Consider the following 288,358-nt stretch of genomic DNA (forward strand, 5'->3'; position numbering starts at 1 on the left):
GTCAAATTGGTTTCCATACAACACCCAGTGCTCTTCCCAAAAGGTGCCCTCCTCAATACCCATCATTGGGTTCAATACTTCTTTGGGAGAAGAGGGAAATTTGGATCTCCCTACTTCTCTGCCATGTTGGCCCCTCCCCTCAGGTGTTAACTCTAAATGGTTGAAAGGATGCAGCTCTGAAGCCATTGGGATCCTGGCCTTTGGTTTATTGGGAGTTTTTTGATTACTGGTTGAATTTGATTGCTATTCATCAGTCTGTTCAAATTTTCTATTTCTTTCAGGTTCACTTTTGGGTGTGATGTTTCTAGGAATTGATGTATTTCTTCTAGGTTGTTCATTTGGTTGGTATATGCTTTTTCATGATATTCTGTTATAATCCTTTGTATTTCTGTGATGTCTGTCATTTATCCTCTTTCATTTCTGCTTTCAGTTTAGTCCTCTTTTTTGATGGGAGGGGGATGGGTGTAGCTGAGGGTGCATCAATTTTGTTTATTCTTTGAAACTATGAGCTTCTGGTTTCATTGAAGCCTTCTGCTATCTTTGGGGTTTGTTTGTTCTTCTTTTTCTAACTCCTTTATGTATAAGTTTAGGTGGTTTATTTGAGATTTTTCTTCTTGAGGGAGGCCTGGTTTGTTGTAATCGTCCCTCTTCAATCTTTCATAGCATCCCAAGGATTTTGGACCCTGGTGTTTCCTTTATCATTTGCCTCCTTATATTTTTGGACTTCCTCTTTGATTTCTTGGTTGACCCATGCTTTGCTTAGGAGCATGTTATTTATCCTGCATTTCCTGATTCTTTCCCTGTGATTGATTTCTGGTTTCCTACCATTGTGGTCAGAAAAGATGCATGAGATGCATTCATCTTTTTGAATTTGTTGAGACTTGTTTTGTAGCCTAAAATGTGATCTCTTCTGGAGAATGTTCCATGTGCATAAGAATGTGTATTCTGCTGTTCGGGGATGGAATGTGTGAAATATGTTTATTAGATCCATCTGGTCCAATGTGTCATTCAAAGCCACTGTTTTCTGGACTTGGTGGAAGATGGCGGCATAGGAGGACACTGGGCTCACCGTGTGTCCTGCTGATCACTTAGATTCCACCTACACCTGCCTAAATAACCCAGAAAACCGCCAGAGGATTAGCAGAACGGAGTCTCCGGAGCCAAGCGCAGACGAGAGGCCCACGGAAGAGGGTAGGAAGGGCGGCTAGGCGGTGTGCGCTCCACGGACTGGCGGGAGGGAGCCGGGGCAGAGGGGCAGCCTGCCGGCCAAGCAGAGCCCCTGAGTCTGGCTGGCAAAAGCGGAGGGGCCGGTCGGAGTGTGTTCCGACAGCAAGCGCGACTTAGCATCTGGGAGGTCATAAGTTAACAGCTCTGCTCTGCAAGCGGGAAGGCTGGAGGACAAAGGGAGGGAGAGTTGCTGAGCCCCCGGACGACAGAGCTCAGCTTGGCGGGGAATAAAGGCGCTTGCCAGGCCATCTCCCTCGCCCATCCCCCAGCCAAAATCCCAAAGGGAACCAGTTTCTGCCAGGGAACTTGCTCACTCCGCGCAAACACCCAACTTTGTGCTTCTGTGGAGCCAAACCTCCGGCAGCGGATCTGACTCCCTCCCACTGCCACAAGGCCCCTCCTGAAGTGGATCACCTAAGGAGAAGCGAGCTAAGCCTGCCCCTCCTGCCCCCGTGCACGTTGCCAACCCACCCCAGCTAATACGCCAGATCGCCAGCACCACAAGCCTGGCAGTGTGCAAGTAGCCCAGACAGCCACGCCACCCCACAGTGAATCCCGCCCCTAGGAGAGGGGAAGAGAAGGCACACACCAGTCTGACTGTGGCCCCAGCAGTGGCTGGGGGCAGACATCAGGTCTGACTGCGGCCCCGCCCACCAACTCCAGTTATACACCACAGCACAGGGGAAGTGCCCTGCAGGTCCTCACCACTCCAGAGACTATCCAAAATGACCAAACGGAAGAATTCCCCTCAGAAGAATCTCCAGGAAATAACAACAGCCAATGAACTGATCAAAAAGGATTTAAATAATATAACAGAAAGTGAATTTAGAATAATAGTCATAAAATTAATCACTGGGCTTGAAAACAGTATAGAGGACAGCAGAGAATCTCTTGCTACAGAGATCAAGGGACTAAGGAACAGTCACGAGGAGCTGAAAAACGCTTTGAATGAAATGCAAAACAAAATGGAAACCACGACGGCTCAGATTGAAGAGGCAGAGGAGAGAATAGGTGAACTAGAAGATAAAGTTATGGAAAAAGAGGAAGCTGAGAGAAAGAGAGATAAAAAAATCCAGGAGTATGAGGGGAAAATTAGAGAACTAAGTGATACACTAAAAAGAAATAATATACGCACAATTGGTATCCCAGAAGAGGAAGAGAGAGGGAAAGGTGCTGAAGGGGTACTTGAAGAAATAATAGCTGAGAACTTCCCTGAACTGGGGAAGGAAAAGCATTGAAATCCAAGAGGCACAGAGAACTCCCTTCAGACGTAACTTGAATCGATCTTCTGCATGACATATCATAGTGAAACTGGCAAAATACAAGGATAAAGAGAAAATTCTGACAGCAGCAAGGGGTAAACGTGCCCTCACATATAAAGGGAGACCTATAAGACTCGTGACTGATCTCTCTTTTGAAACTTGGCAGGCCAGAAAGAATTGGCACGAGATCTTCAGTGTGCTAGACAGAAAATATATGCAGCTGAGAATCCTTTATCCAGCAAGTCTGTCATTTAGAATAGAAGGAGAGATAAAGGTCTTCCCAAACAAACAAAAACTGAAGGAATTTGTCACCACTAAACCAGCCCTACAAGAGATCCTAAGGGGGACCCTGTGAGACAAAGTACCAGAGACATCACAAGCATAAAACATACAGACATCACAATGACTCTAAACCCGTATCTTTCTATAATAACACTGAATGTAAATGGATTAAATGCGCCAACCAAAAGACATAGGGTATCAGAATGGATAAAAAAACAAGACCCATCTATTTGCTGTCTACAAGAGACTCATTTTAGACCTGAGGAAACCTTTAGATTGAGAGTGAGGGGATGGAGAACTATTTATCATGCTACTGGAAGCCAAAAGAAAGCTGGAGTAGCCATACTTATATCAGACAAACTAGACTTTAAATTAAAGGCTGTAACAAGAGATGATGAAGGGCATTATATAATAATTACAGGGTCTATCCATCAGGAAGAGCTAACAATTATAAATGTCTATGCGCAAAATACCAGAGCCCTCAAATATATAAAACAATTACTCATAAACATAAGCAACCTTATTGATAAGAATGTGGTAATTGCAGGGAACTTTAACACCCCACTTACAGAAATGGATAGATCATCTAGACACACGGTCAGTAAAGAAACAAGGGCCCTGAATGATACATTGGATCAGATGGACTTGACGGATATATTTAGAACTCTGCATCCCAAAGCAACAGAATATACTTTCTTCTCGAGTGCACATGGAACATTCTCCAAGATAGATCATATACTGGGTCCCAAAACAGCCCTTCATAAGTTCACAAGAATTGAAATTATACCATGCATACTTTCAGACCACAATGCTATGAAGCTTGAAATCAACCACAGGAAAAAGTCTGGAAACCCTCCAAAAGCATGGAGGTTAAGGAACACCTTACTAAAGAATGAGTGGGTCAACCAGGCAATTAGAGAAGAAATTAAAAAATATATGGAAACAAACGAAAATGAAAATACAACAATCCAAACGCTTTGGGACGCAGCGAAGGCAGTCCTGAGAGGAAAATACATTGCAATCCAGGCCTATCTCAAGAAACAAGAAAAATCCCAAATACAAAATCTAACAGCACACCTAAAGGAAATAGAAGCAGAACAGCAAAGGCAGCCTAAACCCAGCAGAAGAAGAGAAATAATAAAGATCAGAGCAGAAATAAACAATATAGAATCTAAAAAAACTGCAGAGCAGATCAACGAAACCAAGAGTTGGTTTTTTGAAAAAATAAACAAAATTGATAAACCTCTAGCCAGGCTTCTCAAAAAGAAAAGGGAGATGACCCAAATAGATAAAATCATGAATGAAAATGGAATTATTACAACCAATCCCTCAGAGATACAAACAATTATCAGGGAATACTATGAAAAATTATATGCCAACAAATTGGACAACCTGGAAGAAATGGACAAATTCCTAAACACCCACACTCTTCCAAAACTCAATCAGGAGGAAATAGAAAGCTTGAACAGACCCATAACCAGCGAAGAAATTGAATCGGTTATCAAAAACCTCCCAACAAATAAGAGTCCAGGACCAGATGGCTTCCCAGGGGAGTTCTACCAGATGTTTAAAGCAGAGATAATACCTATCCTTCTCAAGCTATTCCAAGAAATAGAAAGGGAAGGAAAACTTCCAGACTCATTCTATGAAGCCAGTATTACTCTGATTCCTAAACCAGAGACCCAGTAAAAAAAGAGAACTACAGGCCAATATCCCTGATGAATATGGATGCAAAACTTCTCAATAAGATACTAGCAAATCGAATTCCACAGCATATAAAAAGAATTATTCACCATGATCAAGTGGGATTCATTCCTGGGATGCAGGGCTGGTTCAACATTCGCAAATCAATCAACGTGATACATCACATTAACAAAAAAAAAAAGAGAAGAACCATATGATCCTGTCAATCGATGCAGAAAAGGCCTTTGACAAAATCCAGCACCCTTTCTTAATAAAAACCCTTGAGAAAGTCGGATAGAAGGAACATACTTAAAGATCATAAAAGCCATCTATGAAAAGTCCACAGCTAACATCATCCTCAACGGGGAAAAACTGAGAGCTTTTTCCCTGAGATCAGGAACACGACAGGGATGCCCACTCTCACCGCTGTTGTTTAAAATAGTGTTGGAAGTTCTAGCATCAGCAATCAGACAACAAAAGGAAATCAAAGGCATCAAAATTGGCAAAGATGAAGTCAAGCTTTCACTTTTTGCAGATGACATGATATTATACATGGAAAATCCAATAGACTCCACCAAAGTCTGCTAGAACTGATACATGAATTCAGCAAAGTTGCAGGATACAAAATCAATGTACAGGAATCAGTTGCATTCTTATACACTAACAATGAAACAACAGAAAGACAAATAAAGAAACTGATCTCATTCACAATTGCACCAAGAAGCATAAAATACCTAGGAATAAACCTAACCAAAGATGTAAAAGATCTGTATGCTGAAAACTATAGAAAGCTTATGAAGGTAATTGAAGAAGATATAAAGAAATGGAAAGACATTCCCTGCTCATGGATTGGAAGAATAAATATTGTCAAAATGTCAACACTACCCAAAGCTATCTACACATTCAATGCAATCCCAATCAAAATTGCACCAGCATTCTTCTCGAAACTAAAACAAGCCATCCTAAAATTCATATGGAACCACAAAAGGCCCCGAATAGCCAAAGTAATTTTGAAGAAGAAGACCAAAGCAGGAGGCATCACAATCCCAGACTTTAGCCTCTACTACAAAGCTGTCATCATCAAGACAGCATGGTATTGGCACAAAAACAGACACATAGACCAATGGAATAGAATAGAAACCCCAGAACTAGACCCACAAACGTATGGCCAACTCATCTGTGACAAAGCAGGAAAGAATATCCAGTGGAAAAAAGACAGTCTCTTTAACAAATGGTGCTGGGAAAACTGGACAGCAACATGCAGAAGGTTGAAACTAGACCACTTTCTCACACTATTCACAAAAATAAACTCAAAATGGATAAAGGACCTGTATGTGAGACAGGAAACCATCAAAACCCTAGAGGAGAAAGCAGGAAAAGACCTCTCTGACCTCAGCCATAGCAATCTCTTACTCGACACATCCCCAAAGGCAAGGGAATTAAAAGCAAAAGTGAATTACTGGGACCTTATGAAGATAAAAAGCTTCTGCACAGCAAAGGAAACAACCAACAAAACTAAAAGGCAACCAACGGAATGGGAAAAGATATTTGCAAATGACATATCAGACAAAGGGCTAGTATCCAAAATCTATAAAGAGCTCACCAAACTCCACACCCGAAAAGCAAATAACCCAGTGAAGAAATGGTCAGAAAACTTGAATAGACACTTCTCTAAAGAAGACATCCGGATGGCCAACAGGCACATGAAAAGATGTTCAACGTCGCTCCTTATCAGGGAAATACAAATCAAAACCACACTCAGATATCACCTCATGCCAGTCAGAGTGGCCAAAATGAACAAATCAGGAGACTATAGATGCTGGCGAGGATGTGGAGAAACGGGAACATTCTTGCACTGTTGGTGGGAATGCAAACTGGTGCAGCCGCTCTGGAAGGCAGTGTGGAGGTTCCTCAGAAAATTAAAAATAGACCTACCCTATGACCCAGCAATAGCACTGCTGGGAATTTACCCAAGGGATACAGGAATATTGATGCATAGGGCACTTGTACCCCAATGTTTATAGCAGCACTCTCAACAATAGCCAAATTATGGAAAGAGCCTAAATGTCCATCAACTGATGAATGGATAAAGAAATTGTGGTTTATATACACAATGGAATACTACGTGGCAATGAGAAAGAATGAAATATGGCCTTTTGTAGCAACGTGGATGGAACTGGAGAGTGTGATGCTAAGTGAATAAGCCATACAGAGGAAGACTGATACCATATGGTTTCACTCTTATGTGGATCCTGAGAAACTTAACAGAAACCCATGGGGGAGGGGAAGGAAAAAAAAAAAGAGGTTAGAGTGGGAGAGAGCCAAAGCATAAGAGAATCTTAAAAACTGAGAACAAACTTAGGGTTGATGGGGGATGGGAGGGAAGGGAGGATGGGTGATGGGTATTGAGGAAAGCACCTTTTGGGATGAGCACTGGGTGTTGTATGGAAACCAATTTGACAATAAATTTCATATATTGAAAAAAAAAGCCACTGTTTTCTTCTTGATTTTCTGATTGGATGATCTGTTCCATTGTTGTAAGGTGGTGTTAAAATCCTATATTAATTTATTGTATTGCTATGAATTTCTTCTTTTATGTCTGTCGTTAGCTGCGTTATATATATCAGTGCTCCCATGTGAAGCATATTCATGCGAATATTTATGTCTCTTGTAGATTGTCCCCATTATCACTATGTAGCATTCTTGGTCTCCTGATGTAGTCTTTGTTTGAAAGTCTATTTTGCCTGATTGCAGTATTGCTACCCCACCTTTCTTTTCACTTCCATTTGCCAGATAAATGTGTTTCCATCTTCTTACTTTTGATCTGCATGTGTCTCTGGTTCTGGAATGAGACTCTTGTAGGCAGCACATAGGTGGGTCTTGCTTTTTTATCCATTAAGGCACCTTGTGTGTTTTGATTGGAGCATTTAGTCCACTTATATTCAAAGCTATGGTTTATTTTAGTATATTTTATTTGCTGAATAATTAACATGCAGTGTTCTGTTATTTTCAAGTGTTCTATTAGTTTCAACAATATTCTACATCACCCATTCACATCACAATAAGCCTACTTCTTAATCCCTCTCAGTGATTCCACCCACCCCCACTCCACCGTCTCTGGTAACCATCAGTTCTCAATAGTTAGGAGTCTGTTTCATGGCTCATCTCTCTTCTCTCTCTCTTTTTCCTTCGGTCATTTGTTTCTTAAATGACACATGTGGGGAGGCGCCTGGGTGGCGCAGTCGGTTAAGCGTCCGACTTCAGCCAGGTCACGATCTCGCGGTCCGTGAGTTCGAGCCCCGCGTCAGGCTCTGGGCTGATGGCTCAGAGCCTGGAGCCTGTTTCCGATTCTGTGTCTCCCTCTCTCTCTGCCCCTCCCCCGTTCATGCTCTGTCTCTCTCTGTCCCAAAAAATAAATAAACGTTGAAAAAAAAATTTAAAAAAAAAATGACACATGTGAGTGAAGTCATATGGTATTTGTCTTTCTCTGACTATTTCACATAGAAGTATACTCTGTAGTTCCATCCATGTGATTGTAATGGGAATATTTCATTCTTTTATATGGCTGATATGATCCCATTGTGTATATGTTTACGTATGTACATATATATATATATGCACAATATATATATGTGTGTATATGTATGTGTATATATATACACACACATATATATTCCAGGTCTGTATATATTCATCTATCTAGGGACACTTATGCTCTTCCATAATTTGTCTTGTATTGCTGCCAAAACATGGAGTGCATATATCTCTTTGAAAGTGTGTTTTTGTATTTGGGGGGTAAATGCTCAGTGTGCTGTTGCTGGATCATCGGGTAATTCCATTTTTAACCTTGTTGAGGAACCTCCATACTGTTTCCACAGTGTGGCAGCAGTTGGCATTCCTACCAAGAGTGCATGAGAGCTCCTTTTCCTGTGCAACCCATTCTACCCTTGTTTTCTGTTGTTAATTGTAGCCATTCTGACAGGTATGAATTAATGTCTCCTCGTATTTTTGATTTGTATTTCCCTGCTGAGGGGAGATGTTGATCATCTTTTCATGTGTCTGTTGGCATCTCTATCTTCTTTGGAGAGAGATCTGTTCATTTCTTCTGTTCCTTTTTTAATTGGATATTTTTTTGTGGATTGATTTGCACAAATTATATATTTGGGATACTAACCCTGTTTTAGATATACCATTTGCAAATATCTTCTCCCAGTCAGTAGGTTCCCTTTTAGCTTTGCTGATTGTTTCTTTTGCTATGCAGAAGCTTTTTATTTTGATGAAGTCCCAAGAGTTTATTTTTGCTTTTATTTCCCTTGCTTCAGGGGACATATCTAGAATAATGTTGCTATGGTACTTACCAGAGACATTACTGCCTGTTCTCTGTTCTGGGATGTTTATGGATTCATGTCTCACGTTAGGTCCTTAATCCATTTTGAATTTATTTTTGTGTATAGTGTAAGAAAGTGATCCAATTTTATTCTTTTGCTTATTGCTGACCACTTTTTCCAGCACCAGTTTTGAAGAGCCTGATTTTTCCCATTGGATATTCCTTCCTGCTTTGTTAAGGATGAATTGGACATAAAACTGTAGGTTTATTTATGAATATTTTATTCTGTCCTCTCAATGTATGTATTTATTTTTGTGCCAGGACCATACTGTTTTATTGCCTACTACTGCCTTGAACTAGAACTTGAAGTCTTGAATTGTGATCCCTCCAGCTTTGCTTTTGTTTTCCAAAGCTTCTTTGGTAATTCGGGATCTTTGCTTGTTCCATATATATATATATATATATATATATATATGTAGGATTTTTGCTTTAGTTGTGTGAAAAAATGCTGTTGGTACTTTGATAGGGATTACATTAAATCTGTAGATTGCTTTGGGTAGTGTAGACATTTAAAAAATATTGATTCTTTCTTTTTTATTTGTTTACTGAAAAAAATTTTTATATTTGTTTGTTTTTGAGAGAGAGAGAGAGAGAGAGCGTGAGCATGAGTGGGGGAGGGGCAGGAAGAGATGGAGGCATAGAATCCTCCAGGCTCCAGGCTCTGGGCTGTCAGTCAGCACATGGCCCAATGTGGGGCTCGAATGCATGAACTGTGAGATCATGATCCGAGTGGAAGCCGGACACTTAACCGACTGAGCCAGCCAGGTGTCCCTTTTCTTTAAAAAAATTTTTTTAAAGCGTTTTATTTATTTTCGAGAGACTGAGACAGAGCACAAGTGTGGGAGGGGCAGAGAGAGAGGGAGACACAGAATTCCAAGCAGGTTCCAGGTTCTGAGCTGTCAGTACGGAGCCTGACGTGGACCTCGAGCCCAGGAACATGAGATCATGAACTGAGCTGAAGTCAGATGCTTAATCGACTGAAACACCCAGGCGCCCCTGGTTCTTTCTGTGCATGAGCATGGAATGCCTTTCCATTTATTTGTGTTGTCTTCAATTTCTTTCATCAGGGTTTCACAGTGGTCAGAGTAAAGGTCTTGCACTTATTTGCTTAGATTTATTCCTAGGTATCTTATTATTGTGTGTGTGTGTGTGTGTGTGTGTGTGTGTGTGTGTGTAAATGTAATTGGGATAATTTCCTTAATTTCCCTTTTATTGTTTTATTATTATAGAAATGCTACTGATTTCTGCACATTGATTTTCCATCCTGTGACACTATTAAATTCAAGTTTCAGTTCTGGTAGATTTTTGGTGGAGTCTATTGGATTTTCTATATAGAGTATCACATCATGTGCACATAGTGAAATTGTACTTCTTCCTTCCCAATGTGAATGCCTTTCATTTCTTTTTGTTGGCTAAGTGCTGTGACTAGGACTGCCAGTGCTATGTTGAATAGAAGTGGTAAGAGTGGAGATCTTTACTTTTCACTGACTTTGGAGGAAAGCTCTCCATTTTCTCCATTAAGTACGATGTCTGCTGTGGGCTTACATAGATAGACTACATTAAGCTGAGGTATGTTCCCTCTAAATCTGTTTTAGAGGGCTTTTATCACGAATGGGAGTTGTACTTTGTCAAATAATTTTTCTGTGTCTGTAGAAATGATAGGTATTTTATCCTTTCAGTTATTACTGTGATATAGCAGGTTGATTGATTTTTGAATATGGAACTACCCTTGCATTCTGGGTAGGATATCCCACTTTATGCTGGTGGACTATTTTTTTAATGTGTTGTTGGATTCTGTTTGCTAAATCTTGGTTGAGGACTTTTGTATCTGTGTGCATGAACTATATGGACCTGTAGTTTTGTTTTTTCATGGTGTCTTTATCTGGTTTTGGTATCAGGGTAATGTTGGCCTCTTAGAATTAATTTGGGTATTTTCCCACCTGTTCTGTTTTCTAGAATAGTTTGACAAGTATAGGCATCAACTTTTCTTCAGATGCTTGATAGAATGTGCTTGTGAAGTCGTCTGGTCCTGGACTGTTGTCTGTTGAGTGATTTTTGATTACTGAGTCTGTCTCCTTGCTAGTAAACAATCTGTTCAAATTTTCTATTTCATCCTGCTTCAGTTTTGGTAGGTTCCATGTTTCTAGGAATTGATCTGTATATTCCAGTTTGTCCAGCTTGTTGGCATATAGTTTTTCATAATATCTCTTACAATTGTTTGTATTTCTGTGGTGTTGGTTGTTCTTCTCTGTCATTGTTATTTATATGTGTCATTTCTGTTTTCTGATTAGTCTGACTAGGGGTTATCAATTTAAGTGATCTTTTCATGGAAACACCTCCTAATTTCATTTACCTTGTTCTATTATAGTTTTAATTTGTATATCATTTATTTCTTCTCTGCTTTTAATTATTTTCTTCATCTGCTGTTTGGGCGTTTTGTTTGTTGTCCTTTAGCTAGCTTTTATTGTTATACGGTTATGAGTTTACTTCAGTTTTTTTTTTTTTTTTTTTTTCCTGAGGCAGACCTGCATTGCTATAAACTTCCCTGTTAAAACCACTTTTCCTGCTTTACAAAAGTTTGGATTGTTGTGTTTTCATCTTCATTTGTTTCCATGTCCTTTTGGATTTCTTTTTTGATTTCTTGGTTGACCCATTGATTGTTTAGGAGCATGTTATTTAACTTCCATGTTTTTGTGCCTTTTCCAGATTTTTTTTCTTGTTGTAGACTTTTACTTTCATAGCATTGTGGTCTGAAAACACCCATGGTATGACTTCGATCTATCTGTTTGAATTTGTTTCAGCTTGTTTTATGACCTCATATTTTATTGAGTGTGGGGAATGTTCCATGTGCACCTGAAAATGATGCGTATTGTGCTGTTTTAGGATGGAATGTCGTAAAGATATCTGTTAAGTCCATCTGGTCTACTCTATCATTCAAAGTCACTACTTGTTGATTTACTGATTGAATGATCTCTTCATTGACGTCATTGGGGTGTTAAAGTGCGCTGCTATGATTGTATTACTGTCATTTCCTTTACTTTTGTTTTTGACTGTTTTGTGTATTTGGATGCTCTCAGGTTGAACACATATATGTTTACAATTGTTCTATCTTTTCGTGGGGTTGTACCTTTTATTGTTACAGTGTCCTTTGTCACTTGTTACAGTTTAATTTTTTAATCTATTTTGTCTGATATAGGTATTGCTACTGTAGTTTTCTTTTGATACCCATTTGCATGATAAATGTTTCTCCGTCCCCCCGCTTTCTACTTGTAGGTGTCTTTAGTTCTATAATTAGTCTCTTGTAGGTAGAAGATAGTTGGGTCCTATATTTTTATTCATTCTATCACCCAGTGCCTTTGGGGTGTTAAAGTGCCCCACTATGATTGTATTACTATCAATTCCTTTACTTTTGTTTTTGACCGTTTTGTGTATTTGGATGCTCTCAGGTTGAGTGCATATATGTTTACAATTGTTCTATCTTTTTGTTGGATTGTACTTTTTATTATAGTGTCCTTCTTTGTCTCTTGTTACAGTTTTATTTTCAAATCTATTTTGTCTGATATAGGTATTGCTACTGCAGTTTTCTTTTGTTACTTTAGTTCTATAATTAGTCTCTCATAGGTAGAAGGTAGATGGGTCCTATATTTTTATTCATTCCATCACCCAGTGCCTTTTATAATGAAGAAAGAGAGCACAGGCATGGGAGGGCTGGGTGAAGGAGTTGGGAGAGACAAGGGAGGGGGGAAATGAGAATGAGAATTAATCTTTTTTTTTAAATTTTTTTTTAACGTTTATTTATTTTTTTTGGGACAGAGAGAGACAGAGCTTGAACGGGGGAGGGGCAGAGAGAGAGGGAGACACAGAATCTGAAACAGGCTCCAGGCTCTGAGCCATCAGCCCAGAGCCTGACGCGGGGCTCGAACTCACGGACCGCGAGATTGTGACCTGGCTGAAGTCGGCCGCTTAACCAACTGCGCCACCCAGGCGCCCCATAATGAGAATTAATCTTAAGCAAGTTCCATGCTCAGTGCAGAGCCCAACATGGGGCTCAATCCCATGATCCTGAGATCACAGCCTGAGCCCAAATCAAGAGTCAAAATCTCAAGCGATTGAGCCATCCAGGTGCCCCTATCTGTCACTCAGTGCCCTTGATTGGAGCATTTATTCTGTTTCCATTCAAAGTAATTGATAGACATGTACTTGTGGTCATTTGGTTACTTGATGTTGGTTGTTTCTGAATCTTTCTGATCCTTTCTTCTCTTTTTCTTTTTTATGGTTTGCTGGTTTTCTTAGTAGCACATTTGAAATTGCTTGTCTTTATTCTCTGCACAGGTATTAGTCACGTTTGGTTTGCGGTTATTGTTAGGTTTGTACCTTACCACTTGTGCATATAGAAGTCTATATTAAGTTGGTAGTTGTTTAAGTTTGAACCAGTTCTTTATTCCTCTCCTCCCCGTGTTGTAGCTATGTAGTATCATATTTCAAAACCTTTTATATAGTGAATACCTTGACTGATGTTTTACAGAAATACTCATTTTTGTTGCTTTAGCATTTCACGCTTTAATACTGTCATTTTAGGTGTTTCTTTTCCGCTCAAAGAGTCCCCTTTAGCATTTCTTGCCAGGGTGATTTGTTGGTTGTGAACTCTCTTAGTATTTGTTTGGGAACCTCTTGATCTCTCCCTCCATCTGAATGATAGAGTGCTGGATAGACCCTCTTTGGCTGAAGATGTTTTCCATTTAGCACCTTTACCATACCATGCTGCTCACTTATGGTTTCAAAGTTTCCTCTGAAAAAAAAAAATCCATTGGTAACCTTATGGGATTTCCCTTGTAGGTAACTGTCATGTTTTGTTTTCCTGATGTTAAATTTTTTTCTTATCATGACATTTTGGGTTTTAATTACTATATGACTTGGTGTGGATCAGCTTCTGTTGAATATATTGGGGGTTCTTTGTGCCTCTTCCTTCTGGATCTGTTTCCTTCCCCACATTAGGGAAGTTTTCATCTATTGTATCTTCAAAAAAATTTTCTGGTTCTTTTTCTCAGAGTTCTGAGAATCAGAGATAGGACAGGAAAGATCTGTTGAAGGTTCTCTGATGAGTCACTGGACTTGCATGCATGGAGGATAGATTTGGGACTCAAATGAACAACCTAATGTTAACTTCAAAGAACTAGAAAAAAACCCCACAATCTAAGTCCACTGTTCTCAGAAGGGTGAAAGTAATACATACAAGAGTGGAAACCAATGAAACTGAGACCATGAAATCAATAGAATATATGAAGAAGACCAACATTAGGTTTTCTGAAAAGTGAAACAAAATTGACAAGACTGTACATAGACTATGCTAAGACAGAGAGAGGACCCAAATCAAAAGAATTATAAATAAAAGAGAAGACATTACATCTGATACCACAGAAACATAAAGGAGACAAAGAGGTGACGATGGCCAAATTAGATGCCAGTAAACTGACTACCTAAAAGAAATGGATAGGTTCTTAGAAACACACAACCTACCAAGACTGTATCAGGAAGAAATAGAAGGTTTTCACAGACTAATTAAAGGAAGACTGTATCAATACAAGAAGATAACCAATGCAAGTAAATTGAATCAGTAATAGAAAATCTACCAGGGAAGAAAAGCCCAGGACCAGGTGGATTCACTGGTGAATTTGACCAAACGTTTGTAGAAGAAACTAACAGCAGTCCTCTCACCAATTAAAGAGGAATGAACACCAAACTCATTTCATGAGATTGGAATTACCCTGTTAGGAAGCCAGAAAAGGATACTACCTGAACAGAAAACTATAGGCCAGTATCCCTGTGATGAATATAGATGAATAATTCCCGATAATATACAGGCAAACCAAATCCAGCAGCACATTAAAAGGATCATTGGCCATGATGAAGGGTTTTTTCCCTATAAAGGAAGGATGTTTCAGAAATGCAAATCAATAAGTGTGACCCCTCACATAGCTGAATGAAAGAAAAATCAACCAGAAACCAGACTCTTAACTATAAATAGCAAACAGAGGGTTACTAGAAGGGAAGTGGGTAGGGGGATGGGTTAAATGGGTGATTGGCTAAGGAGGGTGCTAGTAGTGAGGAACACTGGGTGTTGTATGTAAGTGATGGATGACTAAATTCTGTACCCGAAACTAACATTACACTGTATGTTAACCAACTGGAATTTAATAAAAACTTGAAAAAATACATACTAAGTACATAAATAGATAAATTGTGTACAATTTTAAACTAAAAATAAATCAATTTTAAAAATTAAAAAGAAAACTCATATGACCATGTCAATAGACACATAAAAAATATTTGAGAAAATTTGGTATCCATATGTGCTAAAAAACTCTTTAAAACTTCAGTGTAGAAGGAACATATCTCAACATGAGAAAGGCCATGTATGTGAAGCCCACAGCTAACATCATACTCAATAGTGAAATTGTGAAAGATTTTCCTCTAAGATCAGGCACAAGACAAGGATGCCCTAGATATGTGAAGGGGATTGGGTGATTCAGGCTTCTGGTTATGGAATGAATAAATCACAAACAGAAGATATAGCATAGGAAACATAGTGAATGGTACTGGAATAGCGATGCATGGTGACAGATGATAGCTACACTGTGTTAGCGTAGCAGAATGTACACACTTGTCCAATCACTATGTTGTTGTTCATCTGAAACTAATGTAACATAGCGTGTCAGCTATTTCCAAGTAAAATGATTTTTTAAAACAATGTAAAGGAATGAAATAAAAAGTGTAATGCAAAAGGGCTTGTTAATATCTAATCAAGAAATGCAGTAAAGTTGCAAAATAGATAGTTACAATACCAAATTCTCTAACATTCCTATACACTAACCAAATTATCTAAAAAGAAGTAAAGAAAACAATCCCATTTACAATAACATCAAAAACAATAAAACATATAGGAATAAATTTAGCCAAAGAAGTGAAAGATCTCTCTGCAGAAAACTATGAAACCTGTGTTCAGAAATGGAAAAAATTCAATTTGCATGAAAGAAATGGAAGAACACACAAGTCAGTGAAAAGCCATCCCATGTCCATCTTTCAGAGGAATTAATATAGATACAATGCCCATACTACCCAAAACCATGTAGAAGAGACTCAATGCAATCTCTATCAAGACTCCAATGCAATTTTTACGCAATTAGAAAAACACATCCTAAAATGTATTTGGAACCACAAAAACACCCCAAGTAGCCAAAACAAGAAAGAACAAGACAGAAGGCATCACACTTCTTGATTTCAAGCTGCAATCTAACACTAAAGAAATCAGTTATGTCACTGGCATAAGCACACACACAAGACAATTGAGAGCCCAAACTAAACCCATGCATGCACAGTCAACTACTATTTGACAAAGAGTCAAGAATACACAGTGGAGAAGAGTAGTCTCTTGAATAACTGGTGATGGGAAAATTTGATATTCACATGTATAAGATTAAAGCTTAGCACATGATGTTACACCACTCCAAGAATTGACTTGAAATGGATTAAAGATGTAAATGAATGATACAAAAACAAAATTCTTCCTCATCATTTCAGCTCTTATTATGCCAAGACGAAGCTGTTGATGTGGTGAAGGGCTGGGTGGAGAGTAGTCCTGGAAATAGAAGCCTGTGTGTGTGAAACAGACTTTCTTTAGTAATCTGGAATTATCTCTCTGATCCTTTAAGACTAGCCACTTCCTTCCCGACATTTGCAGTCACAGCTAGTACCATGCATGCTGCCAGCAATGCACTGCATTGTCTCCTCAAGCTCCTAGAAGCTCTAGGTGGGAGCTGGTGGGAAGGATGGAATTTTGTGGCACCGATGCTGCCCTGTTGAAACCAGGTGGAGGGGAAGGAGACAGGCACTGTTCCTGCTTCTTTGGGGTTCATCTATGTTAGTGTTGGTGTTGGTGTTGGATTTTTCACCTTTTACCCTAACACATCGCAAACGTTTAATTTCTGTCCTACAGGTCAACGTGGCTGTGAGAGCATTTCCTCCTTTCCCGGAAGTGCACTCCATGTCGCACCCCATGGGCTGCCCTTTATCACCATCCATGGGCTTTGGGCTTTGGGTCACCCCCACCTTCTCCAACCTGGTGGAGACCTCACCCTCCACCTCCATCATCTGGAAAGATGATCTGAACAGTATACATTGACTTATAAAACACGTTTTGTCTTTTTACTTGTGTGTTTGGAGAAATGCAGTGATGGCACCGCAGGGTCTTCAGGTCAGCCTGACTGAGGACGTTGTAAAGTTCTTCAAGTTTCTCAGGACATGCATGAAATGGGCAGTCATTTCCACATAGTGAGCTGGGCAACATGTGTCTCTGATAGAGAAGGAAAGGGGCCTTATACAGGCTCACAGACATAGCACTCCCTAGGATGTAGCTTGTACAGAGACCATGTGCTGGACTCTCTGAGGGATGAGACACACCCCTGACTTTATTTCTAGCTAGTTGACACCTGAGCTGTTCACAGATGCTTGATTAGTTATAAAAACACCTGAACCAGGGCCCTGTAAACCTTCCTCAAGGGACAGGATCAGATCTCCCTCTTGTCCTCAAGGGTCATCCAAGGCACCAGAAAAACCCTCTGCCCCTGGTAAGGGACCTGAGAATGTGAAAGAGTTGAATATAATGAAACGTGTGGCAGACGGTTTGTTTTTCTTCCATGCAGTCTATGCAAGTCAGAATCAGCCACCATCCACCTCCAGCCTTTATGAGACCCAGGACTTGGTGCAGCTCCCATGGGGAATATCAGTTGTGTCTCTACCAAGGATGTAGAGAAAGGTAAGGTAAATTCTGTTGCCTGTTTCAGTTGCAACGATTTCTAGAAACTTTTATCTGGCCTTTTCTGGTTTTCTATGTCCTCTGGTGTCTTTACTGTTTGATTTATGTCCTCACAAGCCTCCAGGATTCTCCACTTTAAGATCATCATGTTAGCTGGCACCTCTGGAAGCCACAAGTGTGTGGAGGCTGAGGACCATGTGGCTCTCACTTTGTGTTTGTGGAAATAACTTGAGGAGGATGACACTTCCCTGCACCCTCAAGTCTTCTGGAGCTTCTGACTCCTTCCACACCTTCTTTACATGGGATTATCATTATTATTTTCATTTTTTCCTATTTCAGCGTAGGCGATGAACTTGTTCCGAATGTCTGTGATGAGCCTCGTGACTGGAAAAGATGAAAACTCTTTCCAACTTTATATTGTGTGCTTTGTGCAGTGCTGAGCGTTCTTAGATAAATTTCAGAATTCATTATTGATCTTTCTGTGTTGGTAAATTTGCGATAATTTCTCCAGTCGTCCCCTAGGTGGAAATACTCTGAATTTTCAGAAGCAGCATGTGTACTCAAAAATGTACGTGGAACTGCAGTTGTGAAGGGAGAGAATCAGTGATTACCTGCAGGGCCAGTACCTCACAGAGTTCTTCAATTGTGTTTATATGTGCAGGTTCTCTTCAGTCCCGGGAGCAGTTGTAACTGGTACTTTGTCTCATGGTACCTTATGGGAGTTTTACACCTGAAATCTAGACATGTTTCTGTTCATTCTTTTATGTGGAATTTCTACCTCTCTTTTACAATGGGACCAAATAGCTCTGCAACTCATATTGTATTTAAAAGCTGAATTACCTGTGAATTAAGATAAGCATACCTGAGACCAATGAATGTGCACAGGTAACATGTTTCTCTCAGAAAACACGTTTCCAGGCCCCCTGCAGGACTCCAGGAATCCCCATCTCCTCAGAGGTCTCTGTGGCCTTGCACAGAAGATGTCTTTGTCAGGGAGGGAAGCAGAGTGAGGACAGGCATGGGATGGCAGGTTGAGCTTTGATCCTGGGGTGGCCCTGAATCTCTGTGTGGTGCTGGGCTTTTCTTTCATTCCTTCATGTTCTGTCTGTTCTCAATGTGCAAATAAAAAGTCTGCAGGTCTGGTGGAAGAGGACACCAGAGGGGTCTTGGACATAGATGCCTGCCTCTCTGGAATGCGTTCATTTATTAGACTGGCATTATTGCCATCAGTCTTCTAGAATAGGACTCCTTGGCTTTCTTCATTTGTAAACATGGGCAGTGATGTGTGGAGACAGTAGTTTCTCCTTGTGGCATTTGGTACCTTCAGGCTGTAGGTGGGACCTTGTAGGAGGTCCTCATGGGACCTTCAGGCTGTAGGTGGGACCTCGTGGGAGGGTAGAGTTTTCTGGCACCGATGCTGTGTTCTACTAGAACCCGTGAATGAACAAAGGGCCAGGTGCCGACACCTGCTTCATTGTGTTTCAGCTCCTGTGGGCGTTCTGCTTCTGTCTGTCATACCAACGTACCTGTCACTTCTGTTCTGTAGGTCCCTATGAATTCAAGAGCACCTCCTCCTTTCACAGGTCCACTCTGCAGGCCCTTCTCCACAGATCACCTTTACCACTGTTCATGGGCTCTATGAGCCAACTCCAGCTCCTAGGTGTCCTCAGGGACACTACCCACCACCTCCACCTCGACTATTTGTAAGATGATCTGAACAGTATGAGTTGACATGTTCAGCATGCTCAGCTTCTGTCTTGTTGAGTCTTTGAGAAGATGTAGAGATGGCCTCACCGGCTTTGCAATGAAAGGGTGCTGCTGGCTGAGGACACTGTTAAGATTCTTCAGCTTTCTCAAGACATACATATGTTAGGCTGTGTCATTTTCCCTTACTGAGCTGGGCTGCAGGTGTCTCTTGTGGAGAAGGAAAGAGTCTTTTCATAGAAAAGCAGGCATATCAGTTCTGCAGATGTGCCTTGTACAGAGTCCATGTTCCTGGCTCTGTGAGAGATAAGGCACACCCCTACCATCAGGGGCTTCAGGTGTCCTAATGGGGAGAGAGTCACATGCATTAAATGACATGGAGCTTCTGCTCTACGATAGTGGAAGTGCCAGTAATGGGTCCTCAAGTACAAGAGCCAGAGATGTGAATCTCATGGGAATGAATTGGAGGCTGTGGATGAGAAAGAAGAGCTGAGATGGTGCAGAGGGGAGGGTGTTGGACTCAGTGAGATGGAGTTGGAGGCCATTTTTGGCAGGCCCACAACCCGGGCAGGGAGAGTGAGTACAGAGCTGCTGCGTGGGTTCAAGGACAGTTCATGCAGGTATCATCTCTGAAATGTCATTGTGGCCAAAGTGCACGTAGTTCATTATCTAAATAAAGACTGTTATTTCCCTTGGTTTTCTGAAGGCTCTGGATCCGTGTGAAAGAATGCCCTGAAGATTTGTAGTTTAACTTGGTTCTTATGGGATGCTTGTCTGCTGAGTTTGTGTGCCTCCGTGAGACTAAATGAGATGAATGTTTGTAGATGAGCTTTGTGGCTTCCTTGGCCTTCAGCCTGAGTCAGACTGTTAACGAGGAATTCAGTGTTGACCAAGGAACCACCTCTGCTGGCCTCCTGTCAACACACCCTGCACTGCTGTCACCACACTACCTGAAGGTTTGCATCTCCAAAACTTCCCTCACAATTTCCTGAGGAGTTGCCTGTGTTTCTGCCATCTCAGCCCTAATGCCAGCTCTCAGTGGGGCCATCTCAGAGCCTCAGCTTTGTAATCTGAGAAGCAGGGATAATGTTGGTCTCTGGGGTCAGTGCAATGAAGAGGGGGTTAATCACATGAGGAATTTGTAAAATGTATGGGATGAGTGGGCACTCACCTTTCTCAGGGTGGAAATGAATGTATCTGCACACAAAAGATCATTAACAGATATTCATTAAATTTCCTGAAACTAAGGGTATAATGCCTGAGGCTGGGAGATTGGCAATTCCTGTTTCAAAAGATACAACAAAGACCACTGTGTGTTTTCTATTAAAATTCAGGTCCTTCTTTACAAAGAAGGAAAAAATAAGTAGGAGAATGTGTACATTCAGGGATCTACCTCTAAGATCTGAAGATAATCTTCTTCCATTACAGGTAGACACACAAATGCAGCCACACAATTAAGTGCTCATCCCAGGCCACACATATGTTGTAGAAGACAAAATGCATACAGGACAACAGAAGATCCCATTGCAATAACTCAAAATCACTTTGACATAGAGGAACTTCGGTGTGAAATTTGAAAGGGACACTGAACCATTACAAACCAGCTGTGGTTATTATATATTTAGAGATGGTGTCTAATCTGCCCCTTGGTCTGAATGCTTTTCCTTCCCACCCCGTCCCCTCCACTTTGTCCTTCCTAGTGTCCCCTAATAACCCTTGTCACAGTTGTGTCTCTGTCAGCGTTTGCTTCCAGGAAAATCAACATTCATTCCCCATCAGGTGTACACTTTGGGATTCCTGTACACACAATTGACCAACAGGTAGAATGTACAGTATTTGTGGAAGAAGACAGATCATTATTTGGGGTTGTATTGCCTGGAAGGGACCTATAGTTCCATTTGAGGATATGGATACATCCTTTAGGGAGCTCTGGTGGTGGTTGTTAATTCTGTAGATAGATACTCATGAGCACTCAGCGCACGTGCTCGTTGATGGGGTTTGTGCTGATGAGCTGGGCAGGTATCTGTCTCCAGGAAAGGGTCTATTCTGATGGTGAGGAATGGATTCAGGAGACCAGTAAGGAGGCCCTGCATTAATTCAGCTCTTGTGCCCTTTGGCACCTTACCAGCTGCCTCCAATAGCACCAATCCAGGTACCTGGCCTCCAAGGGGGCAAATGGTGCAATTTTTGTGGTGAGTCACATGATGTCTCACAAAGCTTTCCCTGTTGCCTTATTGAGGGATGGGGAGAGCAGAGGTCCATGGTCTGAGATAGGTTCCTTCCACAACACCCAGGAGAGTTGTGTGTAAGCATATGGCTCCTTCTACATTGTCCAATCCAATCCACTTTGTCCCCAGGGACCCTGAACTCTGTGAGCCCCTTTTTCCTCCCAGCTTAGGGAAGCAGTCAGCCCTCCAGCAGCTTTTGGGTCATGGCTGGGCCACCAAGGGTAAATGTCTGGCTGTCCACATGCTGCTAGCTTTGCTATAGCAAATGTCAACATGAGCAGCTGCTGTACAGGGGATTCTCCTCCATTGTGATCAGGGCCTGGGACAAAACATGACAGGAGAGAGGGAGATACATGAGTGCCCTGTGCTTCTGGACAGGGCTTCATGCACAGAGCAGATAGCCTGAACCCTGGAGAGAGGTAGAGAAAGAGACAGGCAGGGAGAGAGACACTGAATGAGTGATAGGGGAATTGGGCAAGTCCTAGAGAGTGAAAGGGAGAAAAGAGAGAGATATGGTTAGAGAGAAACAGAGACAAAGAGGAAGTACAAGGAGAAAAGTAGAGACCTGGTCCAGGTATGTGGACAGGGTGAGATGGGCCAGGGGAAAGGGAATGTATGAAGTGGCTCTGAGTGCTGGGGCAGAAAGGGCTTGTATCATGGGCATCAGAGTTTCATGACTCTAAGACTCCAACATCCTTCAGGCCAAGCTCTGCAGAGGCCATTGCATTTGAAAAGATGGGTATCCCTCATTTCTCCTGAAATTGTGGGCTCAGCCTCATGTTCTGTCATGGAGAGGGATGTCTTGAGGGAGAGTGTGCTGCTCTTTGGCAGGTAAACTCCAGAGCCTGCCCTGTGGGGAGGTGACCTGGAGCCATCTCCCTCACTGCCCCAGGCCCTGTTGGATTTCCCCCTCTCCCCCCACCAGCTGGCCTTCCTCATGTTCTGAACCCAGGAATCAGGCATTGTGTTGCCCCCAGGTCCTGTAGTCTGGATCTGGCAGAAGTGGACTGCCGATATTGACTAAAAAAATATTTGACAATAAGGTCCATATTCTCCTTCTGGAACTAGCGGTGTGCATCAAAATTTTGGGTTGCTATCCTCCTGTCCACAACCAATCTGAGGATTCCAGAAGGTAGGTGAGCCCTTTAAAACACCATAGTCTTCTCTTACATCAAATTCAAAGACATTTTCCTGTCCCAGCTTTATTTTAATTCTGAAGAGATGGCCATTAGTAATTGAAGGCATAATGGTTCTATAGGAAGTTGACCTATATGACTGATGGACATTATCATCTATCTGTAGCCCTAAAGCACATTTAATTGATAATATTAGCCAAGGATACATACAGGAAATTCATAACAGATGCGTAGCTCCCTGTAAGTTGCATTCTGACCTTGTCACATATGTGTTATTAAAGATATTATTAGTGACTATTCAGATAAGCTCTCAACATCAAGATGGTGATGTTAGAGAATCTGGTATAAATGGAATTTCACAGATTCTAAATTAGGAATGATTTTTCATTTTTAATATTTATTTTTTCTTTTTTTGAGAGACCCTGAGCTGGGGAGGGGGGAGAGAGCTGGAAACACTGAATCTGAGGCAGGCTCCAGGCTCTAAGCTGTCAGGACAGAACCTGACATGGGTCTCAAACTCAGGGACTGCAAGATCATGACCTGAGTGGAAATTGGATGCTTAACCGACTAAGCCACCCAAGCGCCCAGGAATGATAGTTTATTAGCAAAGAAGGAGAAATTAGAGATAGTGTAAAGGATGTCTATTTTTAATTGAAATATTGTTCACACATTTGTTGTATTAGTTTTAGGCATACATTGTAGTCATTCCATATGTCTATAAATTATGTTGTACTTAAGTACAAGTGTAGCTATCCTGTGAAAGCATGCAACAGTATTATTACAGGATTGACTCTAATCCATTGGCTGTCCCTTGTATCCCTAGGACTCATTCATTCCATAGCTGGAAGCCGGTATCTCTCTCTCAAAGGTGTCAATTCTTTATCTAACCCAAATACTTTGGTGGTAAACACAATTACCTCTTGTTCAGCATGTGTAAATTGGCAGTCCATTTTTCTGTGAACATTGCTTACAAATGTTCTGTGAACATTGCATTACAAATGATGTCATTACATTAATAAATTCGGTTTCATTCTTCACTCACAAGAGAGGAGGAGGAAAAGATTTCTTTGTGTCCCAGGCTCTGTCACTAAGACCCTTCTCAGTGTGGATAGCAGGCTGAGTTGCTCAGAGCACCTTCAGTCCCTCAGCTGAGCGACCAGGGTCTTCAACATTGCGGGAATTCCCATGATGGCCAGCAGAGAGAGCTCGAGCACCACAGACCCGGAGGGGAGGGTTCCTCTGCCTGGGCAGTGAAGGCCAGCAGAGGACGCACCATCGGCTTTTCTGATCCAGGGCACCTCAGAGCAGGAAGGGCTTCTGTTGCTCCCAGAGGACTCAGGGCCTCTGCTGCTGCCTCAGGACAGAGAACAGAGCTGAGTTACCAGCAGGTTCTGCCGCCCGCCCCAGGGGAGACCTTGGGAGATTTGCAGGAACTTGGCATCTCCTGAGTTGCCAGAGAGAAGCTGCCTTGTTGTACTGGATGCTGAGGAGGGGGCGCTGGGTGGCTTCCCTGGGCAAGCTGATTGCTGAGCTGCACAGGCACTTGCATTCTCTGGGTTGTTCCCGTGTTTCATTCCTCCCCTTCCCAGACAATATTTGAACAAGACGTATTTTACTCAAGGTCTCATGGGTTGCGGGGTCCCACAACATCACCTCATAGATGCAGTGGATGGTTTGTTCCCGATTCAGGCTTGTTTCCAGGAAGAAACCCTGACAGAAATTCAGAAGAATGGGAGCTGCATTCTGTTAGGACGTGAATACATGAAATGCGTGTCTTAGGACCTTCTAGAAGAATGAGCTGGGACCCACTTTCCAAGTCCTGCTGGAACCAGAGACCAAGGTAAGGGCACAAACTGTCCCCCACATCATACATACTTTTTAAAAACTTTAATGGTTATTTTTCCAACCTAGTGAAGTGACTGAAAACTACAGAAAAACCTGGTAGGTAGCTGTCATTAACCTTATGTTAACTTTTAAATTCCAGTGAGTAAAGATACAGTGTAATATTAGTTTCAGGTGTCCAATATAGAGCAACACTTCCACACGTCACCTGGTGCTCATCCCAGGTGCACTTCTTAATCCCCACCAGCTGTTTCACCCATTCCCCCACCTCACTGTGGAAGCCCTCAGTTTGTTTCCTAGTTAACAGTCTGTTTGTCACTGTGTCCTTCCCTACCCCCTTTGTTTTGTTTTACTTCCATGTGTTAGTGAAATCATCTGGTATTTGTCTTTCTCTGACAGGCTTATTTCACCCGGCATAACATTCTCTTGCTCCATCCACCTCGTGGCAAATGACAAGATTTTATGTTTTTATGGCTAAATAATATTACATTCCATATGCTACATCTCAACTTATTCATCCGTTGATGGATGCTTGGGCAGTTTCCGTAATTTGGCTGTTGTAGAAAATGCTGCTGTAAATATCATGGTGCATGTATCCCTTTGAAGAATTATTTTTGTATTCTTTGTGGAAATACCTCTTAGTGAAATTGCTGGATCGTAAGGTAGTTGTATTTCCAGTTTTTTTTTTTTTTTTTGACGAATCTCCATGATGTTTTCCAGAGTGGCTGCACCAGTTTGCATTCCTACCCACAGTGCAAGAGGGTTCCTCTTTCCCCACATCCTTGGCAACACCTGCTGTTTCACCCTTCATTGATTTTAGTCATTCTGACAGATGTGATGTGTTATCTCACTGTACTTTTGAATTGTATCTTCCTGAAGATCAGTATTGTTGAGCATCTTTTCATGTGTCTCTTGGCCATGTGTATGTCTTCTTTGGGAAAATTCATGTCTTCTGCCCATTTTCAATCTGATTTCTCCTTTTTTGGGTGCTGTATAACTTTATATGTTTTGGACATTCACCCTTTATCAGATGTCGTTTGCAAATTGTATTCTGTAGGTGTTTTAGTTTTGTTGATTATTTCCTTGATGACAGAAGCTTTTTATTTTTACGAAGTCCCATTATTCTTGCTTGTCTTTCCCTTAACTCAGGAGATATATCTACAAAGACGTTTGTACAGCCAATGTCAAAAAAGATACTGCCTGTGTTAATTATCCTCTGGGATTTTTATGGTTTCAGGTTTCACACATAGGTCTTTGTCCATGTTGGATTTATTTTTGTGTCTGTTGTAAGAAAGTGGTCCATTGTTGGTCTTGTTTTGTTTTGCAGGTTGCTGTCCAGTTTTTCCAAAACCATATGTTGAAGAGACTTTTTTAAGTTTATGTATTTATTTTTGATACAGAGAGAGCATGCAGAAGAGGGGATGAGAGAAATGGGGAGAAAGAATCCCACACATGCTCTGCACTGCCCTGAGATCATGACCTGAGCTGGATCTACAATCACACGCTTTGGAGCCCCCCATGTGTCCCAAGACTATCTTTTTTTCCCCCATTGGATATACTTTCCTGCTTTGTTGAGATTTAATTGAGCCTATAGGTGTGAGTTCATTTCTGGGTTTCCATCCTATTGATTTCTGCATCTGTGTTTTTTTTTTCTCTTTTTTTTTAATTTATATATGAAATTTATTGTCAAATTGGTTTCCATACAACACCCAGTGCTTATCCCAAAAGGTGCCCTCCTCAATACCCATCACCCACCCTCTCCTCCCTCCCACCCCCCATCAACCCTTAGTTTGTTCTCAGTTCTCAACAGTCTCTTATGCTTTGGCTCTCTCCCACTCTAACCTCTTTTTTTTTTTTCTTCCCCTCCCCCATGGGTTCCTGTTAAGTATCTCAGGATCCACATAGAGTGAAACCATATGGTATCTGTCTTTCTCTGTATGGCTTATTTCACTTAGCATCACACTCTCCAGTTCCATCCACGTTGCTACAAAGGGCCATATTTCATTTTTTCTCATTGCCACGTAGTATTCCATTGTGTATATAAACCACAATTTCTTTATCCATTCATCAGTTGATGGACATTTAGGCTCTTTCCATAATTTGGCTATTGTTGAGAGTGCTGCTATAAACATTGGGGTACAAGTGCCCTATGCATCAATATTCCTGTATCCCTTGGGTAAATTCCCAGCAGTGCTATTGCTGGGTCATAGGGTAGGTCTATTTTTAATTTTCTGAGGAACCTCCACACTGCTTTCCAGAGCGGCTGCACCAATTTGCATTCCCACCAACAGTGCAAGAGGGTTCCCGTTTCTCCACATCCTCTCCAGCATCTATAGTCTCCTGATTTGTTCATTTTGGCCACTCTGACTGGCGTGAGGTGATACCTGAGTGTGGTTTTGATTTGTATTTCCCTGATAAGGAGTGACGCTGAACATCTTTTCATGTGCCTGTTGGCCATCCGGATGTCTTCTTTAGAGAAGTGTCTATTCATGTTTTCTGCCCATTTCTTCACTGGGTTATTTGCTTTTCGGGTGTGGAGTTTGGTGAGCTCTTTATAGATTTTGGATACTAGCCCTTTGTCCGATATGTCATTGGCAAATATCTTTTCCCATTCCGTTGGTTGCCTTTTAGTTTTGTTGGTTGTTTCCTTTGCTGTGCAGAAGCTTTTTATCTTCATAAGGTCCCAGTAATTCACTTTTGCTTTTAATTCCCTTGCCTTTGGGGATGTGTCGAGTAAGAGATTGCTACGGCTGAGGTCAGAGAGGTCTTTTCCTGCTTTCTCCTCTAAGGTTTTGATGGTTTCCTGTCTCACATTCAGGTCCTTTATCCATTTTGAGTTTATTTTTGTGAATGGTGTGAGGAAGTGGTCTAGTTTCACCCTTCTGCATGTTGCTGTCCAGTTCTCCCAGCACTATTTGTTAAAGAGACTGTCTTTTTTCCATTGGATGTTCTTTCCTGCTTTGTCAAAGATGAGTTGGCTATACGTTTGTGGGTCTAGTTCTGGGGTTTCTATTCTATTCCATTGGTCTATGTGTCTGTTTTTGTGCCAATACCATGCTGTCTTGATGATGACAGCTTTGTAGTAGAGGCTAAAGTCTGGGATTGTGATGCCTCCTGCTTTGGTCTTCTTCTTCAAAATTACTTTGGCTATTCGGGGCCTTTTGTGGTTCCATATGAATTTTAGGATGGCTTGTTTTAGTTTCGAGAAGAATGCTGGTGCAATTTTGATTGGGATTGCATTGAATGTGTAGATAGCTTTGGGTAGTGTTGACATTTTGACAATATTTATTCTTCCAATCCATGAGCAGGGAATGTCTTTCCATTTCTTTATATCTTCTTCAATTACCTTCATAAGCTTTCTATAGTTTTCAGCATACAGATCCTTTACATCTTTGGTTAGATTTATTCCTAGGTATTTTATGCTTCTTGGTGCAATTGTGAATGGGATCAGTTTCTTTATTTGTCTTTCTGTTGCTTCATTGTTAGTGTATAAGAATGCAACTGATTTCTGTACATTGATTTTGTATCCTGGCAACTTTGCTGAATTCATGTATCAGTTCTAGCAGACTTTTGGTGGAGTCTATCGGATTTTCCATGTATAATATCATGTCATCTGCAAAAAGCGAAAGCTTGACTTCATCTTTGCCAATTTTGATGCCTTTGATTTCCTTTTGTTGTCTGATTGCTGATGCTAGAACTTCCAGCACTATGTTAAACAACAGCGGTGAGAGTGGGCATCCCTGTCGTGTTCCTGATCTCAGGGAAAAAGCTCTCAGTTTTTCCCCGTTGAGGATGATGTTAGCTGTGGGCTTTTCATAAATGGCTTTTATGATCTTTAAGTATGTTCCTTCTATCCCGACTTTCTCAAGGGTTTTTATTAAGAAAGGGTGCTGGATTTTGTCAAAGGCCTTTTCTGCATCGATTGACAGGATCATATGGTTCTTCTCTTTTTTTTTGTTAATGTGATGTATCACGTTGATTGATTTGCGAATGTTGAACCAGCCCTGCATCCCAGGAATGAATCCCACTTGATCATGGTGAATGATTCTTTTTATATGCCGTTGAATTCGATTTGCTAGTATCTTATTGAGAAGTTTTGCATCCATATTCATCAGGGATATTGGCCTGTAGTTCTCTTTTTTTACTGGGTCTCTGTCTGGTTTAGGAATCAAAGTAATACTGGCTTCATAGAATGAGTCTGGAAGTTTTCCTTCCCTTTCTATTTCTTGGAATAGCTTGAGAAGGATAGGTATTATCTCTGCTTTAAACGTCTGGTAGAACTCCCCTGGGAAGCCATCTGGTCCTGGACTCTTATTTGTTGGGAGATTTTTGATAACCGATTCAATTTCTTCGCTGGTTATGGGTCTGTTCAAGCTTTCTATTTCCTCCTGATTGAGTTTTGGAAGAGTGTGGGTGTTTAGGAATTTGTCCATTTCTTCCAGGTTGTCCAATTTGTTGGCATATAATTTTTCATAGTATTCCCTGATAATTGTTTGTATCTCTGAGGGATTGGTTGTAATAATTCCATTTTCATTCATGATTTTATCTATTTGGGTCATCTCCCTTTTCTTTTTGAGAAGTCTGGCTAGAGGTTTGTCAATTTTGTTTATTTTTTCAAAAAACCAACTCTTGGTTTCGTTGATCTGCTCTACAGTTTTTTTAGATTCTATATTGTTTATTTCTGCTCTGATCTTTATTATTTCTCTTCTTCTGCTGGGTTTAGGCTGCCTTTGCTGTTCTGCTTCTATTTCTGTTAGGTGTGCTGTTAGATTTTGTATTTGGGATTTTTCTTGTTTCTTGAGATAGGCCTGGATTGCAATGTATTTTCCTCTCAGGACTGCCTTTGCTGCGTCCCAAAGCATTTGGATTGTTGTATTTTCATTTTCGTTTGTTTCCATATATTTTTTGATTTCTTCTCTATTTGCCTGGTTGACCCACTCATTCGTTAGTAGGGTGTTCTTTAACCTCCATGCTTTTGGAGGTTTTCCAGACTTTTTCCTGTGGTTGATTTCAAGCTTCATAGCATTGTGGTCTGAAAGTATGCATGGTATGATTTCAATTCTTGTAAACTTATGAAGGGCTGTTTTGGGACCCAGTATATGATCTATCTTGGAGAATGTTCCATGTGCACTCGAGAAGAAAGTATATTCTGTTGCTTTGGGATGCAGAGTTCTAAATATATCTGTCAAGTCCATCTGATCCAATGTGTCATTCAGGGCCCTTGTTTCTTTATTGACCGTGTGTCTAGATGATCTATCCATTTCTGTAAGTGGGGTGTTAAAGTCCCCTGCAATTACCACATTCTTATCAATAAGGTTGCTTATGTTTATGAGTAATTGTTTTATATATTTGGGCGCTCCGGTATTCGGCGCATAGACATTTATAATTGTTAGCTCTTCCTGATGGATAGACCCTGTAATTATTATATAATGCCCTTCTTCATGTCTTGTTACAGCCTTTAATTTAAAGTCTAGTTTGTCTGATATAAGTATGGCTACTCCAGCTTTCTTTTGGCTTCCAGTAGCATGATAAATTGTTCTCCAACACCTCACTCTCAATCTAAAGGTGTCCTCAGATCTAAAATGAGTCTCTTGTAGACAGCAAATAGATGGGTCTTGTTTTTTTATGCATTCTGATACCCTATGTCTTTTGGTTGGTGCATTTAAGCCATTTACATTCAGTGTTATTATAGAAAGATACGGGTTTAGAGTCATTGTGATGTCTGTATGTTTTATGCTTGTAGTGATGTCTCTTGTACTTTGTTTCACAGGATCCCCCTTAGGATCTCTTGTAGGGCTGGTTTAGAGATGACAAATTCCTTAAGTTTTTGTTTGTTTGGGAAGACCTTTATCTCTCCTTCTATTCTAAATGAAAGACTTGCTGGGTAAAGGACTCTCGGCTGCATATTTTTCCTGTTTAGCACACTGAAAATATCGTTGCAATCCATTCTGGCCTGCCAAGTTTCAAAAGAGAGGTCAGTCACTAGTCTTATAGGTCTCCCTTTATATGTGAAGGCACGTTTATCCCTTGCTGCTTTCAGAATTTTCTCTTTATCCTTGTATTTTGCCAGTTTCACTACGATATGTCGTGCAGAAGATCGATTCAAGTTACGTCTGAAGGGAGTTCTCTGTGCCTCTTGGATTTTAATGCCTTTTTCCTTCCCCAGTTCAGGGAAATTCTCAGCTGTAATTTCTTCAGGTACCCCTTCAGCACCTTTCCCTCTCTCTTCCTCCTCTGGGATACCAAGTATGTGTATATTATTTCTTTTTAGTGTATCACTTAGTTCTCTAATTTTCCCCTCATACTCCTGGATTTTTTTATCTCTCTTTCTCTCAGCTTCCTCTTTTTCCATAACTTTATCTTCTAGTTCACGTATTCTCTCCTCTGTCTCTTCAATCCGAGCTGTTGTCGTTTCCATTTTGTTTTGCATCTGGTTTAAAGCGCTTTTCAGCTCCTCGTGACTGTTCCTTAGTCCCTTGATCTCTGTAGCAAGAGATTCTCTGCTGTCCGCTGTACTGTTTTCAAGCCCAGCGATTAATTTTATGACTATTATTCTAAATTCACTTTCTGTTATATTATTTAAATCCTTTTTGATCAGTTCATTGGCTGTTGTTATTTCCTGGAGAGTCTTCTGAGGGGAATTCTTCCGTTTGGTCATTTTGGATAGTCCCTGGAGTGGTGAGGACCTGCAGGGCACTTCCCCTGTGCTGTGGTGTATAACTGGAGTTGGTGGGCGGGGCCGCAGTCAGTTCTGATGTCTGCCCCCAGCCCACCGCTGGGGCCACAGTCAGACTGGTGCGTGCCTTCTCTTCCCCTCTCCTAGGGGCGGGATTCACTGTGGGGTGGTGTGGCCCGTCTGGGCTACTTGCACACTGCCAGGCTTGTGGTGCTGGCGATCTGGCGTATTAGCTGGGGTGGGTAGGCAAGGTGCACGGGGGCAGGAGGGGCAGGCTTAGCTTGCTTCTCCTTAGGTGATCCACCTCAGTAGGGGCCCTGTGGCAGCGGGAGGGAGTCAGATCCGCTGCCTGAGGTTTGGCTCTGCAGAAGCACAGAGTTGGGTGTTTGTGAGGAGCGAGCAAGTTCCCTGGCAGGAACTGGTTCCCTTTGGGATTTGGCTGGGGGAATGTGCGGGGGAGATGGCGCTGGGAGCGCCTTTGTTCCCACCAAACTGAGCTCTGTCGTCCGGGGGCTCAGCGGCTCTCCCTCCCTTTGTCCTCCAGCCTTCCCGCTTTCTGAGCAGAGCTGTTAACTTATGACCTCTCAGACGCTAAGTTGCACTTGCTGTCGGAACACACTCCATCAGTCCTGCCCCTCCGCTTTTGCAAGCCAGACTCGGGGGCTCTGCTTGGCCAGCGAGCCGCCCCTCTGCCCCGGCTCCCTCCCGCCCGTCCGTGGAGTGCGCACCGCCTCGCCACCCCTCCTACCCTCTTCCGTGGGCCTCTTGTCTGCGCTTGGCTCCGGAGACTCCGTTCTGCTAATCATCTGGCGGTGTTCTGGGTTATTTAGCCAGGTGTAGGTGGAATCTAAGTGATCAGCAGGACGCATGGTGAGCCCAGCGTCCTCCTACGCCGCCATCTTCTTCCCTATGATCATATTTGCTATTTACTTTAAGGTGAGGACTGGCAAAGTGATAGATCCTGAGGTTTTGAGTAATCATAATAAGTATCACTGTTGTTACTCATCACTCTTGTCATTGTTACCATTTTTGTAGTTAATTGTGGTTGACTGCATAAAATTTCTCTATCCACTGACAGTGTACAATTTATTGAAGACAGTGCAAGAGGGGGTTTCAGTACATGGAATTTTCTGTATCTTTCAGAATGTGAATTGCTTGCTCCAACCTGAGAAGCCCTAACCCACAACCTGAAGCAACCAGCCTTGGAGTTCCTCTCATTTTTAATCCTGATTCTAAGTTAGGAAAGCTAACTAATCACATAAAATGCCTTCTTCCAGCCAACCTGCTCCCTGCTTCCCCAGTCACAACCTCTGATCAGGCTGCACATTCCTTTTCACCCCAGAAAGCTTTCTACTTCTCCCTATGCCTTTGAGTCTCTTCCAAAAGAGCATATGGTCATGGCTGAGTCCTTTGCTATTTAGAGCAAGCTCTGAATGAACAGTGTGTGTTCTCATTTGGGTGGTCTTTACTGATGTCTAGGGAGGTTAGTAGACAGGGACCAAATAAAGCGCCCAGAATATATATGTTTTATAAGTTAACTTTTTCCCCAAATGAGTTATTTATTTATCCATACAGCTTAAAAAAAACAGATATAATTCACATACCACAAAATCTACTCTTTTAAAAGTGTACAATTCAGTTATTTACAGTCTATTCAGGAAGTTATGCAAACCATCATCATTGTCTAATTCCAGAACATTATCACCACCTCAAAAAGAAACCCAGGTTCAGGGCATCTAGTGTGTAGCATGGTGGTCATATTTAACAATACTCTGTTGTATACAAGAAAGTTAACTGTAAAAAGTAGAGCTTTAATGTTCTCACCATAATGACAACAACAACAAAATGATAATTATGTGAAAAAAGGATGCCTTGACTAATCTTACAGTGATAACCATTTCACAATATGTACACGCATCAAATCATCACATCGTACATCTTACACTATACAATGTTGTATGTCAACCATATTTCAGTAAAGTTGGAGTGGGGAAGAGAAACCCAGCCCTGATTAAATGATCGCTTCATTTTCCACCCCCCTCCCAACCCCTGGAAATCACCAATATGCTTTTTTTTCCCTCTATGGATTTGCCTATTCTGAATATTTTAAGTAAATGGAATAATAAAATATGTAACCATGTATGTCTGCCTTCTTTCTTATGCTTAGCATCATGTATCTAAGGCTCACCCATGTTTTAACATATACCAGTGCTTTATTACTCACCTTATTATATGTACATAATATTAAAAATATATATGCACACAGACATATATATATTCATGTGCCACCAAGTCCCTTATTTTTTAAATTGTGGAAAATATACATAACAAAACACTGGTCGTTGCAACACTTAAAGCCTCTGGGAGCCTGGAAAAAGGAAAGCTCTGAGCCAGAAAGTCCCTGGACTAGGGAGTACGGGGGCTGTCAGTGTTGGGGGTGGTAGACACCACAGGGGGAGCTCTGCTGAGGGGGTAGGTGGTGGCAGCGGTCTGAACTAGCTGTGTGGAATAAAAACAAAGAGAAAGAATCACCAAAAGCAAGGAAAAGTGGAAAAAGTTCAAGACAAGGACAAGACATAATAGAATCAGGGCTGTGCTATTTATGAGTTGGACCTACAGAGCTTGAAATTATTTCTGAAAAATACTGAAGTTTTGGGCCCTTCACTACTTCCTCAAAAGGAAGTATGCTAGAGACAACATGGCACACCGAGCATGACGGTTGACAAATCACTGTCAGTTATTTTGCAGGAATACAAATTGAGGCATTTCAGTTCCTCTGAACTTTGAGTTGAGCCTGACTTCTTTATTGTTGTTTCTGTCCTTAGTCTTCATCTGAATTCTTCACTGATGGTTCTGTCCACTCACCAGACATGATTGACTCATGCAGGTGCGTTAGATGGTCATTACACATTTTTTCCTCTCCTGTATCTCAATGTTACTCTCAACTGGAATATTTTAACCTGAACAATTCAGATTGGTTTGCTGTTCCCATGCTGCTTTTCAGACCAGTTTAATATCACATCATCTTCACAGCTAGTGCTCGCTCAAGTTGGCCTGTGAACTCATCTTTGTTAGGACAGTTGACACATTCAGGGCTACACAGCCTGAGAGATGTGCAGAACAGGTGCCTGTCCTGGGAAGAGTAGCCAGGTTTGGGAAATAATCCCCAGAGAGAAAACATTAGAGAACTTGGCATAGCACTGAGATAGAGATAACCAGTTCAAGAGTGGGAAAGGTCCTTGTACTAAAATCCTGGATGGCTATATTCTAGCCTCACAGAAAACAAAGAGGCAAGTGGCTTGCACTGCAGGACATTTTTTGGATAGAACAAGGGAAATTTGATGGCATGGGGTTTTTAGTAAGATGAAGTCTGGCAGTAAAGGATAGTAAAAGACACAGTGGTAGAGGGAACGAACAGTCTTTCATCCTGGGGGTTATATAATAAAAATGCCGACTCGTGATTGCCATAAACAATGTCATCTAGCTTCTGTGGTCCTACTTCTTCATCGCTAAAAGTAAAAGACTTACAGATTTAGCCATTTTTAACTATGTGAAATAGATTAGGTGTGACACCTCTTGAAAGAAGTTTCCCCTGCAAGATATGTGGCAGAATATATGTTTCAATGTAACAAAATATTATTGAAGGTCATAACTGCTACTGTGCAACTTTAGTCTTTCTCTAGAAATTTCTGCCCCTTGAATTGTGCACATTGTTATATTTTTCTTTCTTTTATGTTTCAAATAGAGTGTTTAAATTTGCCTTGCTTATCCACACAGATCCTGGAAATAAGAGCTTCGGTCCAGCAAAATTTTTTTAAAAAAACTCAATACAGTGCCATTAAGTACTACATTCCTGCCCTGCCACAACTTGCCCCACCCACTCAAAGACAGCAGCACACTCAGAAGACAGCAGCCCAGCCCTTCTTAGGAACCCACTGTGCCACCTAACCTCTGGTTACCAGAAGGCCAGCAGGGAGCCAGTTCTGGCAGTGCTCTCCTACCCATGGGAGTACCAGGGGCTTCCAACACCCTGCTCTCACATCTGAGACTCTTCAGGCCCACCCCAGGCCTTGCTCCTGAGACCTGCCCAGATCCAGCATATTCAGGAGCAGGGTGTGGCCGGAGGCATCTGGCTGCGGAGCCCAAGGTCATTGGAGCCCTTCCTGGCCCTCATTGCAGCCCAGCCCTGGCCCTAACTGCCCCTTTTGCCCAACCCCAACTTGCCTTAACCAAACCACAACCATCATCACAACCAGAAGAACCAACAAGGCCATGCTGCCCTTCCTGGAGTCCCATGTGCCACCCACCCACCCAAACCAGGACCCAGCTAAAGCTATCCTCTCAACAGCAGCCAAAAATGAGAGCTCCAGAGGGAGGGGGGCTCTGAAGAGGAGTGCAGCTCCTGAAAAGGAGGGTGGTCATGCATGGCCTGGGTCAGGACAGGAGGCAGTGCCCTGGGGCTGGCAGTCACCTGAAGGTCCTGAGAAGTGGCATGTCTTGAGGAGGGTTCCACTCTAATTCCTGCCCAGCCTCAAAGTGCAACTGGGATGTGTTTCTGTGTTTCTCTCTTTGCTTTTGAGTTTTGTCTTTATGTCAAGTGACCCTGGGCTTGCTGAGAGTGGCTCGCTGTTTCCTGAGAGCAGCTCCCTGTTTCCTGACAGCAGCAGCAATAAGAGAGACAGTAGGGCCTGAGGTCTGGATCACTCTTGTCTCCTCAAGACTGGATGGGTTTTTACTTGCTCTAGGGGGAATGTGTCTGTCCTTTGGTAAAGCAGCCTGAGTATCATGAAAAGAAGGGCTGTCTCTTCATAAGTTGGAGCCTCATCCCAGGGCTTAGATGGTTGGGGTACCAAGTGAATTGCTTGGGGCTCCCAGGATTCCATCAGGAAGAGGTTATAGGGAGCCCCTGGTTGGCCCTGGGTCTGGGTAAGGTTCGAAGAGGAAAGGCTGGGATGCTCTCTGCCCACCCAGTGGTAGGGGGACAGAGATGGCTACAGGGACTGAAGTGGGTAGATGAAGTTTGGGGGCTGGAGGTAGGGAGGGAAAGAGGCAGGAGGTGTCTGGAGGGAGCCTCACTTGAAGTGGTGACAGCAGCAGCAGAAAAAGGTGGGAGGCATAAGCCTACAGCACCCTATTTTCCCAGGCAGTCTCCCACCCATGTTCAGGGTTGGGTAGCTGAAGTGTCTGGGAGAAAAGCCAAGTGACTCATTTTCTGTGCTAAACCTGAACTTCTTGCCCTTCTCTTACTCCTTCATGCATTGCTCCACCCAGGCCCTCCTTAAACACTGGTCATACTTCTGGCTTCTGCTCTGTGGATGACACTAACAGGACAGGGTGGAACCACAGTTTCAGCTTCACAGTGACCAGTGCAGGTGCCTGGCCAGCCCTGCCTCTGATACCACATCTGGCGCAGCATCACTGTGAGGTGGCCACTGGCAGATTCACTTAGGGCTAGGAACTGAGGCTGCAAAGGCCCAAATGACTTGCCTAAGGCCAGTAGAAGGATTAAAACCTAGGTGTGGTGACCCCTAAAGCTGTCTCTAAAGAACAGACCATCTACTACAGAAACAGGTTGTGGAAGAGTAAATGGGTCATGGTGGGGTGGGGGTTGGCTCTTGCCTGGATTGGTCTGTTTCCTCACTTCCTTCCTACTGCCTGGAAGCACTGTACTTCCATCTCCTTCTAAACATCCTGCACTTTCCTATTGTCCTGTCCAGTCTGAGATAGAACAGAGAGATCTCTGTCTCTGGAGTGAAGATTAAGTTTATTATTCAGATGTAGAGTCATGTAAAAGGCTAACAAAATTAAAATTGAACATAAAAATCATGTAGAATGCTAATGGTTTGGATGAGGTGAAGATGGCAGGAGGTCTCTCAGACTCCTGTTAGTGATTGAGGCTTGGTCCAGGAGGGAGGGAGAAGGGAAAAGAATCTCACCTTTGGTGAACTTGACCCACATAGAGCCTCTGTTTAAAAATTTCATCTATTCAGTGTTTTATCCATAATCACATTTTTCTGAGCCCCTTTCCACATCTGGCCCAGAGTCCTCATAGAGCACACAGGCTGGAGACATCATCAGAGTGTAAACACAGCACTTGGACCTACACAACCTTCCTGACATGCAGCTTTTGATTGCCAAGGTAGCCATTTCAAAAATATCCATTGTGAATACACCCATTGCCAGCTGTTTGACACAGCTACTGGGGAAACAGCTAGATGAGAAACCAGGTCACTGCAACTATGAAATTCCCCTTTTATTAAGCCCTGGATAACTGACCACTTGAGTGACTCCCTTCTTATACTTTAATCCCTATAATTTTCTAATAAAGAGTGAACCTTGAAACCCTAGACACCCCTCCTGAGACTTCAATAAAGGCACACTCCCAAGTCTGCTTTTCTCTCCCTACCTGAGACCCTAATGTGTGGCCCTTGGGTGTGCTGTGTACCCTCCAGGACCTGTATTTTTTTTTCAAAGTTCTTTGGTGGTTGTTGCTGTGGTGCATCTTGCAATCATAATAAGAACCACAAGGGCCAGTCCAGCCTCAACAGTGGCTCTGGATGGGGAAATGCCTGTGGGTGCTCATCACAAGTAGTACATGCCCAGGTGAGTGCCTCAGGCACTCCTAACTGATAGCATCACTATCAATTGACTGAGACTGACACTAAACAGACTAAGGGACCCAAGTGAGACCATAGAGGCCTGCAGGAGAGAGCGAGGCCCAAGATGGTCTTCATGAAGGAAGTGCCATCTGAGTTGGGTCTACAAGATGAGCCAGGGGCAGCCACTGAGCTGGAACAAAAACATGACAAATGGATGAACAAATGAATGAACGAATGAATGGCTATCCATCTAGCAGAGAATGAAGCAGGGAAGCTCACCCATGCTGAGGGCTGAAACACAGTGCACACTGGGTGTGTTAGTCCATTCAGGTTGCTATAACAAAATACAGCAGACTGGATAACTTAGAAAAAGCAACCCTATTTGGAGGCTGAAAGTCAAGATCATGGTACCAGCATGGTTGGGTAAGGGACCTTTTCCTGGTTCATATCTGGTAGCTTCTTGCTATGTCTTCGCAAGGTGGAAGAGACTAGGTGTCTGTGTGGAGTCTTTTTATAGAAGCAAGAATCTCATTCATGAAAGCTCTGGCCTCATTACCTAAACACGTTCCAAGGACCCCAGCTTCTAACAATTTCACATTGGGCATTAGGATTTCAACATATGAATTTGGAGCAGGGGAGGGGACAGGGAATAAACATTCAGATTATAGCACAGACAGAATGGTGGTGAGGCCTATGGTGTAATGCCTGCCTCACTCACTTAGGGAAAGAATGTGGCACTGATGCTTTGGAGTGGAGACAGTGAACATAGCATGTTAGAAGGGGTATGTGCTACAGAGGAAAGATGGGGACTCAGGAAGCTTATAAGTGGGCTGGAGTGGACAGGAGGGGGCTAGGAACAGCAGGAGCAGGGGACAGTCATGTTGAAGAGATTGCACAGGACATCGTGCCCACTGTGAGGACTTTTCCTCCAGGTGGGGCAGCTTGTGCTGAGCAGGGGTGGGGCTCTGAATGCCCTGAAGGTATGAAGTGGGTAATAGCTAAGGAGACTTGGGGTGGGGAAGGCTGTCACTATAGATTGTGTAGGCAGGGAAGCCTTCTCTTAGGAAGTGACATGTGAGCTGATATGTATCTCTTGTATGGACCATGTTTCTAGCTTGCTAAATGTGGTGTTTTAGCATGTGCATCTGCCTACATATGTACACTGGACACGCCTTGTTGTAAACAACCCATTGGTATGTCTGAGTCACTTCATCTAGGCGTCCAGCCTTCCTGCTCACCATTTCAACTTAGAGGAATCATTCTCCAAGGGGTTTCCTTTTCAAATACAAACCAATCCATCCAGTGTCCACAACTCCAACCACTTCATCTATCAGACTCTCACACTTGGGGCCATTATCCACCTGCCCTAATAATGCCAGGGCCATGTACCAGAAAACTAGGGACGACCTCTATGTTCCAGAGTCCTGAAAGTATTCAAGCCAGCCAGTCCTAAGCCTGCTTACCTTTTCTACCTGTTCCTTTCTAAGGAAACTACAATAAGGAACTTTCTCACCCACTCCCTCTGCCTCCTGACCATCATGGCACATGTGGCCCTGTACGGTGTGATTTGCCCCCTCCTCTGGGAGCTCTGAGTAAAAACTGTCTTTTCAATAAAAGACCACATCCTGATATGTTTACCTTACTATAACACATTTATGAATACACTATATTTTAAAATAGTGAATGACAAGAGACCTCCTAGGCACTTTGAAGAGTGGGCAAACGAATAAACTATACATCTTTTCATAATATTCTCAAGTTTAATACCTTAAAATATATTAGAGTTCCTTTCCCCCATAAAATTTCAGACTTCATAAGAGTGGAGGGCATATAGGAAATTATATGGATCAGACCAGGCATCTGGAGAAGAGACTGGGAATGCACAAGTGATAGAAGAAAGAACAAGATGAATCCCCCTGGAAGATAATAGCTCCAGACTTGTTTATTTGGGAACATCAATCTTCCAGAGAATTTCCAGAGAAGTGCCTGGAGAGGGGATGGCTGGAGCCGAACTTGGCTGTTCACTCTATGGATGGAAGGGCTGAGAATTTCTGAGGGCTGTGGTTCTGGAGCAGCCTGGCCCAAAGGAACCACACAGAAAACTCTTCCCCAAGACTGCTGTCCTGGTTAGGATAAGGTTCAGCTGCTGTCAAAGAGGTCCCTCGCATGAGTTTGCATCTCTCTCCTGCTTGGTCTAGAGGCAGACAGTCCAGGGCTGGCCTGGTAGGGCTGCCCCAGGAACCCCTCTCCCTGAAGCCCTGTCATCCCAGAGGAGTTGCCTTTGTCCACACAGGCCAGGATGGAGCTCACATCCCAGCAGCAGGACAGGGAGAGAAGCAGAAAGTGCCTGATTCTCTCTGCTAGGAGACATCCCAGAAGTACAAATCACTTTGCTTCCCATCCAGGGGGGAAATCCTGGTCACACAACCAGCCCTGCCACAGAGGATGCTGGGAAATTTATAGCCTGGGCAGCCATATGCGCAGTTCAAAGTCAGGTGTCTGGTTACTTGCAGTAGTGGATAATGCCACCAGGAGCCACATGGACATGTCTGCCACATCCCTTTAAAAAACGTTCCCTCCCACCACCCAACGACTCCATATCCCAAGTTCATGTTTTATAAGAGATTGTCCATGAAATAAATTGGATTAATTCATAATTCAAGAACCAGCTGAAAATCATAGGCCAGTGGATGCTTTTCATTAGATTTGCTAGCAAATTGCTAGTGTAACCCCATTACAAACTCTGAAGCTTTTTGGCTGGCAAAGGTGACAGGGCCAGAGAGTGGGAGGATAATAGCAAAGTACCAAGTGATAAGATAAGAACCACATGGTCCTGCCAATAGATGCAGAAAAAACATTAGACAAAATACAGCATCCTTTCTTGATGAAAACCCTCAAGAAAGTCGGGATAGAAGGGACATACTTAAACATCACAGAAGCCATTTCTGAAAAACCCACAGCTAATATCATCCTCCATGGGGAAAAACTGAGAGCTTTCCCCTTAGATCAGGAACACGACTGGGATGTCCACTCTCACCTCTATTGTTTAACATAGTATTGGAAGTCCTAGCATCAGCAATCCAGACAACAAAATGAAATAAGAGACATCAAAATTGGCAAAGATGAAGTCAAACTTTCACTTTTTGCAGATGAAATGATACTCTACATGGAAAACCTGACAGACTCCACCAAAAGTCTGCTAGAACTGATACATGAGTTCAGCAAGGTCGCAGGGTACAAAATTAATGTACAGAAATTGGTTGAATTTTTATACACCAATAATGAAGCAACGGAAAGAGAAATAAAGAAACATCCCATTCACAATTGCACCAAGAACCATAAAATACCTAGGAATAAACCTAACCAAAGATGTAAAAGTTCTGTATGCTGAAAACTATAGAAAGCTTATGAAGGAAATTGAAGATGATAAAATGAAATGGAAAAACATTCCATGCTCATGGATTGGAAGAATAAATATTGTTAAAATGTCAATAATACCCAAAGCAACTACACATTCAATGCAATACCAATCAAAATTGCACCAGCATTCTTCTCAAAGCTAGAACAAACATTCCTAAAATTTGAATGGAACCACAAAAGACCCTGAATAGCCAAAGTAATATTGAAGAAGAAAACCAAAATGGCAGGCATCACAATCCCAGACTTTGGTCTCTACTACAAAGCTGTAATCATCAAGACAGTATCGTATTGGCACAAAAACAAACACACAGACTAATGGAATAGAATAGAGACCCTAGAATTGGACCCACAAATGTATGGCTAACTAATCTTTGACAAAGCAGGAAAGAGTACCCAATGGAAAAAAACACAGTCTCTTTAACAAATTGTGCTGGGAGAACTGGACAGCAACATGCAGAAGAATGAAACTAGACCACTTTCTTACATCATACATACAAATAAACTCAAAATGGATGAAGGATATGAATGTGAGACAGGAAACCATCAAAACCCTAGAGGAGAAAGCAGGGAAAAACCTCTTTTACCTCAGCTGCAGCAATTTCTTGACACATATCCAAAGGCAAGGGAATTAAAAACAAAAATGAACTATTGGGATCTCATCAAGATACAAACTTCTTCACTGCAAAGGAATCAATACAACTAAAAGGCAACTGACAGAATGGGAAAAGATATTTGCAAATGACACATCAAATAAAGGGCTAGTATCTAACATCTATAAAGAACTCACCAAATTCCACACCCAAAAAACAAATAATCTAGTGAAGAAATGGGCAGAAGACATGAATAGACACTTTTCCAAAGAAGATATCCAGATGGCCAACAGAGACATGAAAAGATGCTCAAAGTCACTCATCATCAGGGAAATACAAATCAAAACTACAGTGAGATATCACCCGACACCAGTCAGAGTAGCTAAAATGAACAAATCAAGAGACTATAGATGCTGGAGAGGATGTGGAGAACCAGGAACCCTCTTGCATTGCTGGTGGGACTGCAAACTGGTGCAGCCACTCTGGAAAACAGTGTGGAGGTCTCTTAAAAAATTAAAAATAGAACTACCCTATGACCCAGAAATAGCACAGCTAGGAATCTACCCAAAGGATACAGGAATGCTGATGCATAGGGGCACATGTACCCCAATGTTTACATCAGCAGTATCAACAATAGCCAAAGTATGGAAAGAGCCCAAATGTCCATCGATGGATGAATGGATAAAGAAGATGTGGTTTATATATAAGATGGAATACTACTTGGCAATGAGAAAGAATGAAATCTGGCCATTTGAAGCAATGTGGATGGAACTGGAGGGTATTATGCCCTCCAGGGTGAAATAAGCCAGGCAGAGAAAGACAGATACTATATGTTTTCACTTATATGTGGATCTTGAGAAACTTAACAGAAGACCATGGGGGAGGGGAAGAGGGAAAAAAAAGTTACAGATTAGGAGGGAGGCAAACCATAATAGACTCTTAAGGACTGAGAACAAGCTTAGAGTAGATGGGGGGTGTGGGAGAGGGGAAAGTTGGTGATGGGCAGGGAGGAGGTCACTTGTTGGGATGAGCAGTGGGTATTGTATAGAAACCAATTTGACAACAAATTATACTTAAAAATAAAAATAAATAAATAAGTTTCTCCATTAAGAAAAAGACTTACATGTAAGTCAAGAAACCACAAATCTCCTAGAAGAAAACATAAACAGTAAGCTCTTGAACATCAATCTGAACAGTATGTATGTATGTATGTGTGTATGTATGTATGTATGTATGTATTTTGGATCTGCCTCCTCACACAAGGGAAACAGAAGAAAAAATGAACACCCTTGATGACATCAAACTAAAAAGTTTTGCACAGCAAAGGAAACCAATAATGAAATGAAAAGGCAACACACTGAATGGAAGAAGATATTTGCAAATGTTGCAAATACGGGAGTTAACATCCAAAATAGATAAAGAACTCACTCACACAACTCAATAAAAAGTAAACAATCCAGGGGCGCCTGAGTGGCTCATTCAGTTGAGCATCAGACTTTGATCAGGTCATGATCTCGTGGTCTGTGAGTTTGAGCCCCATGTCGGGCTCTGTGCTGACAGCTCAGAGCCTGGAGTCTGTTTCCGATTCTGTGTCTCCCTCTTTCTCTGCCCCTCCCCACTCATGCTGTTTCTCTCTCTCTCTCTCTGTCAAACATAAACATTAAAAAAAGTAAACAATCCAACTTAAAAATGAGCACAGCATCTGAATAGATATTTTTCCAAAGAAGACATACTCATGACCAACATGAAAAGATGAAAAGATGGTCAATATCATCAGAGAAATGCAAATCAAATGCACAATGAAATATCACCTCATACCTGTCAGAATGGCTATTATCAAAAAAGATAAGAAAGAGCAGGTATTGGCGAAGATATGGAGAAAAGGGAATGCTCATGCGCTGTTGGTGGGAATGTAAATTGGTGCAGCCACTGTGGAAAACAGTGTGATGGTTCCTCAAAAAAATTAAAAATAGAACTACCATACAATCCATCAATTACACTCTTGGGTATTTATTCTAAGAAAACAAAAATACTACTTCCAAGAGATCTATGTCTCCCAATGTTTATTGCAGCATTATTGACAACAGCCAAGATATGAAAACAACCCAACTGTCCATCAATAGATGAATGGATAAAGAAGAATGTAATATACATATACACAATGAAGTATTACTTTAAAAAAGAATGAAATCTTCCCATTTGTGACAAATGGGTGGATCTGGAGGACATTATGCCAAGCCGAATAAATCAGTGAAAGACATACCATATGATTTCACTTATATGTGGAATTTCTAAAAAATGAAACAAATAAAACAGAATCTGATTCATAGACACAGAGAATAATCTGGTGGTTGACAGAGGGGAGAGGATGGTCGTAGACAAAATGGGGAAAGGGTGATCTTCCAGTTACAAAGGTACAAACTCCCAGTTATAAAATAAATAAGACGTGGGGATGCAACATACATAATGAGGAATATAGTTAATAATGCGTAACAACTCTGTATGGTGACAGAGGGTAGGTAGTGTTACCATGGTGTTAATTTTGCGTGTATATAAATGTTAAACTACATTTTGTACATTTGAAACTCATATAATATTGTATGTTAACTATACTTCAATAAAAGAATAAAATACACAATTATAAAATAATCAAAGATGCTGACAAAGATTAATGTACAAAATGTTCACTGTGGTGTGTACAATGGCCAAAAATTAGAAGCAATTTAAATGCCTTATCAATAAGATAATCAGGTATGTATTGTACTATATAATAATTACCATACTGCTTAAAAATCATGTTTCTGAAGAAGCTTTGGCACTGTGGGGAGATACAATGAGCTTAGAAATGAGCTTTCTAATGAGGCCTGCTAAACTTCCTAGGTCCCAAAGGGGACTCTCAGTTTGTTCAACAAATCTTATTTCTGCCCCCATCTTCACTCTAAGTAAAAACTACCACTGTCTTCACAGTTTGAGTCAATAATCTAAAAATTGTTCTTGATTGTTTTCTTCCTCTGTCACTGGATAGTCATTTCCTAGGCCAGTTTTGCAGAAACTACCTTTTAAGACCTCCAGGCCACCCTCTCCTTCCTCCTCTAGTCCCCTTCTCTCCCATCCCCTCCACTTCTCCATTCCTCTGTGCCTTGCCCTCCCTAACCCCCAAATTCCCAGTACACTAGGTCTCCTTTTTCAGATGACCACAGTGACCTACTTCTCCTAGGGAGGGGCCCTGGCTCCCACTCTCCCACCCAGAGTCCACAGTAGCCAGATGTGTCTTGCCCAATGGAAGTCGACTATATCAATCCCTGCCGGACCCCCGGCAGGAGTGGATCCCCTGCTCTTCAGAACAAAACCCAAACCCTTTCCTGTGAAACTAAGCTTTGACTAATGAGAGAGATCAGTGGAAACCACTGGCTCAGCAGCCAGGCCCACAGCTCACAGAAGGAGAAAGTTTTATTAGCAGAGCACTTCACCATCAGAGCTGATTGCTTTCCAGGCCCTGAGCTGTGGGATGTTCATTCTTAGAGACACATAGCAAAATGCACCAGTGGGTTGGTCCTGTACACAAAGGGTGCTAGTCCAATCCCTCCCTCCCTACTCTCACTCTCTATCTCTGATCCGATTAACCTAACACTCCAGCTTCCTTCTGTCTAGAATGCCCCTTCTCCATTTCTTGTGTCAAACCCATACACCTGGGGCCTACTAGACACCACCTCCTTCAGGAAGCCACCCTGATACCTCAAGCAGTAGATGAACATATGCTGTGCTTTGAATATCCTTCCCCTTGCACCTATGAACAGGTGACTGTACTGTAGTTATGTCCCTGCCTTGTCTTCCCAATTGGCCCATGAATTCTTCAGGTGGGATCTATGTGTGGTTCATCTTGGGGGGGAGCCCAATGTCATTTGGCTGAATGTCCAGCATATGGGCTTCTCAGAGAGGAAGCCACATAGGCAAAGTATCTGTGGGAAAGTGAATGATTCAGTGTGTGCAAGTGCAGGGTGATGGTGAAAAGGTCTTCATGGGGACAGGTAGGAGAGTCCTAAAAGCCCACTAAATGACTGGGACTTGCCCTGAAGGGGAGAAGAGCCATGGATGGATTCTAAGGAGAGCAAAACTGGTTGACCACACATTGAATTGTCCATCATAAAGAAAAACCAAACTTGGTGGGGGAGCCACAAGACCCCCACCCTGTCCCTAGTACTTTTTCTTGCTTCCCCTGGCCCTGCTGTAAGGGGGGATGGAGCATCTTCTCTGGTCAGATGCAAGGACCATCCCTGGGCAGGGTCACAGCATGTTGAAAAACTGCACACAGTGCAGCTGGGCATCACCAAAGCAGTCAGGGGACCTCTTGGAGATTCCTCGTGTTTCTTAGAAGCCCACAGGGTAGGTCCCTGATAGCTATCTGAAACCACAAATTCACTGCCAAAAAAATGTAAATACCTGTTTTCTGGAAACCAGGCTTTTACAGCCACCTTTTTGGCATCCCCTACATCCCTCCAAGCTGCTGTCTCTTACCATAAATCCCCCAGAATGTCTGGATCCTCATGGAGTGCCCCTTTGAACTTTGAATTGGATAAACAGCCAATACTTCAGGCCTCTTAGAAGGACTGCTCCATGCTACTGTTATAAAAAGGAAAAGCCATCACAGTGGAGAGATCCAACTACTGCATTACAGTCAGGAAACTCAGTTGCAAGCTTCAGTGACCCCTAAGCCACTTTGGGGCCCACCGCCACACCACTTCTGACTCCCACACAGTCTGGTTCATGGGACTTTGTTACCCTGTTGTGAACTCTTGGTCACAATTACCACAGGCACAGGACCCAAATGCTCCCCTTGGTCCTTCTGAAAATGTTGGGCAATGTTAGTGTAGGAAGGTAATACACAATCTCTGCATTTCTGCCCTGCAATCCTCTCGTGATAATTCCCTTAAATCATTTTTCCATTTAGTTGTTCTGGTGACTTCCCAAGTACTACATCACTATACACTCCTCCCACTGGGGCATGCCTCAGCCCTAATTCTGTGTGGGGAGGATGCAAAAACAGTATCTGTGATACATCTTTCTGGAGCTTTTATTACAGGATTTGGTAGAACTTCCCCCCTTTTCCTAAACATGGAAGAAAAGACAGAGAAGAGCAGGGGAGGGGAGAAGTGTTCCAAGAAAAAACCCAGTCACGATGGGGACAGAGGGATGAACCTGCAACTAGAGCGACCTCTCCTCTTGTAGGCCATAGATGTGGGATACCCTCTTGATTTGAATCCCATGCAGAGAACTCCAGAGCAGTTTGCAAGCCTCTGTCCATGGAACCAAGTTCTCTTGTCTAAGCGTCCTTGCACACCCAGCGTGTACTTCTTGTACCCTTCCAGCCTCTGACCAATCTCCTGTACCATGTCGCCAGACTCCCTGGAGCTCAGCATCTTTTTTTCTTTCCATTTAAAATGTATAGAGTATGGCTCGACCTCCCCAGTATTTGATCCCTGCCTTGGCCATCCCCCATGAGAGATTAAACTGACTTAACTTTATTTTGCTTGCCATTCTGGTTCTTGCTTGGCAGCCTAAAACACAAGTGTCTTAGAATAAGATATGAGGAACATGATGGCCACTCCATGCCAACCCTGGCTCTGGCCAAAGGAGGAGGCTGGGGTCATACCATCAAGCTGCCTGGTGTGGAGGAGTTTCGTTTTGAGAACACAGTCCAGGGCTTTATTACTGCTGCTAGTGCCTTGGGTGGAGGAGGTACCAGGGCCACATTGGGGGCTGAACTGGAGGCAGAGGATGCTCCAGGGCCACACTGAGATGCTGTGCTGGAGATGGGGGTCTTTCACTTCAGGCTGGGTGGGGAATGGCAGGCACTATGTGCTTCTGCTCTGTCTCCTGGTCCCCTTCAGGCCTCTGTGTTTCTTTACTGAACAACCAGGCAGGTATAGCTGGCTCATGCCGGCAGCATTTTCTACTGCCTCTGACACCTGCTGAGCCTCCTGGGTTTGGGAAGGATTGCAGCTGTTGGAGTCAGCAGAAGGGGAGGGCGTTGCTGTGATGGCATGGCCCTCCATCTTGGGTTTCTCAGAACTCAAAATCCAGGAGGTGGCCATACCACTGTTAAACTTCCAGGCTGTTGATGGGTCCTAGATCTGGTCCCACACATAGCCCATGTTCATTATCACTTGAGTCACCTGGGGTTCCTTGGTGTCATGGAGTGGCTCATTGTGAGGCCTGAGTTCCTTCTCCTGCACCACATTATGGATCTCTCATAATATCTTCTAACATTCTTCTGTCACTGGGGTTGAGGACCATCAGTTTTCTCAAGAGGTTTTCACATTCAAGAGGGAAGAATTTTGGATATGGTATTGTCTCCTCAGGATCTGCTTCCATAGCTGCCAGAAGTCCTCTCCCACAAAAGGCAGGGGCACCAGTGACCATGGTGACAGACTGGTTCCCAGGATCCACACATCCATCACAGGGCCAGAAGAGTTCTGAGGGAGCATAAGTTGGGGGGTGGGGGCTGCCACAGTAGACGTTCAGCTTATGGCTGATGGTGAACGCATTGCTGAGGCTAAAGTCTACAATTTTTATGATCAGGTTAACACCAAAAAGTAGGCTCTCCAGCTTCAGGTCCCTGAAGGCTGATGACACTGGCAGTACTGCACAGTGCATACTAGCTGCTATAATTTGCCTTGAGACTCTTTCTCTGTCATGCAGCCATGGCCCAGTAAATAACCAAATATGTCACCCCCACTAATGTACTCTGAGATGAGGAAGAGTGTTTCTGTACTGTCAGTCACCTGGAGCATTTTTATGATATTGGTGTGATCCCAGCCCTTCATGCTATGGACTTCACAGAAAAGTCTTAGGAAGCTGGAGGAGGTCTGCTGACTCTTGTTAATGACCTTACTGAAGGAAGACAGCATTTGTGACATTTACCCCAATAAGATCATCAGCACAGTCTTCTTCAGCAGCCTCAGAGGCCAAATGACAGTGGGTTGATCTATTCAAAATGTTGGGGAAAAAATGCCAACCAACAATCCTACTCTGGCAAAACTGTCTTTCAAAAATGAGAGAGAGATTGTTGATTCATTATATTATACATCTTAAACTAACATGACATCATATGTTTATAAAAGTTCAGAAAGAAAGAGAAAGAGAAAGGGAAGGGAAGGAAGGAGGAAGGGGAGGAAGGGACAAAGGGAGGAAGGGAGGGAGGGAGGGGGTCAAGGAAGGAAAGGGAAGGGGAGAAAGGAAAGGAAAGGAAAGGAAAAGAAAGGAAAGGAAAGGAAAGGAAAGGAAAGGAAAGGAGGAAGGTAAGGAAGGGGAAGAAGGGAAGGAAGGAAGGGAACGGAAGGGAAGGGACCAGCAGAAAGGATTTGGAGGGAAGAATGGAATGGAAGAAAGGATGGGAGGGAGGGAGGGAGGGAGGGAAGGAAGGAAGGAAGGAAGGAAGGAAGGAAGGAAGGAAGGAAGGAGAGAAGAAGGAGGGAGCAAGGAAAGAAGAAAAGGAGGGAGGGAAGGAGAAAGAGAGGGAGGGAGAAAAGGAAGGAAGGATGGAAGGGAGGGAGGGAGGATGGAGGGAGGGATTCTCCCCCCTCCCCAAGAAAAAACGAGGGATAAATTAAGACATTCTCAGATATGCCAAAGCTTAGAACATTGCTACTTCTAGACCAGCCCTGCAATGAAGGGAGTAGTTCAGGCTGAAATTAAAAGGCAATGGAAAGTAACTCAAAGTCTTATGAAGAAATAGAGATCTCTGGTAAAAAGAAATATATGGATGAGTATAAAAGCTAGTATTATTATAACTTTAGTTTCCATCTCTACTTTTTCCTTTCTACATTGAGACTAATGTAGTTTTTTAAAAGAAGTATTACTCTATGTTTTAGACTCAATCCAAAAGTATATAATTTTTTGACATCACTAACTGAAAGGAGGTGGGGTCAGAGCTGTAAAGGAGCAGAGTGTTTCCATGCTATTGAAGTTAAACTAGTATAAATACACATTAGGGTATTATAACTTACTATGTTAAATGTACTTCCCATGATAACCATGAAGAAAGCAGCTGTAGAATATACACAAAAGGAGATGAGAAAATAATGTAAACATTTCACTAGAAAAAATCAACTAAACACAAGAGAAGACAGTAATGCAGGAAATAAGGCACCAAAAAAAAGAAAAAAAAAACCAAACAAAACAAAAACCCGCTATAAAGCACACAGAAAGCAAACAGCAAAGTGATAGAAACAAATCCCTCCTTACCAGTAATTACTTCAAACAAAAGTGGATTAAACTCTCCAGTCAAAAAGCAGAGATTGGCAGAATGGGTTAAAAAATATGATTGAAGTATTTGCTGTCTACAAGAGACTGATTTTAGATCAGAAGACATAAATAGAGTTAAAGGGAAAGTATGGAAAAGATATTCTATACAAATAGCACCCAAAAAGATCAGGGGTGGTTATACTATCAGACAAAATTGATTTTAAATAAAATATATCCACGTTCATAGTAGCAGAGTAAACAATAGCTAAATGTGAAAGCAACCCAAATGTACATCAATGGATGAATGGATAACCAAAATGTGGTCTATACATACAAAAGAATATTTTCCTGTCTTGAAAAAGAAGGAAGTTAGGCTACAACATAGAAGAACCTTGAGAAAAGTATGCTAAGTGAAATAAACCAGTCAAAAAAAGACAAATAATGTATTATTCCACTTCTAGGAAATACTTAGAAGAGTCAAAATCATAAAGACAGAAAGTACAACACTGTTTGCCAGGGGCTGAGGACTGGGAGGAATAGGTAGTCTTTGTTCAATGGATATGGTGTCTCAGTTTTACAAGGTGAAAAGAGTTCTGGACATGGATGGTGGTGATGGTTGCCCAACGTTGTGAATGGATTTAACACCACTGAACTGTATACTTAAAAATTAAAATGGTAAATTTTGCTGTATTTTAGTGCAATAAGAAAAACTGGGGGAGGGGAATTTTGTCTCTCTCTTACCAGCTCTCTTGTGACTTTCTGTATGTGTACTCAGGTGGGCAGGCAAGAAAGTGAGTAGGAAAAGCTAGCAGAGAGTAACCAGCACAGGCTAAAGATTCCAGACCATATTTCATACTCCTGAGCAAGATAGACTTCGTTTTCCTGCTTTCATTTACATTAATCTCAATTCCTCTTTCCCACAAAACCATATTATCCTATGAAAACTATGAAATTGAGAAGAACAAATTACTGGCACTGGAAAGCGTGAAAGAGGATTAGCAATGGAAATAACTCTTGAGCCATTTATTCACCATGAACAGATGATCTCTGTTAGATTAAAATTCCATGTTAATCCAGCTCAACCTTCAACATCTGCTGAGAAAGGACAAAGGGAACTTGAACAGAACATATACTTAAAGTAGTTGAGGACTTTATTTCATAGCCCATCAATTTAACACATCATGCAAGGAAGAAAATCTATTGAGTATTAGACTAACTGGTTAACCTAGGTTTTGTTAATATAAAATACATCAATATCCTTACCAAGTACATACTGAAGTAGTGAAAATTCACTAAGCACCAAAGAACACAAGTATACTTTATTTCACTTCACTTTATTGCACTTTGCAGATACTGTGGTTTTTCTTAATTTTTTTTTTTTTTTTTTTTACAAATTGAACGTTTCTGGCAACCCTGTCAAACAAGTCTATCAGCACCATTTTTCCCCAACAGCATTTGCTGACTTCATGTCCCTGCTTCACATTTTGGTAATTCTCACAGTATTTCAAACTTCATCATTTATCATATTTGTTATAGTGATCTGTGATCACTGAAAGCTCAGATGATGGTTAGCATTTGTTAGCAATAAAATATTTTTTAATTAAGGCATGTGCATTGTTTTAGACATAACTTTAATATTCTCTAGGAGAACAAAAACACATTTTGACTTTGCCTTACTGCAATATTAGGTCTATTGCAATGGTTGGGAACAAAACCTGCAATATCTCCAAGGTATGCCTGTATTTTTGATATGTGAAAAAGACTGGAGAAGCATTGAGACCTCACTCTGAATCCAACAAAATAAATATAAAGGGGGAATTGGAAATGTTAAAAGCATCTGTACCAGTCAGTGTTCTCTAGAGAAACAGGACCAATAGGATATATACAGATATACAGAAAAAGATTTATTAGGTGGGATTGGTTAACACAATAATGGAAGCTGAGAAGGAAGTCCCACAATCTGCCATCTGCAAGCTGGAGGCCCACGAAAGCCAGTGGTATGGTTCTAGTCCCAACTTTCACACCTGACAACCAGGGGAGCCAGTGGTGTTAAGTCCCAGTCTGAGTACAAAGGCCTGAAAAACAGCAGCATAAATGTCCAAGAGTAGGAGTAGATGGATACCCCAGCTCAAGCACAGGACAAATTTGCCCTTCCTCTGCTGTTTTGTTCTATTAAGGTCCTCAATGGATTGGATGATGCCCAGTCTCATAAGGAATGGCGATCTTCTTTCTCAATCTACTGCTCCAACTGCTAATCTCTTCTGGAAACATTCTCACAGATACACTCAGAATTAAAGTGTTATCGGCTATCTGGGTACCCCTTAACCTAAGTAAGCTGACATATAAAATTAACCATCACAGCATATAATGAATTTGGATCTACCCTTTTTAAAACATTATTTATTTATTTATTTATTTATTTTTATTTATTTATTTTTTTGAGTTGCAGGTGGTTTATTTGCAAGATAATTACAGAGATAGAGTAGGAAGTTGGCAGAGTGATACAGAGAAAAGCAAAACTAATGGTGCACTATTGAAATATTTGCTTTGAATAGTTAGGGTTAAATTTTTCTAGGATCATAAAGATGTGCATAAAATCATCTCCAACATTGTCTTTCCCAAACACAAGAGGCTGGGGCATTCATCCACCAGGCACTTTTGCTCATTGATTGAGGGTTACCCCCAGCACTGTTATCTTTCCCCATCAATTCTGGGCTTCTCTTGGGTAATGGATGAATGGTATCCTGTGGTTTTGGAGAAGGCCCTGAGGAAAAAATTGGAAAACTCCATGGTGCTCATTTTAGTTTGGAAGAACCCAGGATTACAGGATCAGCTGCAACTGCAGCTGAACTCACTGGTAAGCTGATGTTATAGGCACACCTGCCATAGTCCGTGCTTCCATGAACAAATCTCTCATTAGGCCTTCAAGATGCTGGAATCTCGGGGCGCCTGGGTGGCGCAGTCGGTTAAGCGGCCGACTTCAGCCAGGTCACGATCTCGCGGTCCGTGAGTTCGAGCCCCGCGTCGGGCTCTGGGCTGATGGCTCGGAGCCTGGAGCCTGTTTCCGATTCTGTGTCTCCCTCTCTCTCTGCCCCTCCCCCGTTCATGCTCTGTCTCTCTCTGTCCCAAAAATAAATAAAAAACGTTGAAAAAAAAATTTTAAAAAAAAGATGCTGGAATCTCTAAGAGGCAAATTTAATTACCAGGTTTATTGGAACAAACTATAATAGTTGTTATTGCAACTAATCTTAAAGCCCTATTAAGTACTCATCATCGCTTTCTTGGAATTTAATTGTTCTAGTACTTCAGCTAGACTAAGCTATATGGTCCAAACTCCTGGTTACCTTGTCTATGCCAGGTCATTATTATCACCAGGAAAAGAGGAATGGAGACACTTCTTTTTGTTTTATTTTTTTAAATTATTTTTTATTTTTTATTCTTTTTTTTTTCAACGTTTATTTATTTTTGGGACAGAGAGAGACAGAGCATGAACGGGGGAGGGGCAGAGAGAGAGGGAGACACAGAATCGGAAACAGGCTCCAGGCAACGAGCCATCAGCCCAGAGCCTGACGCGGGGCTCGAACTCACGGACCGCGAGATCGTGACCTGGCTGAAGTCGGACGCTTAACCGACTGCGCCACCCAGGCGCCCCTATTTTTTAAAATTTACATCCAAATTAGTTGCATATAGTGAAACAATGATTTCAGGAGTAGATTCCTTAATGCCCCTTACCCATTTAGCCCATCCCCCCTCCCACAACCCCTCCAGGAACTCTGTTTGTTCTCCATATTTATGAGTGTCTTCTGTTTTGTCCCCCTCTTTGTTTTTATATTATTTTTGTTTCCCTTCCCTTATGTCCATCTGTTTTGACTCTTAAAACTTCATATGAGTGAAGTCATATGATTTTTGTCTTTCTCTGACTAATTTCACTTAGAATACCCTCCAGTTCCATCCACGTAGTTGCAAATGGCAAGATTTCATTCTTTTGGATTGAAGTAATACTCCAATGTATATATATGCCACATTTTCTTTATCCATTCATCCATCGATGGACATTTGGGCTCTTTCCATAATTTGGCTATTGTTCATAATGCTGCCATAAACAAGGGGGTGCATGTGTCCCTTCGAAACAGCACACCTGTATCCCATGGATAAATGCCTAGTAGTGCAATTGCTGGGTTGTAGGGTAGTTCTATTTTTGTTTTTTTGAGGAACCTCCATACTGTTTTCCAGAGTGGCTGCACCAGCTTGCATTGCCACCAGCAATGCAAAAGAGATCCTCTTTCTCTGCATCCTCGCCAGCATCTGTTGTGGCCTGAATTGTTAATGTTAGCCATTCTGACAGGTGTCAGGTGGTATCTCATTGTGGTTTTGATTTGTATTTCCCTGATGTTTAGTGGTGTTGAGCCTTTTTTCATGTGTTAGTTGGCCATCTGGATGTCTTCCTTGGAGAAGTGTCTATTCATGTCTTTTGCCCATTTCTTCATTGGATTGTTTTTTGGGTGTTGAGTTTGATAAGTACTTTGTAGATTTTGGATACTAACCCTTTATCTGATATGTCATTTGCAAATATCTTCTCCCATTCTGTCGGTTGCCTTTTAGTTTTGCTGATTGTTTCCTTCGCTGTGCACAAGCTTTTTATTTTGATGAGGTCCCAGTAGTTCATTTTTGCTTTTATTTCCCTTGCCTCTGGAGACGTGTTGAGTAAGAAGTTGCTGTGGGTAAGATCAAAGAGGTTTTTGCCTGCTTTCTCCTCGAGGATTTTGATGGCTTCCTGTCTTACATTGAGGTCTTTCATCCATTTTGAGTTTACTTTTGTGTATGGTGTAAGAAAGTGGTCCAGGTTCATTCTTCTGCATGTCGCTGTCCAGTTTTCCCAGCACCACTTGCTGAAAAGACTATCTTTATTTCATTGGATATTCTTTCCTGCTTTGTCAAAGATTAGTTGGTCATACGTTTGTGGGTCCATTTCTGGGTTCTCTATTCTGTTCCATTGATCTGAGTGTCTGTTCCTGTGCCAGTACCATACTGTCTTGATGATTACAGCTTTGTAGTATAGTTTGAAGTCTGGGATTGTGATGCCTCCTGCTTTGGTTTTTGTTTTCAAGATTGCTTTGACTATTCACGGTCTTTTCTGGTTCCATACAAATTTTAGGATTATTTGTTCTAGCTCTGTTAAGAATGCTGGTGTTAGTTACTTTGATCGGGATTGCATTGAATATGTAGATTGCTTTGGTAGATATCAACATTTTAACAATATTTGTTCTTTCTATCCAGGAGCATGGAATCTTTTTCCATTTTTTGGTGTCTTCTTCAATTTCTTTCATAAGCTTTCTATAGTTTTCAGTGTATAGATTTTTCACCTCTTTGGTTAGATTTATTCCTAGGTATTTTATGGTTTTTGGTCCAACTGTAAATGGGATCGATTCCTTGATTTCTCTTTCTGTCGCTTCATTGTTGGTGTATAGGAATGCAACTGATTTCTGTGCGTTGATTTTATATCCTGCAACTTTGCTGAATTCATGGGTCAGTTCTAGCAGTTTTTTGGTGGAACATTTTGGGTTTTCCATATAGAGTATCATGTCGCCTGCAAAGAGTGAAAGTTTGACCTCCTCCTGGCCAATTTGGATGCATTTTATTTCTTTGTGTTGTCTGATTGCAGAGTCGAAGACTTCCAATACTATGTTGAATAACAGTGGCGAGAGTGGACATCCCTGTCTTGTTCCTGACCTTAGGGGGAAAGCTCTCAGTTTTTCTCCATTGAGGATGATATTAGCATTGGGTCATTCATATATGGCTTTTATGATCTCGAGGTATGATTGGATCTACCCTTCTATTGCCCACATTGTTACTGATGATCAGGGCCCCCTTCTCTATTCTGCCTCCCTCCCTCTCTCTGCTGATTTGTCTATTTTCATTTCTCCCTCTGCTTCTTTCCCAGGTCATTCTCTGTCATGCTTACTGGGCGTTTCCAAGTCATCTGCACCCAACCCATCCCCCATCCTCTATTTTACCATCTGTTTGGAACCCAGCTCTCCCTTACTCAACTCCATTTCCCTTGTTCTTCTTTGTCTCTTTTTTCATCTCCCACCCTTTCTGGGCCTTAGCAGAGATGGAAGAAAGATGGCCCTTACCCAGGAAGGCCAATGGGAATATAAATACACCCTGGTAGGTACAGCCAGTTGAATGGGATTGGGGACAGAACACACACTGTCATGGGACAGAAACCACTCATCTTCCCCTGTCCAGGGTTAAGGGCCCTCTCTGTGGGATGGCAGTGAAGGGGTACACCAGGTATCAGCAGCACCTGGCTGAGGAAGGAGGTGGGGTGCGGTCTTAGGAGAGAACTGGGGTCAGCAGAATCCCAGCAAGGGAGAGGGCTCAGCAGCCTCCTGTTGCCCTCCAGAGCCATGAGGGAATAGGCTGGGACCAGGGAGGGAATACACCTCCAGAGTGAGGATTTGAGAGTAAAGTGGGAAGGATGGGTCAATGGATGATATATATATCATCAGTCAATGGACACTTGGGGTGTGGCCATAATTTGACTATTGTAGATAACGTTTCTATAAACATCAGGGTGTATGTGTCCCTTTGAAATAGCATGTTAAACTAACTGGAATTTAAATAAAAACTTAAAAAAATAAGTATTAAAAAACTAATCTTTGAATACTAGTTTTGCACCATCCATATTCTACTCATTCTAAACACATTCTGTTTACTGTCTTTGCATACTCATACACACACTGACTCCCCAATTCATAGCAAATTGTGTATAATTCAATCTCTCTGCACATTTCTTTTGCTCTATTCAAATGTCACTCTTTAACCTCCTGTTTTTCATTTGACAATCATCGCTTGCACACTGTGTGCTATTTAATACCTTCTTTGTGCACAATTGCCTGCAGTTCAAGAGTCGCTCTTCACACACTCACTGTGGGTTTTCCAACAGACATTATTTCCACCTCCAATCCAACCTTCACTCCAGGCTACTCATTCAGTGCCATTTAGCTCTACCTGCCTGCACATTCAGTGTCTGTGACTCACAAAATTATGTGTGCAAATGACCAACCTTTCATATATAATCCTTTTGCACAATCCAACTTCCACTCATTAAAACCAACATCATGGTATCCAATACTCACTCTTGGCACACTCACTATCTGCAATAAATACTCTATGTATGTTCGTTCTGTTCCATCCAACTTACAATACCTGCCCACTGATTTTGAGCTATTCAAATATCTCTCACACACTGACTGTACTTTATTTAACAATTACACTGGATTACTCACCACCACTTGTGATTTAACATCCACTCCTCCCACACTCATTATTGCTATTCCAATGCCACTCCTTGCACTCACATTGTATGCTTTTCAAGAACAACCTCATACACATTATACTCATTCTGTACCATCCAAATTCCATTCACTACACTCATTGCATGCCATTGGACAATCATCCCTTACATACTCCGTGTGAAATTCCAAAAGTATATGTATTCTTGGCAGGTCCTACCAACCTCCATTCCTTGCAAACCCATTATTTTCCAATTAATAATTGCTATTCACTGTATACCATTCAACATCCTCTCTGTGCACATTTAGTGTTTCAATAACCACTCTTTCCACACTCACTGTGATTTGCAAACCACTCTTTGGATAATCACAGTGTGCAATTCAACAACTATTCTTTGCACATGCATTATGTACAGCCCAATCCCTTTCCTAGAACACTCACTGTTTGCTATTCAACAATCTCTCTTAATGCACTCCATCTTCTCCATCCAGTACCACTCCTCTGCCATTCAACAATCACTTCCTGCACACTTGCTCCTTGTGAATCAATAGGCACTCTTTTTTAACTCATTCTGCACTTTGCAGTTTCCATTCTTTGCACACTGTGCCATTCAACAATAAATCCTTGCAAACTCACTGCGCTATTCTACTTCCACTCATTGTGCGCTCATGTGTAATCTAGCAATCACTCTACAAGTATTCCCTACCACCCAACTTCCACTCCGTGCACACTAAACTTTGTGCATTCAACAACCACTCTATGCTCACTCACTGTATGATACAACCACCATTCTTTTCACACCCATTCCCCACCATCTAAATGCCATTTCTTTCACACTCAGTCTTGGCTAGTCTACAACTGCTCCTTGAATACTATGTGCTATTCTTGAGCTTAACCTTGATTTTTATTTTTCTTTAGATTTTTCTTTCTTGACATTGGTCTTGATCTTCTCTTTAATGCTAACTTTGAATGTTCCTTGGCCTTGTTTTGATTCCAACTCAGACAAACTTAACATTTCTTTACTTTTAGCCTTGATTTTAGCTTTGATTATGATCTTGACCTTGAGCTTTCTTGTGACTCACTCATCCTTTCCTATAAAATGTCTAGACAATGTATAGCCCTGAATGTGAAGTTGCATTTAACCTTGAACTTCACCTAAAACTTGATTTTGGCATCAATGTTGGTTTTTATTTTTGATCTGTTAAAAATAAGTACAACTTAAAGTAAGTACAAGCTTAAAGATGACCTGTACTTTTTTTTTTAAATTAAAGTTAGTTAACATACAGTGTAGTCTTGGCTTCAGGAGTCGAACCCAGTGATTCATCTCATACATATGACACCCATTGCTCATCCCAACAAGTGCCCTCCTCAATGCCTATCACCAATTTAGCCCATGCATCCCAACCAACACCCCTGCAGTAACCCTCAGTTTGTTCTCTGTATTTAAAAGTCTCTTATGATTTGCCTCCCTCTCTGTTTTTATCTTATTTTTCCTTCCATCGCTTTAGGTTCATCTGTTGAGTTTCTCAAATTGCACATATGCGTGAAATCAGGTATCTTTCTCTGACTGACTTCACTTAGCATACTGCCCTCCAGTCCATCCACATTGTTGCAAATGACAAGATGTTATTCTTTCTTATCACCAAATGCTATTCCATTGTGTGTGTGTGTGTGTGTGTGTGTGTGTGTGTGTGTACCACATCTTTATCAATTCATCAGCCAATGGACATTTGGGCTCTTTTTTACAATTTTGATATTTTTGATAACATTGCTATAAACACTGGGATGAATGTGTTTCAAATCAGCATTTTTGTATCCTTTGGATAAATTCCTAGTAGTGCAACTGCTGGGTAGTAGGGTATTTCTATTTTTATTTTTTTGAGGAACATCCATACTATTCTCCAGAGTGACTGAGCCAGTTTGCATTCCCACCAAGTGTTCAAAAGGGTTCCTCTTTCTTCACATCCTCACCAACATCTGTTGTTGCCTGAATTGTTCATTTTTTCCCATTCTGAGAGGTGTTAGGTGGTATCCCATTGCTGTTTTGATTTGTATTTCTCTGATGATGGGTGATGTTGAGCATCTTTTCATGTGTTTGTTACCCATCTGGATGTCTTCTTTGGGAAAGTGTCTGTTCATGTCTTTTGCACATTTCTTCACTGGATTGTTTTTGGGTGTTCTTTGTAGATTTTGGATACTAACCCTTTATCTGATGTTATTTGCAAACATCTCCCATTCCATAAGTTGCCTTTTTTTTGTTTCCTTTGCTGTGCAGAAGTTTTTGTCTTGATGAGGTCTCCATAGTTCATTTTTTGCTTTTATTTCCCTTGCTTCCAGAGGCATGTCAAGTAAGAAGTTGCTGCCTGTTTTCTCCTGTAGGATTTTGATGGTTTCTCATTTCACATTTACATCTTTCATCCATTTTGAATTTATTTTTGTGTATCGTGTAAGAAAGTGGTAGTTTCATTCTTCTGCATGTCCCTGTCCAGTTCTCCCAGCACCATTTGCTAAAGATGCTCTCTATTTTCCATTGGATGCTCTTTCCTGCTTTGTCAAAGAGGAGTTAATTAAAAAATACATGGAAGCAAATGAAAATAAAAACACAAGAGTCCAAACCCTTTCAGTTGCAGCAAAGGCAGTCCTTACAGGAAAATACATTGCAATTCAGGCCTATCTCAAGAAGCAAGAAAGGTCCCAAATACGCAACCTAACCTTACACTTAAGAAGCTAGAAAAGGAGCAGCAAATAAAGCTCAAAGCCAGTAGAAAAAGGGAAATAATAAATAGAGCAGAAATAAACAATATAGAATAAAAAAAACACACATTAAAAAAACAGATCAATGAAACTAAGAGTTGACTTTTTGAAAGACTAAACAAAATTGATAAACCACTAGAAAGATACTTGAAAAGAGGGCCAAATAGATAAAATCACAAATGAAAAAGAGAAGACCACAACCAATACTATAGAAAAATAAATAATTATAAGAGAATACTATGAAAATTATGTACTGACAAGCTGGACAATCTGGAAGAAATGGACAAATTCCTAGACATTCACACACTACCAAAACTCAAACAGGGAAGAAACAGAAAATTTGAATAGGCCCATAACAAGGAAAGAAATGAAGCCAGTTATCAAAAATCTCTCAACAATTAAGAGTCTTGGGCTAGATGGCTTCCCAGGGAAATTCTGCTAGACATTTAAAAAACGGTTAATACTGGGGCACCTGGGTGGCTTGGTCGGTTGAGTGTCCAACTGTGGCTTAGGTCATGATCTCACAGTTTGTGGGTTCGAGCCCCGTGTCAGGCTTTGTGCTGACAGCTCAAGCCTGAAGCCTGCTTCAGATTCTGTGTGTGTGTCTCTCTCTGCCCCTCCCCTGTTCATACTCTGTCAACAATAAATAAATGTTAATAACAATTACAAAAAAAAAAGAGTTAACATCTATTCTCAAACTGTTCCAAACAATAGAAATTGAAGGAAAGCTTCTAAACTCATTCTATGAAGGGAGCATTACCTTGATTCCAGAACCAGACAATGACCCCACTAAACAGGAGAATTACAGGCCAATATCCCTGATGAACTTGGATGCAGAAATTCTCAACAAGATGCTAGCAAATTGAATTCAACAGTACATTAACAGAATTATTCACTATGATTGAGTGAGGTTCATTTCTGGGCTGCAGGGCTGGTTCAATATTTGCAAGTCAATCAATGTGATACACCACATGAGTAGATAGGATAAGAACCATATGATCCTTAAAATAGATGCAGAAAAAGCATTTGACAAAATACAGCATCATTTCTTGATAAAAATCCTCAAGGAAGTAGGGGTAGAAGGAACATACTTCAATATCATAAAAGCCATATATGAAAGGCCCACAGCTAATATCATGCTCAATGGGGAAAAACTGAGAGATTTCCCCTAAGATCAGGAACACGACAGGGATGTCCACTCTCACCACTGCTCTTCAACATACTGCTGGAAGTCCTAGCTGGAGCAATCAGACAACAAAAAAGAAATAAAAGGTATCCAAATTGGCAAGGAAGAAGTCAAACTTTCACTCTTCACAGATGACATGATACTCCACATGGAAAACCTGAAAGACTCCGCCAAAAAACTGTTAGAGCTGATCCATGAATTCAGCAAAGGCACAGGATATAAAATCAATATATAGAAGTTTATACACCAATAATGAAGTAGCAGAAAGAGAAACCAAGGAATCTATCCCATTTACAATTGCACCTAAACCATAAAATACTTAGGAATAAACCTAACCAAAGAGGTAAAGATCTGTCTGATGAAAACTATAGAAAGCTTATGAAAGAAATTGAAGAAGACACAAAGAAATGGCAAAACATTTTACGCTCGTGGATTGGAGAAACAAATATTGTTAAAATGTCAATACTATGCAAAGCAATTGACACATTCAATGGAATTCCTATCAAAATTCTTCACAGAGCTAGAAAAAAAAAAATCCTAAAATTTGTATAAAATCACAAAAGACCCTGAAAAGAAAAGTAATCTTGAAAAAGAAAACCAAAGCTGGAGGCATCACAATTCCGGACTTTAAGCTGTATTATAAAGTGTAATCATCAAGCAAGTAAGGTATTGGCACAAAAACAAGACACATAGATCAATGGAATATAATAGAGAACCCAGAAATGGACCCACAAATATATGGCCAACTAATTTTTGACAAGGCAGGAAAATGTGTTTTTTTTAAGTTTACTTATTTGAGAGAGAGAGAGATAGAGATTGAGAGAGAGATTGAGAGAGTGAGTGCAGGAGAGTGGAAGAGAGGGAGAGAGAGAATCTCAACAGACTCCATGCTGTGAGCACAGAGCCAGAAGCAGTCTCAATCTCACAAACAGTGAGATTATGACCTGAGCCGAAACCAAGAGTCAGAAGCTTAATCAATTTAGCCACCCAGGTGCCTCAAGGATGACCTGTACTTTAAATGTCTCCTTGACTTTCATGTAAACCCTGATTCAAAGCCACTTTATCATGCGTAGCCCAGGCTGTGAACTACAACTTGAACTGGACTTGGACTTTGACCTTATTGTAATGTTGACCCTGATGTGAAGTTTAGTTTGATTTGTCTTTTTAACTGATCTTAGTCTTGAACTTGGCCCAGACTTTGAATCTGAGCTTGAATTTTACTTTGATCTTGACCTTGACACTAAATCAGATTTACTTTTTGCTCCTGATTATAATCCATACTATGTGTTGCCCAAGTCCTCCTGTCGTTCACCTTTAACATGACCTTAGCACATTGAAATCTGCCTTTACCTCGACCCTGGTTTAGAACACATTCTGACCCAGATTATCATCCAGACCTTCTAAATATAAATTTGATTTTAACCCCGATCTTGACTTTGAATTGGAACTTAACCTTGACTTTTGATCCTGAACTTGAATTTTATCATGATTTTGTTCATAATTAAGACCACCACCTGTTTCAGACTCTCATGTATAGGTCTACTCCAGAATATGAACTTGAAATTGACCTTGATATTAACCTTGAACTATGTCTAGGTCTTAACACATGACCTTAACCTTAACCTTATACTTGACCTTGATGCTGACCTCAATGAAATCTGTCCCTAATATGTTAATCAAGTTTCACTTCAAACACAAACTTGACCCCTTGATCCTTAACCCATAAGGACTTTGACCTTAAAGTGACCATGAAATTGACCTTGACCTTAATTCAGTTCCTCATCGGGTTCCTGATTGTTGTTCAAGGTAATATCTAGATCAAACTACGAATTTGACCTTGATCTAGACCTTGTCCATGATTCACACCCAATTCTTTGTCTAATCATCGAGGACATGTGTAGCCATGATTGTGAACTTAAATACAGATCCTCCTCAGTTTATGATGGGGTTACATCCCAATAAACCCATTTTAAGTCAAACATAAGTGAAAAATGCATCGAATACACCTAACCTATCAAACATCAGAGTTTAATCGTTTCCCACAAAGCCTATTAGATAACAAAGTATTGACTATCTCCTATAATTTCAATACTCTTCTGAAAGTGACAAACAGAATGGCTGTAAGGATAGTAATTGTTAGCCCCCACAATTGCTTGGCTGACAGAGAGTTGCAGCTGTTGCTAACTGCCCCACATCACCAGAGAGTATCATACCATACCAAGAGCCCAGTAAAAGATCAAAACTCAAAATGTGAAGTACGGTTTCCATTGAATGCAGATTGTTTTCACATCACTGTAAAGTTGAAAAATCAGAAGTCAAATCGTCATACATCAGGGATGATCTGTATGTTCCTGGTCTTGGAACTGATCTTGACCTTAACTATAAATTGACCTTAAACTTGATACTGATGTTGAATTTGACCTTGACTTTCACCTTGATTCAAATCCTCATCGTCTTCCTGTCTATTGTCCAGACCATATCTACATCTGTGAATTAAGTTGGATCTAAACAACCATGACTTTGACCAAGGAATTGACTTTATCTTTCTGCCTGATTCAGGCCCTTGACACTATCAGCCAGAGCATGTACAGCTTTGGGATGTGAGGTTTAACCGAACCTTGAGTTTGGCTTCAATCTTAAATTTATATTCACCTTGACCCACTTCCTGCCCCTTACTCTTATCAAAACTCCATAGATAAAATTAACCCAGTTACTAACTTCAGTCCCATAGCCAGATTCATCCCAACTAAGATATTCAGCTCCACAACCAGATTTATACCCAATAATTCCTCAGCTTTGTGTGTGGATTTAATTCTGATGGCCACTTCAACACTGTAGCCAGATTCAGCCAGATGTTGACCTCAGTACTGAAGCTGCAGCAGGACTGTCCTTATGAGAACCACCTGGATTTATCCCTGATGGTGCCCTCAGTTCTGCAGCTGGGTTCATCACCTATGATGACCTTACCCCATAGGAAAATTCATCCCAGATGCTGACTTCAGCCCCGCATTAGGGATCATTTCCAATGATAACCTTACCTCATCTGGGTTCATCTCTGATGATGATCTCAGACCTGCACATGGATACATCTGTGATGATTTCAATGTGAAAGCTGTATTCAATCCTCATGTTTACCTCCTCTGTACAGAAAAATTCCTCCCCAATGTTGACCTCAACCTGGCAGAAAAATTCATCCCATAAATTTCCCTCATTCTAGCAAGAGGGTATATACCTGGTGATGTCCTCAGTCAAGGAACTATATGCATCTCCAGTGTTGACCTGTCTCACACATGTCTTCATCCAAGATGACATGAATAAGTAAATACCTATTTCACCATATGAAGATAATAATCCTCAACCCAAATCATGGCTAAAGTTGTTATGATGAGTGAATAAGAAACAGGAAGTAAACATCTATTTTAAAAAGTGAGGACATTCTGGGGCAGTGCTTCTCAAATGTAAGAGTGCATCAGAACAACATGGGGCTTGTTAAACCCACCTTGCTGACCCCACCCCAAGACAGGCTGATTGGCAGGCCCAGGGGAAGGAGGATTAACAACTTCCATGTCTAACAAGTTTCCCTGACTTTGATGCTTCTCTGCTAGAGACCACAGTTTGAGAAATAGACACTAGAGAAATGCCAGAGGTATTTGTTACTTACAGACCCCAAGTCTCATGGTTGCATTGACTACCTTTAAAGACACAAAAGGCCAAGTACAATATAATCTATGTTTTATTTTATACTTTTGTGATCACTAAAATCTAAACAGAAGTTTGGATTCAACATAAAAAAAGAAAAAGAAAAATAGCGACAGGATTAAATACCAAGAGCAGATGACAAGGGTATGCAAGGAAGGGCTGTCCTGGGAAGGGTTGCACATTTGCAGGCACATCAGCAAAATAGCCCATGAAGCTTGGATCTAGTCAGCCTGTGGGTAAGCCACAGCACAGTCCTGAGGTATAGAAACAGAAAGTGTTTCTTTCCTGCTCCTTCCAAGTACAGGCTGTGTGGACACAGAACACTGCCCACACATCCCCCCAGTGCACTGGACATGCCTCTTCCTTCAGCGTCTTCAGGCCAGAGTCCCCTGCTCTCCACACACACACATGCACTTATTTGCACTCACCCAGCACATGAGTACACACTCAAGCCCAGGAGCATGCAGTCACATGTACACAAACACTGCCTCTGATTTCAGGTCTCCTTCACCTTTACAGACTCAGCTTCCAACTCCAGAGTCAAGATGTGTGAGTGTCCCTGGAAGACTGACAAAGGGTCACTGCAGAATCAGGGTGTTAACCATCCTTCCTGAGGACCTAGTCAGGGGGAAACTGTATTCTGTACCTTGCTGGTGGGAAGGAAAATTCTACTGAGCAAATATGGCTGCCTGGGCTCATTAGGGAGGCCCGGATGCTGGGTCTGAGATGCCATCCAGCCCTGCTTCACTCTTCAATAACCAGTTGATAAGGAAGCAGAGTGTCAGGAGGCCAGTCCCTAGCAGGTCCCCCAGCCCTGTGAGGTAGGGGATGCAGTGGCTGTCTGGATCCAGAGCCTGGTGCCACGTGAGCCGAACCATTACTTCTGCCAGGTACAGCAGAATTGTCACCTGTCATAAGAGCAAGCAGACACAAAAGATGACAACTAAGTCAGAAAGCCAAATGTCACCAAGAAACACTAGATTTCAAAGGCAGATACTAAGGTGGACATGTCAACCCCAGGGAGTCAACCCCATGTCAACCCCAGCTGGACTTCCTCCAGCTTCTCTTGGGGTCAATGCCTAGCTCTGAGCTCATGCAGAGGCCAGAAAGTCCACCCTCATCCACACTTGCCTAGTCTCCCTCCTGTCGTCAGGACCTGCTTGCAGCATCCTGAGGTGGCAGACAGATCGTCTCTGCTACACAGGCTCCTCTCACCTTCCTTAGAAACTCAAGACACAGACTTCAGATAGGGTTCCCTAGAGGGCCTCACTTGAGCAGTTTTGGAGAGTAACCCTTCCCTGGAAGCACCACAGTGCTGGTCTCACTTCAGAGCTCCTCAGTGTCTTGTGACAGGCTGACCACAGCCCCTCTGTCCCCCTTGGGACAGTTTCTCAAAGTACCCCGCCCTATCCTTCATGATCAGGGACATGCTGCAATTGCAAATGCCCTAACTCAGAGGATTTGAAAACATCAGTCCCTAGTTCTAGCATTGCCCTCCTAGAACGGTGCCCATCAAGGACCACCGTTATCCCTGTGGACACCCTAGGCCCACCAGGGGCATCCGACAACTAGTCTGGGCAGATAGTCTGCTGAGTACTAGCCACAGGCAGGCACCAGCCTAACCTTTCATCATGCCCTTATCACCACCCAGCACTGACTAAAAGTCCTTGCATGTGTTTTAGCAACATCCCAGCAGGGACCTGGCCCCTGCCCACCCTGTCTGTGATGAATGATGTGCATGGCCCAGTTCACCAGCCAGAACCACACATCAGCTTGCTTCATGGCAACTTGCTGTATCTTCAGGACCATCCTCTGATCTCCTGGTGATAATTGAGCAGTGTGCTATATGCAGTATGGATGGTGCCTTGTGGGAAGTGGAGATTAACGAGTGTGCAGTGTAAAGTGTGTCATGTGCAGTGTGCTGTGTGTACTGTGGAGCATGCTGCTTGCAGTATGAAATGTGCCCTGTGCAGTATGCAATGTGGAATGCATGCAATGCAGTGTGGTGTGACTTCTGTGTCTGGTTCACACCCTTGAGCTTGAATATGTTGATTCTTGGAAGATGGGGGCCATGCCCTGCCATGTCCAGGAACCCCCCAACCTCACCCCCTCAGCATCTTTCCCAGCTCAGGGAGATAAATCTTGCTGGATGACTAAGCACTGAATGCTGCTTTGATGCTACTAACAGTCATCCTTACCTGCATCAGACTTGCTAGCAGATAGAACACCACAAACATCTTACTTTGTGGGACCAAATGGCCTTCCACCAAGTAAATGATATAGAAGAAAATCAGATGGCCTGGAACCACCAGGGAGAGCAGGACTCGAGCTGATACGGAATTAATTTCTGGAAAAGACAACCATAGAGGTGTGTGTGACTTGACAGGCAGCAGGGACCACCTTGGCATGTTTAGTTTCCCGTGAGGCATCCGCATTCATTTATCTACTACACGAGTGTTTCCTGAGCACCTACTATACTGCAGGCATGTTCTAGCAAATGAGGATATAGCTCTGTCCCTTCCTTCAAGGAACTGACATTTTAGGGAAGAGAAAAAAAAAAAAAACAGACTTGAGTAGCAGAAGCAAACAAGAAAGGTCATTTCAAAGGGTGACCAGTGCTAGGAAGCATGGGTCTTTGTTTTAGAGAACCAGGTGTGTACTAGCAAGATGAGTTACTGGATACTAAAAGCTCTCTCGAGAAGAGGACAACTAGGCTGAGACACGCATCTGGAGGAGAGTATTCTGGGCAGAGAAAAGAGGATTTGCAAGGGGCTGAAGGTAGAAGAGAGCTCTGGAATGTGGGGGGAATGAAGGCTCAGCATGTGAAGTCTGATCCAGGGAGGGCTGGCACACTCATAGGGGGCCTCAGACAGCCCCTTCCTCACGCTAAGCCTGAGAGATCCATTCAGCACATTCTCTTTTGGCTTCAGCCCTCCAGGAATCTGAGACTCTGCAAGAAGTGTGACTTCCCCGCCCCAACCACACACACTTTTAAGAGCGTCACATGTAAACGCAAATGAATCTTCAAACAGAAATAGTTTCAGTAAAAAGCCTCCATTTGCCTCTGAGTTAATATATTTCATCAAATTCCTAAGAAAGAGGGGGGAAATCATATAGCTTAGAAGCCAAAAACACTACCATAAAATAATATGTAGAGAGGGTGAGAAAACACACGAGCTCCAAAGTCTATTCGTGATGAAAAATTAGACAAGGTATGAGAAGATTCTTTTAAAAAAAGAAAAAGTAGGGGCGCCTGGGTGGCTCAGTTGGTTAAGCGGCCGACTTCGGCTCAGGTCATGATCTCACGGTCCGTGAGTTCAAGCCCCACGTCGGGCTCTGTGCTGCCAGCTCAGAGCCTGGAGCCTGTTTCAGATTCTGTGTCTTCCTCTCTCTGACCCTCCCCTGCTCATGCTCTGTCTCTCCCTGTCTCAAAAATAAATAAAATGTTAAAAAAATTTTAAAAAAAATAAAAAAATAAAAAAAGAACAAGTAGAAGCAAAACAAATAATTACTAATGGCAGCTGGCACTAAAACTCAAGACAATCTTGAGAGTAAGAATTCAGTAAAATATTTAGGTGCTGCTATACATTGGATGTTTGTCCGTATCCCCCTTGCTTTCACCACCCAGATCCCCATGTTGTAACTTAACCCTGAGTGTGATGGTATTTGGAGGTGATTAAGTCATAAGGGTAGGGTACAGCACTCATGTATGGCATTAGTGCTTATAACTTATAAGCTATAAGAGACTTCAGAAAGCCTCTTCACCTTTTCCATCATGTGAGCACATAGTGAGAAGACAGCTGTGAAGGAGGAACAGGCCATCACCACAGAATTTGCTAGTGCCTTGATCTTGAACTTCCACCCACCACAACTATAGAAAACAAGTTTCTTGTGGTTATGAGCCAATCATTTTATGCTTGCATTATAGCAGTCTGAACCAGGAAAGGTACAAAAATACAGAAATTGAAATAGATTTTCCAAACACAAGTGACAAATCAGAAAATATAATAGGTACAATCCATCAAATGCACTATTAGGTAGTTACCCAAAGGATACAAAAATAAAGATTCAAAGGGGTACATGCACCCAAATGTTTATAGCAACATTATCAACAACAGCCAAACTACAAAGAGAGCCCAAATGTCCATAGACTGGATGGATGAAGATGTGGTATGTATATATACATATGTATACACACACACACACACACACACACACACACACATATATATACACACCATATATACATATGGTGTGTGTGTGTGTGTGTGTGTGTGTGTGTTTTCATATATATACACACACAGTGGATTATTCAGCCATCAAAAATGAAATCTTGCCATTTATAATGATGTGGATGGAGCTAGAATGTATTATGCTAAGCAAAATAAGTCAGTCAGAGAAAAACAAATACCATACAATTTCACTCATATGTGGAATGTAAGAAACAATACAGATGAACATATGGGAAGGGGGTGTGGAAAGAGAAGACAGGGAGACAAAGCATAAGAGACTCTTAATGACAGAGAACAAACTGAGGGTTGCTGGAGGCAAGGGGGGTGGGGGTATGGGCTAAATGAGAGATGGGTATTAAGGAGGGCACTTGTTGTGATGAGTACTGGGTGCTGTATGTAAATGGTGAATCACTGAATTCTACTCCTGAAACCAACATTGCATTGATGTTAAGTAAAATTAAAATTAAAGAAAAAAAAGATAAAATGTGGTTCCCAGTACTAGAAAAAAATAACAGGAATTTCCACGTTAAGACAAGATGGGGTAGACACATTTCTTCCTAATCCTCTCACTAAATCCAACTAAAAATGCTGGACATTATATATAAAATAAACATAAGATTTTAAAAGGTGGAGAGAAAAATGGCTGGCCAGGGACCTCAGGATTCAACAAACAACACAGAGGTAAGTTACCTGAGTTGTTGTTTTTGGTGTTTTGGTGGGTGGTGCTGGTTTATTTCATATATCCCAGACAGGATGCTGGAGAAGTCAGCAAGCCAGAAATGTCAATCAATGGGCAAGATTCAAAAGAAAAGACTCAACAAAAGCCTGCTCTGTCTAGCCAAAGTTCCAGAAGAGGGACAGCCTAGCAAAGCACAGAACTTCTAGACAACAGCTGCTCTATTCCAGACAAACATCACAGGAAAGACTGCAGCCCCACTTTCATCAGCAAAGGCCAAGTGGGGAGCCTGGACTCTGACCTAATCTATGTGGAATGTGGTGCTCACCCCTTCTGGCTGACGTGGGATAAGAGAAGAGTAAGTGGTACTCTGCCTGGTGGTAATGAGCTCCCCACTTCATGTTGATGAAGGCCATGTGAGGAGCAGTAATAAGGCATCCCTCTCCCTCTCGGACAAGGTGGGATCAGAAGAACACAGACTCCCTGCCAGTCCACCGGCAATGAGGTGCTCCTCTTCGCCCAGTGTGTGAATAGAGATAGGGGAATCCTGGGCTTCCAGCCCTACCTGGCAGTAAGTAAGCAATGCATTATTCCCTTTCCTTCAGTGGTGCACTGTCAGAGGAGGTGCCTAAAAAAGACTTAAATAAGATCCAGAATTTAATAACCTAAACCCCAAATGCCTGGGATTTAATCTAAAATCACTTCTTACAAAAGAAATCTCCTATAACCAGTAAAGAAATAGAATTAGTAATCAAAAATCTCCCAAAAAAAACCCAAGAGTCCAGGGCTGGGTAACTTTCCAAGGGAATTCTACCAAACATTTAAAGAAGAGTTAACACCTATTCTTTTGAAGCTGTTCCAAAAATTAGAAATGGAAGGAAAGCTTCCAAACTCATTCTAGGAAGTCAGTATTACCTTGATTTCAAAACCAGACCAAGACCCCACGAAAAAAGGAGAACTCCAGACCAATTTCCCTGATGAACACCGATGTGAAATTACTCAACAGGAAACTGACCAACCAGATACAATACATTAAAAGAATTGTTCACCACGACCAAGTGGGATATATACGCAGGATGCAGGGCTGGTTCAATATCTGCAAAACAATCAATGTGATATATCACGTTAGTAAAAGAAAGGACAAGAACCACATGATCCTCTCGATAGATGCAGAGAAAGCATTTGACAAAATACAGCATCATTTCTTGATAAAAACCGTCAAGAATGTAGGGATAAGAGGATCGTACCTCAAGATCATAAAAAGCCATACGTGATATCATCCTTAATGGGGAAAAACTGAGAGCTTACCCCTAAGGTCAGGAACATGACAGGGATGTCCACTCTCGCCACTGTTACTCAATATAGTATTAAAAGTCTTAGCCTCAGCAATCAGACAACACAAAGGAGTAAAAGGCATCCAAATTGACAACGAGGAAGTCAAACTTTTCACTCTTCGCAGATGACATGATACTTTATATGGAAAACACAAAAGATTCCACCAAAAAACTGCTAGAACTGATCCATGAATTCAGCAAAGTTGCAGGATATAAAATCAACGCACAGAAATCAGTTGCATTCCTATACACCAACAATGAAGCAACAGAAAGAGAAATCAAGGAATCGATCCCATTTACAGTTGGATCAAAAACCATAAAATACCTAGGAATAAATCTAACCAAAGAGGTGAAAAATCTATACACTGAAAACTATAGGAAGCTTATGAAAGAAATTGAAGACACAAAAAAATGGAAAAATATTCCTTGCTCCTGGATTGCAAGAACACATATTATTAAAATGTCAATACTACCCAAAGCAATCTACATATTCAATACAATGCTTATCAAAATAACACCAGCATTCTTCATAGCGTTAGAATAAACAATCCTAAAATTTGTATGGAATGATAAAAGACCCCAAATAGCCAAAGATATCCTGAAAAAGAAAACCAAATCTGGAGGCATCACAATTCTGGACTTCAAGCTGTATTACAAAGCTGTAATCATCAAGACAGTATGGAAATCGCACAAAACCAGACACTCAGATCAATGGAATAGATTAGAGAACCCAGAAATGGACTCACAAATATATGGCCATTTAATCATTGACAAAGCAGGAAAGAAAATCCAATGGAATAAAGACAGTCTCTTCAGCAATTATGCTGGGAAAACTGGACAGCAACATGCAGAAAAATGAACCTGGATCATTTACTTATACCATACACAAAAATAAACTCAAATGGATGAAAGACCTAAGTATAAGACAGGAGACCATCAAAATCCTCGAAGAGAAAGCAGGGAAACACCTCCTTGACCTCGGCTGCAGCAACTTCTTACTCAACACATATCCAGAGGCAAGGGAAATAAAAGAAAAAATGAACTATTGGGACCTCATCAAGATAAAAAGCATCTGCACAGCAAAAGAAACAATCAGCAAATCTAAAAGGCAACCAACAGAACGGGAGAAGATATTTGCAAACGACATATCAGATAATGGGTTAGCATCCAAAATCTATAAAGAATTTATCAAACTCAACACCCAAAAAACAAACAATCCAGTGAAGAAATGGGCAAAAGACATGAATAGACATTTCTCCAAAGAAGACATCCAGATGGCCAACTGACACATGAAAAAAGGCTCAACACCGCTCATCATCAGGGAAATACAAATTAAAACCACAATGAGATACCACCTGACACCTGTCAGAATGGCTAACATTAACAACTCAGGCCACAACAGATGTTGGCAAAGATGCAGAGAAAGAGGATCTCTTTTGCACTGCTGGTAGGAATGCAAACTGGTGAGCCACTCTGGAAACAGCATGGAGGTTCCTCAAAAAATTAAAAATAGAACTACTGGGTGACTCAGCAATTATACTACTAGGTATTTATCCAAGGGATACAGGTATGCTGTTTCAAAGGGGCATGTGCACCCCAATGTTTATAGCAGCACTAACAACAATAGCCAAAGTATGGAAAAAGCCCAAATGTCCGATGGATGAATGGATAAAGAACATGTGGTATATATACACAATGGAGTATTACTCAGCAATCAAAAAGAATGAAATTTTGCCATTTGCAACTATATGAATGGAACTAGAGGGTATTATACTAAGTGAAATTAGTCAGCCAGAGAAAGACAAATATCATATGACTTCACTCATATGAGGAACTTAAGACACAAAACAGATGAGCAAAAGGGAAGGGAAGCAAAAATAATATAAAAACAAGGAGGGGAAGAAAACATAAGAGACAAATACCGAGAACAAACTGAGGGTTGCTGGAGGGGTTGTGGCTGGGGGGATGGACTAAATGGGTAAGGGGCTTTAGGGAGGACACTTGTTGGGATGAGCACTGAGTGTTATACACAGGGGATGAATCACTGCAATTGACAACTGAAATCATTACAGCACTAGAGGCTAACTTGGATGTAAATTTTGAAAAAATGGAAAAAGAAAAAAGTCTCAACACGATGAGAAAATACAACTAACAGACACTAAGAATGAGATAAGAAGGTAGAATTATATGAAAGCAATTTTAATGAATCTATTATAAAAGTGCTTCAACCACGAATTACAAACACACTTGAAACAAATGATAAAAATAGAAAGTTTTGATAAAAAAACAGAAAGTCTCAGAAAAGAAACAAAGATACAAAGAAGAACCATGTTGAAATTTTAGAATGGAAAAAACACATAATGGCCAAAAACCCCAAACAACTCAATGAAAGGAATGAATAGCAGAATGGAGAGGACAGAAGAAAAATCTGTGAACTTGAAGGGAAAAACTATGGAAATTAGCCTATCTGAACAAGAGAGGGTAAAATAGGCTGGCACGGGGTAATTGAACAGAGACTCAGGGGCTTATGGGACTAGAACAAAAGATCTATCATTCATGTCATCAGAGTCCTAAGGGAAAAGAAGAAGAGAGTGGGACTGAAAGTGTATTTGAAGAAATAATGGCTTACAATTTCCCAAATTTGAAAAAATTTAAATCTATTTTTTCAAAGAGGTGAATGGACCTCAAATGTGGAAAATCCCTAAGAAATAGACATCAAAGTATATCATAACTCATAGTGTAAAACGTAAAGTAAAATTCTTGAAATAAACAAAAGACAAATGACACCTTATGTATACAATAGAAACAATTCAAATGACAGTAATTTCTCATCAGAAGGAAGTGGCACTTTTTCAAATGCTGAAAAGTGAAAAAATACAATACTATATTGAATACTGAAAAAATATAATACTAGATTTTTTGCATTTATGTAAATTTTTTCAAATTCTATTTTACTTCCATCATTTTATTTTAGTCTACTACAGTGTATTCACTTTTTCAAATTTTCAAATGATTTCTTTTTTCCTTTTTTTAATCTTTTTTCTCTTTTTTGTTTCTTTCCCTTTTTCTTAAATACAGAAAAAGAAAAATTTATATTTATTTTTAATTTTTATTAAAAATATTTTTCTTTAATTTTTTCTACTATATTCTTTACTTTTGTATATATTTATTCAAATTCTATTTTACCCCATAATCTCATTTTAGTCTACTTCAGTGTATTCATTTTTGCAAATTCTCACACAATTTCCTTTTTTTCTCACCCACCCCCCCCCTTTTTTTTTCCCCTCTAATCTGTCACACCACTTTCAACACCAAGACCAAAACACACCTAGGATCTAGCATCATCTATTCATTCGATTTTATGTGTGTGTTTTTAATTCTTAATTTTAATATTTTTTAATTTTAATTTTAATTTCAATTTTTATACCTCATTAATTCCTTTCCTCCCTTCAAAATGACAAAATGAAGGAATTCACCCCAAAGGAAAGACCACGAAGAAATGACAGCCAGGGATTTAACCAACACAGATACAAGCAAGATGTCTGAACCAGAATTTAGAATCACGATAATACGAATACTAGCTGGAGTCAAAAATAGAAGTAAAAATTAGCCAGAATGATTTTAAAAATGCTATAACTGAGCTGCAATCATGGATGGATGCAGCGGCAGCAAGGATGGATGAGGCAGAACAGAGAATCAGCGATATAGAGGACAAACTTATAGAGAATAACGAAGTAGAAAAAAAGAGGGAGATAGAGGCAAAAGAGCACGATTTAAGAATTAGAGAAATCAGTGACTCAATAAAAAGGAACAACATCAGAATCATAGGGGTCCCAGAGGAGGGAGAGAGAGAGAAACAGGGGTAGAACGGTTATGTGAGCAAATCATAGTGGAAAACTTTCCTAACCTCAGGAAAGACACAGACATCAAAATCCAGGAAGCACAGAGTACCCCCATTAGATTCAACAAAAACCGACCATCAACAAGGCATATCATAGTCAAATTCACAAAATACTCAGGCAAGCATAGACTCATGAAAGCAGCAAGGGAAAAAAAGTCCCTAACCTACAAGGGAAGGCAGATCAGGTTTGCAGCAGACCTATCCACAGAAACTTGGCAGGCCAGAAAGGAGTGGTGGGATATATTCAGTGTGCTGAATCAGAAAAATATGCAGCCAAGAATGCTTTATCCAGCAAGGCTGTCAATAAAAATAGAAGGAGAGAGAAAAAGTTTCCCAGACAAACAAAAATTAAAGGAGTTTGTGACCACTAAAGCAGCCCTGCAAAAAATTTTAAGGGGAATCTCTGAGGGTAGAAAAGATGAAAATATATATATATATACACACGTGTATATACACATGTGTATGTATGTATATATATGTATATGTATATATATATATATATATACACACACACACTATATATATATATATATATATATATATATATATATATATATATATATATATACCAAAAGCAACCAGATTAGAAAGATTAGAAAGCACCAGAGACCACCAGAAACTCCAACTCTACAAGCATCATAATCCAATAAATTCATATCTTTTAGTACTCACTCTAAATGTCATTGGACTCAATGCTCCAATAAAAAGACATAGGGTAACAGAATGGATAAGAAAACAAGATCCATCTATATGTTGTTTACAAGAGTACCACTTTAGACCTAAAGACACCTTCAGATTGAAAAAAAGGGGATGGAGAACCATCTATCATGCTAATGGTCAACAAAAGAAAGCCAGAGTGGCCATACTTATATCAGACAATCTAGACTTTAAAATAAAGACTGTATCAAGAGATGCAGAAGGGCATTATATCATAATCAAGGGGTCTATAGACCAAGAAGACCTAACAACTGTAAACATTTATGTGCCAAATGTGGTAGCACCCAAATGTATAAATCAATTAATCACAAACATAAAGAAACTCATCGACAGTAATACCATAACAGTAGGAGACTTCAACACCCACTCACCACAATAGACAGATCATCTAATCAAAAAATCAAGAAGGAAACAATGGCTTTGAATGACACACTGGACCAGATGGACATAACAGATATATTCAGAACATTTCAGCCTAATATACATTCTTCTCTAGTGCACATGGAACGTTCTCCAGAATAGACCATATACTGGGACATAAATCAGTCCTTAGTAAGTACAAAAAGATCGAGATCATACTGTGCATGTTTTCACACCACAACACTATGAAACTCGAAATCAACCACAAGAAACAATTTGGAAAGGTAACAAATACTTGGAGACTGAAGAACATCCTACTAAAGAATGAATGGGCTAACCAAGCAGTTAAAGAGGAAATTAAAAAGTATACGGAAGTCAATGAAAATGATAACACCACAACCCCAAGCCTCTGGGAGGCACCAAAGGCGGTCATAAGAGGAAAGTATATAGCAATCCAGGCCTTCCTAAAGAAGGAAGAAAGATCTCCAATACACAACCTAACCTTATGCCTTAAGGAGCTGGAAAGAGAACAGCAAATAAAATCCAAAACCAGAAGAAGACAGGAAATAATAAAGATTAGAGCAGAAATTAATGCTATCGAAACCAAAAAACAGTAGAACAGATCAATGAAACCAGAGCTGGTTCTTTGAAAGAATTAACAAAATTGACAAACCAAGAGCCAGTTTAATCCAGAAGATAAAGGAAAGGACCCAAATAAATAAAATCAAGAATGAAAGAGGAGAGATTACAACTAACACACCAGAAATAAAAACAATAAGATATTATGAAAAATTATATGCCAATAAAATGGGTAATCTGGAAGAAATGGAAAAATTCCTAGAAACATATACACTACCAAAACTGAAACAGGAAGAAATAGAGAATTTGAACGGACCCATAACCAGAAAGGAAATCGAATTAGTAATCAAAAATCTACCAAAGAACAAGAGTCCAGGGACAGATGGCTTTCCAGGGGAATTCTAGCAAACATTTAAGGAAGAGTTAACACCTATTCTCCTGAAACTGTTTCAAAAAATAGAAATGGAAGGAAAACTTCCAAACTCTTTCTGTGAAGTCACCATTACCTTGATTCCAAAACGAGACAATAGACCACACTAAAAAGGAGAACTATAGACCAATTTCCCTAATGAACATGGATGCAAAAATCCTCAAAAGATATTAGCTAACTGGCTCCAAGAATACATTAAAAAAATATTCACCACGACCAAGCGGGATTTATACCTGGAATGCAGGGCTGGTTCAATATCCGCAAAACAATTAATGTGATTCATCACATCAATAAAAGAAAGGACAAGAACCATATGATCCTCTCAATAGATGCAGAGAAAGCATTTGACAAAACACAGCATCCTTTCTTGATAAAAACCCTCAAGAAAGTAGGGATAGAAGCATACCTTGAGATCACAAAAGCCATATATGAACGACTCAACGCTACTATTATCCTCAATGGGGAACTACTGAGAGCTTTCCCCCTAAGGTCAGGAACACAACAGGGATATCCACTCTCGCCACTGTTATTCAACATAGTATTGGAAGTCTTAGCCTCAGCAATCAGACAATGCAAAGAAATAAAATGCATCCAAATCAGCAAGGAGGAGGTCAAATTTTCACTCTTTGCAGGTGACATGATATTCTATATGGAAAACCCATAAGATTCCACCAAAAAACTGCTAGAACTGATCCATGAAATCAGCAAAGTTGCAGGATATAAAATCAATGCACAGAATTCGGTTGCATTCCTATACACCAAAAATGAAGCGACAGAAAGAGAAATCAAGGAATCTATCCCATTTACAGTTGCGCCAAAAAGCATAAAATACCTAGGAATAAATCTAACCAAAGAGGTGAAAAATCTATACACTGAAAACTATAGGAAGCTTATGAAAGAAATTGAAGACACAAAGAAATGGAAAAAGATTCCATGCTCCTGGATAGGAAGAACAAATATTGTTAAAATGTCGATACTACCCAAAGCAATCTACCTATTTTTTTCAATATATGGAATTTATTGTCAAATTGGTTTCCATACAACACCCAGTGCTCATCCCAAAAGGTGCCCTCCTCAATACCCATCACCCACCCTCTCCTCCCTCCCACCCCCCATCAGCCCTCAGTTTGTTCTCAGTTTTTAAGAGTCTCTTATGCTTTGGCTCTCTCCCACTCTAACCTCTTTTTTTTTTCTTCCCCTCCCCCATGGGTTTCTGTTAAGTTTCTCAGGATCCACATAAGAGTGAAAACATATGGTATCTGTCTTTCTCTGTATGGCTTACTTCACTTAGCATCACACTCTCCAGTTCCATCCACGTTGCTACAAAGGGCCATATTTCATTCTTTCTCATTGCCATGTAGTACTCCATTGTGTATATAAACCACAATTTCTTTATCCATTCATCAGTTGATGGACATTTAGGCTCTTTCCATAATTTGGCTATTGTTGAGAGTGTTGCTATAAACATTGGGGTACAAGTGCCCCTATGCATCAGTACTACTGTATCCCTTGGGTAAATTCCTAGCAGTGCTATTGCTAGGTCATAGAGTAGGTCTATTTTCAATCTCCTGAGGAACCTCCACACTGTTTTCCAGAGTGGCTGCACCAATTTGCATTCCCACCAACAGTGCAAGAGGGTTCCCGTTTCTCCACATCCTCTCCAGCATCTATAGTCTCCTGATTTGTTCATTTTGGCCACTCTGACTGGCGTGAGGTGATATCTGAGTGTGGTTTTGATTTGTATTTCCCTGATGAGGAGCGACGTTGAGCATCTTTATATGTGCCTGTTGGCCATCCGGATGTCTTCTTTAGAGAAGTGTGTATTCATGTTTTCTGCTCATTTCTTCACTGGATTATTTGTTTTTCAGGTGTGGAGTTTGGTGAGCTCTTTATAGATTTTGGATACTAGCCCTTTGTCCGATATGTCATTTGCAAATATCTTTTCCCATTCCGTTGGTTGCCTTTTAGTTTTGTTGATTATTTCCTTTGCTGTGCAGAAGCTTTTTATCTTCATGAGGTCCCATAGTTCATTTTTGATTTTAATTCCCTTGCCTTTGGGGATGTGTCAAATAAGAAATTGCTATGACTGAGGTCAGAGAGGTCTTTTCCTGCTTTCTCCTCTAGGGTTTTGATGGTTTCCTGTCTCACATTCAGGTCCTTTATCCATTTTGAGTTTATTTTTGTGAATGGTGTGAGAAAGTGGTCTAGTTTCAACCTTCTGCATGTTGCTGTCCAGTTCTCCCAGCACCATTTGTTAAAGAGACTGTGTTTTTTTCCATTGGATGTTCTTTCCTGCTTTGTCAAAGATTAGTTGGCCATAAGTTTGTGGGTCTAGTTCTGGGGTTTCTATTCTATTCCATTGGTCTATGTGTCTGTTTTTGTGCCAATACCATGCTGTCTTGATGATGACAGCTTTGTAGTAGAGGCTAAAGTCTGGGATTGTGATGCCTCCTGCTGTGGTCTTTTTCTTCAAAATTACTTTGGTTATTCGGGGCTTTTTGTGGTTCCATATGAATTTTAGGATTGCTTGTTCTAGCTTCGAGCAGAATGCTGGTGCAATTTGGATTGGGATTGCATTGAATGTGTAGATAGCTTTGGGTAGTATTGACATTTTGACAGTATTTATTCTTCCAATCCATGAGCATGGAATGTTTTTCCATTTCTTTATATCTTCTTCAATTTCCTTCATAAGCTTTCTATACTTTTCAGCATACAGATCTTTTACATCTTTGGTTAGATTTGTCCCTAGGTATTTTAGGCTTCTTGGTGCAATTGTGAATCAGATCAGTTTCTTTATCTTTCTGTTGCTTCATTATTAGTGTATAAGAATGCAACTGATTTCTGTACATTGATTTTGTATCCTGCAACTTTGCTACATTCATGTATCAGTTCTAACAGACTTCTGGTGGAGTCTATTGGATCTTCCATGTATAATATCATGTCATCTGCAAAAAGTGAAAGCTTAACTTCATCTTTGCCAATTTGGATGCCTTTGATTTCCTTTTGTTGTCTGATTGCTGATGCTAGCACTTCCAACACTATGTTAAACAACAGCGGTGAGAGTAGACATGCCTGTCGTGCTTCTGATCTCAGGAAAAAAGCTCTCAGTTTTTCCCCATCGAGGATGATGTTAGCTGCGGGCTTTTCATAAATGGCTTTTATGATGTTTAAGTATGTTCCTTCTATCCAGACTTTCTGAAGTGTTTTTATTAAGAAAGTCGCTGAATTTTGTCAGATATCTTTTCTGCATCGATTGACAGGATCATATGGTTCTTATCTTTTCTTTTATTAATGTGATGTATCACGTTGATTGATTTGCGAATGTTGAACCAGCCCTGCATCCCAGGAATGAATCCCACTTGATCATGGTGAATAATTCTTTTTATATGCTGTTGAATTCGATTTGCTAGTATCTTATTGAGAATTTTTGCATCCATATTCATCAGCGATATTGGCCTGTAGTTCCCTTTTTTTACTGGTCTCTGTCTGGTTTAGGAATCAAAGTAATACTGGCTTCATAGAATGAGTCTGGAAGTTTTCCTTCCCTTTCTACTTCTTGGAATAGCTTGAGAAGGATAGGTATTATCTCTGCTTTAAACGTCTGGTAGAACTCCCCTGGGAAGCCATCTGGTCCTGGACACTTATTTGTTGGGAGATTTTTGATAACCGATTCAATTTCTTCGCTGGTTATGGGTATGTTCAAGCTTTCTATTTCCTCCTGATTGAGTTTTAGAAGTGTGTGGGTGTTTAGGAATTTGTCCATTTCTTCCAGGTTGTCCAGTTTGTTGGCATATAATTTTTCATAGTATTCCCTGATAATTGCTTGTATTTCTGCGGGATTGGTTGTAATAATTCCATTTTCATTCATGATTTTATCTATTTGGGTCATCTCCCTTTTCTTTTTGAGAAGCCTGGCTAGAGGTTTATCAATTTTGTTTATTTTTTCAAAGAACCAACTCTTGGTTTCATTGATCTGCTCTACAGTTGTTTTTAGATTCTATATTGTTTATTTCTGCTCTGATCTTTATTATTTCTCTTCTTCTGCTGGGTTTGGGGTGTCTTTGCTGCTCTGCTTCTTTTTCCTTTAGGTGTGCTGTTAGATTTTGTATTTGGGATTTTTCTTGTTTCTTGAGATAGGCCTGGATTGCAATGTATTTTCCTTTCAGGATTGCCTTTGCTTCATCCCAAAGCGTTTGGATTGTTGTATTTTCATTTTCGTTTCTGCCCATATATTTTTTAATTTCGTCTCTAATTGCCTGGTTGACCCATTCATTCTTTAGTAGGGTGTTCTTTAACCTCCATGATTTTGGAGGTTTTCCAGACTTTTTCCTGTGGTTGATTTCAAGCTTCATAGCATTGTGGTCTGAAAGTATGCATGGTATGATCTCAATTCTTGTATACTTATGAAGGGCTGTTTTGGGACCCAGTATGTGATCTTGGAGAATGTTCCCTGTGCACTCGAGAAGAAAGTATATTGTTGCTTTGGGATGCAGAGTTCTAAATATATCTGTCAAGTCCATCTGATCCAATGTATCATTCAGGGCCCTTGTTTCTTTATTGACCATATGTGTAGATGATCTATCCATTTCTGTAAGTGGAGTGTTAAAGTCCCCTGCAATTACCACATTCTTATCAATAAGGTTGCTTATGTTTGTTAGTAATTTTTTTATATATTTCGGGGCTCCCATATTCGGCTCATAGACATTTATAATCATTAGCTCTTCCTGATGGATAGACCCTGTAATTATTATAAAATGCCCTTCTTCATGTCTTGTTACAGCCTTTAATTTAAAGTCTAGTTTGTCTGATATAAGTATGGGTACTCCAGCTTTCTTTTGACTTCCAGTAGCCTGATAAATAGTTCTCCACCACTCAGCAATCTACATATTCAATGCAATCCCGATCAAAATAACACCAGCTTTCTTAACAGAGCTAAAACAAATAATCCTAAAATTTGTATGGAACCAGAAAAGACCGTGAATAGTCAAAGCAATCTTGAAAACGAAAACCAAAGCAGGCGGCATCACAATCCCAGACTTTAAGCTATACTACAAAGCTGTAATCATCAAGACAGTATGGTACTGGCACAAGAACAGACCCTCGGATCAATGGAACAGAATAGAGAACCCAGAAATGGACCCACAAATATATGGCCAACTAATCTTTGACAAAGCAGGAAAGAATATCCAATGGAATAAAGACAGTCTCTTCAGCAAGTGGTGCTGGGAAAACTGGACAGCGACATGCAGAAAAATGAACCTGGACCACTTTCTTACACCACACACAAAAATAAACTGAAAATGGATGAAAGACCTCAATGTAAGACAGGAAGCCACCAAAATCCTCGAGGAGAAAGCAGGCAAAAATCTCTTTCATCTTGCCTGCAGCAACTTCTTACTCAACACATCTCCAGAGGCAAGGGAAACAAAAGCAAAAATGAACTACTGGGACCTCATCAAAATAAAAAGCTTGTGCACAGCGAAGGAAACAATCAGCAAAACTAAAAGGCAACCGACAGAATGGTTGCAAACAGAAGATATTTGCAAATGACATATCAGATAAAGGGTTAGTATCCAAAATCTACAAAGTACTTATCAAACTCAACACCCAAAAAACAAATAATCCAGTGAACAAATGGGCAAAAGACATGAATAGACACTTTTCCAAGGAAGACAAACTGATGGCCAACTAACACATGAAAAAAGTCTCAACACCACTCATCATTAGGGAAATCCAAATCAAAACCACAATGAGATACCACCTGACACCTGTCAGAATGGCTAACATTAACAACTCAGGCCACAACAGATGTTGGCAAGGATGTGGAGAAAGAGGGTCTCTTTTGCATTGTTGGTGGCAATGCAAGCTTTGCAGCCACTCTAGGAAATAGTATGGAGGTTCCTCAAAAAACTAAAAATAGAACTATGCTAAGACCCAGCAATTGCACTACTAGGCATTTATCCAAGGGATATAGGTGTGCTGTTTCGAAGGGATACATGCACCCCATGTTGATAGCAGCACTATCATCAATAGCCAAAGTATGGAAAGAGCCCAAATGTCCTATTGATGGATGAATGGATAAAGAAAATGTGGCATATATATACAATGGAGTATTATTCAGCAATCACAAAGAATGAAATCTTGCCATTCCACTACGTGGATAGAACTGGAGGGTATTATTCTAAGTGAAATTAGTCAGAGAAAGACAAAAATCATATGACTTCACTCATATGAGGACTTCAAGTGACAAAACAGATGAACATAAGGGAAGGGAAACAAAAATAATAAAAAACAGGGAGGGGGACAAAACAGAAGAGACTCATAAATATGGAGAACAAACTGAGGGTTGATCGAGGGGTTGTGGGAGGGGGGATGGGCTAAATGCATAAGGGGCATTAAGGAATCTACTCCTGAAATCATTGTTTCACTATATGCTAATTTGGATGTAAATTTTAAAAAATAAATATAAAATTTAAAAAAATAAACAAAGAAACAAACCCTAAAAACCATACCACAATATGTAGTCAAGAGCTCCATTTTTGGTGTGTTTATCTGCTCTTCTGTTTGTTTTTGCTTTTAGAGAGGGAGAGAGTACTGTGGGCAGAGGGAGGAGGAAGAGGGGGAGAGGGAGAGTGGGAGAGTGGGAGAGAGGGGGAGAGAGAGAGAGAGACTTTCCCATGACCTTGGGGTCATGACCTAAGCCAAAAATAAAAAGTTGGGACGATCAACCAACTGAGCCACACTGGCTCCCTGTATCTGCTTTTCTGGACCATGTATATACATGGGGACAAGACTCAGCTTTCCCTGACTCATCACAATAATGTGACATCTAGTACCTGGCAGACCTTCAATGAATATTTGAATGTTTGAATATTTGAATATTTAAATGAATGAATGAATGAATCAATCAATCAATCAACTAAAGGCAAGGGTGGGAATCAGGTCTCTGGGAGAAGGACTCATGACCTTGAAGATGATCTCTGTTGAAGTCAGCACTGGCCTTAGACCTCTGTTGCTACAGACACCAGATTCCACTAATGGTAAATTTTACTTGTTGAAAGAAATGGCCATGTGGCTTCCAGAAGATACCAGACTCACCTGAGGTGCAGAAAGTGGAGCATGGATTAGGCCAGTATTGTTTCATCCAGAGGGGTAGGACACCAGGTGTGCTCCACATGTGCAGGTAGGTGGAGATCCGGCTGGTCTGAATTGCCACCAGATTGCCACCAACACCTGGGAGGAGAAAAAGAATGTGGTTTCCCCCTTTTTATGCCAGTCTCTCAGTTCTGGCCCTTATTTTAAGTCTACTTCCTCCAGAAGCCTCCCTTGATTGATGTAGCACTTGGTCTCTTTTCCTTCCCTCCCACTTTACAACAGATTTTAAGGGTAAGCAAGGGTAAACTGCAAGCAAGGGTAAACTCGACCTTGTGAGTTTAGTGCCAGGGTAGTAACTGTATCACCTTGACAGCTACCTCTTATGGTGAAGGAAATGTGACTGCAAAGTAGGTTTACAATACAGATTTGTCAAGTAGAGGGAGGGAGGGAGAGTGATGGAAAGGTCTATGGGAAGATATTTTGATAAGGACCTCAAGGCCGTGGGAAGTGACAGGGATCAGATTACAGACTGGAACATCTGAGAAAATGAAAAGATTTTTTCACCTAAGGTGGAAAGGAGATGGAAGAGAAGGTGGGCAACAGCAGCAAGGGAAGAGGGGATAGCATATGCAACAGGCCTGGGGCTTATGGCTGAGACTCCCAGCTTCCACAGAGAATGGACCATGCCAAGATGACAAAGGCCATGCTGAGCTGTCTTTGCAGGGACAGGATTACAGGCTGACAGAGAAGAGCGCCTGTTCAGGACCATCTTCTTTAGAGAGTGGGAAGGTTGCCTCCATCCTGTTTCCTCAGCCCATTGGGGAATAACCCCTCATTGGGCCAGATGTGCCCCAGTGATCTCCAGAGGTAGAGACCAACAACCCTGGATGCAAAGGTCTGTGGGCAGAGGATGGCTGCAGATCTATTTTGCTCAATCCACATGATTTAAAAATCATGTGGGGAAGAGTGGATTTAAAAATGTAACTCAAATTAATTGTTAGCATTTACATAAATTGCTGGCTTCTCCTAACAAGTCAGTTCTGGCAACTCTGGACCTCCAAACTTGCCAGGCAGCAATTGGCTGGAGCTAAGCAGGCCCCTCTCCCTCCATACCAGGAACACTTTCTGCAGCATGACCTATTCCCTGCTGCTCCTTACTGCCCAGCTATTGTCATACTGGCTGAACTCATTCAACATTCTCATGTTGCCCCACAGTCATCTGAGTTGGTGACATCCAAGGAAATCTTTCCAAGCTTTAGTCTGCCTTAGCAGTTGTTGTCTTCCACATGGCCAACTCCTTGTATGATGGGCAAGCCCTGCCTCTACTGGGACAGACGTGCTGGGTGGCCAACTGATATTCAAGGAATAGTCACCTGTGTTCCCATGGAAATGGGGAGAGGGGGTGCCCAAAGGCCTCTGTAGCCTGTTTCTGCAGCCCCAGAACACCAGGGTCTGGGACCAAGCAAAGTGTGCAAAAAGCTATCATGTTTGGTTCCCTCCCTGACTGGTCAGTCCCATTTACAGATCCTTATCAGAAGCCAGACACAAACCAAGCTTTGGTTAAAAGAGCCCATAGCATCTAAGCCTAGAAGGGAGATCAATGAAGGGTTGGGTGGAAGACAACAAGGAATGGAGGGGATTCAGGCAAACCGGACAAACACAAGTCCTGAGTGGCAGCTCATTGTTTCCTCACCCAGAATGTAAACTCAGTATTGTCACAGTCTTGCTTTTGAAGAAGGCAGAAATCCAGATTTTTATGTGCAAAATTCTTAGTTTTAAATGTCATCAATGAATCTAAATTTAAGAAATTAGCAAACAAACATACAAACAAACCATGAGAAGCCAACACTCCAGTTCTGAAGGCCACGATCAGGTGCCAGTGAATCCTGGCTTAGATGTGCCTTCAAGGCATGAGATTTAGCTCTGTGGGACAGCTCAAGCCTCTGTGGTGACTGTGAGGAAGAGTGTGAGCTGGTGGAGCAGTGGTCAGGGCTTTCTCCCTGAGGGTCTCCTTCCATATGAGAAAAACCAGCCCGGTAGTCCCTGCCCAGCAGAAACACAGCCATGGCTCAGTTTCCAGATTCTGCCTTTGAGGGCCTGGGGCTGGAGCTCTGAAGTCACTGCTTTTCAGGTCCCACTGCCCAAGCCCTGGGGGCTAACACAGCCCAGGGGTCCCAGGTGATGGTGACTGCCAATACCTACCACATATGATGGGAGTAAATATGGCCATGCCTTGGAATTGCTGTTTAGAAATGGTTTTGTTCAAGATGAGCCCTCCAAAACTGGGGAGAGAGCAGAGGGCAAATGATTAGTTTATCCTTGTAGGGGACCTGGTACACCTCTATACAAAATGTCTTATCAGAGGCACCTGGGTGGCTCAGTCGGTTGAGAGTCTGACTTCAGCTCAGGTCGTGATCTCATTATTCTGGAGTTCGAGCCCCACGTCGGGCTATATACTGACAGCTCAGAGCCCGGAGCCTGTTTAGGATTTTTTCTCTCTCTCTCTGCCCCTCCCCCAGTCATGCTCGCTGGCTCGCTCGCTCTCGCAAAAATAAACAAATATTTAAAAAAAAATTTTTTTTCAAAATGTCTTACCAGTTTCCTTTCTCAGTGTAGCAAACACTTTCCTGACCCCTACACAAAGTATCTGATATAGACAGGCTGGTATCCACAGTGTCCTCTCCACCACGCACATGGTTCTCCACCTCTATTCTGAGCCTCAGCTGTTCCAGAAGGCCCATCAGATAATGTTAGCCAATTAAAAACAAGTTACAAACTCTCTGAGGCCACGTAGCTGGCTGGACTCTCCCATGTGACAGCTCATGTACCACAACTGAACTGCTACTTTCCTGAGCAGTAAATGGAACCTGCATGAGAATCCACTTCTGCTCCTTGTTCTCAGAGATGCTGCAATAAGACCTTGCTCCTACCAGCCCCTGGAGTTCAGCAAAGACTGCCCTGCTCCTACAGTCCTGGCAAAGTTGGATCAGTTCGTAAGAGGAGCCCAGGAGCTTTCTGGAATCAAAGACACCTGGACCATAACCACTTCTCCCTAAGATTCAAAGTTTGGAAAGCACCCCAGAAAGCACTGGGGTGGTGAACATCCAGGTCTACTAACAGAAAGGGCTCTGGAGAGTGAGGTTCAAGGGTGGAAGACCTGAGCTCAGCTGAAGGCCCAAGGGCCCAGGGGGACGAATCCCTCAGCCCCACTAGGTCCCACCAGCAGCCATGCTGTGGAAATGGTATCCACAGAGCCATCACTGTAGGGCCAGGTGAGGGACCCCCTGAAGCCTAAACAGGGGAACTCTGGCAGCAGGGATGGGGGAGACAGGTGTCCTGCAGTGCCACGAGGGGACAAGAGGTCCTGGCATCAGTGTGTTCATCTGATGTTTCCAGGTTCAGTTCTTCCTGGCTCTGATACTCCTGCAGTGGTAAACAGGACTGCCTCTCAGAATAAGGCCTAAGGTTCTTGGTGAGAGGGAAAGAGATGAAGAACAAAGAGGTATGACTCAACAACCGGCACCAGGACTCAGTGAAGGAGCCCACAGCAATGATTCCCTCCAACCATGATCAGCCAGAAAATGATTTAAACCCACATGATTTACATCCTCACCCTGGAGGCTTGGTGGCCTCAGGCCACTCTCCCTGTCTGCAGAGGCCAGACAGGGGTGGCATGGAGAGCAAAGGGGTGGTGGCAGCCCTCACTCATGCGCACCTGCTGATGACCATCGCTAGAATGATTGGGAACCACCCGAACTTCAGGATCCTCATGATGGGCGGGTTCTGCTTGACAATGAGGACCCACAAGGGGATCAGGGCCGTGAAGCTGATACAGACCAGCAGCGTCAGGTATCGATTATCTGGGAGGGAGAGAGAGAGAGAGAGAGAGAGAGAGAGACAGACAGACAGACAGACAGACAGACAGTGTGAGTGCCAGGGCACATGAGCATGGACTGTGGGGCCACGGTCTGGGCTGCAATGATTAGAGGTGGGCTTGGAGCTGAGGAGATGCTTCTGTCTCTGGTAGTTTAGGCTGGACAACCTACCATGCTTCTAAAGATTTTGTCCATCTTATTAAGCAACTGGAAAAGCTCCTCTTTATCCTCAATTCCTGTCACAAGCCCCTTTACTTCTCTTTTTTGCTATTTTCCTGACATACATAACCTCTCCCATCTCCTTCCACCTCAACCTTATTATTATTATTATTATTATTATTAATGGTTACATTTATGGGATTGTGTCCACAGGCCAGCACTGTGCCCAGCACCTTCTGAGCACAAACTCATGTCATGTTCTCCATTCCCCCTCAGATGGGCATAGGAGAGACTACAGCATGAAGAGGTGGCCCACCAGCACCTGAGCCAGCATGCAGACATCAGGGCTACAGCCAGAGTTGGTTAATGATGCCAATCTGCTCCTGGCTGAGGCCAGCCTAAGGTGGCCTCCCCAGCATCTATGGGTCCCTCAGGGCTCAGACCACACCCAGCTTTGCAGCTACTTATGCCCCTGTGTCATCTTCTCTGCTGGTTGGAGCCAGCAGAACTCTGACAGTTCTGGGACACCTGACTGTTCCTGGAGCCAGGTCAGGGCCCCACATACCATCATTCTCACTCACTCCCTTCTTCCCTTATATTTTGTGTGTCACCTTCCCAATCACTCCAAACAAGACACCAGCTTTCTCTAGAGCTATCCTCTTACCCCCATCCCCACCTCTAAAGGACAGGCTCAGGTGGTGCACAGTCCTCTGCCAAGTGGACCCCAGCACGCAGAGGTATGCAGGTAGGTCTGTGCCCCACATCCCATTTCTCTGAGCAGCATCATTAGGAGGACTCCTCCCCTCTTGTCTTTCTCTGCACTAAACAATCATGGTTCATTCCTCTGCCATAGGGAGGCCGGTCTCCTTGGGCAGCTACATGGAAGCACAGGCCACAGTTGCTCAACTTGGACTACAGACAAAGTAACTCATCATGGAAGGGGCCAGCCTTTCGCCATCCCAGGAGGAGGGAGACAGGCCCAGGAAGCTCTAAGCAAGTCTCAAAAGCTCTAGGAAGCAGCAGCCTACAGGAGTGCTGCTTTTAGGACATTTTTTCAGTCTGATTTTTCTAGAATGATTCAGGAGCCCTGGCAGAGGCTCCACTTCATATTTTCCCACCACCATGATGAATACTTCCCCCACACATGGCTTGTCTTCCCAACTACACTGACAGGTGACACAGCCAACAGCTCATTCTTCATCAGTGAAGATTTATCTCATAGGTGCCAGGCCCAGTGAACCTGTAAGTGCACCCAAGATAAATTCAGTCTAATTTGAGGGACGGACAACCCAACAATGATTCAACAGCTACTAAGTCATGTGTTGCAACATGCACAGTAGGGCAGAGAAGAAGGGTCTGGAAACACCAGTGACCCAAATTTGTTTTATAAGTAAAACTCGATTAACCAACCCACACACAAGTCTTGTTTTAAATTCACTATGGTTTAAAGATAAAATTAGGTCATCTTATCATTAGATCTTCATTGCCACTTACAGGAACTTTGAGGATCTCCCAACCATCAAACAGTATTGGTGGCAGGCAGTTCCTGGGGTGACAAGGAGCTGGTCCCAGAGCTGAGAGGGAGAGGGTCTCAATGCCCAGACACACAAAATCACAGGTATTCTGTCAGTCTGCTTCAGCTGCCAGCATGTAAGCACTGGGTGATTTCTCTTGCTCCGGAGTCTGAGTTCCCACAGGGCAACGATAAGCCAGAGCTTCGCTGTGTCTGTGCCTGTGTCTAGGTATTTCCTCCAAATAAGTGTCACCACATTCCCCACTGCTGTCCACCATCTTCTTCACTGTTCACTCCACTCACTGATGCCACCTGCCCCCAGGTACTTGGGGTTATGACCATGCACAGAATCAACACTTACTAGATCCAAACAACTGTGGGCAGCCAGCTTAGGTGGAAAGCAAAAACTGTGATGCTCAGAGGGGAGTAGTCAGCAGGTGAGAACCATCTGGGGAAGGGAGATGCTACCTGTCCACAATGCCCAGGGCAGAACATGTTCAGTGTGCCCCCAGGGCAGATCTAGGGAGACCCCTGGTGGAGTCAGAGCCTCTGGCCACAAGGGTCTGTCATACAAGAGGTGTGAACGCCTTCCTTGGCTGATGACCAGGGCACTGGGCCACCTTCTGAGGAGACCTGGGCTTTTCCTGCCTCACACCAGCAGGGAGAGCATATGCTGCTGCCCATGGCTATGACATGCCTCCTTGGGAGTCCCTTCCCAGCTGGTTTGTATGTGTCTGGTGTGACACATGCCTTACCCATGGAGGGTCTGTTAACCTATGAGGGCGCACTGAAGTGGCCAGGCCATCCTCTGGCCCTCCCTGGTCTCCTTGCATACCCCTGCCCTAAGGTGGAGACTGAACTTATCTGCTGACCTGAGTGGATGGGAGAGCTTGCTGTTTGCCGACATTGGACCCAGCCTTGTTTGTGTGCCCCACCTCAAGGGGTACCTCTTACCTTTGTGTTTATAGAAGAAGCTGCTAACAAAGGCCAGGATGGACAACGTGATGAGGTCTCCCAGGCTGGCAGCAATGGGCGTGGCAATGTTGTCTGGATTGACCCCAAGCTTCCGAGCACCAATTACTATGCAGACCATCAGCATTCCTGCAGGGAGGTGGCAGAAGAAACTCAAAGCACAGGATGAGAAAGTGGTCGGGAGGCTGCTCAGTAACTTGCTTCTATCCACACAGCCCTCCCCTGGAGCCAGGCTGCCCTAACACTCAGTTTCCCCACTATGCTGAAGTCTGAGAAGGCTGCAGTAGGGTGGACCCTGCGACTTGCGGGCGTGGTGTTCAGCAGCCTGAAAGATTTGATGATACACTCAAACCCATGGGGGAGACAGCAGGGAGGTGGTTCCTGGGCTCCCAAACCAGAAACTACAGATGTGAAGCTCACAGCTGCTCCCTGACAGGAAGAAGACTCCAAAACCGCTCTGAGCAACAGAGCCCCAGGGGCAGAGCACAGCCTCTTGTGTCTGTCGGGGTCCCTGGGGACACAGGTGCCCCAGTGGGATTAGCCACGTGAGAGGTTTGTTAGGGACAAAGCCTGTGAGGAGGAATGGGGGGCCACAGGGGTGTTGGGAGAGCCACGAGATGGCATGTAGGCCACCCGCAGTGGGAGACAGGAAGGCAGGCAGGGGAAGCACATGCAGACTACAGCACAGCATTGTCAGCGGGTCCACATCTCTGGGGAACAGGCTCATCTCAGGATCCTGGCAGGGCCACCACTGGGCAAAGGCAGCAGGTAACCTCTAACAGTGGGGAGTGGGGGTAAATTTTTGGGTATAGCACTGGAAACCCGAGAGACACATTCTTGTGGCCTCTATACCTCCCTGGGTCCTATTTTGTGTTCTGACTCTGTGTTCTGAGATGACTGTCACATGCAATCTTCCAGCCCTCATCTACTGCCTAGGACTTAATCCAACAGCATTGGGGGCTCCCGGGTGGCTCAGTCAGTTAAGCGTCCAACTCTTGGTTTTGACTCAGGTCGTGATCTCATGGTTTGTGGGGTCAAGCCCCATGTCAGGCTCTGTGATGACAGCATGGAGCCTGCCTGGGATTCTCTCTCTTTCTCCCTCTCCCTCTACCCCTCCCCTGCTTAAGCTTGTACCACTCACTCTTTCTTTCTCTCAAAATAAATAAATAAACATTTTTTAAAAAGACACATTTTATCTTGGCTCTTGGTGTTTTAATACTTTACTCACTACTCTGTAACTCTAAATATAATTAGAATTATCACCTCAAGGCCTACTAACACTGCTGCCACTGGCCACAGTTTGTGCCCTATTTTGTGACCAGGTCATAGCTACCTTATCTCTTTTGAAATGCCAGTTCTAAGTGAGGTTGAGTCTGTGTGGCTGGTGGTCTGGTGAAAAATAGGGACTACATAGAAACCACGAGTTTGAGAGCACTTATTAAAAACCACCACCACCACCACCTGGCTTTATAGCAGTCATGCTTAGGTCACACTATGAGCCACCAGCCATGCTCCTCAACTTCTACACATCTTTGGACAACCCAGTTTATGTCCATGCTGCTGAACTTCACCCCTCATCTGTGCTTCACTTTCCTCATCTGGAAAATGGGGAGCTAGGAATGACATTCTCTACAAGACTCCACAGGAACAGGGCTGGCCTCTGGAATCATCAGATTGTGTTGTTTTCAGAGACTTCATATCAAGTATCTCTTGGGCTCTATTTCTCCACAAGGTGTGGCATACTCATTCTTCTCTTCCCTTGGATAGACTGAGTGATGGCGTCCTAGCCCCTGCCCCATGTGCACAGGCACAGGTACATGACCAGGAGCCGTCTGCCCAGGGAAGTGCACTTTATGAATTTGCTCCTGGGTTTCTGCACTCTTACCCTCCATCCCGATTATATACACTAGCACAGGAAGGAAGAGAAACCACTAAATAACCCGCCACATTATCTTTACAGAGAGCTGAGCTCAAAGGTGTTTCATGAGCAGATGAAGAAGAGTAAATGCAAATCCAATTCCCAGTTAGCACTTATTCTTTCTTATACGTGCACATTGTTTGCGAGAGACACTCAGACATGCAGTCCAGAAGAGAACCAAAATGAAGTCCACTCATTCAGCAAACATTTGGCAGCTGGTAATATGCCTATTTTAGGTGTTGAAAATAGCCATCAGGCTCTGGGCTCATACAGTAAATGCTTGTTGGGTAGAGGGACAGCACACAAGTAAGTGAACAAGCATTTGAAGTAAAAAACAGGACATGAAAAGAAAGCAGGACTATGAATGGGGGCGTGATGCCAGAGAGCTGATCAGAGAGGCTTCAAAAAGGAGACACTTGCACTTAGCTAAAATTTGCTATGTGCAACTTTCGGGGAAGATGGTGGCGTAGGAGGACGCTGGGCTCACTGCACGTCCTGCTGATCACTTAGATTCCACCTACACCTGCCTAACTAACCCAGAAAACCACCAGAAGACTAGCAGAACGGAGTATCTGGAGCCCAGCGCAGACGAGAGGCCCACGGAAGAGGGTAGGAAGGGCGGTGAGGCGGTGCGCCTGCACGGACTGGCGGGAGGGAGCCGGGGTGGAGGGGCGGCCCGCCGGCCAAGCAGAGCCCCCAAAGTCTGGCTGGCAAAAGCTGAGGGGCCAGACAGAGTGTGTTCCGACAGCAAGCGGGACTTAGCACCTGGGAGGTCATAAGTTAACAACTTTGCTCAGAAAGTGGGAAGGCTGGAGGACAAAGGGAGGGAGAGTTGCTGAGCCCCAGGACGACAGAGCTCAGTTTGACGGGGAAAAAAGGCGCTCGCCAGCGCCATCTCCCTCGCCCATCCCCCAGCCAAAATCCCAAAGGGAACCAGTTCCTGCCAGGGAACTTGCTCGCTCCGCGCAAATACCCAACACTGTGCTTCTGCGGAGCCACCCCTCCAGCAGCGGGTCTGACTCCCTCCGGCTGCCACAGGGCCCCTCCTGAAGTGGATCACCTAAGGAGACGTGAGCTAAGCCTGCCCCTCCTGCCCCCGTGCACCTTGCCTACCCACCCCAGCTAATACGCCAGATCCCCAGCACCACAAGCCTGGCAGTGTGCAAGTAGCCCAGACGGGCCTTGCCACCCCACAGTGAATCCCGCCCCTAGGAGAGGGGAAGAGAAGGCACACACCAGTCTGACTGTGGCCCCAGCAGTGGGCTGGGGGCAGACATCAGGTCTGACGGTGGCCCCGCCCACCAAATCCAGTTACACACCACAGCACAGGGGAAGTGCCCTGCAGGTCCTCACCACTCCAGAGACTATCCAAAATGACCAAGCGGAAGAATTCCCCTCAGAAGAATCTCCAGGAAATAACAACAGCCAATGAACTGATCAAAAAGGATTTAAATAATATAACAGAAAGTGAATTTAGAATAATAGTCATAAAATTAATCGCTGGGCTTGAAAACAGTATAGAGGACAGCAGAGAATCTCTTGCTACAGAGATCAAGGGACTAAGGAACAGTCACGAGGAGCTGAAAAACGCTTTAAACGAAATGCAAAACAAAATGGAAACCACGACGGCTCGGATTGAAAAGGCAGAGGAGAGAATAGGTGAACTAGAAGATAAAGTTATGGAAAAAGAGGAAGCTGAGAGAAAGATAAAAAAATCCAGGAGTATGAGGGGAAAATTAGAGAACTAAGTGATACACTAAAAAGAAATATATACGCATAATAGGTATCTCAGAGGAGGAAGAGAGAGGGAAAGGTGCTGAAGGGGTACTTGAAGAAATAATAGCTGAGAACTTCCCTGAACTGGGGAAGGAAAAAGGCATTGAAATCCAAGAGGCACAGAGAACTCCCTTCAGACGTAACTTGAATCGATCTTCTGCACGACATATCATAGTGAAACTGGCAAAACACAAGGATAAAGAGAAAATTCTGAAAGCAGCAAGGGGTAAACTTGCCCTAACATATAAAGGGAGACCTATATGACTCGTGACTGATCTCTCTTTTGAAACTTCGCAGGCCAGAAAGGATTGGCATGAGATCTTTAATTTGCTGAACAGGAAAAATATGCAGCCGAGAATCCTTTATCCAGCAAGTCTGTCACTTAGAATAGAAGGAGAGATAAAGGTCTTCCTAAACAAACAAAAACTGAAGGAATTTGTCACCACTAAACCAGCCCTACAAGAGATCCTAAGGGGCATCCTGTGAGACAAAGTACCAGAGACATCACTACAAGCATAAATCATACAGACATCACAATGACTCTAAACCCGTATCTTTCTATAATAACACTGAATGTAAATGGATTAAATGCACCAACCAAAAGACATAGGGTATCAGAATGGATAAAAAAACAAGACCCATCTATTTGCTGTCTACAAGAGACTCATTTTAGATCTGAGGACACCTTTAGATTGAGAGTGAGGGGATGGAGAACTATTTATCATCCTACCAGAAGCCAAAAGAAAGCTGGAGTAGCCATACTTATATCAGACAAACCAGACTTTAAATTAAAGGCTGTAACAAGAGATGAAGAAGGGCATTATATAATAATTACAGGGTCTATCCATCAGGAAGAGCTAACAATTATAAATGTCTATGCGCCGAATACCGGAGCCCCCAAATATATAAAACAATTACTCATAAACATAAGCAACCTTATTGATAAGAATGTGGTAATTGCAGGGGACTTTAACACCCCACTTACAGAAATGGATAGATCATCTAGACACACGGTCAATAAAGAAACAAGGGCCCTGAATGATACATTGGATCAGATGGACTTGACAGATATATTTAGAACTCTGCATCCCAAAGCAACAGAATATACTTTCTTCTCGAGTGCATGGAACATTCTCCAAGATAGATCATATACTAGGTCACAAAACAGCCCTTCATAAGTATACAAGAATTGAGATCATACCATGCATACTTTCAGACCACAATGCTATGAAGCTTGAAATCAACCACAGGAGAAAGTATGGAAAACATCCAAAAGCATGGAGGTTAAAGAACACCCTACTAACGAATGAGTGGGTCAACCAGGCAATTAGAGAAGAAATAAAAAAATATATGGAAACAAACAAAAATGAAAATACAACAATCCAAACGCTTTGGGATGCAGCGAAGGCAGTCCTGAGAGGAAAATACATCGCAATCCAGGCCTATCTCAAGAAACAAGAAAAATCCCAAATACAAAATTTAACAGCACACCTAAAGGAAATAGAAGCAGAACAGCAAAGGCAGCCTAAACCCAGCAGAAGAAGAGAAATAATAAAGATCAGAGCAGAAATAAATAATATAGAATCTAAAAAAACTGTAGAGCAGATTAACGAAACCAAGAGTTGGTTTTTTGAAAAAATTAACAAAATTGACAAACCTCTAGCCAGGCTTCTCAAAAAGAAAAGGGAGATGACCCAAATAGATAAAATCATGAATGAAAATGGAATTATTACAACCAATCCCTCAGAGATACAAACAATTATCAGGGAATACTATGAAAAATTATATGCCAACAAATTGGACAACCTGGAAGAAATGGACAAATTCCTAAACACCCACACTCTTCCAAAACTCAATCAGGAGGAAATAGCTTGAACAAACACATAACCAGCAAAGAAATTGAAACGGTTATCAAAAATCTCCCAACAAATAAGAGTCCAGGACCAGATGGCTTCCCAGGGGATTTCTACCAGACGTTTAAAGCAGAGATAATACCTATCCTTCTCAAGCTATTCCAAGAAGTAGAAAGGGAAGGAAAACTTCCAGACTCATTCTATGAAGCCAGTATTACTTTGATTCCTAAACCAGACAGAGACCCAGTAAAAAAAGAGAACTACAGGCCAATATCCCTGATGAATATGGATGCAAAAATGCTCAATAAGATACTAGCAAATCGAATTCAACAGCATATAAAAAGAATTATTCACCATGATCAAGTGGGATTCATTCCTGGAATGCAGGGCTGGTTCAACATTCACAAATCAATCAACGTGATACATCACATTAATAAAAGAAAAGATAAGAACCATATGATCCTGTCAATCGATGCAGAAAAGGCCTTTGACAAAATCCAGCACCCTTTCTTAATAAAAACCTTGAGAAAGTTGGGATAGAAGGAACATACTTAAACATCATAAAAGCCATTTTAGAAAAGCCCACAGCTAACATCATCCTCAATGGGGAAAAACTGAGCTTTTTCCCTGAGATCAGGAACATGACAGGGATGCCCACTCTCACTGCTGTTGTTTAACATAGGGTTGGAATTTCTAGCATCAGCAATCAGACAACAAAAGGAAATCAAAGGCATCCAAATTGGCAAAGATGAAGTCAAGCTTTCGCTTTTTGCAGATGACATGATATTATACATGGAAAATCCGATAGACTACACCAAAAGTCTGCTAGAACTGATACATAAATTCAGCAAAGTTGCAGGATACAAAATCAATGTACAGAAATCAGTTGCATTCTTATACACTAACAATGAAGCAACAGAAAGACAAATAAAGAAACTGATCTCATTCACAATTGCACCAAGAAACATAAAATACCTAGGGACAAATCTAACCAAAGATGTAAAAGATCTGTATGCTGAAAACTATAGAAAGCTTATGAAGGAAATTGAAGAAGATATAAAGAAATGGGAAGACATTCCCTGCTCATGGATTGGAAGACTAAATATTGTCAAAATGTCAATACTACCCAAAGCTATCTACACATTCAATGCAATCCCAATCCAAATTGCACCAGCATTCTGCTCGAAACTAGAACAAGCAATCCTAAAATTCATATGGAACCACAAAAAGCCCCGAATAGCCAAAGTAATTTTGAAGAAGACCAAAGCAGGAGGCATCACAATCCCAGACTTTAGCCTCTACTACAAAGCTGTCATCATCAAGACAGCATGGTATTGGCACAGAAACAGACACACAGACCAATGGAATAGAATAGAAACCCCAGAACTAGACCCACAAACTTATGGCCAACTAATCTTTGACAAAGCAGGAAAGAACATCCAATGGAAAAAAACACAGTCTCTTTAACAAATGGTGCTGGGAGAACTGGACAGCAACATGCAGAAGGGTGAAACTAGACCACTTCCTCACACCATTCACAAAAATAAACTCAAAATGGATAAAGGACACGAATGTGAGACAGGAAACCATCAAAACCCTAGAGGAGAAAGCAGGAAAAGACCTCTCTGACCTCAGCCGTAGCAGTCTCTTACTCGACACATCCCCAAAGGCAAGGGAATTAAAAGCAAAAATGAATTACTGGGACCTTATGAAGATAAAAAGCTTCTGCACAGCAAAGGAAACAACCAACAAAACTAAAAGGCAACCAACGGAATGGGAAAAGATATTTGCAAATGACATATCGGACAAAGGGCTAGTATCCAAAATCTATAAAGAGCTCACCAAACTCCACACCCGAAAAACAAATAACCCAGTGAAGAAATGGGCAGAAAACATGAATAGACACTTCTCTAAAGAAGAGATCCGGATGGCCAACAGGCACATGAAAAGATGCTCAACATTGCTCCTCATCAGGGAAATACAAATCAAAACCACACTCAGATATCACCTCACGCCAGTCAGAGTGGCCAAAATGAACAAATCAGGAGACTATAGATGCTGGAGAGGATGTGGAGAAATGGGAACCCTCTTGCACTGTTGGTGGGAATGCAAATTGGTGCAGCCACTGTGGAAAACAGTGTGGAGTTTCCTCAGAAAATTAAAAATAGACCTACCCTATGACCCAGCAATAGCACTGCTAGGAATTTACCCAAGGGATACAGGAGTACTGATGCATAGGGGTACTTGTACCCCAATGTTTATAGCAGCACTCTCAACAATAGCCAAATTATGGAAAGAGCCTAAATGTCCATCAACTGATGAATGGATAAAGAAATTGTGGTTTATATACACAATGGAGTACTACATGGCAATGAGAAAGAACGAAATATGGCCCTTTGTAGCAACGTGGATGGAACTGGAGAGTGTGATGCTAAGTGAAATAAGCCATACAGAGAAAGACAGATACCATATGGTTTCACTCTTATGTGGATCCTGAGAAACTTAACAGAAACCCATGGAGGAGGGGAAGGAAAAAAAAAAAAGAGGTTAGAGTGGGAGAGAGCCAAAGCATAAGAGACTCTTAACAACTGAGAACAAACTGAGGCTTGATGGGGGGTGGGAGGGAGGGGAGGGTGGGTGATGGGTATTGAGGAGGGCACCTTTTGGGATGAGCACTGGGTGTTGTATGGAAACCAATTTGACAATAAATTTAATATATTGGAAAACAAACAAACAAACAAACAAACAAACAAAAAATTTGCTATGTGCTTGCATACTGATGTCTCACCCCAAACCAGAACATACACATCACAAAACAGTACAGTTACTCACCAGTGCATCCCCTACACCTCACCAGTGCCTGGCACACAGTAGACACTCAGTAAGTACTGAGTAAGGAATGAATGGGGGGACATTCTATGGTAATTGCATGGCAACCGTGGTTGCCCCTGAAATGGGTGAGCTCCCTGAAGACAGGGTTGTTTGTCACTCCTTGTGTGTTCCACCTTCTGCAGACATGGAGGAAGCATCTGATGCATGGCAGGCGGTGTGACAGGAGCAGAATAGGAGAAGGCCTATTCTAACGGGGCACCTCTCTGAGGAGCTGACATTCTAGCAAAGGGGTGAGACAGAAAAGAATGAAGAAAATGAAGTGAACAATTGCAGATGTTTAGAAGTGCTCAATAAGGAAAACAGGTGCAGAGTGCAGAAGAGCATGTCAGCAGCTGGGAAGAAGGACGGAGGGCAGAACTTGAGTGAGTCAGAAAAGACCTCTCTGCAGAGATGAAATTGAGGCTAATGCTAGAGTCTTGCTCCCTACAGGACTGCAGATGCCAGAATCTTCCACAGGCCCATTCGCAAGCTATGCTCAAATAACATTTAAAGACTGACTGACTGAATGAGTGAATGAATGGATGGAGAATAGATGAACAGATGAATGTGTCCACTGAGCAAAGGCCAGTTCTCTGAACAAGCAGAGGGAAGAGAAATGGAGTCAGCAGCTCACTCCTGCACACATACATTGCCTAGGAAAGGACTCATTGTCCTCCTTGCCCATCCATAATGTGGGGCTTGGAGATTTAACTAACAGGCTCTCCCCCACCCTCTGGCAGGACATGTGAGGCCCCACCATTAGTGCACCCATCTTCCACATCTCAAGGAAATGAAACACAAAGAGTTGAGAGCAGAGTACTGAGGAATGGAGGACAGAGAGAGCTAGGAGGGGGTGGTAACTGGGGTGAGGGCACAGCTCACCTAAGGCAAATGCAGCGAGAAAGGCGGTGATGACACTGCTGGCACACAGCAACTCCACCTTCACAAAGTCCAACTCCTCCCTAGACATAGCACCCAACAGCAGGGCAGCCACAGCAGCCAGGAACCCCACAACAGTGGCCTGCACCTGTCAGGGCAGAAATCAGAAACATGAGGAAAGGTGTCTCTGACCATCATTGTTCCTCCCTGCCTTTCCCTCCGCCTCCTCTCTGACCTTGAGGTCACCCAACCTCCTTTCCTCACCCTAAAATTTGCCAACAGCCCCTCCAACCTGGAAAAAACAAACACCTTGCTTCAATCCAACTCCCTTGAAAACTATTGTTTTCTTGTTCTGCAACTTGTTTGATGCCATTTTCCATCACAAAATCTTCACCTCCTACTCAGCCCTTGGCCAAGGGCCACCAGTCTCTTGCTCATGGCTCCTCTCACTGGTCTGGGCAAAAGTGCTCTGTAGCCCCCAGCTGCTCAGACAAGCAACTTCCCCTGCAATGTGGAAATCCACGATCCACAGCTACGCCTTGGAAGTCTCTGTGCACACTCTGTCTCTCTCCCAGACTTTCCTTCCTTGGCAATTGCCCTTCATGCTGGTGGCCCTCTTTCTCTCCATTCTCCCCCATCCCGGCTGCAATTCCCATCTCATCTCAGTGGCGTCACACCTCTGCTGCTCATGCAGGCCAGTACCATGAGGTGCCCAGATGTCAGTATCAATACTGGCATGTTATCAGTACAGTTGACCCTTGACCAACACTGGCACTAGGGGTACCAACACTGTGTAAAGTTGAAAACCTGTGTATAACTTGTCACTCCCTCAAAACTTCACTACTAACAGCCTACTGCTGATCAGAAGCATTACCCATAACACAAACTTGATTCACACATATTTTGTATGCTATATTATATACTGTATTCTCATAATAAAGCTAGAGAAAAAAAATTAAGAATATCATAAGGAATCATACATTTATAGTACTGTATTTATGAAAACAAATCTGCCTATAAGTGGACCCATGCAGTTCAAACCCATATTGTTCAAGGATCAACTGTAATTCAAATGTCTCAATGGAAACATGCTGTATTATTAAAGAAGCCTAAAAAAACAAAGAACTCTACCATATATATGGATGAAAATGTTCCCCAAGTTAACCCACATGATTCCAGTGAAAGTCCCAACAAGACTTTTCATGGCACTTGACAATTTATCTTAAGTTCCACAAAGATGAGTAGATGTGCAAGAACAGCCAAGACACCTTGAGAAAAAAGATCAAGAGGGAGTTTGGCACATTCATTATCAATAGTTTTAAGGCTACTGTAATTAAAACAGGGTGGTACTGGCAGAAAAATAGACAAATAGATCAGCAGGACAGACTGGAGTCCAGGAATACCATCAAGAATAGATGAAAATTTATATATGGAAATTTAATATGATAAAGGTGGCATTTCTAATCAGTATGGAATGGGTGGGTACTGAATAAATGGGGTAAGGAAAAGTGGATACCTAGGGGAAAAAAAAGGATTCCTACATTATACCATTCATACACACACCCCACTAAACATAAAACCTAATGTATGAAAAGAAAAAATATAGGATAATGTGTTTCAGATTTTGGATTAAATACTCCTTCTGAAGATGTGTAAAATCTCTGAAGAAAAATGAAATAAGCTGTATATAAATCCAAGTATGACTTCTATGTGATACCACAAACTTCAAAGACAGAAACTGAGTAGGAGAAAATATCTCCATTTATAAGTAATAAAGGGTTAGTGATCAAAATCATGAAGTCCATTTTACAAAGCAATGCCAACTTTTGTCTTTTTAATGTTTATTTATTTTTGAAGGGGAGAGAGATAGAACATGAGCAGGAGAAGGGCAGAGAGAGAGGGAGACACAGAATCTGAAGCAGTCTCCAGGCTCTGAGCTGTCAGCACAGAGCCTGATGTGGGGCTTGAACTCATGAACTGCAAGATCATGACCTGAGCCAAAGTCAGATGTTTAACAGACTCAGCCACCCAGGCACCCCAAGCAATGCCAACTTTTTTTTTTTTTTAACGTTTATTTATTTTTGAGAGAGAGACAGAGCATGAACGGGGGGAGGGTCAGAGAGAGGGAGACACAGAATCAGGCTCTGAGCTGTCAGCACAGAGGCCGACGTGGGGCTCGAACTCACGGACCGCGAGATCATGACCTGAGCCAAAGTTGGCCGCTTAACCGACTGAGCCACCCAGGCGCCCAGACGCCAACTTTTTAAAAAAGATAACCCAACAGAAAAATGTACAAGGAGTATAAATTGACAAGATACAGAAAAGGAAATACAAATGGCTAAAAAGCAAACAAAAATGTGACCAGCTTCCCAAGTAATAGGAAAAAAAATTTAATCCCAATTTGAAAGTAGGTATCTTATTTCTTTGTAATTGATGTTGGTGTTCCTCTATGAAAAGGTCAGTGCCCTCTCAGTTTTGGCGGGGGTGGGTGGGGAACTCAGCAGGTGCTAAGCCCTTGTCTGTGCTTATCCAATTAATGAATCAATCAATGAGTGCATGGGTACACTATATTTATCCCCCAGACTAGGTAAAATTAAAATTTAAAAGGTTTAGGGGCACCTGGGTGGCTTAGTCGGTTAAGCATCTGACTCTTGCTTTCAGCTCAGTTCATGATCTCAAGGTTCATGGGTTCGAGTCCTGCAGTGGGCTCTGTGCCATCTATGCGGAGCCTGCTTGGGATTCTTTCTCTCCCTCCCTCTCTGCCCCTCCCCTGCTCTCTCTCTCTCTCTCCCTCAGAAATAAATAAACATTAGATAAATTTTTAAAAATTTAAAAGGTTGATAATATAAAATACACATTGACAAATATGTGGGAAAATGGTTCTCTTACATATAGATGGTGGTAAAATTGGTACAGGAATTCTGGGAGGAAACTTGGCTACAATTTACCCATATACCTTATGATCTAGCATTTTCTCAGTACAACATTTGCACATGTGAACAAAGAACCACGTAATAATGAGAATAATGACTGGAGCTGACATTTCCTGAGTGCTATCTGCTATTCTAAGTGATTTTCATTCATTAAGTCATTTTTAAAAGTACAAGTTACAGAATTATATGTACAGCATAATACTTTTTGTGCTTAAAAAAAAAAAAAAAAACACAGAAAGACAGGGACACCTAGCTGGCTCAGCTGGAAGAGCATGTGACTCTTGACTTTGGGTCATGAGTTTAAGCCCCAGGTTGGGTGTAGACATTACTTAAATAAAACAATATTAAAAAAAAACACAGGAAGCCATAGCATATATTGTCTATGGCCACATATACCTATATGGCAAATACAAACTAGTTTAGAAGAATACTTTCAATGCTGGTGAGGTTATGGAGAAGCTAATAATTAAAACATTAACACTGGTGCTATTACTTAATACTAAGCACTGAAATGTTTTATAATCCTTTTTGGAAAAATCTAGATCTTTAAATTGTTCATACCTTGTGAACTTGTGGGAAGTTATCTTCAGAAATTCGTGCAAAAAGAGAACAATGTCATTGTGGTGTAATTTATTGAGCAGAAGCCTACAAACAATTTTATGTGCACCCATGTGATGAAGGTCGAATGAGGTGGGATAGGGCTGAATTTGGACAGTTTGCAACGGCCCTGTTGGACCAGCTCTTAGTGGCTGCACTTCAGTCTTACTAGTTGAGTTCCTGGGTCCTACCAGTTGTTAAAAATCACTCATGGGTATATTTTAAATATTACTGTCGGGTGTATTTGTGATAGAATATGAAGTTACTAAAAGTTCAATTATGAAATTTATTGGACCATGTGTGACTCAATGTTAAGCTCCTTAACAAACAGAAGAGACAAACTGATATCCATGCTATGAACCAGAATGTGCCAAGCCAGTGTCTGGCCCAGGTCAGCACTTAATGAATGTTGGTTGAGAATCAATCATGTGGAAATGTGCATGCATATGGACAAGGATTTGGAAACTTGTAGCTCAGGCACTTATTACCTGCCCCTTGCCAGCCTCTCTGTTAAGGGCATCACGAGCATCTCATTTAATATCCAAAGCTCTTCAGCCATAGGCCATGGTCCTGGCACAGGTGACTTGGCTCAAGTGGAGAAGGCAGACATCTACACACAGAATTGCAACCAGGTCAGCTGCAGCTGCATGTGCAAGGCCCCAAAGAGTACCTGGTGTCGGGCTGGAACTGAGACCTGATTGGAACTTCATTGCCAGAAGAACAAGAAGAGACAGGACATTCCAAGGAAAGGCAACCACACACACAAAGGCAGCAGGTGTGGGGTACATGAGGCTGTGGAAGGGAAAGGACCAGACCAGGAGTACCTTTGGGCCAGGCCTACACTTTGACAAGTAGAACCAACAAAGGAGCTTCAGGAGGAGGCAGTTTGATCAGCTCTAGGATTTAGAAAAGGTCACTCAGGTGTCCAAGCAGAGGGGAGCCAGAGGGGAAGGAACCTGGGGCAATGAAGAAGTTTGATGTCAGTGATGCAGGAGACCAAGAGGCCAAGGCAAGGAAGAAAAGAAGCAGGGCTGGATTCAAATACAGCTCAGAGGCAGACTCCTCCGCGAGTGGTCATAAAGTTGAGGAGCAGAGATGCTGAGAGAGACTCGGTCTCAGGCTTGATTAATGGGAAGACTCCTCACTAGGCACAGCTACCATGATTGGGAGTTTACCACATGTGGCCAGGTGCCATGGCCTTACATGATTGAAACCTCACAACAGACCATCTTACAGATAAGGTGAGGTGATTTGCCCAAGGGTCTACCCCCAAAATGAACTTTCAACCATCAAACTCTTAGGGATTGGGGACTTCACAAGAGGTAAGTGTGAGGAGATAAGGTGATGATGCCAGATCTGGCTAAGGTGTTTCAGGGATGCTTCGGGGAGGGGCAAATGGAGATGCCCCGTAGACAGCCAGAAACAGTGGCTCTAGAACCCAGGTGAGAGGTAAAGTGGATATCCACCTACTCTGATGGACAGGGAGATACAGCTAAGCAAGTCTTGTGTGGTCTGCCCAAGGCCAACCTGTTGATAAATGATAGCCTTAACACCAGCCTGTCTGATCTTAGAGTCCAGGTGCTTTGTGCAGCCTCAGGCTGCCCCCAGCCAAAGAAGCCCAGAAGGTTCTGGATAAAACTACTTCCTCTCTTGTCCAGAGCCAATCTCTTCCTAGTCTCCCCCTGCCCTAGACTTCCTGATTTTGTAATACTCTGAGACTCCTCGGATGAAAGCTTAGCCCAATTAGGGTCTATTAGAAGGAGGTTCAAGTTTGAACAAGCATGAAACATTTAAGGGACAAAGGTGTGGGGACTGGAGGATATCCTGCAAAAGCTGAGAAGGCACAGGGTGAGAGGCAGGAGTGGGGCCAAGGAGGAACTTCCAGACAGGAAGAATCTCCAGAAACTATAAGCAGGATCATATGCACGAGGCAGTCAGAGGGTACACCAATTAGGATGTCAGTGACTTTGGCAAGCATAGCTTAAATCAAGACAGTGGGAAGAGAAGGCAGTTAGCCCTGTCCATGCTATGAGAAACAGGAGTAAGTAAGTATAGGTGAATCTTTCAATAAGTCTGTCTTGGAAAGAAGGAGGTAAAGAAGCTGGAGGGAACTTGGGTTCCAAGAAGAGGCATCTACACTCCGGTGCCAGTGCCTGTAGTTGGGCTGATCCTCCAGCTGCCACATGAGTGTGGTCTGGTGGTTACAGAATGGATGAGGGGCCCATTCCCAAAGCTCAGTCTGGAGTACAGGGACAAGGGCTCACTTAGTCTTTGCTCTTCCTACCTGGAGCAGGCCTGACTGCAGATTCAAAGCAGGAAGGAGATTCATCAAATGGACAAAGGGGAGAGTCACCTGAATGAGGGCGAGGTTACTGCTGATAACTCTGTGCTGCTCTTGGGTGTCATCAATTTGTCCAGTGTTGGCCTAGGATGAAAAGAAAAGGGCAAAGGGTAAGTCTGGCTGGTCAAAAAGCCACGTGAAGCCTTCCTGGAAAACGCAATCTCTCAGGAAAGAAATCAGCAAATACCATTTCATTAACACCAGAACAAATTATTCTGCCCAACTTTCAAAACTGATGTGGGATGGGAAGGTAAGACACAAATCCCTTTGAGAATAAGATGGTATCATGAACCATCTCTCCCATACTCGAGTATTCAAGCACACACAGAGGTAAGTGTCACCAACAATTTCAGAGCCACCTCTCAAACTCATCCATGGGCAACAGGGGGAGGACCCCTGCTGAGAAGCTGGTTTGCATCCTCAGCTAGGTCTTCAGCTATGTTCTCCTCAGCACCTGCAATCCCTTTTCCCACTAACAGCAAGTCACATCTCAGCTGACCACTAACCTCCTCAATCTCACTTCTGCAAATCATCCCATTTAAGAAATGTTTAAGTCCTTCTTAGGATAAAAAAACATGATCAGAAATACAATTTTCTCCTTTAAAAAATGGTAGTCGGCTTCTAATTTCATAGCATTTTACTGCAAAATTCAAGATGTAGATAAGAAAAGGTTTCAAGCAAATATACTTTTCTAGCTCCTTTGAAATTAGTTCATTATGTTCCTGAACTCCAAAGAAAAAATAAAATTACTTTTCATTTTCAAATAAGGGGAGGCTTTTCTTTTCAGCATGATGGAAACCTCAGGTGTAGCACACGCCATGGAGCCAGGTGACTTTTACTTCACACAGGTAGATTAATATGCATCTTGGGAGTACCCACCGGGACAAGGGACTAAGGTGGAACAGAACACAGCTACACAGCTTGCCACACACCAAACATGCAAGGCCAACAGGCTCATTTCCCTTCTCTGCTCCATGCTATGCTGGGTGCTTGCTGGACTCAACCAGTGCATTTACTGTGTCCTATCAATCCACCAACTCTAACCCTGTACTCATCAGATAAGGGGGAGCTACCAGCCCATGACACCTGAGTATTAATTAGAAGGGCATTCCTTCCTCAATGGCTGAACCAGAAAGGGAGTGATGCCAAGAGGTGCAGCAGGAGGACAGGAGGACTGGAGGGCTGGGGAGCTTGCAGAACTCATACAAATAAGGAAGGAGGAGGACCTGAGGGAAAGAAGCTGTGAGAAGGGGTGAGATGGTAAGGAAATAGGATTTCAGAGCATGTGGAATGGATGGCCCATTTTCCAGTGGGGAACAGACCAAGGCAGCAAAAGGTAGGGAAGGAAGCAGGGCAGAACCAGACTAGCAGGATAACCCACAGGGAGGGGGCACTTGGGAGCAGGTCTCCATCAAGGTAGATGGATACTGCTTTACCCTGGAATGGTGGTCCCAGAAATGTCTGGGTAAGAGCTGGAGAGACAAAGCCAGTCCAAGCACAGGCTCAGTGGCTTTTTGCTAAGAATGTAAAGAGAAAATCAGTGGGAATTTGGGACATCTTTTATGGAGACTGACCTAGATTCATCTCAGTGGGAGACGTTTAGGGAGGCTGTTCCCAAATGTTCATTTGGATCACACAGACTTGAACATTTTAAAATGTCTTTTAATGTCTTACACGTATAAATTGCTATGTGAAATCCTATGGGGTCCTATATCAGTTCTAGATTTTCTAAATCTTTTCTTATTGGCTACATCATAACAGGTTGCTTTAACGGATTCAGATCATGAAGATGACATATCCTCCGGGCACCTCTCTGGGTCTGGATTGTACCTGGAAGGCTGACCCATATAGATGCATATACAAGCTCCCTTGCCCTGTTGCTTCTGGTTGGTTTTGGTCAGTGGGGAGTCACGGAAAGTCACTGGAGGGACAGCAAGAGTGAGGGTGCGGTATAAGCATCTCTGTGCCCTTCCCACTGCCCCAGTGGCTGCGCTCCTCCACACAGACCTGCAGCACCAGCCAGATGGCCCTTTCCTACAGCTCTCCCAGGTTCTGAGAATCAACCCTACCTCTACCCATCCTCTTGCCCCTTTCAGCTTAGACTGATCATCACTTCCTCTTATTGCCAGTCTTAGGGTGATTCACTGCCTTTTTGCAGTTTCCCATAATCCTGCCCACAATGTGGTCAACTCTTCATTAAACCCTGCTCAGCTCCCATCTGTATGTGCCACCTCTCTCCTGCCAGGATCCTGACTTATCCACTGAGTTTTATCTTCATAAGGACACTTAGCTTATTCACAATAAAAAAAAAAAAAACCCAATCTGTCATTATTTTGTATATTTTTTCCCAATAACAAATATACCAATTTTTTCCAATAACAAAAAAAAGACTTACTGGATTAAGATGGAGGACTGAATGTTTTACTATCCTTCCTAACCAAACTGAAGGATAGGGAAAGACAATCTTTTTATTTTGAATTAATTTTAGACTTCAAAGGAGTTCCAAAGTTAATATACTTTCCTATATATCCTTCACTCAGCTTCTCCTGATTTTAACACCTTATATAACCACAGGACAATTATCAACTGAGACATTAAGGCTAGTACAACTCTATTAACTAAATGACACAACATATTCAGATGCCTCCAGTTTCTTCACTAGTGTCCTATTTCTGTCCCAGGCTGCCCATGTAGCTAGTCATCATGTCTCCTTGTTTTTTTTCAATATGTGGCAGTTCCTCACCTTTCATTGTCTTTCATGACCTTGACACTCTTGAAGAGTACTTGATTAGATATTTTGTACAATGTCTCTCAAATGGGTTTGTCTGGTGTTTCCTCATGATTACACTGAGATTATTGGGTTTTGAGGGAAATCAGGCTATAGAGGTATAGTGCTTTTCTCTTCACATGGTATCTGGAAAGCTGTCATACCAACATGGCTGATGAGATGTGGCCTTAACCTTGGTCCTTGGTTCAGGTGGTGTCTGCCAGGATTCTCCACTATAAACTTACTGTGTTTCCCTTCCAATACTCTGTTATTTACTAGTGAGTCATTAGGCCCATTCCATATTCAAGGCAAGGGAATCCAGCTTCACCTCCTAGAGAACAACGTATCAAAGATTTGAGGACATCTACAAACTACTATAGTGATTCACAAGTATTTGGGGAGATAGTTTGGGGCAAAGCAAAGACCCTATTTCTCCTTCAAGTGCCACCTACTAATTCATTAGTGGATTTTGCCTGTGATCAGTATGGTATTCTTCTAATGGTGATTTTATATTCCTTCATTCTTTGCACATAAAATTTTCTCTGAGATACAGAGGTCCCTTCTCCCCCTCTTAAATCATTTATTTACATAGTATGATTGGACTCATGGGTATTTATTTTATTCTTGAGGTCATAATACTATTATATTTATTTTGTCACTAACACTGCTCCCACTGTGGCCATTTGGGAGCTCATTAAGGTTGTCTTTCTGACATGTACCCACATGCTGTTTAGTACTTCCTTACTTTCTGGCACTATCTGATACTCCAGGTACATCTTGTATTTTCTCTGCCCCAGTTCTAAGATGAGCCATTTTCCCAAGAATGTTGGCTTCTTTTATTGAAGAATGGTATCAGAAATCAAGACCTAGATGGCAGATGTGTTAGGTGCCACTGGGATGGTACTGCTTCTAGGTTCTGTTAGTGGGAGAGCTAGGAAATGTATGTATGGATCCTAACCCATGTATGTACACATACCCATGTCTATTGTTGTACCTATCTGCATACATATTAAAACAAATGTGAGTCCATATTCATATTTCTGAGTCAAACCCAGGATCATAGGGTTAATTCTAGCATTGAGGAAATGATTTTTAAAATGGACACAAGTTGTGGAAAATAAAAAGAGGTATCTATAGTTTAACACAGCTTAAGAGGGCATCCCTAAATAATGTAAAGCAGGAGTTAGGTTGGAGGAAGGACCCATAACCAAAAGGTCTACTGCACAAAGCAGAGGTAGCCCTGGGGATGATGGGAGCAGAAGGGAGCCTGGGACAACTGAAAGGGCTTTGGCCCAGAGAGCAGAGCAGGAACATCCAGAACAGTTGGCCTCTTCCCTTGTCTGCCAACAATGAGACACCTGGCCATTGGGCTCTAAGCAGAAGTAGTGTGTGTGTGTGTGTGTGTGTGTGTGTGTGTGTGTGTGTATGTGTTGGGGTTAAAAAGGCAAAGCAGTGCCCAGAGTGGCCATGATAAGATGGACAAAGAGTCTCTAGACCCATAAGCCCAGTTACTGGCACATACTTCCAGGTAACCTATTTTGACTCACCCCCCACCCCCCACCCCAATCACTACAAGTATCCTCCTCTAAAGGACAGCATTCAGAGATTCACAGAGTAAGAGGAAAGCTAAAATAAAATGATGCTCAACCAACCAAAAATCACTGTTCATGAAAGGAAGGTCACAATCATGAAAGAGATTCATCAGACTCAACAAATGGAAGCACCAAAATCTAAGGAAACAGTCAAAACAGGAAACTGAATAAGACTCTAGGGCAAGCAAATTAACAGATGTGGGAGAATGGTGCTTCCATAAGTGAAAAGACAATTTTAAATTCTAGAAAGTACAAACATGATCTCTGAATTTAAAAGAGAGGATTTAAAAAAAAAAAGACAGAAACAAACAAAAGCTCTTCATTAGATGACCTCAATAACACAATGGTCAGAGAGATGGAAAGTGATTTAGTGAAATAAAACATCAAGCAGAAGTATTCCCCCAGACCAGACACAAATACAAGAAATGTGAAAAGAAAGTTAAGGAACTCAGAAGGTAGATTCAGAAGTTGCATTGTGCACCCAATAGTAGTAGTAGGGGGTAGGGGGTGGGGTGACAGAAAGAATGAATACCAAAATATTATAAGTAACAGCAGCAACAAGGTTTCCATAGAACTGAAGACAGGCATAACCCTTTAGATAGAAAAATCTAAGATATATGTAAGGTAATGAGAAAAGGCCCTTGCCAGAGACATGATGAACATAGCTGATAAAGAGAAATATACCAAAAAGTCCAGATAGAAAGGTGAACAAATAATCTAAAAGAAATTAGATTCTAAAACTAATGGGGCTTCCAGGGGGGCATGGCTGGCTCAGTCAGTAGAGCATGTAACTCTCGATATGAGAGTTGTGCGTTTGAGCCCCCCAATGGGTATAGACATTACTTAAAAATAAAATTTTATTTTTAAAAGTTATGAGGCTTCCATCAGCCACACTGACCACAAGAATACCCTGAAAATATGCCTCAGTACTGACGGAAAATAATTGTGAACCATGCATTCTTTACCCTTCCAGGTTGGCATCCAATTGTGAAGATAAAATATTGTCATACTGCAAATGTCCAAAAAGTTCACTTCCAACAAATCCTATCTGATTACTAGAAGACACACTAAAGTAAAACAAAAAAACAAATTTAAAAGAAAAGTGAGGGAGAATGATATCAGCAAGATGGAAGGCTAGGAAGCTCCAGGCCTCATTCCCCCCATGCAAATACCAAGTAAAACAAGAGACTGACCGAAACAGCTTTGTGAGAGCTCTAGAAACCAGCCAAGGATTTGCAAAATCAAGTGACCACTCACCAAGAAAAACCCACACTTAGAACAGTAGAAAATCCAACAGTGTCTTTGCTTATCCTTGCACCACTTCCTCCTTGGTACAGAGTAGTGCAGTGCATGGTGCCTTCCTCAGGATAGAAGGAAAACAGTGGACCAGTTTGCAACATCCTGGCCTTCCTGGAGGATACCTGAGGGTGTAGTTTCCATTTTGCCAGACTTGGAGATCAAAGGAAAAGGTGGCATAGTTTGGATATCAGTTTCCAGGCTGCTGAAACCCTGTATCCGGGGTGCTGGATACAGTACAGCTGCAGGGAATTGCAGGCCCATGCATGCCTGGGGCAAAGACTATAGACGGAAAAGTACAATAAAGCATGTAAGTCCCCAAGGAGAAGCAATGTTGAGTTTTTTAGGGTAATTAAAAGGTTTTTAAAGAAAATTTTCAATGTTTATTTACTTTGAGAGGGAGAGAGAGAACAAGCTGGATAGGGACAGAGAGGGAGACACAGAATGCAAAGCCAGCTCCAGGCTCTGACCTGTCAGCACAGAGACTGACACAGGGCTCAAACTCACTAACCGTGAGATCATGACCTGAGCCAAAGTTGGATGCTCACCCGACTGAGCCACCCAAGTGCCCAAGGTAATTAAAACATTTAATAGCAGCCATGTGTGGTGAATTGGAATGGAAAAAAAAGTACATATACAGGCCCAGGGAAGACACATGCCCACAAAAAGCCTGAAAAGACTTTAAGCCTTCACACCAGACTGACTAGTGAAGGTCCTCCCTTTCATGAGCAAGTCTGCAAAGACTGGGAGAGGTAGCTATTTTCTCAAATGCCAATTTTTCGACAAAAGATGAGAAGGCAGGGAGTGCCTGGGTAGCTCAGTTGGATAGGCATCTGACTTCAGCTCAGGTCATGATCTCATGGTAGATGAGCTTGAGCCCTCTTTGGGTGAGCACAAACCCCACTTTGGGTGAGCCCCACTTTTCTCACTCTCTTATTTAATAAAGACTTTAAAATAACTGTCTTACATATGTTCAAAGAACTAAAGGAGGACATGGATAGAGATCTAGGGAAATGATGATAACAAAATGAGAATATCTACAAAGAGAAACTTTTACAAAGGAACCAAGAAAAATATGCAGCTGGAAAATATAATCACTGAATTGAAAAATTCACTAGAGGGGTTCAATAGCAGACTCAAACAGGAAGAAGAATGAATCAGTGAATTTGAAGATAATGTCATTTGAAATTATCAAGTCTCAGAAACAACAACAAAAAAAAATGAAGGAAAGTGAACAGAGAGCCTACAGGACTTATAGGGCACCATCAATCAGATCCATCCATCCATCCACCCATCCATCCATCTCATGTGTTTCCCAGAAAGGGAAGAGAGACAAAAAGGGGCAGAGAGCTTATTTGAATAAATAATGGCCAAATTTCCCCAAATTTGAGGAAATCCATGCATATCCAAATGCAAAAAGGTCAACAAACCCAAGGAGGACAAACTCAAAGAGGCCCACACCAAGAAACATTATAACCAAACCACTGAAAGTCAGAGTCAAAGAGATAATCTTGAAAGATACAAGAGAAAAGACTCCTTACAAATACAGGATCTTCAGTAAGATATCAGATTTCTCAGGGGAAACCATGCAGGTCAGAAGGTAGTGGGATAATATATTTAAATATATTTTTTGCTGGAAGAAAAAATAAAATTCACCAAAAGTTCTATATACAGCAGAACTGTACTGCAAAAAAAACCCCACAAAAAACAAAACAAACAAAAAAACAACAACAGAGAGAGAGAGAGAGAGAGAGAGAGAGAGAGAGAGAAATGAGAGCATTCCTAAATGAATAAAAGCTGAGGGAGAGTTCAATACCACTAGACCTGCCCTAGAAGAAGTCCTTCAAGTTAAAATGACAGGACTTCAGACATGCTAAAATGAGCCCTTAAAGTTAAAATGAAAGGACACTCAAGACAGGAACTCAAAGCTGTATGGAAATATAAAGTTATCCAGTACAGGTAAATATTTGGATAAATATAAAAACCTGTATTATTTTACTTGTGCTTTGTAACTCCATTTTTTATTCTTTTATATAATTTAAAAAGCAAAAGCATAAAAATAATGAAACTATGCTGATGGATACTCTAATAAAAATAGATATTTTGTGACATCAGTAACATAAAATCAAGGGGTAGAAGAGGGCAGAGGTATAAAGGAGTAGACTTTATGTGATTGAACTTAACTATTATCAGTTTAAAATACATTATTGTAATTTTAGGATGCTATATGTCATCACTATGGTAATCACAAAGAAAATAACTATAGAATACAAACAAACAAAAAAACAAAACGACAAGAGAATCAAAATGTATTGCTATAAAAAAATCACCTAATCATACAGAAAGACATTAAGGAAAGAAATATGGGACAAAAATAAAGCTGTAAGACATACAGAAAACCAATTTTAAAAATGGCAATAATAAGTCCTTACCTATCTGTAATTACTTCATTATAAATAGGTTAAACTCCCCAATCAGAAGACAGAGACTGGCAGATTTAAGAAAAAAAATGGGTCCAAATACATGCTTTCTACAAAACACTCCCTTTAGATTTGGGAGATGCCTAGGTTGAAAATGAAAGGATGGAAATATCTCATGCAAAGAGCAACCCAGAGAGCAGGAGTTGCTATATTATTAGCAGACAAAATAGACTTTCCATTTAAAACTGTTGTTAGAAACAAACAAGGATATTATTTGATGGTAAAGGGGTCAAATCATCAAGAAGATATAACAATTATAAATGCACCAAATATCAGAGCTCTTAAACAAATGCAAACACTGACAGACATGAAAGGAGAAATGGACAGCTCTACTATGATAGTTGAAGACTTTCAATAATGGACAGAACAACCAGGCAGAAGACAAATAAGGAAATAGAGTATATGACTAACAATATGGAATGACTGGACCAAACAGGCATAGATAGAACACTCCACCCAAAAATAGAACGCAAATTTTTCTTAAGTAGCCTTGAAACATTCTCCTAGATGAACCATATGTTACCCCACAAAACAGGTTTCAATAAATTTTTAAACACTGAAATCATATAAAATATATTTTCCAGTCACATTAGAATGAAACTAGAAATCAATAGCATGACAACTGGAAAATCAGCAAATACATGAAGATCAAAAAAAATTACTCTTCACAACCAATGGATCAAATAAGAAATCACAACAGAAATAGGAAATATATTCAGATAATTAAAATGGAAACACAACATACCAAAACTTAAGAGATACACTTAACACAGTACTAAGCTGGATATTTCTAGCTGTAAACAGTCTTAAATTAAAAAAAATAATAATCTCAGTCAACCACCAAAAATGACAACTTAATAAATGTGAAAGAGAAGGGGTGCCTGGGTGGCTCAGGTGGCTAAGCAGCTGACTTCAGCTCACATCATGATCTCATGGTTTGTGAGTTCGAGCCTCACATCGGGCTTTGTGTTGACAGCTTGGAGCCTGGAGCCTGCTTCAGATTCTGTGTCTCCCTCTCTCTCTGTTCCTCCCCTGATCTCACTCTATCTCTCTTTCAAAAATAAATAAAGATTAAAAAAAATTTTTTTAATGTGAAAGAGAAGAACAAACTAACCGCAAAGCTAGTAGGAGCGAGGAAATAATAATGACTAGATCACAGATACAGAATGGAAAAACAAACGAGAAGATTAATGAAACCATGAGTTGGTTCTTTGAAAAGATGAATAAAATTCACAAAACTGTAACTGCATTGATTAGAAAAAAGAGAGGACTCAAAATCAGAAATGAAAGAGGTACATTACTACTGCTTCCATCAAAATCAAATGGTATTTTTTAAATTCCAAAACCAGAAAAACACCTCACTAAAAAGGAGAAGTATAGACCATATCCCTCATGAACATGGATGCAAAAATTCTCAACAAGATACTAGCCAAATGGGTCCAAAAATACATTAAAACAATTATTCACCACAACCAAGTGGGATTTATACAGGGCTGGTTCAATATCTGCAACTCAATCAATGTGATACATCAAATTAATAAAAGAAAGGAAAAGAACCACATGATCCTCACGATAGATACAGAGAAAGCATTTGGCAAAATACATCATTCTTTCTTGATGAAAACCCTCAAGAAAGAAGGGACAGAGGGATCATACCTCAAGATCATAAAAGCCATATACAAAAAAACCCACTGCTAATATCATCCTAGATGAAGAAAAACTGAGACTGTTCCCCCTAGAGTCAGGAACACCTCAGGGATGTCCACTCCTGCCACTGCTATTCAACATAGTGTTAGATGTATTAGCCTCAGCAATCAGACAACACAAAGGAATAACAGACACCAAATCAGCAAGGAGGATGCAAACTCTCAATCTTCACAGATGACATGATACTCTATATGGAAGACACAAAAGATTCCACCAAAAAACTGCTAGAACTGATCCATGAATTCAGCAAAGTTGCAGGATATAAAATCAAACCACAGAAATCAGTTGCATTCCTATATGCCAATAATGAAACAACAGAAAGAGGAATCAAGGAATTGATTCCATTTACACTTGTACCAAAAACTATAAAATACCAAGGTATAAACCTAACCAAAGAAGTGAAAAACCTATACAATGTAAACTTTAGAAAGGTTATGAAAGAAATTGAAGAAAATACAAAAAAAAAAAAAAAAAGAAAAAAGAAAAATATTCCACGCTCATAGTTTGGAACAACAAATATTGTTAAAATGTCAATACCAGGGCACCTGGGTGGCTCAGTCGGTTGAATGTCTGACTTCAGCTCAGGTCATGATCTCACAGTCTGTGGGCTCGAGCCCCACGTCAGGCTCTGTGCTGACAGCTCAGAGCCTGGAGCCTGCTTCTGACCCTCTGTCTCCCTCTCTCTCTGCTCCTCCCCCGCTTTCACTTTGTCTCACTCTGTCTCTCAAAAATAAATAAATGTAAAAAAAAATGTCAATACCACACAAAGCAATCTACATATTCAATCCAATGCCTATCAAAATAACACCAGCATTCTTCACAGAGCTAGAACAAAAATTCCTAAAGTTTGTATGAAGCCAGAAATGACCCCAAATAGCCAAAGCAATCTTGCAAAAGAAAACCAAAGCTGGAAGCATCAAAATCCCCGGCTTCAAGTGTATTACAAAGCTGTACTTATCAAGAAAGTATGGTACTGGCACAAGAACAGACACTCAGATCAATGGAACAGAATAGAGAACCCAGAAATGGACCCACAAACATATGGCCAACTAATCTTTGACAAAGCAGGAAAGAATATCCAATGGAATAAAGACAGTCTCTTCAGCAAGTACTGCTCAGAAAGATGGACAGCGACATGCAGAAGAATGAACCTGGACCACTTTCTTACACCACACACAAAAATAAACTGAAAATGGATGAAAGACCTCAATGTAAGACAGGAAGCCATCAAAATCCTCGAGGAGAAAGCAGGCAAAAATCTCTTTCATCTTGCCTGCAGCAACTTCTTACTCAACATGTCTCCAGAGGCAAGGGAAACAAAAGCAAAAATGAACTACTGGGACCTCACCAAAATAAAAAGCTTCTGCACAGCGAAGGAAACAATCAGCAAAACTAAAAGGCAACCAACAGAATGGGAGATGATATTTGTAAATGACATATCAGATAAAGGGTTAGTATCCAAAATCTACAAAGAACTTATCAAACTCAACACCCAAAAAACAAATAATCCAGTGAACAAATGGGCAAAAGACATGAATAGACACTTCTCCAAGGAAGACCTCCAGAGGGCCAACCGACACATGAAAAAATGCTCCACATCACTCATCATCAGGGAAATCCAAACCAAAACCACAATCAGATACCACCTGACACCTGTCAGAATAGCTAACATTAACAACTCAGGCAACAACAGGTGTTGGCAAGGATGCGGAGAAAGAGGATCTCTTTTGCATTGTTGGTGGCAATGCAAGCTGGTGCAGCCACTCTGGAAAATAGTATTGAGGTTCCTCAAAAAACTAAAAATAGAACTATCCTACGACCCAGAAATTGCACTACTAGGCATTTATCCAAGGGATATAGGTGTGCTGTTTCGAAGGGACACATGCACCCCCATGTTTATAGCAGCACTATTACCAAAAACTAAAGTATGGAAAGAGCCCAAAATGTCCATCGATGGATGAATGGATAAAGAAGATGTAGTATATATATACAATGGAGTATTACTCAGAAACCAGAAAGAATGAAATCTTGTCATTTGCAACTACGTGGATGGAACTGGAAGGTATTATGCTAAGTGAAATTAGAGAAAGACAAAAATCATATGACTTCACTCATATGAGGACTTCAAGTGACAAAACAGATGAACATAAGGGAAGGGAAACAAAAATAATAAAAAACAGGGAGGGGGACAAAACAGAAGAGACTCATAAATATGGAGAACAAACTGAGGGTTGATCGAGGGGTTGTGGGAGGGGGGATGGGCTAAATGGGTAAGGGGCATTAAGGAATCTACTCCTGAAATCATTGCTTCACTATATGCTAACTAATTTGGATGTAAATTTTAAAAAATAAAAAATAAAGTTAAAAAAATTTTACCATATATTTCCAATCAGGACCTGTTCTCAAAGAACTCTGCTCAATATTATGCCATTCTCTCTTAATTAGTATAATAGTACTCTTGATTAATGGTTGTTTAATAAACAATTTATGTCTGTCAAAGGAAATTAGATTTTTGGTTAAATAATTTATATGATTTCCTTAAAAAAAACAATGTGACTATACTTAATGTGAATATACTTAATAATATACTGAACTAGACACTCAGAAATGGTTAATTTGTGAGTCTTCTTTTATGTGCATTTATCACAATTAAAAATTATTTAAAAAGGACCATGTTGGGGCATCTGAGTGCCTCAGTCACTTAAATATTCAACTTCAGCTCAGGTCATAATCTCACAGCTCCTGAGTTCGAGCCCCGCATGGGGCTCTGTGCTGACCTGGAGCCTGCTTTGGATTCTGTGTCTCCCTCCCTTCCTGCCCCTCCCCCACTCAGGCTCTGTCTCTCTTTCCTTCAAGAATAAATAAACATTAAAAAAATGTAAACATAGAGTTGCTGCAGTGGCCACCGCCATATTCAACAGACAGCAGTGCTGCGGTCTGGCCCCCAGCAGAGCGAGCGACCGTCAGTCTGTCTTCAGTCCACAGACTGTCTTCAGTCCCCTGTCCTGACCTGGGGACTCTGGCCTTCCATCCAGCCTGAGCAGCGAACCTGAAAGAGCCTAGAGCTTGATGGATCCGTGAAGTCAGAAGTCAACTTTGGGGCTCGTGCTTCCACTCCGTCGCACCTTCCTCCTGTATTCGTGGGCTCAAGGCACCAATGTCGCCCCTCCAAATCTCGGACCAGCTCTTAGTGCCCCCTCCTGGTTGGCTCTCCTGCGGCTGGGGGAGGGGTGGGCTCACCATGGCTGAAGCGCCCCGCCCTGGGTTCTGGAGATCCACCAGGACTAGGAGCCGGTGGCCCTGCCACGCTTGTGTACCTGGCCACCGCCTAGGCCGGCATTAGGCCAGCCCAGCTCTGCCACTCCAGCCCTGCCTGCCCTCAGCTGCTGCTGTCAACACAAGCTTCCTGAGCAACCTGAGCCTGTTGGACAAGAGCAGGAACTTCCAGCTCAGGCCTGGGTCCAGCTGGGGCCATCACCAGGGTTTAGTGCAGGGACTTGCAGGGCCCAGAGGCTGGCTGCTTGCACAAGTCCGCTGTCTTGGCACCTGCCCATGCCTCCAGCCGCCACCGGGCCCCTCACAGGGTCGCCACAAAAGAGGAGCTCATCCCTCAGGAATGCATCAGGCAACCTGTCCTATGCCCATCTCATCACCAAGTCCATCAAGAGCTCAGGGTGGAAGCAACTCATGCTGTCGCAGATCTAAGAGGAGATGGTCAAGTATGTGCCATACTTCAAGGGTAAGAGTGACAGCAACAGCTCGGCGGGCTGGAAGAATTCAATTTGCTTTAATCTGGCCCTACACAGCAAGTCCATTCGTGGGCAGAATTAAGGAACCGGAAAAAGTTCTTGGTGGATGCTCAATCCAGAGGGAGGTAGGAGTGGAAAATCCCCCTAGAGAAGAGCTGCCTCCCTGGACAACAGTAAATTTGCTAAGAGCCGGGGCTGAGCTGTTAAGAGAAAAAGTGTCTCTACAGTCTGGTCAGGAGAGTGCCTGGGACAGCCCAGGATCTCAGTTTTATAAATGGCATGTGAGCCCTGGCTCTCACAGCAGTGATGGCTTTAATAAGTGGCATGCATTTCACCCTCCAACTAGCTCAAATGCTAGTACTATTAGTGGGAGACTTTATCCCATTATGACCGAACAGAATGATCTTAGAGATGGGGATGTGCATTCTATGGTGTACCCACTATCTGCTGCAAAGATGGCTTCTGCTCCATCCAGTCTGTCTGAGATAAGTAATCCTGAAAATATGGAAAACCTTTTGGATAATCTCAACCTTGTCTCATCACCAATGCCATTAACTGTTTCAACTCAGTCTTCACCTGGCACCAGGATGCAGCAGACACCATGCTACTCATATGTACTACCAAACACCAGTCTGAATTCACCCAGCCCCAACTCCCAAAAATATACACACGGCCAGTCCAGCAGGAGTCCTTTGCCCCACATGCCTATGTAAACACTTCAGGACAACAAATTGAGCTATGGAAGTATGAATCATTGTAACTGTGCACCGGGACTCTTGAAGGAGTTGCTTACTTACTCTCCTCCCCATCATGACATTATGACAGTAGTTGATCCTGGGATCATTCAAACCCAACAGCCAGGTCCTTGGTCAGAATATGTTAATGGGCCCTAATTTGGTCATGTCAACCTATGGTAGTCAGGCATCTCATAACAAAATGATGAACCCCAGCTCCCACACCCACCCCAGACATACCCAGCCAACATCTGCAGTTAATGGGGGTGCCTTGCCCCATGTGGTCAGCACCATGCTCCACACCTCAGGAATGAACTGCCCCCAGTGAAGACAGCTTTACAAGTGTTGCTGTCGCACACCATGCAGATGAAAGCCCTGGGGGCCTACTCCTCAGTGAGCAGCTGCAATGACCATGGCAGGATGGGCCTTCTCAACCAGGGTAGGCTCCCAAGTGACTTGGATGGCATGTTGATTCACATGGAGTCCATCATTTGGAACAACCTCATGGACGGTGTTATGTTAGATTCTGATGCTGACAATGTGTTGCCCAACCAAAGCTTCCCACACAGCGTTAAGACAATGACACATAGCTGGGTATCAGGCCTAAGAGTGAGTTAGTGAACAGGCTACAGTTTAAAGGACTTCAGATTGTCTGACAACAGGAATGGAGAGAAGCAGTCCAAAGATGTCCTTCACCCCTCATTTTCCTTTTCTTGATTAAAAAAAAAAAAGGGAAAAAAAAGCAATTTTTTTTCCTTTCGTCAGACTTGGCAGCGAAGACACTTTTCCTGTACAGGATGTTTGCCTGATGTTTGCAGGTTATGTGCCACTGTAGGTAAGGACTGTGTCATTGGAAATTTCATTACAATGAAGTGCCAAACTCATTACACCATATAACTGCAGAAAAGACATGCAGATACTGGTGTGCTTTCAAGTTTTCTACATAAGCAGTAGCTACAGAACTATGTGTGTTTTGTTGTTGTTGTTGTCATTGTTGTTTTAAATATCCATTAGGTCAAAGGAAAGTTTTGTAATACTGTGATGGTCTCATGTCTTTGATAAGTTAAACTTTTGTTTGTACCACCTGTGTTCTGCTGACCAGATGAACCACAGAGAACCAAGCTCTCCATCCTGTGCCTCCATGGAACAGCTTTGGGCCTGTTCATAAGGCCACCCAATTTACATGAGAACCAATAGCCCATTATCATTCTGCTGAATTAATGGACTTGTCAAACACATTTGGGAAAAACAGATTAAAGGCCAGCCTTGTACAGGTCTTTTCTAATTTTTTGGTTTGTTATTTGCAAATTTGTACAAACATTTAAATGATTCTAATTTCCAGATAAATGACTTTTGACATCATTGGGACTTGAGATCATTTTTGAAATAGATATTGAATGGTAATGTTTTCTTAAAACTAGAGTCTACTTTGTTACATAGGCTGATTGTAAATTTGTGGAATCCCAGATATTTGAGGCAACATCCATAATTTTCATTTTGTATTTCTAACTGGATTAATACCAATTTTATATGTGTTTAACTGGCTTGTACACTTTGGGATGTTACCTGGTACTGTTTCTGACTAATCTTAAAATCATTGTAATTAGTACTTGCATACTCAACATTTCTGGCTCTGTTCTGGCAGGAGAGTGATGGTTAGTCATGGACATTTTGTGTTTAATCTTTAGGAGAACTTAGTAAGCTTTTATGTATGTATTTTAAAGAAATTCCATCTGCTCCTATTATCCTGTGAACTAAGTGCACCACAAAGCATTAAGTCTTCTGATAGATGCTTCTATGCTATGTTGTTTCAGTGATTCCTGAGGGGCCTCGTGATGTTTATAGATCAGAAAGGGAGACCTGAGGCTAAAACCATGCTCCTCTCTCAAACTGGGAGTTTTGAGCAACTTAACCTTTTGGAATTGAGCTTCAGGAAATGTTTTCCCTCATATTTCTGTGCTCTTATTTTGGTCTAGGTGGAGGCTGGCTTGGTAGCTCTGCCTTGCAGGATTACGTTCAGACTCACACTTCATTCCTCTCTGCCTTCTGTCCTGCAGATTACTTAGCACACTGGAAATTTAGGTGGAAGGAGGAAAATTTTAAATAGGACTTTAGTGATTTGCAGAATACTTTGTGTCCCTGAGTGCAGATGGCTACCAAAGTGATTAGAGCTTGTTTACAAACTGGGGCAATGAATTGGAAAGCCAACAAACCAGCTGTAAGTTGTATGTTTGAATTTACTGTAAATGCTTTTATTGTAAGTTAAGAATTGGAGAATTTCCTTAGCCTTTAGCAACCTCAACTATAATTCTTCCTCATTATGTTTTAATATTATGCAGTTACCTATAACTGACAGACCAGGTTAATTGGCTTTGCATCCATCACTATTTTCAACTCTTGTGGCATGCCCTAAGTCAGCATAGTAAAAGAAGCAGGTGCACAAAAATGTTCCTCTTGCCTTCTTGAGAAGGCTCTGATTCCTGTGTATTTAGCCCAGATCACACTTGCTTTGTCTTGCATGTGAATTGCAGATCTGTTGGCTTGGTCTTTCCTACATGTTTAATGAGAACACAAGGGTTCCTGAAAGATTTCCTATAGAAGGCCAGCTCTATTGTAAGCTTCCCACTGTGAATTCTATTGTCTTCAAAATTCATTAAACAGCCACCTGTCCAACCATCTTTGCTGCTAGCCATTCCAAAATATGTCTGGTTTTGGAAACCCTAGTTTCTCTAAGCAGTGCCTTCTGCATATGTAATAGAACTTGTTGGTGCCAGAGTGCTTGGGTTCTCATCTCTGTTACTGTGTCCAGCTTCTTTCCTCCTCCTGTGCCATCACACAGTGAGCCTCAGAGCCCGTTTGTTCACTAAAGAGGCAACTCCAGCTGAAATCACTCTTAAAATCTTATTACAACCTAGAGTAACTTTTCAAAACATGTTTCTTCTTCCTGAGTCTGTGTAAGTATCTTTTTTTTTTCTGCAAATTCTTCTTTGTGTTGAAATTCTAACGTGAATCTTGGGTATCTCTCTGGGGTACAGTGAAGTCCAGTGAAAGCCATCTTGTCTGTTTTGAAAACAAATATTATGTAACCTCTGGTAATTCTTTTTCTGTATTAATATGGACGTTCTTGAGTAAGGGTATTTATTATTGTACATGATTGCTTTGTGAAATGTGTAAATGAGATCACCTATGCAGCCTTGTTTATTTCCTCTGGTTTGTAGTGTTATTAAAAGCACATTCTATTGTAAATAAATAAATAAATAAAATTAAAAAATAAAATCAATGGTTTGAAAGATACCTCTTTTCCAACTGTATTTTGTAAATGATTATTTCTAGTGTGTACACAGAAATGCACTTCTGTACTTCCTACCTTCTGGAGGCCAGGAGTCTGAAATGCATCTTATGGGGCAAAAATCAAGGTGTCCACATGGTCTTACTCCCTCAGAAAGCTTGAGGGAGGGATCTGTTTCTTCATCTTCTCCAGCAGGTAAAGCCACATTTCCTGGCTATTCCTCCAACTTCAAACCCAGTGGCATAGCATCTTCTCTGACTTGACTTCCCTCACATGGCCTTTGCTTCTGAAACATCCCTGTCCCCCCCTTACTAGAGAGCCTTGCGATGACACTGGGCCCATGTGGATAATCCAGGATCATCTCCTGTGTCAAGGTCCTTCACTTCATCCCATCAGCAAAGACCCTGTCAACATAAGGAACTATGCACAGGTCCCACGGATTAGGATGTGGCTCTTTGGGGGCCACTGTCCGGCTAGCCACCCTTCACCCACTCTCCAGGCAGGCCCCACCTCTTTCCCTCACTATTCCAATTACATCACTCTTGTTTCAGTTTCCTGACTACAACATACCTACTCTTGCCATCAGCCTTGTTCACATCCTGAATGTGAAATGGGTTTCACAGAAGGGGAAAGAGCATTCCGCATAATAGAAGGAAAAGAACTGCAATTCCCAGGATAGCTAGGAGGGGTAGAATGAGTGACAGCCTGAGGGACAGAGTGAGTTAGGGAGTCCTGAGAAGACCCCTCTGCTGACGGGGCATTTCAGAGCCATCATAGAAAAGAAAATCCTCTAACAGATATGGATGATGTGGTGACGAAAATCCTGTTTCATCTCTAAAACCCTTCAGTAAGGCTGCATTGCTCATTACAGCTTTTGTGTGAATGTGTGGAGCCAGGCTCCGGGACACAGCAGGTTACAGGAGAAACCAAGGGCACACGGGGCTGAGCCTGGCCCTCACCAGAAGTCCAGTTGCACTGTGGAACAACAGGATAGCAGGCTGTGAGGAGCGACCAGGTGGAGCATCATGACAGAACAAAACCTCTTAACACCTGTCTTTTCAGAGAGGCAAACCCACCTGTCTAACAAGGCTATGAGGAGAAACTGGGAGGTGCCCACGTGTCCGTCCCTGGGAGGCAGGTAGCCCAGATGCTCAAATATCTACTTACAGCAGTGGAGAGTCGTGACGCCAGCGTCATTTCCAGGTTCCCCTTCAGGCCCACCAGGGGTGGCACCAACGTCAATAGGTCTTTAACCTCCACAAACACAGGCCAATGCTGGTGGGGAAAGAGTAAGATCAATCCAAACACACATATTGGCACATCTTCGAAATTTCTTGAGAGAAGTTGTGGCAAGTTACTTTAGCAGCTAGGAAAACTGGAGGCCAGACTGTGTCCGAGCCTGACTGGTGGGGTCCAGCCTGCAAACACGACATACCCAGGGTGGCCCATGTGTCTGTAGCAACAGGAACGAGTCACCAGTTTCAAAGCTGGGAGATTTCTCATGAATGGGAGAGCTGGTGAGAACATCTGGGACAAAGGAGTGACATAGATTTCCCAGTGACCCAGAGTATCATGTGGGGACACTGGATTTGTCAAAACAGAATGTAGCTCTATCCAGGTCTCTATCAAAGGTAAAAGATTAAAAAAAGTATGAAAGGGGGGCACCTGGGTCTTTCAGTCAGTTGAGCGTCTGACTTCGACTCAGGTCATGATCTCACAGTTCGTGAGTTTGAGCCCCACGTCGGGCTCTGTGCTGACAGCTCAGAGCCTGGACTGTGGGGGGCTGGGCCCCGGTGCCAGGCTGAGACCAGGTCGAGCAACGTTCCCTGTTGACTCAAGCCAACCCGGTGGTTCCCCCTCCCATTCACCCACTTTCAAGGGCATACGAGAGACTGGGTCGAGCAACGTTCCCTGTTGACTCAAGCCAACCCGGTGGTTCCCCCTCCCATTCACCCACTTTCAAGGGCATACGAAAGCCTTGTCAAGGCTGAGAAAGTTAATTCCTGAAGCCTGTGGTCTGCAGGTGTTGGCAGTAATGCTACCTCCCTTTTCCTACCCCGAGTCAGATAGAAACAAACATGGGAATTGTGTTTTGCTAGCAATCTTATCAACAAGGTCTTGTGACCTGTCTAAAAAATGCACAAGAAACACAGAACTAAATGTTTTGGTTGGCAGCGATTATGTGAAACCTGTTTATTCTTAGAATGGCCTGACCCATAAGAGTCTGGATATAAAAGATTGTGTACAGCAACAATAAAGCCGTCACTTGGGCCATCAGCCCAGGGGACCCTCCTGTTCCCAAACTTTCTCTTCTTTTTTCTTGCATTCCCCTACCCTCAGGACCCTGACCTCGGTGATTGTCACGCCGGTCGCGACACTGGACCCTGCTTTGGGTTCTGTGTCTCCCTCTCTCTCTGCCCCTGCCCCACTTGTGTTCTCTCTCTCTCTCTCTCTCTCTCTCAAAAATAACTTCTTTGTGAGGTGAAAATTATTCCCACCAGTTTATATGCAATTAGATTGCTTATTCCCACCCTACCCCCATCAATTTTCAATACCTCATCCGATTCTATTGACTTAATTTACCTCTCAGTACCCTATAGATTTCTGTGATCCCTACGCTAAGAGCTCCTCCTGGTTTTAGAATTCTAGACCTAAAACAACACTCCTACTGTGTTAGCTAGGAGATAGGAGCCCTGGGGTCTGGGCCCTGTTGCCTGAGACTGAAGATATGGTGGGGGGAAGGAGAAGGGGGGTAGAGCCCAGGAGAGTCCTCTAAAGCAGCCCAACAAAACATCTTACAGGGTCTGGAGTGAAAGGGTCAGGCGTCCTTCATGTCCTCAGAGAGAGGAAGAGCACTCATGGCTGCCGGTTCCCTCTTTCTTTTTACCTCATTGGCAAAGCTGGGAAATTCAGAATCCAATCCCAGATCTGATGGAGCTATGAGTCTACCCTTCTCTGAAAGTTCAGAAGAAAACCATGTCACCAGGCAAGAAGGTGCTCCCACTGTCTGTCAGCGGCCTCCTGTGGCTCCCAGGCTTCCAGAAGCATTTGGCCCCTGTGCAGCTATCCCACCAGTGTGCCACAGCATGCATGGAGACGCAAGTCCCTAGCCCAGTTCCTGGCACAGGCACCCCTCCCTGGGCTCCAGCCTCCCCTGAGGCCGGCATCCTCTACCCCAAGCCTCCTCTGGCCTCCCACCTCGGCCTGCTCTCAAGCACCTTCATTTTTGCTGACACACAAGACCAAGACCCCACCAACTCAAGTGTAAAAATAAATCCCCTCTCTCTGCATCCCATCACAGAAGCTTCCCCTTGTCTTCCTCAGCACCACTGAACTTAGTGAGTCTTGTTCTCACCCTCTCAGATGCTATGCTAGCTGCTGTCCCTCCCCACCCCATAGCAATGCCCTTTCCTTGGGCTCTTCTAACCTCCATTCTTCCTCCTTGGCTCTCTGAGCTATGGACCTCCCCCACCCCCAGTCCCAGCTGGTGTTAAGCTCCAATTGTGTGACAGGCACTCCTCTGACTCCATGTCACTCCTGTGAACTCACAACCACATACCCCCAGTCTGAAACTGACCTCTGCTTATTCCATGTTGACCTCCATTGAGGGCTCCTCTTCCTCCTTCTGACCTCTTTTTCTTAATATTATTTAATTTAAAGAATTTTATTTCCTTTCTCCAGATAGGCAGGCTGCAAAGCTAGAAATTTTACCAAGGTCTAACAATAATTCTTGATTCTTCCAAATGGACACAGGCTTTTCAACTCTGGACCGTCCTTGGGTTACGTAATAGCCTTATGGAACTGATGCTCAAGAAAACAGTCCATCGTTTTCAAGAGGTCTGTCCTCTAACTCCACAGTTGAGAAACTCCCTGTTATAGAACAGACAGAACCGAGCCAAGGGTAAGGTTAGGCTGGCATCAAACCACTTACTGCTCTGCGGCACTCATGGTTCCTGACCCATCCATTCCAAGTCTGCTTTCTGCCAACGGTGGCTCCCAGAGGTCAGGAGACCAAAGGCTGTAGATCTCCTAACCTATTAATCCTGAGTCCTTCATGCTTCATCTTCATTCTCCTTCCCTGCCATTTCCTCTCCCTCCCAAGGCTTGAGTCACCTTCTACTGCACACCCTACATGACCTCACCCACAGCCATCTCCATCCTTCCTACATTAACAAGTGGCCCTAAGGGGGTGAAGGGCAGGAGGAGAGCCTTTGCATCAGTCATGTGGGTGTGGGCTGGGACACAATGATGGCCACAGAGACTTGAGAAGTCACATCTAGACACATCAGGCACCATATAACCACCAGGGGTCTATTATGGGACAAAGTCAACTAACAGGGAAGACTAAAGCAGAAAAGCAGTAGGACCCTGGATCCTCGCTGACACTGTTAATCCAGGGAACTAACACGTACTAGAGCAGTCTGATCTGTAGCCTTCTTTATAGGAATCTTAAATGACTCTAGTCACTTGGAGTTAGGGTTTTCTGACGAAGACATTGTGCTCTGTGCTGGTGATGCTCGACATCTCTGGCTCAGATCTGTCTTCTGAGCACTGCACCTGCCTACCCAACTGCTGACTGAATCCTGACATCCCATGGGCCCTTCAAAATCAGGATTCCAGACTTGACCTTCCTTGCACAGACCCTTTGCCCTGCCCACTGTGGCTCCAGGCATCCTTCTTGGTCTTCCAGCATGGACTTAAGTAACCCCCCGTGTTCCCTGACAGCCTGGCATCCAAGTCATGGTAACTGTCTTAATTTCTGCCACAACTGCCCTCTCTGGAAATGCTTCAAAGAAATCTTATGAGGGGCACTGGGGAGATCAAAATCAGTCAGAGTTAGTAATGGTTCTTGCACTCGCGGGGCTCTGAATCACAGCCACAGCTTCCCAGCTCTTCCCTGTGGCCTTCACCCTGCTGCCACAGTTCAGTTCTGTTACAGTTATGACCCTGTCACTCAGCCCCTTGACCAGTTCTGATCTTGGGCATACACCCAATAGATCTGTCCCCTCAAAACATACAAGAAATAGACAGGAATGTCTCTGGTAGTATCATGCTTCAAAAACATCCAAAACTAATGCACAGTATTAGAAGGAAGAAGACTGGTTTAGGTGGGGCAGAGGATGGAGGAGCCCGCTGGGGGCTGAAAATGCTCTTGACCTGGATGGGGATTACACAGGTGCATTTATCCTGAGATGGTCATTCAAACTCTACACATAACACGTACAATTTTCAACACATCCATGATATACTTCAATAAAATACACATTTATTTTAAAACAAACAATGAGGACAAAAATCAACAACCCCTCTGCACTCAGCATACAACTTGAGCAGAGCAGACAGCCCTTCTCACAGGCTGTCCAGCACCCCACCCCATGACCATGGCCAATTGCTGTTCCTCACTCCTTGCAAATGCCCACTCATTTGTCTGTATCTCTGCACACATTGATCCCTTTGCTTGGACTGTCTGCTCTCTCTCACATCATCCCAGAAACTATTATATTATCCTTTAAGGTCCAACTCTGACTGTCCTACTAACTGCAGATTCTTTGACTCCTCTGGGAAAAATGACCTGTTCCCTCTTTCTTCACAGGCAAATGTCTGCTCACTGCTCCACTCCCTTAACACTGGCTCGTGGGATGAAGCACCTGCCTCACCCCCTAAGCTACAAAAGCCAGGGAGGCAGAGACAGGTCTGTTTCTGCTCACCATTGCACTCCTGGGGCCTGAGAGCAGCTAACACAAAATTCAACAAAATATGCTGAATGCATAAATGAGGAACCAGATGAATGAATGAATTCATCTATCCTACTCTGTGCTCAGCTACCAGCTGCTCAAAAGCAGACACCTGTCTGATTCATCTCTAATTCAGTGAAGAAAGACTACATACACTCTAACAATTACAACCGCTGTTATTGTCTCTGGTGCCCACGGGCCTACATAAACCCCCAAGAAGGCCTGAAAGGATACACAAGACATGATAATAGAAGCTTCCTCCAGGGATGAGATTGAGGGCTGAAATACTTATTTTATAAAAAAGAGAAACATGGGCTCCTGGGTGGCTCAGTTGGTTCAGCATCCAACTTTGGCTCAGGCCATGATCTCATGGGTCACGACTTCAAGCCCTGCATTGGGCTCGCTGATACCAGCTTGGAGCCTGCTTGGGGTCCTCTTTCGCCTTCTCTCTCTGTGCCTAGCCCCCCAACCGCCACACTCAAAAATAAACATTAAAAAAAGAGAAAGGGGGGCGCCTGGGTGGCGCAGTAGGTTAAGCGTCCGACTTCAGCCAGGTCATGATCTCGCGGTCCGTGAGTTCGAGCCCCGCGTCGGGCTCTGGGCTGATGGCTCAGAGCCTGGAGCCTGTTTCCGATTCTGTGTCTCCCTCTCTCTCTGCCCCTCCCCCGTTCATGCTCTGTCTCTCTCTGTCCCAAAAATAAATAAACGTTGAAAAAAAAATAAAAAAATAAAAAAAGAGAAAGGGAGAGAAACATTTATATATACCTTACTTGTGTATCTGAAAAATAATTTTTTGAAAAAAAAACTGAACTGATACTCTCTGGCCCCTTACTGGGCCCCAATCCCTGGACCCAACTATAGACTGACCCCAACTATAGACTGACCCCAAACCCCATTAACAGAGAGACTCCTGACCCCAAATCTACAGTAGGTAAAGTTAGCACCTAACCAGTACTCTTGGGGCCAGCCCACTATGCCAGAGATAGCCACGAGGTGCTCCTGCCAGGAGGTTATCCCTGCTTCAGGCTCATGGGGGCTATGAGGCCCCAGAATGTGGCAGCCTGGGTATAGTGGGAGCCAGGCCACCCTCCTATGTTATGGAATTTCCCCCTGGAACAGTGTTGACAAGGCCACATCCTGCACCACTGAGCGGGGGTGACCAGGGAGGTGGTGGTGCACATGCAGGAGCCACAAAAACCTGAGTGCCCTTGACCTGGGAGTCACTGCACATTTGCAAACTGGAGGGAAAGAATGAGCTGTGTCTTCCAGGGCTGTTATCTGTTCCTCCCAAATGCTGGGCCTCCCGAAGCTGGATGGCTCAAGGCCTGGATTTGCAAAGTTGCCCAAGTATGCTCTGGGCCTCCTTCCCAAGACACCCCCTTTTCTTCATGCTAGACTCCCAGATGGAGACTTAACACAAGGTCAGGAAACGGCCCTCCAGTTGGAGGCACTTCCTCCTGGACTGGCCTCCTGTGTCACCCCTGCTGATGGTCGGGTACAATCCCAAGCCCTTCTTCCCCTGACATCCCATCCAATCTTCCAGACTCTGCTGAGATCCCCCAACTGACTGATATATAACCTCTCAGGCTGCAGCAACTGAAGGACATGCACTGTGGTGTAGGGGCTCAAAACCATGTTCCATGAAGTGGCCATGGAAGGTCAAAACAGAGACACAGGGCAGAGTCTTTCTCTGGAGAAGGGTCTTAGGAAGGGGGTGAGAGACTATTAGAGCAGCCCAAGGGGTGAAGCTCTGAGGTGAGAGAGATGGGGATCTAGGATGCAAGCCCAAATGAATGCTTTCTAACAGCAAGTTGGCCAGTACACAAAGGGCTGCCCTAGCCCCAGGAGGGGTGAGTGTCCCATCCACTTAAGTCTGAAGGCAGAGCCATCAAGAGCCTCATCCAGAGACCAGGGGACAGGGTGGGTGTTGATAACCCCTCTTCAACTCACACACAGATGCACAAAGAATGCTGAACTGTCATCAGGAAGGAGATGCTTTGTGGAACTGAGGAAGGCACTGCACTAGCTGCAATGTCCCCATGGGCTGCAAAACTAAATTTAAATTTAATTTCACTGATTAAAAAGCACATTACAGGGGCACCTGGGTGGCTCAGTCGGTTGAGCATCTGACTCTTGATTTTGGCTCAGGTCATGATCCAGAGTCATGGGATCGAGCCACACATTCGGTGCTGTGCTCACAGCAAAGAGCCTCCTTGGGATTCTCTCTCCCTCTCTCTGCCCCTCCCTCCCTCACTCAGGTACACACATGCACACACTCTCTCTTTTAAAAAAAATATAATAAAAGCACATTACATAGCAAGATCCCATATATTTATGTTTACACATTCTTGATAGACACGCACCACGATGTTGATAGAGATTATGGGCACCCTTCCTTCTTCACTTGTGCATATTTTCTAATTTTTCTATCACACACTAACTCTATAAAAATATTTAGGTAGACAGAGCAAACCCTCAATGATTCAAACAGCATTACGTGAACCAACCCCAGGGCATAAAGAGACCAGGAGAAGTGAATGCCAGAGTGTGTGCTCGTTTAAGGGCCTCCCCACAATGCTTCTAATCAACAGAGACCACCACATCCCCACACTCGTCTGGACCCCAGCCTGGGATCTGGACCTTTTCCCCTCACTGAAGAGCCCCACAGAGATTCTGGGGACTGGAGGGAACAGTGCCCATCACCCTTGGAGTCACAACACGAAGCACACTGGGTGTCTCACCCTCACAACCCAGTGAGGTCGGTGCATTCATTAGCCCCATCTGTAGATGGGGAAACTGATACGGGGGAAGCTAATGAATTCCCTCAAGTAGTAAGTGAATGGCAGAGGATTTGAACCCCTCCAGGCCCTGCCTGATGAATCTGGAAGGAAAATGGTTTGAGCTAACATGGTTAGTGTGGGCTGACTTTGGAGAGGGTCGTCAGAAGCTTCTTTGAATTTCAGACCCGAGGCCCCCCGGAGGATCCTCCTGCTGGCACCACTGAGCCCGGGAATCCTGGGCTGCACCCCGACTCAGGGCCTCTGGTGTCCCCTGGCCTATCATATCTGTGATGCCTAGGGAGCCTGGTTTCCCACCCCCCTCCCCCCAGGCCCCCAAATGCCCGGTACACACTTGGAGAGTGTTCATCACCAGGCCGGCTGTCAACATGCCCAAGCCTGAGAGCAGAATGGGCACCATGATCTGGCACATGATAGAGAAGACGGCCTCAGGGAAGACCCCATGGGGGGACCGGGTGAGTTCACAGCTGAAGCCTCGCAACTTCTTGCCCTGGAAGCAAAACTGCAGGTTCAGCTGGGTGACCACCATGATCAGGCTGCCAACCATGTTCACAGGAGCAAGACGTCCACTTGTGTCCTCTGTCTTCCTCCTGCACCAGGATATGCTTCCAAAGATGTACACATAGGGAACGCTTCCAGTGCCCTGAGCCGCTGGCAGGATCCCCGAATGCCCCTCAGCCAAGGGCCAGAGCAAGCAAGGAACAAAGGCCAGTGTGACTCAGAGCCTCATGTGGGGCCTTGGCGAACTCCTGCTGTCTCTCCACCCGCTACAGATCAGGTTCTCCTCAGAGAGTAGCTGCTCTGTCATCCAGGACGTCCCTCAGCTAAGTCTCTCACAGTGACCTTGATAGCATCCAGCCTTCCAGCCTACACTGGCTTGGGCTAGACCCTGGGAGACAGAACCATACGAGGCCTGACCTTGGTGAGGGCCACAAAGAATCCTGCCCGCCTCTGCATACACTCCCCAGTTGCTTCTACTCTTGGCAGACAAAGGCCTGGAGAAATCTCAGCCTAAAGGACCCACTCTTACAGCCCCCCTGAGGAGTTTCATGCCTCAAGGTTGAGAGGGCTGCAGGTACCCAAGAAAGAAGCCACATCCTGTGATCATCTTGACTTCAGAATCCAAGGCCTCTTGACCATATGAAGAAGCTATGTTCACAGAGGAAATGCAGCCCTCTTTACTCTCAAGGGCCCAGAAAACTAATAAACACACTTCCAGGGGCACCTGGGTGGCTCAGTCGGTTCAGTGTCTGACTTTGGCTCAGGTCATGATCTGATCAGGTCATGATCAGGTCTGTGAGTTCAGGTCTGTGAATTCAGGCCCGGCGTTGGGCTCTGTGTTGACAGCTCAGAGCCTGGAGCTTGCTTCTGATTCTGTGACTTCCTCTCTCTCTTCCCCTTCCCTGCTCATGCTCTGCCTCTCTTTCAAAAATAAACATAGGGGCACCTGGGTGTCTCATTCGGTTAAGTGTCTGACTTTGGCTCAGGTCATGATTTCACAGTCTGAGTTCGGGACCTGCATTGGGCTGTGCTGACAGCTCGGAGCTTGGAGCCTGCTTTGGATTCGGTGTTTACCTCTCTCTCTGTCCCTCCCCCACCTATGCTCAGTCTCTCAAACATAAAATAAACATAAAAAAAATTTTTTTTAAAGATGCTTCTGAAGAGGCTCCACTCTCATCCATTACAAAGGTTAGACCAGCCCTGATACCCAGCTTACTGCCCCCTTCCAGAGAGTAGGCTTGGATATCACCTTTGACTGCCAGCAAGTCTATTGTTGGGTGTGCACTGGGCATTCCACAGGTAGCAGGGATGGAATGTCAGGCATGAGGGTTGGCTGGAACAGGGATCAAGGTCACAGCCAGAAGAAGCCCAAGGCTGAAGGTCAGAAGCACACTGACCTACTGACCCTGTGGGACTTCTCCTGGACCAGGATCCTGATCTGAGCCTCAACTTCTGCTCCTGTTCCTAAACCAGGGCCCTCTTGGGCAACCTCCTGGTTCCCCTCTGTTGGATAGTCTATCCCACACTCAGGTCCCATCCCTTTAGCCTGGAGTTCACAATCTAGATCCTACTGACCTCCCCAGGCCTATCCACCTCTCTCCCAGCTCCAGCCAAACTTCTCCAACAACTATTTTCCTCATGCCCCAAATATTCCTCTCTCTACATCTGTCCTCAAACAATCCATTTGCTCATTCATTCAATAGATATTTTTAAGCCCTTCCTTGGAGCCAGACATAATGAGCTCTAAACTTCTTGGACATTCTCCCATTGGGAGTTGGAGTTTCTGTCTCCTCCCTTCAACCTGTGACTGCTGGACCAGTAAAACACAGTGGAAGAGACACTGTGTCAGTCTGGTTCTTGAGAAACAGTCTCCACTTCCCATCTCTTGAGATGCTCATACTTGAAACCCAGATACCATGCTATGAGGAAGCCCAAGCAGTCACACAGAAAGGCCACGTATGAGTGTTCCAGCTGAGGATCCAGGTGACAGCAGCAACTGTCATGTCATGTGAGTGAGCTAGCCTGGATTGGGTACGATGCTTGGCAAGCCACCGCAGCAGATGCTGCACACAGCAGACATCCATTCTCACAGAGCCCTATTCGAACTGTAGATTCATGATCAAACTGAATGACTAGCTTTAAACAAGCCACTAAATGTGGATGCAGTGTGTTGCATAGCAATAGATAATTGGGACATCTGGGGAACCTCATCCCCACCCTTTACTTTTCTCATCTCAGAGAAACTAACAATTTCCAAACCTCTCTCTAGTCCAGACCCCTCCCCTGAGCTTTCAGGCTCTGTGTAGCCCCTGTATAACTCAATTAGTCTTTCACGTTTGTTCCTTCCAACTCCTCCCCCAAGCCTCTTGCCTCAATAAATGGTTCTGCCAGAAGCCCAAACTGCACTCTGACTGCCCGTTCCCCAACCAACTCAACCCCACATCAAATCTGCCTGTCCCCATGTCTTTCCACTCCTCTCCAGTTCATGGACACCACCTTCACCATAGCCCTTAACTACCTCCTAACCCTTCTGTCCACCAAAAGTAATACCTGCTCTTTAACACCTTATATTACGTCTTCAAGTGACCTGCTTGCCCAAATATCCTCAATAGCTGTCAACTCATTACCTGAGAGAGTTCAGATTTTGTGGCCAGACATTCAAGGTCTCTCACAATTTGGGGAGGGGGGGGGAAGCATCCTTTTGAGCCCTCTTTCTGCCTAGTACATGATCATCCACCGCATGTCTTAAAAGGAGCTTCCTGTGGACCCTCACATGGGCTGTGCCTATGTTCACACTACTCCCTCTGCATGTTCCACTCGCTGCTCAGGCCAAACTCTTGCCAAACCTCATGGCCAACTGAGGTGCCTTCTCATCTCTGAGGCCATTCCAGTGTCCTGGCCAGAGCCTAACATCTTACCCAGAATTACCAAAGCTCTTTTTTGAACCCCTCTGAGGGAAGTCCACATATGCCTAATGACATAATGAAATGCACATACATCAACACTCCCATCCCAAAGTGTACTCCTCTTGAGGTGGAGTCTGGTTGATTCATGGCCACAATCTTTCAGAGCAGGGGAAAGTATTCATTCACTTACTCCACAGATTAGTACTGAGGGCCTTATGTTTGCCAGACTCTTGGTCTAAGTGTTGTGGTACATCTGTTAGCTGAACAGCACATACTTAGAGCTTTTCAGTGTGGCAGATAATCATAAAAATGGAAATGTAATTATGACCTGTGGTAAGTGCTCTGAAGGAAACCCAAGGAATGGGAGCAAGAAATGAGGATCAACCAACCATACACAGCACCCAACGACCTGCAAATGAAGGAATGAACAAATGAATGAAAGATCTCATTCCCTTGTGTACCCATCTGTGCCTCTCACTGCCCTTTCACACTGATTTCATGTTCAATCACCAAACTCTCAAAATATCTCTAGGATATCCAGCAGGAAGTACACCAGTTTTGCAAATGAGAAAACAAAGGCCCTGAGAGCGTTTACCCAAAACCACACCCCAAGTCAGTATCAGAGGCAGGACTAAGACCCTCAGCTCCCAACTCTGGGGGCAGACTGCCTCCACCACCCTCCATGCTCTCTGCTCCACACCCTTCTCCTGTCTGATGCTGCCTGCATCTGTGGCTTGGGTTCTTGTGTTCAAACAAGAGTCTGAACCAGGAGGAGGCAGACACAAATGGCATATTTCAGAGAAAAGAGTTGAGACGTTAATTGGTTTCAGACAGAACCACTCTGGGCTGGGCTGGTTTCTCTGGACACTGACCACATGGCTCCCACAGAACTCAGCTGGAGGGACCCCCAACAAGCGATTGCTTTCTTCTGACTTCAACAACTCCTGTGATTTAGTTTTGAATGTGGTCAAACATCCTAATACAATGTATAATCATACACAGTGGGCCTTGAACCATTCTCATCAGTACAGAAGATATGGAAACAGACAATAATTTACATAATTCCATATAGAAACAGATTTCTGATTAAGTAAGTTCTTAATTATTAAAAAATATTTCTAATTTCTGTTTAAAAAACCAAATGAGAAATTAAGATAAATGCACACACACATAATACACACACACACATGCAAGTAGTGAAGTTCAGAAGGATAGTCATCAAGATGCTAAGAGTGACTACCGTTGAGAAGCAGAATTTAAAATGACCTTTATTTTATAATGTTCTAACATTCTATTGTGATTACTTGCTTTTATAACCATCAAAACATAAACTGTCACCAAAAATAAATAAAAGATGTCATTACATGAGAAAGATTACTTTCCCATGCAACTTGAGAACAAAATATGATAACATGGTTTACTGGGTCAGAATCCAGAAGATCAGGAATGTAATTTTAAAAATAGCTAGCACAGGAGAAAAGCTCAAAGACCTTGAACTAGATTCTGGGGCTGCACTGAGCAGCAGATGGAATCTGGGTCAAGCATTAGGTGGTTTCCCAGATGACCCTGAATAAGGCCCTGCCCCTGTACAGGCCTCTAAACTCTAAACATGAGAGGTGGGACTGCATCAGTGGTTTTCAGTCTACTCTGCCATCAGAATGACCTGGGAGCTCCTGAAATGTGTAGCCCAAGCCCAAGCCCAGACCAAAGAATCAGAATCCCGAGGCCTGCGGCATGACCTACTCATCTATTCCAACCCCCTTGATTCTTTGGGAGTGTATCTTTGGAGGACAATTAGGAAGGCCTGCAGAGGGTGGGCAGAGAGCTTTGGAATGCACATCACCATTCCTGGCTTTCATTTCTGATTCTTCAGTGGGAACTGGGTGTGTTCCCAGAAGCACACCTTCTTTTTTTTTTTTTTTTTAATTTTTTTTTTTTCAACGTTTATTTATTTTTAGGACAGAGAGAGACAGAGCATGAAGGGGGGAGGGGCAGAGAGAGAGGGAGTCACAGAATCGGAAGCAGGCTCCAGGCTCTGAGCCATCAGCCCAGAGCCTGACGCGGGGCTCGAACTCACGGACCACGAGATCGTGACCTGGCTGAAGTCGGACGCTTAACCGACTGCGCCACCCAGGCGCCCCAATTATATGAGCTAATAAATTGTCTTTTTAAAGCTTAACCTGGGTTAATTTTAGTCTCTGTCACCAGTAACTAAAAGAATCTCTCAATTTATAGAAAAATGGTATTTAAGAAGAGGACGTCCTGTCCCTTGTCCCTCAAGCTGGATTCAAAGTGTAGAGGCCTACTCTTCAGGTATGGCATTCAACAGTGCCCCCAACACCACCATTCCCATTTATTTTCCTCTTACCTGGAAATAGTTCAAAAGCATACCAGCCCCAGACAGTCCCAGTCCTGCAAACATGAAGGGCACCATCACCTGAAGGCCAATGGACAAGGCAGTCTCCCTGCTGAACTCAGACCCCAGTGGTTTAGAGACCACCCTGTGGCTCTCAGACACACTCGGAAGTCCATCTTCTGAGGCTCCAGAGAGTCTTCCAGGGCTGAAGGCGTGTGGCAGAGCCAGCTCCTCTGGCTTCCGCTGTCGGGTCTCTGTCCCATCCATGTGAGCAGAGCTGAGCCCCTGGCAGCCTTAACCTGGGAGACACAAAGCAATAGTGGCTGATCAGCAGAGTTCCTGACCCCCATAGGACTGATACCCTGTAAGCCCTCAGGCCCTTCTGTCCAGCAGAGGCTGGCATCATTCTACCCAGTCAATAGCCTCTCACTCAGGGACTGCTCCACACGGTCTCCTGCAACCCCAATTTAAACAGTTTTTATTTAACATGCGCATGTTTGAGAAAAATAAAATATCACAGAAGAGAGCACTCAATATTTACTAATTCGAGTCAGCAAAACTGGTGGTATAGGTGGAGGAAAATTCTTTCCTCCAGAGAAGAACAAGATACCTAGCAAAAAATGTCAGAACCCAGTTTTTCAGAACTCTGGAAATTCACCAAAGCTTGGAGCAATGCAGGAGTATTTATTTAAAAAAAAAATGCTGAATCCTCAGCAAGAACAGCACATTGTTGTGTCCATGGTGTTTGTGATATTTTTACTGTGCCTTAGTCCCACCCCCTGCTCTGCAGCTCTGCAGCACCCTTAAAAACCAACAGCCTAGAAAGAGCAGAATGGGCTGCAGCTCTTTCAAAGCCTCATTCTCAAAGGACTATCGCTGTTTGACCTATCAGGTGGTTCACCGCAAAATGCCACTTACAGACTATCTGTATTTCACCTGACATTTAAAAAATTTTTTAACGTTTCTTTATTTTTAAGAGACAGAGTGCGAATAGGGGTAGGGACAGAGAGAGGGAGACAGACCCGAAGCAGGCTCCATACTGTCAGCACAGCACCTGATTCGGGGCTTGAACCCATGAACTGTGAGATCATGACCTGAGCCCAGGTCAACAGCTCAACCAACTAACCCACCCAGGTGCCCCTCACCTGACTTATAAAATTCACATAGTGTAAAAAACCTTTTCCCTGGGGGATATTTATTGAAAACAATTATAAGCACTTCAAGCTGCCTAAGGCAGTGGGTAATAGCTGGGGTAAATAATACAGAAACCAAAAGCCTAAAAGATGAGATGCCTAAATTCTGAAAAGTTCCTAAAAATCCTGGGAATCTAGAAGGCCACTCATGGTGAGCTGGGCATATGCTCAGGAAAGAGCCAAGAAGGCCCGAAGCTCTAACCCCCAGCTGATCTGGAGGCTCTGCATAAGCAGACGTGAAGACTAAGGCAGGGCTGTGAACGACAGCACTATGTACCGAAGGTGTGCCCCAACATGCACACAGAGCCTCCAGGCAAAGACTGAGGGACTCATCACTTCCACACACGGCATTCAAGGACATCTCTAACCAAGCATTACCTGACCACAGAGCAGAGTCCTCAGGAGCTAAGTACAACACAGAATACAAACCAAAGAAGTCATTTAGAAAGGTCGCTAAACTAACAACCGCTATAGAAAGCAGCAATAATAGACCCTCAAAAAGACACTGGCCCCTGAGATCTCCAGCCCTGCTCCAGCCACACCCTGGAAGTTGGCTGGCCTGCGTGACAGAAGCTTAAGGAATCAATATGTGGACTGAGCCCAGGGGTTTGGATGCAACTCTGCCAGCCCTTGCTCCTCACTGGTGTCATAGCCCTCATCTAACTTCTTACTGTTGGGCTAATAGAGACTGCACCAACAAGCTAGAGATGGGACAAAAGATGCATGCTGGGTCTCACATACCTCCTCTGGATGGGAGGATTATTAAGTATTGCCTGTATATTATGATAACCTCTCTCACCCTTACAACTGTTGCTTACCCACTTTGCCCCCAGGATGGCTATATGACAATAAGGGAGTCAAGGGCATTCAGCGCCTTCACCTCCCTCCACAAAGATTGCTACAAGGGAAAAACACCCACTCTCTGTCAGCTACCTGGTGCCCCAAGGACTAAGTACTGGACTGTAGAGATAACCCAAAATGTCAGGAACCCATGTGACAACAAGGGCTTCCAGAGAGGGAAGTCTTGTTACACTTACCTTCCTCAATGGGGGAATCTCGGGCAGGGAAGGGATACAGGACAGGGCCCTTCAAAAGGTTATAAAGGATACCCAGAACAGGGTAATATAAGCCATAAAGGTGACCACTCCCCTGGTAGCCTACCAGGGTTTGAGCCTTTCAGCCCTCAATCAGATGCTTACCAATTCCCCACTCCAACATTGGACTAACACTACCTTACCAGTCCTCCATAAAATAGATAATCACACCCAAACCTGCTGGATGTGCTTCCCCTCAGCAGGAGGGCTTACTTAGCCCCTCCTATCCCTTTTACCTAGGAAGCTCCTGAAAATCTCAAAACCAACATTTCTGTCTTAATTGGACCCCTGGCCACTGGGATCCATCTCACAAATGCCAACAATCTAATCTGTCCCTGAAGGTATGAACGGTACCTCTCTATACGGAAGAAATATAACCTTAAAGAGGAATACAACCCTATGTTCAACCCCTGGGGTGTTCTATCTATGTTCTAATTTGGCCTACCAATGCTTACAGGCCAACTGGACTCAGAGATGTTATTCCATCTTCCTAACCCCAGAGATATCCGTATACACTGAAGATCAGCTCCTAACAACTTTTAGCCCCACCTCCTGGGCTAAATGGGCAGTCCTGCTACCCGTTCTGATAGGCACAGGAATTGCGACAGGAATAGGAACTGGAAGAGGGGGCATAGGTTCATCCATAGAACTATACCATAGACTATCTCAAGAGCTAAATGAAGACATGGAATAGGTGGCAGATCCTCTGGTAACCTTACAAAGCCAAATAAACTCTCTGGCAGCAGTGACCCTCTAAAACAGGTGAGCCCTGGACCTCCTCACTTCAGAAAAAGGAGGGACTTGTATCTTTCTGGGGGAGGAATGTTGCTATTTCGTAAACCAGTCAGGAATAGTTACAACTAAGGTTAAGGAACTCAAGGAAAGAATTCAACATAGACAACAGGAAAATATCAATCAATGGAAAGGATGGGATCTCACAGACTGGGCATCCTGGCTTCCTGCCCTGGTAGGGCCCCTCCTCTCCATAATTTTACTTGTATCTATTGGCCCCTGTATACTGAATGCCATGGTATGTTTTATTGAAAACACTGTTGCTTGCCAAAGTACTCCAAGCGTTCCGAGAGTACCAACCTGTATATTTTAGCCTTCTGAGAGTACCAACCTGTAAAATTGAAAGGTGATGCCTACTAAAAAAATTTTTTTTTATTTTTTTTATTTTTATTTTATTTTTTAAATTTTTTTTTCAACGTTTTTTATTTATTTTTGGGACAGAGAGAGACAGAGCATGAACGGGGGAGGGGCAGAGAGAGAGGGAGACACAGAATCGGAAACAGGCTCCAGGCTCCGAGCCATCAGCCCAGAGCCCGACGCGGGGCTCGAACTCACGGACCGCGAGATTGTGACCTGGCTGAAGTCGGCCGCTTAACCGACTGCGCCACCCAGGCGCCCCTAAAAATTTTTTTAAAAGGCATCAAAGGGGGGGAATGTTGGAGAAGTGGATAAAGCACACCAAAGATGACTGACTGGACTAAAACAAACTCTGGTCTCTAGCTTAGAGACCCCTCCTCCGGTTTCTTCTTCCTTTGTTTGCTGTGCGCGTGAAAACTCCCACAGATATGGAGGCTGTCGGCTATAAATTACCCTCCCCACTTGCATTCTGGGCTGACACCTTTGGCGAAACAGTCTCCTCTGAGCCCACTAGTGTAAAATAAATCTCCAACCCACCAAGACCGCTGAGTGCCGCTTGGTTTTTCCGCCAGTGTTCCAGCTTGGTTCTGTAACATGTTCAAAGAACTTAAACAACCATCCCTGAAGAACTAGATAAAGTAAAAAAAAATGGAGTCTAACCAAAATGGAGAATATCAAGGAGATAAAAACTATTTTAAAGAAGAACCAAATAAAAATTCTGGAGTTGTAAAATATAATGGCCCTAGAGGAGTGCAATGGCTGATCTGAGCAGGGAGAATAAAGAACAACTGAACTGAAAGCTAAGTCAACAGAAATTATCCAATCTGAAGAAAAGAAAGAAAACAGAATGAAGAAAAATGAACAAGTCCTCAGGGCCCTTGGGACAGCATCAAGCACACCAGCATGTATAATGGGAGTCTCAGGGATGAAAAAATAAAGGGGTCCAAAAGAATATTTGAAGACATAATGCACAAAAGCTTTCCAAATATGATCAAACTTCCATATTCAAGAAGCTCAACAAATCACAAGTAGAATATAAGAGCACAAATTACAAGAGATCCACCGCAAGACACACCATTATTAATCTTCCAAAAGTCAAAGACAGACAGAAAATCTTGAAAGCAGGGAGAAGCAACTCTTCATGCACAAGGACTCCTCAGGAAGATTAACAGCTTACTTCACATCGGAATCCATGGAGGACAGAGGCAGTGGGATGACATGTTCAAAGTGCTGAAAGAATAAGACCTTCCACCAGCAGTTCTGAAAAGCAGAAAAAGGATCCTTCAAAAATGAAGGACAAATTAAGAGATTCCCAAATGAGCAAAAACCAAGAGAATGTGCCACTAGCACACCTGCCCTACAAGAAACACCAAAGAAAGACCATGAGACTGAAATGAAAGGACCTAGATAGTACTTTAAATTCATATAAAAAATAAAGAACACTAGTAAAGGTAACTACATAGGCAAATTTAAAAAAATGTATAAATGCATTGTAACTCTATTTTCTCTTATCCAACTTAAAGACAACTGCATAATTCAGTAATTATAAATCACTATATATAGGTACACAATATACACAAATGTAATTTGTATGACAGGAGGAGCACAAAGTAGGAGAGAACAGAGCTATATAGGAGCAAAGTTTCATATACTAGTGAAATTAAGTTGCCATTAATTTAAATTACAATGTTATCTAAGGAAGGAATTGTAATCCTCAGAGCAATCACTAAGAAAATAACTAAAATATATATATTTTTAAAACAACAATGGAATAAAAATAATACATTAGAATATATCCACCTAATACAAAAGAAGATAGTAATGAAGGATAGAGGAACAGAATGAAACCATAAGATATAGAAAACAAATGGCAAAATGTCAGGATGCTATCTTATCAGTAATTACACTAAATATAAATGGATTGGTTGAAAGTAAAAAGGTTTTTAAAACATACACCATGCAAACAGTAACCAAAAAAAGGGGGGGGGGAAGTGACTTTCCTAGCATCAGACAAACAGACATTAAAACAAAATTGTTACTACAGATAAAGAAGGGCATTTGATAATGGTAAATGCGTCAATAATTATCAAAAAACATAACAATTATATACACCTACAATATAGCTACAAAATACATGAAGCAAAACCTGACAGAATTGGAGAGAAATACAATTCAATAATAATAGAAGACTTCAATACTCTACTTTCAATAATCTACTGAACAATCAGAAGATCGACAAAAAAAGGGAAGACTTGAACACTATAAAAAAATTAGATCATACATGCATAGAACATTCCACCCAACAATAGCAGAATGGACATTATTTTCAATGTATACAGAACATTCACTAGGATAAACCACACATCATATAAAAAACACACAAAATGCAATAAAACTACAAATAAATAAAAGAAAATTTGGGAAATTCACAAATTTGTGTAAACAACACACCCAAATAACTAAAGGGTCAAAGAAGAAATCACGAGGAATCATAAAATTTTGGGGATGAATTAAAATGAAAATATAGCATACCAAAATTTATGGGATGCTGGGAATACAGTGCTTAAACTTTATATATGAAAAAGCAAAAAATAAAAGAGAGAAGCTTATATTAATAAATTGATCTTTCACCTTAAGAAAAATGAGAAAGAAGACTAAACTAACACAAAAAAAGTAGAGGCTGGGAAGCAATAAAGATTAGAGTGGTAATAAATGGAATAGAGAATAGAAAAACCATAGAGAAAATCAACAAAACCAACAGTTGGGTCTCTGGAAAGATTGACAAAATACACAAACCTTTAGCTAAAACTGACCAAGAAAGAGCGAGGATGTAAATATTTAAGAGGGAACACTACTTCTGAACTTACAAATATAAAAAGAATTGTTTCTGTAGTGTAGTGGTTATCACATTCACCTAATATAAAAACAATAATGAGGGAATACTATGAACAATTGTATGCCAAGACGTTAGAAAATCTAGATGAGATGGATAAATTCCTAAAAACACACTAACAAACTAATTAAGAAGAAATAAAAAAATTAAGAGACCTGTAACAATTACAAGATTGAATTAGCAATACAAAAAATTCCCCCACAAAGTCCAAGACCAGATGGCTTCACTGATGAAGTTTACCAAGCATTTAAAAAAGAATTAACACCATCCTTCACACACTCCCAAAGAAACTGATGAAGTGGGAACATTTGCCTGATACCAAAATCAGACAGAGCCAACCTAAGAAAACTACAGACCAGTATAAGAGCCTTATAAATATACACACAAAACTCCTCAACAAAATACTAACAAAGTGATTTATGTGGCATATAAAAAGTCTTATACAACATGACCAAGTGGGATTTATCTCAGGAATGCAAAGTCGGTTCAATTTGTGAAAATCAATGTATTACACCATATTAATTGAATGGAGGAAGAAAAAAAAAACATGATTCACTTAATAGATCAGAAGAGCATTCAGCAATATCCAACACTTTCATAAACACTAAAAAAAAATCACTAGGAATTTAAGGGAATTATTTCAATCTGATAAAGTTTATGAGAAACCCTTGGTTAACAAACTTAATGGTGAAAGATTGAAAGCATCCCCCTTAACATGAGGGACAAGACAAGGATACCTGTTTTTGCCACTCCTGTCCTATGACATTGTACTTGAAGTCATATCCAGCACAATCAGGCAAGAAATGAAATAAAAAGCATCCAAATTGGAATGGAAGAAGTAAAACTAACTCTGTTTACAGATGACATGATCTTGTACATAGAACATTCTGAGGAATACACACACACACATACAACTTCAGCAAGGCTGTAGGATACAAGATCAATTTTTTAAAAGTCAGTTTTATTTCTATACACTAGCAATGAACAATCTAATAAACTAAGAAAACTGCATCTGCAATAGCATCAAAAAGAATAAAATACTTAAAGGATAAAGGTAACCAAAAAAAAGTATAAAAACTTTTACCCTGAAAACTATAAAGCACGATTGAAAGGAATTTTGAGAAACCTAATAAAATGAAAAGATATCTTGTGCTCATGGACTGAAAGACTTATATTGTTAAGATGGTGATATTTCTCAAACTGATCTACAAATCCAATGCGTTCCTACAAAATTATATTCATCTTTTTCACAAAAATGACAAGCTAATCCTAAAATCTATACGGAAATGCAAGAGAGCCAGAATTTTAAACAATCTTGAAAAAAAGAATATACTTCCTGATTTCAAAACTTACTATAAAGCTACAATAATCAAGACAGTATAGTACTGGTATTAAAATCAAAATATAGATGGGGCGCCTGGGTGGCTCAGTCGGTTAAGCGGCCGACTTCGGCTCAGGTCATGATCTCACGGTCCGTGAGTTCGAGCCCCGCGTCAGGCTCTGTGCTGACCGCTCAGAGCCTGGAGCCTGTTTCAGATTCTGTGTCTCCCTCTCTCTCTGACCCTCCCCCGTTCATGCTCTGTCTCTCTCTGTCTCAAAAATAAACGTTAAAAAAAAAAAATCAAAATATAGATCAATGAAATAGAGTTGAGAATCCACAAATAAACCCATGCACCTGTGTTCAATTGATTTTCAGCCAGGATGCCAAGGCTATTTAATGGGAAGAGAAGAGCCTCTTCAAAAATGGTGCCAAAATAACCGGATATCCATATGCAAAATCATGTGTTTAGACTCCTACCTCAAACCATATACAAAAACTAACACAAAATGGTCCAAAGCCCTAAACCTAACAGCTAAAACTATAAAACATTTAAAAGAAAACGTAGGTATAAGTTTTAGTGACTTTGGATTAGGTAATGGTTTCTTAGACACGATATCTAAAGTAAAAGCAACCAAAGAAAAATTAAATAAATTGGACTTCATCAAAATTTAAGTTTTGTGGGACACTATCAATAAAGTAAAAAGACAATCCACATAAAGAGAGAGAATATTTGCCATGTAATCTGATAAGCATCTAGTATCCCAAATTTATAAATACTTACAACTCAACAATAAATCCAATTTAAAAACTGGCAAAGGAGAATGGCCAATAAGCACATTAAAAGATGCTCAACATCAGTTGTTAGGAAAATACAAGTCAAAAAGACACCACTTAGCATAATGTTTTCCAGGTTCACTGATGTTGTTACATCAATGAGTACTTCGCTCCTTTTTATGGCCAAATAATATTCCACTGTATGGATAGAACACATTTGGTTTATCCATTCACCATGTCATGAACTTTTTTTACTTTTTGGCTATTACATGAACATAGAACATATGCAGGTTTTGTGTGAACGTGTGTCTTCTGTTCTCCTGAATTATACATTTTGAAGGGGCAAATTTTATGGTATGTGATTTACAAATAAATAAAAAAATTCATGAATTATTTATGGAATAGGTGAAGAAGCAGAACACTAGCAGCTTCCCAAACTCTCTGAGCCCCTAACAATAACCTTTATTCCTTATCACAGGGGCGACTGTCCAAACTCTGGAGAGAATCACTCCTCAGTTTCTGTATCATCCTTATTTAGTGTTACCAACTAAGAATACAGCCCTAAATAACAGTGTTGTGCTTACATTGCAATTTAGATCAATAGTCACATTCCACTTATTCTTCAGGTGTGGTGTCTTTTACCTGACATGAAGATTCTTGCATTCAGCTATGCTGTAGAACCACAATCCATCTATTCTACTCCTGAAGAACCATCCCTTTCCAAAAAAAACAAAAAAAAAAAAAAAAACAAAAAAAAAAACGGATTGCTTTTTAACACAAAAGTAATGTGTTAATAAGAAATATAATTTAGACAACATAAAGATGTAAATAAGGATGTTTAAATCACTGACAATGTTACTGCCCCCAAATAACTAATGCTAAATCTAGTGTATATCCTTCCAATGTGTACACACACACACACACACACGTGCTATTTTTTTTAATCAATGTCCTAGATACTGGGTTGTTTTATTTAATAAAATGTATACATCTGTCCACCCCTATTTTTAGCACAGATATAATTTTTATGTAATTTCTCATGTCATCCTTGATAGTTCACCCAGTGGTTGGTAAAACCTTTTTTGCCAGAGGATTTATAGACTGAGGAAGAATAGAGGAAAGAACACAGCAGGGACAAGTCGCTACATGTTTTAACTCCTAGCCAGCCCAAGGCCACCAGCCCCAGACCCCCATTGGCAAGGGACCAGGGGCCCTGCACTGAGTACAGCAGTTTTATTAAGTCAACAGAGATGCTGGGCCTGTGAGGACAGCTGAGCTGTGAGCAATGAGTAAGGAGGACACAAGAGAAGCCTCACATCTTTGGGGACATGACTGAAGGTAGAACAGTCCACACACACAAGGCTACAGAACCTGGGTGAAGGCAGGCTTTGCTCAGCTTAAAAAAGCAATAAACTACAAAAAAAAAAGAAGATGGAAATTACGTGTTACACCATGAGTCCCCCCTCCTAAAGGCTTTACAGCAGCCCAGCAGCAAAACAGGAAATGTCTGCTCTTCTTGCTACAGAGGTACCACCCTGGCTCCTGCCCTGGTCCTTCCCCTACAGAAGTCACCCTTACCTCGTTGGTCCAGGCCCAGGTCATTCATTTGGACTGGGGCCCACACTCCATCTTCCCAGTGGCTTTCTTGCCCTAGACCCTCTGAGCCTGAACCTTGAGGCAAACCAACCATTCTTTTTAAATTCACCACAAGCTGTGCAGCAACAGTGGTAAACTGAGTCAGGCACACATAGGAGGCTTGGCCACAGTGGGGAGGCAGGTAATGGTGCTGGGGGGGGGAGGGGAAGAGTCCCAGTCCTACCACCACTGGGAGCTGATGTGGGAAACAAGGGCAGAAGGAAATGGCATATAGAACTAAATTTCCTAATAACCTGCAGCCCACTGACAATTACTTGAGGCTGGCAGAATAAAACGTTTCTCCAGGAACTCTTTGGAGCTAATGCTTTGCTACAGGGAAAAACCAGCTTAGCTCGACAATGGCTAGGCCTTTGGTATCCTATGAGTCTTCTTTGGCATATGAAAATCTCACTGAAAACTTCCCCTGGACTTTACCTCCCCCAGTCTCTCCTCATGGTCCCAGGCAGCTCTTCCTACCCATGGGTCCTGTCCTCGTGCTTCAATAAAATCACCTTTTTGCACCAAAGACATCTTCAAGAATTCTTTCTTGGCCGTTGGGTCTGGATCCCTTGAACCCCACTATCATCCCAAAACCTCATCCGGAGCCACATACAGAACAATCAATAGGGTCTCAGGTCCCCATTCTGCTATCCTATGTGGCTCCCTTCAAACCCAAGGGGAGAAAGGATGCTTAGTAGAATAGGGTTGGGGAGGGGGCAGTCCCTGGGTCCCTGCAGTGCCAGATACTTAATCTCTTAAAAAAAAAAAAAAAATAGACACAGCTACCCAGGGACCCATGCAGCAGCCCTTCATATCCTTTATGCTCACAAATCCTGAGAAGGGCTATCACTGCCTCTCCCCTGGGCCCTGGAGCCCACCTTGGCCTTCTCAAGAACTAGCACTAGCAAGGGTCTCCTTTCCTGCCTTTTCAGTTTCTCCGCACTTCCTCTGCGGGATCCTCCAACAATAGGACCTTGCACGAGAATCTGTCTCTCAAGTAAGTTCCCTGGACCCCAAGCCATCCTCTAGCTTGTACCCTATTTCTCTCCTCCCTTTCAGGGCACAATGAAAGAGACATGCCCATACTGTCTCTATGTCCTTGCCTCTGTGCTCAATACCCATTTGGCTCCTTCCTGCACACGTGGTCCTTGCTGAGACCAGCGGTCACCTGCACGATGCCAAACAATCCCCACAGACCTCAGTGTGCCCAACGTCTCAGCCAGATTCACTAGGGCATGAGAGACTCAAGGACTTGAGACTTGCCCACCGTGGCCTCCCCACATCCTTGTCCCCGCAGTGTGCCCTCCACCCCTCTTGCATGTGGCTTTAGCCCCTGCTCCTTTTTCATCCCTTCTCCTCCCTCCTGATAAAGTCCAGTCCAGCCTGCACAGAAGAGCTGCTGACCATCAAGAATAATGCCCTGCTCTCATTTCCGAAAATGGCCACACTGGTGCTGCCCCCTTCCTGCTACATCTACAGGAACTCTGACAAATACCTTCCCCCTAAAGCCCTTAAAACATTCTGCCCACCTCCCCCTTGTTAAAAAGCTCTTCTGGAGCCTTCCTGTGTTCAGCACTCTACAATAAAGGCTAGGTTAATGGTGCTGGGACTGATTTTGTTTCTCCTGGGCTCCTAGTGTGTGCATGTCAAGAACCCTTGATTGCTGAGGCATCCATTTCAAAGGCAGCTCCCAGCAAATCAACCCCAGAAGGTCACCCCAACCCATGAAGCTCCCCTTTTAGCAAGTCCTGGGTAATCTAGATCACTGACTGCTTGAGTGACTCTGTTGCTCCCTTCCCTTATCCAACTTCTTGCTCTCATGTTTTAAGCCATCCGATAATCAGTGAACCCATGAAACCCTAGTTATCCTGTCCCAATAAATGCAGAGCTCCAGACCCACACACCCTCCCTCTCTCTCTCTACCTTAGACTGCACTGTGTGGCTGTGTGGCCCTCAGGCATGCCATGGACCTTCCAGGACCTGTGAGTAATAAATCTTGTTCTCCAAAGTTCCCTGATGACTGTGCTAAGGCACTTCCTGCAATAATATAACAAGAACCACAAAGGCTGATCCAACTTCAACAATGGCTCCAGGAGGGGAACCCGAAAGGGGATCACCACAAGTAGTATAGTACCAGCAGGCATTTCTGGCCTGTAGCATCACTGTGGAAAGGCTGATATGATGTCACACCATTCTTCTTCCAGCTTAGGGTTGCCAGATTTTGCAGGTAAAATGGGACATAGTTATGCTGAAAAGTGAGTCACTGTTTCTCTCAAATTCCGTGTTTTATCTGGCAGCCCTTCCCAGGTTTCCATGCATGCCTCATTTTGTCCTACCCCACGGGTGTCCTGTCTCTTTTCCTGGTGTGGCTTCTCCCTCTGATCTCTAACGCTGACACTCCAGACTCTCCTCACTTGTCTTCTGTCTACAGCCTGTGTGTGGACCTCCCCCAGTCCCATAGCCTGAAGTAACAATGATATGCTGCTACTACCTCCCAATCACGTCTCCCAGCTCAGCCCTCAGCCCAGGATCCAGACACGGAGAGCCAACTTCCCACTCAGCGGTCTGAGAGTCATTTCAGGCACCCTCGGTCTAACACAGAGCTTGCAGTTTCCCCATTCCACCTCTTAATCTCATCTTTCCCATGAAAGGCATCACAGCCACCCAGCCAGTCAACACAAGAGGCACGGATATAAACAGAAAGGGCTTGGGGTACAGAAGGTATGGATATAATCCTCTGGACTTTATATGTAAGTCTATATTGTTCAGACTTCTTCCCAATGGATGTGCACTATTAAAAAAAAAAGAAAAAAAAAACCTTTATTTTTTAGAGCAGTCTTAGGTTCGCAGAGAAATTGAGAGGAATGTACACAGAATTCCCATATACCCCTGCCCCCAACATCCCACACGAGACAGGAGCATGTTACAACTGATGAACCCACACTGGCACATCATGATCACCCCAAGTCCAGTTTACAGTAGGGGTCATTCCTGTGTTGTACAGTCGATGGGTTTGGACAAATGTAGAATGACATGCATCCATCATTATATCACACACAGTAGTTACACTGCCCTAAAAATCCTCTGTGCTCCACCTATTCATCCCTCTCCTCCTTTGGCGCATGAATGATTTATCATCCATTCAACAAATGTTTTGTTCCTTCCTTTTATGCAAGGAGTTTTCTAGGCACCAAGAATGCAGTGGAAAGCAAGACAGATAAAGTCCTGCTCTCAGGAAATTTGTATTCTAGAGGCAGAGACAGAAATAAACAAGAGAACAACTAAGTGAAAAAGATAAATTAAATACTGTGAATTGACAGGGACTATCCTGGGAAAGTGTAGGGTAGGGTGTGGATGGAGGATCAAAGACTCAAGAAGAGAGGGTGACATTTTAATGAACCCTAAGTATAAAAAAATTTCCACTGTGCAGGGGTGCCTGGCTGGCTCAGTCAGAAAAGCATGCAGCTCTTGATCTAGGAGTTGCAAGTTTGAGCCTCACACTGGGGGTAGCAATTACTAAAAAATACATAAATAAAACTTAAAAAAAAAAAGCCAACTGTGCAAAGATCTAGGGGAGGAGCCCTGCAAGCAGACAACAGCGAGTACAGAGGCACTGAGGTAGGGCAAATTTGGTGCTTCCAAGGAAGGAAAGGTAAAGAGGCCAACAAGTCTGGGGTATGTAGATACAAGAGGATGGCAGGAAAGGAGGACAAGGCAGCCGGTCACGTAAGGTCTTACAGGCAGAGCAAGGAGTACATGCTTCCTCCTCAGAGTGACTGTTTATGTTTTCAAAAGACAACTCTGTTGCTTCCCCCACTAAAAAGGGATCAGGGCCCCTGAGTGATGCCAGATGACCCCCGTGAAGCCAAAGATACACCCCAGCAATCCACAGAACATTGAGAAACGATAAATCACTGTCTGTTTAAGTCCCTAGGTTTGGCAGTACTTTGTTATGCATCAAAAGATAACTGACAATGTTCCAGCTCTGTGATTTCATTTACAGTTTAGCTGCCCTCCTCTGGGGGTGAGAGATGGTGCTGAGCTTAGGACTGCCAATGTGGGAGAAAAATCTTAGCTGCCCATGACACTATGTACTTCAAAGATAGTTGGGTACAGAGCATCAAAACGCTGGAAGTCCATGTGAACTCTAACCTTAAAACAAGATGTATTTTCTGGCTCTGACACTTCTAAAAGTAGTCCAAAGCAACAACATGTTCCCCTAGCCTGGGGGCCATCTATCTCTGCACTCAGATTTTCATGTCTAATACTCAAAACAGGACTCTTGGAGGACAATGAATCCCGTAACTTGGGGCAGGAGAAAAGATGAGACGGCTCTGGAACCCTCTGGGGTTGCTAGAAAATAAGATGTTTTCAAAGGTGTCAGAAGAGGGACTAAAATGACAAAGGAACAAAATTATAAACAGACTACCACTGTCAATTGGTGACAACTTCAGCATCTAATAATAATACAGTATAGTTACTACTTCACAAGTTGAATCTGCAAAGGACCATGAGTTCATTATGATATCAAAACAGAAAAGTTAAATTAATACAAAATGTATACAGCCAATAATGAATAAAATAAATCAGCAGACAAAATCAGTCACTAATTAAAGTCAACAAAGGATGAGATACAGCCTACCAGAGAATCCTTCCTTTGTTGACTTTAGTCAGCTGCTTTTGACAACTTAATCACAATTGCATCACTTCAGGAAGACTCACGCATGTAAGCAGGAAGGAGTGGAAAAGTCAAGACAGCGCTGGGAAAAGCAGGAACCAGAGGAAGGGCAGGAGAAATCACCCATCACCACAGTCACAGGATAACCAGGGAGCTGGAAGGCTCACCAGCTGAAGGGCACAGATCAGACAAGATAACCAATTAAAAAGAGGCCCAATGGGGAGCCTGGGTAGCTCAGTATGCTAAGTGTCTGACTTCGGCTCAGGTCATGGTCTCACAGCTATGAGTTCAAGCCCCATGTCAGGCTCTGTGCTGAAGGCTCAGAGCCTGGAGCCTGCTTCACATTCTGTGTCTCCCTCCCTCTTTGCCCCTCCCCTGCTCATGCTCCATCTGTCTCTCTCTAAAATAAACATTAAAAAAAATAAAGAGGCCCAAAAGCGTTTACAAACACTAGACAATTAGAGACGCATGAACCACAAAGCTTCGTTCTCTCCTCCCAAAATGAGTGAAACCCTCTGGATGACTCACTCATGGTGGTTGGATTCAGACAGAATACAAATGAGTTTCTAAATACGCCAAGAAACCAGGTAGGCACCAGGAGGCAAGTGCCAGCAGCCGAGCTAAACTGAAGGGTTCCCTGACTGCTAAGAAAGAGGCCTCCTCTCAAGGTGTAGGGCAGAGCTATGGGGACCACACAGAACAGTTCCAGAAGAAACTTGTGTGAGGGAAGCACACTGAAGAATGCCCTCTAAACTCATCAAATGTGCACCAGAGGCCCAGTGTGGTCAGCACCCAGCACGCATTCCCACCTACCCTGTGCCCCTTACAGTGTGGGGCCTCCGTGATCCCCCAGCAGGGACCTCACAACCCTGTGGATGGTAGTCAAGGGCACTCAGCTTCCTTGAGAACGTGGGGGTGTGTCAGAAGGAGAATGTGTTCAGATGTCATTTGCATCGACAGAAATGAGTACAGATGAACACACCAGGTCCTGAAGGACAGGCCTGCTGGTGAAGGCGGCCTCTGTTGGGAGAGTGGGCTGTGGACGCAGGAAAACCCTGTCCTGTAGCCCCCAGAGAGGGGGAGACCTGGGGGGGTGGCACTGACTCCAGGGCAGAGGTTCCCACCCAGCCTTTCCCCCAGAGGACACAATATGGAGGCGGTGCCCCAGGACAGGCCCCCACAACAAAGAAGTACTAAGGTGTCAGACCCTGCCAAGGTGTCAGAGTGTGGAGTGAGAGCCCTGCACAGCCCGTGTGCTTGGAGCCCCTTCCTCGGGCGCAGGCCTTGAGAAGGGCTGGGCAGGGGGACCTGGGCCCACCTGGCTGCCAGTCACAGGAATCTGTAAGGTCATTGCTCTTGCAGATGCCTCCTGGGGAGTCTGTACCCATCAGACTGAGGAGGACACTGATGCGCAGCCTCCCCGTGAGTCAGGGAGAAGCTGGCCTTGAATCTAGGGCCTTTGGGCACCCTGGGGCCAACACATCAGGTCTGAGACCTGGTCACCGGGACCTCATACAAACTAGTGCTCACCCCAAGGCAAGAGACAAGGCCAGTCCTAACTCTTCACTGCACAGCCAAAATGCTGGAACCGATGGGCTCCACTCAGCTGCCCACTACCTGCTGTGAGGCCAAACTACCTCTGGTAGTTTTATAGGAGACCTGGTCAGTAGGAGCACCCTGGAGTCTGCCCTGAGGGCCTGAATCCCAGCTCTTCCTCTTCCTAGATGCTGGTCCTTGGAAAAGTGAAATTTCTGTGCCTCATCTGTTAAATGGGGACAAGAGCACCAACTTCACAAGGCTGTGAAGATTAAATGTAATAATGCACTTGCATCACAGGGCACCTGGCTGGTTCTCCCACTTCAAATCCCTCAAAGCTCTAATGTTTCAGACCAGTGCCTCTTAAATTATAGCTGCATCAGAATCAGCTGGAATACCCACCTGGGTAGTTTCTGATAAGTAGGTGGGGGGACAGCAGGCCTAGTAAGCCAAGATAATGGATATGCAGGAGAGAGAGCCTCAGAAATACGTGAAGACTTGCCCAACCCTCAGTCTGGATTCCCCCCCCCCCTCCCCGCCCCCGCCCCAGGCACCAAACCTGCCTTGGGTCCTGGGTTTGTCTCCCTCCATCCCAGGTCCGTCATCCAGGACCCTGCCCTGGGCCCTTACCTGGATACCTTCCCAGGCGCCCCCTCTGCCCAAGGCCCCTCTGGGACCACTTTCTCTTTCCCCTTCCCGTTTTCCCTTATTTTCGCCTTCTTGCAGGCCCCTGGCCTCCCACCGGACTCCCCCCGCTCTGGGTTCACGTCCTCTTCTGCGTTGCCCAGGCCCCGGACTTTCCAGGTGTGCCCCACCGCGTCCCGAGGTCCCCCTCCAAAGGCCCTGGGTTTACTCCCTCTACTGCTCATCCCCCACTCCGCGCCCCAACCCCAGCGCTTCCCCAGGGCCGGGCCTCCTCAGTGTGACATGTCCACCCACCCAGACCGCCCCCTTTGGACTCCATCGCCGCTTTACCCCAGACTTCCCGCACCCCTGCCCAGGCCCGCTTGGGGCGCAGCGCCATGTTTACCCGATCCCCTCCCGGGCAGCAGCGCTCAAGAGGCGAGCAGAAGGCGCGCGGGCCAAGGGGAGGGCTCAATGAGGAAACAGGGAACGCCAGATCTTCAGGCCACCATACCCAGCCGCCGCAGAACATGGCGAAGGCGGGCCTAGGCGGGGCCTTGGGCGGAGCCGGCTCTGGAGGCAGGGCCCTGACGCCCAGGGCCCGAGGGAGGCGGGCCCCGGGTGCCCCCGCTGCAAGGTCGCGGTGTCTGACCCCCACTTCGCTGGAAAGCAGGGCCTCGCAGACTCCACCCCCGGGCCCAGGAGTTTGGACTTTGTGGTGGGGACAAGTGTAGCCAGAAGTCATTTCCAGGCTGGGTAAAACTGAACACTTCCTGAGAGTGCCAAGCTCCTCTCCTCCTTTGTTGCAGTCAATGCTCAATGCTGGCAACAGCCCTTGCGGGGAGGTCATATGCTGAGGCCTAGTTTACAAAGAAGGAAACCGAGTTTAGGGCTGTGAAACCACCCAGGAGGAATGGGGGCTTGAGGATCCCATCTGTAAAGGGTGTGTGAAGACCAGCCATTCTTAAGGAACAGCTGCTTCGCCTGCAGCCAGAGCTCCATCAGCTCTCCAGGATACCATTTTGTTCTTATGTTTAACTTCTTTATTATGAGAAATGTTTACTCACGCAAAAGTAGAACAATAAAATGGTCCCACACACTGATAGGCCAGCTTCTATCATGGTCTGCCTCTTGACCTTTTTTTTTTTTTCCTGTCTATATCCCCCTACACACACCTTTTGTTTGTTTGTTTTGTTGTTCTCGGAGTAATTTTTAAAGCATTCCGGCAGACGTATTTCACCTTTAAATTCTTGAGTATGTTTCTCTAATCATTAAGGTTTGTTTTTTCAAACATCCCCAGAATACCAGTATCACACCCAACAAAGTTAGCAATACCCCGTCCAGTTCTATTTTCCCTAATTGACTCAAAACAGTCTTAATTGTTGGCCTCTTCTGACCAACATCTAAAGAAGGATGAGAGATTTTGGAGGCACACAGCCTCAGGCAAATTTCACCCTTATGGTTTTTGCCAGAAACCTTCTCATGCTCACAGAGCCAGAACATGAGTGGAACCAGACAAAAGTCCAAAATGAATGGAAACACAAGGGCAAGTGGATGCTAGATATTTAATAAGATTTAGTCCTATGCTATATTATTTCAGCAAAAGACAAATCTGCATGCTAAACACAAAGATATACATATCTTTGTCAAACATATATATCTACGTAGATATATCTATCTACATAGATATATCTATATATATCTATATATATCTATATATATCTATATATATCTATATATCTATATAGATCTATCTTTCTATCTATATCTATATCTATATCTATATCTAATCTATATCTAATCATCTATCTATCTATATCTATATACTATAGGTTTACAGACACCCTGATTTTCAGCAGGTGTCTTGCCCTATATCTGGGTTGGGTACTGCCTGCACACCTCCTTACCCACCTAGGCTTCTGGGGGCCAGCCATCCTCTGGCACCTCCTGCACTCCCCAAGGAAAGAGGGTTCATGTCTACTGGTAGCCAGTAATCCTGCCCTAAACTTTCCAGATGATGCTCCAGCTCCCCAGACCTGGGAATTCTGAATGGCTCTAAGCCCACTGCTAGGATATATACTCAGATCAGTGCCCCAGAGAATGAACCAGTTGTGGAGCATGCCCTGTGTCTTTATACAAGAGTCCAAGAATTCTACATTTGAACTGGCTTCCCAGGTTGCTATGGAAGTACATTTGTCAAGGCCAGAAAACAGAATAGACTCTATTTTACAGCTATGTTTTATTTGCATATGTATTTAAACATATGGTTTGTGGGGCTCGCAATTGTGTGTTTTTTTTTAACTTTTATTTACTTTTATTTTTGAGAGACAGAGCATGGGCAAGAGAGGGGCAGAGAGAGAGGGAGACACAGAATGTGAAGCAGGCTCCAGGCTCTGAGGTGTCAGCACGGAGCCCAATGCGGGGCTTAAACCCAGGAACCTGAGCCGAAGTCGGACGCTTAACTGACTGAGCCACCCAGGTGCCACTGTGGGCCTCCATTTGTAATCTTGCCCTGGGTTCTGTAAATTTTGAGGTGGGTTTATCTTGTGTCAATATACTTATAAGAAACATTTTATTTTCTACTTACCTCTAATGCAGGAAAAATAAACCATCAAAAGCATGAGGATAAATGGCAACTATCAGTTGACTTGAATAGTAAAGAAACCATAGGGAGAATATAGCACTCTTGCAAAGGGGGCAGCCCCAGCTAAGTTCCAAAGGACAATTGCAATGCTCGGACACAGGACCCATTCTTCAGGGCCTTGGTAAGTGGCAGGCAGTGTGCACCAAATCCTGCAAAGTAGCTCGTGCCCCATTCTCTTCCCCTCACTAATGGGCATCTAGAAGTGCCCAGAGTGCTGCCTTGGGAGTCCACAGGCCTGGCTGAACTTTTGGCAGTGAATAGCTTTACAAACAGATACTATACCAAAACTGTAGTCCTGGGATGTAAATTTAAGATATATAGACACAAAATACATTTGTAAATAATAAAATGTTAGTGGATTTTATGGACTGAGTTGTGTTGTTCCCCACCCGAATTTGTATATTAAAGTCCTAATGCGCAATGTGATTGTACTTGAGGATAATATCTATAAGGATGCAATAAAGGTTAAATGAGGGGCACCTGGATGGCTCAGTTGGTTAAGCGTCCAACTTCGGCTCAGGTCATGATCTCATAGTTTGTGAGTTCGAGCCCTGTGTCAGGCTGTGTGCTGACAGCTCAGAGCCTGGAGCCTGCTTCAGATTCTGTGTCTCCCTCTCTCTCTGCCCCTCTCTTGCTCAAACTCTGTCTCTCTCATTCTCAAAAATGAATAAATGTGTAAAAAAATTTATAAAAAAGGTTAAATGAGGTCTTATGGGGTGGGACCCTGACCCTATAGGACTGGAATGCTCACAACTGGAGGGAAGAGAATCAAGAGTGCTCTCTTTTCATCTCTCATCTCTCTCTCTTCCTGCTTGTGCCCACAGAAAACAGGCCATGTGAGGACCCAGTGTAAAGGCACCAGAAACCAACTGTGCTGGCACCTTTAGCTTGGACTTCCAAGCTCCAGGACTCTGAGAAATAAATGTCTGTTGTTTAAACCACCTGGTCTGGAGTACTTTGTTGTGGCTGTCCCGGCTGACTAATGCAAGGGATTAATAATTTCACAAGCTTAGGAACACCTGGGTGGCTCAGTCAGTTGAGCGTCCAACTTCAGCTCAGCTCATGATCTCATGATTCGTGAATTTGAGCCTTGCATCAGGATCTGTGCTGACAGCTTGGAGCCTGAAGCCTGCTTTAGATCCTAACTCTCTGCCCCTGCTCTGCTCACTCGCTCTGTCTCTCTCTCTCTCTCTCTCTCAAAAATAAATGAATAATTTTTTAAGTTTAAAAAAATAATTTCAGGGGTGCTTGGGTGGCTCAGTCGGTTAAGCGTCCGACTTCAGCTCAGGTCACGATCTCGCAGTTTGTGAGTTCGAGCCCCGTGTCGGGCTCTGGGCTGATGGCTCAGAGCCTGGAGCCTGCTTCCGATTCTGTGTCTCCCTCTCTGACCCTCCCCCGTTCATGCTCTGTCTCTCTCTGTCTCAAAAATAAATTAAAAAAAGTTAAAAAAAATAATTTCACAAGCTGAGCTTAGGAAAGATGTGAACCTCAGTCTTCTCATCTGTAAAGTGGAGTTAATGTTAGTACCTGCCTCAAAAGGTTGAGGGCGACAGGAAGCAATCCATGTAAAGTCCTCACATCTAGTGCCTCACATGTAGCAAGGGCTCAATTCATGTTTCCTGCTACTATGTTTACTGTTACCATTAATGTTCTAACAGGACAAATCACAAGCAGGGGGTGATTCTAGGCACATGGATGGACCGTTGTAGCAGGCTTGGGGCACAAGGAGGGCCTTACCCTGCCCACAGCTTTCCTCATGCCTGTTCCAGTTTCCTGCTGTTGCTCTGCCATCATACCGTCTATCCTTCACTCCCAACTAGTCCTTGTCTTCCCCAAATGGCCTTCAGCCTGGAGGCAGCAGCCCCAGTTCAAATCCTTCCCAGACCCCTGCTCCACCACTGCACTGTCCCCCACAGTCTCAGAGGCCCGTATGATGGGCTGGCCAAGCCCTGACTGCCTCACTTCCCAGAGTGGAGGGCCATCGCCCGGCCTCGCAGACTGACCCCACAAAGACATACTATAGATACTACAAATCACTTTGGAGTTTAGGAACCTCACCTTCTTTCCACAATCCCACCAACACCTGTGCTGCCACTCAGCCATCCTTTCAGAGACCACACCTTGCAGCAAGGTCAGCCTCCTACCTGGTCCTGTCCCTGCAGTGGTTGCCCTCTGCAATGACTCCCTTAGCCTCTGCTCAGGCTTGTCCTCCCCTGGGAAGTGTCAAACACATGCCCCTCAGCCTCTTTCCTTGGAATCCCCCAACACCTCTTAACTATGTCATTGTGCTATACTAGGTAGGATATTTTTGCCTCTCAGACTGTGAATTCCCCAAGGGAAGAGACTCTGTCTGTTCATCTCTGAACATCTCTACTAGTACATAGTAGACACTTGCTTTAGGTTGCCCCCACTCCCAGCCCCCAGAAGTGACCTTGAGATGAGGATTCAAGTGCAAGGAGTTTATCTGGGAGATGATCCCAGAAAACGTTGGTGGGAGAGGGAGGAGGTGAAGCAGGGAAAGGAGGGCAGCCAATGAAGTTTCGTTACCAAGCAAGTTACCTCCGTGGGCATCTGGAGCTCAGTCCTGCCTGGAATTCTGGGAGCTTCGGAGATATTGCCCCTGAAGGGTGTACAAATCCTAACTCCCACCTATCTTTACATGAGGACTACTTCCAGGGGACAATAGTGCCCTGGTCCTTCAGGCCTGATGGACTGTCAGGCAAGGTGGGCCAAGTGGCTCCCACGGCAGAGAAGGCTTTCCTGGGAATTGCTGCGGGCCCACATTAAGAAGTCAGGCAGGTGTGCCCGGGGCTGGAGGTGGAACCTGAGTGGGGCAGTGGCGGGGACATCTGCAGCACTGGAAAGACATTTGCTGATTGCAGAATAAAACGTTGCAATGATAGAGGGCAAAGGGTGCCTGCCAGCCACTTACTCCAGGTGCAGATTGCCATCTGCAAATCAGTGCTGACCTCTGGATCAAGCCTGTGAGGGGAATATCTCCTACCTTTTATATGGATGAGGAAACTGAGGTCCTAAAGAGTTCCTCCACTTGCTGGAGGTCACAGCCCTGAGAGGCATAGCCAGAATTCAAACTCCATTCCAATTAAATCTAAAGATGACATTTTCCATTCCATCAACCAAGCTGCCTCTATCACACAAGGGAACAAGAGAATGAAGGCATGAACGGATGAGTGCTTTATAAATAGGGGGAGGCTCCGATTCATCTAGTGTTCTGGCTCAAAGATGACTACTGACTGAATTAGCTGCTCTTTGGTATTAAATTTATAATCAAATTTACACAGGAAACTATAAAATTCCAAGTAAGAAATCTGTTGTCTGGTGAGGAAGATATCTTAAAATCAGGGCCTGCCCCTCACCACCCCTGCTTGGCATGCTGAATAATCCAGGGCTGGTTTAGTTGCCCTCGACCCCAGCCTGCCCACCCACACCCAAAGGCCATTCCTGGGCTTCATGCACACATGGAGAAGTGAGCTATTGTTGTTGTTGGTCCTGCCAAATCCATGACCCCATGACTCAGTGACAGCAGGGTGAAGCACACGGGCCTCAAGGTGGGACAGGACTGCAGCAGTTCTCTCTGCCCTAGGCCCGGACCACCACCCTTGTGTCGAGAGCTGCCAGGAAGGAAGACAGCGCCACTACTCAAAACCCTCTTGTAATTTGCATAAACATGAACAAAAATATTTATGCTCAGTTAAGCATTCAACTCTTGATTTTGGCTCAGGTCATCATTTCATGGTTTGTGAGTTCGAGCCCCACGTTGGGCTCTACGCTGACAGCACAGAACCTGCTTGGGAGTCGTTCTCTCTTCCTCTCCCTCTGCCCCTCCCCTGTTCGTGCTCTCACTCCCCCTCTCTCAAAGTAAATTAAAAAACTTAAAAACTTAAAAACACTGTTCATGTTATAATGGAAATAGCACCTTGCACTTTACTAGGACTTTCCAACACATGCTTACATCCATGATATCATTGAATCATTGTGACAGACCTGGGGGCAGGCAGAACAGACATTACCATTCCCATTTTCCAATGAGGAAACTGAGACTTGCCCCTAGAGAGTGTCTGGCAGTGCTGGACTTACAATGTGAGGGATGATCATGCCTCTGTTAGAAAACCTCCCTACAGCAGACCCAGGAGTCTTCTCCACCCCCAAAATGGCTTAACAGCCAGAGACGTTCTTGTCTTTGTTGAGATTCATGCAAGCAGACTTACAGTGCCCCGGTAGGGGCATGGACTCAGGTGTGCCTCAGTGAAGCTGCTGGTTTTCCCTCCGGGTAGGAATGTCACAGCAACTGGGCTCACATCCAGGCCCCTGACAGCCTGGGGATGCAGGAGGGAATAGCCCCACAAAGGAGGATAGAACACGAAGCTGCTGACACCTCAAGGGTTATAGGAACCTCAAAAACAACCCCTGGGCTACTGGGAAGAAGCCTCAGGGCCCCAGAAGGAGGGCTAAGGTCACTGCATCTGCCACTAAAAATAGTCCCACAAGTTTTGCTGACCTCACTTGGAAGAGCAGCTGGCAGAGGGGAAAAGACTAGGAGTCAGCAACTCACCAGAAACAAGAGCCTAAGGAAAGCCCGCCTCCTCACCTGTAAGATGCAGACCATTTCCTCCCAAAGGCTCAAGAGGCCTGGACCACTTCCATGCCTGGGGGCTAGCAGTATATTAAAAAGATGAAGAAATGTCAAAACAGGCCTACAAAACTTGTACGTTTTACATGTTAACACAGAGCACATTGGGGCACCTGGGTAGCCCAGTTGCTTAAGCATCCAACTTTGGCTTAAGTCATAATCTCGTGGTTTGTGAGTTCGAGCCCCATGTTGGGCTGTGTGCTTATAGCTCAGAGCCTGGAGCCAGCTTTGGATTCTGTGTATCCTTCTCTCTCTGCCCCTCCCCTACTCATTTTCTCTCTCTCAAAAATAAATAAAGTATTTAAAAAAAACATGGAGCACATTAATGCTTAAAAATATAACTCAGAGTTAAGTCATTGTAGTATTTATTAACAATTCTAAATTGTTGTATAGTATGTAGTTAAAGGGCACAAATTTAAATTTGTATAATGTGCATCTTCTTCTTCTGGATGTGAGTGATATATCTCAGCTCTCTGAGCCCCCTCATTTGCCATTGTCATTAAAAAGAGAGTCAGTTTGGGAAGATGTGTAAATTCTGGACATGGATGATAGTCACACAACATGGAAGTGAACTTAATGCCACTGAACTGGATGCTTAAAAGTGGTTGAGATGCAGGGTGCCTGGTGGCTCAGTCGGTTGAGCGACTGACTTCAGCTCAGGTCACGATCTCACGGTTTGTGAGTTCAAGCCCCACATCAGGATCTGTGCTGATGGCTCAGAGCCTGGAGCCTGCTTCTGATTCTGCGTCTCCCTCTCTCTCTGCCCCTCCCCCATTCATGCTCTTCTCTGTCTCTGTCTCAGAAATAAACATTAAAAAAAAGTGGTTGAGATGGTAAATTTTATGTTATGTGTATTTTACAATTTTTGTAAGGTCTATGCTTGAAGCCTTCCATGAATGGTGAAGGCCAAATGCACACAGGGTCCCCTAGGTCAGATCCTGATCTGCGGTTCCTGTGAGAAAAATCTGAATTCAGGATAGTGCTCCAGAGGCTGACTGGAACCCCCAACTCTTCCAACACCTACACAGCGAAGCACTCATAATTTACTTAAAACTTTCTTTCCTTTATTTCTCAGCTATATTAAAGTGAAGGTAATATGGTAATTTTATTTAGATGATGTGTATAGAGTGGAAATATGATCTGTTAATCTTGGGGGATATAAAAAGGGTGATATAAAATATTTGTTATAAAAAATGAAGATACTGGAATGAACAGAAATTAGAATCATTGATTCAACTCTTACCCTATCATTTGATATTTTGCTGGCTCTAAAATACATATATAATAGGGTTTTCTTATGAATTATGGTCAGAGGAACACCCATCTATCACTACAGCAGTGAGAATAAAACTGTGTCAACGAACAAACAAACTCTGAAGTGTCAGCAGTTTATAACAACAAAGGTTCCTTTCTTGCTCCTGCCACAGGTCCATTGTAGTCACTGGAGGCTCTGGGCAGGCAGAACAGCACCCTTTCAGATACTGCCGGTCACTACCTCAGATTGGAGAAAGGGTCTCAGTCCAGCCACTAATTGGTCTGGTCCAGAAGTGGCACATTCACTTCCCTCTTGCAATATTGGGCAGAATTAGTCATATGGCTCCACACACACACCCCACCCCAGAAAAGAATGGGGAAGTGCCCTTTTCCCTGTGTCTGGAAGGCAAGGAGAATTGGATTTGGGTGAAGGACACTGATGCCTCCATCAGTCCGAGGGCAGCCAAGAGGTTCTTTTGGAGCCCTTATAACCAAAGGTGCCAACCCATTGCCTGTCCCCACTGCTGCACCCCAGCTAATTCCAGGTCATGCCTTTACTAGAAAGGGGAACTCAGGCACCGAGAAGCTGGCTATGTTCTGCTGTACATGTTTGGCCCCCATGACCAGCATTTCAGGCCTGTGGTTGCCTGACATCTCCCCCACCCACTAAGGTTAGCTCCAGGAGCCACACTTCACCAGCTGGGGTCTGCTGAGGTCTCTGGGCCCAGCCGTGATGGGCTGTAGAGGATGCCTGGTTTATGTGCACAGGGCCTTGGGGATAAGGTGGCTGCAGAGAGGATGAGATCAAGGAGCTCGGGGGCATAGCCTTAAGTGACTGAGATCAGATCCTGGGGATTTGGCACCCACAGCCTCCTGGATGACAATAGCCCTTGCATATTTCCATGGAGGACACCAAGAAGAGGAGGCGGGAAGAGGTGGCAGACAAGGACAAACGGAGCAGGATTGTCCAACATCACACCTGTGCATGTGCATGTGAGCAAGTCCCACCTCTGTGTGCACGGTGTGGTACCAGACTTTGGGGGGTTTTGTTGGGGCTCCTTTAATGAACACCTTTGGGGGTTCCCACAGGTGTGAAGGTTAGAGAGGGGAGAGAAAACGAAAGAGCAACCACTTCCCTGAGGATCCTGAGCTGGGTTCAGGGATGGAGGGTCCAGGAGACAGCTGCTCTCCCACACCTTGTCCCCCTCACCACTACTGGGCCTCAGAGGTATGATCCCCAACTGGAGCCAGTCCTCAAGTGCTGGACTCCATAGTGGCAGGATGGGGAGAGAGGCACTCATCCTAAGTCATGCAACAGCCCAGGGAAAGAGGAGTGCCAGACTGGATCTCCACTTCCCCTGACAGGCCAGGCAGGTTGTATGTGGCTACCTGCCTGGGTGACATTGTCTCTACACTGTGGATTCACACTGCCCCATTGGCCTCCACACTTAGCCTCCATGGCTTCCCCTATTTCTGTGGATGAAGCTCTGACCATGGTGGTCAGGACTTGCTCTCTGGCCCCCTGCCAGCCTCCCTGGCCTCCTCTCCTCTGGCTCTCCTGTCCCTGAACTGAGGCCCTTCTCTGCAGCTCCAAGACCAAAGCTGGTCTCTCAGGACCCGCTGTCCCTCTGCCAGGAGCATGCACCCTCAGGTCTTTATCCTGCCTCTTCCAGACACTGGTGTTTCAGAGCAGGTGCCACCTCCTGGGAAAGGCCCACCTTCGTCCCTGCTAAAGTCACCTTTCCATGTCTCTGGCCAGATTACTCTGTCTTGTCTGCTTCCTGCACTGCTCACTTTTTAGCAGGATCTTGCATACTGCCTGAATTATCGCTTGTCCCCTCCCAGTAAGAAGTGAGCACTGGTAGCCGTCTTGTCAAGACTATAGCCCTGGCCCCCAGGACTGGGCCCAGCACCAAGGTGCCTTACAGGTGTTGAGGATTAGGTTACCGAGGTCTTTGCCAAAGCTGGACTGCTTGAACCCTCCAAAGGGAGCAGCCACGTCAGTCTTGTTGTATGTGCCTGCCTCCAGTTTGTTGCTAACATACAGGGCCTTTTTGATGTCCCTGGTGAAAATGCCAGAGGCCAGACCAAATTCTGCCACATTGGCCCCAGACAGCACGGTGTCCATATCACTGCAGGGAAAACCCATGAAGAACTCTGTGAGGAGGGTCATGGGGCCACCTGACACATGGAATGCAGGGAGACCTTCCCTCTCCTCTGAGGGGAGGCCAGGCCCACTCCAAGCTTCCCACATTCAGAACCCTCTGAGGAAATGTGCTGGGCCTACAGCAAGTAGGGCACCTGAGAGAAGAGGAAAGAATGACAGGGAGGAGGAGCAGGGTCAGACCATTCTGGTCATCTTGGGTGAGCCCCTCACTTTATAGAAAGGGGTATGGGAGTCCAGAGAGGAGGGCAGGCTAGAGTCACACTACACATGGAAAGGTGCATCTGTCAGGCCTTCTCAAGGGGCTACCCTGGGGGCCTTCCCACAAAGACTTCATAGGCTTGAAGACTCACCACAATATTTGCTTGGTAGACAGTAGAAAAGTGTCTCATTCTAACACAGCATGTGAAGATAATTTTGATAATTTTTTGACAGTTGGAAGTACAGTGTATTGAGGATGAGGTGCCATTCTAGAATTTGCTCAGAGGTTCTACTCTGAAAAATAATAGTCAGGAAAAGAGTCTGTGGTAGAGCAATTATGGCCAGTTCCTATTCCTCTCCTGGCCTCGATGACTTGCTGGACCAATAGGAGAGGGGAAAGTGAGGTTCCAGTGTTTCTGAGGCTGAATGATGGTTCTTGAGGAGGGTTACATCTTCCACTGGCCCTTTTTGGGTGAGTGAGGTGCCAAGCAGCAACTGCCATGCCACGGAAAGCCTAAGGAGAGGCCCTGACATGGAGGCAGAGATGGCCAGTCCCATAAAATGCTGACCAAATTGAAGATTCACAAGTGAAATAAGTAACTTGTTATTTCAAGCCACTGGAGTTTGGGATGGTTTCTTACACAGCAGTGGATAATGGGAACAGGACCAGCAGGCTGTGAGAGGCATCAGAGAGATGAAGTGGATGCTCTCAGTTGGAACCAGCCCTCCTGGACCTCCGGGGACTCTGCTAACTTCAGTGGTTGACAAGGACTGGGAAGGCTAGGTTAGTCTTCGTCCTTAGCCCCCACCCCACCTGAATTCTCCTTCTGGCCACACCCGCCACCCACAAAGCTCAAGGGAAGAACCCAGTAAAGCAAGGAAGAGGATCCAGTTCTCAAGAGACATAAGCAGAGCTCCCTATCCATCAGTAAACTGAGAGATGATCATGATGGGCCCAAGGACTCCTCCTTGGCTATGAACATGTGGTTCTCCACACCCATGAAAATGGTTGGCTCGAAGAAGAAACCTAAGGGGCAGACAGGATTCCATGGTGTGTAGGGTGGGTGGTCCTCTCCCAGGCCAGGCCTGGGTCCCACCGGCCACCATGCACACATTTCTACTCTGGCACTGCAATTTGTGACACCTTTGTGGTGGAGGCCACATACTGTGGGTGCCTTTCCTGCCCAGGTGTATGAGTCCATGGGATCCTCACAACCCTTTCAACTAAACACTGATGAAGAAAACAAGGCTAATGCTCTGTGTTGGTCTGTGATAGAACAGCAATTCGGTATCTAGTATAGCTCCTCAGGTGGCTCTCCATCAGTCCCTGTGGAGTAGGTTGAGTAGAGGGAGGTTGGACACGAGTTCTGATGGACAGGATCTCCCAGGACTGCTTCCCATCTCCTTCTAGGCACCTCAGTGTGGGTGCTCATGTCCCAAGCACAGGGGCGAGTGCCTCCTGCTCTCCTGTCAACATACGCCCACCACCTACTCCCATCCGGACTGCTACCCCTACAGGCCCTGGTTCTAGATGGAACCACCTCTGACAGCATAAATGCTTCTTCTATTTCTCCTCTAGGCACAGAGTGCAGGGGCCCTGAGACCCTACTGGACTGAGATTTCATTTAGCCTAAGGGAAAATTGAGAGACATGAAATTTTCTCTTTCTGATTTTTAGAAAAACAAAAAGAAATTAACTTTAAAAGTAACTTAAATAAAATATTCCATACTTTTCATACATTTGTAAATTATATTTTAACATTAATTACAAATTTTAAAACCAAAGTTAGGTATGAGGGGTGCCTGGGTGGCTCCGTCGGTTAAACGTCTGACTTTGGCTCAGGTCATGATCTCACGGTTCGTGAGTTCGAGGCCCGAGTCAGGCTCTGTGCTGACAGCTCAGAGCCTGGAGCCTACTTCAGATTCTGTCTCCCTCTCTGTCTCTGCCCCTCCCCCACTTGCACTGTCTCTCTCCCTCCCTCTCTCTCTCTTTCAAAAATAAATAAACATTAAAAAAAAGTTAGGTATGAACACATTTTGGCTCATGTGGTGTGGCCTGTATTCACTCCATCTGCAAACGAACTGTTGCCCATCAGGTGCTGGAGGCTCTGGGCTGGCCAGGCTCTGTCCCTTTCCTGTTCCTTCATACTCTTCTCTGCCCTTCTGGGCCCCATGAGGGGGGCTGTATGCCCATGCTCCCTCATCTTCTGGCTTCCAGTACAGTTTTTACCTCATAGCTCTGCCCCTCACCAGATTCCAGGAATTCTATGCCCTCCTCTTGGCCCTCAGGCCAGGGGATGGTGATGGTGGCTCCCCATTGTTCCTGGTTTTGAGGTAATGCACTCCGTCCCCTCACTGCTCTGCAAACCATGCCTTCAGTTCACTCTTTCCAATCAGCCTCTGAACTCTGGCATCATGGAGGCCCTAGTCCGCAGGGGGGCAGGGAAGGGAGTGAGTAAGCAGAGTGGCAGTCAGTGTCTATAAAATTGCCACTGTAGGAGATTCCAGGGAGCAGCTGTGACACAGGAGCACATATGGTCTGGGTCTGGATGTTATTTGAGCTGGTTGATGAATTCACCAGTTGGGGAAACGGGAGCTGGTTGCTCATCAGAGGAGCAGAAAATGCACAGGGAGCAAGAAAAGGTGAGATGTATTCAGAGAGAATAAAAAATGGCTGGAGCATGTGTCATGGGCGAGCAAGTTAGAAATAGATCATGGAAGACCCTGGGTGGAAGTGAGGAATTTGAGCTCGTCACCACAGGGGGATGGGTCCCTGTAGAAATTGCCCCAATGTTGGGGAAGATATAAGCAGACTTCCGACAGCTACATGAGTAAAGGGTTAGCATGGTATAAGAGGTCCCTCAGGAAGCAGATGTGATGGTCCAGTTAGGAAAAGCTGTGGAGAGTCAGCAGGATGGTAGCAGGGATGCAGGGCAGGCAAGAAAGATTTTTAATTTAAGAGAATCAGGCAGTTAATTTAGAGTAGTGGGTCAAGAAAAGAGAGGAGTCTGAAATTCATTGTTTCCTTCCCTCCTTCATTCCATCAAATTAACTCAGGTTTCATGTGAGTCCCAGTGCTGGCATGAAGGACCTAATGGTGTACATAGAAACAGACACAGTGTCTTTCCCCATGTAGTGGGCAATCTAACAAGGAAGCAGTTCAAATAGTCCATGCCACAGCTCCTGCTCCTCTGGCTCCAGTGACTTGATCAAATGGAAGATTCTAGACAGGCAGGTGTATCCCTGGGTCAGGTTGGGGCTGGGGGAACTCAGATGATGTGATGGATTCGGTACCCATTCAGTGTAAAGGGGCTGTGGACATGCAGGTGAAGGTGTCCAAGTGGGCAGGATTTCTGGATGAGGAGGAGACAGGCAGGTGGAGGTGTCCAGGTAGGCAGGATTTCTGAATGAGGAGCAGCCTAGAGACAGATATTTGGGGAGGTGCAAGCCACTTCAGGGGGTGAGATCCTCCAGGGAAAGTGTCTGCCATAAGCAACACTCCAAGCTCAGGAGAGACTTGAGCATACCTCCATTTAAGGGACAGGTGGTGAGGGAGGTTCAGTGAAGAGTGGCCACTGAGAAGTAATGCCAAAGATAGAAAGCCATGAAAGCCAGTGCCATGGAATCCATAGGAAGAGAGAATTTCAAGGATGCACAGAGGTTTATGGCAAATTAAAGTCCACTATGATACACATTAAACCAGCACTGACTGGATTTCAGCTTTGCTGTCTTCACCTTGCCAGCACCACGCCTGGTCTGGCAGGTGTCCAGATAGCCAAGGCCATGGCATCCAGTGTCACAGATGGGCCCTGAGGCCTGGGAGCCTAACCATGGCCTTGACATGCCTCCAATTAGAAGTAGACAGGAAACCAGAGGCCACGCTACTGGCCTTTCAGTTCACCCAAGTGGAGTGCTCTGACTGACCTGGCCGAGGGACTTGACTCCCACCACAGACCAACGTGGCCCCTTCCTCCACGCCACGCTGGCAGTACTCTATTAGCTTCCATAGGTGGGCTTGGTAGGTCTGCGGTCCATGGTTGGTGTCCCGGTCTAAAGGGTTACCGATCTTCATCCTCTTCACCTCTTCTACCTGTGGAAAGTTCTCCCAGTCAGGTCCTGCTCAGGTGCCCAAGTTCCTGGCAATGCTCCAAACCTGACCCACTGACATTTCTGCATTTGGCCACCAGCCACTGGCCCCTGAAGAAATTCCACACACCCTCAGGATGTTCCATATTCTGGTTCCAAACCTGCCTTCCAGGCTGAAACCCAAGATATATCCTATGTGCAAGGAGACCCGAGCATAGCATCAAATGACCTGGGAAAACGGAGGTGTCCAGGGATATAGGTGAGGGCCGGACGTGGGGTTGGGGGGTGGTGCCAGCAGAGTGCATCTCTACACAAGTCCTACACCCAGCTTCACAGTCTGAGAAGCTGAAAGAACATTTGTCTGGGGACTCCAGAACATGGGATGGGGATGGGGATGGGGCCAGGGAACACCAGTCCTGCTGCAATGCCCTGGTGGTAAGAGTGGAGCAGAGGCATCTGGGCCTTGAGTCCACCCACTCCTGCTCCCACTTCTGCCTGCTGCAGGGCCCAGCTTCAAGGCCACCTCCTTCCAGGAAGTCTTCCCTGTTGCCTCAGACAACCGAAAAGTAGGTCTAGGCTTTGCCGCCTGGAGATGTGGGTCTGGATCTCCTTAAAGGATGTGCCATATAGTGTCTGATGGATTCTGGGGCTGAGTGCAGAGAGTCAGAAAAGCTCCTGAGTATGGGATGCTGTGCTACGGAAAAGAACTCAGGTGGCATAACCAGTGGGATGTAGACATCAGAACTTCTGGCCTCCAGGCTAGGATCCACCTCTTCCATTTTTCTCTCTCCAGGCTCCTTCCTTGGTTTCCTAAAATCAAACAAGGTCATCTACACCCTCCCTGTGGCTGCATCAAGGTCAGGTCTGACTGGCCATCTCCTCTACCTCTGAGGCGAGGGCTGTCTCACCCCTCCATTCAGGCTCTGCACACACACTCCAGACAGGCCTAATCAGATGCAGCAGACACTCAAGTCCCCAAGGAACACCCTCTGCCCTTTCACCAAGAACCCCTTACTTCTCTGTGCTGAAAGGGGTCCCCATCTTCTGCTTTGCTCCCCTTCTCTGCTGTCACTTGGCCACCCTCCAACCTATGTCCCTAGGATTCCAAGAGCAATAGTGCTGAGCGTCCTGGGTGCACTTCTCCCTTGCTGTATTTGGGAACTGAGATGATCCTGAGAGTTATCCTGGAATTCTGACCCCTGCCTCACCCTGTGGGAGTTTCATGACTCCCCTGTAGTCTCCAGAAGGGTTGTGCTCCCCATAACCACATCCGCTCAGTGAGCCGCCCCCTCCATCATGATTCTCCATCCGTGTCCCAGGTTCAGCTATTCCTGTGCTGGGCATGTCACAGCAAAGGACTTGCTCAGCCAGGCTTCCCAGCTCCCAAACTACAGTGGGTTATATAAGTGGACACCACTGTATGCACTTCCCATCGAGGTGGAGCTGGTTTCCCACCCTTTCAAACTGGGGTGGCCTGTGACTTGCTTTGGCAGGTAGAATGTGGCACGAACAACCTTTGAGAGATCCAAGAGGGCTCTCAACTCCTGCTCTCACTCTTGGGAATCCTGCCGCTGGCCCTGCATGTGCCCAAGCACACACTGTGAGAGGAAGCAACACAAGGACAAAGATGAGCCTTCCCGGTGCAGCCACCAGTGCCCCTGTCGGCCACAGATACACGAGCCAACCTCAGGTGAACCTGGGCTGGTGCCCATGGTGCCAACCCGCAGGACTGTAACTGCACAAACAGCATTTACCAAAGCCACTAAGTTTGGGGACTAGCTTATGACATGGAAAAAGCTGTTACACTCCCTTCTAGAAGGTCTGCTCCTTTTCTCCCTGCGTTTCATATTTTTACCCATTATGCAAGACCCTCTCCAGGGACACCTGGGTGGCTCCATGGATTAAGCGTCTGACTTTCGATTTTGAATCATGTACTGATCTCACTGTTTGTGGGATCGAGCCCCATTCTGGGCTCTGCCCTGACAGTATACAGCCTGCTTGGGATTCTCTCTCTTTCCCTCTCTGTCTGTGCCTCCGCCACTCAACCACACGTGCTCTCTCTCTCTCTCTCTAAAAAAAAAAGACCCTCTCCAGAACTCCTTCCTAACACCTGCCGTGCCTTGTCTCAGTCCTGTTCTTTCATTTTTTCCTGCCTTTGTAAATACAGTCCTTTAAACCTGCATGTAGTGGTTGTTGTTCCAGCATCCCCTCTCTTACCCACTGTGAACAGGATGTGGGGAAGGGCTCTTGGCTGAAGCTGAGCCAACCAGAGCCCTGTGGGTCCTGCAATCACTGAATGGGCCAGGGATGGACCTGGGACCCAACCAGCATCCTCCCCCACAGCCTTTTCTAACAGTCAGTGGGGACAGGGTGACTTCCCCTCTGGTTCTATGCTATCAGCACAATGCCACATCCTCTTTATCTATGGGCACCCATCCTGCAGCAGCCATGAGAAGCAGCTGCTGATGGTCTCAGGTCCTAGGGAGAACTCCTCTAGTCCATGGACACTCAAAGACAACAACTGTTGACAGGGGTTGAAAGCCTGTCCCCTTGACCCCAGGGGTATACTTAAGAGTTGTCCTTCTTGCTCCAGAGCTCCTATGTGTGGGTCAGGCTAGGGCTGGATGTCACTTGAGATCATGTCCTGTCTCTGTCCTTTCCTGGTTCCTCCCACCTCCCAGGCTTGATCTGAGAGTGCACCCTTAGTGAGCCACATACACCTGAATTCCTGGCTCAGGCTTCACTTCTGTGGACCTACCCTAGCACAGACCCTTTTTGGTTATGTCAGTGTGAGCTGCAGGGTTGTTATTTCTTGCTGAAATAATAAAAATCAGTAAAATGATACAGCTTTGCCTGATGGTTTGCTTGCTCAGATGAACAGTGCCTGACTCTGCCTGGCCCAAGCCTGCCTCCCTGCCCCCAACCCCCTGTAGCCCAAGTCTCCCCAATGAAGACTGCAGAAGAACTTACCACCTTCTGTACAATGTGGTTGTGGATTGAGTTCTCTACGAAAAGCTGGCCTGCTGCAATGCTGTTCTCGCCTTTGTTGAAGAAGACACAGCTCATCCCCTTCAGAGAATGGATAAGGATGCTGGCTTACAACCTCTCCCAAGGCATCAGCCCCCCCACATCCCATCAGCCCCAGGTACCCCCTTCCTATAGGGTAAGGGAGGAATGTGTATATCCTGACCTTTGATGGGATGGTGGGCCAGGCCCAGCCAGCGCTGGGCATACCAGCTCCACTCATTACTCATTCACCTCAAGAGGGGAGATGAGTCCCATCCCCTGGGGACACTTGTGTCTGCATTGCAGAGAGTGGAGGACAAGAGGGAGTCAGGGAGTGAGCCTGGAGACCCTGTATGAAGGTGTGTTCCCTGGGGTGATACAGGAGGAGTCAGAGCTCACACTCTTGGGGCTGAGCCTGGAGGGTCTGTTAGCTTGGAGCAGGCAGCAGCCCCATGTCTCGGGAGGGACAGGGTGCCAGCTCAGGCCTGAGAGAACTCCTGGCAGGGATCTAGAATAAGTGTCTTCAGAGGGACACTCCTTAAAGGGGCCTGTATTTTTGCCCTGGGGAGCCCTATGTGGTCAGCCAGGGGAGGCGTATGAGCCTGACTGCTCTGTGTCAAGCTTGATTCTCATGGAAGCTGGGATTGCACTGACCAATGACATGGCCTGGGTTGCTGGCCCTGCAGCAATGGCCTTAGCACCAGGGCCAAGACCCTTGGGCTGATGAACTGGCCTCCCTCAATTTCCTTATCTGAGGCTGCACTCCCTTTCATGTCCATGCTGGGTGTCACATTGTGCTCCAAGGCACAGTGACGGTTAGATGGAATGGGGCATATTTGGGCACTGGTGGAACATGGCCTTACTGGCTTGCTCCTGAAGGTATGGAGAGGGGGACTGAGGCATAACAATGACAGTGACAATACAAACATAAGAACAACTGACACACAGCACCTGCCACATCTTCTAAGCCCTTCGGACTTAATAGCTTGTTGAATCCCTATAACAACCATAGGTGTATTCTCCCCATCATACAGGTGAGAACATGAGGCCCAGAAAGGTTAAGTAACTTGCCTGAGGCTGCCCAGTGAGTCAGTGGTAGAGCTGGACAAACAGACACAGCAAAAAGGAGAGGTTTTCATGCTGATATCAGAACAGATGGGAATATGGCTAACATTTCCTATTCTGTGAAGCTGATCTTGGTAATTCTGACAGTCACAAAACTTCTTGGGAAGTGTTTTTTTTCTGGAAGACATATGTCATTCTTTGTCCCCTAGGCTCCTTCCTGCCAGTCTAGGCCAAATGTGTGAGTTTGACTGTGGAATCAGAGATGGGCACCCCATGTCCACCTGCAGGTGGTCCTCACTATCTGCACAGCCTTGCTGAGGTCACAGTCAGCAAGGATGATGGGGGGTGACTTCCTGCCCAGCTCCAGGGAGACCTTTTTCATGTTACTCAGGGCGCAGCTGAAAGGGACAGAGGTTGGTAGGACTGGGTCCCTGGGAGATGGGGACACAGGAGCTCCAGATGGAGGGGCCAAGGGAAGCTCCAAAGCATGCTGTACTCAAAAAGCAAACAGAGGGCCAGAGGGGGCTTCTCCCCACCCCCATGCTCATCAGCTCTCCCTTCCCTTTCCACACCGCTGCCTTCTTCCTCCTCCACACCCAGGCTCACGCCCATCACAGGGCCTTTGCTTTCAGCCCCTTGGGATCGTTCCTGCTTCACATATCCTTGAAGCTCCTTCTTTACTTCCTTCTGGCCTCTGTTCCAATGTTCTCTTGCTGGGGTGCCTGCCCTGACTGCTCCATATAAATTGCATGCTCCTGAGCTCCGCATCTGATGTGTTTTGCGGTGCAGTGTATTTGTGTCTGACCCTGCCCATAAAGCATAAGCCCCACTGGGGTGGACAGGCATTTGTCTGGTCATGCAGCTGTGTTTATCCAATAAATAAACCAAACACAGGACCTGTTGGGGTGGCTGCAGTGCCACAAGGCCTTTGGCCTCTTGGATTTTTAGTGACGGGTGCAAACAGAGAGAAGTTGTGGGTCCTGTGCATGTTGCATCAGTGGGCACAAAGTGGACTTATTGATAGTGTCTGCAAAGGGACACTCACAGGAGTGGGCCAGTGAAACACAGGCATGGCACGGGGTGGGAGTGGGGAGGGGTTCTCCTTGCTCAGGACTTACCTGGGAAGAAGGCTCCCATCTCAGGAGCCAGCATCAGGGGTCTTGGAAAGTCCCCAGAAGATGGCAGCCCCAGAGCCACAAGACACCCATCCAAGCCCTCCTGCCCTGGAGTCCTCAGAGCTGACATTTATTGAGCCCTCACTCACCCTAGCACATACGTACTCACATAGAACTATCACCTACACAGCACTGGGAAGACCAGCTAGCTATTGAATAAGGACAAGTAAATCAGCTGCTGTGACTACTTGCAGTAAGCTCTGGCCCCATTCCCTCATCCATCCATCTGCACCCCATCCATCAGTCCTGCACCACCACCAGCCTCCCTTTCTTCAATGCTGAGGCTTGCTCTGCTGCACTCAAAAAGCATCAAAGTAGCTCTGCCTGGCCCCATTCACAGGCTCTGATGTCAGCCTCCACTGACTCTAAAGATACACTCTACCAGCCACACTGGCTGTGGCTCCTGGCCCAGAAAAGATACCATGTAAAGCTGCTGTGATCAGCACAAACATGGTGCCTACTCAAGGAAAGTGCCAGGGCCCAGGATGCATCCTGGCCCCCAGAGGGCTTGTGTGGGGCCAAGAGGTGAGAACCCCATCTTTCAGGGCATAGAGAGGCCCCCTGGAGAGCAGAGTCAGGGGCTGCAGAAGTGTCTCAGGGAAAAAGAACACTGCTCTGCATTGGGGGCTACAATAAGGTGATGTTCTAACACAAGAGAACCTTTCTCCCTATGGAATTGTCATGTTGTAGCTGGATTGCTCTGGTGTAGAGAAATAGGTCCTAAAGATGCAGTGATGAGAGAATTGGAAAGCAGGGGGCTAAGACTCTCCAGGAGCCCAAGTATCAGTCCCCTGGCTCAAGCCTCTTTTATTTTTGCAAATTATCTGATAACAGCAAGCACATACAACACAGTATTTGGCATCTTGACAGGTCATGCACCTGCAGTGTATTCCATACTGGGTCATGAGTACATCTGGCACCAGACAAAACATTCTTATCCCCAGGCCTGGAGCCTGTATGATGTCCTTCTGGACAGAACGAGCAGTCCCAGCAGCCTTCCATCCTGGGAATGAAACTGCTTTCAGTTTCTTGCTGCTCTGTCCCTTTCCTTCAGGACATTCTTACGGTGCCCCCGGCTTCTTGTTCTCCAACACACTGGGAGGTCTCACTCAGGAGTCTTACAGCACAGGCAGTGGTGGGTGGTCTCGTGACCTCAGAGAAAGGCGTCACTATGCCCAACAGAAGCTCCAGCTCCTCTCTGTACCTCTCACTCAAGTACACATGCCTGAAACCCATCCCCAGAATTCAGTTTCAGTGCGGTGGTGCTCAGGCACCCAGGGTTCGTCTTGGGACAGGCAGGGGTACAAGGTACCTTGCTGCAGTACAGCCCTGTCTGTAGCCCCAAGCTTGTTGGCTGCACAAACCAGCACCATGGAGCATGAAAACTACTTTCACTCAACTGGTGGAGAAACTGAGGCCTGGAAGGGTCAGAGCTTGGCCCCGGTCATATCATGAATTTGTAACAGAGCCAGAAATAGAACCCCAGCTGATGTGAGGCAAATACCAGGAATAAGAGACGAAATGATGCTCTAGAACAGGGCTGTCCAACAGAATAGAGCAAAAGCCTCAAATACCAGCCACAAATGTAACAGCATTTTTTTTCACTACCACTAAAAAACTAAAGTAACTTCCTTTTAGTTTTAAAAGAAAAACTAAAAAGAAACCGATGAAATTAATTCTAATGTATTTAATTTAGCACAATTCATAAAAATAAACTTAAACCTGTCATCAATATAAAGTTATTAATGAGCTATTTGTGCACTAAGTTTTCAAAATCCAGTGGGCCATTCACACTTGAAGCCCATCTCAATTCAGAGCAGCTCTGTCCCAAGCGGCCATGCATGCTCAAGGCCCCAAATTGCACGGAATCTCCAGCAGCCCCGGGTCTAAGTGCGCTCCACAGAGCAGCTGCACCGGCCTCACCAGGGGCTGGTCAGAAACTCAGACACCAGACTCGGGCCTGCCTCAAGCTCACACACAGCACTGTCTACTTCTCCACACTGTGACCAGAGATACCTCCAACCACCTACCTTTTCATGATGTGTTTTCCCACCTCCGTGGAACCTGTGAACCCAATTTTCCACACATCAGGATGGTCTGAGAGTCTCTGGCCAACCAGTGGGCCTGCAGGTTGGAGTGAGTGAAGGAGTCATGGCAGCCAGCAGGTGCTGAGGGCGAGGTACAAGCTCTGCTACCCCTCACATGTGCCTCTTTAGGCCAGGCCTCTGGGCTGTGCACCCCCAGTACTTAGTGCCCTCTGTGCCCAGGGCTTACTTACTCCCTGGTATGGGCAGAATGTGTGCCCTCAAAATTCATTATGCTGAAGTCTTAACCTCTAGAACCTCAGACCTGACTGTGGTTGGAGACAGGGTCTTTAAAGAGGTGAGTATGTTAAAATAAGGTCATCTTCTCCTTTTTTCAACACATACTGTCTCCTCAAATTTACCTCACCCTGGCTCACCTTTTCAAATGCAATTTTTATCTTCTCAATCTGTCTGTGATCTGGATCCATTTATGATTCCTCTGACTGCTCACCACCTCCACTTGGATGCTTTGCAGCCTCTCAAACTCAACATATTTGAAACTGAACTCTTAATCTTTCCCAATACATGTTATTTTTCTGGGTTCTCCATTTCAGTAAACAACCTCTCCTTGCAACCAGTTGTTCAAGCCAGGACCTAGGAGTCGTGATCTTGATACTTCCCTTCCCCACCTTATCAATTACCTAATCCTGGGCTCCTCCACCCAGTTGGCCCCTCCATTTCCATGGCTCCCCTGCCTCTGAGCTTGTAAAACTGCATGTACTAAGGTGAACCTGTGAAGATTCTGGTTCAGTAGGTTTGAATTGGGACACTCTCATCCTCTATAGATAGTTAAGATACTAATTCCATTCCACCATTCTTGTTAAAAAGAAAGTAACTGTTTGGGAAAGAAAATATTTGCAAAAGACACATCTGATAAAGGACTGCTATCCAAAATATACAGAGATCTTGGGGCACATGTGTGGCTCAGTTGGTTGAGTGTCTGACTTTGGCTCAGGTCATGATCTCACGGTTGTGAGTTTTGAGCCCCACATCAGGCTTTGTGCTGACAGCTCAGAGCCTGGAGTCTGCTTCAAATTCTCTGTTTCCCTCTCTCTCTGACCCCCCCTCCCCAAATAAATAAACGTTAAATATATATATACAAAGATCTCAAAAAAGAATCAACACTAAGACAATAAACAACCAAATTAAAAAATTGTACAGGCAGTATCTGTACCTATACCTCATCAAGAAGATATACAAATGGCAGATAAGTATATGTAAAGATGCTCAACATATGTCATTAGGGATTGCAAATTAAAACAACAGTGAGACACCACTACACAATTATTTGAATGGCCAAAATCCAATACATTGACAGCACCAAATGCTGGAGAGGATGTGGAGCAAGAGGAACTCTCATCATTGCTGGTAGGAATGCAAAGTAGGTCAATTGCTCTGGAAGACAGTTTGGTCAGTTCTTACAAAAGTAAACATAACTTTAGCATAAGATCCACCAATCACATTCCTTGGTATTTACCAAATGAGTTGAAGACTTATGTCTACAGAAAACACTACATATAGATGTTTATAGCAGCTTTATTCATAGTTGCCAAAACATGGAAGAAACTGAGATGTCCTTCAGTAGTAGGCGAATAGATAAATAATCTGTGGAACATCCAGACAGTGGAATATTATTCAACCCTAAAAAGAAATGGGCTATCAAGCCATGAGAAGATGTGGAAGAAACTTAAATGCATATTACTAAGTGAAAGAAGCCAATCTGAAAAGACTATATACTATATGAGTTCAAATATATGATGTTCTAGAAAAGGCAGAGCTATGGAGACAGTAAAAGATTGGGGGTTGCCAGGGGTGGAGGGAGGGAGGCAAAGTAGGTGAAGCACAGGGAAGTCATAGGGCAGTGACACTATTCCATATGATACCACAATGGTGGAAGTATGTCATAACATTAGTCATAGAATGTACAACACCAAGAGTGTATCCTAATGAAAACTATGGGCTTTGGGTGATAATGATGTGTCAGTGTAAGTTTGTCAATTGTAACAAATGTACCACTCTGGTGTGTGATGTCTATAGCGAGGGAGGCTGTAGACACATGAGGATATGAGGTATATGGGAACTGTCTATACTTTTTACTCCATTTTTCTGTAAGCCTTAAACTGCTCTGAAAAATAAAGTGTATATAATAATCATCATCACTATTTTAGGCTGTTCAATAAATATTTGCAAGAATGTATCATATATCAGATCACAAAGAAATTCTCCATTTTAGGGGCACCTGGGTGGCTCAGTTGATTAAGCATCTGACTTCAGCCTAGGTCATGATCTCACAACTTGTTGGTTTGAGCCCCACGTTGGGCTCTGTGCTGACAGCTCAGAGATGAGAGTCTGCTTCGGATTCTGTTTCTCTGTCTCTGTCTCTCTCTCTCTGCCCCTCCCCTGCTTAATCTCCGTCTTTCACTCAAAAATAAATAAACGTTTTTAAAAAGGACATCAAAAAAAGAGAACTTTTCCATTTTAAAGGTTTTGTTTTTAAGTAATATCTATACCCAATGTGAGGCTTGAACTCACAACCCTGAGATCAAGAGTCACACACTCCACTGACTGAGCTATCCAGGTGCCCCAGAAATTCTCCATTTTAGAAAGCAGAATGTTTATAGGCTTTTATGGGTTGGATTGTGTCTTCCCCCATTCATATGTTGATATCCTCAGAATGTGACTTTATTTGGGAATAGGGCTGTTGCAGATGTAATTAGTTAAAATGACATCATTAGAGTTGGCCTTAACCCAGTAATGGATTTATTAGGTCAATGGTGTCCTTTGACACAATTTGAGAGGTATCTGGGTGGCTCAGTTGGTTGAGCATCTGACTCTTGCTTACCGCTCAGGCCATTATCTCATGGTTTGTGGGTTTGAGCCCCACATTGGGCTCTGCACTGACAGTGTGGAGCCTGCTTGGGATTCTCTCTCTCCCTCTGTCTTTGCCCCTCCCCTTCTGGCTCTCTCTCTCTCTCTTATTATTCTTCTCTCCAAACAAATAAATAAACCTTAAAAAAAGTGGGAGGGGACTTGAATACAGACACACATAGAGACAAAGCACCATGTCAAGATCAAGGCAGAAATCAGTGATGCTTCTAAAGCTAGGAAAAGGCAAGGAAGGATTGTCTCTAGAGCCATTAGAGGGAGCATTGCCTTAATGACACCTTCATCTATGATTTCTAGTCTCCTTGATCAGTATGATTCTGTTGCTTAAGCTATCTAGTTTGTGGTACTTTGTTATGGCAGCACTAGCAAACAAATACCAAGGGACATATTCTCTGACCATGACATAATAAAACTAGAAACACAGGAACAGAATTTAAGAAGAAAACAATTGGATTTTTTTTAAGTCTTACTGGGTCAGCAAAGATATCAAAACTATAATTGTATGTTATTTAAGAATAATACAAATATGAACACAATAAATTCAAAAGGCATGAGGTTGGAGTCACTGCTGAGACTAGTATGAGGAGCCCTGTTGGCAATTCCCAGGGAAATAACCATAACTGGTGAAAATGATTTATAAAAAAAACAACCATATACAATCTCTGAAAATTTTCATAAACTCCCATTTAAGCAAATGAAGAAACATTTATTCAAGTAAATCTACCAAATCTCAGTAAGAACAATGAGAGTCTATGGTACTTGAGCCATGAACAATTCTCTCCATCCAGGTGGTAGAAACTCCACCCCAGACAGGTGTGGTCAGGAAGGCAGGGTACCTCTCCTCCTGCTCCCAGTCCAGGGATATGACATCTCATCAGGAGGGGCAGGCCATCACCATTTTTCATCTTCTCCAACTCTGTGTTTTAATTTTTTTAAGACATTTTTTAAAATTTAGTTTTGTGAGGCACAGAGAGACAGAGCATGAGCAGGGGAGGGGAAGAGAGATAGTGAGACACAGAACATGAAACAGGCTCCAGACTCCCAGCTCTGAGCTGTCAGCGCAGAGCCCGATGTGGGGCTTGAACCCACAGACCACAAGATCATGACCTGAACGGAAGTTGGATGCTTTACTGACTGAGCCACCCAGGTGCCCCCAACTCTGTGTTTCAGAGGCTAAATTCCTGATGAGTATGGCTTCCACCTAGTCCCCACTCATAAAGTGAAGGCTCTAACCCAGGTGTGGCAGGCTGAGACTACTGGGACCTCATCTGCTTAGCCCCAGCTCCCTCATAGGACCCATCACCTGTGCCAGAGGTTCAGAGATTTGGGGTAGGGGAAGATTTCTGTAAGAACAGAGAGCTCCCAAAAGGCACTGACTTTATTTGAAACTGTGTAGTGAAGTTCAATTTTAAGGGCATTCTCAAAAACAACAGAGATCTTGGGGATGAACATTTAAGAGAAGGCTGATAGCTGTATGACAGCATTAAGGTAAACCACAGGTCAGTTAGTTTACCAGAGAGAACCAGGGAAGAGCCCTCTGGGTAGAAACAAACCTCAAAGGCTGACCACAAAAACTACCCTGGCAAAGGAGTCCAAATTTAATTAGGTCCTATCATAGAGCAATTGATGCCCCAGAGCATTGTTGAAAACAATAGAGCAACCAGATTGCAGTCAGCTGAGCTGAACTGCTGAGTATTACACCAAAAAGGCAAATAGCAACAGAGAGACCAGGAAAACAGAGAGTCATAGAGAGCCCTGCTAAAACTGCTATCATCCCATGCTCAGGGCTATGTCCCTGATGAGTGACATCACTGGGTTCACACCACAGGGAAAATAGACTTCACTCAAATAGCCTAGCCAAGTCACTGAAGACATAAACAAGGAAAAAACGAAAATGAATGTTGCAAAGGGAAAAAAGAGGATCAGTACCCAGCACTGGTACAATATATTACCTAAATTGTTCAGCTTTTAACAAAGCTATGATGCATGCAAAGAAATAGGAAAGTATAACCCATCACAGGAAAGAAAAAATAAGCAGACAATATAAGCTGAGTGGGGCCAGATGTCATACTCAACAGACAAAGATGCCAAGCAGCCATTATATATATGTTAAAAGAACTAAAGGAAACCATGCATAAAGACCACACTTGTCTCGTCAAGTAGACAATATCAATAACAAAACTTTTTAAGAACCAGGTAGAAATTCTGGAACTAAAAAGTACAGTAACTGAAATAAAAAAAAATCAGTAGAGTGGCTCAACAGTAGGTTTGAATGGCAGAAGAGTGAACTTTAAGATAGACATTATGCAATCTAAAAACCAGAAAAATTAATTTTTTAATGAAAAGTGCCTCAGAAAGGAGTGGGTTACCATCAAACACACCAATATATGCATAATGAGAGTTCCAGAAAGAGAGGAAAACTGAAAGTAGCAGAGAAAAATGTTAGAATAAATAATGGCTGAAAACATCCCAAATTTGATGAAAAACATTAGTCTAAAAATCCACAAAGCTCAATGAATTTCATGTAAAATAACCATAAGGAGGTCCACTCTCAAACACGTCTTAGTAAAAATGGTGAAAAACAAATACAAAATAAAATTTTGGAAGCAGCAAGAGAAAAATGATTAATCATATATAAAGGAACCCCAATAAGATTAACAGAAACATTTTAATGTTCATCAGAAACAATAGAGGCCAGAAGGTAGTGGGATGATACATTCCAAACTTTGAAAGAACAAAACTGTCAAACCAAGAATCTCGTATTTAGCAAAGTTATCTTTCAGAAAATAAAAGCAAAACATAAGGCATTTCCATATAAACAAAAGCTTAGATAATTTGTTGCTAGCAGACCCACCTTATGAGCAATACTGAGGGAAGTTCTTCAAGCTGAAAGCAAGTGACTCAGACAGTAATCCATCAGAGAGCACCAGGAAAGGTAATTATATAATTATAAAAGACAGCTTAAATGCATATTTTCTTTCTTTTATTAACTGATTTAAAAAGAAAATGTATAAAAACAATGTGTATATAATTGTATTGTTGGGTTTACAACATATATAAATGAAATATATTTGACAATAATAGCAGAAAGGAGGTAGGCGGGAGCAAAACTGAAATGGAGTAAAGAAGTGATACCCGAGTAACTCAACAACAGGAACAAATGAAAAGAACCAGAAATGTAAATAAGATTAATACAGCAAGCTATGTAATTATATATTTGCTCCCCTTTCTCTTTAACTTCTCTCATATAAAATTATATATGAGAGAATTAAAATTATAATTCTCTCTATATAAAATTCTATAAAGTTATAGCAGTGTACTATTGGGTTTGTAACATATAAAAATGTGATGTGTGCACAAAAATATGTGATATAACACCACAGAGGTGATAGAGCTATGGAGGAGTAGTATTTATGTATTTCCCTGGAATTAAATTAGAATAAATATGGAGTATTTTCTGATAAATTAAGAAGCGTATGGTAAATTTTAGAGAAACCACTGGTAAAATAACGAAAAATTCTATTTTGAAAAAATCATTAAAATAATTAAAATGTTACACTAGAAAATATTAACTAATGTAAAGAAGGCCATAAAAGAGAAATAGAAACAAAAGACAGGAGACACAGAAAGCAAAAAGTAAAATGGCATACATCAATCCACTATATCAATAATCACTGTACATGTGAATGGATTAAACAATCCAGTCAGAAAGTCAGCGACTGTCATACTGGATCAAAACAAGATCCATATATATGCTGTCCAAGGAGACTTCAGATATAAATACGTTGTAAGTAAAGGGATGAAAAAAATACATCATGCAGACAAAAACCATATGAAAGCTAGAGTAGTTGTGCTAAAACAGATGAAGCAAACTTTAAGGCAAAAACTATTATGGAAGGGGCACCTGGGTGGCTCAGTAGATTGAGCATCCGACTTCAGCTTGGGTCACGATCTCATGGTTGACGAGTTCAAGCCCTGAGTTGGGCTCTGTGGTGACAGCTCAGAGCCTGGAGTCTGTTTAGGATTCTGTGTCTCCTCTCTCTCTGCCCTTCCCCCACACATGCTCTGTCTCTCTCTGTCCCAGAAATAAATAAACATTAAAAAAATTAAAAAAAAACTATTACGGAAATAAATAGGGGCATTTATAATAATGAAAATATTAATAAAAAGGTATGAGGTTTCACCAAGGTTTTCTTTAAATGCTTTCCTTTAAATGACAAAAAAATATAAATGAATTAAACTTTCAACTCAAAAGGTTACCAAAAAAGCACACAGGAGAACACAGAAAGAAATAAAAATGACAAAAGCAGAAAAAATAAGAAGGAATAGCAATGGGATGGGTAAGAAATTCGAGAGCTCTTTGTTTTGTTTTTTTTTTTTGAGGGGTGTACAGGAACAAACAAGAACTTTTCACAAATTTAGCCAATTTGAAAAGAGAAAGAAAAAGTGAAAAGTATAAGGGGATATTATAAAAATCAAAGGGAGAATCAAAAAAGGAATTAATTATGAGAAATTATTAATACAACTCTATGCCAATATATATTAAATGTGTGAAAGAAGGGACATTTCCAATAAACCAGACCACTAAACACAGAAGAAATTAAATAAGCAATTCATGTAATACCTCCCTAAATGCTCTAAGCCTAGAATGTTCTACAGATAAAATCTCTTAAATATAATCATTCCCAAGTTATGTAAAGTTATTCCAGTGCATGTATACACACACACACACACACACACACACACACACACACACACACACAAATGGACAACATTTGGGGAAACATTTGAAAGCTAGAACCCTTTCAGGTCTGGGTCTCTCCCACCATGGAAGAGGGCCATCTCCCCACCAGGCTGGCCACCCCCACTGGATCGCTGGGCCCCTGATCACTCTGCTCCACTAGAGCACATCATGCAGCAAGCCCTGTTCTGACCAAGTGCATCTCTGACTTCCTGGATCCCCGGAGCCTCCAGATACCTCTGTCCATATCCCTTACCAGATCCAGGGAGGATGTTGACCATGCCCTTGGGAATGCCAGCCTTCAAGGCCAGCTCTGCAAACTTCAAGGCTGTGAGTGGAGTCACCCAGGGAGGCAGAGAAGAAGACTGGGTCAGGAAGGATTGGGAAGTGGGGCTCTGCCTTCCCCTCCCAGCAGCTGAGGTAGCAAGCAGGGAGAAGCAGTCATGCCAGGAGGACCCTCCAGGGTAAGCCCCATCATAGTGGGTAGTGCCAACCCACCCAGCTTCCCCATAGCTCCAGTGGAAAGCGGTGAGTAAGGCCCACTACCTCCTATATCTTCCAGTGCCTTCTCCTGGCAAGCTCCAGCCTTGTGGCCAGGCCTGGATCCTTCTTGAATGTTCATACATTCTACGCTCAGGGAGTGTAGTCCTGGATGCGCAAAGGGCCCAACAAGCCACGTGTCTTCTCCTCTACAGCCAATAGGCCCCTTCTGGAACACACCCAGGCCCACCTGGGCAGGCTTGATCACCTCTGTGTTCCCAGCAGCCATGCAGGCAGCCGTCCTCCAGGAGAGCATTATCAGGGGGGAGTTCCAGGGCATGATGATACCACAGACCCTATCGTACAAAAGAAGTGGGTCTTCATCTCTCCAGTCAGTCTGGGTGCCAGACTGCACCTGCTTCCTCTCTCCCAAGCTTGACACCCATTCCACTCCAGGTGTTGTGATATGGTGCCCAAGGTCCCGCTGAGAGAGCTCACCCTTGCCTTTCCAGTCCCTGATGGAGCAGTATGTCCAGGGTGGTAGTAGTCCCTTTTCCTGGCAAGGCACAATGACAGGGAACATGGTATCTCATCAGAGTTGTGAGACCTGTCTAAGGACAGTCCAGTAGGGCATGACACCAGGCAGTTTGGGAGTTGACAGCAGGCAGGGCCTGGGAGAAAGCCAGGGATCACCCAGGTGGGCTGAGAGAGTATGGTAGAGGGTTGGGATCAATGGGTGGGCCAGGAGGAAGTTAGTGAGGGTCCTCTTGGGTGTGAGACCAGGGGGCAGTCCCATGGAGAGAAGGAAGCAGTCATCTTGGGGAGGCTTAACAAGGCTTGTCTGCTTTGCATTAAGAGGTAGTACCCAGTGTCAGTGTGCCCCTTGGTCCTAGAGAAATCCTCTGGCTGAGCAGTGTCTCCATCAAAAGGAAGCCCCCCATGGTCCTGCAGAGCCTAATGATGACACATGTAGTCCCAGCAGGCATGAGGCCCTGCTTTCCCCCTGACTCCTGTAAAACACAGGGCACTGTCTTCGTCCATGTCAGACAATTAATGAGCCGGTCCACACAGAGCCGCTCAGACTACCTAACTTGTTTTCTTCATCATATTAATGATCATCATCGCCACAGAATGTTTCTCAAAAAGAGGACTTCTTAGCTGAACCTAGGCAGGGGAAAAGCATGTGTAAAGGCTGAGGGCAGGACAATCTGGGGGCCAGCACACCATCCTAGGAACAACAGAGTGCACCCAAGGGTTTGGAGAGCCACTCCCCACCCCCATGTACACCCAGAAGACCCAGCAGACCCAGCAGGATGAGAATGCAGAGGGAGCACTATGAATGTTCACAGGAAGTGGGTGAGGTCATCAGGGTTGTGGGGGCTCCAAAGGAGAAAAGACATCGGGAAGTCCCACTGTCATGGCTGAACTGTACTTCTCAAAGTCCACAGTTGAAATCCTAAATCCAGAACATCCTTATTTGGAAATTGAGCCATCCCAGATATAATTAGTTAAGATGAGGTCATACTGCAATGGGGTGGGTGCGTAACCCAATATCACAGATGTCCTTATAAAAACAGAGCCATGTGAAGAGACAGACATGCAGAGGGAAGACACCATGTGAACATGAGGTCAGAGATCGGGGAACACCCAAGATTGCCTGTGAACCACCAGAAGCTGGGGGAGACGCCTGGAGCAGATTCTCCCTCATACCCTTAGAAGAAACCCACACTCTGACACCTGAATCTGGAACTTCCAGCTCCAGAATGCTGAGGCAACAAATACGTGCTGCTTGAGTCTCTTAGTTTCAGTACTTTGTTGTGGCAGCTCTAGCAGATGCATAAACTCACCCATATAGGGACAACTTCCCCAGTCCCCCAACTACCTGGGATGCTCCACATCAGTGTCCTCAGTCTGATGGGGACAGACTCACTGGGAAGCATCTGGAAGATCTGTGACTTTATAGATTCCTGTGACTGGCAGCCAGGTGAGCCCTGGTCCCCTTGCCCTGCCCATCTCAAGGCCTGCACCTAAAGAAGGGGCTTCAAGCACGCGGGCTATGCAGGGCTCTCACTCTAAACACTGACACCTTGGCAGGGTAGCTCTTTGTTGTGGGGGCCTGTCCTGGGGCACCGCCTCCATATTGTGTCCTCTGAGGGGAAGGTTGGGTGGGAGCCCCTGCCCTGGAGTCAGTGCTATGTGCTCCCCCAAGACTCCCCCTCTCTGGGGGCTACAGGACAGGGTTTTCCTGCACCCATAGCCCACTGTCCTGACAGGGGTCACCCTCACCAGCAGGCCTGTCCTTCAGGACCTAGTGTGTTCATCTGTACTCATTTATGTTGATGCAAATGACATCTGAACACATTCTCCTTCTGACACACCCACACATTCCCAAGGAAGCTGAGTGCCCTTGACCACCATCCACAGGGATGTGTTGTCCCTGCTGGGAGATCACGGAAGCCCCACATTGTAAGGGGCACAGGGTAGGTGGGAATGCCTGATGGGTGCTGACCATACTGGGGCACTGTTGCACTTAAGATGATTTTAGAGGGCATTCCTCAGTGTGCTTCCCTCACACAAGTTTCTCCTGGAGCTGTTCTATGTGGTCCCCATAGCTCTGTCTCATGCCTTTGCACAGCCACACTCCATGCCCTGGTTAGGAGGCTGCAGAACTCAGCATGGGTTGTGCGGGGTTTTGCTGTCAAGGCCCCAGAACAGCTGCTGTGAGTATTCTTGGGCTTGTATCCTTATGCATCTGTGTCAGTGAGCCACCATAGTTGTGCATGTGATGAGGTACATTTGGGGACTGAACAGTCACTGCCATGTTGCCTTTCCCTAAGGTGGACCCTCGCCTCCCTCTGCCACAGGCAGTGTGGGGGGATTCTCTCTCCTTAGGCTTTTGGACCATCTGATGGTGAGGCAAGACCACTCACTTCTGGGTTTAACATCATTTCCCCAATTCCTAGTCTTTTCTATGTTGATTGGATAGATGTCTGTCTCCTGTTGAGCACTGGTTCCTATCCTTTGTCTATTTCTCTATTATTTTTACCCTGCTCCTTGGTTCTGTGTAGTTCTTAATTTGTATGCATCTTGATTATTATACTCTTTTCAGATAAAATTTTTCAGATGTACCCTTTGTTTACCACTATGACCCTGACTGATACAGGGCAATTGTGGCAATTAAGTAAAATTGTACTTATAAGGTCATTGAAACAGTCTTTTGCCCAGAACAGTTACTTTAGACATGAAAGCTGTTTTAGTTGCTAGAATGTAAGTCCCCCAAGGACAGGCATTGCCATCAGTTTTTGATCATTGTTTTATATATAGTAACTGAAATGTATGGCATGTAATAATTGATGAATAAATAGAGTTCAATAGATACGTAAAAAGGGGATAAGCGCTCACACTACGTATTGCACGAAAAGTGCCCAGTGTGTGGTGAGTCTTTGCCCGGAGCTGTGACTCACCCAATAGGCTCCTTCCTGGTCAAGGTTAGGTTGTAGTTTGGCCTGGCCTGGTGGAGCCCTGGAAGAAGCAAGGGGAGTCACTGGTAGGGGGCTCCATTGTTTCCTTCCCCCTTCCCCCTGGGCAGCCAGATTATGCTTGGGGCTCAAAAATGAACAGGGTCTTTTCTGCATCCTGCAACCCCTATGACCGACACAGGTAGGAGACCCAAATCGACCAGATAATGTATTACAGGGGCATCTGAGGACTTCAGATACAGGCAGAGCAGGCAGCCATCAGGGACAAGGTGTGCCTCCTGCACTGAGTCTGGCGGATTCTTCAGACATGAAACTGGTCCTGGTACATGTAAGACCTCTGGCTTTGACACTGGGGCAGAGAAGAGAGGAGGTGGGGGGCCAAGTTGTCTCTGGAGGCTGTGCTAGCCCAGGAGGCCCCAGTGGGGGCCAGCTCCAGCCAACAGTGATGCAACAACAGAAGGAGGAGCAGAAGGTAGGCCTGCCATCACACCTGCACCTCTCAGCCCCTTGGAGAAGATAGGAGGTATGGAGCCTGTTTCTGGCAGAGACCTCAATGAACCTGTTGGTGATGAGTATCTCTGTGGAAGGGTTGATCCCTCCCTGTCTCTAGTGGGCAAACCTCTGAAAATGGCTCCCAAGGTCACATCCCGATCCCCGGGATCCAGGAGGTGGTGAACTACCCCTTCTGCAAAGATGCAGAATGGCACAGTTGACTGTAGGATAGGGAGAGGATGCAGATGGACCCAGCATGACTTCAGGAGTCCCCATAAAGACAGAGTTTTCTCCAGTTTAAGAGAATCAGATGGAAGAGGGACGCCAAGCCTGAGAAAGGCAAGGGGATGGGAGAGTGGTAAGGGTCAGAGTGAGGCCTGCAGTAGCCTCAGTCAGCAGCCAGCAAGGACCTGGACCTTCAATTCTGCAATAATAGGAGCTGAGTTCTGCCAACATCTGAATAGGCCTGCAGGCAAGGTCTCCCCAGGGCTCCAGATAAAGCCCAGTATGGCTACATCTTGACACTGACCTTGTGAAATCCTGGCGTGGAACCCAGTCAAGGCTGCCTGAACTTCCCATTTGCAGAAATGTGAGCTGATTGGTTGTTTTAAACCAATAAACTGGGGTCATTTGTTATGCAGTGTGTAGGCTAACACACTGTCCTAGAGTTTCCTGCTGAGCCCAGCCGGCCTATGTGAGCTCTCACTTGGTGGGCAAGAGCCTCAGCCCCACTTGAATTTTGTCACACCAGCCAGCAAAGTAGAGGAAGGTCTGGATGGACATGCCCATGTGGGTCTTCAGGGCCAGTGTGTAGATAGCAACTGCATCTAGAGCCTCGATGGTATCCAGCTCTTCCTGGTGCTGTTCCACGAGGTCTGCCAACCTGGCCAAGGGGTGGGGGAGGGGAGGGAGATGGGCTCAGGTCGGGACCAGCCTTGCCTATTCTTTCAGGGCCCTTTTTCAATGAACAAGGGGCTCTTCCCTGCACAGCCAGCTCTGTCACACTCAGATGTACTGACCTCAGTTTCCTGATCTGTGAGATGGGACAGTAAAGTTTACTTTGCTGGATGGGTATGAGGATGATGCCCTTCTGTTCCTCTCCCCTCTCCTCTCTTTTCCTTTCTTCCTTCCTAAAATATGGATAGGTTAACTACTTTATAATAACACACATGATTCTGCAAAGCAGTCCCTCTGCCTCTGTAATAAGGAGGTTGCCATCCAATAAGGCCACCCTCTCTGTCTCTGGACAGCTTTGACCAGGGGAAAGCATGTTAGCTTCAAGCACCAGATGTTCTAGTGGAGTGTGCCCCCAAAGATGGCATCTGTGGGGATGGAGAGGGGGGATGATGGGATAAATTCAAAGTAAGGTTTGTCTACACAGCCCTCCTTAAGTGTGAGCTCTCTGACATCCAATTGCCCTCCTGTGATTTTGGCGGGTGTGCTTCTGTGGGCAGCCTGGGAATTAGGACTGTTCCCCCTTCTCTGATATAAAGAAGCCCAAAGAGCAGGCTGATCAGGGGATCAGGTGCCCAGAGGAAGGTGGAGGCCACAGATCCAGAGCGTCTCTCAAACCTGTACATGGGGGAGCTCTGGCCCAGAGAGAAGTCTGGGATGAAAGACTGCTGACCAGCTCCTCTCTGCATTCAGCTATGGCCTGGCCTAAACACCCCAGGTACACACTCACACTCTCTGGGAAGCCAACCCTAATTTCTGTCCACTCTACACTAATAACATATCCCTCCAGTGTCCTGATAGCATCCTCTACCTTTCTTCAAACCTTGCATGACTGTTACAGATATTCACTTAGTTGAGTATTCCAGTACTATTTGCCTCTCCCTGAGGCCTGGGACAGGATTTGGTCTCCTGCTCCCTACTGGACCTCCTGCACCCACTGGGCACACAGTCAGCATGTAGCATAAGGCTTGTGAGTGAAACTGTGGGCCTAACAGACACAAACAATCTAGTGGCATAGCCACATGGTTACTTCAGACAGTGACACATCCAGGTAATTTTCTAGTTAAGAACAGCAAAGGTGTAAATCAGTTTTTGAGAAGCATTATAGACCAAATAATGAAACACCATGTTGTGGCATTTCAAAGACTAGGGTTCTATCAACTAGAAAAAGAGATGTGTCACAGGTATAAATCTATATTATAAGTAATCCAAAGATGGTCTCTGTGTATTGGCCCCTAGGTTGTTCATGTCTTCACTGCAGGGTGAGACCTGTCAGCTTAAAAGCTTGCTGGATACATATTTATGTATCCAATTATTAAAGAAAAAAATTTTTTACGTTTATTTATTTCTGAGAGACAGAGAGAGACAGCGTGAGCAGGGGAGGAGCAGAGAGAGAGGGAGACACAGAATCAGAAACAGGCTCCAGGCTCCAAGCTGTCAGCACAGAGCCTGATGTGGGGCTTGAACCCATGAACCATGAGATCATGATGTGAGGTGAAGTCGGACGCTTTAACCAACTGAACCACCCAGGCACCCCATATGTATCCAATTATTTTAAACATAGCCCAAACAAGCAGACTTTTAGCTATTTAGAGTCTTCTTGCTTTGCATCCCCGGGAACCCCACTTGACAGCTATTATCATTGGAGACATGGACTATGCAGTTATAGCTGCTGCCTTCCCAGCTCTCTGACCCAAAGATCCCTGCTCTGCTGCTGAGCAACATTGTCAGGACACAGGACCCCCAACTCTGACCCCCCAACCTCCAAGAGTTCCTTTGAACCCCTCCCATTCTGAGTAGGGACCCTCACTAGAGTCTCTGGAGGGTCTCCCACTAAGAGGGTGTCACCCCCTGAAGGCTGTTGTGTTTCAACTCCTCATAGTCCTATCTTTTCCCTCTATCAGCCCCAAGTCCTTCCAATTCTGCCAGACAATGTCACCTGCATGTGATGTGGCCATGTCATAAAACTCTATCACCTGAGCACACCATTTGTGAGGCTCAGGGAGGAGAACTGAGTGGGATTGTTCATTGTCAACTTTGTTGAGGTGTACCTCTGCCTCCAGCATTCTGTCCTCAGAAAGCACCAGTGGGGAAGGCAGTGAAGCAACCACCATCATCCCAGAGGTCCTCAGACAGCCATGAGGAAGGGCAAGTGTGGGGTGCCACACAGGCTCAGCCTCAAGCCCAGCAGCCTGAGCCACCACCAGATTCTTGTCTTGTTTGTCTGAACAAAACGTGACAGCTTCCTACAGACTCTGCCACCAGCTCTTGTTGGTCCCACTCCGGCAGCTCAGGACACTGGCTCTCTAGGTTCCTTAGAGGCTCTATCTTGTCCCTCAGTCGTTCTTGGGTACTGTCTAGTGACTTTCTGTAACACTCTTTTCTAGATCTTTCTTCCCAGCTTCTCCCACAATTACATAATGTCTGAACCCTATAATGTATTCTGTATTCCATAATATGTATCCATGGTGGTCCTATTTTCCTCATTGAACCAGGGGCTGCTCCCTCCCGAGACAGCAATGGGCAAACCTCCACCATGGGGACTGGGAGGTTGCCAGAGGCAGGACAGGGTTGCTAGAAGCTCTTAGGCCTGGCCTTGCGATATCTGTCCAAGCATTCTGGGTGTCTACTTAGAGCTGTTCAGGCACCCAACCATTCACTATCAAGTTGCTAGGGGTGTTATTATGACACATACCTCTAGATGGCGGCAGAGCACCTCAAGGGAAACTATTGAGTCAGCAAACCTCTACCTCTGGAGTCCCTGCTTCAGGGCCAGAAGGCTCCTTTCAGCATCACCAGCCTGGGCTTGCATGTTTCAGTTTTGCTTAATCTGGGGTCACTAGGTTACTAGGCAATGGCTTCCTAAAATTGATAGGCTCTTCAAGGGGTCTTGAAACTAACTTGAGTTAGAGCAGGCTGGGTGCAACCTTGCCTGCTCCAACTCATACCATCTCTATTCCATTTTGAAACTAGACAGGCCCCTCTGGTTTCCTGTGCTGGAGGCTGTCCTGGTGTTTCTGGCCTCTGAATAGGAAAGAAAATGACATTCTGACTGCAAGGCCAAGATGGAGCCTCTCTCCCACCAGATGACAAGTACATTTGGACCACATCATGACCAGCCTCTATGCCTGACAGCTTCCCCAGGACCCAGAGCATAAAAGTCAGGTTCCTGAAACTGGCTTGTTCACTAGGCTTTTTGACACTGCATAGTTCATCTGCTCAGCACCCTCCCTTCTGAAAACATCACATCACTTCCTTGGGGGGCAACTGCTCCTCCCCCACTGGGACCACCTGGTTCTAGGAGAGTAGTATCTCTCCTCCAGGCCTCACTCCCACCCCATGGTCATAAGCTGGAGCAACACTAAGTCTTTCCCTGATACTTCTTTTTTTTTTTCTTCTACAATGTTATTTTATTTTATTTTTTTCAGTATATGGAATTTATTGTCAAATTGGTTTCCATACAACACCCAGTGCTCATCCCAAGAGGTGCCCTCCTCAATACCCATCACCCACCCTCCCCTCCCTCCCACCCCCCATCAACCCTCAGTTTGTTCTCAGTTTTTAAGAGTCTCTTATGTTTTGGCTCTCTCCCACTCTAACCTCTTTTTTTTTTCCTTCCCCTCCCCCATGGGTTTCTGTTAAGTTTCTCAGGATCCACATAAGAGTGAAACCATATGGTATCTGTCTTTCTCTGTATGGCTTATTTCACTTAGCATCACACTCTCCAGTTCCATTCACGTTGCTACAAAGAGCCATATTTCGTTCTTTCTCATTGCCATGTAGTAGTCCATTGTGTATATAAACCACAATGTCTTTATCTATTCATCAGTTGATGGACATTTAGGCTCTTTCCATAATTTGGCTATTGTTGAGAGTGCTGCTATAAACATTGGGGTACAAGTGCCCCTATGCATCAGTACTCCTGTATCCCTTGGGTAAATTCCTAGCAGTGCTATTGCTGGGTCATAGGGTAGGTCTATTTTTAATTTTCTGAGGAACCTCCACACTGTTTTCCAGAGTGGCTGCACCAGTTTGCATTCCCACCAACAGTGCAAGAGGGTTCCCGTTTCTCCACATCCTCGCCAGCATCTATAGTCTCCTGATTTGTTCATTTTGGCCTTATTAAGAAAGGGTGCTGGATTTTGTCAAAGGCCTTTTCTGCATCGACTGACAGGATCATATGGTTCTTATCTTTCCTTTTATTAATGTGATATATCACGTTGATTGATTTGCGAATGTTGAACCAGCCCTGCGTCCCAGGAATGAATCCCACTTGATCATGGTGAATAATTCTTTTTATATGCTGCTGAATTCGATTTGCTAGTATCTTATTGAGCATTTTTGCATCCATATTCATCAGGGATATTGGCCTGTAGTTCTCTTTTTTTACTGGGTCTCTGTCTGGTGTAGGAATCAAAGTAATACTGGCTTCATAGAATGAGTCTGGAAGTTTTCCTTCCCTTTCTATTTCTTGGAATAGCTTGAGAAGGATAGGTATTATCTCTGCTTTAAACGTCTGGTAGAACTCCCCTGGGAAGCCATCTGGTCCTGGACTCTTATTTGTTGGGAGATTTTTGATAACCGATTCAATTTCTTCGCTGGTTATGGGTCTGTTCAAGCTTTCTATTTCCTCCTGATTGAGTTTTGGAAGAGTGTGGGTGTTTAGGAATTTGTCCATTTCTTCCAGGTTGTCCAATTTGTTGGCATATAATTTTTCATAGTATTCCCTGATAATTGTTTGTATCTCTGAGGGATTGGTTGTAATAATTCCATTTTCATTCATGATTTTATCTATTTGGGTCATCTCCCTTTTCTTTTTGAGAAGCCTGGCTAGAGGTTTGTCAATTTTGTTTATTTTTTCAAAAAACCAACTCTTGGTTTCGTTGATCTGCTCTACAGTTTTTTTAGATTCTATATTGTTTATTTCTGCTCTGATCTTTATTATTTCTCTTCTTCTGCTGGGTTTAGGCTGCCTTTGCTGTTCTGCTTCTATTTCCTTTAGGTGTGCTGTTAGATTTTGTATTTGGGATTTTTCTTGTTTCTTGAGATAGGCCTGGATTGCAATGTATTTTCCTCTGAGGACTGCCTTCACTGCATCCCAAAGCATTTGGATTGTTGTATTTTCATTTTCATTTGTTTCCATATATTTTTTGATTTCTTCTCTAATTGCCTGGTTGACCCACTCATTCTTTAGTAGGGTGTTCTTTAACGTCCATGCTTTTGGATGTTTTCCAGACTTTTTCCTGTGGTTGATTTCAAGCTTCATGGCATTGTGGTCTGAAAGTATGCATGGTATCATTTCAATTCTTGTATACTTATGAAGGGCTGTTTTGTGACCTAGTATATGATCTATCTTGGAGAATGTTCCATGCACTCGAGAAGAAAGTATATTCTGTTGCTTTGGGATGCAGAGTTCTAAATATATCTGTCAAGTCCATCTGATCCAATGTCTCATTCAGGGCCCTTGTTTCTTTATTGACCGTGTGTCTAGATGATCTATCCATTTCTGTAAGTGGGGTGTTAAAGTCCCCTGCAATTACCACATTCTTGTCAATAAGGTTGCTTATGCTTATGAGTAATTGTTTTATATATTTGGGGGCTCCGGTATTCGGCGCATAGACATTTATAATTGTTAGCTCTTCCTGATGGATAGATCCTGTAATTATTATATAATTCCCTTCTTCATCTCTTGTTACATCCTTTAATTTAAAGTCTAGTTTGTCTGATATAAGTATGGCTACTCCAGCTTTCTTTTGGCTTCCAGTAGCATGATAAATAGTTCTCCATCCCCTCACTCTCAATCTAAAGGTGTCCTCAGGTCTAAAATGAGTCTCTTGTAGACAGCAAATAGATGGGTCTCGTTTTTTTATCCATTCTGATACCCTATGTCTTTTGGTTGGTGCAGTTAGTCCATTTACATTCAGTGTTATTATAGAAAGATACGGGTTTAGAGTCATTGTGATGTCTGTATGTTTTATGCTTGTAGCGATGTCTCTGGTACTTTTCTCACAAGATTCCCCTTAGGATCTCTTGTAGGGCTGGTTTAGTGGTGACAAATTCCTTCAGTTTTTGTTTGTTTGGGAAGACCTTTATCTCTCCTTCTATTCTAAATGACAGACCTGCTGGATAAAGGATTCTCAGCTGCATATTTTTTCTGTTCATCACATTGAAGATCTCGTGCCAATCCTTTCTGGCCTGCCAAGTTTCAAAAGAGAGATCAGTCACGAGTCTTATAGGTCTCCCTTTATATGTGAGGGCACGTTTATCCCTTGCTGCTTTCAGAATTTTCTCTTTATCCTTGTATTTTGCCAGTTTGACTACGATATGTCGTGCAGAAGATCGATTCAAGTTACGTCTGAAGGGAGTTCTCTGTGCCTCTTGGATTTCAATGCCTTTTTCCTTCCCCAGTTCAGGGAAGTTCTCAGCTATTATTTCTTCAAGTACCCCTTCAGCACCTTTCCCTCTCTCTTCCTCCTCTGGGATACCAATTATGCATAGATTATTTCTTTTTAGTGTATCACTTAGTTCTCTAATTTTCCCCTCATACTCCTGGATTTTTTTATCTTTTTCTCAGCTTCCTCTTTTTCCATAATTTTATCTTCTAGTTCACCTATTCTCTCCTCTGCCTCTTCAATCCGAGCCGTGGTCATTTCCATTTTATTTTGCATCTCGTTTAAAGCGGTTTTCAGCTCCTCCTGACTGTTCCTTAGTCCCTTGATCTCTGTAGCAAGAGATTCTCTGCTGTCCTCTATACTGTTTTCAAGCCCAGCAATTAATTTTATGACTAATTTTTCTAAATTCACTCTCTGTTATATTATTTAAATCCTTTTTGATCAGTTCATTAGCTGTTGCTATTTCCTGGAGATTCTTTTGAGGGGAATTCTTCTGTTTGGTCATTTTGGATAGTCCCTGGAGTGGTGAGGACCTGCAGGGCACTTCCCCTGTGCTGTGGTGTATAACTGGAGCTGGTGGGCGGGGCCACAGTCAGACCTGATGTCTGCCCCCAGCCCACTGCTGGGGCCACAGTCAGACTGGTGTGTGCCTTCTCTTCCCCTCTCCTAGGGGCGGGATTCACTGTGGGGTGGCTGTGGCCTGTCTGGGCTACTTGCACACTGCCAGGCTTGTGGTGCTGGGGATCTGGCGTATTAGCTGGGGTGGGTAGGCAAGGTGCATGGGGGCAGGAGGGGCAGGCTTAGCTTGCTTCTCCTTAGGTGATCCACTTCAGGAGGGGCCCTGTGGCAGCAGGAGGGAGTCAGACCCGCTGCCGGCAGGGTGGCTCTGCAGAAGCGCAGCGTTGGGTGTTTGCACAGAGCGAGCAAGTTCCCTGGCAGGAACTGGTTCCCTTTGGGATTTTGGCTGGGGGATGGGCGAGGGAGATGGCGCTGGCGAGCGCCTTTGTTCCCCGCCAAACTGAGCTCTATCATCCCAGGTCTCAGCAACTCTCCCCGCCTTTGTCCTCCAGCCTTCCCATTTTCTGAGCTGTTAACTTATGACCTCCCAGATGCTAAATCCCGCTTGCTGTCAGAACACACTCGGTCTGGCCCCTCCACTTTTGCAAGCCAGACTCAGGGGCTCTGTTTGGCCGGTGGGCCTCCCCTCCACCCCGGCTCCCTCCCGCCAGTCCGTGGAGTGTGCACCGCCTCGCCGCCCTTCCTACCCTATTCCGTGGGCCTCTTGTCTGTGCTTGGCTCCAGGGACTCCATTCTGCTAATCCTCTGGCGGTTTTCTGGGTTATTTAGGCAGGTGTAGGTGGAATCTAAGTGATCAGCAGGACATGCAGTGAGCCCAGCGTCCTCCTATGCAGCCATCTTCCTGAGTGCTGCCCTTTTAAAAACCAAGTCACTGTTCTCTCGCTTACTGGTGGTACCAGACCTTTGTCATTGGTTTCAATACCATTGTCTGGTTCAACTTATTCCAGTTATCAGAGCAGAGATGCTAAATACCTTATTAGTCCCTTCGTGTTACTCTATTGAAAACACTTAACACAGTGAAAAGTGTGAGGCAAAATCTTAAATGGGAATCTGCTCTTCTATCTGATAGGCTTTGAACAAGTTATTTATTCCCTTTGATGATCAGTTTTCAAGGCTTAAAGTAAGTCAGGACACATTTAATAAGTCTTCAAGTAGGGTTTCAAGAATAAATATTGTCAAAATGTCAATACTACCCAAAGCTATCTACACATTCAATGCAATCCCAATCCAAATTGCACCAGCATTCTTCTCGAAACTAGAACAAGCAATCCTAAAATTCATATGGAACCACAAAAGGCCCCGAATAGCCAAAGTAATTTTGAAGAAGAAGACCAAAGCAGGAGGCATCACAATCCCAGACGTTAGCCTCTACTACAAAGCTGTCATCATCAAGACAGCATGGTATTGGCACAAAAACAGACACATAGACCAATGGAATAGAATAGAAACCCCAGAACTAGACCCACAAACGTATGGCCAACTCATCTTTGACAAAGCAGGAAAGAACATCCAATGGAAAAAAGACAGTCTCTTTAACAAATGGTGCTGGGAGAACTGGACAGCAACATGCAGAAGGTTGAAACTAGACCACTTTCTCACACCATTCACAAAAATAAACTCAAAATGGATAAAGGACCTGAATGTGAGACAGGAAACCATCAAAATCTTAGAGGAGAAAGCAGGAAAAGACCTCTCTGACCTCAGCCGTAGCAATCTCTTACTCGACACATCCCCAAAGGCAAGGGAATTAAAAGCAAAAGTGAATTACTGGGACCTTATGAAGATAAAAAGCTTCTGCACAACAAAGGAAACAACCAACAAAACTAAAAGGCAACCAACGGAATGGGAAAAGATATTTGCAAATGACATATCGGACAAAGGGCTAGTATCCAAAATCTATAAAGAGCTCACCAAACTCCACACCCGAAAAACAAATAACCCAGTGAAGAAATGGGCAGAAAACATGAATAGACACTTCTCTAAAGAAGACATCCCGATGGCCAACAGGCACATGAAAAGATGTGCAGCGTCGCTCCTTATCAGGGAAATACAAATCAAAACCACACTCAGATATCACCTCACGCCAGTCAGAGTGGCCAAAATGAACAAATCAGGAGACTATAGATGCTGGAGAGGATGTGGAGAAACGGGAACCCTCTTGCACTGTTGGTGGGAATGCAAATGGGTGCAGCCGCTCTGGAAAGCAGTGTGGAGGTTCCTCAGAAAATTAAAAATAGACCTACCCTATGACCCAGCAATAGCACTGCTAGGAATTTATCCAAGGGACACAGGAGTACTGATGCATAGGGGCACTTGTACCCCAATGTTCATAGCAGCACTCTCAACAATAGCCAAATTATGGAAAGAGCCTAAATGTCCATCAACTGATGAATGGATAAAGAAATTGTGGTTTATATACACAATGGAGTACTACGTGGCAATGAGAAAAAATGAAATATGGCCTTTTGTAGCAACGTGGATGGAACTGGAGAGTGTGATGCTAAGTGAAATAAGCCATACAGAGAAAGACAGATACCATATGGTTTCACTCTTATGTGGATCCTGAGAAACTTAACAGGAGCCCATGGGGGAGGGGAAGGAAAAAAAAAAAAAGAGGTTAGAGTGGGAGAGAGCCAAAGCATAAGAGACTGTTGAGAACTGAGAACAAACTAAGGGTTGATGGGGGGGTGGGAGGGAGGAGAGGGTGGGTGATGGGTATTGAGGAGGGCACCTTTTGGGATGAGCACTGGGTGTTGTATGGAAACCAATTTGACAATAAATTTCATATATAAATAAAAAAAAATTCCTGTTCTATCTGACCCCAAAGTTCATGATTTTTGCTGGAATTTCTCCCTGAGTCCTGAACTGGCTTAAAGGTAAATGTCATTTTCTCTCTGTATTTAAATTACATTGAGATATGTGCTTGCAGTGAAGGTGTTGTTTTAACTTTCTGGGATACAACAGTGCATGAAGAGATGGGGGCCTTGTTGAAATGGGGCATATAAATGCTGGGAAGGGAGGAAGACCAGAGAATAAGAAAATCAATATGTGGCATTTCTAGGATTAGGAAGTGCTATGGAAAAAATAAAGGACAGTAATGGGTTAAACATTGATGGTGGGAAAGTGCTCTGTAGTCCAAAGACTCTTTAGTGAGGTGCCTTTTTAACAGGGATAAGAATAAAATGAGGGATGACAGCAACCATCTGGCAGAGAAGGTTTCCAGGCAGAGCATGTGCAAAGGCCCTACAGCTGAACTATGGCTATCAGGTTTGAGGAACTGAAATGAGGCCAGCAGAGTTGAAGCAGATTGTCAAAAGTGGAGAGTGATAAGTGGTGAGGTCAGAATTACTCTTGCCAGAGATTATTCAGACTGTATAGGTCTGAATGTTAAGGATTTTGGATTTAGTTCAAATGAGCTGGGAAGTCATTGGAGAATCTGATGAGAGGAGTTACATGATCTGGCTTAATTTTCATGGTTTGACTGCGGCTGATGAGAAGAAAACAGATTGTGAAGGGGACAAGAACAAAAACTTAGAAGACTAGTACATTAGTGTGGTACTTCAGGTGAGCTTATTTTCTTCCACTCATTTCCAGATCACCATTCTTTCACTTTGTAATTCAACCAAATCTCACACTGCTCATTTCCTCTGATGCCTCCAACCCCTAAATATTGGGTACTTTATCAAATATAAAGACGTATTATAAAGTCTGAAAATTAATGGAGTGTATCACTGATGTAAACTTTTACATCTGGACCAATGCCATGTTAATTGCTCTAGCCACATTGGTCTCCTGGCTGATCCACAGGCAGATCCACATGTATACAAAAATAACAAATGACCAAGGTAGCATCACATGTTAGTGGAGAGAAGATTGACATATCGATAAATAATCCAAGACCATTACTTGGATTATTGGGGGGGAAATGATCCCTACCTTACATCATTCATAAAAATAAATACCAAGTAATTTAAAGAACATAAAAGAATAATTTCCAACAAAATTGGAAAATTTTTAGAAAAATATTGAAGCATATCTTTAAGATTTCAGGGTAGGAAAAGATCTGCTTAAATAAGATGCCCAAAGTTATAAACCATGAAGGAAAAAATAAATAAATTTTGCTCCTCCTCCTTCTACCACACTTCATTCTTTCAAACCTTATCTGTTAAATTAGTAAAGAGAGGTACTTGTCCTCATTCTGGAACATGGCAGATTTATCCATTGTACACAGAAACTGTACCAGTGAAATGTCTAGTCCTGGGACCTTATGCTCATTGTCAATACATATAACAATTCAGACTGCCTTTTATTAAGGAAAAGGAAATGTTTCCCAATGGTCTGGCAAATCACTGAAGCATAGAACTAAATGCAGGCTGTACACCTGACACTTAAAACACTTTCAATTTTATCTATAAAATGTAGATGATAATCTACTTTCCACCAACTTGATAAAAATTAGAATCAAATTAGATTATGTAAGGTTAAATACTTTTAAATCTTTCAAGCATAATAAAAATACCAATTTTATTAACATTAAGTCAGATATAGTCTAACAAAGTAACGACTGAGGGCAAACACTAGGAAAATGGCAATTTTTAAAACTCACTTCTACATAGATGTTTTGGTTAGTTTAGAGGAAAATGGGAAATCCTGATTGATCAAATGAATTGTTTTTCTGCTGCATTTCATTCAACTACAGTAGACTTGGGAATTTAGTATCTTGACAGATATGTAATCTCTCTGTAAAATGTAACCACAATGATTATTCACATTAAGCCTTAGATTTTACAGAAAAATGGAAAACATAGGAGAGGTTTGTTAAAACCTTAGACTCCTAGGAATAAGAATTTTTCTGAACTGTATTTTCTTTTTTTTCCCCTACGGTATTCAAACTGCTTTGGAGGGGATATTGTTCTGTGCGTTTGAGTGAGATAAATCACTCATGTAAGCAGATGATCCCAGAATGCAGTTAGATGAATGACCACAAAGTATCAGGGGAGAAAATATATTGATAAAAGAAAAAAATGTATATATATAATTAAGGAAAATATGTAACTGCCTATACACACACACACACACACACACACACACACACACACATACACACACATACCACATGTGTATATGTATCTGGTCTCTATGTCTGGACAAACCAGCCAACACTATAAAGAGCTGAGACATTTACTAACATGTACATTTAGTAAGATTACCAAAACATACTCCACTTTTGTTGATCTCACTGATATATTTTAGATAGAATTGTCATGTGTGCTTGAATGATAATGTAGACATGAGAAAGTCAGAAAAGGAAGAAACCAGGACATGCAGAAAAGGGCCACTGAACTACTTGTGGGTTGCAACAAACCTGGGTTGTAATATACTCAGGGCATATTAAACTCAAGTTTCTGAGTCACTTCCATTGCCATCTAGGTAGATCCATTCTTGTGTGATGGTACCAGCAATAGTATGGGGTCACTGATGGTATTGTCCTGTGACCCTGAGTACCAACTGGTACAAATTTCTCTAAGTAGTAAGATGTATCAAGGATAATAATTTTTGATTCCAGGGAGAAAAGTTTGGTGTGGTTGTTGTCAGATACTGCTTTACCCCTTCATCTTTATTAGTAGTTCCCTAGTCTTGTTCAGAGAGAAAATGTGCAGAAAAAGACTTACCTGCCACAAAACCCTTGTATTCTGACCAATGAGATGGAAATCACCTGAAGAATAAGCTATGCAATTTTTCATGTTAGAAAGGAAGACTTGGCAGGCTGCTCTTTGCCTTTCACCTTTTACTTGTCTCTCTCTGTGGAGGCTTAGGTGGAGGAGCAGAGAGCTAGAAGGAAGCTGGGTCATGGACCACTTTCTCACGCACCTGCCCCATCCCTACACTCTATCTCCAGATTTCAACTGATGTGAGAACAAATAAAAACACCTATTTGATTAAGCTACAAGAGTTGAATTATGGCTACATGCAACTGAACACAATCCTATGTGAGGCAGCAGCCAGTGGGTCAGTATAAGTGTTTCTCATTATCTTATAGTGTGGCACTCCTACCAGTGGAGATAATTTTGGCTAATATTAAGTTACATGTTAGACAAGTATTTTCTAGTTATCATTTAGTCTTGATTACTCCAAGGAGGAAAGTCTCAGTTCACTGTCAGTGTGTCTTAAATAGCTCTCTAAAACTTGTTTTCTCCCTTGTAACAAACTCAGGTGTACTTCAGCCTAAGAGCCTTTGTTAAGCATCATTATCCAGCTAAAATTTAATAACATTGTTCTGTTTCCATTAAGTTTGGCTTATAGTCACCTTCTCATTATGGCACAGGGTTATCATGAATTTCCATTCATGAAAATGACATAAAGTACCCTTGCAAAACAAATTCAAATAAAAATATGAATTGATTTCAAAATATTAAGTAAATACAAACAGAAGTGATACAGGAGGGGAAATTTTTGGAAAAAAAGGAAGAGCAATAGTATATAAATGGTTATAGTTTGGTAAATTGAGTCCTCGATATATTCAAATCTGGTACTAGGCCCACAGGAATAGTTACAGGCTCACTAACAAATTGGGGCCATATTTTCTTTGCCAGTTTAAGCCAGCCTTGACAGAATTTGGCCCGTTGGTCAAATATCCTCAGGACTGAAAGCTAATCAAATTAGGAAAAACTGTATGCAAAATGTCTTCACATCCTGCTTCACTTGTAAATATAAACAGGATGCTTGGGCCTATGATGCATTCATCTACACTCAGTTACCAAAATCTCAATCCAAATTTCATCCTTTTCACCCTAAAAAATATTCTAGAATATTTTCTGTACAGATGATCAATGAATATTTATATAATTTCAGTTATTGCAGAAAAGCGTAGCTATTTGGAAATACTCTGTTGAGCTAAACTTGCAGCTTCATCACCTCAGATCATTTCCTCAATAACCTGAAATTTATTAAAACTTGATAATGAATGCTGAATGTCAACATTCTTGGTGCCTCTCTATTCATTTGTGCGCAGCAGAAAGTTTGGCTGCTCATAAGTATTATGTGCTGTTGCAAGTTCCCTTGTTTGAGAAATTGCAGGTTTCAGTGTTTGGGCATAATCTTCTGGAAGACAAATCAGAGCAAAGGTCAAATTGTGTAGGAAAATTCAAATCCAAAGCTCTGCTATTGTGGAAAGGGAAAGCTCGGAATTATGAATAACAGATTCTTTGATTTTAGAGTTTTTCCAGATGTCCTCTCTATTCATTGCAATGTCCAAATAATGATGACAGTGAATTTCATCATAGAGGCCTTGAAAATCCTGGAAATTTGTCAGTGATTACAATATATACTTTTGTTAATTTTATTACAAAGGTAATTTGTTCTTATATAAACTATGTGCTTCTTCCTCTTGGTAATCCTAGCCAGTCCACCTTAAAAATAAGTATATAGACATGCACAGTCAAGTTACAGGCATGGAGTGATCATGGATTGTTATATAAGGAAAAAGTATAAGAAAATAATTCAGAAATCATGGGAACAATGTTAAAAATGTGGCTTGGATCTGAGGTATCCAGGTCGCCCACAAGATGGGGCCAGCACAGAGGATAGCTGGCAAATTAATGGGGCTAATGCAGGAGCTGAGGCCACAGGCAGGGCTGGGGAACATTTCCATAACTTCAGAGCTGTTGTGCAAAAGCACAAAACTAGATACATTCTCCATGGGGCTGGTTTATAGATTATATCCCCATTATAAACATATTGGCTTTGAAATATCCAGTTTGGTAAGGAGTGTGCAATAAGCAAGGGAATATGGGTTGAGTGGAGGATGAGATACTATGACCTGCCCACCCTGGGGTGCCCAGCCCCAAGGATAGTACAGTAAGTGTTAGGTCTCATGACTATCAGCAGGAAAGAACTCTCAAAGTGAACTCCACCATTTCAGACTGGGCCAAGATATTCCAGGCTAGAGAGTATTCTTGGGCTATTCTGGATTAGTCCAAAAGCCAAAGCATAATCTCACCTTTGCTCCATTTATCTTCAGGCATTACGTGGCAGGATATATACAGAAATGGGGATTTGGGCACATGTATCTGAGAGATAAGTAGCTGGTACAGTGGTAAACAATAATCACTGTCTTGGGAAAAAAAAAACACAGCTTAGCACAAAGCATCACTAAAAACCAGTAAGGAAGTGATTTGGCTGAATGTGTGCCACAGGGAGATCACAAATAGCAATAATAATGCCAAGTAGGTTTCTGCAATTCAAGACAGCTTTTCATGTTTCAGGTAAACTTGCAGTGGCTCTTAATCTAGGGTGCCTTAAAAAAAAACCGAGACAGGTCAGAGCACTGCCTCCCGTACATAATGCTCAAAATGCCCTAATACACCTAAAACTATTATAAAGTAACAATATAATTCACACTCAGCCTGCCCCCAACTCCTCTCCCTGGTAACCAACTATTGGTTTCCTGTAACAAGTCTGTTTTTGTTTTGTTTGTTCATTTGTTTTGTTTTTTTGGATTGCACATATAAGTGAAATCATATGGTATGTATCTTTCTCTGACTTATTTCACTTAACATAATACCCTTGAGGTAGCAATGTTGTTGCAAACGTAAGATTTCTTCTTTTTTTTTTCTAATTTTTTTTAACGTTTATTTATTTTTGAGACAGAGAGAGACAGAGCATGAACGGGGGAGGGTCAGAGAGAGAGGGAGACACAGAATCTGAAACAGGCTCCAGGCTCTGAGCAGTCAGCACAGAGCCCGATACGGGGCTCGAACTCATGGACCGCGAGATCATGACCTGAGCCGAAGTCGGACGCTCAACCGACTGAGCCACCTAGGCGCCCCTATTTCTTCTTTTTTTTTTTTATGGCTATTATTTCTTATTGTGTTTCTGTGTGTGTGTGTGTGTGTGTGTGTGTGTGTGTGTGTGTGTGTGTGACATCTTTATCCATTCACCTATGAATGGACACTTACATTGCTTCCATATCTTGGCTGTTATAAATAATGCTGCATTGAACACAGGGGTGCATATATCTCTTTCGATTGGTGTTTTCATTTCCTTTGGATAAATACCCAGAAATGGAATTGCTGGCTCATATGGTAGTTCTTTTTTTAATTTTTTGAGGAACTTTCATACTGTTTTCCACAGTGGTGGCACCAATTTACGTCCTCACCTACAATGCACTAGGGTTCCCTTTCTCTACATCCTTGCCAACACTTGCTATTTTTTGCCTTTTTGATAATAGCCAATCTGACAGGTGTGAGGTGATAGCTCATTGTGGCTTTGTATCTTCCTGATGCTTAGTGATGTTGTGCATCTTTTCATGTGTCTGTTGGCCATTTGTATACCTTCTTTGGAAAATGTCTATTCAGCTGCTCTGCCCATTTTTAATTGGGTAATTTGGCCTTTTGATATTAAATTGTGTAAGTTCTTTGTATCCTTTGGATATGAATGTAAGTTCTGAAAGACATCTAATACGTATGAATAGATGAGAATGGCAGTTTCTTTTTAAACCTTCACATTGCATAAAAGTGTCATTGCTGAGTAAATGTGCTGCTGCTGACTGTTGGAATGCAGAGCCAGTTTTAAATACTGAAGCAATAATTGACACTGTCTTCAAAGCAATGATTGGCTCCCATGTTGAGACCACATATTGCTATGTTTACTTAGAGGCTAAGTAAACAGGCTGAGTAAGTAAATAGGCGTTATGTTACATGCAGGAAAGAAATGCGAGTATCTGAAAGATGTTTCATACTAATATTATTGTCAACACTCAGAGAGATGCTGGTTTCTGATGTGAACTTTACAGGTTTTGAGCTCTTTGTGAGGAAGTAGAGTTGTAAGTTTTAATTGAACAGATGATTAGCATTATTCAAATATATTTGGGAACGGATTCATCAAATAGAAATTTGTTCAGATAAATGTTATAGGGAATGAGGAAGTGAAAAAAAATTTTATTTGAAAGGAGAATGTTCTGACACTCAGTAGGTTCTTCTACCATTCTTAAACATCTATAAAATGATCAGATTTTTACAATTTAAGTTTTAGGTAGTAAAAAAACATGACTAGATCAGTTCTAAGTGTTTTATTTCAGCCCGGAAGCATGGTCCAAGAAGTTGGGCAAACATAGCTATATAGAGGAACCTAGGAAAGTTTTCACTGAGTGAAGCAGCTAAATGTTTCCCACATTTTAGGAGAAAGGACTGGACATTCTTATTTATCTTTTGGATAGCTTTCCAAATGCAACTCAGCCTATTCACTATATTTTGGTTTTATATCCAATGTGTAGTAGATTGGGTGTTATTATATACCAAATTCTTTTTTTTTTTTTTTTTTTATTTTATTTATTTATTTATTTTTTTATTTTTGGGACAGAGAGAGACAGAGCATGAACGGGGGAGGGGCAGAGAGAGAGGGAGACACAGAATCGGAAACAGGCTCCAGGCTCTGAGCCATCAGCCCAGAGCCCGACACGGGGCTCGAACTCACGGACCGCGAGATCGTGACCTGGCTGAAGTCGGACGCTTAACCGACTGCGCCACCCAGGCGCCCCTATACCAAATTCTTAAATTCACGAATGTTAGCATTAAAATTTGGGCAATCTAAGATGATTCCCCAAATGCATAGTAACTAATCAGTAAGTGAAAAATTAGCAATATAAATGGAAAATTCTAAAGAAAGTCAGGGGAAAAGAGTAAGCCATAGACCCTCCAATGTAAAAAGGTGACCCCAGAGGCTAACTGCTTTCTCCATTTCATAGGCATGAATTATCAAAAAATAGTGGAGCAAAACTTCAGTTCCAACTTTAGATGTATCTATGACAAGAATATGAGCATGAAAATGTGTGCTTGGAATGTTCTTAGGGAGCTCATGGACCCTTGCTCTTCTTCTGAAGATGTAATTTATTGGGTGTTGTGAATTTAATCCATCTAAAGCTCCTGAGTATATCACCTATCTTTCTGTAACTCAATTTGGTCAGCTCACTCTCTCTGCTGAGACCATGAAGATCCTTTTAAGTCTCTTTATTCTCAGAACATGAAGGCATTTTCTATCTTCTTTAAAATGGCCATATCTCTTTTAGGTGCAGCTCTATCTTGATATGTAGAGCTTCCTGTAGGAAAATAGAAGTTAGGTGGGATTCTTTGGAACTGATTCCTTTTTGAAAGTTTTTATATCCATGACATTAACATGAAAATATAATCTCTATCTCAAACGCCCTACTATTGATCCTCAAATAAGATAAGAGAACTTAGCTTTATATTTATTCCAAAGCTGTCAAATATCAAACTAGTGACAAAGAGCAGAATAGGGCTACTACATAAATTTTGATAATCTAATAAAAAAGTATCTTGACCGAGAGCTACCCAACCAGAACAATTTTAATAACTGCCCATAAGTTATAATATTAAGCAAAGAGCTCCAGGAGGCAAGTTTTTGGCTCAGACTAGTTACCTCTCTCCCTTCCATTCCTTTCTCTCATGTTCCATGTTGAGTCATCCTTACCACGTAGTTCTTCCATTTTGCTACTAAATTGGGAATGGTATTCTCTCCAAACACTGCTCGATCCTTGCACTTCTGTTTCTATCACACATGCATTCCTATCTCCTCTCTCCTGATTCCCATCAGTCTCCTGCTATCTTCAAATTTCAAGTTGCCTTAACATGACAGCATAGTGTAGGGAAAGCCTTCCCCTAAATTTCCCCAAGAAGTTAGCAAATAAAATGGTCTAATAGGGACCAATTTGCTACATGTGAAAGCTTATTTTGCTACTTCTATAGAATGTGCATGCCTGTAGGATTGCCTTCTATCTATTATCCTATAGGTACAGAAGCACCTCACAAGGACTGCAGCATGTATACAACAAGCCCAAGTTTCTTTTTTTTTTAAATTTTTTTTCAACGTTTTTTATTTTTATTTTTGGGACAGAGAGAGAGCATGAACGGGGGAGGGGCAGAGAGAGAGGGAGACACAGAATCGGAAACAGGCTCCAGGCTCCGAGCCACCAGCCCAGAGCCTGACGCGGGGCTCAAACTCACGAACCGCGAGATCGTGACCTGGCTGAAGTCGGACGCTTAACCGACTGCGCCACCCAGGCGCCCCAAGCCCAGGTTTCTTGATCTGAGAAAGCATTGTAGTTTCCCCTCAAATTTTCTCCTCTGGTTCCAAGGAATCAGTACCTGTGAATCACTTCTTCCAAACATTAATAATTCAATTTATTGCCACTCTTTCCTTTGTTTAATTTATCCCCCAGTAGGAGTTGTGGAGAAGAGGGATCTCCTGTTTCATTGGCTTCCAGAAGAAAATAAATGGAACAAGAATTTGCTTATTGTAAGGAGTCATTTAAAAACAGCTCTAAATCAGTAATTTCCAAGTGAAGGCTTCACTCAACTAACCATTTTCCAGTGTAGCATTTCCTGGCCACCCTTGACTATAGACCCAATAATGCCTTTCCACAGCAGCGCAGCCCTACTGGTCTGTACCTAGGAAGGTGCTCATTAAAGCCCTCAACCGTGAGGGGCACCTGAGTGGCTCAGTCGCTTGAGCGTCCAAAGTCAGCTCAGGTCATGCTCTCACAGCTTGTGAGTTCCAGCCCCACGTCGGGCTCTGCGCTGACAGCTTAGAGCCTGGAGCATGCTTCAGATTCTGTATCTCCCTCTCTCTCTGCCCCTTACTCACTCACATTCTGTCTCTGTCTCTCTCAAAAATAAATAATTAAAAAAATTAAAAACAAACAAACAAAAAAAAACCCTCAACCATGGTAAGCATGTGAAGCCTGAAATTAGCAGTGTTCCAGAGATCTGACATCTGGGCTGTCTGGATTAAACTGTGCATCTATAGGCTGGCTGAGCTGCTTTAGGCATGAATACCCCTCCTAGACTGATCTTGACTATCTTAGACTGTCACCTTGAGAAAGTCCCTTAACCTCTCTATCTCCTTGGACTTTATCACTAATAACAACATAACATCTCCTAGGTCCTAAGACTTGATTATTTCTTATTTACATATTAACATTTATGAAATGGAAATTCATCATATAGCCAAATACATTTTAAGTAGCATCTCTCCATTAACTCAGTGCGCACAACTGTCATTAAGCCAATAGTGGATTCTATCCTCAGCAGAACTTTTGATGTGAGAAAATACCATAATAATAATTTGAAAGTATTTGAAAGACAAATACAGGTATGCAGGGTAGGGTAATAATTTAGCAAACCTTCAAACAAGCAACATTTAAATATTGTTTATTTAAGCATTTAATTTGTGACATTAAGGGAATAAATGAGTTTCTTAAGGTTTTTGGCATGGATAGGCTTCAGGGACTTTTGCAACTTTCATATGCCCATGGTCAGAATACCCACCCAAGTTTTGTCAGTGCTGGAAAAGACTTCTGTTTCTTTCTTTTCCTCTTTAATTTACTGTTCCCTTTGTTGGAAGAGTATGGTAGCCAGGATCTTTTGAGGGCCCCCATGATTTCCTGGTGTACATGCCCTGTATAATCCTCATGAATATGAGTGGCCTACTATCATGTTAAGGTATTGTTCCCATGATTACATGCTGTTAGATGGCAAAGGGAGATTATGCTAGGTGAGCCTAACCCCACCAGGTGAGTCCTTGAAAGGAAGAGTGTTTTCAGTGGCTGGCCATAGAAGAGGAAGCCAGAGACATGTTCAGGGTCCCATGGAAGAAAGCAAATACCCATGCTGTGAATTGTCTAACTGGGGACAGATGGCAAGGAACTGCAGCTAGTGTCTAGGAGCTGAGAGTGGTCCCAGCTGACAGCTAGCAAGAACATGGGAACTTCAATCTAAACTGCAAGGAATTACATTCTGACAATACCAGTGATTTTGGAAGAGAACACTGGGCTCTAGACAAGATGACAGCCCCAGCTTATGCTGTGATTTCAGCCCCGTGAGACTCTGAGCAGAAAATCTAGTCATACCACATCTAGACTTGTCACCTACAGACACTAAAGATAACACATTTGTATTGTTTTAAGCTGTTAGGTCTGTGATCATTTGCTACATAGCAGTAGAACATAAACACAGGGGGACAGGAGTTTACATTTTTTTCCAGTTATGCAAATAGTCAGGTGTAAGAAGTTGAGTTGGGACCTAGTGATGTTTTAGCAGCCCTAACGGATCTATGTCTTGGAAAAGATCTTATCTGGCCTGTCTCACCTTGACTCAAAAATTTCACTAGTATCTCAAAGAAGACAAAGTCCAATAAGAGTTGGGCTGGGTGATTCCTACAGTTCTTTGTATATGGGGGTTGTACTAAATAATGCCTATGGCCCCTTTGTCATGGGATGATATTGTCAACCCAAATGTCATAGGATGATATTGTCATATTTATGAGGTTTGTGTGGTTGACTGCCACATGACTTAACCACAAGTATACACAACACCAAATAAAGTATAGAGCTGGAATATGAGCAGAGAGTAAGAGAGCTAATATTTCTTTGGTGCGTAATGCGTGCCAGATAGCATGTTTTCAGTATGCATTAATTCTTTTAACCCACATGATGCTTGGAGGAATAGATGCTATTGTCTATTTATAGATAGAGAAACAAATACTTGAATGATTTATATAAACTGCTCAGCATCTCCCAGCCATTCAAAGGTAGAACCAGAATTCAAACCCAGGACTGTCTGATTTCAAAGTAGAGATATTTTCAATACATCTATGAAAACTTATAAAATGTCCAGAAGAGATGTAAAATGAAGTATTTTGAAAAAGTTGTTTCCTTTTTCTCAGGAGACATTGTCCCAATCCCACTTTAATATGTCATGGTTTGTAAATGTTTGCAGTGAATGAGATAAAAGAAGAGGCCAACTCCAGAAAGAATTTTAAGTGATTTTTTTTCATAGTTCATTTCACTCCTAAATATTTTTTACTCTTTTCTTTCCTGGTTGCTGCAAGTATGCACATTAGTAAAATCTCTTGGTACATGTAAAACTGTTTAATATAATTAATATATTTTAAAATATTCTAATGTTTGAAATACTATCTTTTAGGAAAAAGTAAACATTTCCTCTTATTGTTTACATGGAGTTAGTAAAATATTGGCATTTTTAATCAACAAGTTCATCTTCTGTGTTTTTTTTTATTTTCCTATAAGATCAAGCTTTTCTTTTTTTTGAGAGAGAGAAAGCATGCACGTGCACAAGCAGGAGAGGGGCAGAGGGAGAAGGAGAGAGAATCTTAAGTAGGCTCCACACTGGGTGTGAGATCCTATGAATGGTGAGGTCATGACCTGAACCAAAGTCAAGAGTCAGACACTTAACCGACTGAGCCACCCAGGCATCCTTTTTTACTGCAAGATCAAGAAACAGCACCTAGAGAATAATTGACAACACTGAATACAGTACTTAAAAAAATAAGGAAGTCAAAAGTCCTGAATGCAGACACTGATAAAAGGTGAGAAGTAATAACTGAAATAAATGTCTATTTTTTTCTGGACTTGAAATTGATACAGTACAATGATAATTTGAGGCACACTATAATTTAGGGTTTAAAGGAAGCAATAGTTTTACAGATGTACATTTATCTTCTGAACTTATAAACATTTATTTTATTTTATTTTATTTTTACATTTATTTACTTTTGAGAGACAGAGTGAGACAAAGTGAGAGTGGGGGAGGGGCAGAGAGAGAGGGAGGCACAGGATCAGAAGCAGGCTCCAGGCTCTGAGCTGTCAGCACAGAGCCCGACGCGGGGCTTGAACCCACAGCCTGTGAGATCATGACCTGAGCCGAAGTCAGACGCTGAACCGACTGATCCACACAGGCGCCCTGAACTTATAAACATTTAAACAATATGCACTGCAGTAATAGAAAACAGGTGTTCTGGCACAAAAATGCAGCTGTAATGTGGCATATTGTCCAGTATTAAATTCATTTGCAGACCCTTGAAATTTCTTTTGGTATAAGTTAAGTAAACATTAAAGTTAAAAAATGTCATTTGTCAAAAATGGAAATGTAAGTTATTCTGGGTGTATTTTTTTTTTTAAGGATCCACATCAGCATCACTATCTAAAAAGTATGGTGTTTATGCTTAAATTGAATATTTATTCCATCCCTTTGAGGCATTATTGGCTGGCAGCCTCTGTTTTGGAGAATGGATAAATTGGTTTTAGCTCTGCTCTGGTGGTTAGATGTGAAACCTAGGCCAGATACTTATACTGATGTCTTTCATTATGTGGTCTTCAAAATTCTGTTTATGTCCTCAGAGGAATTAATGTAATTATCATGTTAAGTTGGTTTCTTTCTTTTTCTTTTCTTTTCTTTTCTTTTCTTTTCTTTTCTTTTCTTTTCTTTTCTTTTCTTTTCTCTTCTTCTTTCTTTCTTTCTTTCTTTCTTTCCTTCTTTCTTTCTTTTTTGTTTGTTGTTGTTGCTAGGGACACTTAAATCTATGCAAGGAAAGGCATTCTGAGTGCTTAGCTTGGCTTTTGTTTGAAAATGTGTCCTTTTAGCCCCCCAGACCAAGTTTGGTAGCGGCCATGGGGGTCATGGCAGAACCAGCCTTGGGTATGGGAGCCAAGTAGAGTGTGGATCAGTTTCTTTCACCTGTAGGCTGGGAGATGGGGGACAAACATCTGGGCCAGTTGTGCTCAGTTTTCTCATTTGCCAACTGGACTTAAGTAATACCTTCCTGACAGGGTTGAAATAAAGTTTAAGTGATCCCTATGTGACAGTTCCTCTTATGTAGGAAATGGCTAATGAACCTCATTTTCTTTCTGTGTTGGGGGCAGAAAGGACAAAAGGCATTCTTTTTCATTTCATTTTCTACTGGATGTCTGTGAATATATATTTGTATGCCCACTTCATTATTACTGTTCAACACTATAAAGATTAGCGCATCATTTATTTCTTGCATGAACCGACTACAAGTATGAGCTTCTGTTTTATGAATATGCTTTATGTCTGAACCCCTCTGAGAGCTGTGATGTAGTTAGTTTGGAGTTGATGGGAAAGGGGGAGGACTTTGCCCTCACTGCTGCTATCATAGGAGAGGTGTTTCTGCTTTTTTAAAGTTCTGTCCTAGAATATTAAAAAGCCAGACTCCCATGAACTGGCCTACCAAATTAAGAACAATTTACAATGTTATTTCCATGGAAAAGTGTTCTAAGTTTCCATTTATTAATATAGGACAAACTTTTGTACATACTGGGTATATATATTTTTCAAACACTATATATCCAGCAGTGCACTGATGCTATAAAAAAAAAAAAACAACTGACAGGAAAGGCCTGGGAATTATGAAAGGGAAATTAAAGCTACATACTTAACAAAATACAAGATTATTTTCTCAGGAAAAAAAAAAAGGTAAGTTCTTTTGTTGCCAATGCCATGTTTTTTGGTTTGTTTCCTTAAATACATGCCACATTTCATAGGTAAATGTTTCTATAGATTAGAAGCCTTTTGTCACTTAAGTAAAACATAGACCCTGCTCTTAACATTATGGAAATTATTTACAGTAGTATGTTTACAAAGACAGATGTTTTTCAAGCCACTTTTTTACATTTCTTCTTTGTTTTTGAAATGTATTGTATCTCCAACACTTGACTTGAGTTAACTCAAAGTCTCTATAAAAGTTGAAGTAGTGCCTGAAAGCCTCTTTACTGCATGTTAATTAAATAAGGCAATGAGTAGGAGTGGCACAAGGAGAGAATGGAGAAATCGAGTGGCTTCACAGAGTTCTACTTGAAAACTATAATGCCATATTCAGGCAGGGAGCATGTCGGAGTGGGAAGCAGCCTGTACGGGAAGGCAGGCAGCGAGCAGCCTGGGCATCTGTGCAGCCGTTCCTCAGTGTCACCATTTATGCCCAGAGAGATGACTTAGGCAACCCTGGCAGTTCTTCACCTCTATAAACTATATGAGCAGGCAAACCATTTAAAATCATATAAAATTGAGACCTTTGGTGTCTCTTCAGCCATTTTGGAATGAGTTCCCAGTGCCGTGATGATGAAGAGACATGTCACAGTGAACAAGTGGGCATATGGTATCATTTGTGATTACTTAGAATAAGCATTTGCTATTGAGCTTAGGTCTTTGGGAAACAAAGTGGTTTAATTGTTTGTAGTCTCCGTAAGAGAGAGAAATGTGTAAATGCGTTAGGTTGATTTTTTTTTTTTTTTTTTTTTTTTTTTTTTACTAAAATAGAAATTAAGCTTAGCTCTAAAAATAAAAAAGCTCTCTCCATTTTTAGGTATATATTTTGCTAAAAGATGATTAGAGGACTTCAACTTAAGAATTTTAAAGTGACAAAGGCAAGCTTAGTGGATTGCATCATTAGCTGATTAAAGAAAATGTTAAGGAAAACATCACCATCAAGCATATGGACTGATCTAATTAGTTGATTACTAATTCAGAGTTAGTGCTGAGTACCTTTACTTTGAACATCAATTTCAGCTTAATAGGCAGCTCTTCCTGCTTCTCTGTCATCACAGAAAACAAGGCTTGGCAATTGGGCAATTAAAGAAATCAACGAACGAATATTAGATTAAAGCCTTTCCTGACATCCATTTCAGAGTGCCAAAAAATGTTGTTCACAGCAAATTCATTACAGAATAGGAAGTCATTTCTCCTTTCCAAACAAATGGCATCTTTCAATCCTATCAAAATCTCCCACCATCTAAATCCATATTGTAATTTTTAAAAAAAATTTTGGACACTAGTAAGTGCCTGACCCTGTGTTCTACTCTGTGGATCTAGAGACAAATAAGACACAACATCTGTCTTTAGGTATCACAGTGTAATGGATAAGAAAGTCTTATTAACAATCTCCTGTGATTAATGATGGAAGGAGAGTAGACACTGGAGATTACATGGAGAACAGAGGAAACATGTATAACCTAGTCTGAGTTGAGTGGTACAGAATTAGTGAAGACAGGTTTGTATTAGAACAAGAGGAAATGGAACAACTTCTTGCTGTCTTTCTTACTTACTCCCTTTATCTGGGTTTTTAAAGACTGATGTCATTACTTGGCTCCATTTCCAATCTCTCTCTCATTTCATGAAGGTTCCTTTCTCTCCCTCCTCAACCCTCCCATTCCTTTTCCTCTAGAGGCCAATAATCTTATCCTAGCAGTGACAATGTCCTGGAGGTCTACTGACTAATAATCTCATTAATTCTCATGATATTTAAAAAAAAAAAAAAAAATATATATATATATATATATATATATATATATATATATATATATAAATGGCAAGTATTACTTCAATTTTACATATGTAAAACTTGAACCAGAAAGAATGAAACAGATTTGCCCAGGGTTACACAGAAAATGGAGGAGCCAAGGTGGGAATGAATGAAACACTTCCTATCATACACAGTCACCTTGGGCTTCATTAATAGGCTTATTATTATAATAGTAAATGTCAAATTTCATCTAGAAATATCATAGCCATATACATGCTCCAGAATAATGTAGTATAAATTTAAAAATCAGCATTCTAAAGATTTGTACATATCATATTTTATGCATTTAGTTTTTGCTACATCCATTATCATTCAGTAAAGTTATAATATTGTAAAACAAAAATGCAATTCTTGGGTTGAGCCTGTGAGTGTGTGTGTGTGTGTGTGTGCACATGCATGCACATGCACATGTAATGTTTAATCTGATTATAATGGCACTTTGAATGCTTGACTGGTCTATAGAGATTGGTAGTAATTAGCATGACAGACAAAAGGAGCAAATGTAGTCTATTTATACCTTGAGCTCAACTAATTTTAGTCTTAAGCATAAATCTAATATCCATAAATAGGGAATAGTTATTAGCAAATATTGAAGTCAGAATCACATTTGTAGTTTTGCAGCAAAAGTAAGAATTACCTAGCTTCAACGAGACCATGGGTTTTGCTGTTAAAGAGAATGCTATAAATGTATTGACTGGTTAAAACCCTGCTAGGAAAGTGAGTGCCTAACAATCCATAGACAAAGTTTTAGTTAGTTTATCCTTTCTACTAAGTGCCTATATATATGTAAAAGCATGCACTGAATCAAGAAACAATATAAGCTTTACAGCACAGTGGAAAACAGGATCTTTATAAAATATACATATATGTTAGTAAACTATCTTTTTCTCTCCAAGCAGTAAATCAATTTGTTTCCGGCTTTAAATAAACAGACCATGCCTCAGTCCAAAGGACATTGAAGCAATTCAATGGCATCAGGTGAATTGGAGATTTGGGAATTTGATACTAGTGACTTTTTATGACCTCTCTGTTATTGTCGTGTTATCACACTATTGGAAGAGAAATTTTGTCATGTCACTTCTAGATTAGCAGAGAAGTGTAGGCAAAATTGTCTCTATCCCAACATATCCCAGTCCAAAATACAGCATTAAAAATAATATTAATAATGGACATGTGCTAGTAAAAACGAATTCAAACTAAAGAAAAACTCTAGCAACATTTCAGGATGCAGGATTATACCCAAATCAACTGCATTGCAATGTACCAGCAATGAAAAGTGCAAAAATGAAATCAAGAAAAAAAAACATTTTAATAACATAAAAATAATAAAATATTTCAGAATATATTTAATTAAAAAGTGCATGACTCTTACATCAAAAACCACAAAACATTAATGAAGTAAATTAAGGAGGATCTAAAAAATTAAAAGGTGTTCTATGGTCATAGATTGGAGGGATTAATATGGTTAAGATGGCAATATTCCCCTAGTTGATCTTCAGATTCAGAGTAATCTATATCAGAATCTAAGCTTTGTTTTTCTTTAAAAAAAAAGTTGACACCCTGATCTTAAAAATCATAGGGGATATTTCAGAATAACATTTCATAAGGAACTGTTCAGAATAACCAGAACAGTCTTTAAAAAGAAAAAAAAGTTCAAGGACTCACATTTCCCAATTTCAGTACTTATTACAAAGCTACAGTAATCAAAACAATGTGGCACTAGCATAAGGAAAGAAACTGAGATTAACAGATTTGGGACCTCAAAAATAAACTTCTACATTCATGCCTAATTAATTTTTGCCAACAGTGTCAAGGCAAATTTTCAATAAAGGAAAAAAAAGTCTTTTCTATAAATGGTGCTGGACAATTTGATATTTACATATAAAAGAATAAAGTTGAACCTCAAACTATATACAAAATTCAAATCAAAATGAATCAAAAACCTAAATATAAAATCCAAAATGACAAAAAAATCTTAGTAGAAAACCTAGGCATACATTTTCATTAACCTGGATAAGCAATGGTTGCTTATACATGAAAAGCACATGCCCAAAGACAAGACAAAAATAAAATTAATTGAACTTCATCAAAATTAAAACCTTTTGTGCCTTAAAGGTTACCATCCAGAAAGTGAAAAGACAGACAACCTACAGACAGGGAAAAAATATTTGCAAATCATATATCTAGTAGAATCTAGTAAGCTGAATACATAAGGAACTATTAGACCGTAAACATAAAAAGACAACTCAGTTTAAAGATGGTCATAGGATTTCAATCAATAATTCTACAAATAAAATATGTAAATGATCAATAAGCACATGAAAAACTACTCAACATCATTAGGTTCATGCAACTAAAGCCATAATGAGATATCACTTCACACTCATTATTGTGGCTAAAATTTAAAAAAATTAAAAGGATAATAAGACATATTGATAAGAATTGGATAAACTGTAACCATCACAATCTTTGGAAAACAGTCAGGCAGTTCTTTAAAAGTTAAACACAGAATTACTATATTATCCAGCAATTTCACTCGTATGTATATACCCCTTAAAATTAAAAACGATGTTCACAAAACAACTGTACATAAATGTCCATTGCAGCATTATCCATAATAGCTAAAAGTTGGGAAAAACACAAATAACAAACCCACTACTGAATGGTGAAACAAATGTGATACACCTTCACAAAGGAATATTATTCAGTCATAAAAAAAGAATAAAGTACAGACACATGCTACAACACAGATAAATCTTGGAAACGTTATGCTTGCTAAGTGAAAGGAGCCAGACACAATAGGACATGTAGTGTTATGATTGTATTTATGTGAAATGTCCAGAATAGGTAAACTCATTGAGACAGAAAGTAGGTTAGTAATTGTTAAGGGATAATGGGAGGGGGGAAAAGAGAGAGAATGCTAATGGGTTTAGTTTATTTTTAAGGTGATTGAATGTTCCAGAAATAGATAGTGGTGATGGTTTTAAAACTTTGTGAATGCACTAAAAATCATTGAAGTTTACACCTTAAAATGATGAATTCTATGGTGTGTGAATTATATAACAAGAACACAGTAATAATTCATAGGCACCCGAGTAACACATTCACAACAAGAAAGATCCCAATAACTTTCTATCACATCTGACATTCTCACTATTAACTGGAGTTGAAAACAAATGTTAACATTAAACATCATTTGGAAGGGGTAATTTTTTTAATTAAATATTTAGTTTTCTGAGATGGATAAACAATTTTGTGATTGGAAAAGACTAAAGATCTAGGGCTTGAACCAATGTCCATTACTGGGGCACAAAAGTGAAAGCTATGGGTCACCTATTATGGATAGCCTGAAAAAGTTGTCACCTTTGACAGAGGAAGAGAGATTAATTAAAGAATATAGCATTCAGGAAAAAAATTATTTGATTTTTTAATTTGTTTTAAAGTTTATCCATTTATTTTAAGAGAGAGAGAGAGAGGGGTCAGGGGCAGAGCAGAGAGAGAGAGTGAATCCCAAGCAGGCTCTGCAGTGTCAGACCCTCAAGGGGCTCAAACTCACAAACCATAAGATCGTGACCTGAGTCAAAATCAAGCATCAGAGGATTAACTGACTGAACCACCCAGAGACCCTCTGAAAAAAATATTTTAAAATGAATGGAAGAGAATACACTAGAAAGTAGTCTTCACCTTCACCAAAATATTGCCCAGACCTAGCACTGCTCAGGAACATTATCCTCACAACATCATTCCTTATGTTTTAAGAAGCAATGATTTTAGGGTTACCTGTGTGGCTCAGTTGGTTAAGCATCCAACTTTGCCTCAGGTCATGATCTTATGTTTCATGAGTTCGAGCCCCACATCAAGGCTCTGTGCTAACAGTTTGGAGCCTGGATCCTGCTTCACATTCTGTGTGTGTGTCTCTCTCTGACCCTTCTGCACTCACACTCTGATCTCTCTGCTCTCTCAAAAATAAATAAACATTAAAGAAAGGGTTTTTTTTTTTTTTTGGTGGGGAGGTGGCTGGGTGGCTCAGTTAAGCATATGACTTTGGCTCAGGTCATGATCTCACAGCTATGGGTTTGAGTTCCGAGTCGGGCTCTGTGCTGATAGCTCAGAGCCTGGAGCCTATTTCAGATTCTGTGTCTCCTCCTCTCTCTGCCCCTCCCATGCTCATGCTCTGTCTCTCTCTGTCTCTCAATAATAAGTAAATGCTAAAAAACTTTTTTTAATAAAAAATTAAAATTTTTTTTAAAGAAGCAATGATTTTAAAATATCTTCCTTATTATATTCTCTTTTGCATATTACAAACATCACACATCACATTTTGTTTGAGTGTCTGTAAGTTTATGTCCTCTAACCTTGTCTCAAATTCTGCAAACAGAACCTTAACCTTGGGTGTATTAAGACTGTGGAATAAATACACAGGTACAAAAGCTGAAGTAAAGGAAATTTATCATAATGCCAAGTTCATAAAAAATTGTTTGTTTTATACCTATGAGGCTCAGACTATGCTTATCAGGGAAGCTTGAAGGAAAAGTTTCCCTGGGCTGTTCATTCATCATGGATTACACAAAATCATATCATACTTCTGTGACTAATATGCAGTAGTGATATTATATTAGAGTTATACTCTGACAGAGAAATGTCCACTTAGAGAAATAAACGTTTAAGTCATGTCTATATGAAGATAAGGAGTGTGAAAAATTGTATCGTATCTGTGGGCTATCTTAATTAACATTCTCCAAGTAGTAATACCATGTCACTGTCCTTGGAATAGCCACAAAGTTGTAACACAGCAAGGAGAAAGCACAATTTTTGTTTGTTTGTTTGTTTTCCCCAATAAGATGATAGTTATAGTTATAGTTATACAGTCACAGCCTAACAGACCAATTCAGTAGAACATTAAGTTATCCCAAAGGAGGATGCTGATTATTAGAGAAGGGAGTATTTTACTTGGATTCAAACAAAGAGTGCCAGTGTTTGTCATTAAAATTTAATATGGCAGTATATGTGAGAAAGGCGTTAACACATAGAAAGTTTCCTCCTTCTTTCCTCCCTTCCTCCCCCCCGCAAAAAAACAGAAATAAATGACAGCCAGGAACTTAATCAACACAGACACAAGCAAGATGTCTGAGCCAGATTTTAGAATCATGATAATAAGAATACTAGCTGGGGTCAAGAATAGAATAGAATCCTTCTCTGTGGAGATAAAAGTAGTAAAATCTAGTCAGGATAAAATAAAACATGTTATAACTGAGCTGCAATCTTAAATGGATGCCACAGCAGCAAGTATGGATGAGGCAGAGCAGTGATACAGAGGACAAACTTATGATGAATAATGAGTCAGAAAAAAGAGGGAGACTAAGGCAAAAGAACACGATTTAAGAATTAGAGAAATCAGTGACTCATTAAAATGAGCAACATCAGAGGTGAAGAGGATCATAGTGAAGGGAAAGATGAAGAGAGAAGAGAGAGAAAAAGGGATAGAAGGGTTATGTCAGCAAATCATAGCGGAAAACTTTCATAACCTGGGGAAAGACAGACATCAAATCCAGGAAGCACAGAGGACTCCCATTAGATTCAACAAAAACCGACCATCAACAAGGCATAACATAGTCAAATTCATAAAATACTCAGGCAAGGAAAGAATCATGAAAGCAGCAAGGGAAAAACAATCCTTAACCTACAAGGGAAGACAGATCAGGTTTGCAGCAAACGTATCCACAGAAACTTGGCAGACCAGAAAGGAGTGGCAGGACATATTCAATGTGCTGAATCAGAAAAATATGCAGCCAAGAATTCTGTATCCAGCAAGGCTGTCATTCAAAATAGAAGAAGAGATTAAAAGTTTCCCAAACAAAAATTAAAGGAGTTTGTGACCAAGAAACTTTAAGGGGGACTCTCTGAAGGGAGAAAAGATGAAAAAAAAATACCAAAAGCAACAAAGACTAGAAAGGACCAGAGAACACCAGAAACTCCAACTCTACAAGCACCATAATGGCAATAAATTCATATCTTTCAGTTCTCACTCTAAATGTCAATGGACTAAATGCTCTAATCAAAAGACATAGGGTAACAGAATGAATAAGAAAACAAGATCCATCTATATGCTGTTTATATGAGACCTGCTTTAGACCTAAAGACACCTTTAGATTGAAGGTAAGTGGATGAAGAACCTTCTATCATGCTAATGGTCGACAAAAGAAAGCTTGAGTAGCCATACATATATAGACAATCTAGACTTTAAAATAAAGACTGTAACAAGAGATGAAGAAAGAATAAGGGGTCTATCCACCAAGAACACCTAATAACTGTAAACATTTATGCTCCAAATGTGAAAGCACAGAAATATAGAAATCAATTAATAACAAACATAAAGAAACTCATTGATAATAATATCATAATAGTAGGGGACTTCAATACCCCACCTACAGCAATACACAGATCATCTAAACAGAAGACCAGGAAGGAAACAATGGCTTTGAATGGCACATTGGACCAGATGGACTTAACAGATATATTCAGAATATTTCATCCTAAATCAGAAGAATAAACATTCTTATCCAGTGCACATGGAACGTTGTCCAGAATAGATCACTTACTGGGACACAAATCAGCCCTCAACAAGTGCAAAAAGATCGAGATCATACTGTGCATATTTTCAGATCATAATGCTGTGAAATTCAAAGTCAACCACAACAAAAAATTTGGAAAGATAACAAATACTTGGAGACAAAAGAACATCCTATTAAAGAATGAATTGGATAACCAAGAAGTTAAAGAGGAAATTGAAAAGTACATGCAAACCAATGAAAATGACACCACCACAGCCCCAAACCTCTGGGATGAAGCAAAGGCAGTCATAAGAGGGAAGTATATAGCAATCCAGGCCTTCCTAAAGAAGGAAGAAAGGTCTCAAACACACAACCTAACATTACACCTTAAAGAGCTGGAAAAAGAACAGCAAATAAAACCCCAAACCAGGGCGCCTGGGTGGCTCAGTCAGTTGAGACTCTGACTTTGGCTCAGGTCATGATCTCACGGTTTGTGAGTTCGAGCCCCACTCCAGGCTCTGTGCTGACAGCTCAGAGCCTGGAGCCTGCTTCAGATTCTGTGTCTCCCTCTCTCTCTCTGCCCCTACCCCTCTCATGCTCTTTCTCTGTCTCTCTCTATCTCTCTCTTTCAAAGATAAATAAACGTTAAAAAAAATAAGAATAAAAACCCAAACCAGCAGAAGACAGGAGATAATAAAGATTAGAGCAGAAATCAATGCTATCAAAACCAACAAAAAACCAGTAGAACATATCAATGAAAACAGAAGCTGGTTCTTTGAAAGAATTAACAAAGTTGATAAACCACTAGCCAGTTTTATCAAAAAGAAAAAGGAAAGGACCCAGATAAATAAAATCAAGAATGAAAGAAGAGACATCACAACCAACGCAGCAGAAATAAAAACAATAGTAAGTGAATATTATGGGCAATTATATGCCAACAAAATGGGCAATCTGGAAGAAATGGACAAATTCCTAGAAACCCATAAACTACCAAAACTGAAACAGAAAGAAAAAGAAAATTTGAACAGACCCATAACCAGTAAAGATATCAAATTAGTAATCAAAAATCTAGAAAACAAGACTCCAGGACCAAATGGCTTTCCAGGGGAATTCTACCAAACACTTAAGGAAGAATTAACACCTATTCTCTTGAAGCTGTTCTAAAAAAATAGAAATGGAAGGAAAACTTCCAAACTCTTTCTATGAAGCCAGCATTACCTTGATTCCAAAACCAGATAAAGACCCCACTAAAAAGGAGAACTATAGACCAATTTCCTTGATCAACATGGACACAAAAATCCTCACCAAGATATTAGCCAACCAGATCCAACAATACATTACAAAAATTATTTACCATGACAAGTGGGATTTATACTTGGGATGCAGGGCTGGTTCAATATCTACAAAACAATCATTGTGATTCATCATATCGATAAAAAAAAAGCACAAGAACCACATGATCCTCTCAATAGACACAGAGAAAGCATTTGACAAAATACAGCATCCTTTCTTGATAAAAACCCTCAAGAAAGCAGGGATAGAAGGATCACACCTCAAGATCATAAAAGCAATATACGAAAGACCCAATGCTAATATCATCCTCAGTGGGGAAAAACTGAGAGTTTTCCCCCTAAGGTCAGGAACAAGACAGCAATGTCCACTCTCACTACTGTTATTCAACATAGTATTGGAAGTCTTAGCTTCAGCAATCAGACAACACGAAGAAATAAAAGGTATACAAATAGGCCAGGAGGAGATCAAACTTTCACTCTTTACAGATGACATGATACTCTATATGGGAAACCCAAAAGATTCCACTAAAAAAACTGCTAGAACTGATCCATGAATTCAGCAAAGTCACAGGATATAAAATCAATGCACAGAAATCAGTTGCATTCCTATACACCAATAATGAAGCAACAGAAAGAGAAATATCAAGGAATCGATCCCACTTAAAATTGCACCAAAAACTGTAAAATACCTAAGAATAAATCTAACCAAAGAGGTGAAAAATCTATACACTGAAAACTATAGGAAGCTTATGAAAGAAATTGAAGAAGACACAAAAAATGGAAAAAGATTCCATACTCCTGGATAGGAAGAAAAAATATTGTTAAAATGTCAATACTACCCAAAGCAATCTACATATTCAATGCAATCCCTATCAAAATAACACCAGCATTCTTCACAGAGCTGGAACAAACAATCCTAAAATTTATATGGAACCAGAAAAGATCCCGAATAACCAAAGCAATCTTGAAAAAGAAAACAAAAGCAAGAGGCAATACAATCCGGACTTCAAGCTGTATTACAAAGCTGTAATCATCAAGACAGTATGGTACTGGCACAAGAACACTCAGATCAATGAAATAGAATGGAGAACCAAGAAATGGACCCAGAAACATATGGCCAACTGATCTTTGACAGAGCAGGAAAGAATAGCCAATGGAATAAAGACAGTGTCTTCAGCAAGTGGTGCTGGGAAAACTGGACAGCGACATGCAGAAAAATGGACCTGGACCACTTGCTTACACCATACACAAAAATAAACTCAAAATGGATGAAATACCTAAATGTAAGACAGGAAGCCATCAAAATCCTTGAGGAGAAAGCAGGCAAAAATCTTTTTGATCTTGCCCGAAGCACTTTCTTAACACATCTCCGGAGGCAAGGGAAACAAAAGCAAAAATGAACTACTGGGACCTCATCAAAATAAAAAGCTTCTGCACAGAGAAGGAAACAATCAGCAAAACTAAAATGCACCCAACAGAATGGGAGAAGATATTTGCAAATGACATAAAGGGTTAGTATCCAAAATCTATAAACCACTTATCAAACTCAACACCCAAAAAACAAATAATCCAGTGAAGAAATGGGCAAAAGACATGAAGAGACACTTCTCCAAAGAAGACATCCAGATGGCTAACAGACACATGAAAAGGTGCTCAGCATCACTCATCATCAGGGAAATACAAATCAAAACCACAATGAGATACCATCTTACACCTGTCAGAATGGCTAACATTAACAACTCGGGCAACAACAGATGTTGGCGAGGATGCGGAGAAAGAGGATCTCTTTTGCACTGCTGGTGGGAATGAACACTGGTGCAGCCACTCTGGAAAACAGTATGGAGGTTCCTCAAAAAATTAAAAATAGAACTACCCTACAACCCAGCAATTGCACTGCTAGGTATTTATCCAAGGGATACAGGTATGCTGTTTCAAAGGGACACACATACCCCAAAATGTTTATAGCAGCACTCTCAACAATAGCCAACGTATGGAAGGAGCCCAAATGTCCATCGATGGATGAATGGATAAAGAAGATGTGGCATATATATACAATGGAGTATTACTTGGCAATCAAAAAAAAATGAAATCTTTCCATTTGCAACTATGTGGATGGAACTAGATGGTATTTTGCTAAGCAAAATTAGTCAAAGAAAGGTAAACATCATATGACTTCACTCATATGAGGACTTTAAGATACCAAACAGATGAACATAAGGGAAGGAAAGCAAAAATAATATAAAAGCAGGGAGGGGGACCAAACATAACAGACTCTTTAAATATGGAGAACAAACAGAGGGTTACTAGAGGGGTTGTGGGAGGGGGGATGGGCTGAATGGGTAAGAGGCATTAATGAATCTACTCCTGAAATCACTGTTGAAGTATATGCTAACTAACTTGGATGTAAATTAAAAAATACATTAAATAAAAGAATATTTAAATATGTGAATATATATCTATGAATACATATATATTTTATATACATTATAAATAAGTACATATGACATGTGATATATACTTACTATATTCAACACATATAAACATATATTTAATATTCATTATCATTCTTGGGACATCTAGATGTAATATGAAAAGAACAGAGGTGTAATTATTTAGAATATAAAAGAAGGGGAGCCTGGGTGGCTCAGTCAGTTGAGCATTGGACTCTTGATTTTGGCTCAGGTCATGATCCTGCGGTGTGGGATTGAGCCCTGAGTTGGGTTCTGTGCTGAGAGTGGAGCCTGCTTAAGATTCTCTCTCTCTCTCTCTCTCTCTCTCTCTCTCTCTCTCTCTCTCTCTCCCCCTCCCTATCACCTTCTCCCACCCTCACACCCTCTTTCTCTCATGTGCTAAAAAAAAAAAGAAAAAAAGAAAAAAAAGTGAACCCATGCAGGAGATAGAAGATGTAAATTATTAAGGACAAAATAAACTGCAAAAATTCTGTCTAGACTATTTTTTTAAGTTTATTTATTTATTTTTAGAGAGAGAGAATGTGAACAGGGCAGGGGCAGAGAGAGAGAAAGAGAATCCCAAGGAGGCTCTGTGCTGACAGCACACAGAGCTGGACACTGGGCTGAAGCTGAGGCACCATAAGATCATGAACTGTGCCCAGACCGACAGTCCTATGTTTAACCGACTGAGCCACCCAGGCACCCCTTGACTTTTGATTCTCTTTTGGCTTTGTAGTTTAAAAATCTCCAATTTCAGGGATGTTCAGATTATATGAGCTGCAGGTGGTTTTCATATTCTTGGTCCGTTGAAGCTGCAAGTTGAACCAAGTCGTTGGGGATAACCTCAGGAAGTTTGCCATGAAACACGACAGAATACATAGAGGACTAATCCCAAATTCAGGGGGACCCAGCAGGGCAGGCCTAGATTGGGCAGGTTTTCTCGCTTCAGTTTGGCCAAACCTAAATCTTTTGGAGCCTAACTTGAAATAAAAATGCTCAGAATAACTCTAAGAAACTTGCAGATACAAAGATTAAGAAAGTACAGGCTTACTTTTTTTGGTAAGGTGTGCTGCAAAACAAAGGTGAGAACAAATTTAGAGACATTCTCTAGCACCAGTGAAGGACTACAGGTGAACATCAAATCTCCACAGCAGGCTAAAGATTTTAATTATAAAGCTCCCTAAATCCTTAGACCATATCAGCCATGGACTTAGATAGATTTCAGCTCAGCTCTGAACCTCTCTCCCTCCCTGCTTGCCTTTAATCAAACTACTATGTTTCAAAATGGAACATATCATTTTATTAGCGACTGTTTTCTATCTTTTTGTAATATTCCTCCAAACATATGAAGCTACATTGAGAAAATTTTATCTCAATCCTTGCAATTAATATGAATTTTTCTTCAAAATACACATAGCACTCCAAATAGCTACTGGTTTAATAAGCAGAATTTGGCACCCCAGAGCACTGTGAAGGCATGACCAAGCTTATCTCCCCCAAAAGCATTGTTTCAACATATTCAGAAAATATAAACCTACTGGCTGTTAACATATCCTCTGGAACTTAAAAAAAATAAATACTGTAAATTATTTTACTCAATGTGCAATCATTATAACTGAGATTTTATCAATCTAAAAGCTTTAGAAAAAGGGAAAATAAAGAGACATTTTCTGACAACTTTCTTGCCATGCCAAAGGCTTTAAATATGTTGCATATTTAATCCTCTCAACAAACTGTTAGGTAGATATTATAAGCCCATTTCATGAATGAAAAAAAAAAAGGCTCAAAACAGTTTTAAAATGTGCTCTAACTCAAGCAGCTGGTTAATGCCTGAGTTAGAAGAAGAATGCAAGTAAATCTCTAGAAATTTATAGCAATTTCAACCAGAAGAGAGCAAATTCAATTGCTGGTGAATTTGTTTTTGGACAAGTATGTCCAACGCTATCTGATTGGGTTAGTTTCCACACTGTACTTTTTAAGGGTGAATATATTATTATTTATTGCTATGTAACAAATAACTATCAAAATAGACTAGTTTAGGGGTGCCTGGGTGGCTCAGTCGGTTAAGCCTCTGACTCTCAGTTTCAGCTCAGGTCATGATCTCGCAGTTTTTGTGAGTTTGAGCCCCACATTGGGCTCTGCATGGACAGTGAGGTGCCTGCTTGGAATTCTCTATTTCTTTCTTTCTCTCTGCCCCTCCCCTGCTCACGCTGTCTCTGTCTCTCTCAAAATAAATTAACTTAAGAAATATAGTGGCTTAAAAAATAAGAACCATTTATAATCTCTCACAGTTCTATGGATGAGGATTCTGCACAGTTGGGGGCTATGTCTCTAGGTCTAGTATGAGGCTCTGGTTAGATATTGAGTGTGGCTGTAGTTATCAGAGCACTTGACTGGAGCTAGAGTATCCATTTCCAATCGGGCTTTTTCAAATGTGGCTTGGAAAATTGGTGCTGGCCATTAGATTGGAACTATAGTTCCTGTCTACATGCACCTTTCTACAGGGCTACTTGAATATTCTCATGGCATGCTAACTGACTTCTCTTGGAGCATGTGATCCAAGAGACCAAGGCAGAAGTTGTAATGTCATTTAGCTTCAAAAATCACATATCATGACTTCCACTTTATTCTATTGGTTTACCCAGAACAAACCCTGATTCAACAAGGGAGAACAAGAATTCCAGGAGAAGTGGACCATTAGGCACCATATTGGAGGTTAGTTACTGCAGTTCTTTTATATGAACCTTTTAATGGCAATCTTTCTAAAATGTGTTATTCATGTTCCTGCAATAGAAAATGGTATACTTCCAAAAAATCACCTTTTTTTTTTTTTTTACAAGGTTAGGACATCATGAACATCAGTGTAGTACTGTGTTGTAGATCAATGGAAATTTCAGACATAATTAAGGTATGAAGGGGCAAGTGGTCCTTCATGGAGCAATCAAAAGAGGTAGCTACTGGGGCGCCTGGGTGGCTCAGTCAGTTAAGCGACAGACTTCAGCTCAGGTCATGATCTCACTGTCTGTGGGTTCAAGCCCCACTTCGGGCTCTGTGCTGACAGCCCAGAGCCTGGAGCCTGCTTCGGATTCTGTCTCCTTCTCTCTCAGCCCCTCCCCTGCTCATACTCTCTCTCTGTCTCTAAATAAATAAATAAATAAATAAATAAATAAATAAATAAATAAAGAGATAGCTACTGAATTGACATTCCTTTGTTATATGACCTTAATAACAGAAGGGTGTTTAAGTGTGCCTTTTCACTACATGTCCCCAAACTACATTTCTGTTTTTATTAATACATTTTCTCCTTTTTTCCCCAATGGCAATTTATGTACTTCAGTGTCACGTTATATGGCTATCAGTGGTTCCATATCTTGCGCTTCAGTTGTTTCTATTTCTGTTTGCACTGTCAGCAATTACTTCTCTGTAGCCTTTATGTTCACTTCTTTCTCTTTTCCTGCCAATTAAACAATTTATTAGCTTTGGAAAATGCAGGAATTAAAATATCAAACTCTAATTCAGAGTTACATTTTCTTAACTGTTCCATCACATGATAGCCTTTATCAATCTTCCAGTTGTCTGTTTTTTTATGTGCATAAAACAATGAGAGTTGGGAATATACTATTAAACCATTATGTTGAAGAAGCATAACCTTCAAAGTTCAATAAGGAAACAGCTTAATTCTCCCACCTCCTTCCTCACTGACAGTACCTATTCAAATCTACTTTGTGGATTCAATTTGTTACCATCCTTACATGAGTCCTGGGCATGACTTGTCTAATCACTCACAGATCATCATCGTTGTCGTCATCATCATCATCATCATCAATATCATCCTCTGGTAATTCTGACTCACCAACTATAATGTTCATTTCACAATAATGATGGACTTTGAATTTATTCAAAGCAAAAGCCTCCCTTTTCCCTCAACTCAACATGGCTCTAGGTGGGAATTTTAAAATAAGACAATAGGAGAAAATGATTCATTCTTCTCTGGTTCCCTAGCCTGTATTTCTCTCTTCCTTTCTAGCTTGCCATCAGAAATTTCTTATCCTTGCGGTCATGGAACGAGAAATTGGGGCAGGAAGAGGCAGAAAATGTCTTCTTTGATTTTTACTTTTTTGAGCTGTTACCAATATTCTCTTAGCCTGGCACTGTTTAAAGTTGATTCTTCCTCTAGTGGTATTTGGTGGGTTCTTGAGCTACCTTCCTCCACTAGTAAGGCACACAGAAAAATAGCACCCCTCCCCCCAAGATATCCATGTCCTAATCCCCAAAACCTGTGAATATGTTGTTCTACATGGTAAAAGGGACTTTGAAGATGTGATTAAATTAATGATCTTCAGATAGGGAGATAATCCTGGATCATTCACGTTGAGTCCCATGTCATCATAAGGGTCCTTATAAGAGGAGGAGACAGTAGGGTCCAACCCAGAAGGCAATATGCCAATGGAAGAAACAGGACAGAGAGAGAGATTTGACCTTGGAAGTGAAGGAAAGAGCCACAACTCCACTCAGGTGGCCTCTAGGAGCTAAAAAAGGCAAAGAAACAGATTATACTCTGGAAGTCTCCAGAAGGAATAGTTTGATCACACCTTGACTTTAGACTTCGGACCTGTATAACTGTAAGAGAATAACTTGGTCTTGTTTTAAGATGTTAATCTGTGATAATTTGTTACAGTGACAATAAAAAACAAATACAGTTGAGGATCCCTGAACTGCCACTGCTCTGATGCAGATGAATGAATCTTCTCCAGAAGATTGTTTTAAGACTCCTGCCTCAGCCTTGGAGCAGTTAGTAATATGGCTATTAATCAGGCTATTTCTGCTGAGGCTTACTTACCTCTCTAGGTAGGTTTCTTGGCCGAGACACAGGACAATCCCAAAGTGCCTCTCTAGCATTATATCCCTCTGAAATACACCTTTATCCCATAGATGGAAGTATAGTCACTTCTTAGCTGTAATTTTCCACTTTCTTTGTATAGCCTGATTGAGCCAACTTCGTGTCTTTCACCGTTTTCCAGTGTGACTCTGCAATACTCTATGGGCCTGGTATCAGAACACCTCTACCAGATCTAAAACAGGAATAAAGAAATTCTTTCCCTTCTTCACTGACAAATTCCATTGAAGAAAATTCTCTCTTCAAATTATAACTTCTCCCTCAGTCTCTTCAGCTTAAAAAAAAATTACAAAACCTGTTTTTAACATGTATAACCTAGCCTCTTACTATGGAATATCAAATTCCTTGCCACCTATGTTGTTTATATAACTGAGACTGAGATGTAAAGAGCCTTATCTTAACGTCCTGTTATGATGATTAAATTGTCAATCTGGATCAGCCAATAAGAAAAGCAACACACAGATAGAACTCCCTCAAATTAAAAGGTAGTCCTTTATCTCTAACTTTATTCAGAGATAATTATTCTTTCACAATTCTAAAACAAGCCAATGATTTAATTTCCCCAAAACATATTATATCGAAGATAGCAAGCTATAGTGTATCTCTGGCCATCCCAGGATAAACCTGGGAAGTAACAGCTGACAGTTAAACTGGAGAGAGGAAGCCATTTTTATTTTTTATTTTTCCAATTTTAATGAGATATAATTGACAATAACATTGTATAAGCATAAGGTATACATACAATGACTTGATATATGTACATAATGCAAAATGGTTACCACCACAAAGTTATGTAACACATCCATCACCTCACATAGTTACCTTGTGTGTGTGTGTGTGTGTGTGTGTGTGTGTGTGTGTGTGTTGAGAAATTTTAAGATGTACTCTCGAGGCACCTGGGTGGCTCAGTCAGTTAAGCTTCTGACTTTGGCTCAGGTTATGATCTCACGGTTCGTGAGTTCAAGCCCATGTTGGACTCTGTGCTGACAGCTCAGCCTGGAGCCTGCTTCAGATTCTATCTCCTCTCTCTCTGCCCCTCTCCCACTGTGCTCTCTCTCTCTCTCTCTCTCAAAAATGAACAAATATTAAAAAAAATAAAATGTACTCTCTCAGCAACTTTCAAATAAACAATATAATATTGTTAACTAGTGTCACCATGCTGTACATTATACCCCCCAAACTTATTCACGTTATAACTGGAAGTTTGTACCCTTTGACTACTTTCGTCCATTTCCCCCACCTAACCTCTTGCCCCTGGCAACCACCAGTCTGTTCTTTTATAAGTTTGTTTTTTTTGTTTTTTGTTTTTTGGGTTTTTTTAGGTTCTACATATAAATGAGATCATACAGTATTTGTTTATCTATCTCCAACTTATTTCACTTAACATAATGCCCTCAAGTTTCATCTATATCGTTGCAAATAGCAGGATTTCCTTCTTTTTTAAGGGTGAATAATATTCTATCATATATATTGAATACAATGTATCCAATGCATTGCATGCACATTTTCTTTATCTCATCCATCAGTGGACACTTAGGATCATGTAAGACTACTAGGAACAACACATTAGACAACCTAGAAGTGGATAAATTCCTAGAAACATATAAACTATCAAAAATGAATCACTGGGGCACATGGGTGGCTCAGTTGGTTAAATGTCTGACTTCGACTCAGGTCATGATCTCATGGTTCATGAGTTTGAGCCCCACATGGGGCTTTCTGCTGTCAGTGCAGAGCCTGCTTCAGATCTTCTGTCTCCCTCTCTCTCTGCCCCTCCCCTGCTCTTGTGTGCGCTCTCTCTCTCTCTCTCTCTCAAAAATAAATAAACATTAAAAAAATCATGAAGAAATATAAAATCTAAAAGACAAATTACAAGAAAGAACTGTGAATCAGCAATCAAAAACCTCCCAAAACACAAGTCTAGGAGAAATGGCTTTACTGATGAATTCTACCAAACATTTAAAGATCTTTCTCAAACTTCAAAAAAATTGAAGAGGACAGTACACTTCTAAACTCATTTTATGAAGCCAACATTACCTTGGTACCAAAGCCAGATAAGGACACCACAAGAAAAGAAAACTACAGGCCAATATCTCTAATGAATATAGACACAAAAATTCTGAACAAAATACTAGCAAACTGAATTCAACAGCACATTAAAAGGATCACATGCCATAATCAAATGGGATTCATCTCTGAGATGAAAGGATGGTTTTAAGATATGCAAATAAATAAGTATGATACATCACATTAATAGAACAAAACATAAACATTATGTGATCATCTCAATAGATGCATAAAAAACATTTGGCAGAATTCAACATCCATTCAAGCTAAAAACTTCCCTAAAACTCGGTATAGAAGGAATGTAACTCAACATAAAGGCCATATACGGCAAGCCTACAGCTAATATCATACTCAATGGTGAAAGGTTGAAAGCTTTTCCTCTACAATGAGGAATGAGATAAGGATACCCACTCTCTCCATATCTGTTCAACATAGTACTAGAGGTCCGAGCCAGAGCAACAAGGCAAGAAAAGGAAATAAAAGACACCCAAGTCAGAAAAGAAGAAATAAAATAGTCTCTGCTTGCTGATGACACGATATTGTCTATAGAAAGTCCTAAAGATTCAACCAAATAGCTCTTAGAAGTGATATATTCAGTAAAGTTGTAGGATACATAATCAACATACAAATATTGGTTACATTTCTATACCCTAACAATGAATTATCTGAAAATGAGAGGGAAAAAAATCCCATTTACAATAGCATCAAAAACAATAAAATTCTCAGGAATAAATTTACTCAAGGAGGTAAAAGATCTGTATGCTGAAAACTATATACATTGATTAAAAAAAATTGAAGAAGACACAAACAAATGGAAAGATATCTTGTGTGCATGAATTGAAAGAATTATTACTGTTAAAATGTCCATCCTACTCAAAATAATCTACAGATTCAATGCAATTCTATCAAGACTCCAATGGCCTTTTTAAACAAAAATAGAAAAAAAAAACACCTTAAAATTCATGTGGAATCACAAAAGACCCCAAATAGCCAACTCAATCCTGATAAAGAACAACAAAGCTGTAGGTATCACCCTTCCTGATTTCAAACTATATTACAAAGCTAATGTAATAAAAATAGTATGAAACTGGCATAAAAACAGATACATAGACCAGTGGAACAGAATAAAGAGCCCAGTAATATACCCACACATATATGGTCAACTTATATTTAACAAGGGAGCTAAAAATACTCAGTGTAGAAAAGATCGTCTTTTTAGCAAATAGTGTTGGGAAAGCTGGATGTTCAAATGCAAAAGAATGAAAATAGACACTTACCTTATACCACACACACACACACACACACACACACACTGAACTCAAAATGGACCAAAGACTTAAATGTAAGACCTGAAACCATAAAATATAGGGAAAAAGCTCCTTGACATTGGTTTTGGCAATGATTTTATGGATATGACACCCAAAGCACAAACAACAAAAGCAAAAATAAATTGCATCAAACCAAAAAGCTTCTCAACAAAATGAAAAGACAACTTACAGAAGGGGAGAAAATATTTGCAAACCACATATCTGATAAGGGGTTAATATCCAAAATACATAAGGGAACTCATAAATCTCAAAAAAAAAAAAAAAAACCCCTAAGCAGTCCAGTTTAAAAATGGGCAAAGGTCCCGAACGAACGGACATTTTCCCAAAGAAGATATTTAAGTGACCAGCAGGTACATGAAGAGGTACTCAATATTACTAATCATCAGAGAAATTCAAATCAAAACCACAATGAAATACCTCATACATGTGAGAATGGCTATTACCAAAAAAGACAAGAGATAACAAGTGTTGATGAGGATGTGTAGAAAAGGGAACCCTTGTACACTGTTGGCAGGAATGCAAATTGGTGCAGCCACTATAGAAAACAGTATAAAGGTTTCCCCAAAATTTGAAAATAGAATTACCATATGATCCAGAAATTCCATTTCTGGGTATTTATTGAAAGGAAATGAAATCACTATTTTGAAAAGATATCTGCACCCCTCTGTTCATTGAAGTATTATTTCCAATAGCCAAGCATGAGAAACCATTTTTAGAAAGTAAGCTGACTCAAAAATAATCAGTATGAGTTAACACCCTGTGGCAATATGTGCTCATAATAACATGGAATCATTTTCAAGGGAAAAATGGCTAAGTTTACAAACACAGGCTCATGTATAAGTGATTTTAGAGCAAAACCTACCAAAATGTCTAAAATATGATTGTATGGAATCTTATAATGTACATCATATTTTCGTGTGAACCCATTTACTACTTGGAGTGAGGCAGTAGGAACAATAATAGTTAATTATTGAATGACTTCTTTATGTGTCAGGGATATCTATAAATACTATATATAATCATATGTATATAAATACTATATACTAATCATACATACATATATATATATATATATATATATATATATATATATATGCATAAACACTTGGTCCTAAATACAACTCCGTTGAAGAAACTAGGGCTTAGGAAAATTGCATAATTTGTCAAATCTCACAGTTAAAAGATAGAGGCTATATTCAAAACTAGCTAGACTGATTTTGAATTCCTGTAGCCACAATATAGTACCACGTCCCAGGTCATACGCATGATTCGTAATTATTATACACATTTGTTAAGGAGAAGATTCTAGAGTTTATAGACATTGAATATTTTGCCCCAGAACTTGTGACCAGTATGCTAGAATAAAAATCAAAACCTCTTCATTTCTCATTCATTTTTTTTTTCTCTTACCCTTCTACTTTTTTACTTTGCAAGATAAACCAGTGGGTTTTTTTTTTATTTATATATGAAATTTATTGTCAAATTGGTTTCCATACAACACCCAGTGCTCATCCCAAAAGGTGCCCTCCTCAGTACCCATCACCCACCCTCTCCTCCCTCCCACCCCCCCATCAACCCTTAGTTTGTTCTCAGTTCTCAACAGTCTCTTATGCTTTGGCTCTCTCCCACTCTAACCTCTTTTTTTTTTTTTTTTTTTTTTGTTCCCCTCCCCCATGGGTTTCTCTTAAGTTTCTCAGGATCCACATAAGAGTGAAACCATATGGTATCTGTCTTTCTCTGTATGACTTATTTCACTTAGCATCACACTCTCCAGTTCCATCCACGTTGCTACAAAGGGCCATATTTCATTTTTTCTCATTGCCACGTAGTACTCCATTGTGTATATACACCACAATTTCTTTATCCATTCATCAGTTGATGGACATTTAGGCTCTTTCCATAATTTGGCTATTGTTGAGAGTGCTGCTATAAACATTGGGGTACAAGTGCCCTATGCATCAATATTCCTGTATCCCTTGGGTAAATTCCCAGCAGTGCTATTGCTGGGTCATAGGGTAGGTCTATTTTTAATTTTCTGAGGAACCTCCACACTGCTTTCCAGAGCGGCTGCACCCATTTGCATTCCCACCAACAGTGCAAGAGGGTTCCCGTTTCTCCACATCCTCTCCAGCATCTATAGTCTCCTGATTTGTTCATTTTGGCCACTCTGACTGGCGTGAGGTGATATCTGAGTGTGGTTTTGATTTGTATTTCCCTGATAAGGAGCGACGCTGAACATCTTTTCATGTGCCTGTTGGCCATCCGGATGTCTTCTTTAGAGAAGTGTCTATTCATGTTTTCTGCCCATTTCTTCACTGGGTTATTTGCTTTTCGGGTGTGGAGTTTGGTGAGCTCTTTATAGATTTTGGATACTAGCCCTTTGTCCGACATGTCATTTGCAAATATCTTTTCCCATTCCGTTGGTTGCCTTTTAGTTTTGTTGGTTGTTTCCTTTGCTGTGCAGAAGCTTTTTATCTTCATAAGGTCCCAGTAATTCACTTTTGCTTTTAATTCCCTTGCCTTTGGGGATGTGTCGAGTAAGAGATTGCTACGGCTGAGGTCAGAGAGGTCTTTTCCTGCTTTCTCCTCTAAGGTTTTGATGGTTTCCTGTCTCACATTCAGGTCCTTTATCCATTTTGAGTTTATTTTTGTGAATGGTGTCAGGAAGTGGTCTAGTTTCAACCTTCTGCATGTTGCTGTCCAGTTCTCCCAGCACCATTTGTTAAAGAGACTGTCTTTTTTTCCATTGGATGTTCTTTCCTGCTTTGTCAAAGATGAGTTGGCCATACGTTTGTGGGTCTAGTTCTGGGGTTTCTATTCTATTCCATTGGTCTATGTGTCTGTTTTTGTGCCAATACCATGCTGTCTTGATGATGACAGCTTTGTAGTAGAGGCTAACGTCTGGGATTGTGATGCCTCCTGCTTTGGTCTTCTTCTTCAAAATTACTTTGGCTATTCGGGGCCTTTTGTGGTTCCATATGAATTTTAGAATTGCTTGTTCTAGTTTCGAGAAGAATGCTGGTGCAATTTTGATTGGGATTGCATTGAATGTGTAGATAGCTTTGGGTAGTATTGACATTTTGATAATATTTATTCTTCCAATCCATGAACAGGGAATGTCTTTCCATTTCTTTAAATCTTCTTCAATTACCTTCATAAGCTTTCTATAGTTTTCAGCATACAGATCCTTTACATCTTTGGTTAGATTTATCCCTAGGTATTTTATGCTTCTTGGTGCAATTGTGAATGGGATCAGTTTCTTTATTTGTCTTTCTGTTGCTTCATTGTTAGTGTATAAGAATGCAACTGATTTCTGTACATTGATTTTGTATCCTGCAACTTTGCTGAATTCATGTATCAGTTCTAGCAGACTTTTGGTGGAGTCTATCGGATTTTCCATGTATAATATCATGTCATCTGCAAAGAGCGAAAGCTTGACTTCATCTTTGCCAGTTTTGACGCCTTTGATTTCCTTTTGTTGTCTGATTGCTGATGCTAGAACTTCCAGCACTATGTTAAACAACAGCGGTGAGAGTGGGCATCCCTGTCGTGTTCCTGATCTCAGGGAAAAAGCTCTCAGTTTTTCCCCGTTGAGGATGATGTTAGCTGTGGGCTTTTCATAAATGGCTTTTATGATCTTTAAGTATGCTCCTTCTATCCTGACTTTCTCAAGAGTTTTTATTAAGAAAGGGTGCTGGATTTTGTCAAAGGCCTTTTCTGCATCGATTGACAGGATCATATGGTTTTTCTCTTTTTTTTTGTTAATGTGATGTATCACGTTGATTGATTTGTGAATGTTGAACCAGCCCTGCATCCCAGGAATGAATCCCACTTGATCATGGTGAATAATTCTTTTTATATGCCGTTGAATTCGATTTGCTAGTATCTTATTGAGAATTTTGGCATCCATATTCATCAGGGATATTGGCCTGTAGTTCTCTTTTTTTACTGGGTCTCTGTCTGGTGTAGGAATCAAAGTAATACTGGCTTCATAGAATGAGTCTGGAAGTTTTCCTTCCCTTTCTATTTCTTGGAATAGCTTGAGAAGGATAGGTATTATCTCTGCTTTAAACGTCTGGTAGAACTCCCCTGGGAAGCCATCTGGTCCTGGACTCTTATTTGTTGGGAGATTTTTGATAACCGATTCAATTTCTTCGCTGGTTATGGGTCTGTTCAAGCTTTCTATTTCCTCCTGATTGAGTTTTGGAAGAGTGTGGGTGTTCAGGAATTTGTCCATTTCTTCCAGGTTGTCCAATTTGTTGGCATATAATTTTTCATAGTATTCCCTGATAATTGTTTGTATCTCTGAGGGATTGGTTGTAATAATTCCATTTTCATTCATGATTTTATCTATTTGGGTCATCTCCCTTTTCTTTTTGAGAAGCCTGGCTAGAGGTTTGTCAATTTTGTTTATTTTTTCAAAAAACCAACTCTTGGTTTCGTTGATCTGCTCTACAGTTTTTTTAGATTCTATATTGTTTATTTCTGCTCTGATCTTTATTATTTCTCTTCTTCTGCTGGGTTTAGGCTGCCTTTGCTGTTCTGCTTCTATTTCCTTTAGGTGTGCTGTTAGATTTTGTATTTGGGATTTTTCTTGTTTCTTGAGATAGGCCTGGATTGCAATGTATTTTCCTCTCAGGACTGCCTTTGCTGCGTCCCAAAGCGTTTGGATTGTTGTATTTTCATTTTCGTTTGTTTCCATATATTTTTTAATTTCTTCTCTAATTGCCTGGTTGACCCACTCATTCGTTAGTAGGGTGTTCTTTAACCTCCATGCTTTTGGAGGTTTTCCAGACTTTTTTCTGTGGTTGATTTCAAGCTTCATAGCATTGTGGTCTGAAAGTATGCATGGTATGATTTCAATTCTTGTAAACTTATGAAGGGCTGTTTTGGGACCCAGTATATGATCTATCTTGGAGAATGTTCCATGTGCACTCGAGAAGAAAGTATATTCTGTTGCTTTGGGATGCAGAGTTCTAAATATATCTGTCAAGTCCATCTGATCCAATGTGTCATTCAGGACCCTTGTTTCTTTATTGACCGTGCGTCTAGATGATCTATCCATTTCTGTAAGTGGGGTGTTAAAGTCCCCTGCAATTACCACATTCTTATCAATAAGGTTGCTTATGTTTATGAGTAATTGTTTTATATATTTGGGCGCTCCGGTATTCGGCGCATAGACATTTATAATTGTTAGCTCTTCCTGATGGATAGACCCTGTCACTATTATATAGTGTCCTTCTTCATCTCTTGTTACAGCCTTTAATTTAAAGTCTAGTTTGTCTGATATAAGGATGGCTACTCCAGCTTTCTTTTGGCTTCCAGTAGCATGATAAATAGATCTCCATCCCCTCACTCTCAATCTAAAGGTATCCTCAGGTCTAAAATGAGTCTCTTGTAGACAGCAAATAGATGGGTCTTGTTTTTTTATCCATTCTGATACCCTATGTCTTTTGGTTGGCGCATTTAATCCATTTACATTCAGTGTTATTATAGAAAGATATGGGTTTAGAGTCATTGTGATGTCTGTATGTTTTATGCTTGTAGTGATGTCTCTGGTACTTTGTCTCACAGTGTCCCCCTTAGGATATCTTGTAGGGCTGGTTTAGTGGTGACAAATTCCTTCAGTTTTTGTTTGTTTGGGAAGACCTTTATCTCTCCTTCTATTCTAAATGACAGACTTGCTGGATAAAGGATTCTCGGCTGCATATTTTTTCTGTCTAGCACACTGAAAATCTCGTGCCAATTCTTTCTGGCCTGCCAAGTTTCAAAAGAGAGATCAGCCACGAGTCTTATAGGTCTCCCTTTATATGTGAGGGCACGTTTACCCCTTGCTGCTTTCAGAATTTTCTCTTTATCCTTGTATTTTGCCAGTTTCACTATGATATGTCGTGCAGAAGATCGATTCAAGTTACGTCTGAAGGGAGTTCTCTGTGCCTCTTGGATTTCAATGCCTTTTTCCTTCCCCAGTTCAGGGAAGTTCTCAGCTATTATTTCTTCAAGTACCCCTTCAGCACCTTTCCCTCTCTCTTCCTCCTCTGGGATACCAATTATGGGTATATTATTTCTTTTTAGTGTATCACTTAGTTCTCTAATTTTCCCCTCATATTCCTGGATTTTTTTATCTCTCTTTTTCTCAGCTTCCTCTTTTTCCATAATTTTATCTTCTAGTTCACCTATTCTCTCCTCTGCCTCTTCAATCCGAGCCGTGGTGGTTTCCATTTTGTTATGCATTTCGTTTAAAGCGTTTTTCAGCTCCTCGTGACTGTTCCTTAGTCCCTTGATCTCTGTAGCAAGAGATTCTCTGCTGTCCTTTATACTGTTTTCAAGCCCAGCGATTAATTTTATGACTATTATTCTAAATTCACTTTCTGTTATATTATTTAAATCCTTTTTGATCAGCTCATTAGCTGTTGTTATTTCCTGGAGATTCTTCTGAGGGGAATTCTTCCGCTTGGTCATTTTGGATAGTCCCTGGCGTGGTGAGGACCTGCAGGGCCCTTCCCCTGTGCTGTGGTGTATAACTGGAGTTGGTGGGCGGAGCCGCAGTCAGACCTGATGTCTGCCCCCAGCCCACCGCTGGGGCCACAGTCAGACTGGTGCGTGCCTTCTCTTTCCCTCTCCTAGGGGCGGGATTCACTGTGGGGTGGGGTGGTCTGTCTGGGCTACTTGCACATTGCCAGGCTTGTGATGCTGGGGATCTGGCGTCTTAGCTGGGGTGGGTAGGCAAGGTGCACAGGGGCAGGAGGGGCAGGCTTAGCTTGCTTCTCCTTAGGTGATCCACTTCAGGAGGGGCCCTGTGGCAGCAGGAGGGAGTCAGACCCGCTGCCGGCAGGGTGGCTCCGCAGAAGCATAGAGTTGGGTGTTTGCGCGGAGCAAGCAAGTTCCCTGGCAGGAACTGGTTCTCTTTGGGATTTTGGCTGGGGGATGGGCGGGGAAAATGGCGCTGGCGAGCGCCTTTGTTCCCCACCAAACTGAGCTCTGTGGTCCGGGGGCTCAGCAGCTCTCCTTCCCTTTGTCCAACAGCCTTCCCGCTTTCTGAGCAGAGCTGTTAGCTTATGACCTCCCAGACGCTAAGTCGCGCTTGCTGTCGGAACACAGTCCGTCAGGCCCCTCCGCTTTTTGCAAGCCAGACTCAGGGGCTCTGCTTGGCCGGCGAGCCGCCCCTCCGCCCCGGCTCCCTCCCGCCAGTCCGTGGAGCGCGCACCGCCTCGCCGCCCTTCCTACCCTCTTCCGTGGGCCTCTCGTCTGCGCTTGGCTCCGGCGACTCCGTTCTGCTAATCCTCTGGTGGTTTTCTGGGTTATTTAGGCAGGTGTAGGTGGAATCTAAGCGATCAGCAGGACGCGCGGTGAGCCCAGCGTCCTCCTACACCGCCATCTTAAAACTGTGTCCTCTCATTCATTTTTAATCTCACTATACATGTTTTTTTTTGGTCTTTATAAGAATTGCCCAAATCCTTAACACATTGATACATGAAGGGCGACTGGGTGGCTCAGTCTGTTGAGCGTCCAACTTCGGCTCGGGGCATGATCTCACAGTTTGTGGGTTTTAGCTCCTTATCAGGCTCTGTGCTGACAGCTCAGAGCATGGAGCCTGCTTCGGATTTGGTGTCTCCCTCTCTCTCTCTGCCCCTTCCCCACTTGCACTCTGTCTCTGTATCTCTCTCAAAACTAAATAAACATTAAAAAATAAATAAAAATAAAAACACATGGATACATGAAATTCTTCACTGCAACTGTAGTATAATAACATTTGTTGATTAACCAGTGTTATTTTCCCCTTTACTTTCTACTACACCGCCACACTCCCCTTTTTAAATTTTTTTCAATGTTTATTTATTTTTGAGAGAGAGAGAGAGTAAGCAGGGGAGGGGGAGAGAGAGAGGGAGACACAGAATCTGGAGCAGGCTCCAGGCTTTTAGTTGTCAGCACAGAGCCTGATGCAGGGCTCAAACTCTGGACTGTGAGATCATGACCTGAGCTGAAGTCGGATGCTTAACCAGCTAAGCCATCCAGGCATCCCCACACTCCTCTTTTTAAGGTTAGGAGACATATCATTGTTTCAGAAGAGGATTTATTTACAAAAGAAGCAGAGAATAAAAGAGTCTGGTTCTTGGCTTTTGTTTTCAAGAGCAATAGTACAGTTATGAAACAATAATAATGAAAAATATTTAATTTTTTAATCACCAAGAGTTAGTTTTCCTCGACCTATGGAAACTAGGTAAATGTATCAGGGTCTGAATAATATTGGAGAATATTGGAGAAGCATGAGCAGGTAGAGGGGTAGGAGTCCTGGAACTATGGAACCCCACCTGGATGGACCAACTGCACAGGAATAAGACCTGCTCAAGCAATTGCCTGGCCCCAAACAGAAAGCTTTCTCTGTCAATACCACAAGGGAGCCAGACCAGTACTTTGAGGTGCAGTCTCCATGTAAGTGGGCCCAGTAGAATGCCGGTACCAAAGAACTTTAACAGTTGTCCTTCTCGTTGTGGTCCGGAAGACACCAACCTTAAGAATAGCCAACACACCTCTGGTTGATCAAAATGAGTGATGCCTATGTCATGGGACTGTGCCCAGGTGACATGCAGATACCCCTCATGCCCAACCCCACCTAAAATGAACTATGATACTAAATGCCCTTTCCCCAGTGCAAATCCTCACCCAACGCAAAGAATATGCTGTGGACCCAAGAGACGGAGTGGTCGTGTGGAACAGATACCCGTTCCACTCCCAACCAACCCCACATCCACACACACTAATGCACTAGACCAAGTGAGAATGCAGTCAATTTGAGCTTTTCTTACAAAGCCCACAACTTTTTGTGTGTGAAACACACAAAAGAATACATTCACTGAGCTAGTTTCTTTGGAACGTTTTATGTGTACTCCTTGTTAGACTATTACATATTTAAAGGTAAGGACCACACCGTTGCGTTTTTCATTTTTCTCCCAATATTTATAATATGATCTCAGGGGCAATTAGCTCACTGAATGTCTGATTGGCAGCTTGATTGGAGGACCCCAGAACCCATATAATGTAGCTGATTATAAAGCAGATGTCCCTATTGTCTCTCCAACCACAGCACTAAAAGAAATGGGAAATCTAGAACAGTGTAACAAAAATTTCTAAGAAAGGCATTTTGGCTGAGTTGCTTAAACTCAGGAGTGAGGTTTACCCTCTGTGCCCTTAATTACTAAAGAACAAAGCACTCCACTAGAGGAAATGATCAATTATTCCCAAAAGGTAGTATTTACCAACTGTCCTTTTCAGCAGAATATGAGTATCTCTATTGTCTATTTCTCCTCTCTTGATCTTACTTCCAGTTATTCTTAGTTCACCAATTCCCAACCCTTTTTTTTATAAATAGAAAATTAAAGATGCTTGTAAAATTATTGTTCTCAAGGCTCCTATCTCAGGGTTTTGTTTTGATTTGTAATCGGGTTATTTAACTTTTACAAAGCAATTGGGATTATGTTTTGTAACAAGACTTGTCAAGAATGACGAGTGTTACTTTAACAGCAGGAAGCTGGAGGATATCACCTGACCTGCAAGAGGCTGGAGACATTTAATGTAAACAGCCATACCAGCTAATCTTGTGCAGCTTATAAATTCCAGTTTTATTCACTTTCTAAACACCCTCTCCACAAAATTCTAAGTCAGGCTCTATTCTTTGTATGTGAGTTCTGACTCCAAAGTGCTCTGTTAGTTTCCAGACCTAAAGAGAAAGCAATCACGGGGCTTTCATGCTCTCAGAAGGCTGTTCTCACAAAGGACCTCAAATTCTCGAGTTTTAAAGACTCCTTGAAACTTTCAAAATGGATTAAATAATTGGCGAACAGGAAAACCAATTCAGATAGAAGTTAAAATTCTAAATGGGATGTAAATAGTACAGCCATCTTACTAGTTCTGTCCTCCAGTTGTTTTTCAGCTCTCCTACAAGAGTTAAAATATGTTAAAATCTCTGGTAACATTTTCTTCTGTGCATATATTGATGCTTTGGGTAGATGAAATTTGATAAAAAGACTGAGCCAATCCAATACTTTTGACAAAGCAGTTTGAAGCATGTGTGTTCATCCTGCTTCTTACAGGTCTATCTATACTTAGAAACATAACAATGGATAATGCAATTATAAGATACTGACTGAAGTAATTGTGGATGCCTATCCCTTTGTGCTTCCCAAACTGATGTACAGTAAAATATTTGAGACAGGTTTTCAAGAGAAGTTGCTGTTTGTATAACAGTGTTCAAGTTAGCTGTCTAAAGTTTCTTTTTATGCTTAAAATATGAGGGCAGACGATACTGGTGTAAAGAAATGCAGTAAACTTTCACCAAAAAAACCAGAGAAGAACTAACTCTATATCAAAACAGGCTGGCCATTGGTTGAGTGTGTATCTTAAGTTCCTATTCCGAGTAGTTGCTAGATTCTATCAGCTATTTTTCTTTCTTCAGATTTGTTTCCTCATCACCATTGTTTTCCTGATGGTTTGGTTCAGGCACCAGGCATCTTCCATATTCTGTTTGGAGGGAGCTCTGGAGAGCTCTGGAGCCAATTACATCATCATACTCCCAGCAGTGTTTCAACATAAACTCCAATTTATAAATGAGGCCAGAGTCACCAAGAGGTCAAATGACATATTCAGTCATCATGAAGTGTCTCCACCACTTTAACATTTACCTTAGAAGTCCACATTATCATACTTGAGATTTACTCAAGCCCAGAACTCTGAAACTAAACAAAAATAATCCATAGTTTACAAAAGATTTCATGGACTTCTCTAGTGTTATTAATGGAAAACTTCCCCTCAAAGACTTCAGAAATTTGTTTTGCTAAGCAAATACTGCAAATTCATATGGACATGGGGAGTTTATTAGCATAACTAATTTTTTTCATCATTACCTCAGAATGAGGTATGACAGAAAGGTGACTTTTAAGCTCCAATACTTTATTTTTGTTTCAATTTTTCTGATAATACCTTTTTATCTAATGAAAATCTTCACTTCTTAACCAGATGATATTAAAATAATTGAATTTTATCTTCATAACTCAAGGTCATTATTATGAGAATCCTCATTGATTCTGTAAGGGGAAATAAGACTGGACTAAATTTTTTTGTTAAGATTAGCCAGTGTTTGTTGTGAAATTATTTTGGTTAATATTGTAGACAAATGTGGATTCTAGTATATTACTGAAAAGTTAAAGAAAACTCATTAGAATTCAAAAATAGATTATGTCTTCTAAATCACTAGGGGATAATTTATATACAACTTTAAAACGGAAACACACCAGGAAAGCATAAAAATTCAATTAAAAACAAGATTTTTCTATCAGTTGTTTACCTTGTCACCATTTTCCAACTCTGTTCTTTTAAAGTCCCTGATGATTCAGCTCCAAACTGTTGTTGACCCTGGAACAACATGGGGACTTGGGACGCCAGCTCCCCATGCAGTTGAACATTTGCATGTAACTTTTGACTACCCAGAACTTAACTACTAATAGCCTACTGTTGACTGAAGTCTTACTGATAATGTGTGGATTAACAGGTATTATATTTTGTATATTGTATGTATTATATACTGTATCATTACAATAAAGTAGGCTAGAGGAAAGAAAATGTTACTAAGAAATTCATAAAGAAGAGAAAATCCATTTATAATACTGTACTCTATGTATTGAAAAAAGTCTATGTACAAGCAGACCTGTTCAGTTCAAACCCATGTTGTATTAGCAACTGTCCATAAATCAGAACAATTTCTAAGTATCTATCATTCGAGCCAAAGTACAAAGTCAAATGTACTGTTTAAAGTTCTATCCATTTGGGGAATTTCCCATCACCGCCATTCTTCAGGGCTAAAACCAAGAGAGGCCAAAATTCTGCAGCCATCCACTTCAAGTGAGTGCCAGAAAATCATGCAAAATCATGAATCAGGTTCAAGGTTTTTGCTCATCAGTTAGGTGGTCATAAGGAACCACCATGAAAATATAGGTGAAGATTAGGAGAGAAGAGACAATGCAAAGTTGTCAAAGAAATCTTGATTGTCTGCTGATGCAACTTACTTGTACTTCTTGGACTTCCTGGAGCCCAATTTCTTATACACCATTTCAACTTCATGATAAATTGAGTAGCCAACCTTATTGCTTAGAGGTTCAGATAACATTGTTCCTGATGAGCAGCTCAAATTTCAGTCACTTGATGTTTTCTGATTAGCCATTCTTTCGCTATGATGTTCTCCTAGCAAACCAGGAGCTTTTCTCAAAAAGAGATAGATACCCCCAGAAGGGGACATAGATTTACTCTAAAGTCTTAGATGTCTGTCCTATGATTCTCCTACTGGGGCTTGTGAGAGACTTAATATAGCATATGTGTTTCTCACAGGCCTTTCCTGTATTGTTGGATCTACTGGATCATGGAGTCTTATAAGTACATACACTGATTTCCAAATTCCCAATATTCACTCTTATCTACTACCCTGAACTCAAATTCACATGTCCAACTTCTGCCTTGACAACTGTGGTTGGATGCGAGAAATCTCAAATCCTACGTATTTGAAACCAATTCTTAATTCTCACCTCCAGCCCCAACTAAATTAAGAGATGTTCCTCACCCAGTTTTTCTCAAATTTTAGAACTATCCAGTTTTTCAAGACCACCGTAAAGAATACAGATAGACCTCCTCATATAGCTCTTTATTAGACAACTGTTTCCATTCTGCCATCCCTCCTCCTTTCTCCACTATATTTTATTTAAGGTTTATTTATTTTTGAGAGAGAGAGGAAGAGAGACAAAGCACAAGGGGGGGGGAGGGCAGAGAGAGAGGGAGACACAGAATCTGAAGTAGGGTCCAGGCTCAGAGCTGTCAGCATAGAGCCCAGTGCAGGGCTTGAACCCACAAAGTGTGCTATCATGACCTGAGCCCAAGTCAGATGCCCAACCAACTGAGCCACCCAGGCAACCCTCCACTATATTTTATTTAAAGAGTTAAAGTGAGTTTTTAAGACATAAATCAGATTATGTCTAAGAGTTCAACATTTCTTAATGGAATTCCCTCAATATTGCGTATTTAAAACTATTCTCAGAAATTAGGACAATTTGATACATAGGAAACCCTGGTACACAGAATAACGCCCTTCTCAAAGATGTCCATATCACAAACCCAAGAACCTCTTTACATAGTAAAGGAGACTTTGAAGATGTGGCTACGTTAATAATCTTGATGGGGAGATTATCCTGGATTATCTCTATAGGTCCAGTATGATGACAAGGGTCTTATAAGAGGGAGATAAGAGATTTAAAATCAAGAAAGATGTGACAAAAGAAACAGGAGTCCTAGTCAGAAAGAGATCTGAAGACACTATGTTGTTGGCTTGAAGATGGAGAAGAAGCCATAAACCAAGGAACGCAAGTGGTCTCTAGAAGCCGGAAAAGTCTAGGAAACAGTCTCCATTAGATTTTCCAGAAGGAATGCAAATGTGCCGACACCTTGATTGACCTTAGCCCAATGAGACTCATATTAGACATTTGATCTCTAGAACTGTAAAGAGAATAAATATGTGTTGTTTTAGGCCATGAGGTTTGTGGCAATTTATTGTATCAGCAATCAGAAACAAACCCAGAGCTTCCTAAAAAATACTGCAAAATGATGAAACTAAATAAATTCTAGTAGAACAATAGCACTGGACTTGAAGTCATAAAATCTGGATTCTATTCCCAGCTCTGCCATATTAACTGCAGAGTCAGGAAAAAACCATGATATTCTTATAAAGTGAAGATGATGCCTCACCTTCTCAAATCTCAGAATCATTAATAGGTGTATTAGTTTCCTATTGCTGCTGTTATAAATTACTACAATCTTCGTGTATTAAAACAACACAATTTTCCTACATTTCTAAAGGTCAGATATCCAAAATCAGTCTCACTAACTAAAATCAAGGTGCTGGCAGGACTGTGTGTTTTTTGGAGGCTCTGAGGGAGAATCCGTTTCCTTGCCTTTTCCAACTTTAAAAGGCCACTTGAATTCCTGGGCTCAGTGTCCCTTCCTCCATCTTCAAAGGCAGCAGAGCATTTTTAAATCTCTCTCTTCTTCCTTTGACATATTGCCTTCCTGACTCTGATTTTTCTTGCCTCTGTCAGATAAGGACTGCTCTGATTGCATTGGGCTCATTCAAATCATCCCTGGTAGTTTTCCCAGCTCAAGCTCTTTAACTTCATCATACATGGAAAGTCCATTGTGCCACATAAGGTTATATATTCACCAGTTTAGGGGGAGTAGGATGTGGATGTCTTGGGTGAAGAACATTATTCCGTCTACCCTACAAGGTCTAATAACATAATCTCTGGACAAATGCCCTGGGGCCTTCAAGCATGAAGCAAATATAGGATAAACTCCAAGTAAAGAAAACTTCAGTTTGGTTTAAAGAGGAGACCTTGAAAAGTCAAGTTTTAGAACTATACTCTTACTTTTCCACTTATCTTTAGAGTATATATTTTTTTTAATTATCAGGTGCCTTCTTCATTTCACTGAGTGAGCCTTTCTTAATCACTCATTCACCTTTACCACATAATGCAAAGGGAGATTATGTGCTTCTCTGAACAAAATAATTACCTAATTAAAAATGAAAATCTAAAACCCACATCATACTCTCTAGGAAGCCAATATCACTTACTATTATTGCTGATGGACACTGAACCCATCTTATTCTCTGACAATCACTTCAATTTTCAGGGAAAAATATGAACTAAATCCATAATATCCATGTTTAAGGTATTTTTTAAATATTTTCCAGGGACATCTCATCTCAGTACTATGCTTTATTCTGTACTATTTTCCAACAGGTATGTGGCAAAAGATTAATGAGATCAAACTTCTTGGGCTGTACCTATGTATTATAGTTTGGGTAAGTAGATTGCCAAAATTCATTCATCTGTGAAAAAAGTAGGTGATTCTGTGTAGGTTTTTATCAAACTTCACTGGTCAAAAACAGAGCACCTTTTCATATATAATTATATGTTCTCCACGCCGGAAAGATACCACAGTCCAATGCTTGCTGAATTTCTGAGTCTCCTTTCTCTTCACCAAAACTCACAAACAACTTTAGGTCAGGTAGGAGAATGATAATTACACATTTCTGTAGCATCATTACCCAAGCATGTGGAAATTTTCTGGGTTCAGTGAGTGGAAGAATACCTTTATTGATTCAAAAGCACCAAGCCAGATGAAATTACATATTTTGAATGTTTTCCAGTGGATAATTATTTTTGGTGCTGGTTGGAATAATTACTGAGCAAAGAGTTGCCCTCTTATTTCAGTAGGGGAAATCAAGAAGTTTCTGACTCACCAATAAAACTTTACAAAAGACTTTAAAATCGTTATCAAGGATTATTTTCAAAATTTATACTTAGTCATCAACAACTTCTGCTTTTATCTAAACATGGTTTTGTTTATGCACAGGAAATTTACCCTGCCCAGAAGAAGAATCTCTAGAGAAGAAACACTGAAAAATTGGCCAGAAGCTACACCCTGTACTCTAAATCCCCAATTCCTGCAAAACACTTCATAAAAATGAGAAGAAGAAAAAATACTAGTATGGTATACAATTCATATTTGTAAATTACTGTCCCCTTGAAGAAGGTTAAAAATTATTTTGATGTGATTTTCTTTCATGTCTAGGGGTGTCTGCATTAGAATAAATAAAATTAAAGTATTATTTAACCCCACAAGGTGTCTTTATGTTTGACAAGTCTTATTTGGAATGAATCCATATAAGGAAAATCTTTACACAGGCATACAAAAAGGCAGATAGACTGAACTTCTTTTCTAAAGACTGAGATAGATGAGACTAGCATTTTAATTTGCATAGGAAGAGAGGGATTGGGGGAAAGAAAGTCAAATATGAAAATGTTCTCTAGATGCTTCAACTGGATTCTTGCCCCTATCCTTAACAAAGAGAAAAAAATCACGTGTTTAGAACAGATACCCTCTCGGAAATGATAATTATGTTGCAATATTGGTGGCATCAGGATGGCATGCTGGTTTCCAATGAGTCCTGCTCTTATTATGTAGGTATCAGAACCCACTTCTGACACAGCTCTCTCTGGGAAATAAAAGGAGAAGGCATCTGTTAAAAGTGATTTTATAGCAGAGAGCGCTCAGAACTCACATTTTGAGGGAAAAGTTTGAAGAGTTGTACATAAGTAAGAACTTAGTAAAAAAGATCTCAAAGGCTTGAAAATAAATTGTTTGGTCCTGAACTCACTCTTTCTTTCCCTTTATTTGTTCATTTTTTCCTTCCCTCCCTTCAGAGAAATAAACTATTAGAAAACACATTGTCAAACATATAAAAAACTTCATCTTTTTGAGGAAATGAAATTCATCTTTACAATGTAAGAGATGCCAATAAATTTAAGCTATTCTTGAAAATAAAGCATTTTCTGTTGATTATGTATTAGAGGGTTCTTCATGAAAATTTAATTTGAATGGGTACTGACTCACTTGTAACAGCAATCTTGAAACTACTTTGCAAAACAAATGTAAGTGACTGGCGTTATCCTGCCATCTACATGCTAGAGAAATAGAAACATCAAGTTCAGCAATTTTTACACTGTATGATACTGGGAACTCTGGAATTTCCACAAAGATATTTCTGGACACAGAAATGAGAGAGCCCTGAATTTCCCAAGTGACATTAAGCAAGCAGCTGGATTTTGTTTTTTTACATACATCAGGGTTCCTTATAAAATTTTATAGGAAGACATGACTGTCTATCTTTGGAAGAACACTAAGTGAATCTGTGTTTTAGAATAGAAAATCAGAAAATTATAACACATTATTTTCCACCAATTTTGGTGTTTTTTTTCCCTTGTTGCAGAAACACTTAGATATTTTTAGGAGTTTTCAAATTTACAAGCTGCATCTCGTGTTCTTAATGATGCCAATACAAGCACATTTTTCTTCACAAATATTTTCACCTCTACCAACCATGTCATCACTTATAAATGATTGCCATGTGAAGGTAAACCATCAAATATCTTTGATGGAAATGCCTTATAAAGGCCAGACATGGCTGTTGTGAAATAAACTCAATCAGTAGTTCTCATCATTATTTTTCTTCCTCTGATATTAAAAGGATAGATTAAGGTTAAAGGATCAAAGAGTAGTTCAGCATCATGGCCAAGTACCATAGACAGAGCAGAGGGGACTAGTCTTGGAAAAGGGTGTGAATTCTTTGAAAATCATTGGGTTTGGCTTTTAAATTGTGACAATTGCACTTGCACACTGAAAATTAACAACACAGACAGCAACCATGCACATATTTCAAATAATTTAGGGCAATTATGCTAGTAATTTAAGCAAATAACTCACTAGCTGAATTACTTGGATACTGCAAATATCTTTTTTTAATGTGAAATGCTTATATATATAATATATACAATATATAATATATATATTATATAATATATATTGTTCCTTTTTCATTCTGGGCAAGGATGGACATGAAATTAAACCCCTTTAGGTAATGAAATCGCTAACCTATCAGAGTTCTTCAGTGATTCCTAACCCATTTGCAAGAATTTCCCCAACATCAAAGACTCTTCCATGTCCATACTTAGGAGGATTTTGCACCTTATGGGAGCTTTCCCTGGTGGAGATGTTCTAGTTTGAACCCAAAATGTTGTCTTCCCTGAAAGAGGCCATTTGTTAACAAGTCTTGAGGGTGCTGTTGATTATCTCAAGCTTTTGTCTGGAAAAGTTGTTTTTGATGTTCTTTTCAGACAAAACCTAAAGCCCAGCTGGAAAGGCATAATTCAGAAATATATTGTTCTTTTTTTTTTTTTTTTGAGCATCTTTTCTTTTCCCTTACCCATAGAGATAAACACACACACACACACACACACACACACACACACACACACACGTGTATTTGCAGAAATATTTTGTTCAAGATATTTTTCTCTGAATGCTTGAACTTTTGTGTGTACACACACACAAACACACACAGCCTGTCATTTAGATACTGCTGTTATTTCAGATACTGCTGTTTCAGAAAGAGCTGGTACTGGAGTTGGTCTTATCTTACATATTTTTACTTTTCCTCTTTCCATTTTAGATTACAGCATATGTAACATATATTTATAGGCATATCAAGACTTAACTAATTTTCCCATTAAATTATAGAAGTGGTATGAGAGAAAGACAGAGCAGGGAGGGGCAGAGAGAGAGAGAATCAGAATCCGAAGAGAGAATCCAGAGAGACACAGAATCCGAAGCAGGCTCCAGGCTCTGAGCTGTCAGAACAGAGCCAGATGCAGGGCTTGAACTCTCGGACCTTGAGATCATGACCTGAGCTGAAGTTGGACAGTTAACAGACTGAGCCACCCAGATGCCTTGATATTTATTAATGTTGTTACAACCATAGCAAGAATGCAACATTATACTCTGTCTTTGTTTTCTGTTTTGTGATTATTTGAATTTTCCACATCTCCTATAATTATGGCCTTGATTTCTACATAATATTTTTATGAATGGGTTTACTATAATTTGCTTATTTATTTCTTTATTAGCCACTTAGAAAGAGAGGGAAAGCTATCCTCTTCTTCATTTAAATTTTAATTTACCATAAATTCTCAACTACGAAGTTTCCTAAGCCAAATAGTATAACATTTCTATTCTTACTACTGTTAAATTGAAATACAAAATAATTACATAAATTCAACTTACACCAACAAATTGAGAGTGATCTGATTTCACCATAACATTTCTTGTATTTTTATAATTTAAATATATATATAATATGTATATACATAATACTTCATAGATATATAATGAGATATTCTTTTTTTTTTTTTTTTAATTTTTTTTTCAACATTTTTTTTAAATTTATTTTTGGGACAGAGAGAGACAGAGCATGAACGGGGGAGGGGCAGAGAGAGAGGGAGACACGGAATCGGAAACAGGCTCCAGGCTCCGAGCCATCAGCCCAGAGCCTGACGCGGGGCTCGAACTCCCGGACCGCGAGATCGTGACCTGGCTGAAGTCGGACGCTTAACCGACTGCGTCACCCAGGCGCCCCTATAATGAGATATTCTTATTTACTATGTTACAATTTTTAAAAAAAGATGTCTTCTTTTTTAAATTATTGATGAAATTGAAATAAAGGGAATAATTACCTTCTTTCTTTAAGCTTTTCTTAAATTAGGCTTAAATGACAAATAATTTTTATCTACTATTTTAATGTTATTCTGCAACAAGTAAACTGAAAACAATGCCAACTTCATTTTTATCTACTATTTGAATGATAATCTGTAAAAATCAACAAGAAATTTTGGTTTCCACTATCTATGAAATGGGAAAAAGCCAGAATACGGGGATTTTGGCAATGTTTTCTGGTTGTGAGAAACAGACAAGTTCAAGTTGCCTGTTGACAATTTGACAATCGTAATTAAAGTTGACTACAAGTATATAAAGAGTAAGAAGTCTCAACTGTAACCCCACAATTAATTTTCATAGAATGGTAACATCCTATATGACTGTGCAATAAGGAAAAACAGTTCTAATGCCCAAGCAGCCACTCCCCTAGTGATGCCTCTGAAATGCTCATCTTGACAAATCAGCATCCATATGACTTCGCTTCAGTTTGTTTTACATTTTATTTCCTCATACTGCTGATGGTAACTATATCTTTTGCTGCACATTGTTTCTCTACCTGTGTTTATTCAAGGTTTCCACTGGTTAATTGCTTGTATTTGTGTGTTTTTAAAAACATCTTTATTGGGATAAAAATTCTCCCATTTAAAACCTAAAATTCAGTGGGTTCAGTATATTCATGGAGTGGGTACAAAAAGAAACTTTGTATCCATTAGCATTTCCTTCATATATATACCCAGAAGTGGCATCAATGGATCACCTGGTAGTTATATTTTTCATTTTTTGAGGAAATTCCATATTGATTTCTATAATGGCTTTATCAACTTACATTACCACCAACAGTACACAAGAACTCCCTTTTCCCCACATCTTTGCCAACCCTTGTTATCTCTTGTCTTTTTGATAATACCTACTCTAATAGGTATGAAGTGATATACCACTGTGGTTTTGATTTTCAGTCCTCTGATGATTAGTGATGTTGACTAGTTTTCATACACTTGTTTGTCATCTGTTGAAAGATGTCTATTCAGGTCTTTTGCCCATTTTTTAAATAGGATTATTTGTTTTCTTGCTATGGTGTTGAGGTCCTTATACATTTTGGGTATTAACCTTTTATCAGATGTATGGTTTGCAAATAATTTCTCCCATTCATTAACTTGTCACCTCACTCTGTTGATTGTTTCCTTTGCTGTACAAAAGACCTGCAACTGTAAAACTACTAGAAGAAAACATAGGGGAAAAGCTTCCTGACATTTGTCTGGGCAATAATTTTTAAAATATGACTTCCAAAGCACAGGCTACAAAAGCAAAAATAGACAAATGAGATCGCATCAAAATAAAAAGTTTCTTACTGACTCTTCTCTTAGATTCAATCTCCTGGCAATCCCATACATTTAACATTTCATCTCAGACACTATATTTTTTTCAGCTTTAGTTTTTCTATTTGGTCTTTTCCATAGTTTTTATCTTTCTGATGAGATTTCCTGTCTCTTCAATTATTATCTGCATATTTTCCTTTATGTCCATGAGCACAATTAATAAGCTATTTTAAATAAATCTTGGTCAGCTTATTGCCGCATGTGCAGTATTGTATACTTTCTTTAGTACTGGTGACATTTTAATGTTTCTTCATATATGTATCAATTTTTGACATGGTCAATAATATACTGTCAATAATATAATGTAGATTCTGGATTCTGTTATGCTCCTGTGAAGAGATTTCTATTTTTTAAGAATGTTATTAACTTGGTTTCAAACAGAAAACTTTTTTTTAAGTTTATTTACTTTCAGAGAGAGACTGTGAGCAGGAGAGGGGCAGAGAGATGGGGGGAGAGAGGGAATCCCAAGGAGGCTCCATGCTCTCAGTTCAAAGCTTGACATATGGCTTGAACTCATGAATTGTGAGATCATGACCTGAGCCAAAACCAAGAGTCAGACACTTAACTGACTAATCCACCCAGGTACCCCTCAAACAGAAAACTTTTATGTCCCCTGCATTAGACAGCTGCTGAAATCTCAATTTAATGTTTCTTTTTTACTTACCTGAGCCACTTGGACTCTACCATGCATAGTTCAGACATCAAACTTTTTGGCAAGAGTTTATGCACATAATTCCAGGCTCCCCTGGATGCCTCTTTTTTAAGACCCTCTCCCCTCATTTTTCAGCTGTTGTGTTTGCCTTGAACTCCGTTCTATGCTTTTTCAAGCCAGTAAGACCACTTTAGCCACTATCCGAGTTCTAGCAATCTCATAGGATAGGGTAAAGCTGTGAAATAATAAACTTTCTCAGGGACAGTTACTTCTTTCAATTGTCAATTCCCTTCTCTGCTCTCTTTAGTCAATCTCCAGTGTTTTCTTATTATATTGTACTTTATTTTATCTAGAATTTATAGTTCTTATCTGTGGGATGACTACGCTAATAGGAGATACTTAGTCATTACTGAAAGGCAGCTTCCTCCATCATCACACATAAAAGCTTCTAAAAGCTTCCTACATTATTCTAATGTGCAGTCAAATTTGAGAACCACTGACTTTAACCCTAATTTTTTCTTTTCTGAACTGCAACTAAATATATTCTCTTTAAGTTCTAGTTTAGCTCTAGCCTGTGTTCTCATTATTATACATTATCTTGTTTGTCCTGCCCACTATTAGTAAAAGGTACTGAAACACGGTATGAAGTGTATCCTTATTTAGTATGCCTTCGTGTTTTTAGCATACTTTAGGCTCCTGGTTGATAATTGATGAGTACTGCAAAAATTGATTGAAATCTAACATCTTCCTTCTTTAACTCAGACAAAAGAGTAATAGTACAAAATACGAGTTTCACGAAGAAACAATGTATCCTTTCAAGTAAAAAGTGTAAGTTTTTCCATAAAAAAGCAGTTAAAGACAACATGTCACTAAATAAATCACTAATTATATAATTATTTAAATAATCTGGATTATCCAACATGGAAAGAGCATAGGGCAAAAAGAAGCAAATGATTTCTATTCTAAAGATCAGCTAATTTATAGTATTTCAGCAGTTGGAATCTATATTTTACATACAATTTTAAGAGCTGGTATAATAATTCCTGATCAAAAATAACAATTTCTTAATGGAAAATTGCTGATCTTCCAGGATTTATTTTATTTTTTTTTTAATTTTTTTTTTCAACGTTTATTTATTTTTGGGACAGAGAAAGACAGAGCATGAACGGGGGAGGGGCAGAGAGAGAGGGAGACACAGAATCGGAAACAGGCTCCAGGCTCTGAGCCATCAGCCCAGAGCCCAACGCGGGGCTCGAACTCACGGACTGCGAGATCGTGACCTGGCTGAAGTCGGACGCTTAACCGACTGCGCCACCCAGGCGCCCCTGATCTTCCAGGATTTAAATGGTTTCATTTTGTTTTGTTTTTCTAGAATGGATTCTGAAATTGAGTGTTAGAAAAGGAGTAACAGTGATAAGAAAGGAAAGAATAAAGACTACAATCTTTTGAAGAACATTTTCGTATCCTTTGGGAGAATTATAGAGGCATGTCAGATGTACAATTTTATGAGTATTTTTTAAAATTAGATTTTAAAATTGTATTGTCCTTCCTTACTAGCACATAGGTAACTTTTCCACTGGTCAATTGCTCCCCAGTTAGCTGGAAACTCTGATGTTTTATTCAGTGCTGTGGGAAATAATTTTAAATATAATTTCTTTATTGAAGAGTAATGTATAAAAAGTGGGAAAATCATAAAAGTAGGACTCAATGATTTTTTACAAACAATCCAGCCATGTAACCAGCAACTAGATAAAAAAAAAAAGCAGACATTAATTACCAGAACTTCAAGACCCTTCATTTTGTTCTTTTCCAGTCAACACCTAGCACAAAACACACATAAATAATCATTATGTCTAGTATCATAAACCACTGTATCTTCTTCACTTTGTATTTTATACAAATAGAATCATACAGCATGTACTTTTGGAGAGGTTACATTCAGATTATTCAACATTCTGTTTGAAATTCATTCATATGTTACATGTAATTATATTTTACATGTAATTATATCATTCATTCTTATTGTTTTCTATATTTTAGTCTGTGAATATACCCCAGTTCTACTTTTGATTGGTACTTGAGTAGTTGTCTGTTTGGGATTATTACAAATAAGACTGTGATGAACATTCAGGAATATATCTGTTGGTAAACAAATGTATGCATTTCTGTGGGATAACAGCTAGGGGTGGAATCAGGAATGAGTATATTCAGCTTTACAGATATTGCCAAGTAGTTTCCAAAGCTGTTGCCCAATGGTAGGTACACTGCTATCAGCAACATGTATAAGAATTCTGGTGTTCCATAACTTCATTTGCAATATCATTTCATCAATTCTCATGGGTGTGTAGTGTTATTATATTTTGGCTTTTATGTGCTTTTCCTGGATGACTAATGAAGTTGGCATCAGTTCATATATTTATGTTTATCATCATTTAGGAAGAACCTGTTTATGTATTTTGTCTAGTGTTCTACTGATGTGTCAGCTTTTATTTAGCTATCTGTAAAGTACCTTTAAATGTACTGACAGCTTTATCAGATATATTCATTGTATCTACTCTTACCTTGTATATCGCCTTTATATTTTCTGAATCATGTTTTTGTGCAATATTAAAAAAAATTTTTCCGACTACAAGGTAACGATTTTTTTCTATATTTCTCTTTAAGAGCTATAATGTTTATCTTTTACAAATATGACCTGCAACCCATCTGGAATTAATTTTTGTGTATGGTGTGCAGTAGGATTCAAGATGTATATTTCTTCTAAATGAATATTCAACTGAAGGACCCCATTTATTCAAAACACCATTCTTTCTTCCAGTGCATTATAATTTCAGGAAGATAACAATCATTTAATAAGTGGAATCCTGGTGGCCAAAATATGCTTGAAGGATTGTTTATATTAAAGGAAATCAAATATTGTGGTAATAGAAATGATCTAGAGTAACAAGATTATCGAATAACAGAAACATCTTTATATTTTGAGCCAAAATTTGTTGAGCTCTTAAATAAGCTAGACTTCCATGCATCATTTTTTTTTAAATTTTTTTTAATGTTTATTTTATTATTTTTGAGACAGAGAGAGACAGAGCATGAACGGGGGAGGGGCAGAGAGAGAGGGAGACACAGAATCGGAAGCAGGCTCCAGGCTCTGAGCCATCAGCCCAGAGCCCGACACGGGGCTCGAACTCACGGACCGTGAGATCGTGACCTGAGCCGAAGTCGGACGCTTAACCGACTGAGCCACCCAGGCGCCCCCCATGCATCATTTTTAAAGTAAACATTTTATATTAAAATACCTTTAAAAGGACATCTGGGTGGCTCCGTTGGTTAAGTGTCTGAATTTGGCTCAGGTCATGATCCCATGGTTCGTGGGTTTGAGCCCCTCATTGGGCTCTGTACTGATAGCTCAGAGCCTGGAGCCTGCTTCAGATTCTGTGTCTCCCTCTCTCTGCCCCTGAAGGCTGGGAAGTCTAAGATCAAGGCACTGGCAGATTCAGTGTCTGGTGAGAACCTGTTTCCTGGTTCATAGATGTGGGGCTCTCTGGGGCCTCTTTTAAAAAGAGCATTAATCCCATCATTAAAAGTTCCACCATCATGACCCCATTCACTTCCCAAAGCCCCCACTTCTAAATACCATCTTATTGTACACTGTTTCAACATATGAATTTGGAAGCGGGGGGACACAAACATTGATTTTATAGCAAATGGATAAACATAATATGGTATATATGGTCAACTATTATTCAGCTTCAGAGAGGAAGGAGATTCTGACACATGATACAATATTGGTAAATCTTTTTTTTTTTTTTTTTTTTTTAAATTTTTTTTTTCAACGTTTATTTACTTTTGGGACAGAGAGAGACAGAGCATGAATGGGGGAGGGGTAGAGAGAGAGGGAGACATAGAATCGGAAACAGGCTCCAGGCTCTGAGCCATCAGCCCAGAGCCCGACGCGGGGCTCGAACTCACAGACCGCGAGATCGTGACCTGGCTGAAGCCGGACGCTTAACCGACTGCGCCACCCAGGCGCCCCAATATTGGTAAATCTTAAGATAGTATGCTTAGTGGGAGGCCTGGGTGGGCTCAGTTGGTTAAGAGACCAACTCTTGATTTTGGCTTCAGTCATGACCTCATGGTTTGTGGGTTCGGGCTCCTGATGAGGCTCTGCCCTGACAGTGCAGAGCCTGCTTGGGATTCTCTCTCTCTCTCTGCCCCTCCTGTCTCTCTGTCTCTTTGGCAAAATAAATGAATAAAATGAAAAAAAAAGAAGATCCAGACTACATTTAAAAAAAAAGGATATTATGCTTAGTAAAATAAGCTAATGACAAAAGGACAAATATCATATGATTCCACTTATTTAAAGTACCAACTGTGGTCAAATTAATAGGGACAGAAAGTAGAATGTGGTTGGCAGGGGTTAGGGGGATGGAAGTATGGGGAATTAATGTTGAATAGGTACAGTTTCAGTTTTGGAAAATGAGAAATATTCTGGAGGTGGATGGTGGTGCACACTACCGTGCACACAAGTGTGAATGTACTTAATGCCACTGAACTGTACACTGAAAAATGGTGAAAGTGGTAAACTAAATGTGTAATTTACCTCAGTTTTAAAACTTAAAAAATAAAGCCGGAAAAAAACCAATCATGTGGTGTCTCTGTATAATTATTCATAAATTTTTAAATTTTTTAAATGTTTATTTATTTTTGAGAGAGAGAGAGAGAGAACCAGAGCATGAGCAGAGGTGGGACAGAGAGAGAGAAAGACACAGAATCTGAAGCAGGCTCCAGGCTCTGTGCTAAGGGGCTCGAAGTCAAGAAATGTGAGATTGTGACCTGAACCAAAGTTGGATGCTTAACTGACTGAGCCACCCAAGTGCCCCATGTTTTAATATTAATTTTGAAAAATTCATCTCAGAGATGGGAAGTAGTTTGTCCAAGACCTTCAGCTAATACTTGCCTAAGCAGGTTTTAGCTAACTCCAAGGTAACATATTTTTAACTATAGATAGATAGATGGTAGGTAGATGATGATGATGAAAGATAGATTTATAGATAGATAGATAGACAGGACTTGCTACTTCATATCATAAAAAATTGTTTTATTGTTTTATTTTTTCTGTTTATCAGTAAAAATATGATCTTAGTCCTAAAAGTTTTATAAATAATTGATAATTTTATATTTAAATCACCTTCCATGCATGTGCTCAAACCAAAATTCTGGGAATTACTCTTGATTTCTCTCTTAATTTTACCCACACGTAAACTGTTAGCAAGTATCTTTAGCTCTGGTTCCTTAACATCTCCTACATCTTTCCATCTCCCCACCTCCATCATTTCTAGCCTGGTCTAAAACACAATCACATTTCACCTAGACTATATTAATAGCCTCCTAACTTCTTTTTATATCCCCCTACAGTTTTTCTCTACAGATTTCATGGCCCAAAATAAACAAAAGCTATGACTCCTCAAGGATGGGTATACGTTTTTGTGAAGGATCAGATAGTAAATATTTTAGGCCATGTGGATCATACAGTCTTCACTGCAAATACCTAACTTGGCCATGTAGCATGAAAATAGCCACAGATAGGGACACCTGGGTGGCTCAGTTGGTTGAGCCACCGACTTCGGCTCAGGTCAAGATCTTACAGTTTGTGAGTTTGAGTCCCGCGTCGGGCTCTGTGCTGACAGCTGAGAGACTGCAGCCTGCTTTAGATTCTGTGTCTCCCGCTCCCTCTGTCCCTCCCCTGCTCACAGTTTGTCCCTCTTTGTGAATAATAAATAAACATTAATATTTTTTAATGAAAAAATAGCCGCAGATAATACACGAAGGTAAACAAAAGTGTGTGGTGGCATTTCAATAAAACTTATTTACAAAAATTAAGATGCTGCTGAATTTGACCCACCCCTTCCCTAACTGAGGACTAACCAAACACTTCCCCTTGCCTTAGAATAAAGTACAAGTTCTTTAACTGACCCATGAAACTTTACATGATCTCGCCACTGTCTTATCTTCCCAAACTCTTCCACCATTTGTCCTACTCTGTATTCTGTATACTCCTTCTTTCCCTCACAATTGTTTGAACCTGAAAGTTTATTGTCAGCATATAACTTACACATCAACTCTTTATTCTGCCTGCAGTGCTCTTCTCCCAGACTTTTTGCACAGCTGGTGGCTAATAATTTGCAACTCTTCTTCAACCCAGCACCTTGTAAGGAAAGGCCTTCCCATGCCACACAATCCAAGTGCTCCGGCTCTATGATGGGCAGTATAAATGACCCTGCTTTATTTCCTTTAAGACATTTGCATTTATCTGAAATGATTCTGTTGGCTTGTTATCCAGAGTGCATATTCACCTCTACCCTACCTCCCCAAAATACATTGTAAGCCTCAGGAGTAAGGGCCTATTCCTTTCCTATTGCCTGTTCTGTTCCATCCTCCACCCCTACAATGGTTCCAGGCATATAGCAGGTGCTTGCTAAATTATTTGTAACAGAAAACATGAAAGAAGTGTTTATGAGAGATTTTTATATGTATCTACTGGGTCTTCAGTTGAATGTAGAATAACTCATTAATGCCATAATTCAACACTTCAACAAAATTCCCAAAGATCATCTCCACTGACAATAACCCCAATAAGCATATTTAATTATAAACACAAAAATAGTCTGTTTTATACCCCCCAAAAGTACATAAGCATGAAATTAAAGTTTAGTGATGTCATCACTCATCTTATAAAATCTTTCAATAGTTCCTAAAATATAGGATTTTTTAGCTTAAAAATATTGTGCTCTTGTGATGTTATAAACAAGCAAATGATGAGAAATTACATTAAATACACAAATATATTTGTATGATAAAACACTATTCCTGTTTTATTTCCTAAAGGTCGATGCATATGTTAACTGTTTATTTTTACAGTTTAATGTATTCGTTTACACATCACACAATTGTCCTTTCTTTATATTTACATTTAAGCTAATTTCAAAGTAGGGACTTTTCCATTGAAGTGGTGCTTGCATAACATAAACACATGATTTCCATTCACAGATTTTAATGTATCATTATTAAAATAACCACTAAATATTATTTGCCTGCTCATAAATTCTAACTTCAGAATAAACAAATGCTCTTGAATCCGTTTTACTTCTGTGTTTTTACCAATAGGTGGCAATGAACATTCCTCCCTACATTTGCTTTACCATAATTGGGGACAATGTAAATCCTGTGTCCTAACAGTACAGGATTTTACTAAAGAGTAGTTACAGGAAAGAAATGTAATCTAAAAGGCAACCCATTCTTATTATCCACCACCTCCAATTTTTAAACTTTTCTTTAGATGTTAAGCTAAAATCATCAAGCAACATTTCTGTAGTAATCCCCCGTCTGTCTGGTGAGACCATGCAATGTAATTCTCTAACCATTCTATATGGCAGTTCTGAAGCTATTAGAGAAGTTATCTTTTCTGATGTAGCATTACAAATTTTATCAACCTTTTTTCCTGAGACACGGTATGGCTTCAGATGCTCCATGCTGCTTAACCTTTTTTTTTTTTTTTTTTGCTTATTTATTTATTTAGAAAGAGAAAGCAAGTGGGGGTGGTGGGTAGGCAGAGAGAGAGGATGGAGAGAGAATCCCAAGCAGGCTTTGCACTGTCAGTGTAGAGCCCAGTGCGGGGCTCGAACTCACAAATTGTGAGATCATGACCTTATGGAACCCAAGGAATTTAACAAAAATCCCCTACCCCTGGACAAGCAGAGCAAGACTAACTCCATTTTGTGCTACACCCACCATCTCATGTATAACCCCCACCCAAGTCAAGCCACTGAGCACACCCTTACTGGAAACCGGCTCATATAGGAATGCGGAACCCCTAACTGCCAAAGAATGTAAACCTTGCCTTTCACCCGCCAAACTTGCGCCCCAATTCTGATCAGAGTGATAGGCTAGTTCAAACAGTTACTATAGGGTAAATTGTAATTCAATTGGCCACCTGCGTGTGGACTGACATGACTATGCAACTCTCTGTGTGTGTTAAAATCTCATTGGCCACTGGCCCCTATAAAACTGCTATGCCACTTAACCTAGTGGTCCAAGTCCCTGCTCCACTGTGTCGGGTATACTTGGGCCCAAGCTTGAGCTTGCAAATAAACCCTCGTGCGTTTGCATCGGTATCGGCTCCTTGGTGGTCTCTCGGATTTGAAATCGGGGGCATTACAACCTGAGCCAAAACCAAGAGTCAGATGCTGAACTTACCGAGCCACCCAGGCACCCCAACTGCTTAAATTTCTTTGACATCTTCCAACTAGTTTGTGTCCATTTTAAAATACAACATCCAAGTGGAATCGTAGTGTACAACATAGGCAATGCAAAATTCAGTGGGACTATTATTCACCTTCCTTACGGATACTATATTTCTATTAATCCACCTCAAAACTTCACTGTCTTCCATCCGGTATGTCACACTAAGATTTTTTACTAGGATCATATATTTTTAAAAAGATCCTCAGATCTCATTCACATCTTGCATTTTGAAATAAGTTCAAGCTTGTTTTATCTTTGGTGTCTTAATTTTTTATCTCAGCCAGTTGATATCACTTTGAATATTGATTGGTCTTCTGTTGTGTTTGATCATCTCTCCCAGATTTAATATCCACAATATAACAAATTTCTCTTTTTCTTTTTACCCAAATTATTGTTTTAATTTCTCAAGAATTCTTAACTGAGTTAAAAACTTCTGAAGTTCCAGAGTCTCCACCAGACATTTTATTGCTTGATGTTTTTACACTGGAAATTGTGATCCACAACAGAAGACACCCACCTATATACTTAACTATGTGAATGGCATAAATCAAAATTTTGGTAATCAGGGATGTCAGTTCTGACTGAGGCATTTCTGAAATAGAGTGCACCTGAGTTGTATTTTAGACTTTCATCGTAGACTTGATGTATTACATGTAATTCTCACTATATACCACAAATATCATCAAAAGCTACCTTACCATCAGCATAATCCTGAGATCATAATTTTGACCATTCTCTCCAGTCATACTCATTCATATCTATATCAACCTCGTTGCTCAAATCACATGAGGAACTAAAACTTTGTGAAAAGTCTTTCAATGTAACTTTTCAACCATCACTTCAATGGCCCACAAAGAGTCAATATCTGTTGCAATCTTTATTTACTTATTTTACCTCTACCTCTATTATCGTTCTTCTTCTTTTTATTTATAGCTTAAATCATGAAGGAGATACCTCACAGCAAAACAAACTCCTGTCAGATTTTGTGCCACATGTTTACAAAGGCATCATTGCCTAATTACAGCTGTGTTGGTCCACAAGCCACAGCTCAGAATTATTCAGTATGAAGCAGCAAGGGAGGCTTTGATGTAGAGCCCTTAACGCAAGACAATGCAAATGACATTTTCTAGCAATTTTTCCCCCATTAATGAATAGTACTTCAGGGAGTGTAAAGGCAAGAGGCATGCAATTTCTGAACTATTTAAATTGCTAATTACATCTGTACAGGAGGTGTATTCCTAATGCAGACAATTACAATGGCTCCTAAGTGTTTGTCTTACAGTTGCTAATTACTGCAGAAGCCAATTAGTTACCACCACACCCCCCACAGTCCCCAGGCAGTGGCCCTGCTGCTTGTATACCACAGCCACAGGCAGCAGGAAATCTATACAGCAGCCACTAGCTGCTGGCAGGAAGTCCCAGACTCTTTAGGGCCTCGCCCTTTGCCCTTTGCTGTGGTCACTTGCCATGCTGCACATGCGCGACCCTGTTTGTGCCATGTTCCAGGGAGGTGTCACAAGGGTCCGGCTCAGTCACTCAGGCTCAGTGCCTGATTAACTATGAAAGGAGTCAGAAGCTCAGGAGGCGCTCTCCAGCTTTTTTACTCCCATCTCACAATCATTTGACGCACAACCAGCCCAATATGGGCAACCTGCTTTGTAAGTTTCGTTTCCCACCCCGTCGCCCTCTGATGTCTGGCCGTGGTCGGCCCTTTCCCCCACCTTCTCCAGTGATGCTGTTCCACAACCTTGCGGGGACCACCCCATTGCTTCTTCACTTGCCCTGGGTTCTGGGCACAGGCTATTCCACCTGGATCGTAGGCCTTACCAGCTAGTTTATACATCCAGCCAAAGAGGCCGTACCCCATCCTGCAGGCCGCATGTACCCCTCTGGGGATCCTTCCCTTGGTGAACTGGAGTAGCTCTCCGAAAAAACCTGTGCTGTCTGCTCATAATTCCATGATGTTTGGACACTCCAGAGCCAAAAGGATCCCTCCTCTGGGGCGCAAATTCACTCTCCCACATTCACTATCTGAGAAGGTAGAGGAAGCTGTGGAGCCGGTACCATCCAGGCACCTCCCACTTTCTTGCCCATATGGGGTGGAGGAGAAGGTCCAAGAAGATCCCAGAAAAAACATGGAGGATCTTGTAGAGACCAAAGGGCAGAATGGTGGGAACAGGGTCCCCCATAACGTTGGGGACATACCATTAAAATCTAGTTCCCTGGAGACCAGTGGGCTTCTCAGTTCCTCACAGCGCAGCCCCACACCTTTGGACCTCCATCCTAATCCTCCAGGAGACAGTTTGAGGGAGAACACCCAGAAGTCTCTGATGAACTGCTGCCCTGAAGGCCACGTAGTCACCTCCTCCCATGGCCCAGCCGGAAATGTCATGCCTGACACAGATGCTGCAGTGCTCAGCGACCCAACCCCATGCTGCCCCTTACTGCAGGAGACATCAACAAAGGAAGTGTCGGGTGAAAACCATCAGCCTATAGGGAACACATCATACCTATCTAGGAAGGAGATACAGGTTAATGAGCCTTCAAGCATCTCATCAAGGAGCTCTTTTCCCCCCGTATCTGCCAGCAGTAGGCCCTACAAACGGAAAACATCCACATCACATTCTCGGCCACTGCCACCGCCCCAGTTGTGAGGCCACGGCGAGTTGCCCCCACTTCCTAAGTTTCCTTGCATAGCTATTGACAAAAACCTGGACACCTTGAAGAATACCAAATGTCAGAGGAAAAAGATCTTGGAAGACAAAAGAGAGATCAAAGGAGACTGCTCAGACGCTCAGCCTGCCACTTCTTTATCCCTACTTGCCCCAGAGACTGCTAACTCTCTGCTTTTGGTGAGTCACACTTTGCAAGTCCCTATTCCTACTGATGACTTGGCTGACCAATCTGCCAAGTCCCCGATTCCCTCTGTCCCTCCATCTTTAACACCAAACATTGGTCAGGAGACAGCACAGATAGTTTCTAAATCTTCTCCAGCTGTTCCTGCTGGTTTTGTTCCTCATCTTAGTTCCAATCTCATTTGTGGAATTCCTGTGAAGAAAGAAGGCCCTCTTCAGCCAGTCACTACTGTAACATATCTTATTTCTGACATCACCACACTTCCTAACACCTCAACCCCCTCCTTACAGCCACCCTCCTGCAACACAGAATCCCCAGTGCCTATGTGTGTAGATTCTCCCCCTCCTATCCTACCCGCCCCTCTTCCAAATCCTTCCACACATAGCCCTGTTTCAATTGTCCAGCCCATCAGTTCTAAGACAGTTGCTTCTACCATCATAGCCAATGCATCTACATCTACCTCCAAGCTTACTTCAGGTCCTGGTGTATTCCACATGGACACCACTCCCCTTTCAAAGGCTGTTATTTTCAGATCTCCCCAAGAATCCGGAATGGGAGCTCCTTCATTTCCCCAGGGCCATTGCAGTTTGAAGCAGAGGTGCCCTGCAAAATCTCCAGTTTTCACCAGCCCACCTGGAGATCAGAAGACAGCCCTTCTCGCCAGTGTTGCTGTTTCCACTAGTTTGTCCCTTACGGATTCTGGAGTCACCTCCACTCCAGTAGGCAAGCCCTCTACAAACTGCAACTCGGCCTGTAACTGTGAAGCCATGGACACTACATCACCATCTCAGGCTTCCATCTTCTGTTCGTCCCCTGAGCCCAGGGACAACCATTTCCCACTTAACATGGTGCTTTCTGGTTCTGATAACACACCACCCATGGCAGCACTGTGGTGGCCCATGATTCTATCCATTTACCTAAAAAGTCATCCATTGGACAGACCTCAATTTGCAACCACTCTGACCCAGGACTCACCTCTCAGCCCACAATTGGGCATCATAATGGGCAGCAGCCTGACAATTCTCACCTGATAGGAACACCAGTAGCCTCAACACAAGCTATGGGCCCAACTGCTCTTGTAGCCTAGCCCCCCAGAGACAACACAGTGAAGGCAGGTTTGGCAGGTTCTGCATCTATTACTACTCTCAGGATCCAGCTGGCCTCGAGTGACAAGCCAGGCATTCTGCCCATTGGCGTATCTACCACAACAGGCTTTGGAGTTGCCACGGGGATGCCCAGCACCAGGGATGGTGGCTCACCGTTAGCTGACAGTACTTCAGGCCAACATGTGTTTTCGGGACCTGTAGCCCCTATGGGCAGTGGTGTGTACATCCCAGGCCCCACTCATTCACAGGCATCTGGAGCATTCAACCTTGGGGCAGGACTGAACGGGGTACCAAGAACCATTTCTGCTCCAACTTTAGGTCAGACAACCTGGAATCACTGTGGTGATGGCATGGCTACTGCTGTAGGAGGAACAAATACTGTCACAGTATTTGGACAAAATGCTAGTTCCACCTTGAATCCAGGCACTTGGGGCCCACCCATCCAAAACCCAGGTAGTGGAGCAGTGGGGCAGGGCTGCACTGTTCCCACAGGTGGAGACTCTACAGTCCCCACTACTCATAAGTGCCCTGGGGGCTCATCCCGACGGAGAAAACTTTCCTCAGGTAGAGGAGATGCCACCATGGAGAAGAGGACTAAGAGACCAGGCAGCTTCCCCCTTAAATCTGAGCAGCAGGGGGCCAACCGTCAAAAACCCAGGTGATGGAGTAGTGGGAGAGGGCCATAGAGTTCCCGCAGGTGGAAGCCGTCTTGTTATTGTTAGCCAGAAGTGCACCTGGAAGCCATGTACACAAGAACTAATTGCTTCGTGTGGAAGAGCCACTACCAAGCAGAAGACACGTGTATCAAGAGGCGTGTGTGTTTACCCCCTACAGAGCCCCTCGGACTTGCCTAGCCACACTGCCTCTGCTGCAGTTGCAAGTGGCAGCACCAGCTCTATGCTTGGACCCACTTGTAGTTCCACCATCCTTCCACGCAAATGCAGTCCTCCCACCCAGCATACACATGGTATGCATGGAGGGGACAACGTGATTCCCATGAATCCCATTCTGTGTGAATGTAGAACCTAGTAGTTCTTCACATCAGAATAATTGTGGCCGACCCAATACAAACGCAGCAAGTGCCATAGCGGATGCAGACAGTATCACATCTGTGATGGCAGGCCTCTATGTCGGCACCCCCCATAAAAACACTGGGAGCTCACTTACCCCTAACACAGGTGGTGCTCTGGGGAACAGCTCCATGCCTGCTATGACTGGATACACTTATGGTCCCTCAGCCACACAGAGCACATGTACCCCCCATCAGCACAGTGCTGGTGGTGCAATGGGGGGTAGCACCAGGAAATTTTAAACAGAACTTGGACTTGCCCTAGTCAGGTACTCCTCTGACTTTGGAAGATCAAACACTGTGTGTTTCCTGGTCAACTGGGCCTGTGCTCTAGGCGTGACTGGAGCACCTTCATAACCTGACTAGGACTTCACCCACAAATTCCTTTCTTTTGTCATGAAGAAGGACCTAATATTCCTCTGCAAATTGTATATAACCAGAAATTGACTTCTTTGCACCAGAAAGGGGCCCAACCCCTTTAAGTGAAACTTACACTGATCTCTTCACACAGAAAGTGTGTACATTGTGTGCATACATGTATTTATGTGTATTTCTCTGCATGTGCATGTATTGGAGGGCAAGGGGCACATGAGCCCCGTTTAGAACTACACCAGAAAGACACCAGATTCAAGAAGTTCTAGTGGAGAATGGAAGAAAGCTACATAAATCATCAACCATGCCATCCCTGGCATGACTGTGAACTTGGCTGACCCAAGCTCTGGACCAGTCTTCTCTGGTCTTGGAATGGGCAGGATACCACTGATGCCTGTAGGGGCTCCCTTTACCCCTACCTATTTGCCTCCATGGGCCTTTATCCTTCCCACATTGTGTACTTAACGTACATAAAACTTTGTTATTAATCTGTCTTCGCTCCTGTGTCTTTTTGACTCAGCAGTAGAGAAAGAATTTAGCTGTGTGAGTGGTGATGAGTTGAGCCAGACTTCACTATGCTGAATTTTCCACCTTGCAGTGACTGGGATTTAGAAGTGGCCACATGCTCTACCTGCACATACTGACTCCTGCAATCTTCATTTTGAATGTAAGGGATGACAATCCAAGAGGAAGTAAGGTCCAAAGGAGGGAGAGATGAGGTGACTCACCCTTGCCTCTTCCCTCTGTGTTTCGCTCTTCTTTCACCCCACTCTGACCTTACTAGGGCTAGATAACCTCTGATGTGTCAAAGGAAACCACTCAATGATTTTTTTTTTTTAGCAATGTTTAAATGTTTTCTTTTGTGTCTTCTTATGTAATTTAGACTTAGGCCAGTCATTCTTACACATTCCTATATCACCCAGAGAGGATAGATTTGAACCTGGAGGAACAAAGGGAGAAAGGGCACATACCTGCTTTGAATTGTCAGAAATTTCAGTTTCTTTGAATGTATTGTGCTGCTTAAATGCAGTAGAAGAGATGCTCTTCAGTAAGTGACCCAGCTCTGTTCTAAATCACTAAAATATCAAATCACACAAGTTACAACTGTGCCCAGTTCTGGCTGACACTAGACTTTTTTGCTGGATCTCCACTAGACTTAAAAAGCAAAATTTGTGACTGTGTGGAGCCTACATTCTAGGTGGATGGGAGTAAAAATACAAACATGCAAATTATCTGATAGATTAGCCAGTAACTAATGTTATGGAGTATAAAGTAGCATAGGGAGCATTGAGATTTAGGCAGAATCACAGCTTTCAATTTAAACAGTGTACAAGATAAGCCTCACAAGGAAGGTGGGGTAAGAGAGGAGGACTAGGGAGGTAAGAGAGGAGGACAGAGAAGATGTGGGTTGAATTCCCTGCACCATTTATTGGTTTCACAATGACAAACGGTAGAGCCATCTTTCAAGTGTCTCAGTGAATTCAGTGCTTTTACATGGCCTATTTACCTTGCAAGATTTTTGGAAGGCTAAACTAAAATAAGGTAAGGAAGTAATTTAAATTATTATTGTTGTTTTGTTCTATAAATAAGGATAGATGAATGATATATATATATATAGATAGATAGATAGATACATACATACATACATATATAATACATGGATGGAAATGGGAGATATATCTACACTTAATGAGTTCCTTAGGCAATAATGTTGCCTTCACCAGGCAATTCAGCGTAAAAGTCCCTACTTTTATGAAGTAAACACGTAGAAAAATATGATAACTGAGCCTAAAAATGCACAGCATTGAGCCTAGTGCAACATTTATGAGATTAGCCCTGTACGAAGAAAGAACTCCAGTACATAGAGGCTGCCGGATCCCTCCAGGCACTCTCTGCCTTTTTCATTTACTCTGAGTTGTTTATTACAGTTCCAGAGGATCAAAGTTCCTTCTTTGTGCTCTGTGACTGCAGAGAATCATCTGCCCTTTGTAGTCAGAACTGACTCTCAGAAGCAGTATTGAAATCCAGTTTGCATCTAATAGTCTTGCACCCTCTCTCAGGCATGCCTGGTAATATTTCCAGGGACAACTTTTAAACATTTATACTTCCCGATTTTTTTAAAGCCTTCAAGCTAAAAGTAATATCCTGATAAGACAAACAGCTAACAAATATGTGATAGATGTAAAGATTTCGAATTTTATTTATTTATTTATTTTTTTAATATTTTGGAGAGAGAGCACAAGTTGGGAGGGGCAAAGAGCCAGGGACACAGAAGATCTGAAGCGGGCTCTGAGCTGACAGCCGAGAGCCTGATGCAGATCTTGAACTCAAACCATGAGATCATGACCTGAGCTGTAGTTGGATGCTCACCCAACTGAACCACCCAGCTGACACTTGAATTTCATGTTTTGATGCACTTACACAGTAGAAGCAATTTCTTTTTTTAAATCTGTTTTAATGTCTATTTCTGAGAGAGAGAGAGAGAGAGACAGAAGCAGAGAGAGTGGGACACAGAACCTGAAGCAGGCTCTAGGCTCTGAACCATCAGCATAGAGCCCGACATGGGTCTCGAACCCACGAACCACAAGATCATGACCTTAGTTGAAGTTGGACGCTTAACCGACTTAGCCACCCAGGCGCCCCATAGAAGCAATTTCTAAATAAACAGAAATATTTTGCTTTTATGAAAATACATAAGCATAATAGCAACTTGAATCATATTGAAATGTACCCCTTTTCTCCTGAGTTCCCCTCTCCAGAGACAGGTTTTTGCTACTTTGATGTCATCCCCTTAATTCTAAACATTATGCTTATCTTGCTGCATCATGACATACTGACTTTAGACAATATTTTTACCACTCTAACATTATGCAGGAAGATAAAACTCCACTACCACTGTTTTCCCTCCCTCTTCCTTTCCAATATGTCATATTCAATTAATTTTGCTGCTTCTCTCTGGTAACTTCATGTAATTTTGCTGGCTTTCTTGGTGAGGAAAGTAGTAGCAGAAGGCTAAAAGCACTGGTTCTGGAGATGGACCCCTGGAGTTAGAATCCTTGTTCTTCTGTTTTTATTAGCTCTGTATCCCTGCAAAATTTACACATCCTACCTGTACCCATTGTTTTCTCATCCATAAACCAGAGAAAAGGATACCTCTCTACCTTATGGGATTGTTTGTGATAATGCAAATAATAATGCATTTGTATCCTAGCGTGTCTAGCACACAGAAGAACTCAAGAAACTTTAGCTATTATTCTTTATATCTTGTATTATTAATTTTCACCCTAATCTCATGATTTTCTTTATGCACGAGGCTGTGCCCTGCAGCCCCTCTACCTTTCCTTTCCCCTTGTACGAATCACCATCTGTGAATACGTGCTTGCTTTTGTTTGTCTGTATTGTTAGCATTGACATTTTGCCATACAGTTGTAGCAGAGTGTTCTGTGTTTTATCCACAGGTTGGCTCTAAGGGTTGAAAACCAACAAACTGTGTTGACGAAGTATTGCTTAGTTCTGGGGAAAATAGTGTGAGAGGATTGTATTTTCTGCTCTGTCAGTATAGTGCTCTGTCTTTTCTCTAACATCAGTTGTTCAAAATCATGCTACATTTTAGTTTGGTTTATACTTTCATGTATCTTAAATTATTTTTCCTAAAATTTGTACTATTTCTCTCTTTTAATCCTTGCACTATTTGCACATTTAAAAAAATATTTTTTTTTTCAAACTTGATATTATTTTCTTTACTTGGCTGGGTCTCTTCCTTCCTTTTCTTCCTTTTCTTTCTTCCTTTTCTATGCACCTCCCTTACACAGTTTGGAAGCTATAACACCAAAGGATATGATCCCAGAAGAAAGGGGGCCAAAGGGACTACTCAGACTGCCTTTAGGCTAGGCCAGAAATGCTCACTAATCACTAATTATGAGAAATGCATCATTCTGGCCCCATCATCCTAATTTTGTAGCTTTGTAGGAGAAACAGCACTATGGGTTTCAGCTAGCACTCCAGGTAGTCCACATTTCATATTGTACCACACTAGGCCATCAGTGAGAGCTCACCAAAGATCCCATACGTTTTATAAGATTAGAAATTTTGTATAGCATTTTGGGCTAAAACTCTTAGTGATAAGCAGGACTTTTTCCCTGCATCTATTTCTCAAGAACTAAAAGGTAGCTTGTGAAAATTTTCAGTAGTTCAGACTCCTGGATACATGTCTTTCTTGTCCTAAATGCATTCATTTTAGAGACCTTGAAACTACCTGTGATGAGCCTGTTCAGGCCCTTCCTGAGCCAATCACTGCTAGGATCCTGGGGTGATGTGATATAACCAGGCTTCCTGGCAACAGTTCATACCTGAACTGGAAATGTTCAACAGTCCCAAAGACAGAGCATTGCCCTCAGATACCCCTTCCAGGTAGGAGAACTGAGCTTGCATAATCAAACAGGGGCTAAGAATTAGAGCCACGACGTGGATCTTTGGATTTTTGTCCGAGGCTGCCGGTGGGAGGAGGGCAACCAAACAGCAAGACAAAACAACTCCTGAAAGCTAGTCTCTTTCATGCAAACAGTGCCTTTGTTTTAATTTTTTTTTTGGTAATCTTTATTTATTTTTGAGAGAGAGAGAGAGAGTGAAAGAGTGAGAGAGTGAGCAGGGGAGGAACTGAGAGAGAAGGAGTAACAGAGTGAGCAGGCTCCGGGCTCTGAGCTGTCAGCATGGAGCCTGATGCGGGGCTCCAACCCATGAACTGCGAGATCATGACCTGAGCCGAGGTCGGATGCTTAACCGACTGAGCCACCCAGGTGCCCCAACAGTGCCTTTGTTTTAAATCCATGCTAGGCTGAACATCAGAGACTTTCTTAGAAGTAGTTTTCATAGCATGGAGGACAAATGAAAGTTGATGGGCAAAGAGATGAGGGTGGGAGGCCTTAAGGTAAAGGGTTTAAAACAGAAGCCCAAGTTTCTAATTTTTCACTGGACTAAACCCAGGCTGTCATATAGAAATTTGGAAACACTGGTGAAACACCCAAACTAGCCACATGGACAATCATTCACAACGATTTTTCTGGATAGAAATATCTCGTGCGTCCCTTGAAAAGGCTTATATTGATTTCACCAAATACATATCTCAAAGTTATGACTGAAAGTTGAGAAAAGTGTATGATCAGACTTTGCATTTATCTTTGCTCGCAAATATATTTGTGGTGCTTACACTGTGACTATAGTGCTATGGTAAGGACTTGGCAAATATTAACTCACTTATCTTCATAATAGCAGTAGGTATTACTCATAATAGCCATTTCTGGGGGGAAAGCAGAGAGGTTAAATAGCTTGTCCAGCATCACACAGTAAGTAGGTGACAAAACCCAACATTTGAAACAAGGCCATTTAGACTTTTACCACTTTGCTGTGTTACCTTATTAAAAACTGTGTTTAGGGAAAGGACTAAGTTGTCAAGAATGAACTAAAAGCAGAGGGGAGAAATGAGAAAATGAATGACAGCAGAAACTGAGGAGGAGCTAAGTTCAGAAATTTCTGGTGATGAGGACTAGAAATAATAAGATGCTTGTTGGTTAATTAGGATAGCACCTGAATCCACTGATAAGTGACTTTGTTCAAAGTTCGGAAAGACTGGTTGAATGAAGAGTAACAATAATAAAAAAAAAGTAGAAAGGAAAATAATAATATGACTTAAGTGAGGAGAAGGAATCTTTCCCCTCTACTAGGAGAAGTGGGGGATTGTGGGGGAGTATAGAGATCTTTCTAGCAGGTGTCTAGCATTTAACCAGGATGAACATGGACAAAAATGCTGACCATTCGGGGCTCCTGGGTGGCTCAATCGGTCACGTGTCCAACTTCAGCTCAGGTCATGGTCTCACAGTTTGTGGGTTTGAGCCCTGCCACGGGCAATGTGCTGACAGCTCGGAGCCTGGAGCCTGCTTCTGATTCTGTGTCTGCCTCACTTCCCTCCCCTGCTCGCACTCTGTGTCTCTCTGTCTCACAAAAATAAATAAAATGTTAACAAATACATAGTAAAACAATGGTGACCATTGTACTGGTTTCAATGATCCCTCAAACCAAGCTTCAGTTTCCAAGAAAGACATACAGTTACAGCATCCCTACTGTGTGTTAGACACATTACTAAGTGTATTTCCAGTTACACATTTTTTAAAGCTTATTTATTCTGAGAGTGGGGTGGGGCAAACAGTGAGAGAGAGAATCCCAAACAGACCCTGTGCTGTCAGCACAGAGCTCAATGTGGGGCTTGAACCCACGAACTACCAGTCACACATTTTATCTGGAGTAACAATTCCTGTGAGGTATGTGTTCCCTATGGCTGCCATAACAATTCACCACAAACTTGGTGGCTTAAAACACATTTCTTCTCTTACTGTTTTCAAAGTCGGAGGTCCAAAACCTTTTTCGCAGGCTGAAATCAGGAGTTGGCAAGGCTGTGCTCCCTCTAGAAGCTCCATGCCCTTACCTTTTCCAGCTTCTGGTGGCTGCTACCATTCCTTGTCTTTTGACCACATTAATCTAATCCCTGTTTCATCAACACATTCTCTTTAATTGTGGTAAAATCTCCCTCTGCCTTTCTCTTAGAACACTTGGGGTTATTTTAGGGCCCATCAGATAATCTGAAATAATATCTCCATCTTAAGATCCTTAACAATCCCATCTACAAGATCCCTTTTGCCCTTTAAGGTGACATTCTCAGGTTCTGCGGATTCGGACATGGACTTTGTGGCAAGGGTATTATTTTTCTGAGATGCAGGAAAAAAGTTTAGAGAAGTAATTTGTCCCAAGGTCTTATGATGTTTCAGAGTGGCAATTTGAATTCTGTCATGCTCGGGCACCTGGGTGGTTCAGTCAGTTAAGCCACTGACTTTGGATCAGGTCATGATCTTGCACTTGGAGGATTCGAACCCCATGTTGGGCTCTTTGCTGACAGCTCAGAGCCTGGAGCCTGCTTTGGATTTGTGTCTCCCTTGTCTCCCTCTCTCTCTGCTCCTCCCCCACTCATGCTCTCTCTCTGTCTCTCTCTTGCTCTCAAAAATAAATATTAAAATAAATAAACAAACAAACAAACAAACAAACAAATAATTCTGGCATGCTGACTATAGGACACACTCCAAGCCAATATTACCCTGTTTTTAGCCACTGCGTATCCTCGGTTGAGTCACACTGCATTAGATAAAAGGCTAGGTACAGTCTCCTTTTTCTCACTTTGTTCTCCTGGTGTATTTATGAACATTTCCCAGAATAAAAGAGCTCAGAAATCTGCTATTCAGTCTTCCTAAGAGAGAGCATTTACTGTTTGGTTTGCACTTGGTAAAGAAGGGTTTTTTATTTATTTTTAATGTTTATTTTTTTTTGAGACAGAGAGAGACGGAGCATGAACAGGAGAGGGCCAGAGAGAGAGGGAGACACAGAATCCGAGGCAGTCTCCTGGCTCTGAGCTGTCAGCACAGAGTCTGATGCGGGGCTTGAACTCACGGATGGTGAGATCATGACCTGAGGTGAAGTCGGACGCACAACCAACTGAGCCACCCAGGCACCCCATGACAATGGAGTTTTTTAAAATTGAATATGCCACCAAGTAGTGTTATCACTACTTAATATATTTAAATAACAAAACAACAATAACAGATACTATAGATGCAAAACAAAAAGTGTGAGGGATTTGTCTGAAGCCATCCTAGAGGACAAAGAGCTAGTACCAGATGCCAGATGTCCAACCTGAATGCATCCTATCCAGTCCTGATTAAGCACCTGTTCAAAGGGATTGTGACTAATCACCTAGCACTTGAGACCTTATACCCCAGCTTCAAGATGGAAATTAGCTGAGGGATCACAGATGCTTGTACTCATCACTAACCCATAATTGGCAATCCCCGTCCTTTGTGGGAGAGAACTTGGCGCTTAGAAAACCCTTCTCTGCTTGAGAAAGAGCAGAGCAGCCTTTGCTCCTCTGGCCGTGACCTACTGTGCTTTGCAAAGGTGATTTGGCAAGTGCAGCTGCAAACCGGTCTCCAATATCACACACCTATGGAAAATTCCAGTCAGGTTTTAGACCCAGTCACAGTACATTTTTTTGAGAATCAGTAATGATTTGCTGAGGATCAGTAATGCTCTCCGTATGCTGGCTGACAAGGGCATGATGTCTGTGCTTACTATACTCCATTTGTCAGCTGCACTCTGACACAGTTGTCCGCGGGATTCCTCAGGAATATTTGAGGTATTCAGGCACAATTTCAGGAGCTGCTCCTGCCTGTAGCCTCTCATTTCTTAGTCAACATTTCCCCATTGAGACTATGAATAAATCAACCTCCATAGGTTATCAGAGGCTTTCTTTCCTCTCTGCTGCATTTGAATCTGTATGCCCTATAAGGTCCCCATACCTGGGCATCTATTTCTCATCATCCTTATTTTCAGGAGTCAGGGCTATAAGGGTAATTGGCAAGTTCATTAGCTTTTTCATTTCTTCCCCTCTTGATTGTTTTAGAGTGATTTGCTAGAGACTGTGGGTTTCGATGTTTCTCAAGGCTCAGTGGTGCAGAGACAATAGTGGAATTCTGCCCTGGGGAGAAACAGCCATTCTGTTAATTGTTCTTTTCTTATAGAACAGATAATAAATTCATCTAACACACAGTTACTCAATGATTCTCTAAGTGCATTGCACAGGACCTCAATTAGACTGGAAATACTCTGCCTTTTCTGTTGGAAAGTTCTTTGCATTCCATAAAATCAAGTCTGCACCATGAGAAATTGAGTTTAACCTCTCAGCTATTGGTTGATCCATGAAGTTTGACTCCTTGAAATTTCCCCATCTTTATACTGTTGTGGAGAAAGGAATGGCTGGCCAAATTCTTGGTCAGATGCTCATATTATATTTCCTAATTAGTCACTTGTCTTTTAACTCTGTTTAGATTATCTTTGGCCATGTAGAATTTTTTTTAACTTTTACAAAGTCAAATCTGCGGTCTTTTTCTTTATGATCTCTCACTTTTGTGTTCTGCTTAGGGAAAGAGTTCATCGTGGCAAGAATAGTACTCCTCATCCTACCTTACATTCTTGTACATATTTTCTTACAATAAACTACCATCAAATGCATGCTATACAGGCAGTCCTTGCTCTGCACAGGACACCTATGCATGAATTTCAGATACCATGATTTAGTTAAAGAATCCCAGTCCTGGAACAACACCATATATTAACAGTTAGAAAATCTGAAAAAGTACAAACTTCACAGCCAGTCCTTCAGCACTCAAATCACTATGCAGATCACAGATGTGTGTCATGATCAGTGGTCACTTCTGTCTCGATCTGTCAGTGCTGGGTCACCATGCATGGCATTCAGTTCACACAGAGACAGCAAAACGTATTGTTGGCTGCTTCCTTGTCGTCCTAGTGAATGTCCATATCACAGTTCACAAAACTGGATAATCGCAAGCAGGGGTGAGGGGCAACAAGGAGAGTAAATGACATCAGCCAAAAGGTTCACATTCGAGGAACTCTCAGATATATTTCCCCACAATGAAGGCACAAAGGATAAAATGTCAGAAGCTGGTAACAAACTCAAAATGGAGTGGGAATATTTGCAAAAGCATGGAAGGGATTCCTGCTCTCTATGGTAAGCTATGCAACAAGAGGAGGGCAATCACTGTGCAGACTAGTCTGAGGAAGTCTTTGCTCCTTTAAAATAGACTTGATTTTTTAGAGCAGTTTTAGGTTCACAGCAAAATTGAGCAGAAAGTAGGGAGTTCATGTATACCTTCCATCCCTGAATAGACACAGCCTCCCTATGAGCAACTTCCCACAACGGAGTGGCATATTTGTTACAATCGATGAACCTACATTGAAACATTATGACTCCAAGATGACAGTCACCTTAGCATTCGTTCTTAGCGTCCAGTATTCTATGGGTCTGGACAAATATATAATGACATATATCTACCTCTGTAGTAACATATAGAGTAGTTTCACTGCCCTAAAAATTCCCTTTGCTCTGCACATTCGTCCCTTCCTTGACCCTAATCCCTGGAATGCTCCGTATTTTTGCCTATTCCAGTGTGTCATAGAGTTGGAATCATACATGGAGTCTTTCAGATGGGCCTCTTTCACCTAGCAATATGCACTTAAGTTTCTTTCGTGTTTTTTCATGGCTTGATAGCTCATTTTATTTTAACACTGAACAGTATTCCGGTGTCTGAATGTACCACAGATATTCATCCATTCACCCACTGTGCTGGCAATTAAATCTGCTATATACATCCTCAGACAGGTTTTTATGTGGACTTCACTTTTCAACTCCTTTGGGTAAAGATCAAGGAGAGCAAATTGCTAGGTCGTATGGCAAGAGTGTGTTGAGTTTTTTGTTTTCTTTTTACTTTTCTTGTTTGAGTATAGTTGACACACAATGTTACGTTGGTTTCAAGTATACAACATAGTGGTTCAACAGCCCTACAGGTTATGCTGTGTTCACCATAAGTGTGGCTACCATTTGTCACCATGCAACAGTATTACAAAATCATTGACTATATTCCCTATTCTGTGCCTTTCATTTCCTTAACTTGATGCATCTCATAGCTAGAAGCCTGTATGTCCTATTCGCCGTCACCCATTTTGTCCATCTACCCACCATCTTTTCCTCTGGCAACCACCAGTTGTTCTCTGTATTTATGGATCTGATTCTGTTTTCTGTTTGTTTATTCATTTTATTTAATAGTATGTTATTATTATTATTATTTTAATGTTTATTTTTGAGAGAGCAACAGGGAGAGACAGAGCATGAACAGGGGAGGGGCAGGGAAAGAGGAAGACACAGAATCCGAAGCAGGCTCCAGGCTATGGGCTCACAGCTCAGAGCCTCATGCAGGGCTTAAACTCACAAACCGTGATATCGTGACCTGAACTGAAGTCGGATGCTTAACCGGCTGAGCCACCTCAGTGCCCCATGTTTAGTTTCTGTGTAAAACTACCAAACTATTTTCCAAAGTGGCTGTACCATTTTGCACTCACTCACAAACTCATACTCAGAGTGTGTTGCTCCATATACTTGTTGGTAGCCATCATTTGGTGTTGTCTGTGTTCTGGAGTCTGGCCTTTCTCACAGGTGTGGAAGGTGTGGAAGGAGCAACCTTGCTATAATCATTTATTGGTTTCAGCAGTTTTCCGATATTTTTCTCATTTTTTTTTTTTACGTGGATGGCCGTGCCATGTGCAAAAACAAAGAATTTTATTTTCTCCTTTTCAATCTAGATACAGTTTATTTCCTTTTCTTATCTCATTGCATTAGTAGAATTTCCAGTATAATGTCAAAAGGGAGTGTTGAGAGGAAACCTCCTTGCCTTGTTCCTAATCTTAGCAGAAAAGATTTTAGTTTTTCACCATTCAATATGATGTTAAGGTAATGCTGGCCTCATAGAATGAGTTAGGAAGTATTCCCTCTGCTTTTATTCTCTGTTAGATATTGTGGAGAATTGGTATAATTTCTCCCTTAAATGGTAGAGTTAATCAGTGAACACATCTGGGCCTCATGTTCTTTTTTTTTTTTTTTTTTTTTGAAAGTTATTGTTGATTCCATTTAAAAAATAAATATAGTTTTATTTAGATTGTCTATTTCTCATTGTGTGAGTTTTCAGATTGCGTTATTCAAGGAATTAGTCTGTTTCATCCAGGTTCTCAATTGTGTGGGCACAGAGTGGCTCATAGTGTTCCTTTATTATCTTTTTAAGGTTCATGGGATATGTATTGATATCTTTTCCTCCATTTTTTAATTATTTTTAATGTTCCTTTATTTTTCAGAGAGAGACAGAGCATGAGCAGGGGAGGAGCAGAGAGAGAGGGAGACACAGAAGCTAAAGTAGGTTCCAGGCTCTAAGCAGTCAGCACAGAGCTGGACACGGAGCTTGAACTCACAAACTGTGAGATCATGACCAGATCTGAAGTCAGACACTTAACCAGCTGAGCCACCCAGGCGCCCTTCCTTTCCTCCATTTCTGATACTAATGATGTGTCTTCTCTCTCATTAACCTGGAGCTTTTTTATTTTGTTTATCTTTTCAAAGAATCAGATTTTGGTTTTATCAATTTGTCAATATCCTCTTTTCAGTTTCTTTTCTTTTTGCTCTAATCTTTACTGTTCTTTTCTTCTGCTTACTTTGAAATGTACTTGATCTTCTTTTCCTAGTTTCCTAGGGTAGAAGCTTAGGTGATTGATTTCGAGATCTTTCTTATTTTCTAATCACGCATTCAATGCTATAAATTTCCCCCATACACTGGTTTTGCTGCATCCCGCAAGTTTTGATGTGTTCTCATTTTCATGTTGTTCAAAATATTTAAAACTTTCCCTTGAGATTTTTTTTTTTGGCTATGTATTATTTAGAAGTTTGTTGTTTAATCTCTTAAGTATTTGGGGATTTTCTAGCTATCTGTTGGTCTTGATTCCTAGTTTAGTTTCAGTGTGGTCTAGGAACAGATATTATTCTGATAGGATCTCCTGATAAAGGAAGGCAACCTTCCTATATGTATACATGACATCCCTCATGACTCTGTAACATGAGACCACCTAATCAGACCTCATGTTTGTGAGACAAAGAAGAAGAAAAAAATGTATAAAAAAACTATGCCACGTGGCCTTCAGGACTCAGTTCTTTGGGTATGAACCCAATTGAGCCAGTGCCAGCATGAATAAAGTTGCTTCCTGAAAGGAAAAACCTCGGTGTCACTCTCTGTGTGAGAATCCTGCTACACTACGATTTCTGTTGTTTTAAATTTGTCATGGTATGTTTTAGGGCCCAGAATGAGGCCTGTCTTGGTGCAATTTCCACATGAGCTTAAGACATGTGTATTCTGCTATTGTTAAATGAAGTAATCTGTAGATGTTACATACATTTGGTTTAAGGTGTTGTTGAATTCAGCTATGTTCTTACTGATTTTCTGCCTGCTGGACCTGTCCATTTATGATGAATGGATGTAGAGATCTCCAGTTATAATAATAGATTCATCTCTTTCGCCCAAAGAAAGAGATGTTTGTTTTGATTAGTCTTAGCATGGTATATTTTGTTCGTTTTGATTAGTTTTAGCATGGTATATTTTTCTCCATCCATTTACATTTAATCTATATGTGTCTTTATATGTAAAGTAGACTTCTTATGACTGGATCTTGTTTTTTGATCCCTTCTGACAATCTCCCTCTTTTAATTGGTATATTTAGACCATGGGCATTTAAAGTGATTATTGATGGGGCACCTGGGTGGCTCAGGTGGTTAAAGGACCAACTTGGGCTCAGGTCATGATCTCATGCTTTGTGGCTTTGAGCCCCGTGTTGGGCTCTGTACTACAGCTCAGAGTCTGGAGCCTGCATTGGATTCTGTTTCCCTCTTTCTCTGCCCCTCCCCTACTCACGTGCTGTCTCTCTCTCAAAACTAAGTAAACATTAAAATTTTTTTAAAATAATTTAAGGTGCTTATTAATATAGCTGGATTAATATCTACCATATTTGTTACTGTTTTGTATTTGTTGCCCTTGTTCTCTATACCTATTTTTGTCTGCCACTCTTTTTCTGCCATTAGTGGTGTTAATGAAGCATTTTATATGATTCCATTTTCTGTCCTTTAAAAATCCAGACCTAATGCACTGGATGAAATTAACTGCAGAAAATAAGCCTTTAGTGATGTGATGTTATAGTGTGGGAGAGAAGAAGATTTCTGGAGTCCTACAATTAGATTTCAGTCTTGTAGTGAGCCTGTGCCCCTCAGCTATGTGTGTGATTCCCAAGTGTCTCTCTGTTTTACCCCCACCTGTTGGCATGGACAGAATGGCTAAATAGGGCTGGAGTTAGGTACTTCCCTTTCTCCAGGTCAGGTAGACTTTGACAAAACCCCAAGAAGTTAGGCCTCTGGCAAAAGAGCTGGTCTTGAGGAGAGACCTTAAGAATGATGGAATGCTCTGGTGTATTTCAAAATTGTGCCTTTTCCCCTCCCCCTGCCAGAACCCCTAAGGGGATTTTTCTCTGATCTTCAAAATGACAATCTGGTAGAGCTCCAAGACAGAAACTCACAAAAGTATGGGAGCTTCCCTGGAGTTTTTAACTCCTAGCTTTTTTTGTTTACAGTGAGCCTCTACCAATTCACCAATTACAGTTCAGTGTTTCCTACCTCTGTACTGGTTTCTATATAGATTTCTGGTCTTGGAGTTTCTACTCCAGTAAGTTGTCATTCTCCATATCTGCCTATTTGCTTCTCCAATTTTGTGGACAGTGATCGGCCCTGTGATCTCACTCTTGTAATGAATCTAAGAAGAATTGTTGATTTTTTAGTTTGTTCAGGTTTTTACCTATTAGGATGGAGTTGTGACTTCTAAGCTCCTTAAATGCTGCACTGGAAACTGGAAGTATCATGAGGTTTTTACAATGAAATAAACTATGTTAATTCCAAGTATATATAATGTTTTAATTACAGTATATTCACTAAATATAAGGTTTACTATTTTTTAAATTTATCTGTAACTTTATAACCAACAGAAAGAGAGTTTCTGGTTTTTTTGAAAAAATTTTTTAATGTTTATTTATTTTTGAGAGAGAGAGAGAGAGAGAGAGAGAGAGAGAGAGAGAGAATGAGTAGTGGAGGAGCAGAGAGAAAGGGAAACACAGAATCTGAAGCAGATCCAGGCTCAGAGCTATAAGCACAGAGCCTGATGCCAGGCTTGAACCCAGGAACTGAGAGATCATGACCTGAGCCAAAGTCAGACACTTAACCAACTGGGCCACCCAGGCACCCCAGGAAGAGAGTTTCTCATGTTTTGTCAGAAAATGTTTAAGGTAATGGAACAATCATATTTTTCTCATTGATCATTAAGATCACTTCAAACAGATACACTTACATGATCATTTCAGCAGTTCCACAAATGAGGACAGCCTAAAATTTATTTCTTCTATATTTTATTTCCCATGTATACATGAGTTCCTCTTCTGATTCAATGCTATATTGATGTATTGTTGCAGCTTATTAGATTTTTAAAACTACTGAAATGTGGGAGTATATTTTGATATTGGATATAGACATTCCTTTCCTCATTCCAACTATTACTTTACTTTTACAAATCTGCTTTATGGTGAAAAATCATACTTGGTCATAATGACATATTTTTTCAACATGTTGCTGGAATCCATTTGCTGATAGTAATTGTTTTTTTAAGGTCTATTTATTTCTTTTGAGACAGAGAGAGAGTACACACGAGCAGGGGAAGGGCAGAGAAAGAGGGAGAGAGAGAATCCCATGCAGGCTCCATACTCCCTGAGCAGAGCCTGAAGTGGGGCTCAATCTTACAAACCATGAGATTGCAATCTGAGCTGAGATCAAGAGTCAGATGCTCGACCAGCTGAGCCACCCATGCACCCTAATATTAATTAGAACCTAAGAGCTTAAAAGAAAAGTACTCTGGCAACCTCTGCATTTTTTTGATATATTTTCCATGTCTGATGTCTGTATTAGGGGTCTCTAGCTTTTTAAAAGAATTGGAAAGCAACCAATGTTTCTCTAAGTTGTAGATCTTTAATTATGATTTTTAATTTCATAAAACTATTTGTATTTTCTGCTCAACATGTAAGTCAATATTGACTACATATAATTTATTCAGTACTCATCCACCTTGTCTAGATTTTCAAATGTGTTGGTATAGAGTTAACGTGGTATTCTTTGTAATTAAAAAAAATCTTTCTGCTTTATGGCTAAGCACATCTGTCATACTTTTCAAATACTGCTTACTTTAATGGTCTTTTTAAAGAACAAGATTTTGCTTTTATTTGTCAAGGTTACAGATTTTCTTCCTTATTTTGGCTTTTCTGTTTATTAATTTTGTTCTTTTGCTCTTTGGATTTACCTTTTTGTTGTTCTATGTCCACTGTCCAATTCCTTCGAGAGCCATTTTCTTTTCTTTTTTTTTTTTTTCCCCCACGTTTATTTATTTTTGGGACAGAGAGAGACAGAGCATGAACGGGGGAGGGGCAGAGAGAGAGGGAGACACAGAATCGGAAACAGGCTCCAGGCTCCGAGCCATCAGCCCAGAGCCTGACGCGGGGCTCGAACTCACGGACCGCGAGATCGTGACCTGGCTGAAGTCGGACGCTTAACCGACTGCGCCACCCAGGCGCCCCTCGAGGGCCATTTTCAACAACATACCAACTCTGCCAGCTGTGTCATAGCCACTTCATGATATGCCATTAAAACTTAATCTCATACACTGGGTGAAGCCTTGGCAGCCTTATTTTGCTTTCAAAATTGTTCTATGGCCTTAGACCCTTTTCCTGAATTAGCACTATCATCAGGGAAAATTCTACTGGGCCTTCATGATGCTTATAAGGCTTCCTTTTCCTCTAGTTTCATAATAAGAGAAAAAAATATTTCTTTTTTTGGTGTTGATCAAAAACTTAGCAAGACTCCTTTGCAGTCTATTCAAATCCAGAAAAATAAGCAAGTCTTCATACACAGGCTTACTGAAATGTCATAATTTAAACTATATATAACCTTGAACAATGGTCCTTTCAAACACTCCATAGTCCTTCTTTCTAGGTGTCCAGAGTTTTTCATTCCTACAACATCTTTTATGCATGGTCCATTTGTGTCATAAAGTCTTCCTCCCACTTCTGGCTATACAGTCGACCCTTGAAAACCACAGGTTTGAACTGTGCAGGTCTACTTATATGTGGATATTTTATAGTACAGCATTATAAGTGTGTTTTCTCTTTCTTGCTATTTTCTTAACATTTTCTTTTCTCTAGCCTACTTTATTGTAAAAATACTGTATATAATACATATAACCTAAAAAGTATGTGTTGATTGACTGTTTATGTTATCAGTAAGGCTTCCAGTCAACAGTAGGCTAGTAACAGTTGAGTTTTGGTGGAGTTGAAAGTTATATGCAGATTTTTGACTGAACAAGGCATTGGTGTCCCCTAACTGCTATATTGTTCAAGGGTCACCTGCATATTCAAAGGAAACATAATCACTATTTGAAGAGTTATCTGCACTCCCACGTTCATTGCAACATTATTCACAATAGCCAAAGTATGAAAACAACCTGGGTGTCCATGGATAGATGAAAAGATAAAGAAAATGCAATATATAGGTATATAATGGAATATTATTCAACCTGAGAAGAGCAGGAAATCCTATCATTTTCAACAACATGGATGCAACTGGAGGGCGTTATGTTAAGCGAAATAAGCCAGATAAAGAAAGACAAATGCTACGTGGTATCATTTATATATGGACTCCAAAACATTAAATAAAGTCTTTCTTGCCCAGACATTTTTCTTTAACAATGTCAAGTTCCCTATATCATGTGTCACATCATTCTCTTATTGTTTGCACAAGGTTACAATCCCAGGGAGCCTAATGTATTTACTAGTATATCTAGATTGCAGTTTACCATTGATTTTTTTTTTTTTCTTTGTAATTGATTCCTTCCACTTCTGGCACCAGAGCCTAATTTTTCCTTTGGTGAAGTCCCTGTGATTCAAGTAGGTTGCATGTCCTTTTCCTACCCCTATAACTTGGGAGTGATAAGTCAAAGTACTTTATACATACTCCATATGTCTTATATGCTTAGTTCTCTATTTTATATAATTTTTCCTCCAAATTTTAGTCTGGTTATCTTTTTAATTGAGTGTATTAATCTTTTCTTATGTTTGGCTAATGTAATATTAAATCAATCAACTGAGTACTTAATTTCAGCTCTTCCTTTTTTAATTCTAGAATTTTCCTTTGGTTGCTTTTCAAAGATAATTTTGCTAAAATTGTATATGTTGTCCGTGGATTTTCTTGAATACAGGAATCATAGTTTTTAAATAATACCTTCATGGGATGCCTGAAGCTGACTGAGCCAGTTGACCATCCAACTTCAGCTCAGGTTATGATCTCACAGTTTGTGAGCTTGAGCCCCACATAGGGCTCTGTGCTGACAGCTGAGCCTGGAGCCTGCTTTGGATTCTGTATCTCCCTCTCTCTCTTTCCCTCCTCTTCTCACACTTGCCTCTCTTTCTCTCAAAAAATAAATAAATATTAAAAAGTTTTTTGAAAATAATAACTTCATTGAGATACAATTTACTTTCCATACAATTTTAAATGTACAATTTAAATTGTGTTGTGCATCTATTTCCACAGTCAATTTTACCACATTTTTATTCCCTTCCTCCTCCAAAAGAAAATGAAACTTATCAGTAGTCACTCACTCCCCATTTTCCCCAATTCTAGACAACCACTAATATACTGTCTGTCTCTACAGATTTACCTCTTTTGTACATTCCATACAGGTGGAATCATACAATATTTAGTTTTTTGTAACTAGCTTCTTTTATAGCATGTTTTCAAGGTTCATCCACATTGTAGCATATATCAGCACTTCATTTCTTTTTATGGCTGCATATTATTCCATAGTATGTATATATCATATCTTATTTATCCATTCATCAATTAATGGACGTTTGCATTATTTCCACTTTTTGGCTATTAGAAATACTCCTGATAT

At 42.1% G+C, this 288,358-nt stretch overlaps 3 protein-coding genes and 1 pseudogene across 26 annotated transcripts; 2 read left to right on the forward strand and 2 right to left on the reverse strand.

The window, feature by feature from the left end:
* Positions 1-31,797: 31,797 nt before the first annotated feature.
* SLC41A3 (solute carrier family 41 member 3) lies at positions 31,798-161,909 on the reverse strand. 24 transcript variants are annotated; one of them, XM_086697235.1, is made up of 11 exons: positions 155,255-155,407; positions 137,964-138,250; positions 124,823-124,930; positions 105,985-106,125; positions 100,174-100,318; positions 90,856-91,002; positions 88,070-88,214; positions 86,557-86,636; positions 84,358-84,492; positions 67,229-67,377; positions 32,761-34,372 (listed from the first exon to the last, which is right to left on the reverse strand). In XM_086697235.1, exons 2-11 carry the CDS (start codon positions 138,216-138,218, stop codon positions 34,256-34,258), a joined length of 1,422 nt encoding a protein of 473 aa, XP_086553361.1. In that variant the 5' UTR covers positions 138,219-138,250; positions 155,255-155,407; the 3' UTR covers positions 32,761-34,255. The 24 variants fall into 24 exon arrangements, 22 of the variants coding, with proteins under 22 accessions (XP_086553363.1, XP_086553361.1, XP_086553370.1 ...); XM_086697234.1 differs by lacking the exon at positions 32,761-34,372 and adding an exon at positions 61,551-64,508; XM_086697227.1 differs by lacking the exons at positions 32,761-34,372; positions 155,255-155,407 and adding exons at positions 65,047-65,938; positions 161,722-161,909.
* Positions 106,328-121,244, forward strand: LOC147583399 (forkhead box protein O1 pseudogene; annotated as a pseudogene).
* A 3,211-nt stretch (positions 161,910-165,120) lies between the features above and the next one.
* On the reverse strand, positions 165,121-230,533 carry LOC147583400 (cytosolic 10-formyltetrahydrofolate dehydrogenase-like). Its single transcript, XM_086682258.1, is given in 13 exon segments — positions 165,121-165,529; positions 166,667-166,721; positions 166,724-166,789; positions 169,686-169,851; positions 172,818-172,916; positions 174,217-174,316; positions 177,124-177,217; positions 185,061-185,169; positions 185,535-185,640; positions 188,749-188,806; positions 189,383-189,585; positions 189,962-190,138; positions 230,451-230,533. Coding segments are annotated over 13 exon segments (1,569 nt in total). The 3' UTR covers positions 165,121-165,276.
* Positions 230,534-266,392: 35,859 nt separating this feature from the next.
* On the forward strand, positions 266,393-267,085 carry LOC147583401 (putative UPF0607 protein FLJ37424). Its single transcript, XM_086682268.1, has one exon. The coding sequence runs from the start codon at positions 266,393-266,395 to the stop codon at positions 267,083-267,085; it is 693 nt and encodes a 230-aa protein (XP_086538394.1).
* Positions 267,086-288,358: the final 21,273 nt, after the last annotated feature.

This window comes from Puma concolor, chromosome A2 (assembly GCF_028749965.1).
Source record: "Puma concolor isolate L17-30 chromosome A2, mPumCon1.1.hap2, whole genome shotgun sequence".
In the NCBI taxonomy this organism is placed as follows: domain Eukaryota; kingdom Metazoa; phylum Chordata; class Mammalia; order Carnivora; family Felidae; genus Puma; species Puma concolor.

What these genes read in the sequence shown, in the direction of transcription:
- SLC41A3 (XM_086697227.1), bottom strand. Translation starts at nt 138,218, where the DNA reads ATGGATGGGACAGAGACCCGACAGCGGAAGCCAGAGGAGCTGGCTCTG. An exon ending in ATTTACTCCCATCATATGTG is followed by an intron (nt 84,493 to 86,556) that starts GTAGGTATTGGC and finishes TTCTCCTCCCAG; the next exon opens with GTGTTGGTGGCAATCTGGTG. An exon ending in TGCTAGCAAGTCTGATGCAG is followed by an intron (nt 65,939 to 67,228) that starts GTAAGGATGACT and finishes CTCTTATGACAG; the next exon opens with GTGACAATTCTGCTGTACCT.
- LOC147583401 (XM_086682268.1), top strand. Translation starts at nt 266,393, where the DNA reads ATGTTTGGACACTCCAGAGCCAAAAGGATCCCTCCTCTGGGGCGCAAA.